At 43.4% G+C, this 260,074-nt stretch overlaps 16 protein-coding genes and 1 pseudogene across 39 annotated transcripts in view; 5 read left to right on the forward strand and 12 right to left on the reverse strand.

The window, feature by feature from the left end:
* The window catches only part of LOC110528859 (UDP-glucose:glycoprotein glucosyltransferase 1), a 12,716-nt gene extending 5,863 nt beyond the window's left edge, over positions 1-6,853 (forward strand). For 2 of the 4 annotated variants that reach the window (XM_021611015.3, XM_090240258.1), the window contains exons 16-39: positions 46-177; positions 266-430; positions 503-623; positions 698-796; positions 935-958; positions 1,273-1,367; positions 1,485-1,691; positions 1,788-1,919; positions 2,028-2,254; positions 2,346-2,448; positions 2,546-2,625; positions 2,773-2,962; positions 3,171-3,329; positions 3,436-3,521; positions 3,671-3,755; positions 3,903-3,991; positions 4,102-4,206; positions 4,284-4,368; positions 4,494-4,676; positions 4,757-4,917; positions 5,003-5,117; positions 5,280-5,396; positions 5,493-5,643; positions 5,712-6,853. In XM_021611015.3, coding sequence (XP_021466690.3) covers positions 46-177; positions 266-430; positions 503-623; positions 698-796; positions 935-958; positions 1,273-1,367; positions 1,485-1,691; positions 1,788-1,919; positions 2,028-2,254; positions 2,346-2,448; positions 2,546-2,625; positions 2,773-2,962; positions 3,171-3,329; positions 3,436-3,521; positions 3,671-3,755; positions 3,903-3,991; positions 4,102-4,206; positions 4,284-4,368; positions 4,494-4,676; positions 4,757-4,917; positions 5,003-5,117; positions 5,280-5,396; positions 5,493-5,643; positions 5,712-5,734 — 2,934 coding nt within the window. In that variant the 3' untranslated portion in view covers positions 5,735-6,853. The remainder of the gene's footprint in view (positions 1-45; positions 178-265; positions 431-502; positions 624-697; positions 797-934; positions 959-1,272; positions 1,368-1,484; positions 1,692-1,787; positions 1,920-2,027; positions 2,255-2,345; positions 2,449-2,545; positions 2,626-2,772; positions 2,963-3,170; positions 3,330-3,435; positions 3,522-3,670; positions 3,756-3,902; positions 3,992-4,101; positions 4,207-4,283; positions 4,369-4,493; positions 4,677-4,756; positions 4,918-5,002; positions 5,118-5,279; positions 5,397-5,492; positions 5,644-5,711) is intronic. The other 2 variants (XM_021611016.3, XM_090240259.1) reach the window with 1 other exon arrangement.
* A 902-nt stretch (positions 6,854-7,755) lies between these two features.
* LOC149982307 (uncharacterized) lies at positions 7,756-30,546 on the reverse strand. Its single transcript, XM_021611021.3, has 2 exons — positions 28,742-30,546; positions 7,756-12,885 (listed from the first exon to the last, which is right to left on the reverse strand). Exons 1-2 carry the CDS (start codon positions 29,159-29,161, stop codon positions 10,270-10,272), a joined length of 3,036 nt encoding a protein of 1,011 aa, XP_021466696.3. The 5' UTR covers positions 29,162-30,546; the 3' UTR covers positions 7,756-10,269.
* An 8-nt stretch (positions 30,547-30,554) lies between these two features.
* LOC118936279 (uncharacterized) lies at positions 30,555-35,359 on the reverse strand. The gene is made up of 2 exons (XM_021611029.3): positions 34,586-35,359; positions 30,555-34,279 (listed from the first exon to the last, which is right to left on the reverse strand). The coding sequence occupies exons 1-2, from the start codon at positions 34,991-34,993 to the stop codon at positions 32,735-32,737; spliced, it is 1,953 nt and encodes a 650-aa protein (XP_021466704.2). The 5' UTR covers positions 34,994-35,359; the 3' UTR covers positions 30,555-32,734.
* An 11,428-nt stretch (positions 35,360-46,787) lies between these two features.
* On the reverse strand, positions 46,788-57,975 carry LOC118936280 (uncharacterized). The gene is made up of 2 exons (XM_021611030.3): positions 57,140-57,975; positions 46,788-51,191 (listed from the first exon to the last, which is right to left on the reverse strand). Exons 1-2 carry the CDS (start codon positions 57,221-57,223, stop codon positions 49,419-49,421), a joined length of 1,857 nt encoding a protein of 618 aa, XP_021466705.3. The 5' UTR covers positions 57,224-57,975; the 3' UTR covers positions 46,788-49,418.
* A 4,950-nt stretch (positions 57,976-62,925) lies between these two features.
* Positions 62,926-86,527, reverse strand: LOC110528867 (uncharacterized). 2 transcript variants are annotated; one of them, XM_021611027.3, is made up of 2 exons: positions 86,388-86,527; positions 62,926-65,351 (listed from the first exon to the last, which is right to left on the reverse strand). In XM_021611027.3, exons 1-2 carry the CDS (start codon positions 86,418-86,420, stop codon positions 63,324-63,326), a joined length of 2,061 nt encoding a protein of 686 aa, XP_021466702.3. In that variant the 5' UTR covers positions 86,421-86,527; the 3' UTR covers positions 62,926-63,323. The 2 variants fall into 2 exon arrangements, with proteins under 2 accessions (XP_021466702.3, XP_021466701.3); XM_021611026.3 differs by lacking the exon at positions 86,388-86,527 and adding an exon at positions 79,871-80,273.
* Positions 86,528-89,300: 2,773 nt separating this feature from the next.
* LOC149982308 (uncharacterized) lies at positions 89,301-90,689 on the forward strand (annotated as a pseudogene).
* Positions 90,690-91,002: 313 nt separating this feature from the next.
* LOC118936281 (uncharacterized) lies at positions 91,003-97,505 on the reverse strand. The gene is made up of 3 exons (XM_021611025.3): positions 97,425-97,505; positions 97,175-97,257; positions 91,003-93,625 (listed from the first exon to the last, which is right to left on the reverse strand). Exons 2-3 carry the CDS (start codon positions 97,250-97,252, stop codon positions 91,163-91,165), a joined length of 2,541 nt encoding a protein of 846 aa, XP_021466700.3. The 5' UTR covers positions 97,253-97,257; positions 97,425-97,505; the 3' UTR covers positions 91,003-91,162.
* Positions 97,506-105,661: 8,156 nt separating this feature from the next.
* LOC110528883 (obg-like ATPase 1) lies at positions 105,662-113,700 on the forward strand. Its single transcript, XM_021611057.3, has 11 exons — positions 105,662-106,002; positions 106,756-106,853; positions 109,028-109,171; positions 109,322-109,449; positions 109,709-109,884; positions 110,142-110,222; positions 110,342-110,439; positions 110,767-110,907; positions 111,000-111,096; positions 111,185-111,307; positions 112,544-113,700. Exons 2-11 carry the CDS (start codon positions 106,756-106,758, stop codon positions 112,649-112,651), a joined length of 1,194 nt encoding a protein of 397 aa, XP_021466732.2. The 5' UTR covers positions 105,662-106,002; the 3' UTR covers positions 112,652-113,700.
* Positions 113,701-114,316: 616 nt separating this feature from the next.
* On the forward strand, positions 114,317-122,294 carry LOC110528869 (transcription factor Sp3). 4 transcript variants are annotated; one of them, XM_021611036.3, is made up of 9 exons: positions 114,317-114,527; positions 114,793-114,890; positions 116,426-116,659; positions 117,961-118,527; positions 118,758-118,952; positions 119,045-119,246; positions 119,408-119,597; positions 119,809-120,005; positions 120,118-122,294. In XM_021611036.3, the coding sequence occupies exons 2-9, from the start codon at positions 114,822-114,824 to the stop codon at positions 120,372-120,374; spliced, it is 1,911 nt and encodes a 636-aa protein (XP_021466711.1). In that variant the 5' UTR covers positions 114,317-114,527; positions 114,793-114,821; the 3' UTR covers positions 120,375-122,294. The 4 variants fall into 4 exon arrangements, with proteins under 4 accessions (XP_021466711.1, XP_090096404.1, XP_090096402.1 ...); XM_090240278.1 differs by having other exon boundaries at positions 118,791-118,952; XM_090240276.1 differs by lacking the exon at positions 114,317-114,527 and having other exon boundaries at positions 114,786-114,890.
* Positions 122,295-134,118: 11,824 nt separating this feature from the next.
* On the forward strand, positions 134,119-142,922 carry LOC110528893 (transformer-2 protein homolog beta). 2 transcript variants are annotated; one of them, XM_090240279.1, is made up of 9 exons: positions 134,134-134,291; positions 138,871-139,181; positions 139,815-139,960; positions 140,628-140,787; positions 140,891-141,079; positions 141,205-141,320; positions 141,423-141,614; positions 141,709-141,782; positions 141,893-142,922. In XM_090240279.1, exons 4-9 carry the CDS (start codon positions 140,755-140,757, stop codon positions 141,901-141,903), a joined length of 615 nt encoding a protein of 204 aa, XP_090096405.1. In that variant the 5' UTR covers positions 134,134-134,291; positions 138,871-139,181; positions 139,815-139,960; positions 140,628-140,754; the 3' UTR covers positions 141,904-142,922. The 2 variants fall into 2 exon arrangements, with proteins under 2 accessions (XP_036838693.1, XP_090096405.1); XM_036982798.2 differs by lacking the exon at positions 138,871-139,181 and having other exon boundaries at positions 134,119-134,291.
* Positions 142,923-147,147: 4,225 nt separating this feature from the next.
* On the reverse strand, positions 147,148-152,834 carry LOC110528860 (uncharacterized). Its single transcript, XM_021611019.3, has 7 exons — positions 151,391-152,834; positions 151,042-151,241; positions 150,483-150,762; positions 150,236-150,354; positions 150,012-150,059; positions 149,831-149,920; positions 147,148-149,678 (listed from the first exon to the last, which is right to left on the reverse strand). The coding sequence occupies exons 1-7, from the start codon at positions 152,216-152,218 to the stop codon at positions 147,641-147,643; spliced, it is 3,603 nt and encodes a 1,200-aa protein (XP_021466694.2). The 5' UTR covers positions 152,219-152,834; the 3' UTR covers positions 147,148-147,640.
* A 176-nt stretch (positions 152,835-153,010) lies between these two features.
* LOC110528872 (sentrin-specific protease 2) lies at positions 153,011-159,293 on the reverse strand. Of its 2 annotated transcripts, none has more exons than XM_021611040.3 (16): positions 158,771-159,293; positions 158,345-158,406; positions 158,156-158,265; positions 157,922-157,991; positions 157,688-157,769; positions 157,398-157,578; positions 157,193-157,299; positions 157,014-157,099; positions 156,801-156,928; positions 156,576-156,698; positions 156,330-156,461; positions 155,995-156,201; positions 154,983-155,062; positions 154,770-154,854; positions 154,527-154,622; positions 153,011-154,436 (listed from the first exon to the last, which is right to left on the reverse strand). In XM_021611040.3, exons 1-16 carry the CDS (start codon positions 158,920-158,922, stop codon positions 154,356-154,358), a joined length of 1,782 nt encoding a protein of 593 aa, XP_021466715.2. In that variant the 5' UTR covers positions 158,923-159,293; the 3' UTR covers positions 153,011-154,355. The 2 variants fall into 2 exon arrangements, with proteins under 2 accessions (XP_021466715.2, XP_021466716.2); XM_021611041.3 differs by having other exon boundaries at positions 156,576-156,695; positions 158,771-159,283.
* A 3,481-nt stretch (positions 159,294-162,774) lies between these two features.
* Positions 162,775-197,162, reverse strand: pcnt (pericentrin). 12 transcript variants are annotated; one of them, XM_036982801.2, is made up of 59 exons: positions 196,957-197,138; positions 195,837-195,866; positions 193,308-193,487; positions 192,448-192,633; positions 189,236-189,385; positions 188,308-189,107; positions 187,816-188,184; positions 187,239-187,734; positions 186,597-186,992; positions 186,173-186,487; positions 185,903-186,046; positions 183,975-184,230; positions 183,577-183,864; positions 183,408-183,487; positions 183,215-183,326; positions 182,937-183,063; positions 182,657-182,776; positions 182,357-182,540; positions 181,478-181,589; positions 181,338-181,378; positions 181,100-181,234; positions 180,656-180,929; positions 180,408-180,558; positions 179,751-180,201; positions 179,460-179,657; positions 179,257-179,328; positions 179,056-179,160; positions 178,764-178,916; positions 177,730-177,876; positions 174,920-175,080; positions 174,600-174,769; positions 174,272-174,471; positions 173,939-174,101; positions 173,542-173,835; positions 172,835-173,067; positions 172,639-172,755; positions 172,454-172,474; positions 171,819-172,055; positions 171,556-171,738; positions 171,257-171,409; positions 170,984-171,145; positions 169,893-170,801; positions 168,775-168,945; positions 168,502-168,679; positions 168,085-168,413; positions 167,896-167,998; positions 167,594-167,787; positions 167,310-167,516; positions 167,061-167,231; positions 166,708-166,907; positions 165,676-166,561; positions 165,352-165,555; positions 165,000-165,182; positions 164,625-164,851; positions 164,443-164,525; positions 164,207-164,339; positions 163,925-164,058; positions 163,570-163,698; positions 162,775-163,243 (listed from the first exon to the last, which is right to left on the reverse strand). In XM_036982801.2, exons 1-59 carry the CDS (start codon positions 197,002-197,004, stop codon positions 163,200-163,202), a joined length of 12,699 nt encoding a protein of 4,232 aa, XP_036838696.2. In that variant the 5' UTR covers positions 197,005-197,138; the 3' UTR covers positions 162,775-163,199. The 12 variants fall into 12 exon arrangements, with proteins under 12 accessions (XP_036838696.2, XP_090098411.1, XP_090098410.1 ...); XM_090242285.1 differs by having other exon boundaries at positions 174,639-174,769; positions 186,597-187,013; XM_090242284.1 differs by having other exon boundaries at positions 164,625-164,845; positions 186,597-187,013.
* Positions 197,163-213,587: 16,425 nt separating this feature from the next.
* LOC110527395 (ubiquitin carboxyl-terminal hydrolase 40) lies at positions 213,588-243,362 on the reverse strand. 2 transcript variants are annotated; one of them, XM_090240280.1, is made up of 31 exons: positions 242,565-243,362; positions 242,415-242,482; positions 242,204-242,317; positions 241,881-242,045; positions 241,247-241,393; positions 240,958-241,101; positions 240,678-240,806; positions 240,431-240,535; positions 240,205-240,312; positions 239,847-240,062; positions 239,558-239,693; positions 239,256-239,337; positions 238,990-239,161; positions 238,823-238,907; positions 238,643-238,713; positions 238,174-238,532; positions 237,898-238,057; positions 237,738-237,798; positions 218,736-218,789; positions 217,299-217,474; positions 217,140-217,176; positions 216,963-217,027; positions 216,402-216,476; positions 216,243-216,314; positions 216,038-216,184; positions 215,844-215,962; positions 215,697-215,762; positions 215,345-215,555; positions 215,142-215,237; positions 214,908-214,993; positions 213,588-214,766 (listed from the first exon to the last, which is right to left on the reverse strand). In XM_090240280.1, the coding sequence occupies exons 1-31, from the start codon at positions 242,755-242,757 to the stop codon at positions 214,643-214,645; spliced, it is 3,843 nt and encodes a 1,280-aa protein (XP_090096406.1). In that variant the 5' UTR covers positions 242,758-243,362; the 3' UTR covers positions 213,588-214,642. The 2 variants fall into 2 exon arrangements, with proteins under 2 accessions (XP_090096406.1, XP_021464300.2); XM_021608625.3 differs by having other exon boundaries at positions 216,038-216,120; positions 216,185-216,314.
* Positions 243,363-248,213: 4,851 nt separating this feature from the next.
* Positions 248,214-251,100, reverse strand: LOC110527396 (small ubiquitin-related modifier 3). Its single transcript, XM_021608626.3, has 4 exons — positions 250,917-251,100; positions 249,891-250,019; positions 249,640-249,711; positions 248,214-249,399 (listed from the first exon to the last, which is right to left on the reverse strand). Exons 1-4 carry the CDS (start codon positions 250,935-250,937, stop codon positions 249,337-249,339), a joined length of 285 nt encoding a protein of 94 aa, XP_021464301.1. The 5' UTR covers positions 250,938-251,100; the 3' UTR covers positions 248,214-249,336.
* A 1,097-nt stretch (positions 251,101-252,197) lies between these two features.
* On the reverse strand, positions 252,198-258,049 carry LOC110527397 (pituitary tumor-transforming gene 1 protein-interacting protein). Of its 2 annotated transcripts, XM_021608629.3 has the most exons (8): positions 257,462-257,741; positions 256,737-256,875; positions 256,568-256,620; positions 256,076-256,184; positions 255,902-256,004; positions 254,313-254,378; positions 253,819-253,865; positions 252,198-253,660 (listed from the first exon to the last, which is right to left on the reverse strand). In XM_021608629.3, the coding sequence occupies exons 2-8, from the start codon at positions 256,813-256,815 to the stop codon at positions 253,623-253,625; spliced, it is 495 nt and encodes a 164-aa protein (XP_021464304.3). In that variant the 5' UTR covers positions 256,816-256,875; positions 257,462-257,741; the 3' UTR covers positions 252,198-253,622. The 2 variants fall into 2 exon arrangements, with proteins under 2 accessions (XP_021464304.3, XP_021464303.3); XM_021608628.3 differs by lacking the exon at positions 256,737-256,875 and having other exon boundaries at positions 257,462-258,049.
* A 54-nt stretch (positions 258,050-258,103) lies between these two features.
* Positions 258,104-260,074, reverse strand: part of myo10l1 (myosin X, like 1) — an 81,872-nt gene continuing 79,901 nt past the window's right edge. For both annotated transcript variants that reach the window (XM_036982808.2, XM_036982807.2), the window contains exon 40: positions 258,104-260,074. This exon is cut by the window's right edge and continues 1,074 nt beyond it. The gene's annotated coding sequence lies outside the window, so the exon portion shown is untranslated.

Below are 260,074 nucleotides of genomic sequence, written 5' to 3' on the forward strand. Positions count from 1 at the left end.
TGACCAATCAGATGGAAATGCTATATTTGAATCTCCTCTCTCTAGATGTTTAACCGTGTGCCTAGCGGTGGTAAGCTAAGTGTAGGTGATGTCGTCAAGGTGTTGGAGAAGAAGTTTCCCTATGTGGAGGTTGGCAGCATTCTTGGACCAGACTCCACTTATGACGACAACCGGAAGGTATGGTTCTGCTTTTATGTGCCGTGATGTTTCTTGACAGAATGGTATGTTTTTCATGTACCGTCTTCCTATCTATCTCCGCCTCCAGGAAGGGCGTGGTTACTACTTGCAGACGGGTGTAGGTCCGTTGCCAGTGGTGATGTACAACGGAATGCCGTACCAGCGAGAACAGCTAGACCCAGAGGAGCTAGAAACTGTCACCATGAACAAAATACTGGAGACTACCAGCTTCTACCAACGGGCTGTCTACATGGTGAGTCAGACAGACAGACAGACAGAGACCTACCGACCTACCTACCTACCTTCTCTTGTTGTGTCTTCCTAGGGTGAGCTGGCCACTGATCAAGATGTGGTGGATTTCATCATGACCCAACCCAACGTTGTCCCTCGTATCAACCCTCGAATCCTGTCGACTGCCAGGATGTACCTGGACCTATCTAATACTAGTGAGTTTTACACACACACACACACACATACACACATACGGAACCATCTTAACCACCTCTCTCTTTCCTGACAGATAACCATTTCATAGATGAGTACGCTCGCTTTCTGTTCCTGGACAGCAGAGAGAAGAGCACTGCTGTGGCTAACAGCATGAACTACATGACCAAGAAGGGTAAGATAGATGTATATACATACACACACACACACACAGCTACACATGCAGAGCTTCATCTTATTGAGCTAAACATTTCAGCCCTAAATCTCTTGTCTATCTATTCTGTTCTTTCTCCTCTGTGTTTTTGTTCGTCAGGGATGGCCCCCAAAGACCACCATGGTAACCCTTATTTCGTTTCCTGCACTTCCTCTCTTTCTCTCTCAACAGACAGTATTACGATTCATAGTTCTGTGAATTCACCATATCTCATCTCTCATCAACATTATCTCACCATCTTGCATCTCTGTGAGATGACATGCTTGGATGTGTTTGTTTCTGCCAACTGCCTTTGCGAGAGAGAGAGAGAGAGAGTCTTGCTCATAGACTAAGAATTGAGATGGCACTGCAACATCAAACCTCGTACGTTTCAGGATTAAGGTCTGTGACCCTTTTACTCTCATCTCCTCCTCTTCAACTCCCTCTCTCTCCTCTAGATGATGGCTACATCCGTCCAGTCACGTTCTGGGTTGTGGGAGATTTTGACCAACCTTCCGGGCGCCAGCTGCTATACGATGCAATCAGACACATGGTATGATGATGTCACACTGATACGAGCACACATGATGTCACTGTAACACGATCCAAAAAATCCACACACAAAAAAAACCTACCATCTGACAGATTCTCCTAAATCTGCCTTCAACAGAAAACCAGTAACAACGTGCGATTGGGCCTGATCAACAACCCTAGCGACAGCCCATCCGAGGAGAACAGTCGTGTTGCCAGGGCGATATGGGCTGCCATGCAGACCCAGACAGCTAACAACGCTAAAAACTACATCACCAAGCTGGCTAAAGAAGAGACCGCTAAGGCACTGGAGACTGGGGCCGACGTCACACAGTTCACTGTCGGGGTAAAGAGTTTACACACCCGTTATACACCGTTCTGTCTCACCCTTTACTATACTGTCCTACACTAAAAACAATCATTTGTTTCTCCATCTCTCCAGGGTATGGACGTTGCCTTGTTTAAGAGTGCGTTTGAAGGTCCTAAGTTTGACTTCCTGCTGTCTCACACTGTCTACTGCCGAGACGTTCTCAAGCTGGGGAAAGGACAGAGAGCAGTCATCAGCAACGGACGGGTGAGTGGGCAACACACACACACACACACACACACACACTAGCACGCTTCCTACTGTGATTGAAGTGTTTCATTTTTTTGAATGGCGTTTCTCTCTCTCTGCCGACAGATCATTGGTCCGCTAGAGGATGGGGAGGTCTTTAACCAAGATGACTTCTTCCTATTGGAAAGTATCATTTTGAAGACCTCGGGAGAGCGAATCAAAAGCAAGGTCCAGCAGTTAGGGGTGGAGGAGGACCGGGCCAGTGACCTGGTGATGAAGATTGACTCTCTGCTCTCCTCTCAGCCCAAAGGAGAGGCCAGGATAGAACATGCCTTTGCTGATGACCGATACAGGTACTGAAACTAATCAAACATTTCACGTCATGTTTTTATTCATTGCCTATATACTTTCTGCTTACCTCTCTGGTCTATGATTGGTCCACAGTGCTGTAAAGATCCGGCCCACAGAGGGAGACGTCTACTTTGACATGGTTGCCGTGATAGACCCAGTAACCAGGGACGCCCAGAAACTAGCTCCGCTCCTATTGGTTCGTACTGCTTCAAATAATTGTCACTTAGAGTATTTGGAGTGACAGAACTCCTGTCTCACAGCCATCTGTCTCTCCATGTTTCTCTCTCTACCAGGTGTTGAAGAAGCTGGTCAATGTGAACCTGCGTGTGTTTATGAACTGCCAGTCCAAACTCTCAGACCTGCCTCTCAAAAGGTGAGCAGACCCCAGCTACATGCAGGTCATCCTGTTTTAACTGCTGGGACCTCGTTTCTGTTGTCTTACTTTCCTTACCCTTAGATGTCCCTGGTAGTACCTGAGGGTTTTTCCTGTGTTTCTCTAAACCTTCCTCTCTTCTCCCAGTTTCTACCGGTATGTGTTGGAGCCTGAGGTGTTGTTCCAGACTGACGGTAGTTTCTCCCCTGGTCCCCTGGCTAAGTTCCTGGACATGCCCCAAACTCCCCTCTTCACACTCAACCTCAACACCCCTGAGAGCTGGATGGTGGAGTCTGTACGCACTAGATATGACCTGGACAATATCTACCTGGAAGAGGTGTGTTAACTGTGCTGTTTTGTTTTTAGGATTGTGTTATTTATAGCACGGTTGCCTTGGCTAATGTTGTCCTGCACCTCTTCAGAGTGTAGTGACTGTGTAGTGACTGTGTAGTGACTGTGTAGTGACTGTGGACGGAGTATTCTGGTATTTATCTAAGTAATTTTTTAAAAAGGTTTAATAATGGTTCTCTATTCTCCCTGTCTAGGTGGACAGTATAGTAGCAGCAGAATACGAGTTGGAACATCTGCTGCTGGAGGGTCACTGTTTTGACGTGAGTACAGGTCAGCCCCCCAGAGGACTCCAGTTCACCCTGGGAACCCCCTCCGACCCTGTCATCGTCGACACCATCGTCATGGCCAACCTGGTGAGTCACCCCTGACCTCTAACCCTAACCTCTGTTGATAGGCAGACACCTTTCTATTCTCCGTTGTTGTGGTTGAACGAGGGCTTTGTGTTGTCGTCGTCCTCAGGGTTATTTCCAGTTGAAGGCTAACCCAGGAGCCTGGATCCTGAAGCTGAGGAAAGGACGGTCTGATGAAATCTACAAGATCTACAGGTACGGAAGATCACATCTCGACATATCACGCCATCTTCAGTTTAGCACATATCTAGTGGAACCAGGCGTGTTAGTGCTGGGCTGGAACAAAAGCCTGCACAATGCACACCCTCTTGTTCCTCTCTCTGACCTCACATCCTCTCTTCCAGTCATGATGGAACAGACTCTCCAGCAGAAGCTGATGACCTCATCGTGGTGCTGAACAACTTCAAGAGCCGGATCATCAAAGTCAAGGTACTGCTCTGACCCCAGCTGTAGAGTACAGCTTTCATCTTGTTGGTTGCTGTCAGGTCCCAATAAAGCTTAGGTTGAATTCAAATTGATCAATAAGTCCATTGCTAAGTAATGTATTGGTCGTGTGTTGTTGTTGTTGTTGATCAGGTCCAGAAGAGGCCAGAGAAGTTCAGTGAGGAGCTGTTAAGTGATGGAACCCAGGAGAACGACTCGGGCTTCTGGGAGTCACTCACCAGGTGTCTCTCTCTAAGCATCAAGCTCCACCCTTTACATCTACTGTTTCATACCTATTTGATCTCTGCTGAATCTGATGGTGTTCATTCTCTCCCTGTCTTTCTCTCCCCAGAGGGTTTACAGGAGGTGTGAAGACAGAGGAGAGTAAACAGGAGAAGGATGATGTCATCAACATATTCTCTGTGGCCTCTGGACACCTCTACGAACGTTTCCTCAGGTACACACCTGTGTGTGTGTGTGTGGTTTTTCCAAGTGTTTGCCTGTTGTAATCCCACAATTTGTTCTCTCTTTTAGGATCATGATGTTGTCTGTTCTAAAGAACACCAAAACACCAGTCAAGTTCTGGTTCCTCAAAAACTACCTGTCCCCGGCATTTAAGGTAGTTAAGTATAAAATATAAATATATACTACTCTAGGAGTTTACTTTGAGTGTGGCGGTATGAATAGGGTTTCCAATATCGAGTTTTCATTGAGTTTACTCCAGAATAAATGTTATTCCCACAGGAGTTTATCCCGTACATGGCAGAGCAGTATGGTTTCCAGTATGAACTAGTCCAGTATAAGTGGCCGCGGTGGTTACACCAGCAGACCGAGAAACAGAGGATTATCTGGGGTTACAAGATCCTCTTCCTGGATGTCCTGTTCCCTCTGTCTGTCGACAAGTTCTTATTCGTGGACGCAGATCAGGTACACACACACACTCTCTGAATGTCCATGTCTCTGATTTGCGTAAAGCTGAGAACTCTCTTTCCTCTCTCCTCCTACAGATAGTGCGTACCGACCTGAAGGAGCTCCGTGACCTTGACCTTGAAGGAGCGCCGTATGGCTACACACCGTTCTGTGAGAGCCGGAGAGAGATGGACGGCTTCCGCTTCTGGAAGTCGGGCTACTGGGCGAGTCACCTCGCTGGACGCAAATATCACATCAGGTAACTGACTGTGTGTGGTAGAAGGGTGTGTGTGTATGTGTGTGTGTGCATACCGACGTGTGTGTGTAACCCTCTGTCTCTCCAGTGCTCTGTATGTGGTCGATCTGAAGAAGTTCCGTAAGATAGCAGCAGGAGACAGACTGAGAGGACAATACCAAGGCCTGAGTCAAGACCCCAACAGCCTGTCCAACCTCGACCAGGTGTGTGTGTGTGTGTGTGTGTGTGTGTGTGTGTGTGTATTAAAAGTGAATATGGGTGTATAACATTCCGATTTTTTTATATTCCCAAACAACCTTTGTGAAGTTAAATATCCTCCAACTCTGTATTTATATTTCTAATATTGTCCTATTCTCTGTCTCCAGGATCTGCCTAATAATATGATCCACCAGGTGCCTATCAAGTCTCTGCCTCAGGAGTGGCTCTGGTGTGAGACTTGGTGTGACGACAACTCTAAGAAAAAGGCCAAGACTATAGATCTGGTACGAAGTGTGTGCAGATTCTAGTCATGTCTGTGTTGTTACACTCCACTGTGTTTATTTGGACGGTGAAAGTAAAATGTTTCACCCTTCCTCCAGTGTAACAACCCCCAGACCAAGGAGCCCAAGTTGCAGGCAGCTGTTCGTATCGTAGCAGAGTGGAGCGACTACGACCAGGAGATCAAACGCCTGCAGAACAGAGTCCAGGAGAGAGGAGCAGAGAATCATACCACACAGAAGGACAAGCCAGGTACATACATAACATAACACTGATTGGCAAACCTATACAGTTGACTAATCCCGCTCTGTCTCTCCCAGATGATACACATATAGAGTTGTGAGACCAGTGGCTGGAAGATGTGGCTGGAGCAGCAACAAAAGATGGAACCATGTTAATAGACAATGCTGTTCTCCTTTGGAACAGCAATGATAGACGGACTGCAAACCAATACCCATTCAATCATTCATTTTCCATTTATTTGTATTTTCCCTGTTGTGAGAGTGGCGGGGATACGGGATAGGGTAGGGGTGCTGGGTGGGGATGATATGGGGTGACTGTTAGTGGATGATAGGGGTGTGTGTTTGTGTGTGGGTCTGTAAAAAAATCTGACATTTCCAACAGCCCCCCCCCCTAATATTTTTTATCCATCTGTGTTTGCACTGATTAGGACACCTTCTTAAACAACTGTCTGTGGGTCTGTGGGTAGAGGTTTGGGCTTAGGAGTTAAACCACGCTGATAAATAGCAGCTCATCTCATTATGAGATGAGTTTTTGTCCTGTTCTATGTCTTCTGTTTCTGTGCTTTAGACTTCAGTTGTCCATGGCCTGTGTCAAACTCAGGGAAAGGTGGTTCTGGCCAATCGATCTGATTCAATCTCCTAATGACAATACAAAGAGGACTGGAGCAACATTTTATTTAATGTGAAACAGACATTAGTTCTGTCATGTAGTAAAATAGGGATTCATATCGCTACAATACAATTTACCTGCAACATTCAGAACGTTGCATGATGTGGAGTTAAGGGATGTGTGGGTGGGGACGTATCAGCGACAGACGGCACTGGGAGTTCCATGATCACTCAAATTGATTGTAACAGTGCCTTGAAAGGCAGCAGGCATATGACTAGAATGTTGTAGTTCAGGGTGGCCAATCTTATCCACAAAAGGTCTGTGGGTGCAGGGTTTTGTTCTAGCAACACACCAATTTCATCTTGTCGGTCTAATGAAGATGATGATTAATGGGCTTGTTGAATCAGACTGCTTGACTGGAACAAAGCCTAGGGTCAGATTGGCCACACCTGCTGTAGTTAACTCCTGTTTTCTCCGCTGTGGTCTGTTCTGGAGTAAACACTTAGTCATCCATTACCAACCGCTGGCTGTTTCCGTTCTTTGTTTTGACTAAATATGTACTGTTAATTGTGGGAAATCAATATTTTGTAATAAAAATCAAGGAGCCCAACACTGGTCGTTTAGTGATCCCCTCCTACGCGTGTTGGTGTTTCCTCTGTTTTGACTGGTAAGACATTTTGATTATACTCTTATGCCATCTATAAGAATACAGTAATGGCTGGAGTAAGAATGACTACAGATTTACTACTAAAAGGCTGGGCTTACACAGGCAGCCCAATTCTGGGGTGCGCTCAGTACAGAGAGGAAGAGGCAAAGCGAGAGGGATAACTGGGCCCAAAATGTGTGTTCTCCAGCAATGAGTGTCGAATTTTGTTAACACAAAATGTAATGGCTTATTTGATCTAATAACAGTTGAAATGCTTAGGTCCTTGGTTGTTACGAGTGTACTGTTATAAGTAGGACACGTGACATCCAGGCAATTTTTTTGAAAAAACGATCGGCTGTGCCTGTTGTTCACATGCTTATTTTTGTTTACATTTTTTTACCTTTAACTAGGCAAGTCCATTAAGAACAAATTCTTATTTACAATGACTGCCTAGGAACAGTGGGTTAACTGCCTTGTTCAAGGGGCAGAACGACAGATTTGTACCTTGTCAGCTCAGGGATTCAATCTTGCAACCTTTTGGTTACTAGTCCAATGCTCTAATCACTAGGCTACGCTGCCACCCCATCTGTCCTCTCATTGGCTAGAATGGTCCCCCACCTGATCTTGCCTCCTCCCGAAGACATTTATTTTCATTGTTAGAGCGGCCACTTGAGTATCTTGACAATATAACTGATAATCTGTGGTTTAATTAAACAAACAGTACTGTAATGAATGGCTGAAGAACGGTGTGTACAGTTTGGGGAAAACGTGTCATTCAGTACAAACCGTCACACAACGTAGCAACCTTTGAAATAACTGAATGCACCCCAGAATTGGGCAGCCTGTGTAAACACATCCAAAGAGTCTCCCCTACTTATCTTTTATTCAAAATTCTAGTTTGCAATGCAGATTGTATTACATAGTGGGAATAACAATATACAAATAAGAACATGATTAAAAGCAGAAACCTCTTAAATGTGAACCTCTTCCCCATCGAGTGACATTTAAAAGCCTAACTAATGAAGGTATTGGGTTGCCTGACGACACCCTGAACCTAATCCTGCTGCTCTATTCATCACTACATACATTGGCTTCAGAAAGTATTGATACCACTTGACCACGTTGCATTACAGCCTGAATTCAACAATTTAAAAAAAAAATCACACCCATCTACCCAAAATGTCAAAAGTGATAACATGGTTTTAAAAATGTATTGAAAATTAAATCTCTAATTTACATAATTCACACCCCTGAGGCAATGCTTTGTAGAAGCAGCTTTGGCAGCGATTCCATCTTTTAGTCGTGTATGTCTGTATCAGCGTGGCACATCTGGGTTTTCTCCCATTCTTCCTTGCAGATTTTCTCAACCTCTTAAATTAGATGGGGAGCGGTAGTGAACAGCAATCTTAGTCTTTCCACAGATTTTGGGATTCAAGTCTGGGCCACTCAAGGACTTTCACAGTCTTGTTCTGAAGCCATTCCAGCGTTGCTTTGGCTGTTTGCTTGGGGTCATTGTCCTGTTGGAATGGAAATCTTCGCCCCAGTCTAAGGTCGTTTACACTCTGAAGCAGGTTCTCATCAAGGATCTGCCTGTGTCTGGCTCCATTCATTGTTCCCGCCATCCTTACCAGTCTCCCAGTCCATGCCACTGAAAAGACGGGTGATGAATTGTGCCTGGTTTTCTCCAGACATAGCGCTTTGCATTCAGGCCAAAGAGTAAGTGATCTTATCATACCACAGAATCATTTGCCTTATTCTTTCAGTCCTTCATACTTTTCTGCAACTCCATGGGTGCTGTCATGTGCCTTTTTCACAAGAAGTGGCTTCTGTCTGGTCACTCTCCCGTAAATCCCAGATTGGTGAAGTGCTGTAGAGACTGTCGTCCTTCTGACAGGTTTTTCATCTCAGTCAAGGAACTCTAGTTCTTTCAGAATGGTCATTGGATTCTTGGTCACCTCCCTGACCAAGGTCCTTTTTACCCGGTTGCTCAGTTTAGTCGGACGGCCAGCTCTAGGCAGTCTGGGTAGTTCCGCATTTTTTCACTTTTCCAATGGAGACCACTGTGCTCTTGGAAACTTTCAACACTCTAGAAATTGTTTTATACGATATCCTTTCCTGGATATATGCATCATCACAATTCTCTCTGAGATCTATGGACAGTTCCTTGGACTTCAGGGTATAGTTTCTGCTCTGACATGCACTGACAACTGTGGGACTTTTGAAAGAAACACACCTGTCTATATAAAGCCACAGGTGGACTCCAATTAAGTTGTAGTGACATCTCAAGGATGATCGAAGGGAATTGGATCCACATGAACTCAATTTGGAGTTTCATATGAAAGGGGTGTAAATTCTGTATTTCATTTTCTATACATTTGCTAACATTTCAAAAACATGTTTTCACACTGTCATTATGGGGTAATGTGTGTAGATGGGTGAGGAATTCAGGCTTAAACACAACAGACTGTGGCATAAGTCAAGGGGTATGAATACTTTCTGAAGGCGTTGCCATCCTAGAAGTCGTTTGTGCGACTTCAAAATGAGGAGCATTGTACAAAACAAATTAATCAGCGATTAGATAGTCTAACAAATCTTATCCATGCAAAGTATCAAAAGTGATAACATCATCATGGAGGCTGGATTTCTGGGACCAATCAGAACGGTCAGAATGGTGTTTGTATTCTAGAAATCTAAGGCAAATGCAGACTCATAGTGGAGAAGAAACGTCAGTTGGCTGGATCGATGTAAATGGGTAGCCAGGCAAGGTATTGGATTTTGTCTGTAGCGTTCAGTGGTGCATCTGATCTGTAGATGACCGCCCTGCCCTAACTCTGGGTCGCTGATACCTCACAGGTGGCAGCCAGCTGGAGAATTTGTTTGACCTTGGCAGCTTAAGAGCACATTTCAGACAAACGTATACACTCACTGAAGGTTGTAGTTGGGAACCTTTCATAGGCATTCTTTTAAAGTAGCGTGTGGCCCACCTGATAATCAAAATATCAACATTAAAGCTGCAGTATGTAACTTCTTAGGCGACCCGACCAAATTCACAAATGTGTGTTATAGATCTGTAATTCTCATCTTTAATACAATATAGCTGACTGCAACCACTTATGGGGAAGGCCCATCATTTAACAATGACTGCTATTGATAGTATACTATGCCTTTTTGAAACAAAATATTAAAACACATTTTAAATAATTGTAAAAAATATACTGCTATGAAAACAGTAATACTCAGACTTGTTGTGTATCAGCAACAGTCTGTCTGTGTCTTTTTTACAGTCTGTGGTGGCAATTCCAGGCCACCTGGAGGCAAAAGAACAACTGGTTAGAAATCACATTGGGTGGGTTCCTGCAATGCCAAACACCACTTCTGCATTATAGATCGAGGAAATCTGAGACACCAGAGTAGTGCCTCTTCTCGTGGCGTTTTCTGTCGCCATCTTGGGAGAAGCGTTGCCCACAGATAGAGCATTGGTATGGTTTCTCTCCAGTGTGAACAAGACTGTGTCTCTTCAGTGACTCTTTTCGAAAGAATCGTTTTCCACAGTCTCCGCACTGATGATTTCTCTCTCCAGTATGAACCCTCCTCACGTGTCTCACCATGCCATCTATGCGAGTAAATGTCTTTCCACATTCCAAACAAGGATAGGTTGCTCTTTCTCCAGAGGTATGTGTTAATATATGTGTTTTGTACGATTTTGTATATGCAAAACTCTTCCCACACTCAGTGCAGTGATATGGTTTCTCTCCAGTGTGTACTCGCATGTGTATTTTAAAGTTGTGAATCTCCTTCCCACATATTGTGCAGAGAAATTTCTCTCTTTTTCTCAAATGTGTTCTCCTGTGTCTATCAAAAAGTCCCTTGTACAAGAACTGCTTGTTACAGTCAGGACAGTGGAGGATCTCTCTGTGTACTAAAAAGTGTGCTTTCCAGTCAACCAGGTCTGAAAACCTTTCCTCACACTTTGAACAGCTATAACTTTTCTTGTGTGTTAGCTGATGTTTTTCAAGCTGTTCCAATCGGACAAAGCTTTTCACACAGTCAGAGCAGCGGAAATTACGTTCCTCCTTCATGTGTGTTTTTTGGTGTGACTTAACATGATCTAATCGCGCAAAACTTTTGTCACAGTCAGGGCAGTCGTAAGGCTTCTCTCCTGTATGTGTTCGCTGATGTCTTATAAGACGATTCTCTAGTCTGAAGCTCTTACCACAGTCGGAGCAGATGTATGGCTTCTCTACAGTACTGAAACTTTCGGTCCAGTTATCAGAAGTACCTTCAGGATCCTCTTCATTCTCCTGCATTGTTTGGGGTTGTTGCAATTTTTCTGAGTGTTGATTCTTTCGAACTGAACTTTTGTAAGGGGAGTCTTTGCCTGGCTGTGACTGGACCATTCTTTTCCCTGGTGCACTAGCTCGCATTTTACTCTTCTGCCTGCCTCTGCTGGCTGTTCTCTGCTGTGTGTGCACACAGTCTACATTCATTTCAGTTTGATGGTTCAGTGTGACATTATGTTCCTCTTTAATATGTATTTTTTGGTGTAATTTAAGATTATCTAATCGAGCAAAACTTTTCTCACAATCAGGGCAGTGGTGAGGCTTCACTCCTGTATGTATTTCTTGGTGTAATTTAAGTTTATCTAATCTAGCGAAAGTTCTGTCACAAACAGGGCAGTGGTGAGGTTTCTCTCCTGTATGTGTTCGCTGGTGTCTTATAAGATCCCTCACTTTTCTAAAGTTCTTACCGCAGTCAAAGCAGTAGTGTGGCTTCTCTCCTCCAGGACTGAAACCCTCGATCCAATCATCAGAATCATCAGTCTCTAGGGGCTCCTCTTCCTTCTCCTGTACTGTTTTGCTATGTGTTGGTGTTCTCTTTCCTGGAGCTCTAGCTCGTACTTTACTCTGCTGCCTTTTACTCTCTCTGACTTTGCTGAATGTTCTCTGCCGTGTGAGCACCCAGTCTACATTGGATGCACTGCTGGTAGCTTTGAAGGTATTCTCCAGCTGGTGTTTTTCAAGCTTCTCCAATAGGACAAAACTTTTCACACAGTCAAAAGAGTGACAAATATGTTTGTCTTTTGCATGTTTTTTTTGGTGTGACTTAAGCTTATCTAAACGAGCAAAACCTCTGTTGCAATCAGGGCAGTGATGAGACTTCACTCCTATGTGTATTTCTTTGTGGATCTTTAGCTTATCTAATCGAGCAAAACTTCTGCCGCAATCAGGGCAGTGGTGAGGCTTCTCTCCAGTATGCGTTTGCTGGTGTAATTTAAGCTTATCTAATCGAGCAAAACTTCTGCCGCAATCAGGGCAGTGGTGAGGCTTCTCTCCAGTATGTGTTCGTCGGTGTCTTATAAGATCCCTCACTTTTTGAAAGCTCCTACTGCAGTAGGCGCAGTAGTGTGGCTTTTCTCCTCCAGGACTGAAGCCATCCGTGTCATTAGTATCTAGGGGCTCCTCTTCCTTCTCCTGTGTTGTTTGGGGTTGTTGTAGCCTTTCTGAGTGTTGATTCTTCTTCTCTGATTGGCACTGGACATTGGATGGGCATTGATGCTTTCTATATGAAAGCACACAGCCTTCATTTTCTCTTCTGCTGGCAGCTTTGAAGTTATTCTCCGGCAGGTACTGTTGCTTTTCCACAATTTCAGTTTGATGAATGCGTGTGACAGCTTTATCCAGTGTGAGTTCTGGGTCCATTTGTAATTGCTTGGACAATCTTCTGTCATGTAAGCCTGCGACTAGTCGGTCTCTTATCATCTCACTGAGCAGAGCTCCATAACCGCAATGTTCTGACAAACAATGAAGTGCAGTGATAAAATCATCAGCTGTCTCTCCTGCTTCCTGTTGTCTTTGGTTGAATTTTGTTCGTTCTAATATAACATTCCTCCTAACTACCAAATGTCCATCTTGCTGCTCATTATTAGAACTGTGGAAGAGGTCCCCCTCGATCAGGTTGTCATCTTGCAGGTCTTCTGAGGTGTCCATCTCCTCTGCCTGGAAATACATTTAAAATAGCATAATTACTAATAGGCCTATCATCTCTGTTCTCTAAAACATTCATTTTGTAATAGATAATGGTCGATACAGGTAAAGTCCAAATTAGAATAGAGAGCATTCAATAATTAGCTAAACAAATAACTTGGGTCTATACATTTTTACAGTAGTAGCTCGTTCTAATCATTTGAAATACTCACTGCCATATATATGTATCACTGAGGGAGGCCTTCTCTTGCAAGAACAAAAGCAGTACCTGCTGCGTGCCAACCCGGTAGCGACAAACCTATTGTTTCTACTCGTAGAATCGCAATACTTGTCAGTGGCCAACAACTTGACTTTAACCCAATCAGACAGCATGAACCCCCACATGTAGGACCAACAGGAGTGACAACAAAAGGGGAAAAAAATAGGAAATTGTCTCCGTACATCCACGGATGAGCCAGTCACACTTCAAGTGCAATGTATGCTATGGGATGGTAGCTAGCTAAGTGCACAGACACCACTGAATACTTACTGCTTATTACATTACACATCAAATCTCCTTCGTGGTCAGTATCTGAAGCCCAGAGCAGACTTGTTTAGAAAGAACAGTGTGTTTGAAATAGTCATCATCGTCTGACTCTCTGATGCAGCAGTCCAGTAGGTGCTGAGTAGAATGAGCTGCTTATCAACTAGCTAGCCAACTTTACATACTATAGAAAACCAAAGCCTTTGTTGACACGAGAGTTCACAGAGCAGCCTGTTTATTACAAACAAAACAGCGAAAGCCCGGTCTTTGTGGGAAAGGCGCATCATTAAAAACAATGGTAAACAACTGGTTGCAATTCAGAGCCAACCTGGATACTAAAGGAGATCCTGAAGGAAATCTACAAGTATCAACAGCTTTATGCTATGGAGGAACAACATACTCCATCGTAGAAAGATCCAGCTACCTCACAAACACTGGACAGAGGAACTCTGCCCAGAAGGTCAGCATCCTGGAGTCGCGGGTACTACTTAATGAAGCTGCCAGTTGAGGACTTGTGAGGCGTCTGTCTCAAACTATACACTAATGTACTTGTCCTCTTGCTCAGTTGTGCACCATGGCCTCCCACTCCTTTTTCTATTCTGGTTAGAGCCAGTTTGCGCTGTTCTGCGAAGGGAGTAGTACACAGCGTTGTATGAGATCTTCAGTTCCTTGGGAATTTCTCACATGGAATAACCTTCATTTCTCAGAACAAGACTGACGAGTTTCAGAAGAAAGTTTTGTTTCTAGCCATTTTGAGCCTGTAATCGAACCCAGAAATGCTGATGCTCCAGATACTCAACTAGTCTAAAGAAGGCCAGTTGTATTGCTTCTTTAATCAGAACAACAGTTTTCAGCTGTGCTAACATTATTGCAAAAGGATTTTCGAATGATCAATTAGCCTTTTAAAATTCTAAACTTGGATTAGCTAACAAAACATGCCATTGGAACACAGGAGTGATGGTTGCTGATAATGGGCCTCTGTACGCCTATGTCGATATTCCATTTAAGAAATCTGCAGTTTCCAGCTACAATAGTCATTTACAACATTAACTATGTCTACACTGTATTTGACAAAGTAAGACTGCATTTTATTTATAAATTCCTGGATTTTTTCAATTTCTGTAATTTTCTTATAAAATGGGTAAAAGTAACATATAGCAACCCCAGGTGTAAAATAGTAAATAACGGCTACTTCTCAGAGAGTTTTGAATTGTCAAGAGGAGTTAAATAAGGGTGTCCGCTGTCATCATATCTATTCGCTATGGCCATCGAAATGCTAGCTATTAAAATGTAATTACTCCTTGTCTGTGTCACACAATCCCTTCTTATGAACTCATATTGTTAATCAGACATAATAAAACAGAGTATAAGTTTACTTAGTTACAGTTCCATTTAAAATGATTTGTTCAGTCATTTAATCATAATTTTCCCAACAGGCAGGCAAAACCCAGAGGACAAACCACCCCCCCCCCCAAAAAAAAATGTTTCTAATGGCTGTCATGTTAATTATGAGGCGAAATCCTCCCATATTGCAGTTCCCAGGGCTTCCACTAGATGTCAACAGTCTTTAGAAAGAGTTTCAGGCTTGTTTTTGGAAAAATTAGCTAGAATTTGTAGTTTTTCTAAGTGGCTCCCATTTTGGCTGTAGTGTTTATGTGCGTGGATGAGAGCGCGTTCTTTGATGTTTATCTCCGGTAAACACAATAACGATTCTCCGTCTTAACTTTTATTGTTTATTTACGTATTAGGGTACCCGAGGTTTGATTATAAACGTTGTTTGACTTGTTATGGAGAAGTTTATTGGTAACGTTTGGGATTCATTTTGTATGCATTTTGAAGGAGGGAAACCGGTGGATTATTGACTGAAGCGCACCAGCTAAACTGAGTTTTTGGGGATATAAAGACGGACATTATCGAACAAAAGGACCATTTGTGATTTAGCTTTGGAGAGCCAACAGAAGATCTTCAAATGTAAGGCATTTATTATATCGCTATTTCTGACTTTCGTGGCGCACTTGCCTGGTTGAAATATGTTTTTCATGCTTTTGTATGCGGGGCGCTGTCCTTAGACAATCGCATGGTGTGCGTTCGCCATAAAGCCTTTTTGAAATTTGACACAGCAGCTGGATTAACAAGAAGTTAAGCTTTATTTTGATGTATGACACTTGTATTTTCATGAATGTTAAATATTTCTATAATTTGAATATCGCGCTCTGTAATTTCACAGGATGTTGGCCAGGTGGGACGCTACCGTTCCACCTGCCGGTAAGAAGTTAAAACTATAGTTTTCGCAAGTCGGTTAGGACATCTACTTTGTGCATGACAAGTAATTTTTCCAACAATTGTTTATAGACAAATTATTTCACTGTATCACAATTCCAGTGGGTCAGAAATTTGCATACACTAAGTTGACTGTGCCTTTAAACAGCTTGGAAAATTCCAGAAAATGATGTCATGGCTTTAGAAGCTTCTGATAGGCTAATTGACATCATTTGATGTGGATGCATTTCAAGGCCTACCTTCAAACTCTGTGCCTCTTTGCTTGACATCATGGGAAAATCAAAAGAAACCACCCATGACCTCAGAAAAAAAAATTGTAGACCTCCACAAGTCTGGTTCATCCTTGGGAGCAATTTCCAAACGCCTGAAGGTACCACGTGCATCTGCACAAACAATAGTACGCAAGTATAATCACCATGGGATCACACAGCAGTCATACCGCTCAGGAAGGAGATACGTTCTGTCTCCTAGAGGTGAACGTACTTTGCAAATCAATCCCAGAACAACAGCAAAGGACCTTGTGAAGATGCTGGAGGAAACCGGTACAAAAGTATCTATATCCACAGTAAAACAAGTCCTATATCGACATAACCTGAAAGGCTGCTCAGCAAGGAAGAAGCCACTGCTCCAAAACCACCATAAAAAAAAAGCCAGACTACGGTTTGCAACTGCACATGGGGACAAAGATGGTACTTTTTGGAGAAATGTTCTCTGGTCGGATGAAACAGAAATATAACTGTTTGGCCTTAATGACCATCGGTATGGTTGGGGGGAAAAGGGGAGGCTTGCAAGCTGAAGAACACCATCCCAACTGTGAAGCAGGAGGGTGGCAGCATCATGTTGTCGGCGTGTTTTGCTGCAGGAGGTACTTTTGCACTTCACAAAATAGATGGTATCATAAGGGAGGACAATTATGTGGATATATTGAAGCGACATCAAGACATCAGTCAGGAAGTTAAAGCTTGGTCGCAAATGGGTCTTCCAAATGGACAAATGGACAAAATCAAGGTATTGGAGTGGCCATCTCAAAGCCCTGACCTCAATCCCATAGAAAATTTGTGGGCAGCACTGAAAAAGCATGTGCGAGCAAGGAGGCCTACACACCTGACTGAGTTACACCAGCTCTGCCAGGAGGAATGGGCCACAATTCACCCAACTTATTGTGGGAAGCTTGTGGAAGGCTACCCAAAATGCAATGCTACCAAATACTAATTGAGTGTATGTAAACTTCTGACCCACTGGGAATGTGATGAAATAAATAAAAGCTTAAATAAATAAATTCTCTACTATTATTCTGACATTTCACATTCTTAAAATAAAAGTGGTGACCCTAACTGACCTAAGACAGCGAATTCTTACTAGGATTAAATGTTTTAATGCATTTGGCTAAGGTGTATGTAAACTTCCGACGTAAACTGTAAAAGCACTAAACCGATCTCTAAAAGCTTCACTGAATCAAAAGTTTTACTTGAACCATAAATAGTTCTCAAGAAGATTACTAAGAAAAGCTTATCCATTGTTTAAAAATTGCCTTTTTGCAGATTGCCATTAATTAATTAATTCCATTAATTGCCATTAATTCTATTAATTAATTAATAGAAAAATGCTACATTTTTCAAAGCATCTCTTTTTTAAACAAGCATTGCAGAGCTGGCTACAATTTTAATTTCATCCCACTCTAAAGATAACAAATATTATGGCTGAACTCAAATGTGCTGGTTATTAAAATACCTATATTTATGGGATAGATGTTTGAAAAATGAATTTTGTTCTTAAATGATATTGTAAATTGGAATGGTAGAGTTAGGTCATTCATGGAGTTATCAGAATTTTACAGGAAGGTCTGCTCAATCCAAGAGTACAACCAATTGATTACAGCATTACCCCAAAAATGGAGTAGGCAGTGGCTGCGGAAGGAGGTAGGGACTTGTCTGTCTGCCCAATATAAAGGATCAAAACTGGCAGAGGAATAAAAATCAATAGGAAAGTATACCAGTTTCATTTGAGGACCAGGATGTTGACAACTGTGCCATACAGATTACAAAATAGTTGGGAAGAGATTTTTGATGTACCAATTCCATGGTACAGGGTGTATGAGTTGGTATGTAAAATGATGCAAGATTCAAGACTTTGTGCTTTTCAGCTAAAATTATTATTTACAGTAGAACTCGTCACCAACAAAATTTTGAATACTTAGGCATACAATCATCGATGCTCTGCAGATTTTGTTGTGAGGATACAGAATCAATAGACCATTTATTTTGGTATTGCCCTCAGGTAGCCTGTTTCTGTTCTCAGGAATGGCTGCAAATGCATAACATTGATCTAAAATGTACCCTAGACATTGTACTGTTGGGGGATTTGGAGAGACCGGGTCAGTCAATTACTAACACTCTTAATAAAAGTATTTATCTTCAACTCGCAATCTGTGGATTATATTCGATAGATTGAAATTGTATGTTAAACATCACAGCATAGTTGAAAGATATACAGTGGGGCACAAAAGTATTTAGTCAGCCACCAATTGTGCAAGTTCTCCCACTTAAAAAGATGAGAGTGGCCTGGAATTTATCACAGGTACACTTCAACTATGACAGACAAAATGAGAAAAAAAATCCAGAAAATCACATTGTAGGATTTTTAATGAATTAATTTGCAAATTAATGGTGGAAAATAAGTATTTGGTCAATAACAAAAGTTTATCTCAATACTTTGTAATATACCCTTTGTATGCAATGACAGAGGTCAAATGTTTCCTGTAAGTCTTCACAAGGTTTTCACACACTGTTGCTGGTATTTTTGCCCATTTCTCCATGCAGATCTCCAGTGATGTTTTGGGGCTGTTGCTGGGCAACACGGACTTTCAACTCCCTCCAAAGATTTTCTATGGGGTTGAGATCTGGAGACTGGCTAGGCCACTCCAGGACCTTGAAATGCTTCTTACGAAGCCACTCCTTCGTTGCCCGGGCGGTGTGTTTGGGATCGTTGTCATGCTGAAAGAACCAGCCACGTTTCATCTTCAATGCCCTTGCTGATGGTAGGCTTTGTTACTTTGGTCCCAGCTCTCTGCAGGTCATTCACTAGGTCCCACCGTGTGGTTCTGGGATTTTTGCTCACTGTTCTTGTGATCATTTTGACCCCACAGGGTGAGATCTTGCGTGGAGCCCCAGATCCAGGGAGGGAGAGGGAGATTATCAGTGGTCTTGTATGTCTTCCATTTTCTAATAATTGCTCCCACAGTTGATTTCTTCAAACCAAGCTGCTTACCTATTGCAGATTCAGTCTTCCCAGCCTGGTGCAGGTCTACAATTTTGTTTCTGGTGTCCTTTGACAGCTCTTTGGTCTTGGCCATAGTGGAGTTTGGAGTGTGACTGTTTGAGGTTGTGGACAGGTGTATTTTATACTGATAACAAGTTCAAACAGGGGACATTAATACAGGTAACGAGTGGAGGACAGAGGAGCCTCTTAAAGAAGAAGTTACAGGTCTGTGAGAGCCAGAAATCTTGCTTGTTTTTAGGTGACCAAATACTTATTTTCCACCATAATTTGCAAATAAATTCATAAAAAATCCTACAATGTGATTTTCTGGATTTTTTTTTCTCCATTTTGTGTCATAGTTGAAGTGTACCTATGATGAAAATTACAGCCCTCATCTTTTTAAGTGGGAGAACTTGCACAATTGGTGGCTGACTAAATACTTTTTTGCCCCACTGTATGGTGAGTAGAGATAGGTGGGATGGGCTGAGGGAAGCTGAAGGTTGGGTTGTGGAATTGGAGACGAGTGGGATTGGAGTTGCTGGGCAAATGGTGGTCACCCCAGAAACTGACTGGTCTTCTGATCCACGCCCCTACATTTTTTTCCCTGGTATCTGTGACTAACAGATGCATATCTATATTACCAGTCATGCCAAATCCATAGATTAGGGCCCAATTTATTTATTTCAATTGACTGACTAACTCAGTAAAATATTTGAAATTGGTGCATGTTGCGTTTATATTTTTGTTCAGTATATATAAACAAGTGCATAGTGTTTCTGGGCCATGCACCCATTGGATATAAGACACTAGAACCATTACAATTATAAAAATTGGAGTAATGTTCTTTTTCAGCAGGGTTTACATGATTCAGCTTAGCCCAGTTGGCAAACCACAGCTGGCAGAGCGCACCAAAGCGGATTAGGGTCTCATGGCATTCTGTACCCAGTCAACACTCTGGGCTCAGGCATATTTCGTTTGAGACTCAGGGGACTCTGCATGGACTCACTCTTCCCGAGTCCGGCAGAATCATATTACTCAGTGCTCCGTCTAATGGTACTCGGGGAGAGTCCACTTCAACAAATCCGGCCCGATTAATAGGCCTAGGTCTTTTATTTCAATATCCTACTTCAATCCACCAGGATTTACAAAACCCTATTTTTAGCGCATTTATTTCCATTAATAAATAAATTGCACCTGAATTTTACCCTGAAAATATGACTTTTATACTTTCCCGTAAAGCTTTTAAGCAAATAACACATGCAGTAATTGTATTTTAGTAGACAAGTAAGGAGATAGGCATATCAGTACCAGCTAAAACTTGGATTGGAATCACTGCACGCAGGTAGCCTGGAGATAGGCATATCAGTACCAGCTAAAACTTGGATTGGAATCACTGCACGCAGGTAGCCTGCATTGTTCAAGTGTCAACATTCCATATGGCTGTTGGGACAGAGCGCCTGGTAGGCTACACAACAGAGCTAGAAAACAACAGTTTTAGAAATTTACACACAAACATCTTCAAAAAGACTTGACTGCTAATAAGTGGTAGCCCGTGCTCTCCTGCATTCTTGTTTTACTTTTGTAAGTAAAGTGGCGGTTTGTTGGGGAGAAGAACATCAATAAAATATTGGCTAGCTAGAGTTAGCTAACTTAACTGGCTAATGACATTTTTACCTGTTGTTGCCATTGGTTGTAGCTTGTTAACATTGACACCTGTTTAGTTAATGACAGTAAATGTGTATGTTCTCTGTGTGTGTGTGAGAGGATCACAATAACTTTAGAAAACATTGTCAAAGTTGTCATGCTAGCTGTGTGTATGCATGTGTGTTTTCTGTGTGAGAGAGATAAAAATTATTTCACCTTTATTTAACCAGGTAGGCAAGTTGAGAACAAGTGCTCATTTACAATTGCGACATCGGCCAAGATGAAGCAAAGCAGTTCGACACATACAACAGAGTTTCACATGGAGTAAAACAAACATACAGTCAATAATACAGTCGAAAAATAAGTATATATACACAATATGAGCAAATGAGGGGAGATAAGGCAAAAAAAAGGCCATGGTGGCGAAGTAAATACAATATAGCAAGTAAAACACTGGAATGGTAGATTTGCAGTGGAAGAATGTGCAAAGTAGAGATATAAATAATGGGGTGCAAAGGAGCAAAATAAATAAATACACCAGGGGAAGGGGTAGTTGTTTGGGCTAAATTATAGGTGGGCTATGTACAGGTGCAGTAATCTGTGAGCTGCTCTGACAGCTGGTGCTTATAGCTAGTGAGGGAGATAAGTGTTTCCAGTTTCAGAGATTGTGTAGTTTGTTCCAGTCATTGGCAGCAGAGAACTGGAAGGAGAGGCGGCCAAAGGCAGAATTGGCTTTGGGGGTAACCAGAGAGATATACCTGCTGGAACGCGTACTACAGGTGGGTGCTGCTATGGTGACCAGCGAGCTGAGATAAGGGGGGACTTTACCTAGCAGGATCGTGTAGATGACCTGGAGCCAGTGGGTTTGGCGACGAGTATGAAGCAAGGGCCAGCCAACGAGAGCGCACAAGGTCGCAATGGTGGGTAATATATGGGGCTTTGGTGACAAAACGGATGGCACTGTGATAGACTGCATCCAATTTATTGAGTAGGGTATAGGAGGCTATTTTGTAAATGACATCGCCGAAGTCGAGGATCGGTATGATGGTCAGTTTTACGAGGGTATGTTTGGTAGCGTGAGTGAAGGATGCTTTGTTGCGAAATAGGAAGCCAATTCTAGATTTAACTTTGGATTGGAGATGTTTGATGCGAGTCTGGAAGGAGAGTTTACAGTCTAACTAGACACCTTGGTATTTGTAGTTGTCCACATATTCTAAGTCAGAACCGTCCAGAGTAGTGATGCTGGACGGGCGGGCAGGTGCAGGCAGCGATCGGTTGAAGAGCATGCATTTAGTTTTACTTGTATTTAAGAGAAGTTGGAGGCCACGGAAGGAGAGTTGTATGACATTGAAGCTCGTCTGGAGGGTTGTTAACACAGTGCCCAAAGGAGGGCCAGAAGTATACAGAATAGTGTCATCTGCATAGAGGCGGATCAGAGACTCACCAGCAGCAAGAGCGACATCATTGATATATACAGAGAAGAGAGTCGGCCCAAGAATTTAACCCTGTGGACTGCACAGTATTGTTTCTTATCGATGGCGGTTAAGATATCGTTTAGGACCTTGAGCGTGGCTGAGGTGCATCCATGACCAGCTCTGAAACCAGATTGCATAGCGGAGAATAGAAATGGTCGGTAATCTGTTTGTTGACTTGGCTTTCGAAGACCTTAGAAAGGCAGGGTAGGATAGATATAGGTCTGTAGCAGTTTGAGTCTAGAGTGTCCCCCCCTTTGAAGAGGGGGATGACCGCAGCTGCTTTCCAATCTTTGGGAATCTCAGATGACACAAAAGAGAGGTTGAACAGGCTAGTAATAGGGGTTGCAACAATTTCGGCAGATAATTTTAGAAAGAGGGGGTTCAGATTGTCTAGCCCGGCTGATTTGTAGCGGTCCAGATTTTGCAGCTCTTTCAGAACATCAGCTGACTGGATTTGGGAGAAGGAGAAATGGGGAAGGCTTGGGCGAGTTGCTGTGGGGGGTGCAGTGCTGTTGACCGGGGTAGGGGTAGCCAGGTGGAAAGCATGGCCAGCCGTAGAAAAACGCTTATTGAAATTCTCAATTATAGTGAATTTATCAGCGGTGACAGAGTTTCCTATCCTCAGTGCAGTGGGCAGCTGGGAGGAGGTGTTCTTATTCTCCATGGACTTTACAGTGTCCCAGAACTTTGAGGTTTTGTTGCAGGAAGCAAATTTCTGCTTGAAGAAGCTAGCCTTGGCTTTTCTAACTGCATGTGTATATTGGTTTCTAACTTCCCTGAAAAGTTGCATATCACGGAGGCTGTTCGATGCGAATGCAGAATGCCGCAGGATGTTTTTGTGCTGGTTAAGAGCAGTCAGGTCTGGTCTAGAGATGATCACAATAACTTATAGAAAATATTGTCATGTCAACATTGTGTCATGCTAGCTGTGTGTGTGTGTGTGTGTGTGTGTGTGAGAGAGAGAGAGATGGTTGATTAATATACATAAGAAACATTGATTGTGTGACAGTGAGCTCGCCTAGTTCTTGAACTGTGTACCCCCCAATATGGATGTTAAGTGTTTCTTCATTCATCAGGGATCCTTGTGTATTTTGTATTTGACAATACAATAAGCCTATCCCTGCTCCCCCTCAACACTCATTCTTATGTTACCTCAAATGCCCTTAGCAATTCTTGATTCTCTGTTTTTGCAGGAGTCTGCTAACTTGGATAAAAGAATGGAGGAAAGAACCATGGGAAGGAGAAGAGAATTTATCAAGCCTGCTGACTAAGAAATGTAGATATGTTTTGCTCTCACTCTCGGTCTGCCTGACTGCCAGATTGCTGAGGGGCAACATAATCCATGTACATGCTAGGCTAAGTCTAACTTAGTGAATACCTTAGGTAATAGTTAATCATGATTCATCTCAGTCTTTACAATTCCTGAAACATGTCAATGACCTGATGCATGGCCTCTCCAACAGTGCTTGGCCACCCACTCGGTTACCAGTGACTTTTCAGCCACATCCCAGCAAGAGGAGAGAACAGAACCACCCCTCTATTTGATACTCTGACCTTCAATGTCTAATGATTCCTACTAACCAGCTTGGTAAGAGCTAGGTTTGTACTAGCCAGAGTTGTGGACGCTAGTGACATGACTTGAGACTCGACTTGATACAAAATCACTCCAGACTTGACTTGGAGCCTCAAGACCTGGGACTTTGACTTGAAATTATCTGGCCAGGTTTTGTAACAAATTTTGTGGCAGAGTCTCGGTGGATTACCCTAGCAACAAAATGTGCAACAGATTGGCTATTGAAACACACTCGGTCCTCTGATTGGACCAGCAAACCCAGCACAGGTCCGGTGAGCTAGCGAACAGATTGCTGACTTGCTGTACAGCTATTGGATTGGGTGCAGTGCAAACGTCAATTTGTAGGAAGAGAGAATTGCCATAACAAATAAATATGCAGCTCCAAAAATGGTTCGGTGATCAAGAATATTAACCGTTTACTTTGCAAGCAATGGGGCATCAAGCAACAGTTAGGCCTACTAGCATGTTATGTCAAAATTCCTTGAAATGTATTATTTACTTATGAAGCTTGCCTTTATATTTTTTGTTAAAGCTGCAATATGTAACTTTTTGGTCGACCCAACCAGTTAGACCCGTCACTCTCATTCAAAGCAAGTCTCAGAAGAGGTAGATATGTTCTATGTGCACCATTTCCATGCTTCCGTTGTGAACCCCACCTGTTTTGTTATAATATATATATATATATATATATATAGTAGAAAGTTTGGACACACCTACTCATTCAGGGGTTTTTCTTTATAGGAATGTATATTACAATTGAATTAAATGCATAAAAGCCTTATAGGTATTTAGGGAACATGATACATTGCATCAGAAAGACAACCATGTTGTTACTATCCTACATATATTTTTAAAGTGAGAAACTGTTAGGTTTCAGATGTGTCACATGCACTTATTTAAGTCTTTTTTAAAACTTCATAATTTGCAGTGTACAAGATCCAAAAATTGGGTATCACACAACATAATATTTAAACTGGAACGACCCTCAGTAACAGTTGTGCAAACCATGCCCCCAAATATTATAATGAGCCCCCGCCTCTAGCTGGGCTTGGTGTGGGCCAAGGCGTCAGCATGCTTCAGTTCGACTGGCACCTAGCCGGACTCGGTTAGTCGAACTGAACCAGTGTGCTTGCATACTCCCATAAAAGACCTTTGCTTGAAAAACAAGAAAAAAGCAGCAATAGTACTGTTTGTCCATTTTGAGAGACCTCAAAATAGTCCAAATTAATCTAAGATAACTCAAAAAAATCTGTCACTAATTTTTACATTTTTGCCAAAGAGACCTTAGTTGCGCAATTTTACACTTAAGATGTTTGGCGCAGTATTTTTCAATGAAAAAATGCTAATGAAAACAAGTCTCTCGTTGAATGACAAAGACTTTATTTATGAATCACTACAGTTGATCAATCCCAGACAAAAGGGCGTCGACGTCAGCTCCGAACTTCAGCTTGCCTCTAGAAAAACATGTGTGGCCCAGACAAAAAAAACCTCACTGAAGTCCAAAACTAACAAAAACATCACAAAATAATACAGACTCCACCGATCTGTATCGTCCAGGAAGCATGCGGACGCCTTTAGCCCATGCTGGGTTTGGTGTGGGCCAGCCCCTTTTGGCAGTGGAGCGGGACGGCCCGCACCAAGCCCAACTCGGCCCACGTCGGGCTGTTGTGGGATTAGTGTGGGCTAGTCAGAGTTGGGCTTGTTGTGGGCTAGCCTGTGTCGTGTGGGCTTTGTGTGGGCTAGCCCGTGCCCACCGAATGGGGTCATGTTTGCTGGGAAGTGCATATACAGTGCATTCAGAAAGTATTCAGACCCTTAGACTTTTTCCACATTACAGCCTTATTCAATCTACACACAATAGCCCATAATGACAAAGCGAAAAACAGATTTTTAGAAATGTTTGCAAATGTATAAAATAAAACAGTATTCAGACCCTTTGCTATGAGACTCAAAATTGAGCTCAGGTGCATCTTGTTTCCAATGATCCCCCTTGAGGTGTTTCTACAACTTGGAGACCACCTGGGGTAAATTCAATTGATTGGACATGATTTGGAAAGACACACACCTGTCTATATAAGGTCCCACAGTTGACAGTGCTTGTCAGGGCAAAAACCAAACCATGAGGTTGAAGGAATTGTACGTTGAGCTCCGAGACAGGATTTTGCTGAGGCACAGATCGGGAGAAGGGTACCAAAAAAATGTATGCAGGATTGAAGGTCCCCAAGAACACAGTGGCCTCCATCACTCTTAAATGGAAGATGTTCGGAACCACCAAGACTCTTCCTAGAGCTGGCTGGGCAATCGTGGGGTAGAAGGGCCTTGGTCAGGGAGGTGGCCAAGAACCCGATTGTCACTCTGACGGAGCTTCAGAGTTCCTCTGTGGAGATGAGAGAACCTTCCAGATGGACAAGCCAAGTATGCCAAGCTTGTAGCGTCATACCCAAGAAGACTCGAGGCTGTAAATCGCTCCCAAAGGCGCAACAAAGTACTGAGTAAAGGGTCTGAATATTTATGTAAATGTGATATCAGTTAATAAAAATGAACTGTTTTTGCTTTGTCATTATGGGGTATTGTGTGTAGATTGATGAGGGGAAAAAACGATTTAATCCATTTTAGAATAAGGCTGTGACGTAAGAAAATGTGGAGAAAGGTAAGGGGTCTGAATACTTTCCGAATGCACTGTATGTACCTCTGAGCTTGTTAGAAAGATTCTATTTGGTTTCTCAAGGGGAAGCTGTGCAGTCTTGCTCTCTACCTGTGTCCGTTCAGATTGTATCAATCTTAACCTGCCTGAGGCTATTTCTTTTGGGAAATTGCCCGTGTATATTTGATAAATCTACTTGTATATTTTGTATGATATGGCGCTTTCACCTGTAAATAAATGTTCCCAGCCTGGTGCAGGTCTACAATTTTGTTTCTGGTGTCCTTTGACAGCTCTTTGGTCTTGGCCATAGTGGAGTTTGGAATGTGACGGAGGTTGTGGACAGGTGTCTTTTATACTGATAACAAGTTTAAACAGGTGACATTAATACAGGTAACGAGTGAAGGACAGAGGAGCCTCTTAAAGAAGAAGTTACAGGTCTGTGAGAGCCAGAAATCTTGCTTGTTTGTAGGTGACCAAATACTTATTTTCCACCATAATTAGCAAACAAATTCATTAAATTCATTAAAAATCATTAAAAATCATTAAAAATCCTACATCCTGTCATAGTAGAAGTGTACCTATGGTGAAAATTACAGGCCTCTCATCTTTTTAAGTGGGAGAACTTGCACAATTGGTGGCTGACTAAATACTTTTTTGCCCCACTGTATACCTGCTGGAGCACGTGCTACGGGTGGGTGCTGTTATGGTGACCAGTGAGCTGAAATAAGGCGGGGCTTAACCTAGCAAATACTTGTTTCTTGTTACATTGTACAATCTTCAATGTTATGTCATAATTACATAAGATTCTTGCAAATTAGTTCGCAATGAGCCATGCTGCCCAAACTGTTGCATATACCCTGACTCTGCATGCAATGAACGCAAGAGAAGTGACACAATTTCACCTGGTTAATATTGCTTGCTAACCTGGATTTCTTTTAGCTAAATATGCAGGTTTAAAAATATATACTTCTGTGTATTGATTTTAAGAAAGGCATTGATGTTTATGGTTAGGTACAGTAGTGCAACGATTGTGCTTTTTTCGCAAATGCGCTTTTGCTAAATCATCCCCCAGCATTGTATCGATTATATGCAGGACACGCTAGATAAACTAGCAATATCATCAACCATGTGCAGTTAACTAGTGATTATGATTGATTGATTGTTTTTATAAGATAAGTTTAATGCTAGCTAGCAACTTACCTTGGCTTCTACTGCATTCACGTAACAGGCAGGCTCCTCGTGGAGTGCAATGAGTGGCAGGTGGTTAGAGTGTTGGACTAGTTAACCGTAAGGTTGCAAGATTGAATCCCTGAGCTGACAAGGTAAAAATCTGTAGTTCTGCCCCTGAACAAGGCAGTTAATCCACCGTCCCTAGGCCGTCATTGAAAATAAGAATGTGTCTGACTTGCCTAGTTAAATAAAGGTGTAAAAAATTTTTAAAAAACGGCTCTTTTTTTATCATAAAAATCAGCGTCCAAAAATACCGATTTCCGATTGTTATGAAAACTTGAAATCGGCCCTAATTAATCGGCCATTCCGATTAATCGGTCGACCTCTAGTCTGCGTAGAGGTGAATCAGAGACTCACCAGCAGCGAGAGGGACATCATTGATGAATACAGAAAAGAGAGTCGGCCCGAGAATTGAAACCTGTGGCACCCCCATAGAGACTGCCAGAGATCCGAACAACAGGCTTGATTTGACACACTGAACTCTATCAGAGAAGTAGTTGGTGAACCAGGTGAGGCAATCATTTGAGAAACCAAGGCTGTTGAATCTGCCAATAAGAATGTGGTGATTGACAGAGTCGAAAGCCTTGGCCAGGTCAATGAATACAGCTGCACAGTAATGTCTCTTATCAATGGCGGTTATGATATCGTTTAGGACCTTGAGCGTGGCTGAGGTGCACCCATGACCAGCTCTGGAACCAGATTGCATAGCGGAGAAGGTACGGTGGGATTCGAAATGGTTGGTAATCTGTTTGTTAACTTGGCTTTCTAAGACCTTGGAAGGCAGGGTAGGATAGATATTAGTCTGTAGCAGAATTATGAAACAATTACTGTATGCAGATATGCAAAAAAAAAACAAAAAAAAATCCATTTATTGATCTATTTTAAATGTAAGAATATGTTGCAGAATTAAACTTTCATTGGTGCCTATGGAAACAAATATAAATATAATGAACAATCCAACTTTCACTATCCAACTTACTCCACTGAAATACTTTTTACAGTATGTAATAAACTGTAGTCAAGTGGTCATTACCAGGTTGATGGTCTATGACCAGTACATAATATAGTGGCCAGAATTATGACCAACTGGTCATATGGTGGTCAGTAAAATACGTCATACCCTGGTCAGTAAAAAGGCGTAACAAAAACAAAACACATCTGTTTGTCAAAACCAGGTTTTGCCCACTGGGTAGTGATCTGGGTTAGAGAAGGTTAATTGACAGTAGAAGTAGTATCTTTACCTGTGGATAGTCTGACTTCGTCTCCTTGTGTTTAATGAAGCCAGACAGCCAGGACAGCGTGGTGAGTATTTGTGTTTGTATTCCTGATGCTGCATCCCCACTCTTCCCCTTAATTTTCCTCCTCAGTCTGACATATCGGTCTCTCAATTTCTTCCATTTCGTCCTGCAAATCTGTTCTTCTACTCTCAGAGTTTGGGCTATCTCCTTCCAGCTGTTGCTGGTTATTGTGAAGTCTTTATAGTCTTTCAATGAGGTGTTGTACAAATTGTTGTACCTTCTGACCTCTTCAATGAGCTTTTCCTCGAAACTTGCGTCGTCTTGCATCTTGCTTGTCTTAGCGTCATCAGTATAATGGGGCTCATCTTCATCTTGGTTCTCCTGCATTGTTTGGTTCAGTCCTTCCTTCTCAAGTTCCGCCATTTTCTCTGATGTGTTATATATCCGAACAGAAAGGGTGTGGGTAAAACCAGAGGCTGCAAACCAACGAAGTCTGGTGTGCTATTCTATAAACAACATTTTTGTCTGCTTCTGCAGGTAGCAATTGAAGCTTTTGGTTAGATTTGATTCAAAGAAATTAAAATCCAATCATCTCACACGAGCCAAGGCTTGTTGTTGCTACTGCATATCTATTCTACTTTCTACGGTATGCTATTCCTCTCTCCACACCAGGCGCAGTGTGGTCAGGTTTAGAAAGAACAAGGCAAACACAGCAACATAAACTACCGATTGATAACGACTCTAGCTGACTATTTTCTGCAATCATTGGCACTTTAGAGTTGGCATTTTACTTTATCCGATATGCAAATCACATGCACGGCGAAATGTCGTAAAATGCAGGCAGACGTTTCACTTTACTTCTCAATGCCGAGTATGGAAAGTCCATAGGGCCAATAAGTGGGTCATCACTAGTTACCACAGCCACAAAGTAGAAATGTCTAAACCCTGCCTATTTAAAACATTTATATTTTTTAAATCTGATTTTAAACCTAACCTTAAAAAATGTTTTAAAAAATTTGATCTGATTTTTTTACTCGACACTTTTGACTTTGTGGCAGTGGTAACTAGTGTCAACCCCAAAAGGTGTGGAGAAAAGACAACTGGGGAGAACGACCCCAGTGGGTAAACCTGGTTGAAAATACGTATTTTTATGAAGTTTTATTCTGGTCGCAAACTGGTTGAAAAGTACGTTTTTTTTACGACCACCAGTTGGTGATAGTAGTGACCTATCTTACCAGCTGGTCATAATTCTGACCACTATATTATGTGCTATATTGTGCAGCCTACTGGTCATAGTTAAGACCTCATCATAACCTGGTAATGACCACCTGACTACAGCTGATTATCAGCATTCTTAGAAAAAAGGGTTCCAAAAGGGTTCTTTGGCTGTCCCCATTTAGAGACCCCTTTTTGGTTCCAGGGTGAAGCCTTTTTGGTTCCCCATACAACCCTTTTGTGTTACATATAGAACCTTCTGTGGAACGGGTTCTACCTGGAACCAAAAAGTGTTCTTCAAAGGTTTATCCTATGGGGACAGTCGAATAACCCCTTTAGGTTCTAGAGGACACCTTTTTTTCCCCTAAGAGTGTACTGTAAAAAGTACTGTAGAGGATAAAGTTGGATATTGAAAACATTGTTAATTAAATTTATATTTGTTTCCATAGACACCATAATCTGAAACATATTCTTACATTTAAAATAGATAAAGCAATGGCAAAAACACATCTACTTCAGTTTTTTGCACATCTGCATACATTAATTGTTTCATAATTCACCCACAGACATTACATGCATAGAAATACTGGAACACAATATATTTTTATTTGTTTTATTTGATTAATGATTAATATGAGTGGTGTGATGGGGTAGATCGTCATCAAGGACCTCTGAGCACAGAATGCGATCTGGAGTGTAGTGGCCCTCTTGAAGAATCATGTGATGGGTCAGATCTGCAGTGAAGATAATCATTTTGTGGAATAGACACTGGCTGGAATGCGGTTTTAACCAATCAGCATGTTGGATTAGAACCACCCGTTGTATTAAAAAAAGGGCATCTAACACCGGATCCGGAAGTTCAAATTTCGTCGCTAGCTAGAGTAAAGAAAATAGTGCTTCGTCCCATTTTGCTTGGTAAACTAATCTGGCTCCTCAAACCACCTAATGGATATACACTACACAAGGCGGACTTCCTCTGTGGGCGTAACGCAAGAGTCCGCTGCCCCCAAAAATGACTCCACCCACGAACATGCACGCACACGAACATGCACGCACGTAAACCGTGTAACCACCTATAGAGATGTCTTCAAAAAAGAGCAACTTGCTCATACTTTGCATCCTTTTCCACCACTACGGCAGGGGCATATTTTAGGACTTTCCAGAGGGCCCGCAACACACCAACCTCCTGAGTTTTCATGACAATTACTGTCAGCATATAAAATAAATTAACGATTGGCATAATGTGGGCATGCCGGACACAACAGAACAATAACTCACGGTAAAATATTTAAGTCAGAATCTACTAGTGCTGAGCGATTAACCACATTTCGTTTTGTTATTAAACAACTAATTAACCGACGACGCTTCAATTACTTGAATTGCATTTCGTTTGTTTTGTGTATGTGAGCCTAACGCACTGTTTCTCTAATCATTCAAGTCGGAAATCAAGTCAGGATCCATTAAAAAAAAAAAAAAATGTTTTACCTTTATTTAACTAGGCAAGTCAGTTAAGAACAAATTCCTATTTTCAATGACGCCTAGGAACAGTGGGTTAACTGCCTTGTTCAGCTCGGGGATTTGAACTTTCAACCTTTCAGGTACTAGTCCAATACTCTAACCACTAGGCTACCCTGCCACAGAGTTGGGACGCAGAGTTTTTATTACAAAAATATTCAACCTAGTTTAACTCAAACGTGGTAAATAACTACAATGACCATAATCCATTTTTGATATCTGTTTAGAACATCTTTCCTTGATGTTCTTCTCTCCAACATGCCACTGCTTTACTTACAAATGTAAAACAAGATTGCAGGAGAACAGGGACTACCACAGCAGTCAAATCTTTTCGTAGTTTTTTGTGTACATTTTGAGAAACTGTCTTTGTTTTCCAGCTGTATTGTTGTGCAGACTACCTGTGATCTGTCCCAACTGCTGTATGGAATGTTGACTGATGCACTCCAGCAAGCAGGCTGCCTGCATGCACATATCTATTACTGCTAGCGAGGCACAGACTCCAATCTAAATTACTGCACACATTGTTAATTGCTGAAAAGCTTAATGGGAAAATATATAGTAATATTTTCAGGGTCAATTTCAGGTGGAACTAATTATTTGTGGAAATTCTTACACAAGAACACTCAAAGTCAATCTTAAATGAATCATTGTTCATTTGTCAGCGCACTGGAGAGGTTCCAACTAACTCAATGCACCATAGTACACATGTTAATCAGAAGCTATTTTTGGGCAGTCCCAGCAGTTGTCTTATATATGGCTCTACACAGACAAGTTATATTTGCATGATTTAGCATAATTAATTCATCATTACTGTTTTGTTTCATTCATGTGACCGACCAATACTGGTTCATAACATGTGACAGACTAACACCTCACAAGGCTTCTCTCTAAACTGAGACCTTAAAACTGAGATATCTTTTGTTTGTTCTCAAAACAAGGTCTGGGTATACTGCCAAATTGCAGTTACTGATAAGAGTCAACCACTTGAAATCTGTTGAACACAGAAATTGGTTTATAGAACAGCACATGAATAGAACACAGAAATGTGTTATAAGAAAAGCACAAACATTAAAATTCCCATTCCAATAGGGTTTTGTAAATCTTACACAAGATGACGCAAGTTTGGAGGAAAAGGTCATTGAAGAGGTCAGAAGGAAAAACAATAGGGTTTTGTAAATCCTAATAATCTGTTAACATTTTAGCTAACAGATTATTAGATTGTCAGTGATTAGGTAGGTTCCCACTTCCTGCAACCCCACTTCTGCATTATAGATCGAGGAAATCTGAGACACCAGAGTAGTGCCTCTTCTCATGGTGTTTTCTGTCACCATCTTGGGAGAAGCGTTGCCCACAGACAGCGCATTGGTATGGTTTCTCTCCAGTGTGAACTAGCATGTGTACCTTAAGTTTCTCTTTTCGAAAGAATCGTTTTCCACAGTATCTGCACTGATGATTTCTCTCTCCAGTATGAACCCTCCTCACATGCATCACCATGCCATCTTTGCGAGTAAATGTCTTTCCGCATTCCAAACAAGGATAGGTTGCTCTTTCTCCAGAGGTATGTGTTAGTATGTGTCTTTGGTACGATTTTATGTATGGAAAACTCTTCCCGCACTCAGTGCAGTGATACGGTGTCTCTCCAGTGTGTACTCGCATGTGTATTTTGATGTTGCGATACTCCTTCCCACATATTGTGCAGAGAAATGTTTCTATTTTTCTCAAATGTGTTCTCCTGTGTCTTTCAAAAAGTCCCTTGTACAAGAACTGCTTGTCACAGTCAGGACAGTGGAGGATCTCTCTGTGTACTAAAAAGTGTGCTTTCCAGTCAACCAGGTCTGAAAACCTTTCCTCACACTTTGAACAGCTGTAACTTTTCTTGTGTGTTAGCTGATGTTTTTCAAGCTGTTCCAATAGGACAAAGCTTTTCACACAGTCAGAGCAGTGGAAATTACGTTCCTCCTTCATGTGTGTTTTTTGGTGTAATTTAAGATTATCTAATCGAGCAAAACTTTTGTCACAGTCAGGGCAGTCGTAAGGCTTCTCTCCTGTATGTGTTCTCTGATGTCTTATAAGACGATTCTCTTGTTTGAAGCTCTTACCGCAGTCGGAACAGACGTAGGGCTTCTCTACAGTTCTGAAACTCTCGGTCCAGTCTTCAGGAGTATCTTCAGGAACCTCTTCATTCTCCTGTGATGTTTGGGGTTGTTGTCCTTTTTCTACGTGTTGATTCTTTCTAACAGAACTTTTGCAAGGCGAGCCTTTGCCTAGCTGTGACTGGACCATTTCCCCCCCTGGTGCACTAGCTCGAATTTGACTCTCCTGCCTGCCTCTGCTGGCTGTTCTCTGCGGTGTGTTCACACAGTCTACATTCAGTCCAGCCTGTTCAAGCCGTGTGACATGTTCCTCTTTCATATGTATTTTTGCGTGTAATTTAAGCTTATCTAATTGAGCAAAACTTTTGTCACAAACAGGGCAGTGGTGATGCTTCTCTCCAGTATGTGATCTCTGGTGTCTTATAAGATCCCTCACTTTTCTAAAGCTCTTACTGCAGTCAAAGCAGTAGTGTAGCTTCTCTCCTCCAGGACTGAAACCCTCGATCCAATCATCAGAGTCATCAGTATCTAGGGGCTCCTCTTCCTTCTCCTGTATTGTTTTGCTATGTGATGGTGTTCTCTTTCCGGGAGCTCTAGCTCGTATTTTACTCCGAACTACAAAATGTCCATCTTGCTGCTCATTATTAGAACTGTGGAAGTGGTCCCGCTCGATCAGGTTGTCATCTTGCAGGTCTTCTGAGGTGTCCATCTCCTCTACCTGGAAATACATTTAAAATGGCATAATTACTAGTGGGCCTACCGTCTCTGTTCTCTAAAACATTTGTTTTGTAATACATAATATAGTCTACTTTTCGATACATTTAAAGTCCAAATTAGAATAGATAGCATACAATAAATACCTGAACAAATAACTTACATTTGTACAGTAGTAGCTAGGTCTAATCTTTTGAAATACCTAACAGTATCAACATGATAATGATGATTTGTTTGTCATTAGGCCTAGAGATCACCATATGCTAGTGTTCTAGGCAAGAGAAGGTTCATTGACAGTAGTAGTCTTTACCTTCGTCTCCTTGTGTTTAATGAAGCCAGACAGCCAGGACAGCGTTGTGAGTATTTGTGGTTGTATTTCTGACGCTGCATCCCCACTCTTCCCCTTAATTTTCCTCCTCAGTCGAACATATCGGTCCCTCAAGTTCTTCCATTTCGTCCTGCAAATCTGTTCTTCTACTCTCAGAGTTTTGGCTATCTCCTTCCAGCTGTTGTTGGTCATGGTGAAGTCTTTATAGTCTTTCAATGAGGTGTTGTACAAATTGTTGTACCTTCTGACCTCTTCAATTACCCTTTCCTCCAAACTTGCGTCGTCTTGCGTCTTGCTTGGCTTAGCGTCATCAGTATATTGAGGCTCCTCGTCATCTTGGTTTTCCTGCATTGTTTGGGGCAGTCCTTCGTCCTTCTCAAAGTCCGCCATTTTCCCTGATGTGCGTTTGTATCTGATCAGAGGGGGTGTGGGTAAAACCACAAGCTGCAAACGAAGTCTGCTGTGTTATTCTATACACAACAGCTGTCTATTTTTTCTTGTAACAATTTAAGCTTTTGGTTAGATTTGATTCGTAGTGAAACAAAAATAAAAAGCCCATCATTTCACACGATCCTTGATGTTGCTACTGCATATCTATCCCACTGGCTGGTTAGGTAGTCCTCTCTCCACACCAGACGCAGCGTGATGAGGTTTAGAAAGAACAAGACACACACAGAAAGCTAAACTACCGATTGAAAACGAATCTAGACGACTAGATCGGATATACAAATCACATGCATGTTGAAACGTCAAAATGCCACTTCTTCGGGATTGTGTTGGTGGATCGCATCCAATTTAAGATGCATACACCGCCACCTACTGTACTGGAGTTTGAGGCCATTCACGGCCTACCTACATTAAATTATTTGTGATATGGTCCTATACAATTTGGGGAGAGTAAAAAATATTTGTTGTTGTTGTTGTATTACCCTACCAACGGCCTGGGAGGACAGAACACTACCACTCAACACCCCCAGCAACTGTTCCGCAGTAAAACCTTGCAATCCCAAGTATTTCTCTGCCGCTGCCACCACAACCTCTCTTTTCTGGAACTTAAGATCCATTTTTGCAGTACAATTGACAACCATAGCTACTGCATGAATGGCAATAAACCTACCTTACTGAAGCATATATTATTTCCGTCACTCTCTATTAGTCTCTGCCCACTCACAGGAATCCTCTCAGGATCCCCATTATAGTGAATGGGGAAATGGTCAATATTCGCGCAATTAAAAATAAAAAAAGATTAACATGGTACCAACAATTGCTTTTATTACACAAGATCCAACGTTATGTCATTGAACCGATTGTTTTAATATCGCACACAGAATAAATTCTAAAGATAATTTAGTTGCTCCACCAGCTTGCAGTATCCCGTCGGCCATCATCTTGAAATACTGGTTGCGTCCGAATACCGTACTTGCGTTTTAAATAGTAAGCATTTTGAGTATGCGAAAATATTAAGTTTTATAGTATGTTAAATTTCGAAACTTCATCGCATACCCAATACCATAATTAGTTAGTCTAATTTCAATGTGAACATCTACCCCAAGCGAGTATGTTCTTCAAATGATGTATTTGTATTATTGCCTGTGCTGCTGTGGACACTTAAGGTAAGGAAACATAGTTCAGGGGTGTCGTGGTGCCTGAGCGCGGAGGAGAGGGGCTCACTCACTTTTTTCCAATCTGAGGATACAAGAAGCTGGTAAAACTATTTCTGGAAAATGTATTCTGATAAATTCCAAATAATATTTAATTACATCTAAAATTACATGAAAAACGATAAAATGACAAACAAAATAAATATGTATAGGAGCCGGGAGGAAGGAAAATGGTTGTTTCTTCCGTGTCTTCTCTCTGCCTGTGGCAAAAATGAGGAAGAACTATAGGCTACGTGTATGCACGGCGGAGGCCTGTCTGAGGCTTGACCACTTTCGCCAATCAGAATGTTGAAAAAAATCAATTCAACGTGTGTCTGCCTTGATGTTTATAAAACTCCATGGACCCACTCTCTACTCTTCCGCAGTGGAACCCAGAACGATATGTGAACACTTGGTTATGCAGAGGACAGCCAAACCAGAGTGGCCACAGCAAGGCTAAAAGGAGTTCGACCCACTCGAAAAATTCAGATAGCCCTGCTAGGGTATTATAGCCTACATTGGCTATAGGTTGAAACGCAGGGCCCGTTCAAGCTTGGTATGTCAGGGTGGTCAATTAGAAATGTATATTGAGCGAAGTTGGAGGTAATAATGCATTTAGCTCCTGGACGTTGTAAAACCATGAGCCGTACCTGCCGACTGTCTCCAGATTATTAATCCACCGAGAAGAGAAATTAGATTATCATCAACATTAACAATGCAAAACAAGAGTTGGGTTATATACCGGTTTTAACGGCTTGATTGTATACTGAACAAAAATAGAAACGCAACATGCAACAATTTCAAAGATTTTTCTGAGTTACAGTTATATAAGGAAATCAGTCAATTGATTAGGCCCTAATTTATGGATTTCACATGACTGTTGGTCACAGATACCTTTTAAAAAAAGGTAGCGGCATGGATCAAGAAAACTAGTCAGTATCTGGTGTGACCAGTGGCGACCCTGTTTTGTGCACCACATTTTTGCAAAAAATAAAATCAGAGTGGGGGGGTTGCCTGTTTTTGCATTTTATTTTGACATTAATATGTGTCACATATCAGTTTGCAAACAATGTGAAAAAAGTAATAATTGAGTTAATAAAGCCGTGTACAAACATGGTCTCTATTTTGTTTTATTGAGTAATGCAGCTCCAAGATGCAGGTGTTTCAGCCTAGCTCAGTGCTTTCTGTGGTGGTGGGGCAAGCTAGCAGAAAATACGGAGCGTTGTGCTGTGATTGGCTTAGTGTTCTGTCACTCATGGGTACACTGCGTCACCGCCAAGTCTAAGGGTAGAGCTCAAAAATGCAAGCCCCTTGGGTGCTGTCATAGAGTTACATTAGAAGTGCCCATCCAAGGAGGCTCAAGGTCACTGGCCACAGATAAAATTACGTAAAGTCACGTTATATCTACAGTAGCTTTGATTGGACTGATTGGACAAAATCTTAGCTAGCAGTCATCATCATAAATCAAGTTGACAATCTACTGGCAAATCCTTTTTAATCCTTGTCATATGAAGAGAAATAATTAAGAGAAATTATAGATAAAATGTATCGGTGCTCATCGGCCATTGGACAAAATGAAGGGTCTCTTTTCCTAGTTTAAAATGATAAACATTCAATATTGGCCATGCTGTCAATGAAGCAGGATTTATGCTACGCTTAAAACTGCTAAATCTGACTTTTTAGTGAGTTGAAGACAACTGGGAAATCAGAGAAAACGAGCTACGACTGGGAAAAAAACTTTCATCCAACTTGGAATTGTAAATCTGGAATTCGGACCTCTTTCTAGAGCTACAACCTGAAGATCACTGACGTCATTATGATTCAACCTTTTTTCTTTCTTTTGAGTTTACAGTTGTCTTGAAAGCACAATGAATCCAGAGAATAGCAGACTTTGATGACAAAGTTTGATGACAACATTTTCCCACGATGGACAGCTGCACCACCTTCCTGTTCAAGTGAGCACAGCACAACAAGGGGAGTCCAAAAATGTATTGTATGCTGCTGCATGAATTATGTAATATGCCAGGGAGATATGTGTACTGTAGATTATAAAGTAATACTACATTTATGTTGTGTAGTAAGCTGTTAGTAGCCCATGTGCCTCACCCTAATAATTTGGTCTATTTTCACCTCTTAAATTCACCTACTGTTCTGACTTGGTGGTGCACATGTAGCCTATAACCTGTTTTTGAGAAATGTAATCATTGAAGATTGTAAGAGCTTTCATTGTCTGCTTATATAGCCCCTTTATTTATCCTTTATTTATCCTACAGTTCTGACTTGGTATACACTGTAAGAATGGCCCATGTTCGGAATTCTGTTGCTGTACATTTCAAAAGTGCTGAAAAAATAGTTATATTGACCACGTCCATCCTAGCTCGCTCATTAATGTCTTAATCGAAATTACGGATTGCCTCTTATCCACTTGTCATCCCCTTATGCCATAGTTTGTACATCTCAATTGTCAGTAGAAACCACATTTGTTCAAGCAAGTCAGCCATATCACCTATGTTTTTATAAAGGCAGTAAATTAGGCTGAATGAACTGTTTCGCTGCCAGACAAGGCTTTGCTGATAGCCAGGTGCAGCAGTGGTAAGGTGTTGGGACTGCTGTTGGGACAGCTTTATGTAGGCTCTAACAGTTTGTGGGCACCGTTTGTCACCGTTATAGTGCAATTAATGTATTGTTTAGTGTTGTGTAGTGTAGTGGCTTTGCTGGTATGCATCCCACATTTTTTGTTTTGTTTTCCCACCAAGATTTACATGCTAAAATCGGCACTGGGTGTGACGCATCTCCTTCGCATAAAGTTGATCAGGCTGTTGATTGTGGAATGTTGTCCCACTCCTCTTCAATGGCTGTGCGAAGTTGCTGGATGTGTTCGGGAACTGGAACATGCTGTCATACAGGTCGATCCAGAGCATCCCATGGGGCCGTGCATTATCATGCTGAAACATGAGGTGATGGTGGCGGATGAATGGCACGTCAATGGGCCTCAGGATCTTGGCACGGTATCTCTGTGCATTCAAATTGCCATCGATAAAATGTAATTGTGTTTGTTGTTCGAGGCTTATGCCTGCTCATACCATAACCCCACCGCCACCATGGGGCACTCTGTTCACAAAGTTGACCTCAGCAAATCGCCCGCCCTCATGACGCCATCTGCCCGGTAAAGTTGAAACTGAGATTTATCCGTAAAGAACACACTTCTCCAGCGTGCCAGTGGTCGTCGAAGGTGATCATTTTCCCACTGAAGTCGATTACAACCCCGAACTGCAGTCAGGTCATATATTTATACCCTCCTTTTAGAAGGTGTCCACTCCTTGCATCTCTAGACAGCCAATACATCTCTGTTGCTAGACAGGAACTTAAGTGGTGACTGTTCCTTCTCACTTCATCTGACCTGACCTCGGCCTGAATTCCTCACTCCTCCCTAATTCACTGCTGCCTTAACAGTGACTGAAACCAGGCGGTTACCCCTTTCCTCTCTCTCAAGGATCCATGAGATTCAACAATAACATGTTCTAACAGAATGTAAGGTCCCTTCCTCACTCAGTAACATCCCATACACCTAGTTGTTATCCCTCCATTGACCCCAACATAAACATTCATTAAACAATAATACAGTACAATAATCAATAAGTTCTAACGCAGTAACCTGAATACGTATATTTCAAACTAGAATCCAACATTGTTCAGAGCACTTTGAAAAGCGCGTAGTGAGAACGCAATAATTATTATTTAGGCGAGATTGTCCTTGAAAGAGCACGTTTTGATTTGTTTTGGATTTTATCAACTGCAGTATTGATTTGACCATTTTTGTACCCCCTTTCCTTGAAATGTCTTTGCATCTCAGCCATGTTTCTGACTAAATTAGATTTATATTGCAAATTATTTTGATTGGACAGAATTGGCTGTCGGGGCAAACAGTTTCTCAGCCCTCCACAAACTGATATGAACAATGGATATCTTGTAAAGATCTGTGTATAGAACATTATCCATCATAATTTGGTCATAACACTGTCATGACCCGTATATTTAAACCTGTTGTGACATACAGTATATTGCATTATTTTATGGCAGGTTATGACACCTACATAAGAGTGTCAAAACCCACATTAATTCAAATGAGTTTTTTCCCTACCAAGATGTTTCCTTTCATTTGAAAGTTTGTCTCTTAAACCCTTCGTTTTTGTGGTTAAGAATTCTTTACAGTCATGTTTTTTCGTCATTTTTTAAATAACTTGTAGAAAATACACTTTATGACACTGTCATGAAGCATTATGACCATCCTGTATCACTTTACTTGGACTAAGAAAATACACTTTATGACACTGTCATGAAGCATTATGACCATCCTGTATCACTTTACTTGGACTAAGAAAATACACTGCTCCAGCATTCATCCCAGTCATCAGCAACAGAGAATTGGGGTAGGTGCATGTCTGACATCAATGTATGCACAATTAGAATGATAATTTAACATGCTATTTTACTTTTTTAAAAATGTATATAATAAACAAACTGTTGACACGTAGGCTGTGGTGGAATGGAATGTTTTTCCTTGTTGGTAGGTTTGTGGGTTTTGGCACTCTGATGTAGGTGTCATAAAATAACGCAATATATGTCACAACAGGTCTAAATGTGCCATGACTGTGTTATGACCATATTACCACAGTATGATGGCGCCGACAGAGATGGTCGCCTTGCTTCGCGTTCTTAGGAAACTATGCTGTATATATTTGTTTTAATGTATTATTTCTTACATTGTTACCCCAGGAACTCTTATTACATACAGAACTATTGGATATAAAAGTGACGTCAACTTATCATCATTACGACCAGGAATACGACTTTCCCGAAGCGGATCCTCTGTTCGAACCACCCAGGACAATGGATCTAACCCCAGAAGCCGACCTAAAACAATGGCGCCGCTGAAAAGAGGCAGACGGAGCGGCCTCTTGTTCAGGCTCCATAGACATGCACATCTCGCCCACCGCTCCCGGGTATACTACTCGTCAATGTCCAGTCTCTTGACAACAAGGTATAAGAAATTTGAGCAAGGGTCGCATTCCAGAGAGACATCAGAGATTGTAACATTCTCTGTTTCACAGAAACATGTCTCTCTCGGGATATGTTGTCGGAATCTGTTCAGCCACCAGGCTTCTCCATGCATCGCGCCGACAGAGATAAACACCCCTCTGGGAAGAGGAAGGGCGGGGGTGTATGCTTCATGATTAACGACTCGTGGTGTAATCATAACAACATACAGGGACTCAAGTCCTTCGGGTCACCCAACCTAGAATTCCTTACAATCAAATGCTGGCCATTTTACATCCCAAGAGAATTCTCGTCAGTTATAGTCACAGCTGTGTACATTCCCCCTCAAGCAGACACCAAGACGGTGCTCAAGGTACTTCAATGGACTCTATGTAAACTGAGGCTGCATTTATTCTAGCTGGGGATTTAAACAAAGCAAATTTGAGAACAAGGCTACCTAAATTATATCAGCATATTGATTGCACTACATGCAGGGGTAATATACTCTATCACTGCTACTCTAACTTCCACGATGCATACAAAGCCCTCCTCCGCCCTCTCTTCAGCAAATCCAACCACGATGCCATCTTGCTCCTACCATCTTATAGGCAGAAACTCAAACAGGATGTACCAGTGACTAGAACCATTAAAATATGGTCTGACCAATCGGAATCCACGTTTCAAGATTGTTTTGATCACGCGGCCTGGAATATGTTCCGGTCAGCATCAGAGAACCTCATCGCCCTATAATCTGACTCGGTGAGTGAGTTTATAAAGAAGTGCATTGGAGATGTTGTACCCACTGTGACTGAACTGCAGTTCATCCAAGATGGCGTAGCATTTCAGATGTCTTTGTCTTGTCGTGTCCCGTGTATATATCTTTTTTTCTTTCGTATATATTCCGTATATATTTTTTTATATTTTTAACCTCAATTTCAACATACTCTCCTGCAACCCGCCTCACCCAATGTGGTATGGATTTGCTATTTTCTATACTTTACAAACAGAACCCCCAACAGAAGCTAGCCAGCTAACTAGCTACTAGCTAGTAGTCAGTTAGCCACTGCTAGCGGTCATTAGCTAACCGTAGCCCGTTCAACTCCTGTCCGTCTGCACAGCACGATTCAACCCAGCGCATACCGGACTGCTTTTTCTCCACATCTCCGGTTTCCTACCGCAAGCTCTGAACCTTTTCACCTGGATCATCGCAGCTAGCTAGCTGCTATCTGAATGGCAACCGTCGCTGTCCCAAAGCAAGCACCAGTGAGCCTGGAACTAGCCTCGCGCTAGGCCCATCTCCCAGCTAGCTGAAGAGGTCCATCAGCCACTCCTTGGGCTACAATACATATTTTGCCAATTGGCCTGGACCCCTTTTACTGCCGACTCGGAGCCCCGCCGATTCCATCATTACTGGTCTACCGACGTAATCCGCCCGAGGGGTTTCAATAGGCTCCACCGTCACGACTTCCCCTGAAGGCCCATCACCTAGCCTGCTAGCCACGGCCCGCTAGCTGTCTAGAGCATATCGGACTGTTAGCTGAGGAGGACCATCAGCCAATTTCTTGGGCTACAATACCTATTTTGCCAATTGGCCTGGACCCTTTTACTGCCTACACTGAGCCCTGCCGATCCAACACGACTGGTCTGCCGACGTAACCGTCCGAGGGGGCTGCAACAGACTTCTTCCGTCGCAACGTCCCCCTAAGACCCTTCTGCTAGCCTGCTAACCCCGGCCCGTCTGAATCGCTATGTCTCCAGCTCGTCTAGCTACCCACGGGTCCCTATGATCACTCGGCTACGCATGCCTCTCCCTAAAGTCAATATGTCTTGTCCACTGCTGTTTTGGTTAGTGATAGTCTTATTTCACTCCTCCAGCCTCCAGCCTCCAGCCCTGCTCAATATGCCTCAGCTAGTCATTTTGTTTCACCTCTAATCTATTCTTCCTCGCCCAGAAACCTGCTCCTTTTACTCTCTGTTCCGAACGCACTAGGCGACCAGTTCTTATAGCCTTTAGCAGTACCCTTATCCTACTCCTCATCTGTTCCTCTGGTGATGTAGAGGTTAATCCAGGCCCTGCAGCACATAGCTCCACTCCCATTCCCCAGGCGTTCTCATTTGTTGACTTCTGTAACCGTAAAAGCCTTGGTTTCATGCATGTTAGACTTGATTACACACAGGTGGATTATATTTATCATCATTAGTCATTTAGGTCAACATTGGATCATTCAGAGATCCTCACTGAACTTCTGGAGAGAGTTTGCTGCACTGAAAGTAAAGGGGCTGAATAATTTTGCACGCCCAATTCTTCAGTTTTTGATTTGTTAAAAAAGTTTGAAATATCCAATAAATGTCGTTCCACTTCATGATTGTGTCCAACTTGTTGTTGATTCTTCACAAAAAAATAGAGTTTTATATCTTTATGTTTGAAGCCTGAAATGTGGCAAAAGGTCGCAAAGTTCAAGGGGGCCGATTATTTATTGGATATTTCAAACTTTTTTAACAAATCAAAAACTGAAAAATTGGGCGTGCAAAATTATTCAGCCCCTTTACTTTCAGTGCAGCAAACTCTCTCCAGAAGTTCAGTGAGGATCTCTGAATGATCCAATGTTGACCTAAATGACTAATGATGATAAATACAATCCACCTGTGTGTAATCAAGTCTCCGTATAAATGCACCTGCACTGTGATAGTCTCAGAGGTCCGTTAAAAGCGCAGAGAGCATCATGAAGAACAAGGAATACACCAGGCAGGTCCGAGATACTGTTGTGAAGAAGTTTAAAGCCAGATTTGGATACAAAAAGATTTCCCAAGCTTTAAACATCCCAAGGAGCACTGTGCAAGCGATAATATTGAAATGGAAGGAGTATCAGACCACTGCAAATCTACCAAGACCTGGCCGTCCCTCTAAACTTTCAGCTCACACAAGGAGAAGACTGATCAGAGATGCAGCCAAGAGGCCCATGATCACTCTGGATGAACTGCAGAGATCTACAGCTGAGGTGGGAGACTCTGTCCATAGAACAACAATCAGTATATTGCACAAATCTGGCCTTTATGGAAGAGTGGCAAGAAGAAAGCCATTTCTTAAAGATATCCATAAAAAGTGTCGTTTAAAGTTTGCCACAAGCCACCTGGGAGACACACCAAACATGTTGAAGAAGGTGCTCTGGTCAGATGAAACCAAAATTGAACTTTTTGGCAACAATGCAAAACGTTATGTTTGGCATAAAAGCAACACAGCTGAACACACCATCCCCACTGTCAAACATGGTGGTGGCAGCATCATGGTTTAGGCCTGCTTTTCTTCAGCAGGGACAGGGAAGATGGTTAAAATTGATGGGAAGATGGATGGAGCCAAATACAGGACCATTCTGGAAGAAAACCTGATGGAGTCTGCAAAAGACCTGAGACTGGGATGGAAATTTGTCTTCCAACAAGACAATGATCCAAAACATAAAGCAAAATCTACAATGGAATGGTTCAAAAATAAACATATCCAGGTGTTAGAATGGCCAAGTCAAAGTCCAGACCTGAATCCAATCGAGAATCTGTGGAAAGAACTGAAAACTGCTGTTCACAAATGCTCTCCATCCAACCTCACTGAGCTCGAGCTGTTTTGCAAGGAGGAATGGGAAAAAATGTCAGTCTCTCGATGTGCAAAACTGATAGAGACATACCCCAAGCGACTTACAGCTGTAATCGCAGCAAAAGGTGGCGCTACAAAGTATTAACTTAAGGGGGCTGAATAATTTTGCACGCCCAATTTTTCAGTTTTTGATTTGTTAAAAAAGTTTGAAATATCCAATAAATGTCGTTCCACTTCATGATTGTGTCCCACTTGTTGTTGATTCTTCACAAAAAAATACAGTTTTATATCTTTATGTTTGAAGCCTGAAATGTGGCAAAAGGTCACAAAGTTCAAGGGGGCCGAATACTTTCACAAGGCACTGTATAAGTATTTTCAACCAGGTTTTGCCCACTGGGTAGTGATCTAGGCTAGAGAAGGTTTATTTACAGTAGAAGTGGTCTTTACCTTTGGACAGTTAGACTCTTGTATTTTATGAAGCCAGACAGCCAGGACAGTGTTGTGAGTATTTGTGTTTGTATTCCTAATGCATCCCCACTCTTCCCCTTCATTTTTTTTCTCAGTCTAACGTATCTCTCAAATTCTTCTATTTCATCCAGCAAATGTGTTAGCCCAAACTCTAAGAGTAGAATCTCCTTTCATCTATTGTTGGTCATGGTGAAGTCTTTATAGTATTTCAATGAGGTGTTGTACACATTTGTGAACCTTCATTTAGCTTTTCTCCTAAACTTGCAACATCTTGCATCCTGCTCGGCTTAGGATTCATCAATATCTTCTTTGAGCTCCTCTTCACCTTGGTTCTCCTGCATTTTGGGGGGCAGTCCTTCCCCCTCAAATTCTGTCATTTTTCTAATTAGTCATATTGGGCAGAACAGGCATGGAGATGGGCAAAACCAAGCACAATCCTATTCGTTCTAGCATTCATGTGCATATTTCTGTTAGGGAACGTCTACTCTAAAGTGTGCATATGCAATAACTCAATTTGCCTTTGCCCCCCATAAGCAAAGCTATTTAAAAAAAAGACTTTGGCAATGGGTAAAGTCTACAAAACGTAACATTGGGCTTCCTCTCACTACCATATTTGGTAGGGAGTGGAAACCCAAGCAGATGCTTCACATTTATACATCCAGTGAAATATCGGTCTATGGAGTGGCTATTTTTATTTCATTTAACTAGGCAAGTCAGTTAAGAACAAATTCTTATTTACAATGACGGCTTACCAAAAAGGCAAAAGGCCTCCTGTGGGGATGGGGGTTGGGATTAAAAGTATAAATAAATTAAAATATTAGGACAAAACTATAGTTTGTTAATCATGAGAAGAGAGTAGAGTCGGAAACTTTCCGGTAATTTTCCAATGGGAAGTTAAGTCCGGGAATTTGGGGAATTTTGCATAAATTCATCCAAAAAAAATGTTTACAACAGTGAACCTTTTTTTTGTGGGATATACATAAGGTAATTCTAGGTATTGTGGCATATTTTGTTTAAACTATCCCCAATTCAATGGAATTGCAACCCTCTGCAGGTACAGTGCATTCCTCCATCACATGTAGAGCTGATTCTCAAGATCTTGCACACTAATGAGACACAACACACACATCAAAGCACCCAACAGGCTGACCAATACAAGGGTTGAAAAATTGGTAGCCATCCGGGCAAATTTGAGGCTTTTTGACCCTGACATCCTCAAAAAGGTTGGAAAGTGACAGTGAAGATGAGGCTTCAGAGTCTGATGTTCAATAGGTGGACATTGAGGAGGTCGAGGGAGTAGACATGGAAGCCTGAGAGAAAGACAACCAAAGCTTTAGTTTCTAGACTATCATTTTACAGACATATGTTGAAAACGTTTTTGGGACGTCCCTTTTGTTCTTCAGTGAAATCATCCCATGTGAAGATTCAACTCATTTAATTAAAGTTAAATTCATAACTAAATAGTTGTTTTTATTTCTATTGGAAGGATTTAATAATTTGCGATTATGTCTACTTATGATAAGGTAAAAGGTGTATGTTTCTGTCTCCATATGATATGGTAAATATATCCAATGCAAAAAAACATCTACATTTAAATGATATTAATTTGCATACATTCCCCTTAATTCCCACAGAAAGTTTCCACCTCTGAATACTCCCCAAAATGTGCAACCCTAGAAGAGACAACACAACACTACAAGAGACCTAAGATGACAACATAGCAATGCAGCAACACATGACGGTAGGAACACAACATGACAACAACACAACATGGTAGCAGCACAAAACAGGGTACAAACATTGTGCTGTTGTCTGTGCCCAACAAAGGGCAAGGTAGAGACAACAATACATGACTCAAAGCAGCCACAATTATCAGTAAGTGTCCATGATTGAGTCTTTGAATGAAGAGATTGAGATGAAAGTGTCCAGTTTGAGTGTTTGTTGCAGCTTGTTCCAGTCGCTAGCTGCAAAGAACTGAAAAGAGGAGCGACCCAATTTGCAAATAAATTCATTAAAAATCCTACAATGTGATTTTCTGGAATTTTGTTTCTCATTTTGTCTGTCATAGTTGAATTGTACCTATGATGAAAATTACAGGCCTCTCATCTTTTTAAGTGGGAGAACTTGCACAATTGGTGGCTGACTAAATCTTTTTTTGCCCCACTGTATATGGTGTGTATGCGCAACTATATGGTGGTGACCAAGGTAAAATAAACATTGGATATGCGAATCACATGCATGTTTAAATGTCGTAAAGAGCTTGCAGACATTTTCACTTTGTCTGAATGCCGAGTATAGAAAGTCCAAAAGTGTCCTTGGCTCCCGCCTGCCTTCACTGCCGTTAACAGAATTGCCGGAAAACTGTGGTCAACAGGCTGGGGTGAAGTACAGTGCCCCGGTCGCCCATGCATCTCAGCTAGCTTGCTATTGGCCTGCTGTATACCAGAGTCCTGCTTACTAGCTAGCGACACCGGTAGACGGTGTCCTTCGCTCCCGTCTGCCCTCGCCGTCGTTAACAGAACTCAACAGAAATGTGATTGGTACCATCGTTAACAGAACAGGTGGAGGCGAAGGACACTGTCCACCGGTCGTCCCTGTCTCCCGCTAGCACAACAAGTGGGTGGCTGGGACGACACGTGTACTAACTAGCTTGATAGTTAGCTAGCACACGGCATCGCCCCTGCCTCCCACCTGCTGTATACTGAAGTCCCCCTTATGACTAGCTGGCTAAGCTAGCACAGTGTCCTTTGCTCCAGCCTGCCGAACATCTGCCCTCGCTGTCGTTAACAGAACTAGAAGAAAAAGGTGCCCGACTGGCGAAGGGCGAAGGACACTGACTACCGGTGTATTGTTAGCTGGCTATCTTTGTCGCCCCCTCCCTTCTTCTGTGGGGTTTATCGGCGGCTGGCATCCAACGCTTTTGTGCATTAATGCCATCTAATGTACTGGAGCGCCCCTGCCTCCCGTAACTTAAAAATGTACAAATAGAAGTATAAAGAGGGGTTCGAACGCCCCGAATTGCAGGCCGCAATTGCACCCTGCTCACAAAGTTCAAGGCCGACGGCATTACTGCAGGCTGTTTCCAGAAAACAGGATCAGTCATTATAGTGAATGGGAAAATGGTAATCGTGGCACCAAAATTGATTATATTATATCAGACTTAACATTATGTCCTTGAACAGATTGTTTTAATTGGTATTTAAACACACACTAATATATATATATATATTATATATATATATATATATATATATATATTTAAAAACATGGGTCGGAACTGAAATTGTTTTCCAATCATTTCGTTCTGAACATTACTTTTTTCTCTCCACTGTTCGGACCAATTGAATAAGTCAATCCATAATTTTATTAAACAGCTCTGCCTATTTTTTTTTAATTACACTTGTTACGTCATCAGTAGTCTACAGTAACCTATGCTTCAGAGGGGAGGGGCAGGTCTCCAAAACACACACACACTCACTGGCAAAGACTTCCAACTGGCAGGCAGACGCTGGAATAAGTTTGAGTGACAGAGGGCTTTGCATATGGGCTTTGTTTACGATTTTTGTGGGACTGGAAAACTTAAAATAATGTTATTAACTGGTTCCCATGCTTTTAAAATAATGGTTCTGTTCCGGAACTTTCGTTTTCGGTTAGTGTTACTCAAATAATGTAGTTATTTTCCATGTTTTAAGTCCGGTTCCCTGAACTGGTTACAACCCTTGATTTAAAATAAACAACTTTTGAAAAAAATAAATACTGCTATGAAGACAGTAATACACAGTCCGTCTGTGAGTGTCTTCAACAGTCTATGGTGCCAATTCCAGGCCACCAACATTGTAGTTAACAGAATTTTAGATTATCAAGTCACAGTGATTAGGTAGGTTCCCACTTCCTGCAATGCCAAACACCATTTACATGACATCTTATTCAAGGCGACTTACAGGAACCATTAGGATTAAGTGCCTTACTCAAGGGCACCGACAGATTCTTCACCTAGTAAGTTTGGGGATTTGAACCAGCAAGCTTTCGGTTACTGGCCCAATGCTCTTAACCACTAGGCTACTGTACCTCCAACACTTCTGCATTATAAATCAAGGAAATTTGAGACACCAGAGTAGTGCCTCTTCTCATGGCGTTTTCTGTCTCCATCTTGGGAGAAGCGTTGTCCACAGACAGAGCATTGGTATGGTTTCTCTCCGGTGTGAACTAGCATGTGTCTCTTCAGTGTCTCTTTTCGAAAGAATTGCTTTCCACAGTCTTTGCACTGATGATTTCTCTCTCCAGTATGAATCCTCCTCACGTGTCTCAACATGCCATCTCTGCGAGTAAAACACTTTCCACATTCCAAACAAGGATAGGTTGCTCTTTCTCCAGAGGTATTATGTGTTAGTATGTGTCTTTGGTATGATTTTGTATATGGAAAACTCTTCCCACACTCAGTGCAGTGATACGGTGTCTCTCCAGTGTGTATTCGCATGTGTATTTTCATGTTGCGACACTCCTTCCCGCAAATTGTGCAGAGAAATTGTTTTCTTTTGCTTAAATGTATCCTGTGTCTTTCAAAACTTTTCTTGTGTGTTAGCTGATGTTTTTCAAGCTGCTTCAGTCGGACAAAGCTTTTCACACAGTCAGAGCAGCGGAAATTACATTCCTCCTTCATATGTGTTTTTTGGTGTAATTTAAGATTATCTAATCGAGCAAAACTTTTGTCACAGTCAGGGCAGTTGTAAGGCTTCTCTCCTGTATGTGTTCGCTGATGTCTTATAAGACGATTCGCTTGTTTGAAGCTCTTACCACAGTCGGAGCAGATGTATGGCTTCTCTACAGTACTGAAACTCTCGGTCCAGTCATCAGAAGTATCTTCAGGATCCTCTTCATTCTCCTGCATTGTTTGGGTTTGTCGCAGTTTTTCTGAGTGTTGATTCTTTCTAATTGAACTTTTGCAAGACAATTCTTTTCCTGGCTGTGACTGGACTATTTTTCTTGGTGTTTCTGCATGCATTTTAGTCTTCTGCCTGCCTCTGCTGGTGGTTCTTTGCTGTGTGTGCACACGGTCTACCTTCAGTTTAGTTTCTTCCGTCTGTGTGACATGTTTCTCTTTCATATGCATTTTTTGGTGTAATTTAAGCTTATCTAATTGAGCAAAACTTCTGTCGCAAACAGGGCAGTGGTGAGGCTTCTCTCCAGTATGTGATCTCTGGTGTCTTATAAGAGCCCTCACTTTTCTAAAGCTCTTACTGCAGTCAAAGCAGTAGTGTGGCTTCTCTCCTCCAGGACTGAAACCCTCGATCCAATCATCAGAGTCATCAGTATCTAGGGGCTCCTCTTCTTTCTCCTGTGTTGTTTGGGGTTGCTGTGGTCCTTCTGAGTTTTGATTCTTCTCTGATTGGCACTGGACATTGGCTGGGAATTGCTGTTTGCTATGTGAAAGCTCACTCTCTACATTTGCTGCACTGCTGGCAGCTTTGAAGTTATTCTCCGGCAGGTCCTGTTGCTTTTTCACAAGTTCAGTTTGACGAATGCGTGTGACAGCTTTATCCAGTGTTAGTTCTGGGTCAATTTGTAATTGCTTGGACAGTGTTCTGTCACATAAGCCCATGACTAGTCTGTCTCTTATCATCTCACTGAGCAGAGCTCCATAACCACAATGTTCTGACAAACAATGAAGTGCAGAGATAAAATCATCAGCTGTCTCTCCTGCTTCCTGTTGTCTTTGGCTGAATTTTGTTCGTTCTAATATAACATTCCTCCTAACTGCCAAATGTCCATCTTGCTGCTCATTATTAGAACTGTGGAAGTGGTCCCGCTCGATCAGGTTGTCATCTTGCAGGTCTTCTGAGGTGTCCATCTCCTCTGCCTGGAAATACATTTAAAATTGCATAATTACTAATAGGCCTATCGTCTCTGTTCTCTAAAACATTCATTTTGTAATACATAAAATAGCCTACTTTGATACAGTTAAAGTCCATGAGATAGCATATACAATAAATAGCTAAACAAATAACTTAGGGTCTTCACATCTTTACAGTAGTAGCTAGGTCTAATCATTTGAAATACCTAGCAGTATCAACATGATAATGATGATTTGTCATTAGGTCTAGAGATCACCATAGGCTAGTGATCTAGGTTAGAGAAAGTTCATTGACAGTATAAGTTGACAAATGTATTTTCACAACAAAAAAATCATAGAAATCTATAAATCAAAGCAAGTTGTAGGGCTCATTCAGTAGTTTTTACATCATTAAGTAGAATCATATTGAAAAGAATGTTAAAATTATCATTTATATTCCTAAAACATAAGTTGAAATTGATACGGTTGCCGCTTCCGGTTGTCATCGGTTTTAGATTTATAGCCCAGTGTCAAAACACAAATAAAACGTCCAAAATCATCATCAATACATGCAGAAATAAGTTGTGATATTTTGAAAGACCAAACATAAAAATTACTCCCTCCACATACGTGTCACACTTGTGTTCAGATTACTTATTTTGCTAGCTTCGACGCAACCAAGAGTTTTGACATTGTGCACCCTCTTGGTTGCTAATATTTTGATAAATTAATACGTTATAAAACGGCACACAACATTTACCAAGCGGCCACTCTAAACTGGAATTGATTAGCTTGTTCTACTGTAATCAATAGCATGCGTATTCTAGCCAAGGCTCATCTTCTATAACTACTGCTGTAAACACCTTATCTATTCATATACTTTCCATTATGTCTTTACACCATCGTATACAGACACACTGAGGGTACAAAACATTAGGAACACCTTCCTAATATTGAGTTGCACCCCCTTTTGCCCTCAGAACTGCCTCAATTCATTGGGGCATGGACTCTACAAGTTGTCGAAAGCTTTCTACAGGGATGCTGGCCTGTGTTGACTCCAATGCTTCCGACAGTTGTGTCAAGTTGGCTGGTAGTGGATCTCTACTCTGAATAGCTCGTTCCATCTCATCCCACAGATGCTCAATTGGATTGAGATCTGATGACTGGGCAGGCCACTGCAGTAAGCTGAATTCACTCATGTTGGTGGAACCATTCCTGGACAATCCTAGCCTTGTGGCATGGGGCATTGTTCACCAAAAAATATATATATTCGCAGATGGATACAATGCTGCCATGAACCTGATTGGCAATGATGCTCAGATATCCTGTGGCATTCAAACATAGCCCTATTTTTTTTATCAAGGGTCCCAATGTTTTTTACTGAAAGAAGTGGAACTAAGGTTGTCGGCTACCATACCCCATTCGTGTCAACGTACAACGAGTTGTGCATTCTTTGATGGGTCTTTGGGCAATGTTGTACTGGATTGCCAGTTGACTAACTTTAGCCTGTCGGTTGCTCTGCATAATTCGTGTCAGCCTCCTTTGTCCTCTCATCAATTACCCGTTTTCGACCACTGGCCTGTCATTGGCTGGATGTCCTTTGGATGGGGAGTAATTCTTGATAAACACAGGAAACTGTTGCGCGTGAAAAACCCAGCAGTGTTGCAGTTCTTGACCCACTCAAACCGGTGGGCAGTGTTATAGCCCTATTTGGACGGTTATTATTAGAGATGTTGGTTTTGTAATTATTATCCAAGCATGTGTAGTATTCCAGAGGATGATTCACAAAGGATTTGTTTTTCCAAACTGCCCCTTCTAATTCTTATTTTTTTCAAATTTAATTGACTTATGACGGAAGCCTGGAGGTTTTCATCGTAGGCATGAAAATATTTCAATGTCATGTCTCACTGATAGCTCGTGATTGGCTGCCAAATCTATAGGTTTCCCTATACAATTTTTTATTGATGAAGTGTGATCATAAATATATTTTTAGTGATCCATCCATGGTAGATGTCATCCTTCCCAATAACAATGCCATACATTCTGCTGATTTGAGCTGGTGAACCGTATTCACACTTGACTGTGTTTATGGATGAGAAAGTGAACTTGCCATTTCCAGAAAGTTGAGCGGGGATGCAGCTTTGCGATCTGTTGCCTAGGACGGGGCTCTCCAACCCTGTTTGTAGAGAGCTAGCATCCTGTAGGTTTTCACTCCAACCCTAATCTTGCACATCTAATTTAATAATTACACTGAACACAAATATAAACGCAACATGTAGTGTTGGTCCCATGAGCTGAAATAAAATTTGTGTACATCCCTGTTAGTGAGAATTTTATCCTTTGCCAAGATAATCTCTCCACCTGACAGGTGTGGCATATCAAGAAGCTGATTAAACAGCATGATTATTACACAGGTCTACCTTGTGCTTTGGACAATAAAAGGCCACTAAAATGTGCAGTTTTGTAGCACAACACAATTCCACAGATGTCTCAAATTGAGGGAGCGTGCAATTGTCATGATTTAAATTTTTTATTTAACTAGGTAAGTCAGCTAAGAACAAATTATTATTTACAATGATGACCTAACAAAAGGCCTCCTGCAGGGACAGGGGCTGGGATTAAAAATAAAAATATTTTTAAAATATATATATATATATATATATATATATATATATATATATATATATATATTAGGACAAAACTTACATCATGAAAAAAAGAGACAACACAACATTACATAAAGAGACACATAAGAAAACATAGCAAGGCAGCTACACATGACAACACAGCATGGTAGCAACAACATGGTAGCAGCACAAAACATGGTACAAACATTATTGGGCACAGACAACAGCAAAGGGCAAGAAGGTAGAGAGAGCAATATATCACGCAAAGCAGCCACAACTGTCAGTAAGAGTGTCCATGTGTGAGTCTTTGAATGAAGAGAAAAAACTGTCCAGTTTGAGTGTTTGTTGCAGCTCATTCCAGTGACTATCTCAAGCTCTAAACCCTCAGAGGTAATAACCACACCTGTGGGGAGAGGGACATTCTTCTTACCAAACCACATGACCTTTGTTTTGGAGGTGTTCAGAACAAGGTTAAGGGTAGAGAAAGCTTGTTGGACACTAAAAAAGCTTTGTTGTAGAGCATTTAACACAACATCTGGGGAGGGGCCAGCTGAGTATAAGACTATCATCTGCATATAAATTGATGGGAGAGCTTCCTCTGCCTGAGCGATGTTGTTGATGTAAATTGAGAATATCATGGGGCCTAGGATCGAGCTTTGGGGTACTCCCTTGGTGGCTAGCAGTGGTTGAGACAGATGTTCTGACTTTATACACTGTACTCTGAGATAAGTAGTTAACAAAAAGGGCCAAAGACCACTCAGACACCAATACTCCTTAGCCGGCCCACAAGAATGGAATGGTTTACCGTGTCAAAAGCTTTGGCCAAGTCAATAAAAATAGCAGCACAACATTGCTTAGAATCAAGGGCAATGGTGACATCATTGAGGACCTTTAAGGTTGCAGTGACACATTCATAACCTGAGCGGAAACCAGATTGCATACCAAAGAGAATACTATAGACATCAAGAAAACCAGTCAGTTGATTATTGAAGTTTTTCCAACACTTTTGATAAATAGGGCAAAATATAAATAGACTTTTAACAGTTAGGATCAGCTTGATCTCCCCTTTAAATAAAGGACAAACCGTGGCTGTATTCCAAGCAATGGGAACCTCCCGAGAAAGGAGAGACAGGTTTAAAAGGTCGGAGATAGGCTTGGCGATGATAGGGGCAGCAACCTTAAAGAAGCGTCTGACCCAGATGTTTTTCTGTGGTCAAGTTTAAGGAGCTCTTTTAGCACCTCAGACTCAGTGACTGACTGCAGGGAGAAACTTTGAGTCAAACAGGAATCCTGACTTAATGAAGTGGTGATTAAAGAGCTCAGCCATGTGCTTCTTGTCAGTAACAACCACATCCTCAACATTAAGGGACATGGGCAGATGTGAGGAGGAGGGTTTATTCTTCAGGTCTTTAACCAGTTTCCAGAACTTCTTAAGGTTAGACCCACAGAGAGAGAAAATGACTGCAGGAATGTCCACCAGAGCCGTTTAGAGAATTTAATGTTCATTTCTCGACCATAAGCCACCTCCAACGTCATTTTAGAAAATGTAGCAGTCCGTCCAACCGGCATCAAATCAAATCACATTTTATTGGTCACATACACATGGTTAGCAGATGTTAATGGTCACATACACATGGTTAGCAGATGTTAATGGTCACATACACATGGTTAGCAGATGTTAATGGTCACATACACATGGTTAGCAGATGTTAATGGTCACATACACATGGTTAGCAGGTGTTAATGGTCACATACACATGGTTAGCAGATGTTATTGGTCACATACACATGGTTAGCAGATGTTATTGGTCACATACACATGGTTAGCAGATGTTAATGGTCACATACACATGGTTAGCAGATGTTATTGCGAGTGTCACAAAATGCTTGTGCTTCTAGTTCCGACAGTGCAGTAATATCTAACAAGTAATCTAACAACCGTAGACCATGTGGAACCATGCCAGCCCAGGACCTCCACATCCGGCTTCTTCACCTTTTATTTTATTTCACCTTTATTTAACCAGGTAGGCCAGTTGAGAACAAGTTCTCATTTACAACTGCGACCTGGCCAAGATGAAGCAAAGCAGTGCGACACAAACAACAACAGTTACACATGGAATAAACAAACGTACAGTCAATAACACAATAGAAAGTCAATATACAGTGTGTGCAAATTAAGTAAGGAGGTAAGGCAGTAAATAGGCCATAGTAGCAAAGTAATTACAATTTAGCAAATTAACACTGGAGTGATAGATGTGCAGACGATGATGTGCAAGTAGAAATACCGGTGTGCAAATGAGCAAAAAAGTAAATAAAAACAATATGGGGATGAGGTAGGTAGATTGGATGGGCTATTTACAGATGGGCTGTGTACAGCTGCAGCGATCAATAAGCTGCTCAGATAGCTGATGCTTAAAGTTTGTGAGGGAAATATAAGTCTCCAATTTCAGCCATTTTTGCAGTTCATTCCAGTCATTGGCAGCAGAGAATTGGAAGGAAAGGCGGCCAAAGGAAGAATTGGCTTTGGGGGTGAACAGTGAGATATACCTGCTGGAACACGTGCTACGGGTGGGTGTTGCTATGGTGACCAGTGAGCTGAGATAAGGCAGAGCTTTACCTAGCAAAGACTTATAGATTCTCCAGGGTTGTCCTAGGGCATCAACCACCAGCCAGGGTTTCATTACATAAGCTTTATACAATACTTTTTATTGCACATTTAGACCAAATTAAACTGATGCATTTGGCAATGTTCAACTTCAATTAACTCGCACTATGAAGAATAGCTTAGCCGTACTCATTGATAGCCTAATGTATACTTTAATATACTTTTGGTGAATTTACGAGGCATTGCTAGATACATATTACCAAGATATAGCCTATATGCACGGTTCTGACTAACTGCCTGACCGGATCCTCTCTCTAGTGTGTGTTTGTGTCTTCGGTCTGTAGCGTGTAGAATAGCTCAGCATACTCATTAATAGCCTCTACGTTGGTGAACTTGCGCAAGACATTGCAAGCGAAGAAATTGTGAAATACAGTATTGCGATAGCCTATATCTGTTGATTGCGGACACACAGTTGACTGGCCAACATGCCGACCTATGCCCCGCTCTTTATGTATTTGCTGTGAAAGATGCGAGAGTTTGTTCTCATAGTAGAATAAGTAAAATCGTTTCCTGGTTGCAAAAATACTGAATCTTAGGAGTGATACCTAGCGGAATCGATGCTCGACACGCAGACATTGGAGCCGAATAATCGATTATTTGAGTCGGCTCCCCACTACTACCAGTGTGCAGCAGCCTGAACATTCGACGTTCCTAGTAGTCGTCTTGTTTTTGTACCTTCTTACCTCTTCAATGAGCTTTTCCTCAAAACTTCCGTTGTCTTGCATCTTGATTGGCTTAGTCATCAGTATCTTGGGGCTCCTCTTCATCTCGATTCTCCTGCATTGTTTTGGCAGTGCTTAGTTCTCAAATTCCGCCATTTTCTCTGTGTTTTATATACCAAACGAAAGGGGTGCGGGTAAAACCAGAAGCCGAAAACTGCTGTGCTATTGTATACACATCCGTTTTGTCTGCTTGTCTTTCACTTAGATTTGATTCAAAGTGAAATAATGTTCTTTAAAGCCCATCTCACACGATCATTGTTGCTACTGCACATCTATAACACTGTATGAATCGCTATTCGAAACCAGACGCAGTGTTTTGAGATTTATAAAACAAACTTAACTGGTTAGCTAGCTAAACTACTGACCGATAACAAATCTAGCGGACTATTTTCTGCAGTCATTGCCACTATAATTACAATTTTACATGACCGGATGCAAATCACATGCACATCGAAGTATCATACATACTTTACGTCTGAATGCGGAGCATGGACAGAGAGGAAGAGGCAAAGCGAGAGGATTTACTCCTTCCAAAATATGTCCGCGAAATAAGCCTTTTTTTGTATGGAGGACTAAGAGAGTGTTGAATTGCGTGAGGCTTATTTGATCATTCGTTAGGCTTTTACAAATTAATGTATGTGGATGCAGGAAGCATTCCGCAAACGACTCAAGTCTTGTTCACACTGGCAGTTTGAAGTGACACAAATCCTATTTTTTCGCATATCCAATTCGAATCGGCTATTTCAAGCCACCTTTGTAGGTGGTTTGAAATCAGATACAAATCATGTGACGTGTCTGAAAGGTCAAATCTGGTTCATTTAAAGGGAGTCCAAATTGAGCAAGTTCCCCATTATAAATACATGGGATTTTGATTGACGATAAGCTCTCTTTCAAAAACACACATTGAAAAAAAGCAGATAAATAATATTGGTTTATTTTATACATCCTACCTCTCTTTGGAAAGAAGGAAGATTGTTCAAGCAACACTTCTCCCAGTACTTTATGATGGTGATATATTCTACATGCATGTGGCAGCCTCTGTTTTAAAACCTTTAGTCTATGACTCAACACTGGGTTTTATCACTGGGGACGATTTTCATACACATCACTGCATTTTGTATAGTTCTGTTGGCTGGAAGTCTCTGACTACCAGAAGGGGCCAGCAATGGTTACTTTTTGTACATGAAGCTGTTCTTCAGAGACTCCCCCACCACCTCAGCTCACATATTAATTGTAGGTCCAGAAATGTTCAGACCAGTTCTCTGGACTGGCTGGTTCTGGAGGTCCCGCGGGTCTCCACTGAGCTGGGGTAAATACTTTTAGGTTTTATGCCCCCAGCTCGTGGAATAGCCTCCAGGCCACCTTGAAGCTGGACTCGCTTGTCACCATTGGACAGTTTAGATCCATTTTGAGTGAGGTAATGTGCTCATTGTGTTTGTTTTGATTAATCTTATTGTGTTGATATTTTGCTTTATGTTGTACTGAGTTGTGTGTTCAAGTTCACATGGCTCCCTTGAGAATGAGATCCTGGTCTCAATGGTGAACCCACCTGTCTAAATAAAAGTTCAATAAAAAAAACAGGGAATAGTTACAGGGGAGAGAAAGGGGGAATTAGAAGCTGGGGATGAGTAGGTGGCCATGATGGTATGAGGGCCAGATTAGGAATTTAGCCAGGACACCGGGGTTAGCACACCTACTGTTATGAAAAGCGCCATGGGACACCTGTTTAACGCCTGTGTGGGTCTGACTTTCCCAAGGAACCTACACCAGGCTGCTCCCTGGTTTTTACCTGGGTCAGCCACCTATAAAAATAGAATGGGTCAGCCATCAACCCTGAAACTGCCTCACTTGTGGACAGGGTTTCTTATCAAGGTACACCTGCTGTACTATTCCACTGGGCACAAACTGGTTGAATCAACTTTGTTTCCACATCATTTCAACCCCAAAAATGTGATGACAGATTTCCACGGTGAGTCAAACTACATTTGAAAAAAGTAAATCAACGTAAGGGCATTGTCATTTTTCACCCAACTTTTAACCTAAATCAATAACATGGTGAAATGTTTTGTTGATTTCACATATAATTCACATTCATTGACAACTCAATCAAATGTAAATCAAAACTAGACATTCAACTGAAGTCTGTGCCAGTGGCGGTCGGTGCCGTTTAAGATGATGATAAAATGATGAGCATGGCCTCATTTCTATTACAGCATATTGGATGACAGTCATTCATATTCCATTTACCCAGCTCAATGTAAGGTCGATAGGTTTAGGCTACTACATGATACTCGAAAAACTCCCTGAACCCATCATGAGGTTGCGACAGTGAAGTGGCGACTCCGGGATGCTGGACTTCTAGGCAGAATTCCTGTCTAGTTTGTGTTCTTTTGCCCATCTTAAATCTTTTATTTTTATTGGCCAGTCTGAGATACAGCTTTTTATTTGCAACTCTGTCTAGACGGCCAGCATCCTGGAATCGCCTCTTCACTGTTGACATTGAGACAAGTGTTTTGCGAGTACTATTTAATGAAGCTGCCAGTTGAGGACTTGAGGCGACTGTTTCTCAAACTAGACACTAATGTACTTGTCCTCTTGCTCAGTTGTGCACCAGGGCCTCCCAGTCCTCTTTATATTTTGGTTAGACATTTTGCGCTGTTCTGTGAAGGTAGTAGTACACAGCGTTGTACGAGATCTTCAATTTCTCACATGGAATAGCCTTAATTTCTCAGAACAAGAATAGATTGACGAGTTTCAGATGAAAGTTTTGTTTTTAGCCATTTTGAGCCTGTAATCGAACCCACAAATGATGATGCTCCAGATACTCAACTAGTCTAAAGAAGGCCAGTTTTATTGCTTCTTTAAAATCAGCACAACAGTTTTCAGCTGTGCTAACATAATTGCAAAAGGGTTTTATAATGATCAATTAGCCCTTTAAAATTATCAACTTGGATTAGCTAACACAACGTGCCATTGGAACACAGGAGTGACGGTTGCTGATAATGGGCCTCTGTCTATGTAGATATTCCATTCATTTTTTTACATTTAAAATCTGCAGTTTCCAGCTACAATAGTCATTTACAACATTAACTATGTCTACACTGTATTTCTGATCAATTATATGTTATTTTAATGGACAAAAATGTGCTTTTCTTTAAAAAACAAGGACATTTCTAAGTGACCCCAAGTTTTTGAATGGTAGTGTACATATGAGTAAAGCAGTATTTTAAACATTAAAGTGACTAGTGTTCCATTATTAAAGTGGCCAGTGATTCCAAGTCTGTTTATGGGGCAGCATCCTCTAAGGTGCAGGGTTGCGTAACCAGGTCGAAGCTGACTAGTGATGGTTATTTAACAGTCTGACAGCCTTGAGATAGGTGTTTTTTACTCTCAGCTTTGATGCACCTTTACTGACCTCCCTTTCTTCATGATAGCGGAGTGAACAGGCCAAGGCTCGGGTGGTTGATGTTGTTGATGATCTTTTTGGCCTTCCTGTGACAGCGGGTGCTGTAGGTGTCCTGGAGGGTACGTGGTTTGCCCCCGGTGATGCATTGGGCAGACCACACCACACTCTGGAGAGCCCTGTGGTTGAGGTCGGTGGAGTTGCCGTACCATGCGGTGATACAGCCCGACAGGATGCTCTCGATTGTGCATCTGTAAATGTTTGAGGGTTTTAGAGGCCAAGCCAACTTTCTTCAGCCTCCTGAGGTTGAAGAGGTGCTGCTGCGCCTTCTTCACCACACTGTCTGTGTGGATAATTTCAGATCGTCAGTGATGTGTACACCAAGGAACTTCAAGCTTTCCACCTTCTCCACTGCGGTCCCATCGATGTGGATAGGGGTGTGCTCCATCTGTTGTTTCCTGAAGTCCACGATCAGCTCCTTTGTTTTGTTGACGTTGAGTGAGAGGCACCACTCCGCCAGGGCCTTCACCTCCTCCCTGTAGGCTGTCTCGTCAATGTTGGTAATCAGGTCTACTATTGTTGTGTTGTCTGCAAACTTGATGATTGAGTTGGAAGCGTGCGTGGTCACGCAGTTATGGGTGAACAGGGAGTACAGGAGGGGGCTGAGCACACACCCTTGTGTGGCCCATGTGTTGAGGATCAGCAAAGTTGGTGTTGTTTCCTACCTTCACCACCTGGGGGCGGCCCATCAGGAAGTCCAGGACCCAGTTGCACTGGTGATATGATCCTTAACTAGCCTCTCAAAGCACTTCATGATGACAGAAGTGAGTGCTACGGGGCGATAGTCATTTAGTTCAGTTACCTTTGCTTTCTTGGGTACAGGAACAATGGGGGACAGCAGACTGGGATAGGAAGATTGAATACGTCCGCAAACACTCCAGCCAGCTGGTTTGCGCATGCTCCGAGGACACGGCTAGGGATGCCGTCTGGGCCGGCAGCCTTGCGAGGGTTAACACACTTAAATGTCTTACTCATGTTGGCCACGGAGAAGGAGTGCCCATAGTCCTTGGTAGCGGGATGCATCGGTGGCACTGTGTTATCCTCAAAGCGGTCGAAGGTGGTGTTTAGCTAGTCCGGAAGCAAGATCGTGTCCGCAACATGGCCGGTTTTCCCTTTGTCATCCATGATAGTAAATAATGTAATGACAATTCAATTCTAGTGGACACAAAATCATTTGAAACAATTAAAACATTGCTGTTGCCTTGCCAAGTTGTCGTCTTAGGTCTCTTTATGTAGTGTTGCCTCTTGTCGTGATGTGTGTTTTGTCCTATATTTGTTATTTTATCCCAGCCCCCGTCCCCGCAAGAGGCCTTTTGGTAGGCCATCATTGTAAATAATAATTTGTTAACTGACTTGCCTAGTTAAATAAAAATTAAACGAACTGCAAATCTATCCTACAAGTTTTAGTCACAAGCTTTGATGTAGTCATTGCATGCTAGGAATATGGGGCCAAATACAAAACTTTTCAATACTTTATTTATAAGTATGTTTAGGGATGTAAAAACTGTTGACAGCTACCTTTGAGAAAACATATTTCTTGTTAAACAAAATCTCTGAGCAATTGCATTAGTATAAAATAATTTCACCCATTTTTTTTGCATTACATTTTTATTTATTTTACCTTTAACCAGGCAAGTCAGTTAAGAACAAATTCTTATTTTCAATGACGGAACAGTGGGTTAACTGCCTTGTTCAGGGGCAGAGCGACAGATTTTAACCTTGTCAGCTCAGGGATTCGATCTTGCAACCTTTCAGTTACTAGTCGAACGCTCTAACCACTAGGCTACCTGCCGCCCCTGAAATATAGCGCAGTTTTGAGTTATTTATTTTATATAGTTATTAGACTCCACTGTATGTGTAAAGAATGTATTACAATAACCAACTGAGAATACACAAGCTATCACACACGGGTAATGGTTAAAACACTCTTAAAATACATGTGCAGATCAATACAGGTGAGAAAACCCCACAAGTGCAGTGATTGTGAGAGACGTTCTACTAATCAGTTATCTCAAAAGGCAAGTCCATGAGAGAAGCCTTTCAGCTGTGACGTCTGCGGGAGAAGATTCAGCCAAGTCATTCATGTCGCAGCCAACATGCAAGTGCACACAGGAGTCTGACCATACTCATGCAAGAAATGTGGAAAAGGGCTTTTAAAATTCAAGACGCTTCAAATTTTAAAATACACTGTCAGTAGCTACGGTTATCTTCTGACCGCTCTTTCAGAGGTGAGGAGAGTACATGCCAACCTAAATATCATGGACATCTAATAACTGTTCACCAGTTTGAATACTGAGACATTTTTATTTTTAATTGGATTTCCCAAATTATTCCATACATCCATACATGATTTATACTCTGATGATCACATCACTGATATTCACACCTTGGTTCTAATAGCCCATGTTTACTACAGTTGCTGTAATCTTTGAAATAGTATTTTGGGTAGTTTAACTGGGAAAATAATTACCCATTTGGTTGTTTGGCCTTACGGAATGATTTAGGTGCAGGCGAGAATTGATGAATTAATTTATACAGGGTGGAAACTAAAAGAGTGATAAGATATTTAAAAAATGTGGTTTATAAAATAAAGTTTACTATTAGTAAAAATGTAAAAAATTATGCATTAAGACAGTGATACTGTTACTATATTGCATTTTTGTGTCTGTTGTTAGTCCTTTCTTATTGACTGTCTCTGTGACTTTGCCTTTCAAACTGCAGAATAGAGGTCGTCTTCTCTCCAGTGTGTTGCCTCTTCTGGTGCCGTTTTCTGTCGTTAATTTGGGAGAAGCTTTGTCCACATTCTGAGCAGTGGTATGGTTTCTCTCCAGTGTGAATTCTCATGTGTATTGTGAGTGAGTTCTTTTGGAAAAACCTTTTTCCACAGCAGGAGCACTGGAAAGGTCTCTCTTTATTATGCACCCTTCTCACATGAGTCATCACGTCACATGAACGAGAAAAAGTATTTCCACATTCCGAGCAAGGATAGGCTGCTCTTTCTCCAGAGAGTTTGAACTTATGTGCTTGCTTGTGACACTTAAATGTTTTTTCAAGTGCAAAACTCTTCCCACAATCGGTGCAGTGGTATGGTTTCTCTCCAGTGTGCATTCGCTGGTGCCTTTCCAACCGTTGCATATTTGAAAAACCCTCCCCACAGTCAGTGCAAAGGTATAGTACACTTTCAGTGTGTGTTCTTTGATGTCTTTCAAACTTTGACTTGTTTAAGAAACACTTTCCACAGTCAGAACAGTGGAGTGCCAGGTCTCCAGTGTGTACTGGAAGGTGTGATCTTAGTTTTGCCATGTCAGTAAATCTTTTATCACACCTTGAACAGTGGTAAGGTTTCTTTCCTGTATGAGTGTCTTGTGGAAGGTATGCATTTTCTCCAGTATGTACATGCATGTGCGTTTTTAGATCTTCTGGTTTGGAGAAAAGTTCCTCACAATGATTGCAGCGGAAGTATTTCCCTTTCATATGCTTTCGCTGGTGGTGTCTTTTCAAATGATACGATTGAGAATAACTTTTGTCACAATCAGGGCATTGGTGAGCCTTCACTCCTGTATGTGTTAGCTGGTGTGACTTAAGGCGATCTAATCGACTGAAAGCTCTGTCGCAATCAGGGCAGTGGTAAGGCTTCTCTCCGGTATGTGTTCGTTGGTGTCTTTTAAGATCCCCCACTTGTCGAAAGCTCTTCCCACAGTCGGAGCACTGATTAATTTCAGAGCAGTGGTAAGGCTTCTTACCTGTATGAGTTTCTTGCTGAAGGTATGCCATTTCTCCAGCATGTACATGCATGTGTGTTTTTAGATCTTTCGGTCTGGAGAAAATTTCCTCACAATGATTGCAGTGGAAGTATTTCTCTTTCATATGCTTTCGCAGGTGATGTCTTTTCAAATGATACGATTGAGAATAACTTTTGTCACAATCAGGGCATTGGTGAGCCTTCATTCCTGTATGTGTTAGTTGGTGTGACTTAAGACGATCTAACCGAGCAAAACTTTGTTCACAATCAGGGCAGTGGTGAGGCTTCTCTCCAGTATGCGTTCGCTGGTGTCTTATAAGATCCCTCACTTTTCTAAAGCTCTTACCGCAATCAAAGCAGTAGTGAGGCTTCTCTCCTCCAGGACTGAAACCCTCAATCCAATCATCAGTGCCACCTGTATGTTGGGGCTCCTCTCCATTATCCTGTGTTGTTTGGGTTTGTTGTGGTCTGTCTGAGTTTTTATTATTTTTCTCAGATTGGCACTGGGTGTTGGCTGGGCATTGCGGTGTGCTATGTGAAAGCTCACTCTCTACATTTGCTGCACTGCTGACAGCTTTGAAGTTATTCTCTGGCAGGTCCTGTTGCTTTTTCACAAGTTCATTTTGACGAATGCGTGTGACAGCTTTATCCAGTGTTATTTCTGGGTCCATTTGTAATTGCTCAGACAGTGTTCTGTCACATAAGCCCATGACTAGTCTGTCTCTTATCATCTCACTGAGCAGAGCTCCATAACCGCAATGTTCTGACAAACAATGAAGTGCAGAGATAAAATCATCAGCTGTCTCTCCTGCTTCCTGTTGTCTTTGGTTGAATTTTGTTCGTTCTAATATAACATTCCTCCTAACTGCCAAATGTCCATCTTGCTGCTCATTATTAGAACTGTGGAAGAGGTCCCCCTCGATCAGGTTGTCATCTTGCAGGTCTTCTGAGGTGTCCATCTCCTCTGCCTGGAAATACATTTAAAATGGCATAATTACTAATAGGTCTATCGTCTCTGTTCTCTAAAACAACATTTATTTTGTTATAATATAGCCTACTTTTCATTATGGTTCAAGTGCAAATTAGAATAGATAGCATATACAATAAATAGCTAAACAAATAACTTAGGGTCTTCACATCTTTACAGTAGTAGCTAGGTCTAATCATTTGAAATACCTAGCAGTATCAACATGATAATGATGATTTGTTGTTTGTCATTAGGCTTAGCGATCACCATGATATAGCATATTGATTGCATTGGCTTGTGATCTAGGCTAGAAAAGGTTCATTGACAGTAGTAGTAGTGGGCATTTCCATGTAAAAAGCCCCATGAGCACTAGCATGTGAAGTGTCAAATAAAAGTTAAGAGCCTATATTTTTGAGAATTTAAGGCATATATCAAATGTTCAACCATTTTCCATCCTAAAAAAATTAGGAATAAGGAAAGGGTTTCATTTTTGGTGTTGGATTCTAGCTTGAAATATCCTTATTACCATACTAGAAGTTATTACTTTGCATGTATTACCATTTGATTACAGTCCTATCTCACATACACACACTGTCACGCCCATGAGGATCATAGAGAGGCAAGCCATGACAATACCAGTAAGAGGAACCTACTGTGTTTCTGGCTAACAGAGAAGGATTGTTTATCTTAGACATGCAAGGAGATGACTTGCCTAGTCAGAAGGTATAAGTATATGCTTGTGTGACTTGTATGTTGTGTGTGCAGCTACAGCACCCAAGTGGGTTGAATAAACTTGGTTTGAGCTTTTCTAGTCGTCCGTTTGAGTTTCTACTCTGTTTGTTCAGAACCTAACAGTTGGTGTTGCTAGTGATTCACCACGATTTACAGTCGATCTGGAGAGTCCGAATCAGTTGAGCTGGAGCCGGCACCAAAAACAAGGTAGCCACAGTTCCTACAGTTCCTATGAGTGTCACCACTCATTCTGACATCTCTGGGAGAAGAGTCATAGGCTGAACACAAATGATAGGATATGGACCTAGGAAACCTGAGTTTCTTCAGTAGTCCCATTGTGTTACGAACAGTAGATATGGTGTAGGGTAGGTTCTGCAAGGATAGGTCCAGAGTGGAGTTGGGTCCCTGCGAGATCCGTGGGTGGCCCCACGGTGAAGTGTAGATTCCGTGTAGGATAGGTCCCAGGGGGGTTGGGTCCCTGAGAGATCCGTAAGTGGGACGAAGGTCCAAGGGGGGTGAAAGCCCCAACCGTGGTGGCCATAAACCGTGGTGTGTGTATGGATGAATTGTCATTCTTGTATACTACAGTTGTAGAGGAGTAGTCCATGTAGAAGGAGAAAGGCACACGGTGGAGAATAGCAGATATCTGTGCTTAAAGATGAAACATTGTCAGTGAATGGGAAGGTGGATGGTGATAGGTTGCCTGTAAGTTCTGGAGGGCGGCCCCCTCCATGGTGAGTCATCCACAATAGTCTGTGCATACAACACAGTGTCGTCAAGCACCAAAACTGTTAGGATGAGTGACAAAATAATTAAGCGCCTACACTGTTACCCACTCCCCCGGAGAGTAGTATCAGTACCTTGGGAAAGTCATTAATAGAAGGTGAGTTTTATAACCGTGGGTACAGAAACATAACCGTTGGGGGTGGAGCGGAGCCAATAATGCCTGATATGGCATCCGGGAGGGGTGGAAAGGTAGAATGTTACCAAAGCATTCGAAGCAGTGAAAAAAAGGCATACGAACAGCACCAAGAATCAAACAAGTGGTGAAAATTGGTACACATCCCACCGATGGACAGTTTAAATCCAGCCAAGAGTGTATGGATGCCATCGTATTGTGGAACACTGAAATCAAAGAACGGCCCAGACCACAATACACCGGCATCCTAACCACAGCACTTTATCAGCAAAGGATCAAAATGGAAAAAAGGTTACAAAAATAAAAACCGGCTAGGTAAAATGGAGCAATAAAATGACTAATAAAAACAAAAAGAACTAGGCGTATCCGAAGGGCGTGCGCACAGATGAGATGAACAGAAGCAGGAATTGGCTAATGCGTTAGAAAAGAGTCAAAAGGAAACCAGGAATTAGAGGGAGCCCTTGAGGATAGACAAAAGCAAATAAAACAAGTCATGGTTTGGCTTCAACAGTATCAAAATACTTGTATATGCCATTGCCACTCCTCCGCTGTTCGCCCCCCAGGCTACAAAGTGAAACAGGTACATCTAGTGTATCACCGTTATACCCCTCTATGAAGAGGAAAAATAGCAACATGGGTTACGAGACGCGGCGGATGGGCACATTACGAGCCCGCACATAGTAGTCCTGGATAGTGGATCAGCATGATCCAGGTTATCAGAGATGTGCGTCCAGTACGAACGCATGAGACACCAGTTATGTATTATACGAGACAAATAGTCCCAGTGGAGGATAAGCCTATCCCAGCAGCCCCAAATTCAGCATCACCTTCAGCCACTGAGTGTGAGCGAAATGCATATTTTTATGAAAGCACCACCAGACCCAGTAAAAGAGGGACACAAATCTATCCGTTTCTGGAGGAAACAGGGTAGAATGAGTGATCCAGCAAACGAATGACAAAACTGAGGGATTCTTGACAGCAGTTGAATATTTTGTTATATAAAGTACCAGTCAAAAGTTCACATCACTATTATTCTAGAATGTAGAAAATAGTAAAAATGTAAGAAAAACCTGGAATGAGTAGGTGTGTCCAAACTTTTGACTGGTACTGTATATCTAGCCTCTGTGCAGTCGATTGTGGTTCAGCAAGATAATGGTTTCCATGTGGAAGGAGATGTAGGAGGCTACGTCAAACACAGCTTCCGAGTAGATACCGGCGCTCAAATATCACTAATGGCTCATGATGAGAAATTAGCTACATTTGCGACAGGAAAAAAGTAACACATTCAGCGGAGTAACAGGCGGGAATCGAAAGCCAAACAACCATTATCCCTGTCCTAGATCATAGGACCAGTAACAATACCATGCTAATTTTACATGGCGACGGTTGTGGAACCAATGGTGGGGTTGGATCATCTCTGCGAAAAGCCAGGGGAGTGGATTCTCAAAAGGTAACAAATTAACATGGGCAGTACAGACGGTGAAAGCCGAGCAATAGTTGTTTCAGGGTCATACCCTATAGGCAAAAGACTCATTAGATTGCAGTCTGATTGAAGGCTGCAACCCTGTTGTGGTGGAGGTACACCCACTGCAAACGGTAAAGCAATATCCTATGAAACCGGAGGCTGAGAAATCAGTGGCAATATTACTAGAGGGAGGCATAGCCGTCATTGTAAATAGGTAGGCCGTCATAGTAAATAAGAATTTGTTCTAAACTGACTTGCCTAGTTAGATAAAAACAATTGCGGTACGAGGACCAGTCCGATGCAACAGCCCTTTATTTCCAGTAAAGGAAGGACTAAAATGGCGTTTTAAAGTGAATGTTCACGGCATAAACAAACATGCAGTGAAAATCACAGCAGTAGTAGCGGATTTGGCAGACCTATTGGCATCTATTCCCTCAGACTGGTACAGCGTAGTGCTAGGCGATATGGCCAAAATATCATATCATGGTATTTTTCACGGTATTACGGTATTTTATGTTTTTGATGAATAAAAGTTCCACATTTGCTTTATGAGTAGTGACTGATCCTAGGATGGCAACACATACATTCTAAATTATTTCAAGGGGTCTTTCTCCATTCTGATTGGCTTACACCGTTCAATTCAACTTCAACCTAAAATCATTTCCCGCATTTCCTGCACTCATTTGAGATAATTTACACACTGCCACGATATGGGCAAAAATACTAGGCCTCATTTTTAACCAAATGTTGCAATTGCGATTAGATTAAAACACTTGGGTGAACTTTTGGAATCATGGAAATAGAATGTTTATTATAATTATATAGTTAGAATATAAATAATAGTGGGCACTTTGAATACAGTGTTGTTTGACATGACAACGAATGAAAATGTCATGGACGAGTTACTGTGACAGTGTAGGAACAAAAGTGATGTTCCGTGTTTCCTAGGGGAGCCTATTATCTTTGGCTACATTAAATCTTTATTCATATAGCCAACATATTGATGCTTCCCCTATTCCCCTTTGATTTATATGATACTGTTGCACAAACAACATGCTGATGTAGGCCTCCACTAGCACTGGTATCAGGCTGTATTAGCTAGCTTACGTTTAATCTGACTCAGTACTTTTATTAGCTAGTTAGCCAGCTAACTAGCAGTTAGCCAGATAGTTAGCCAACTAGAGATTAGCATTATTGGCTAACACGATTTAGCTTAACTTGCTAAGAAAATACTAACTAGCTATTTGCAGATGTAAGAAACAAACTAATATTGTAATTATAGAACAATTGTGGATTTATATTAAGATCAAATTGTGTCAAATGGTGCCGGAACAGAAGGCAGATGTTTTTTGTGTCCCCAACCTATTGTTTTTTTGTTTGTTTATCTGCGTTGTTTGTAACTTAATTAACTATTTTTGTACATAATTTTGCCGCTACCGTCTCTTATGACCGAAAAAAACTTCTAGGACATCAAAACTCACCACAGACTATCAGGATCCTTTTTCTTCTTTCAAGACTCGGACGAGCCCGAGACGGAGGATATACGCCTCCCTTGGGAACAGACCACGACCCCAGTGATCTGCGTGAAGAGGAGGCGGAGAGAGAGGCCCGAAGTCGGGCTGCCTTCTGAGGAGGAGGCGATCGAATAAACCCTCACTCCCCTCAATTCTGCTCGCAAACATGCAATCTTTGGACAATAAAATGGACGAGATATTGGGAAGATCAAACTACCCAGGGACATTAAAAACGAGCATCTTGTGCTTCACGGAGTCGTGGCTGAACAACATCAACATACAGCTGGCTGGTTATATGATGTTTCCCGGCAGGATAGAACAGTGGTGTCTGGTAAAGACAAGGGGCGGCAGTCAACGTATTTTTGTAAACAACAGCTGGTGCACGATATCTAAGGAAGTCTCGAGCCATTGCTCGCCTGAGGTAGAGTTTCTCATGATAAGCTGCAGACCATATTACCTACTGAGAGAGTTTGTCTATATTCTTTGTAGCTGTTTACATACCCCCACAGTCAGAGGCTGGCACCAAGATAGCATTGAATGTTTCAAGCAGACCACCATAATGGCTGTGCCCATGAACACTAAGGTAACCCTGCCTAACTAACTACCAACCCGTAGCACTCACGTCTGTAGCCATGAAGTGCTTCTGACTGTTCTCTCTGCTACCACACGGTAAGCGGTACCGGAGCACCAAGTCTAGGTCCAAGAGGCTTCTACGGCTTCTACCCCCAAGCCATAAGACTCCTGAGCATCTAGTCAAATGGCTACCCAGACTATGCGCATTGCCCCCCCTCCCCTCTTATTCTTATCCATATTTATTAAAACTGCACTGTCTGTTGGGGGCTCGTAAGTAAGCATTTCACGGTTGTATTCGGTGCGTGTGACTAATAAAATTTGATTTGAAACATTTTTGTCATGAACATTGTTGCATGTGCTGCATTGGCCATGCAGACTGAAGGAAAGTGGCTCGTGGTCTAGCAACGACAAATGTACTCCTTGAGTGACAGTGGGTGGGACTAAGTCTGTGTGGAAAGTGGCGTGGAGAGTGAGAGCGGAGAGGGATGACTCAAGTAGCAGAGTAAACTATAAAAATGGACGTTACATTTGAGGGTTCCATCTGGTACAGTACATAGATGATTTGTTGTTGGTGTCAAAAGACAAACTCATATGCGAGACCTTACAACAATAGTAAACTATTTGGCAGAGCAGGGTCACAAAGCATCACATAAGAAAGCCCAATTGGCAAAACAGGAGTTAACATATCTGGGGGTTTCAATTTCAAAAGGCACAAAGCACATTACACACAATCCAGTAGAGACAATGAGTTATCTGGCACGACCAAACACTCATCGCACACTCAGGAAAACCCTAGGCCTTTTCAATTTTGTTAGACATTTTATTCCGTCATATTCTAAATTGAAAAAAGGCACTCGCACATCTGAGCCCTCCTTTTTGCAGGTGCATGGTAACAGTAGAATAAAATGAGAAAAAAGAAGAAACCCACACACTGCTCTTGAAAGCATCATTGCTCTTTAATAAGCTTTACGTATCGGCCTCACGGCCTTCACTCTGATCGAATACAACAGGTGTAGCATTGACAGGACAGAAATATCTAACTATTAATATCAAACAAATCAGGTAAATATGTCATTTCTCTCTCACAGTTTGAGTTAAAGCAGCAATTGTGTCAAGCGCCAGCATTGGGGTTACCAAACCTAAAATGACCTTAACATTTTTGTACATGAGCGGGAAGGGAATTGTAGTGCGGTGGTTACGCAAAATCAAAAGGGGAAGAAGAGAGACCATGTACTGGAGTAAACCGTTAGACTGTAGCGAGAGGAACGCCGCCATGTCTGGGGGCAGTACAGGCGACAGAAAGGGTTTTGCATAACACTGCATCGATCACAATGTGTCAACAAGTACATCTGTATGTTCCACATGGTGTAGCAACCAGTTAACAGCACATTACTAGTGCAAGATGGACAAAATGGGAGTTAACGTTAAATGGGGAAAATCTACAATGCCATAAAATCGGTGCTTTGGATCCTGCGTTGTTAACGCCGTTGCCTGGGGAGGGAGAAGCATGTATGTAACCCAGATCAAATTACACAGAAGGCTTTAGTTACATGACCACAGAAGGGAAGAGGGTGACGGGGTATGCTGTGTGTGACAATAGGGGGGGGGGGGGGGGTAACAGGAACACCAATCAAAAAAGGGCAATGTCAATTACCCAGTAAATTAGCAGTAGTGAAATGTGAAGCACATACGAGTCATACAGATAAAATAGCCATAGAGAATCGCCAAGGCGGCAGCCTTAGTAAGAGTAGATTCCACTGTAAACAAGCAGTTGGGTGGGGTGTAGGAGCTACTTTCACCACCCTAGTCTGTGTCAGTCGCTGTAATGGTCAATGCCACATGTAAGAGGGATAGATGGACAAAACGCATAGAATGGGTGGCCAAATACGAAGACACGAGAGTACATTGGGGTAGAGTCAGGACTAACGCCACAGAATCACAGAAGGCACAGTAATCTGGGTGGAACAACTTGATAACAGGACTAGTACATTGGACATAGTCTGTTCAGAACAAGGTGTAATCTTGGAACAGAAAGGAGTATGGAAGGTAAGTAATAGCACTGAGTCTAAGGAATTAAACTACATTCTCTCTTGCCTTAAAATGGACATAATGTGCCAGGGTTCTCGATGAGCTGAGGGTCAGTTAATAACTTTCAGACTATTAGTGCTACCCAGGGCTGTTGAGGTGACCGTATTACAGCCACACCGGTGGTCACGAGTCATGAAGGCAGACAAATTCCACAGGAACGTTTAGTCATGGTAATTAGGCTTCTCCATGCTCTGATGCTGGTGCTGGTCATTAGTAGTCGACCAAACTTGCTAACTGCCTGGTACTCAGCACTCTATTGTCCCTCTAATATCAACGCAAATGTAATCGAAAATCGAATCAAACACTTCATAGGCTATGCAATTGCGCGAGAAAACAAAGTGATGGGATCCACTTTTTAGTAGAGGCCATCAGCTTTATATAGACTAGGAATACTATATATATATATATTTCTCAACTTTCCTAATATTAAGCACATTGTTTATCTTTACAACAGAAATATAGCATTGATGATGGCGCCGGTGGGTAGGGCTGCCGTCTTACCGGCCCTCAACCAATCATGCTATTTCGTTAGTTTTTTCACATTGTTCGTAACTTGTTTTGTACATAATGCTGCTCTTTAATTATTCGTTTTTCTTATCTCTTACTTTTTTTAAAACTTTTATTTTTTAGGTATTTTCTTAAAAGCATCGTTGGTTAAGGGCTTGTAAGTAAGCATTTCACGCTATGGTCGACACCTGCTGTATTCAGTGCATGTGACAAATACATTTTGATTTGATTTGTGGCTGGCATGAAAATGAACCACAGGAAAAGTTTCCTCCATTCAAGTGCACAGATGACATGTAGTTTCCCACTGCCCATTTCAAGACAGGTGTAAGATAATGGTCCATTCTAAATCAAAACAAATTTCACCTACATTAAGTATACGTAAAGACAAGATTAAATCAAGTATAGTCTGATGGGTGACAATATTAGCCTATTACTTGTGAATGATGCATAGCATAAGAAACAAAGCCTTTTTTTGTGACTTTTTCAAATCATAGTCATACCTCATGTAGCCCATAGGGCTATATGTTTTGATATGGTTTGTATCACAACTAAAGTGGCCAAATAACTTCTTAAAATTAAGCACATTAATCCGCTTTACAAGGGGTGTAGAGCCTAACTGTTATACATAAGTAGCGCGTGAGTTTTACATTTGGGGAAGAACATTTCCACTTTAAAAATGCACCTTTATAATTAAAGCATTACACGCATAATCGCATTTGCGGTCACTTTTTATAATGGTGTTTTCCCGCTAGTGGAACATTTGTGCTTATAGCCTACTGCCGTGTGCGCTTATAATGTGAAGAATTAGCCTAATAGTTTATCAACATTTTATGCTAAACGTTCTGATCTGTTGAATCAGCCACATTGCGTAAAAAAAAGCTTGATGCTAGTGGTTATATTAATTTGGGATCTATTGCATCCAACAACTGTCCCAGACTATGTTTGGAATATTTATTTGTCGCACAGAATAGGTTATAAAGTGTGTACAGCCTGCGCAAAAAAACAAAACAGAGCTCATGCCTTTCAACTTTTTTCAAATCATCATCATTAGTCGCATCATGCAGCCTTATAATGTATTAAAAATCAAAACATATAGCCCAACGTTTGTAGAAAAACTAAAGTTACATTAATAACTCTAAATTAACCATATAGGAGTACCTATTTCTTTGTTAACTGCTCAACACAGAATAGCCACATGTGCACTACCTCAAATCGTTTGGAGAAAATATTTAGAATGTTTTCAGCTTTGTTCAATAGTATTCTTCAAACTAGAAAATATAATGCCATGGAATTCTAAGCAAATATTGTCTACTAAATGAACTAGTGTAGCCCACAGCCATTTGGCATATAGCTACATCAGGAATTAACATAAGGACAACTCAGAGCATGCTATTCTGTTCTTCTGAAGCACACTACATTTTCTTCATGTCATGCTTCTTTAGACAATAAATACTGGATTTATAGTGAAGGTGTAGGCTACACTACATGGTTTATTAGACTTTTTAAAAAGTAGATGTTCCAACGGTCTGCGTGTGGAAGCCAGGAGATGCTAAATGTGTTCACGGAGATGCTAAATGTGTTCACGGAGATGCTAAATGTGTTTACGTTAATTAAACGGTCAATTACCGTGAAACCGACATTTATTTGCTTGATAATCACCGGCTGATGAAATTTCGTGACCTGGGGGGGGCGGCGCGGCATGTTGCCCCGCTTTGAGGATAACACAGTGCCACCAAAAGGCCCGCTTCCAAGGACTGTGGGCTCTCCTCCATGGCCGACGTAAGACATTAGAATGTGTTAACCCTCGCAAGGCTGCCGGCCCAGACGTTGTCCTCAGAGCATGCGGAGACCAGCTGGCTGGTGTGTTGACATACCTTAAGGGAACATTTCGGCATTTCGTGTATGATCGGTGAAAAAGTCCATATTGCAAATGTACGGTCCCTTACTAGACGTCCGAAATCGTTTGTAAAATTCGCGGTCGGCGTCGGGCCGTGCGGTAGGGCCAGACCTACCGGGAAGTCATCAAATGAACTTTGTCGGACATTTGGTTTCCGTTTTATAAAATAAACAAGTTTTTGACCGTTTTTCCGCTATCCCGGAATTTCCCACAAGAGGGCATACGGAATCATATGGCAATTTGGCAAAACATCACGAATCACGACGGGGCCTTATCTCGAAAACTGAAAATATTTCGAAGCCGAAACTTGGTGAGCGTAGGTTTGGCATAATGGGCAGTTGGCCCCGAACAAGATGGCGTCTAGGCCTCGACGGTTTTTGAGTTATGGCCGTTTTTCTGGGATTAAAGGTCCTAAATGGAAAGAGAAATTATTTTTCCACTTCAGGTCAAAGTCAAGGAGCCTCCGGTGTCAATAAAAAAAGAACCAGACATTTATCTATCGTCATTTAAGAGAAACGGAACAATGACAACTTGGTGATGGTCACAAATAGGCGTTTTTTTTTTTCAACGGTTACAGATCCAGTTGCAGGGTGTTCATACGAATCTTTTTAAAGTGTGCTGCGGAGCTCTGCGAGATTTGTGATTTTCTATGATTTTCTGAAATAACACACACATACTAAACCCTCCGTAAATAACTCAGTTCTCAACGTAAAGACTTAAAACTCAGGATTCTGTAACAGCATACCCCAATGAGGATATGTGTTGATTTGTAGCTTCCTGTGCCAACCGGAAGTGCCATAATTGGTGTCTCAGGGGCTGTTTCGAAGGGTTAAAAAAGTCAGATCTGTCCAAAACTTCATATGTGTGATTAGGCAACCCCCATGAACTGTAAATCAGTCATTTTTTCACCAAAAATTCAAAGGAAAAAAAAATTACACTAAAACACAACTTGGAAGGAGGGACGTATTGGGGTGCGTAGAGACAGACAGTGGCTGCAATAGTTAGCTTTGTTCGAGCTAAAAAAGAACCGTCAGACCTAGAGTTCCGAAACTTTAGAAACCTGTTCTAGACCTCCGGTCGATGGTGCGTGGTGAGTTACGTGGCTCTAGATGGTTCTCGGACCGAGAAACAGCCTCGTACATTTGCAATACCTTCAATTCATTTTGACCATCACGAAAATGACGACGTTTAGAAAAGTCTCAGAGACGCAAGGCTAGGTGCATTGAAACCGGCTCGGCCCATAGAGACGGACCCCGACGTTTCTGTCCGATAGCTCGTTCAAGGACCCCGTAGCAAGGCATGGAAAATAGTGGATTTTCAGCACCAATTAGGGTTTTTTTAGGGGCTGAACTAGTGACAGAGACAGAAATTAAATCAGTGTAAAAGATATGATGACAGAGTCACGGGTCAGTCCAAGAGGCAGATTCTGTCAGGACCGATCTCCGTGCATTCTATGGAGTCCCAAAAACCAAGGCATTAATGTTATTTGGAAAGAATAATTGAATGTGACAATGGCAGAGATCTGCATGGCTCAGATTAAGTTAGTAGGTAATAAAGTGTCTGGGGAGCGATACCACTCCACTTTGTGTAGTGGTACAGGGGAGAGCTCACAGTAGAGGAAAGACAGCTAACTGCAGCACAATATTGAGACTACTATGAGGATAAGTTGAACGTCACGCACACCAGGATCATTTGTATTTATTATGGGGTCCAGCGAAAATAAGTGTTACACCATTTTTAAAACATTACATTCACAACAGATTTCACAACACATTAAGTGGCCACTACTCTAAAACACAAAATCCATGTGCACGTGCGTGTATAGCGCGTATGTTATCGTGTGTGTGTGTGTGTGTGTGTGTGCGCCTGTGTTTGTCTCTCTTCACATGGTGGTACAGTGGTTCATCCTTTAAAAAGTTGCAGCGTACTGCATAGAGGTCGACCGATTATGATTTTTCAACGCCGATACCGATTATTGGAGGACAAAAAAAAGCCGCTACCGATTAATCGGACGATTTTTAAAAGTGTATTTGTAATAATGACAATTACAACAATACTGAACGAAAACTTATTTTAACTTAATATAATACATCAATAAAATCAATTTAGCCTCAAATAAATAATGAAACATGTTGAATTTGGTTTAAATATTGCAAAAACAAAGTGTTGGAGAAGAAAGTAAAAGTGCAATATGTGCCATGTAAGTAAGCTATCGTTTAAGATCCTTGCTCAGAACATGAGAACATATGAAAGCTGGCGGTTCCTTTTAACATGAGTCTACAATATTCCCAGGTAAGAAGTTTAGGTTGTAGTTATTATAGGAATTATAGGACTATTTCTTTCTATACCATTTGTATTTCATATACCTTTGACTATTGGATGTTCTTATAGGCACTTTAGTATTGCCAGTGTAACAGTATAGCTTCCGTAGAGCGTTGGACTAGTTAACTGTAAGGTTGCAAGATTGAATGCCCTGAGCTGACAAGGTGAAAATCTGTCGTTCTGCCCCTGAAGAAGCCAGTTAACCCACCGTTCCTAGGCCGTCATTGAAAATAAGAATGTGTTCTTAACTGACTTGCCTAGTTAAATAAAATATATATATATATTTATTTATTTTTTTAAATCGGAAATCGAAGCCCAAAAATACAAATTTCCGAATGTTATGAAAACTTGAAATCGGCCCTAATTAATAGGCCATTCCGATTAATCGGTAGACCTCTACCAGGGACTGCGGTTGAAAATTAGCCGGCTGGCTAAAACCGGCACTTTTACTGAAACGTTGATTAATGTGCACTGTCTCTGTAAAAATAAAATATTTGTATTTATTTTTTACATTTGGGAATAAGAATAATGTTTTATTTTCTGTTCATTTATGAGTAATGTCAATGTTTATATAAAATGTTAAACAGTATGGATATACTATTCAAAAAGGAGACTGTTGGATTTGAGCTTGAAATATCCTTATTACCATACTAGAATGTATTTATTACTTTGCATGTATTAGAAAGGTATATGTTGGGAGTCAATGAATGGTGAATAGGAACGCTGTGTATAGAAAGTTACAAGAGGTGACAAGGGGCAGCGCAGAAAGTTCATATTCTGTTCAAACATGTTGTTGCTGAATATTCATTTTCTTGAGCAAGGAGGCAAAGAGCAACGGTCTAGTTTCATTTCCTGATAAGGCAGGCCAGTTGCTTTGGAACTAGGACCATGAGGGATGTGGAACTCAACTCGAGATAAGGTCAACAGTTGAAGAGAGAAGACACTGCTGGAGGGGGGCCATAGGGGCCCACCACAAATACCATTTGATTACAGTCCTATCTCACATACACTTCCACTCCCATGAGGATCATAGACTGAGGCAAGCCATGACAATAACAGTAAGAGGAACCTACTGTGTTTCTGGCTAACAGAGAAGGATTGTTTATCTTAGACATGCAAGGAGATGACTTGCCTAGTCAGAAGGTATAATAAGTATATGCTTGTGTGACTTGTATGTTGTGTGTGCAGCTACAGCACCCAAGTGGGTTGAATAAACTTGGTTTGAGCTTTTCTAGTCGTCCGTTTGAGTTTCTACTCTGTTTGTTCAGAACCTAACACTGGTCAAACAGATGGAAATGGGGTCTTAGAAAACATCTAGCAGAAATAGTCTTAAAATATATTAGAAACACAATCATGTGTAAAGACACCTGCCAACTAATATCAACATTTAAATGTAGTTTTGCAGAAATGATTTGCAAATGGAAGTAATTCTGTTACCAAAAACCCACATATCTTTAATATATTTTCTTAGTTCACAGAAGTAACAAGTAAAGTTAGACCTACTTTCTCTTTGTCAGGTGGTGGTCAAAGCAGGATTGTGACATCTGGACAACCCCTCCCTCTCCCTCCAATTAATGTTAACTACCCCTGCGCTCACTGACACCTACCCATGAGCCCCCTCTCTTTCCATTTACTGTAATCAGCAACCTCACCCTCTGAGCGCCAACCGACCCTGGATGTTGAAAAGTAGTTGAAATTTGGGCAGTCCAAATCTGAACTAATCAGATGTCTGTTTCACAAGTTTGGACAGTACAGTAAAATAAAAATAGGTTCGCGTATAGTCCGGTACAATAAAGTACTGTACAGTAGAATTTAGTACAGTAAAGTGCAGTATAATTTACTGTGTACTCTCGTGAACTATACTCTACCATGCTGTACTTTAATGTCCAAACTTGTTTAACATAGATGTTTATGATCGGTACAGATTTGGTCTGGTCCAGACAAACCAAACTTGGTCTTGTTTGGGGACTGAACTCAGAATAATAGCCAGTGTATAGAATACCCAAACATGCAAAAGGAGGATATTACATTTTTCTACCTTTGTGTACTCAGAATACATCACCATGAAGAGAATAACATTCATAATTATGGATTTCTGTATAGTACAGATCAGGGACCCGTAATTATATTACCATCATTCTGTTACTGGGTGTTAATCCAATTCATTTACTGTGGCTCAATAAGCGAAATATATATATTTTTGTTTTAACTTGAGTCTTCATATCATAGCTGACGCCGCATTCTTTCTGCCGACATATTTGAATCTTAATTCAGAGTGGTTTTTGGAAAACGTAATCAAACTGATGTAGATTATACTGTCATTCTGTTAACAAACTTTATCTGTAATGTTCGAGTACATGTGTTTTTGTAAAATCGTCAGTGGAAATTGTTAAAAGTAGTTATTGTGAAAAGAGTTGTATGGTTTGTTTAACTTTGCAATCGATGGTTTTTGTTTGGCATACTTTTGAAGTGACAAATCGGTGTCTCAGCGTCATTATGTTACCTTTGAATTGCCCGGCTCCTCTTCATCTCGGGTCTCCTGCATTGTTTGGGGTAGTCCTGCGTCCTCAAGTTCCGCCATTTTCAATGGTGTGTTTTGTATCCCAACAGAAGTGTCGCGGGTAAAACCAGAGGCTGCAAACCAACCAAGTCTTACAGCCAAGTCTACTGTTCTATTCTATACACAATATTTTTGACTGATTTTGCAGGTTGCAAATGGAAGCTTTAGGTTAGATTTGATTCGAAGTGAAAATAAAAATAAAACAATCTCACACGACCGTTGTTGTGCAGCTGCACGTCTATTCACTGCTGGTATTCCTCTCTCCACACCAGAACGTGATGCAGTTTAAAATGAACAAGAAAAACGCAGCCAGCTAAACTACTGACAGAGAACGAAGTGTCGTAAAATGCTTGCAGACGTTTCACTTTACGTCTGAATGCAGACTATTCATTTTCTAAAACCAGCGGCGAAAAATCGCGAGACTTCCGGGAAAGCTTGCGAAGCAAACTGACCTGACAACGCCGGGGTTTGTACGGTTTAGAGAAGGAAATGAGAGACAGTGTTGATTTAAGCTTGTAAATCTTGGTGGGGCAAATATTTTTGATGCATGCCAGCAAAGCCACTACACAACACTAAGCAATAGATTCATTGCATTATAACAGTGACAAACGGTGCCCACACTGTTAAGCCTACATAAATCTGTCCCAACAGCAGAACTTTCTTTTCAGCACCATGGAGTGAATCCTTGTCTATCTGCAGAGCCTTGTCTGGCAGCGAAACAGTTCATTCAGCCTCAAAACCTGCCCTGAATGAAGCATCACCACTGATGAGAGGAAGTGAAACATTCTTCCTTAGTAGTTCATTTGAGTGGCTGTAGGACTGTACTGTACTCCTTGAGAAAAGCAATCTCACACGGATGTAGTTTGCTGCTCACACCCAGGTCTTCACAGATTTGCCCCAGCTGGTCATCTGTTAGGGCTACGAGTTTGGCGATGGCACGGTACTCTGAGCTCCATCTTGTCACATATGGTACAATTACTTTCATGCCTGCAATGTCTTCTATTGCCTCTGAAGCGAATGTGGACCTGTGTGCTTTGTTCCAAATGCTGGAACATTTTGACTTTGCACTTCTGTACAACTTCCGTGATGGAAGTTTTGTCCACCTCATTGGTGGCGAGGAGGTTGAGGGTGTGTGCCACACAAAGTTGATGTGAAGGGATAAAAAAAATTAAGTTCTTGTTCATCCTCCTCAAGAATCGCACCCACATCATCAAACCTCACGCCATCATCCGAATTTTAAAGTCTGCATGTATTTCACTTAACGTGGCAGCAATCACATCACAGGTATGACGTCCTCTCAGTCTCACACAAGCCAAAGCAGCCAACTCCCTCTCCAAGGTGTCCTCCTCGAGCCAGTGGCATGTCATGCCGAAGAAGCTTCTGTTATGGGCAGACCAGATGTCTGCTGTGGTGCAGACTGACGTTAAACTCTGAAGTTTGGACTTAGATTCCCTTTCAATTTGTTAAATCAAAAGTCTCTCTACACATGACCTTTCTCCCACCACTGATTCCTTCTACTAGCTTGCAGAATGAAGACATCTCTACTCGTGAAAAGGGTTGCACGTCCTCTATGATGAGGTCAAATACCAGGTGATTAACCCGTCTTTGTGAGGTGTGTTGTGGTTCCTCCTGGTTGTAGTTTTGCTTCAATGTTTCAATGGTGTACAAGATGTCCCTTTTTGGCCATCTGTAGATGGCTGTGCATCTCTGACTTTTTCTGCTCAGGGTCTTCCATTGATTGTTATGCATCCTCTGAAAAAACTAAATGTAAATTACCTAACTATAAAATAACAGTATAAGTAAAATAACAGTGGAGTGAGCACATTATTGTTTGAATTAAGGATTGTAGCTACATATTTTTCACTTTCTATAGCCTGCCCCTGACTGATAAACACAGGGCTGGAACACACACACCCACTCACACACGGACAAAGCTGTGGATACAACGATGTCTATGGGGGTTTATATTGTTGGTCTAGAAATACTCAAGTATAAAGAATAAAAACGATGGACTGATACAGACAGTACTATACCTTGAGTTATGATTGAATAACACAGACATTTATTTGGGTTGAAAAAACAATTGAACAGCAGGAAAACCACAGTGTGGCTTCATTGATTCACTGATGTCGTCAGTCCAATCAAGTCCAATCAAAGCTATTGTAGATATGTGATTTGACATCATTTTATTTTGTATTTAACCTTTATTTAACTTGGCAAGTCAATTAAGAACAAATTTACAATGACGGCTACACCTGCCAAACCCGGACAACGCTGGGCCAATTGTGCGCCGTCCTATGGGACTCCCAATCACGGCAGGTTGTGATACAGCTTGTAATCGAACAAGGATCTGTAGTGACGCTTCTAGCACTGAGATGCAGTGCTTTAGACCGCTGCACCATTTTATCTGAGGTCAATGACTTCTTGGAGGGCACTTCCAATATAACTTTATGGCAGCACCCAAGGGGCTTGAATTTTCAAAGTCTATCCTTAGACTTGGCGGTGACATAGTGTTAGTAAAGCTCATCAGGTATTTCAGCCGAGCTTGGTGCTTTCTGTGATGGTGGGGGCAAGCCAGCTGAAAATACGGAGCATTGCACCGTGATTGGTTCAGTGTTCTGTCACCCATGGGGGGCATGGGTGACAGAACACTGAACCAATCACGGTGCAATGCTCCGTATTTTCAGCTGGCTTGCCCCCACCATCACAGAAAGCACCAAGCTCGGCTGAAATACCTGATTTTGGAGCTGCCTTACTCAAGAAAACAAAAAAAAGAGAATGTTTGTATGCAGCTTTACTAACTCTGATATATACAGTGCCTTGCGAAAGTATTCGGCCCCCTTGAACTTTGCAACCTTTTGCCACATTTCAGGCTTCAAACATAAAGATATAAAACTGTATTTTTTTGTGAAGAATCAACAACAAGTGGGACACAATCATGAAGTGGAACGACATTTATTGGATATTTCAAACTTTTTTAACAAATCAAAAACTGAAAAATTGGGCGTGCAAAATTATTCAGCCCTCTTAAGTTAATACTTTGTAGCGCCACCTTTTGCTGCGATTACAGCTGTAAGTCGCTTGGGGTATGTCTCTATCAGTTTTGCACATCGAGAGACTGAAATTTTTTCCCATTCCTCCTTGCAAAACAGCTCGAGCTCAGTGAGGTTGGATGGAGAGCATTTGTGAACAGCAGTTTTCAGTTCTTTCCACAGATTCTCGATTGGATTCAGGTCTGGACTTTGACTTGGCCATTCTAACACCTGGATATGTTTATTTTTGAACCATTCCATTGTAGATTTTGCTCTATGTTTTGGATCATTGTCTTGTTGGAAGATAAATCTCCGTCCCAGTCTCAGGTCTTTTGCAGACTCCATCAGGTTTTCTTCCAGAATGGTCCTGTATTTGGCTCCATCCATCTTCCCATCAATTTTAACCATCTTCCCTGTCCCTGCTGAAGAAAAGCAGGCCCAAACCATGATGCTGCCACCACCATGTTTGACAGTGGGTGTGTTCAGGGTGATGAGCTGTGTTGCTTTTACGCCAAACATAACGTCTTGCATTGTTGCCAAAAAGTTCAATTTTGGTTTCATCTGACCAGAGCACCTTCTTCCACATGTTTGGTGTGTCTCCCAGGTGGCTTGTGGCAAACTTTAAACAACACTTTTTATGGATATCTTTAAGAAATGGCTTTCTTCTTGCCACTCTTCCATAAAGGCCAGATTTGTGCAATATATGACTGATTGTTGTCCTATGGACAGAGTCTCCCACCTCAGCTGTAGATCTCTGCAGTTCATCCAGAGTGATCATGGGCCTCTTGGCTGCATCTCTGATCAGTCTTCTCCTTGTATGAGCTGAAAGTTTAGAGGGACGGCCAAGTCTTGGTAGATTTGCAGTGGTCTGATACTCCTTCCATTTCAATATTATCGCTTGCACAGTGCTCCTTGGGATGTTTAAAGCTTGGGAAATCTTTTTGTATCCAAATCCGGCTTTAAACTTCTTCACAACAGTATCTCGGACCTGCCTGGTGTGTTCCTTGTTCTTCATGATGCTCTCTGCGCTTTTAACAGACCTCTGAGACTATCACAGTGCAGGTGCATTTATACGGAGACTTGATTACACACAGGTGGATTGTATTTATCATCATTAGTCATTTAGGTCAACATTGGATCATTCAGAGATCCTCACTGAACTTCTGGAGAGAGTTTGCTGCACTGAAAGTAAAGGGGCTGAATAATTTTGCACGCCCAATTTTTCAGTTTTTGATTTGTTAAAAAAGTTTGAAATATCCAATAAATGTCGTTCCACTTCATGATTGTGTCCCACTTGTTGTTGATTCTTCACAAAAAAATACAGTTTTATATCTTTATGTTTGAAGCCTGAAATGTGGCAAAAGGTCACAAGGTTCAAGGGGGCCGAATACTTTCGCAAGGCACTGTATATATATATATATTTTTAAACAGGACCTGCTCTGAATGATGGGTCGCCCTGGGAACACCTATGTGAGAATGCTGTTCATTGAACGCTGAGCTGTAGTCAACACCATAGTGCCCTCAAAGCTCATCACTAAGCTAAGGACCCTGGGACTAAACACCTCCCTCTGCAACTGGATCCTGGACATCTGACAGGCCACCCCCAGGGGGTAAGGGTAGGCAACGACACATCTGCCACGCTGATCCTCAACACGGGGGCTCCTCAAGGGTACATGCTTAGTCTCCTCCTGTACTCCCTTGTTCACCCACGACTGCGTGGCTAAGCACGACTCCAATACCATCATTAAGTTTGCCGATGACAACGGTGGTAGGCCTGATCACCAACAATGATGAGACAGCCTATAGGGAGGAGGCCAGAGACCTGGCAGTGTGGTGCCAGGCAACAACCTCTGCCTCAAAGTGAGCAAGACAAAGAAGCTGATCGTGTACTACAGAAGGGCCGAACACACCCCCATTCACATCGACAGGGCTGTAGTGGAGCGGGTCAAGAGCTTCATGTTCCTTGGTGTCCACATCACCAACAAATTATCATGGTCCAAACACACCAAGACAGTCGTGAAGAGGGAGCATCAACGCCTATTCCACCTCAGGAGACTGAAAAGACTTGGCATTGGTCCCCAGATCTTCCAAAAGTTCTACAGCTGCACCATGGAGAGGACTGGTTGCATCACCTCCTGGTATGGCAACTGCTCGGCATCTGACCAGTACATCACTGGGGCCATGTTTCATGCCATCCAGGACCTCTATACTAGGCGGTGTCAGAGGAAGGCCCAAAGAATTGTCAGACTCCAGCCAACCAAAAGGCAAAAATGCAACTTGTGTCTAAACTGTCAAATCTGATTTATTTTAAAAGGGAGTCAAAATTTATTAAGTTCCCCATTATAAGTACTTGGGTATTTTGATTGACAATAAGCTCTTTTTTAGAACACACATTGAAAAACTGAAAATTAAGATTGGTTTATTTTATAGAAATAAATACTGCCTCACTTTAGAAAGTAGAAAGAAGATTGTTTAAGCAACGCTTCTCCCAGTACTTGATTATGGTGACATGCGGCAGCCTCTGTTTTAAACTCTTTTGACTCAGTACTGTGCTTTATCACTGAGGACAATTATCATACACATCACTGCATTTTGTATAGTCCTGTCGGCTTGAAGTCTCTGACTACCAGAAGGGGCCAGCAATGGTTACTTTTTGTACATGAAGCTGTTCTTCAGAGACTCCCCCACCACCTCAGCTCACATATTAATTGTAGGTCCAGAAATGTTTAGACCAGTTCTCTGGACTGGCTGGTTCTGGAGGCTCGTGGAATAGCCTCCAGGCCACCTTGAAGCTGGATTCGCTTGTCACCATTGGACAGTTTAGATCAATTTTGAGTGAGGTAATGTGCTCATTGTGTTTGTTTGGATTACTCTTGTTGTATTTATTGTATTGATGTTGTTATTTTGCTTTATGTTGACCTGAATTGTGTGTTCATGTTTACAGGGCTCCCTTGAGAGAGAGACCCTGGTCTCAATGGTAACCCCCCTGTCTCATTGGAATGGTCCCACCTGATCTCGCCTGCCTTCAATCATTGTTAGAACAGTCAACTCAATTTCCTTGTCAATATAATAGATCATCTTTGTTATGGATTGCCTTGATACCCATACGCCTCAATTACATGCACTTAGGTTGGAGTCATTAAAACTTATTTTTCAACCACTCCACAAATTTATTGTTAACAAACTATAGTTTTGGCAAGTCGGTTAGGATATCTACTCTGTGCATGACCCAAGTAATTTTTCCAACAAATGTTTCAGACAGATTATTTCACTTCTAATTTACTGTATCACAATTCCAGTACATCAGAAGTTCACATACACTAAGTTGACTGTGCCTTTTATGTCATGGCTTTAGAAGCTTCTGATAGGCTAATTGACATCATTTGAGTCAATTGGAGGTGTACCTGTGGATGTATTTCAAGGCCTACCTTCAAACCCAATGCCTCTTTGCTTGACATCATTGGAAAATCACAAGAAATCAGCTAAGACTTTAGAAAAAAATTGTAGACCTCCACAAGTCTGGTTCATCCTTGGGAGCAATTTCCAAACACCTGAAGATACCACGTTAATCTGTACAAACAATACTACGCAAGTATAAACATCATGGGAGCCCACAGCCGTCACACCGCTCAGGAAGGAGACGCTTCTAGAGATGAACGTTTTTACGAATTCTCTTTAGAAAGACAGGGTCCTGAAAAAGGGCCGTTTCTTTTTTTGCTGAGTTTATATGTGTTCAAGACAACTCGGAAGTTGTGTCGTGTTCAAGACAACTCGGAAACACAGACATTTTCGACACATGGAAACTCATAGAAAGATGAGCTCCAGTTTCCGAATTGGAAAGAAACACTGACCCCTAGTGGTCTGAATATTGAATTTGTTCTCAGGCCCTTCTTATTAACAAGTCCTTTTTTATGAACAAGTCTGTCAAATGAACATATTCTTTCCAGAGCTTATCAGCGTGCACCCAAGATGTTACGTTTGAACCAAAGAATTACATGTAACTAAGATCAAATGGAAAGTATATGGAAAGTATATGAAATGAAAAAAATGAATGTTGATGTTAATACTATGTAAAATATCTAATCATGTTGCAACATAATGAAAACAATACCTTAATATATTCAACATGCTGTAAACTTTTTGCAATAACAGTTTCACTTTTTCATCCTCATCACTGTAATTACTATGACACACCCCTCACTATTGTCATTGGTTGCACTAATTACACAGTTTGTCTACATAACCTGGTTCATGCATTCATGACATCACCTCGAAGAAGGCACAGGGATGCTGAGAGGTTGGTGGTTTACCCAATAAACTACTGGGAGCCTTCAGAAAGTATTCACTCCCCTTGACTTTGTCCACATTTTGTTGTGTTACAGACTGAATTTAAAATGGATTACAATGAGATTTTGTTGTCACTGGTCTACACATAATACCCCATAATGTCAAAGTGGAATTATACTTTTCGAAATGTTTACAATTTAATTAAAAATGAAAAGCTGAAATGTCTTGAGTCAATCATTATTAACCCTGTGTTATGGCAAACCTAAAAAAGTTCAAGAGTAAAAATGTGCGTAATAAATTGCATGGACTCACTCTGTGTGCAATAATAGTGTTTAACATGATTTTTGAATGACTACATAATGTCTGTATCCCACACATACAGACAATTGTAAGGCCCGTCAGTCAAGTAGTTAATTTCAAACACAGATTCAACCACAAAGACCAGGAAGGTTTTCCAATTCCTCGCAAAGGGCACATATTGGTGGATGGGTAAAAATAAAAAAGCAGATGCTGGATATCCCTTTGAGCATGGTGAAGTTATTAATTATGCTTTGGATGGTGTATCAATAATCCCTGTCACTACAAAGATACAGGCGTCCTTCCTAACTCAGTTGCAGGAGAGGAACGAAACCGCTCAGGGATGAGGCTAATGGTGACTTTGAAACAGTTAGAGTTTAATGGCTGTGATAGAAGAAAAGTGCACCTTGGTGAACTTCGAGTGAAATGGTTTGAAAACGTTCCTCAATCCAGGCATGGAAGGTGTCGCTGTACTCCTAATAATCCCACAACAAATTACGGCAAATCGAGAAGATTGAAATACTGCAAGTTCTTATTTAAACGGCCTTTTTCATCCACATGCTAGGCTGGCTAATGCTAGAGCAGCTCATTGGATTAGAAACAGGTGCAACATTTTTATTCTTCATGACTGAGATTAGCCAAACAGCCTTGTGTCCATTTGTCCGCCTGAGCCACGAAGCAAATCAAAATGAAGTGTGCAGGCTTCATTTTTTGGTAAACAAAGTGGAGGTGCAAAAACATATCATAATCCATAATTTGTAAATGTTCACTAATTTTTTGAGCTAGTCTGTATAAAAAAGATAAATATTATGGGAGCATTTTGCAAACCCGCTCCCCTGTCGAACCAAGATAAATGGTTTTGACCACAAAAGTTTTGCTTCACTACATGCTCCACTGCTTTGACTTGTGTAATGTTAGCTAGAAACCACAAGTGCCTATCATGATCATGTGTAAACTCCACATAGTTGTCCTCTGTAGGTGTCATTGAGTAGGTTGATACACCATGTCATGGGTGCACAATCCATAGGTAGCTAGGCAGTACAATATGAATGTCCAATACACACAATCGACTGACAGGGAAGGGGATTTCACACAGTCAAAGTCCTGCACGACGCTAACATGTGTAAACTTTACATAGTTATTTTCTGTCGGTGTCACTGAGAGTAGGCTGATACCATTTCATGTGTATACAATCCATTAGCTAGGCTGTACACAATTCTGAATTCAAATACATACACAGTGCGAATTCAATTGATTAAAATGAATCAATAATAGTCTTTCCAACCTTGTTAAGCATTATCTAGTCCAATTGTGGCATGTTTTCACTATTTTTATCAGTTTGCATCAGTATCAATGGAGTACTTTTATTTTGAAGGCGAACCGCCGATTCCACTATTGTTGTTCAGGGTCTTAATTGCATTGGTAAGGCGGCCAAGAGAGCAGAGGGACCCATTTGTGGCTTTCAAGTCACAAATGGGGGGTACTGGGCCCAGTAGAGGGACTAACAGCTCGCTGCCGCACCACTCCTGAGGGAGCCTGGGCCCAAGCCTGGCCGACCCACTCACACATGGCCTCCAATCGCGCCAGGTGCAGGCGTTCTGAGAACACCACACAAAACAGGCATCCAGTAGGGTGCTCCACCGCCCTTTCTGCATGGCTCAAAACCAGGCAGTACATACACAAGGTATGCGGACCCCCAGGGGATGCCACGATCACACCCGTCACAAAGGGGAGCCAAAAGCTCAGCGAAGCCAACAATGTCACAGCAGGGGTCCGAAGCCCTGGGAGAGCTGTGTCATGACCCGCTTGGAGGAATAAGAACCCTGTGAGGGATAAATTACCCAGTACCTCTGCTAACACAGGGGAAGACCCTTGTGGGAAAAACAGGCAGACAAAAAAAACAGCGACCAGGTAACTGCAATATTACCTACCGGTTTAATATCCAAGGAGCAAAAACGGCACCATAAGGAGTAACGCCCATTAAAGAACCCCAAAGTTAATGTCTCAACGTAGTTTTCCATGATACTCACACTCTGCAGGGGAATGAACAAGAAAAATCCCTGCAAGATAATTAACAGAACCCGGGGAGCAGCATGTTCAAGCAATTCACAACACACGCATAGAACAAACCAGTCGGCAAGTTGTGTAAGGTAAATTACAGTTTGTGGCAGCAAGAACCACCAATATATTAATGCACAGTGAGTCGTAGTGTAACGCTAACGAAACACAAGCACGACATACCACGGGCGGATGATACAGATCAACCGCTCAAGCTACTTTCAGCTTTAAGGAGAACCTTACGAGACACCATCGAATCCACACGAAGAAGAGGCCGCAAACATGTGAGGCGTGTGGAAAGACATACATTCAGTCCACCAACTTAAAAGCTTACATGCTAGTTCATGGGGCATTAAAACCATTTATGTGTGACGTTTGTGGAAGACTTACCTTTACAATTATCAACTGAGAATTCACAAGCTAACACACGTGGCTGATGGAGAGGGGCACTCAAGAACCAGAAAGAACAAGGCCAACCAACAAAAACAAACCGACCAACCAAAACCCCTCAGCTGCGAGATATGTTTGAAGGGCTTCAGCCCCATCGGTTCTCTAAAAACACACGGAAGAATTCACACAGGAGAAAACATACACACTTGTTCCACATGCGGAAAGACTTTTCTCCATAAAGTTACTTTTGACTATCATCAGAAATTACACACCGGAGAGAAGCCCAATGCTTGTGGTTGTTGTGGAAAGAGATGTATTACAAAACAATCTCTTAAGATACATGAGCTGATCCATACAGGTGAGAAACCACATAAGTGCAGTGATTGTGGGAAGACTTTTGGATGTATCGCTAATCTCAAAAGACACGAGCGAGTCCACGCGGGAGAGAAGCCTTTCAGCTGTGATGTCTGTGGGACACGATTCAGACAAGCCAATCATGTCAAAACCCACATGCAAGTGCACACAGGAGTCAGGCCATACTCCTGCAAGAGATGTGGAAAAGGCTTTTCTGATTCAAGACACTTCAAAAAGCACAACTGTGTCAGTAGCTAACGCAAATCTTCTGATCGCACTTTCAGAAGTAAGAAATGAGGATGACATGCCATGATGATGCAATCTCAATAATTTGGATATCTAATAACTTGAGTCAGGTGTGTATGAGTCTGAATGCTGATACAGTTTTTTTTGTGTGGATTTCCAAAATGATTCCATAATCTTGGCATGTAAATGATTTCTATACTGTGATGATCACATCCCTAATATTCATTGTCCAGTTATATTAGACAAGTCCAAGTATTAACTACACTTTTTGTTCTTTGAAATAGCCTTAACTATTAGGTTGGATGGCCTTATGGGATTCTTTAGGTGCAGGGGAGGATTAACAAATACCATTTATGCAGGGCAGAAATGAGGAGAGTGACGAGATAACCAAACAAAAAAACAGCACAGTCATTTGTGAAATAAACTTTACTGTTGATACAAGATCATTTCAAGGATATGACAAAAATAAACCTGGAATAAAGACTGATACAATATGGTATTTGTGTGTTTCTGTTGTAGTCCTTTCTTATTGAGTGTCTCTGACTGTGCCTTCCACACTGTAGTATAGAGATCAAGTCTCCTCTCCAGAGTGTTGCCTCTTCTGGTGGCGTTTTCTGTCGTTCATTTGGGAGAAGCTTTGTCCACATTCTGAGCAGTGGTACGGTTTCTCTCCAGTGTGCATTCTCATATGTATTGTGAGTGAGTTCTTTTGGAAAAATCTTTTTCCACAGCAGGAGCACTGAAAAGGTCTCTCTTTATTATGCACCCTTCTCACATGACTCATCACATCACATGAACGAGAAAAAGTATTTCCACATTCCGAGCAAGGATAGGCTGCTCTTTCTCCAGAGAGTTTGAACTTGTGCGCTTGCTTGTGACACTTAAATGTTTTTTCATGTGCAAAACTCTTCCCACAATCAGTGCAGCAGTACGGTTTCTCCCCAGTGTGTGTTCTCTGGTGGTCTTCCAACTGACGCAAATTTGTAAAACCCTCCCCGCAGTCAGTGCAGAGGAATGGTATTTTTCCACTTCCAGTGTGTATTTTTTGGTGTCTTTCAAACTTTGCCTTGTTTAAGAAATACTTTCCACAGTCAGAACAGTGGAGTGCTAGTTCTACGGAATGTACTGGAAGGTGTGATCGTAGTTTTGCCATGTCAGGAAATCTTTTATCACACCTTGAACAGCGGTGATGTTTCTTTTCCTTGTGTGTTAGTTGATGTTGTTTAAGCCTCTCCTTTCCTGCAAAGCTTTTGTCACAATTAGAGCAGTGGTAAGGCTTTTCTCCTGTGTGTGTTTCCCGATGTCTTTTAAGATGATATCCGCGCGTAAAACTCTTATCGCAGTCGGAACAGTGGTGACGCTTTTCCCTTGGTGAGATCTTCTCTGTGTGTTTTCGCTGGTGCTTTTTCAACGACCATAACAGTTTGAATCTCTTCCCACAGTCGGGGCAAAGGTGAGGCCTTTCTTGACTATGTACTTCCATGTGTATTTTTAGGTCTACTGGTTCAGAAAAGCTTTTATCACAGTTAGGACAATCACCCTCTTTCTTATGTGTCCTCTGGTGACTTTTCAGAAGATCCGAGCGGGTAAAACTTTTCCCACAATCAGGGCAGCGAAAATGTTTCTCTCCCGTATGCGTTCGCTGGTGTAGTTTAAGTTTATCCACCTTAGAAAAACTTTTACCACAATAAGAGCACTCAAGAAGCCCCAAAGTATGTTTTTGTTGGTGCATTTCAAATGCATTTAACAACTGGAATCTCTTCCCACAGTCTGGGCAAAGGTATGGCTTTTCTCCAGCATGTACATGCATGTGTGTGTTCAGATCCTCTGGTTTGGAGAAACGTTCTTCACAATGATTGCAGTGGAAGTATTTCCCTTTCATATGCTTTCGCTGGTGGTGTATTTTCAGATCATACGACTGAGAATAACTTTTGCCACAATCAGAGCAGCGATGAGGCTTCTCTCCCGTATGTGTTCGTTGGTGTCTTTTAAGATGATAAACTCGTGAAAAGTTCTTCCCACAGTCGGAGCAGGGATGACGCCTCTCACCTCCATTAGAACTCACAATAGGGTCATCGGAAGTATTATGATGAGGCTTCTCTCTGTTCTCCAGAGTTGTTTGGGGCAGTTGTCTTTCTGGGTGCTGATTTTTACCAAGTTCAGGCACACTGTCTACATTTGCTGCACTGCTGGTAGCTTTGAAGGTATTCTCCAGCAGGTGTTTTTCAAGCTTCTCCAATAGGACAAAGCTTTCCACACATTTAGTGGAGTGAAAATGATGTTTGTCTTTCACATGTATTTTTTGGTGTGACTTGAGATTATCTAATCGAGCAAAACTTCTGTTGCAATCAGAGCAGTTGTGAGGCTTCTCTCCAGTATGTGTTCGCTGGTGTCTTATAAGATCCCTTACTTTTTGAAAGCTCCTACCACAGTAGGCGCAGTAGTGAGGCTTTTCTCCTCCAGGACTGAAGCCATCAGTGTCATTAGTATCTAGGGGATCTTCTGCATTCTCCTGCGTTGTTTGAGGTTGTTGTGGTCTTTCTGAGTTTTGATTCTTCTCTGATTGGCACTGGACATTGGCTGGGCATTGCTGTTTGCTATGTGAAAGCACACTCTCTACATTTGCTGCACTGCTGACAGCTTTGAAGGTATACTCCGGCAGGTCCTGTGGATTTTTCACAAGTTCAGTTTGACGAATGCGTGTGACAGCTTTATCCAGTGTGAGTTCTGGGTCAATTTGTAATTGCTTGGATAATCTTCTGTCATGTAAGCCTGCGACTAGTCGGTCTCTTATCATCTCACTGAGCAGAGCTCCATAACCGCAATGTTCTGACAAACAATGAAGTGCAGAGATAAAATCATCAGCTGTCTCTCCTGCTTCCTGTTGTCTTTGGTTGAATTTTGTTCGTTCTAATATAACATTCCTCCTAACTGCCAAATGTCCATCTTGCTGCTCATTATTAGAACTGTGGAAGTGGTCCCGCTTGATCAGGTTGTCATCTTGCAGGTCTTCTGGGGTGTCCATCTCCTCTGCCTGGAAATACATTTAAAATTGCATAATTACATTGCACAAAACATTTATTTTGTTATAATATAGCCTACTTTTCATTATGGTTAAAGTCCAAATTAGAATAGATAGCATATACAATAAATAGCTAAACAAATAACTTAGGGTCTTCACATCTTTACAGTAGTAGCTAGGTCTAATCATTTGAAATACCTAGCAGTATCAACATGATAATGATGATTTGTCATTAGGTCTAGAGATCCCCATGATATAGCATATTGATAGCATAGGCTAATGATCTAGGCTAGAGAAGGTTCATTGACAGTAGTATTAGTAGTGGACATTTCTATGTAAAAAAAAAAACATGATCACTAGCATGTGAAGTTCATGGGAGCACATCAAATTTGGTGCCAATGAATGCTGTTTTTATTTTTTTATTTTTTTTTATTCAACCATTTTTTCCATCCTAACATTTGGAATAGGCCGGAGGCTTTGATTTCTGGTCCAAAAAAAGTTGGGGAGGTAAATATGCACCGACAACCAATTAAATTGGACAATTAATGCTATTTCTAGGAAACGTGACATTAGCTAGGTTTCCATTCCAATTGGCGACAGATTGTAATGTGAATATTCTAGAATCCGCATAAAGAAACTACGCGCATTTCCTCATCAGTGGTATGTTTCCACCAAATGGACTTGTTGCAGATACAAATCAGTGCGTGATGACATACTGCACACAAAGAAAACATCTAGCCGAACAAGTCTTAAAAGGTATTAGAAATACAGCACCAGTCAAAAGTCTGGACACACCTACTCATTCAAGGGTTATTTATTTATTTTTACTATTTTCTACATTGTAGAATAATAGTGAAGACATCAAAACTTTGAAATAACCAATATGGAATCATGTTGAAACAAAATAATGTTAAACAAATCAAAATATATTCTAGATTCTTCAAAGTAGCCACCATTTGCCTTGACAGCTTTGCACACTCTTAGTATTCTCTCAACCAGCTTCACCTGGAATGCTTTTTCAACAGTCTTGAAGGAGTTCCCACATATGTTGAGCACTTGTTGGCTGCTTTTCCTTCACTCTGCGGTCCAACTCATCCCAAACCATCTCAATTGGGTTGAGGTCGGGTCATCTGATGCAGCCCTCCATCACTCTCCTTCGTCAAATAGCCCTTACACAGCCTGGGGTCTTTTGTCCTGTTGAAAAACAAATGATATTCCCACTAAGTGCAAACCAGATGGGATGGCGTATCACTGCAGAATGCTGTGGTAGCCATGCTGGTTAAGTGTGCCTTGAATTCGAAATAAATCACGGACAGTGTCGTTAGCAAAGTACCATCACACCACCTCCTCAATGCTTCACGGTTGGAACCACACATGCGGAGATCATCCGTTCACCTACTCTGCGTCTCACGAAGACACGGCAGTTGGAAACAAAAATCTCAAATTTAGACTCAGACCAAAGGACAGATTTCCACCGATCTAATGTCCATTGCTCATGTTTCTTGGCCCAAGCAAGTATCTTCTTATTGGTGTCCTTTAGTAGTGGTTTCTTTGCAGCAATTTGACCATGAAAGCCTGATTTCACGCAGTCTCCTCTGAACAGTTGAGATGTCTGTTACTTGAACTCTAAAACATTTATTTGGGCTGCAATTTCTGAGGCTGGTAACTCTAATGAACTTATCCTCTGCAGCAGAGGTAACTCTGGGTCTTCCTTTCCTGTGGAGGTCCTCATGAGAGCCAGTTTCATCATAGAGCTTGATGGTTTTTGCGACTGCACTAAAATAAACTTTCAAAGTTCTTAAAATTTTCCGGATTGACTGACCTTCATGTCTTAAAGTAATGATGGACTGTCGTTAATCTTTGCTTATTTGAGGTGTTCTTGCCATAATATGGACATGGTCATTTAACAAATAGGGCCATCTTCTGTATACCACCCCTACCTTGTCACAACACAACAACTTCTTAATGCTCAAACGCATTAAGAAGGAAAGAAATTACACAAATTAACTTTGAACAAGGCACACCTGTTAATTGAAATGCATTCCAGTTGACTACCGCATTAAGCTGGTTGAGAGAATGCCAAGCGTGTGCTAAGCTGTCATCAAGGCAAAGGGTGGATACTTTGAAGAATCTAAAATATACAATATATTTTGATTTAACACTTTTTTTGGTTACTACATGATTCCATATGAGTTATTTCATAGTTTGATGTCTTTGCTATTATTCTACAGTGTAGAAAATTGTAAAAATAAAGAAAAACCCTTGAATGAGTAGATGTGTTCAAACCTTTGACTGGTACTGTACATCCAAACAATAACATTGAAGTAAAGACCCCGGCCAACTAATATTAACATTTAGACTTGCAGAAACTATTTCACTTCTGTAAGTTTAAGAAATCTTGCTTAGTGGCTTGGCATTCTGTTACCAAACACCCACATCTTTAAAATATATATTTTTTTTTACAATTTATTAAGTGTTAAAGTGCATCATTATGTTGCCAAATCAGTAAAAGAATGACCAAAAAAAATCAGTAACAGAATGACTGCAACTGAATTAGTTACAATGGGAATTCATAGTAGTCACAAACTGTCCTCACTTCCGCTGGCATATTCTTATGTTCAGCTCATAACTGTTTACTTTCTCTTTCTGTCACCTGGTGGTCAAAGCAAGTGTGAGAGAATCTGGACATCCCCTCCCTCTCTCTTTTCTCTCCAGCTAATGTCACTGCTCCCGGCTCTTAATGACACCTACCCATAACCAGCCCTCTCACCCACTGAGCCCCAACCAACACCGGACGTCCATGGACATTTGAAAAGTAGTTAAATTTGGTCAGTCCAAATCTGAACCAATCATAGACTTCTGTTTCACAAGTTTGGACAGCACAGTACAGTAAAGAAAAGTAGAGTATGGGACAGTACAGTATGGTACTCTACAATAATGAATTACAGTAGTGTACACTAGAGTAGAGTACATTTTAAAATGTAGTGTATTTTACTCTTCTGTGCTATACTTTGATGTCCAAACTTGTGAAACATTGATGTCTTTGATTGGTACAGATTTTTTTAAGCACTTTATAAAATTACAATTGATTGATTTGGTCCAGACCATCCAAACGTCCTTTTGTTTGCGAGCTCATTAGGAGAACAGCCAGTCTGGAAAATAATACCCAAACATGCAAAGGAGGATATTACATGTGTCTACCTTTGTGTCTATTCAGCAGCCATGATATCATTATGTTCCTGGGTGTTAATCCACTTCACTTACGGTAGTTCAAAAACACGCAGTCTTTCTGCAGACATCTTTGAATCTTACTTTGGAGTAGATATTTACGTTTTTGGAAAATGCTGTCACAAAAAAACGCAGGGAGATTTTACCATCATTCTGTTACTAACCTTTACATCTGCACTGTTCGAGTAAATGTGTTTTTGTACAATTTTCTGGGTATTATTAAAAGTAGGCCTTGTGCATAGAGCTGTATGGTTTGTTTAACTTTGCAATCAATGGTTATTGTTTGTCATACTTTTAAAGTGAAAAATAGTAGTCTCCGCGTCATTCTGTTACCATGGAATTGCCCGGCTCCTCTTCATCTCGGTTCTCCTGCATTGGTTGGGGTAGTCCTGCTTCCTCAAGTTCCGCCATTTTCTCTGACGTGTTTTGAATGACAACAGAAGGGGTTCGGGTAAAACCAGAGGCTGCAAACCACCGAAGTCTGCTATGCTAATCTATACAAAATAGTTTTTGCTGGTAGTAATTTAAGCTTTTGGTTAGATTTATATTCAAAGGGAAATAAAAAATAAAAAGCTTATCTCACAAGATCCTTGCTGCTGCACGTCTATCCGCTGTCTGGTTAGCTATTCCTCTCTCCACGTGTGTGTCGTGAGCAGCATTAGCGTGAGCAACAATAGTGTCATCCGCGGTTCGTTTTCAAAATATCAGTCCCTCATTGAAACCGATGCAAACTGATAAACATTTTGAAAACATGCCACAATTGGACAACATAATGCTAAGCAAGGTTGAGATGTTACATACATTCTCAAAACACATTTAATTGATTGAGGTGAAATTGCTGTATTCAATGTATTTGAATTCAGAATTACTTTGGGGGCATACATTTATGCACTGTACAGCCTAAGGTATGTCATGTGCACCTATGAAATGGGGTATCAGCCTACTCAGTGACACCCACAGAACACAACTATGTAGAGTTTACACATATTAGCGTCCTAGCTCTTATTACAGAACTTTGACTGTGGGAAATCACCATCCCAGTCAGTCTATTATGTACTGGGCATTCATATCGCACTGTACAGCCTGAGCCACGAATTGTGTACCCATGAAATTGGGTATCAGCCGACTCAGTGATACCCACAAAACAAGGTTTGAATGTTATATAAATTAAACCAAATACATTTATTAGGTAATTTTTACAAAAACAACAAAAAATATGTTGAAATCACACTGTGGATGTATTTGAATTTAGAATTGCATTGGGGGAACCATCCCACTTCAATACACACAATAGACTGACTGGAAAGGTGATTTCCCACAGTCAAAGTCCTGAAATAAAAGCTAAGATGCTAATATTTGTGTAAACTCATAGTTATGGCTGTAATGGGAGTACATTTTAAGAGTTTCTCTGAGCAACTTTGGTCAGTAACAAATGTATTTTGATAACGCTTTCAGAGCTGTCTACGGGAGTGAACGCTATTTATAATAAGAATTACATGGAAAATGGCTGGCCCTCCCTTCAGCAAAATATATTTGATACCCTCCCTGACCCTCCCCTATACCCCAAATAATAATTAAAACAGAGTGGATAGCAGAGAACCTGTCTGCCGTTTACCCTCACTTCTTGGACAGACCAGAGCCTTGAATATGCAGTTTTAGAAACTGTTCTTTGTCTTGTAAGCATTATATGGCAAGGAATATTGATAGTGCAAAGGGCTGCAGGCCAGAAGGTTGTAAGTTCGCAGACTACCGTGGACAAGAGTAGGGGTGGAATTAATCTATCATCGTATTTGCTGGCTGAGGAAAAAATAGCTTTTTAAACTCAGCTAAAAAAGAAACATCCCTTTTCAGGACTCTGTCTTTCAAAGAGAATTCGTAAAAATCCAAATAACTTCACAGATCTTCATTGTAAAGGGTTTAAACACTGTTCCCCATGCTTGTTCAATGAACCATAAACAATTAATGATTATGCACCCGTGGAACGGTCGTTAAGACACTAACAGCTTACAGACAGTAGGCAATTAAGGTCACAGTTATGAAAACTTAGGACACTAAAGAGGCCGTTCTACTGACTCTGAAAAACACCAAAAGAAAGATGCCCAGGGTCCCTGCTCATCTGCGTGAACGTGCCTTAGGCATGCTGCAAGGAGGCATGAGGACTGCAGATGTGGCCAGGGCAATAAATTGCAATGTCCCTACTGAGACTCCTAAGACAGAGCTACAGAGAGACAGGACAGACAGCTGATCGTCCTCGCAGTGGCAGACCACGTGTAGAACACCTGCTCAGGATCGGTACATCTGAACATCACACATGCGGGACATGTACAGGATGGCAACAACAACTGCCCGAGTTACACTAAGAACACACAATCCCTCCATCAGTGCTCAGTCTGTCCGCAATAGGCTGAGAGAGGCTGGACTGAGTGCTTGTAGGTCTGTTGTAGGGCAGGTCCTCACCAGACATCACCGGCAACAACGCTGCCTATGGGCACAAACCCACCGTCGCTGGACCAGTGCTATTCTCTGACAATTTTGTCTCACCAGGGGTGATGGTCGGATTCTCATTTATCATCGAAGGAATGAACGTTACACCGAGGCCTGTACTCTGAAGCGGGATCGATTTGGAGGTGGAGGTTCCGTCATGGTCTGGGGCAGTGTGTCACAGCATCAACGGACTGAGCTTGTTGTCATTGCAGGCAATCTAAATACTGTGCGTTGCAGGGAAGACATCCTCCTCCCTCATGTGGTACCCTTCCTGCAGGCTCATCCTGACATGACCCTCCAGCATGACAATGCCACCGGCCATACTGCTCGTTCTGTGCATGATTTCCTGCAAGACAGGAATGTCAGTGTTCTGCCATGGCCAGCGAATAGCCCGGATCTCAATCCCATTGAGCATGTCTGGGACCTGTTGGATCGGAGGGTGAGGGCTAGGGCCATTCCCCCCAGAAATGTCTGGGTACTTGCAGGTGCCTTGGTGGAAGAGTGGAGTAACATCTCACAGCAAGAACTGGCAAATCTGGTGCAGTCCATGAGGAGGAGATGCACTGCAGTACTTAACGCAGCTGGTGGCCACACCAGATACTGACTGTTACTTTTGATTTATACCCCCCCTTTGTTCAGGGACACATTGTTCAATTTCTGTTAGTCACATGTCTGTGGAACTGGTTCAGTTTATGTCTCAGTTGTTGAATCTTGTTATGTTCATACAAATATTTACGCATGTTAAGTTTTCTGAAAATAAACGCAGTTGACAGTGAGAGGACGTTTCTTTTTTTGCTGAGTTTATAAACATTTCATGCAATTGTACTTAATTTTACATATTAGCAGATTTTTTTTTTAATACCACAGAAATGACAGAAATAACAAGGTAAGAATGGACAGAGAGATGGGCATATGTATTCATCGTATCGTATTTTTCCAATGCCAAATCAGTATTTGCAACAAAACTGTCCCTATTTTGAATTATTTGCAATCTGAGACATCATTGGGCATCTGAGCATGGTACTTTCAAAAGTTAGGTCTACTCTGTCTGGGGTGGAAAGGTAATCCTATCTACACAGAAAGATGTCAACTTTAACTGCTGGCTACTCTTCTTCTGTGGCTTAACCCAACGAGACTAGAACACAAGTGTTTCCTTAAAGCTGTCTGGGTTTAAACATCTGCTATTGTACAGAAAGTAATAACTTAATCAATTGATCACTTCCCAATCAAAGTATTTTTTGTGACTATAGAAGGCTGTAACTCAGCCTCTGAATGTCTCTGGTACACAACAATTATATTTCCATATGCATCGGAGTCACGTCTTTCCTGTGTATTTCACATAAAGCATTAAGGACCAAAGCGCTGTCACAGATTGCTGTATATAATCGGATCCATTGTATTTTCTTTAATCTTAAGCTAACAAGGGGTAGGCCTGTGCTTTGACGTTTTCATTAATAAAAGGTAGGCCTATGGCATACCCTCTCATACCCCCTCAATTCGAGTCTTTGTTTTAATTTAGCCTACCTCTGTGTCAGTGGGCTGTTATTTAAAGGAAGCATGGTGGGTGGAGGAATTGACCTACAAATCTACGGATATAGCAGCAGTCTGTTAAACAGGTAAACCTACCTCTTATTTCTTAAATAGGAAAAAATAAGCTTCAACACAAAGCCCTCTTGTTATTAGTAAAGTTTAATTAAAATGAAGACTGTTAAGGACCTCCCCTTTTTTTCAGTTTTCGCCTAAAAAGATTGCCTGTAGCTCAGGACCTGAAGCAAGGATATGCATGTTCTTGTTACCATTTGAAAGGAAACACTTTGAAGTTTGTGGAAATGTGAAAAAAATGCACGATAATATAACACATTAGATCTGGTAAAAGATAATACAATGAAAAAAAAAGTGTTTTTTTGTAACATCATCTTTGAAATGCAAGAGAAAGGCCATAATGTATTATTCCAGCCCAGGTGTCATTTAGATTTTGGCCAGTAGATGGCAGCAGTGCATGTGCAAAGTTTTAGACTGATTTGAATGAACCATTGCATTTCTGTTCAAAATTAATACATTTTCAAGTTCATAACTGTGCACTCTCCTCAAACAATATCATGGTATTATTTCACTAACTAATTATTTCACTTATTTCAATAACTACTGTTAATTGGAGAGTGCAGTTAGATTAACAAGAATTTAAGTTTTCTGCCCAGCAACAGCCCCAAAACATCACTGCTCTAGAGGAGATCTGCATGGAGGAATGGGCCAAAATACCAGCAACAGTGTGTTAAAACCTTGTGAAGACTTACAGAAAAAATGGACCTCTGTCATTGCCAACAAAGGGTATATAACAAAGTATTGAGATAAACTTTTGTTATTGACCAAATACTTATGTTCCACCATAATTTGCATATAAATTCATTAAAAATCCTACAATGTGATTTTCTGGATTTTTTATAGTTGAAGTGTACCTATGATGAAAATTACAGGCCTCTCTCGTCTTTTTAAGTGGGAGAACTTGCACAATTGGTGGCTGACTAAATACTTTTTTGCCCCACTGTACAGGGGGCACTGGTACCGAGTCAGTGTGCGGGGTACAGGCTAGTTGAGGTAATCTGTACATGTAGGTGGGGGCGAAGTGGCAATGCATAGGCAACAAACAAACAGCGAGTAGCAGCAGTGTACAAAATGTGTGTGTGGGGGGGGGGGGGGGGGGTCATTGTAAATTGTCCGGTGGCGATTTTATGAATTGTTCAGCAGTCTTATGGCTTGTGGGTAGAAGCTGTTGAGGAGCCTTTTGGTACTAGACTTGACGCTCCGGTACTGCTTGCCGTGCGGTAGCAGAGAAAACAGTCTATAACTTGGGTGACTGGAGTCTCTGACAATTTTATGGGCTTTCCTCTGACACCACCTATTATATAGGACCTGGATGACAGGAAGCTTGGCCCCAATAATGTACTGGGCAGTTCGCACTACCCTCTGTAGCACCTTACGGTCAGATGCCGAGCAGTTGCCATACCAGGCAGTGATGCAACCGGTCAGGATACTCTCAATGGTGCAGCTGTAGAACCTTTTGAGGATCTGGGAACCCATGACAAATCTTTTCAGCCTCCTGAGGGGGAAAAGGTTTTGTGGTGCCCTCTTCACGACTGTCTTGGTATGTTTGGACCATGATAGTTCGTTGGTGATGTGGACACCAAGGAAATTAACAATCAACCCGCTCCAAAAGAGCCCCGCCGTTGTTAATGGTGGCCTATACGGCCCACCTTTTCCTGTAGTCCACGATCAGCTCCTTTGTCTTGCTCACATTTAGGGAGAGTTTGTTGTCCTGGCACCACACTGACAGTTCTCTGACCTCCTCCCTATAGGCTGTTGTCGTTGATCTTGCCTACCACTGTTGTGTTGTCAGCAAACTTAATGATGGTGTTGGAGTTGTGTTTGGCCACGCAGTTGTGGGTGAACAAGGAATACAGGAGGGGACTAAGTACACACCCCTGTGGGGCCCCAGTGTTGAGGATCAGCGTGGCAGACATGTTGTTGCCTTCTCCTACTACCTGAGGGCGGCCCATCAGGAAGTCCAGGATCCAGTTGCAGAGGGAGGTGTTTAGTCCCAGAGTCTTTAACTTAGTGATGAGCTTCGGGGGCACTATGGTGTTGAACGCTGAGCTGTAGTCAATGAACAGAATTCTCACATAGGCGTTCCTTTTGTCCAGGGCAGGTGTGGAGTGCGATTGCATCATCTGTGGATCTGTTGGGATGGTATGCAAATTGGAGTGGGTCTAGGGTGTCCGGGAGGATGCTGTTGATGTGAGCCATGAACAGCCTTTCAAAGCACTTCATGGCTACCGACGTGAGTGCCACGGGGCGGTAATCATTTAGGCAGGTTATGGTGGTCTGCTTGAAACAGACTCAGTCAGTGAGAGGTTGAAAATGTCAGTGAAGACACTTGCTAGTTGGTCAGCGCATGCTCGCAGTACACGTCCTGGTAATCTGTCTGGCCCAGCAGCTTTGTGAATGTTGACCTGTTTAGAGTTTTTGTTCTCAACAGCATTATCACACAGTCATCCATAACAGCTGGTGCTCTCGTGCATGCTTCAGTGTTGCTTGCCTCAAAGCAAGCACAAAAGGCATTTAGCTTGTCTGGTAGGTTAGCGTCACTGGGCAGCTCGTGTCTGGGTTTCCCTTTGTAGTTTATAATAGTTTTCAAGCCCTGCCACGTCCGACGAGCGTCAGAGCTGGTGTAGTAGGATTCAATCTTAATCCTGTATTGACGCTTTGCTTGTTTGATGGTTTGTCTGAGGGCATAGCAGCATTTCTTATAAGTGTCCAGATTAGTGTCCCGCTCCTTGAAAGCGGCAGTACTAGCCTTTAGCTCGATGTTGCCTGTAATCCATGGCTTCTGGTTGGGATATGTACGTACAGTCACTGTGGGGACATCTTCATCGATGCACTTATTGATGAAGCCGATGACTGAGGTGGTGTATTCCTTAATGCCATTGGATGAATCCCAGGAACATATTCCAGTCTGTGCTAGCAAAACCGTCCTGTAGTGTAGCATCCGTGTCATCTGACTACATGAGGTCACACCAGATACTGACTGTTTTTCTGATCCCCACCTCAGCCTTTTTTAAAGGTATCTGTGATCAACAGAGGGCACTGTGGTCCTCCCGTAACCTGCTGGTAGGGAAAAGCGTAGAGACCACCCCCCAGGCGGTGGCCATGGTAGCCATGGAAGCCCTGCGGTGGTACGGAAGGAACGGGGCCTCGATCCCAGGCGAAGGGTCCCCCACAACACCCTAGGTCCCGGCGGCCACGGTCTGACAGCGCTGCGGCGCCTAGGGGATGGATCTCCTGTGGGCCCTGAAGGACGGGAAGGTAATTTTACAGAGGAGCAGGATGAGGCGAGTTTGATAAGGACTCACCCCGCTCCTGTACAAGGGCCCGAAAACAGCTTTTTAACAAAGTGACTTTTTAACATGTTTTTCATGTCTTAAAAATGTTGTACCTTTGTTAGATCATTAGTACACATTTTAAATGGCTTTTACAGATGTGATGTTTACAAGGAAAGTACTTTTTATTCATGGTTGGTTTCATTGATTTTAACAACATGTACTTTTTAACAAATTGAAATGTAACTTTCAAATGCTGTGTTTTATGGTTTGTTGCCGTTTTTATGTGTATGAAATGATGCAAAAAATGTATGAGCTGTTTTTAAAGGAAATGTGTTAATAAAACTTTTCCAAAAGAAAAAAAAATCTGTGACCAACAGATGCATTTTGGTATCCCAGTCATGAAATCCATAGATTAGGGCACAATTCATTTATTTCATTTGACGGATTTCCTCATATGACCTGTAACTCAGTAAAATATTTGAAATTGTTGCATGTTGCGTTTATGTTTTTGTTCAATATAGTAAACTTGAAGGGAAGCATGATGTAAAATGCGAACCTTGTATTCCAACTGACTTTAGGTCACTAAAGCCAATAATTTACCGCTGCGCAACGGAGTTCTGATTAACAGTGGAGATAGAAAATGTCAATATGATAATCACACGGTGCTATTTATCGTTGACCAGCAGATGTCCCTAATGTTCATTGTGAACAGATAATGACGCTCAGATGAATGAACCGTTTTTAGGCGCCGAAACCTTCAGAAAGCCTTGTCAGATATATGTTTATTTCTTTGCCCTTTTGTAATGTAACTATTTGCACATCGTTACAACAGTGTACATAGCCATAATATGACATTTTAAATGTCTCTATTCCTTTTAAAATTGTGTGACTGTTTACTGTTCATGTTTTGTTTTTTTCACTTTTGTTTGTCTATTTCACTTGCTTTCGCAATGTAAACATTTGTTTCCTATGCCAATAAAGCCTTTAGAATTTAATTTAATATTAGAGAAAGGAAGAGGTAGGAATGCCATTGGCCAATTAATGGGGGAACGTTTAACGCCCCACCCAGCAGACTGTTGACCAATCGCGTTCACGTTGTCATGCTACGTCAAGCGGTTGCTTAGCTAAGGTTGGGTTTCTGAGCTAGCGCCATTCACTCCCATTTCCCCATCTCCTCAAAAGGATAAATTCAATTCAAAGGGCTTTATTGGCATGGGAAACATGTTTACGTTGCCAAAGCAAGTGAAATAGATTAGGTATATCTGGCCTCGTTTGGGTGTCAATGGTGGAAACCGCTCGGGGTGATCTTCTTCTTCGTTGGGGTTTAGCGGCGGTTGGCATCCAATATTACATTGCATTACCGCCACCGCGCGGGCTGATCGATATTGAATCAATTACGTCACACTGCAAACGTGCAGCGCTTTACGTGGTATAAGGTTTCGTCCAATGAGAATGCTGAGACACAAAACACTTCCGATATGCTGTCTCTTTTCTAGGGTTTCATTATATAGCACAGCCACAAAGTGGAAATTGGCCATATTGTTAAAAAAAAAGAATGAAAACAAAAAATGTATTTTTGGTCTTAATTTAAGTTTAGGCATAAGGTTAACGACACTGATAAGGTTAGGTTGAAAATCACATTTTAAGGAAATTCATTGAACAATTAGGAGGGGTTATGACTTCGTGGCTGTGGGAACTAGTGACGACCCTTTTCTAGTTTCGCTAGATGTGGAGCAGTGTGAACATATTCCAACCAAATCTATTTTCGTAGATAGCCGAACAAAAATAAACCGAATCAAGGTGATATGAACATATAGCTCGTTAAAGACATGCTTGTTTGGTTATATATTCGTCCTTGCGATATGTTTCGTTTTATTTTAATAAACAATAACGTTACTTGACATAGCTAGCTAGTTGGCTAGCTAGCATGCTGACAAGCAGAATGAATGGGACCGTTCCTTACTAGCTAGCTAGCTAGCTAGCTTCTCCACATGTGTTTTAGCCTGTTTGCTAGTTAGCTGTCTTCTAGCTATGCAGTTGGTTAGCTGTGCCAACTGGCAAGTCTGTCTTTTCAAATTAGGTTGTCGTTTGTGTCAACTTGAGTAGCTAGTAGGCGTTGAGTCAGCGATATGAAACCGGGAAGTTATCCGAGATAAATAACTGTCAGCTAGGTAACTATGTGACAAGTCATCGCAGGGTATAGATTGCTGTCTGTACTCTTTGCCAGCAGTATTCCAGACGCAACTACGCACGATGTGGTCTAATTCAAGGCAACTGTGTGGCATTGCAAACCCAGCCTTGCATGTTATGCGAACCCAGCCTTGGTAGTGTAGTAAACCATTGTCACTAGTTTTTGTACTGATTACATGTCGTTGTCAGAGTAAAAGGGAACAATATGCACACGGTTTCTGAAATTGACCCCTGGGGTATGAGAGAGTTGTCAGCCATGTAAAAATGTAATGTTGATATTAAGCATGTCCCATAATTTAGTTGTTTGGTTCAAGAGCATGAAGTGTTTAATTTCTGTTTCTAAATGTTTTGTTGCTGTTGCAGATGCCTCCAAAGAAGGGAGAAGGACCAAAACAACCGCCGCTGATTGGACGCTTCGGGACTTCTTTGAAGATTGGGATTGTGGGATTGCCGAATGTTGGGTATGGACATGACTACAATTTAGTAGTTTCCCATAGTTGTAAAGGTAGGGCGTTGGAGAATCATTAGTACAATTCACACTATAGGGCCAACTAGGATTGCACATTTTGGGGAATATTCAGAGATGGAGACTTTCTGTGGGAAAATCAAATCAAACTTTATTTGCTACATGTGCCGAATACAACATGTGTAGACTTTACCGTGAAATACTTACTTACAAGCCCTTAACCAACAGTGTTGTTCAAGAAGAAAATATTTACCAAGTAAGCAAAAAAAAAAAGTTATAAGAAAAGTAACACAATAAGAATTACAATAACTAGGCTATATACAGGGCACCAAGTCAGTGTGCGGGGGTACAGGCTAGTTGAGGTAATCTGTACATGTAGGTTGTGGTAAAGTGACTATGCATAGGTAACAAACAAACAGCGAGTAGCTGTTGAGGAGCCTTTTGGTCCGTGACTTGGCGTTCCGGTACCGCTTGCAGTGCGGTAGCAGAGAAAAGTCTATAACTTGGCTGACTGGAGTCTCTGCCAATTTTCTGTCCTTCCTCTGACACCGCCTATTATATAGGTCCTGGATGGCAGGCAGCTTGGCCCCAGTGATGTACTGGGCTGTTCACACTACCCTATGTAGCACCTTACTGTCAGATGCCGAGCAGTTGCCATACCAGGCGGTGATGCAACCGGTCAAGATGCTCTCGATGGTGCAGCTATAGAACCTTGTGAGGATCTGGGGACCCATGCCAAATCTTTTCAGTCTCCTGAGGGGGAAAAGGTTATGTGGTGCCTTCTTCACGACTGTCTTGGTGTGTTTGGACCATGATAGTTTGTTGGTGATGTGGCCACCCAGGAACTTAACTCTCAACCCACCCACCTTTTCCTGTAGTCCACGATCAGCTCCTTTGTCTTGCTCACATTTAGGGAGAGTTTGTTGTCCTGGCACCACACTGCCAGTTCTCTGACTACCTATAGGCTATAGGCTGTTGTCGGTGATCAGGCCTACCACTGTTGTGTCGTCAGCAAACTTAATGATGGTGTTGGAGTCGTGTTTGGCCACGCAGTCGGGAGTAAACAGGGAATACATGAGGGTACTAAGTAGGGGAATTAATGGAAATGAATGCAAATTAATATTAATACAATTTAAATGTAGATGTTTTTTCATTGGATATATTTACCATATCATATGGAGACAGAAACATACACCCTTTACCTTATCATAAGTAGACAAAATTGCAAATTATTAAATTATTAATTAATTAATTAATTATTATTAAATTATTTAAACAGGTAGGCCAGTTGAGAACAAGTTCTCATTTGCAACTGCAACCTAGTCAAAATAAAGCAAAGCAGTGCAACACAAACAACAACACAGAGTTACACATGGAATAAACAAACGTACAGTCAATAACACAATAGAAAAGTCTATATACAGTGTGTGCAAATTAAGTAAGGAGGTAAGGCAATAAATAGGCCATAGTGGTGAAATAATTACAATTTAGCAATTAAACACAGGAGAGATAGATGTGCAAAAGTTGAATGTGCAAGTAGAGGTACTGGGGTGCAAATGGGCAAAATAAATAACAGTATGGGGATGACGTAGTTGGATGGGCTATTTACAGATGGGCTATGTACAGGTGCAGTGATCTGTGAGTTGCTCTGACAGCTGGTGCTTAAAGCTAGTGAGGGAGATGTGAGTCTCCAGCTTCAGGGATTTTTGCAGTTCCAGTCATTGGCAGCAGAGAACTGGAAGGAAAGGTGGCCAAAGAGGAATTGGTTTTGGGGGTGACCAGTGAAATATACCTGCTGGAGCGTGTGCTACAGGTGGATGCTGCTATGGTGACCAGTGAGCTGAGATAAGGCGGGGCTTTACCTAGCAAAGACTTATAGATAACCTGGAGTCATTGGGTTTGGCTCTAGGTCATGTAGTTAAATGATGATGTAGTTCAAATTCCCCAAATTCCCAGGCTTAATTTCCCATGGACAATTTCCGGAAATTTACAGGAAAGTTTCCGACCCAACCTGTACTGTTCTGGCTTTCCAGCAACTGTGGTGGCTGCATGTCACTACAGTGCAATTCAGACAAATGTATCTGCTTTTGTTGTTCAGTAGACCCTACCATACAGATGTCTTGGGCTGTAGAATAGTGACAGACTTTGTCTCGTAATTTTTGTCTACAGGAAGTCAACATTCTTCAATGTGCTGACCAAGAGCCAGGCCGCAGCAGAGAATTTCCCCTTCTGCACTATCGACCCCAACGAGAGCAGAGTACCCATCCCTGACGAACGCTATGACTACCTCTGCACCTTCCACAAGCCCCTCAGGTAGGGTTGTGTGTGTGAGCAGAGTGCACATTCATGTAGAACGTTACAACTACTTCTGCACCTTCCACAAGCCTTGGAAATGTGTGTATGAGTAAACACTCTGTACATCAAGTTTGTGTGTAACTTCTCAGTCTCTTTCTCATTGGACAGTAAAGTCCCAGCGTTTCTGAATGTGGTGGACATAGCTGGGCTGGTGAAAGGTGCTCATGCTGGACAAGGACTGGGCAACGCCTTCCTGTCTCACATTAGTGCCTGCGACGGCATCTTCCACATGACACGTGAGTTTAACACACACTCGCAGAAACGCACTCACACACATGCACTCAATCACACACTGTAATCCTGGTATACATTTCGCATTAAAACTGCAAGCATGGGAAGCTTCCATTCTAATCAATAGGACACTCACACCTACTCAATGCTAGCACAGTTCAGATGTGCACAACAACAACAATATACTCAATTCCTATTTTATCAGCTTTGTGAAGTCTAGCACCATGGCGTAACCTGGACATAATTGAGTGTTTGTGTGTGTAGGTGCATTTGAGGATGAGGACATCATCCATGTGGAGGGTAACGTGGACCCAGTGAGGGACATTGAGATAATCCATGAGGAGCTACGGCTGAAAGATGAGGAGTCTCTTGGACCAATCATAGATAAGTTGGAGAAGACCGCTGTCAGAGGAGGAGACAAGAAACTCAAACCTGAATACGTGAGTAGAGTGTGTGTGTGTGGGGGGTGGTTGATGAGTGCCCTATTGGGTCTGAGACTGAGGTCTGAAGCTGTGTGAGTGGGCTTGATTCAAGCACTTGAAACACTTTTCCATGCCCTCTCGTAGATATTTTGAGACCCACAGGCGTGCCTAGGGAGAAGGGGCCACAGATAAAATCAGAATTCAGCATTTGTTTACTCATGTTCTCTCCTTTCATTCCCTTCTCTTGTTCCCTTCTTCCCTCATCCCTCACTCAGGACATCATGTTGAAGGTAAAGAACTGGATTTCCGAGGAGAAGAAACATGTCCGCTTCTACAATGACTGGAACGAGAAGGAGGTATGACTATGTGTGTGTGCTCACAAAAGACAGAGGGCAGAGTACCATTAGTTGCAGGGGCCTGTATACCAGCACACACACATCTAATCCAGTGTGTGTGTGTGTGTGTGTTTATGCAGATAGATGTGCTGAACAAATACCTGTTCCTCACGTCCAAGCCCATGATCTACCTGGTCAACCTCTCAGAGAAGGACTACATCAGGAAAAAGAACAAGTGGTCAGTGGGTTCTCTTTCTTAATTCCTTATTCCTGCTTTCTAAATCTTACGTTATTTGGGTTGTGATGCCTGGCAACCATTATCTGAGGAGCTGAAATGCTACTTGTTGAGGGTCTGAACTTTACTTGCAATAGGGGTTTATTTTGTGATTGTGGCATTTTGTGCAAAATAAACACTGACAGTTTTGTATGTGCAAAAAACCCTGACTGTTTGGTTTATTAAAGAGCAACTTCAATCAAAAATCAACTTTATTTTTCTAATGTAGAGGATCTTTTCTCTATGTATATACATAGGATTGTTTTCTCTTAAATATGCATTCTCTCCCAGGCTGATTAAGATTAAGGAGTGGGTCGATGCCCATGACCCAGGGGCTATGGTCATACCAGTGAGTGGAGGTCTTGAGGCCAAACTACAGGACATGACCGACGAGGAGAAGGACAAATACTGTGAGGAGGCGAAGACTCAGAGGTACACACACGGACAGATCAAACACACAATGAACACATTTTATGATATTGCAAGCGGTTAACTTATTAACTGTGTATGTGTGTGTATTGCAGTGTACTGACTAAGATCATTAAGACGGGCTATGCAGCTCTGCAGTTGGAATATTTCTTCACAGCGGGACCAGACGAGGTTAGAGCGTGGACTGTCAGGGTAAGAGACACAGTTTGGTTATCTCTCCCACAATGAGGTGTGGGTGTGACTATCACAGCGTTATGTATTACTCCTCTCTGTCCTACAGAAAGGCAGCAAGGCGCCCCAGGCGGCAGGGAAGATCCACACTGACTTTGAGAAAGGTTTCATCATGGCAGAGGTCATGAAGTTCCAGGACTTCAAAGAAGAGGGCACCGAGAATGCTGTCAAGGTGTGTGTGATGGCATACCATAAGTACTTGTCAAAAGTTTTTTTTTGTCTAATCTTATCTGGATAAGACCATCTGATAAAGATGGCACTGTACTGGATGGCCTCCGTTTTGCGAGCTCTGACCCAACTTTGTTATTTTGTGACTATTGACGTTTATTTTTCCTTTATTTTCACAATGTATCCGTTGTCATTTCTTTTAACCGACAATAACTTTTGAACATCATATCAGCAGTTACTTAGCCCAATTCCGGCTTCAACTTTGTGGGCTCTTAATGTAATTCTGCCCCAATTGTCCGGGTATCCAAGAGGCAATGTCGGCTTTACAGAGGGGGAATCCTGGTTGGGATTAAGGCGAAAGGAAAAGCGGCCACCTCTTCCCTCTATTCTGTTGGCCAATGTACAGTCACTTGATAATAAAATGAATGACATTTTGATTGCGGATTTGCTACCAACGAGTCTCTTGTAACTGCAATATTCTCTACTTTTCTGAAACATTGCTTTTTGGACAAGATTAATTAATTAATTAATTGAGTTGGATAGCCATGGGGGGCATGGCTATCCAACTCAATTAATTCTCCATTCGCAGAGAGGACAGGACAGTAGATTCAGGAAAATTGATAGGGGGAGAGGTGTGCCTCTTCATCAACAACAAATGTTATTCTGACTCGAGCGCAAGTATGCCCCCATCGACAGGGCTGCAGTGGAGCGGGTCAAGAGCTTCAAGTTCCTCAGGGTCCAAGTCACTAAGGACTTAATGGTCCACACACATGCGTAGTTGTGAAGTAGGCACCCTTGTATTTATTCCTATGCACACTCTCAGGACTCTACATACTCACGCACACTGACACTCCAACATACAACATTCACACACATTTTTATACTGACTTTATACACACTCAAATATAATATTAATTTATGCTGCTGCTACTCTATCATACATCCTGATGCCTAGTCACCTTACCCATAAACTTATCTACCTCTATCGCTCCAGTTTCCCTGCACATTGTAAGTATGGTATTGGAACTGACCCTGTATATAGCTTCTTACTTTCTTGTGTTCTTATTTGTATTTGTTCTACCTTTATTTGTTAGTGCTACATTGATATTGATCACTGCATTGTTGGGTTTAGTTTGCAAGAAAGGCATTTCACTGTACTTGTGCACGTGACATTAACTTATCTTGCTAAATTACATTGTATAATGTAAATGAAGTTTTTCTGGTTTGATTTGTCCCATAGGCTGCTGGGAAGTACAGGCAGCTGGGCAGGAACTACATCGTGGAGGACGGAGACATTATATTTTTCAAATTCAACACACCCAATGCACCCAAGGCAGCGAAGAAGTGATGGGACCAATGCGACCAGTACAATAACATAGGGTTTTTGTGTCCCGTCTCAATTTGTCCTCGAGGGCCGCAGTGTCTGTTGATTTTTCTCCCCTCTCCCTGGTATTATGAATGAGAAGATAAGAATTAATCATTCTAATTCTATGTATGGTAGGATGAAAATTGAGTGCACACTGTAACCATTGAGGTCCTGACCAGGTCCTAACGTGTTTTCTGGTCAGGTTATTTTATCAGGAAAAACTCTGGGCCCTAGTCAGGACTGATCGGAACATGGAGGGACCATTATTATTATTTTAAGTAAAGTAGGCATCTCTGACCGTGCCTGACCAGAAACCACCAACGTGACTTTTAGCTTGGGACCCTGATTATCGCACCTACCAATACACTATTATATTAAATCTATATCTTTGCCCACCTCACACAAGACATTGCAGCCACATTGTGAATAAGAGGAAGATATAAATCAGTCTTCTGACACCCCTGACCACGTTCATATTTGTGGAGGAGACTATTGCTTTCATTTGCTCTGGTTACAAAAGGAAAACATCAACGAGCTAGCTTGCTACTTAGCTAAACAATGGAAGGTGCACAATCCATGGCTACACAGCTAGCTGGCAAACAAGCTACCTTCTCTATAAATTAGCTTGACGTGCTAGAAATGAATAGAAGTTGAGTAAAAAGTTACTAAAATAAACGTTATCTTCTGAATCAATGTCTTTATCATGTATTGAATGTAGAAGTTTTAGTTTAATCTCCTTCCCAAAAAACGCAATCTCAGACTGTCAGTGAATTAGGTTGTCTCCATGGTACCCAGACAATTTCTGCCATATAGTACATGCCTTCAAACGACCATAAAACCAATCTAAGTATGCCCTTACCTAAGGAAAGCGTTTGAGGGACTCTATGTAACACTCCAATTCCCTTAGGCAAGGGGAAATTATGAGTTTTGTGCAACTGGGCCCGGGTCTGACAAGCATTTTCATGGAAACGCATGTACTGCAACCACAATATGGGTCAACAATACACTCAATAAAACAAGACAACAGATTCCGTTTGTGTTCAAATGTGTTTTAATTGATGGGTGTTCATGTGCGTGTTGAACCAGAGTATGTATTTTGAAATGGATGGGATGCTTGTAACAGCCTGGGGGAACATGCTGATACTGCAAAATAAATGACATGCACAGTGACAGGTTCTGTGCATACTAGTCTGCGTCGTGGTTCATGCAAAAAAATATTCCATGTTGCAATGACTATTTCCCAGCGCATAGACGAACATTTTCAGCATAACTGAAGCAGTTCCTTACAAAAAGCAAAGGCAATGAGCAACATCTGGCTGGCAGCCTCACAGAACAATGTAGCCAAAATGTTCACGATCACTGCACTTAAATATAACAGAGCTTAGTTGCAATGTTAGCCAGCTAACCAAGTAGTGTAACAAGGTGAATATGCGGATACATTAATACGAAAATAAATATTGCTGCAATTACATTTGCCATTTTCCCAACACTTCCTGCTCTTCAATTTCAACCATAGATTCCCAGATATGAGGTTCTTGTCTAAAAACAAACAGGAAACAGATATCCCATAAAATGACGGACATATCGCTTGGTCATAGAATTCTCACCAAACCACAGAGTTAACCAATCAATTTTGAGAAGAACGGCGGGACTTCCTGTTACGTTGCTAGCGCCCCCCTTTTTGTGTTTCCCTCACTGTCAATCAAAATAGAAAAAAATCGACCCGAATTCACCGATCAACACAAGCCCGCCTTTGATAAAAGATAATCATGTTCGGAGTTTAGTTGATCAGATAATCTTTCGATTATTACCATTCACGATATGACTGGTACATAACATTTAACCCATCAACCAACCGGTGAGTTTGTACGTTACAACCGATAGCAAGGCAGGCTAACTACGTCTTTTAATCTTTTGCAGGAGACCTATGCTAGGTAGTTAGCTAGTTAACAAAAGTAAACATTCAATCTGTGTCGAAATCCGCATTGAAACCTTGTCGCAAAGTTAAGGTTTGCCGTTTATTCTTCATCGACCGAAGTTTGTTGTCTCTTTGCAGCCTTTTGGGAGCAGAAACCTGTGAGAAATTTAGTGTTTTGCTAAATTTTCCTTTCTCTCCATGCTAGCGCCAGAGCAACATTTGAAACAAGAGGAAATGGCTACCGCGGACGTGGAAGGCAGTCAAAGCGAATTCCTACAGCACGGCGGAGCCTCGGAAAACCAGGTACCCCAACATTTTCTATCTCGTATTTCGACTCCTCCGAGCTACTACTGTGTGGTGTTTTTAGCTAGCTAGAAGTTCACACGTTTTAAATGTTGCAGGGGGTGTAAAGCTAGTATACTTCCGCCGCTGTGTTCCCCGCTATAACGGCCACCCACTTTACCCCTCTAGAACCCGCCCATAGTGGGTAGGACACAGCCCGTCACTTGGTCAGGTCGCCGATATTTAGCTCGTCTACCTGGGGCTAGAGGGGTACAGTGGGGAAAGGAGGGGTGAGTGGGGAAACCGAACAGAGAATGTGGGAATCTGCACCCGACTACAAAAGATCTCCCCACGCCCATGCTGTAGCGATTACGTATTTTGTCTAGCCATACTAGCTGTCTTCGTTGGATGATAGAAGGGAGTCTTCGATGATTTGTCTAGTTGTGGTGACTAGCTCTCGAAAAACCATTCTCCCTATGTAGGCTGTTCAGCTATTACTTTCGCCCACATTTGGCTCCACAATTCCGAAGCTGTGTTTTAACATTTAGAAACGCCAATCATTGCTTTCAAAGTGGTTTTCAAAACATACGCTGATATCCGCCTTAATTTCCAGCTGATATTAAAGATATCTTTCAAATAATAAAAAAATATACTAACTGTAGCCGTTTTGCACAGATCGACAAGCTGTGTGCCTCCAGTTGATGAACTACACTTCATCCCCAGTTGTGCGCACACGCGTGTTCGGGAGCTCGCTAATTAGCGCCGGTGGCCGCCAATGTCTCTTCTGTCTTTGTAAACAAGCGATGTATAACATGGAGAACTGACCGTGTGGGAACACTAATCCTATAAAAATGTGTGTAGTAATTTAACCTTTTTGTTTAAAACCATAAATAAAAAAAGTCTTCCTGATATGAAAGATACTGCACCTTCCTTATGTTTCCAAAAACGTACCACAAGCGATGCATGTTGATGTTTAGGGCTCGTCAGAATATACTGTACCTTCGTCAATAGGCGCTGAATATGGTAGGTGCGTCACATGCTTGAGGAAGTTTGGATCCTTTCTTATCAAACCACCTAGCTAAGCCAAAGTCTGTATAGCGGATTCAGAAATATTTAGGTTAATGGTTGATTTCTCATGTTGTGACATTTTTGCCTTATTAAGGGAAATGTCTTGATACTACTGTATTACTAGTCCACTGTTGCAGATATCAAATCCTATATTATAGGTATCTATTTTAACAAGATCCACAATAATTGTCTTGTCTACTGACACTGTATTGTGATAACAAACTATACTGCACGTCATTTTGCCCTATTCACAGTGTGGAGCCTACACCCTGATATCTGTCTCTGTACCTCTAGCTCTCGTCTCAGATAGTACAGAAATGTCATTTCCAAATTAATATTTTGCTTCATATTCTTTGTGAACTACAATGCAAGCGCGTAAGACTTATGACCAGTGCCTTCTACATATCTGTAACTAGATCAGCTTTTTTCATTCCGCAACAGTGGATCTGAATAATAATTTATGAATGTGTGTGTCTTCTCTCTGTCAGACCACAGACATGACCGCCATCCAGCTAACAGGTTCAGACCGTTGGGAGTTGTTAACCCCGGTCTCTACAGGGAAGGATGCGCAGCAGGGAGTCGTCCACATTCCTAACTCTGGCATGATGACCTCTAACGGCCAGTATGTTCTCCCTATCGGGAACATGGACAGTCAGCCCATCTACGTCACAGCATCTGGCAACGACGGCTCAGCCAACGGAGTGTCCAGCATACAATACCAGGTAGTGTACTGTTCACACGCAGATACTTTTGGCCATGTAGTGTATGTGGACATCCCTTCAAATGAGTGAATTTGGCTATTTCAGCCACACCCGTTGCTGACGGGTGTATAAAATCGAGCACACGGCCATGCAATTTCCATAGACAAACATTGTCGGTAGAATGGCCTGTAGTGAAGAGCTCAATGACTTTCAACGTGGCACCATCATAGGATGCCATCTTTCCAACAAGTCAGTTCGTCAAATTTCTGCCCTGCTATAGTTGCCCCAGTCAGCTGTAAAATTCGTCTGTCCTTGGTTGCAACACTCACTACCGAGTTCCAAACTAACTTTGGAAGCAACGTCAGCACAAGATCTGTTCGTCGGGAGCTTCATGAAATGGGTTTCCTTGGTCGAGCAGCTGCATACAAGCCTAAGATCACCATGCGCAATGCCAAGCGTCAGCTGGAATGGTGTAAAGCTCGTCGCCATTGGACCTTGGAGCAGTAGAAACACGTTCTCTGTAGTGATGAATCACGCTTCACCATTTGGCAGTCCGACGGACGAGTCTGGGTTTGACTGATGCCAGGAAAGCACTACCTGCCCAAAGGCATAGTGCCAACTGTAAAGTTTGGAGGAGGAGGAATAATGGTCTGGGGCTGTTTTTCATGGTTCGGGCTAGGCCTCTTAGTTCCAGTGAAGGGAAATCAGCGCTGCAGCATATGATGACATTCTAGACAATTCTGTGCTTCCATCTTTGTGGCAATAGTTTGTGGAATGCCCTTTCCTGTTTCAGCATGACAATGCCCCTGTGCACAAAGTGAGATCCATGCAGAAATAATTTGTTGAGATTGGTGTGGAAGAACTTGACTGGCCTGCACAGAGCCCTGACCTCAACCCCATCGAACACCTTTGGGATGAATTGGAACGCCGACTGAGAGCCTGGCCTAATCGCCTAACATCAGTGCCCGGACTCACTAATGCTCTTATGGCTAAAACTGCAACAAAGTTCCAACATCTAGTATAAAACCTTCCCAGAAGAGTGGAGGCTGTTGTAGCAGCAAAGGGGGGGAACCCACTCCATATTAATGCCCATGATTTTAGAATGAGATGTTTGACGAGCAGGTGTCCACATACCTTTGGCCATGTAGTGTGTGCACCTGGTAATCGACCTGGTAATGGACACCTGCTAACAGAGGTGTGCATGTGTGTGAGTGTACCTCTGTTAGCAGGTGTCCATTACCAGGTCGATTATCATGTTAGCCCTTACACACAATATTCTCTACACACAAATGTCGAACTCTCTCTTCCATGTCATCCCTCAGATCCACAACTCAGATGGAACTCTGGCAGGCTTCTCTGCGCAGGGATTGGACGATGGCTCGGGCCAAATCCAGCTCATCCAGGACGGTAGCCACGGCAATATCGGAATCAGCGTCGCCACAACGACAACCTCTGACCTCCTAACGCAGGCTGGGCATATGCAGCAGATTCAGAGCGTGTCATTGGCCGGGGGCACGACCTATAGCGGCGCGGTTCCCATGGGGCTGTCGGGGGGTAACATAACTTTCCTCCCTATCAACAGCATAGACCTCGAATCACTAGGGCTTGCCGGTGCTCAGACGGTTCCCATAGCAACGACGACCGACGGTCAGCTGATCATGGGCAGCCAGGCGCTGGAGGGGCCGGAAGGTGGAGCCAAACAGCTAGCGACCCTAGTTAGTGAAGCTAACGGTAACCCAGACCTCTACGTGCCAACAACCTCATCATCCCAGCTGCCTGAGACCATCGACGGGACGGGGGTTCTGACCCAAGCTACTGCCGTGTCCGCCGGGGTTTCAGACGCATCCCCAGAGAACTACAACTCCCACAACCACCTGCAGCAAATACAGGTCAGTCATATGACATAATTCCCTAGGCTTTATTCCCAGTGCCCTACACCACATATAACAGTCATATTACAGTGAGCCATGATACAGGAAAAAAGTTACTAGTCTTGTTTAACTTGTTTTCAGCAGGTCATATCATATTACTATGTACGTTGCTGTAGGTTCTCCTCGGGACACTGTTCTAAGAGCATGGCTGAAAAATACCATGACTGAATTAAGTCTGTTTCATCCAGGTGTCCACCGCTAATGCCTCGTCCTTCTCCCAGCCCATCCTACAGCTGTCGGGGGACAACCAGGGGGCCCAGGGACAGGATCTATCCCAGTCTGGGCAGACGCTCCAGAGTGTCCAGCTCGTCAACCCTGGAACCTTCCTCATCCAGGCCCAGACAGTCACTGCTTCGGGACAGATACAGTGGCAGACCTTCCAGGTAGGTTGTGTGGGTGTGTGTTTATCTGTTTCAATACGTAGGTGTGTGGGATCATGCATGTGTGTAACTCTTTCAAACGCACTCCCTCTCAGGTCCAAGGGGTCCAGTCTCTGCAGGGCCTCCAGCTCCCCCAGGCCCAGGGGGGCCAGCAGCTGACTCTGGCCCCAGTCCAGGGCCTCTCTATGGGTCAGGGAGGATCCATCACCCTGCCTAACCTCCAGACTGTTACAGTCAACTCTATAGGACAGCCAGGGATACAATACACACAGGGAGAGGAGGCCGGCAGTCCTGCAGGTAGGAACATGCATACGTATACACATACATACATACATACATACATACAAACCCCATCTTTCTATTTCTTACTTTGTCTCTCTCACACACACACACACACACACACACACACACACACACACACACACACACACACACACACACACACACACAACTATCAGGCATCCAGATAAAGGAGGAGCCAGACTCTGAAGAGTGGCAGCTGAGTGGTGACTCCACCCTCAACCCCAGTGACATCAACAACCTGCGTGTCCAGATGGATGACGAAGACATGGACATGTCCACCGGGGATGGCAAGAGGTTGAGGAGAGTCGCCTGCACCTGTCCCAACTGTAAAGAGGCTGGAGGGAGGTGGGTTGGAAAGACACACAAAACAATATATTAACACAAATGTATATAAAAACGTTGGATCCTAGGCTTTAGCTCAGTGGGTTAATGTGGTTGAACCGGGGTCTACACTCAGTAGGGTCAGTTTCAACCACCACAATTGAAATTCCAGTGACTGCATGAAGTTGACTTTGTGTGTGACCCCCAACCCTCTCTCTTATCACCCCTTCCCCAGAGGGTCGAGTCTTGGTAAGAAGAAGCAGCATATCTGTCACATCGTGGGCTGTGGGAAGGTGTACGGTAAGACTTCTCACCTCAGGGCTCACCTCAGATGGCACAGCGGAGAACGGCCCTTCGTCTGCAACTGGATGTTCTGTGGCAAGCGGTTTACCCGGAGTGACGAGCTACAGAGACACAGACGGACACACACGGGTAGGAATACACACGAACACCATCTTCACTACATAACACAAGCTTAACGCTTACCACACTTATTCTTTCATCACTCTCTACCTCTTTTTCTCCCTTTCATTTCTCTGTCCAGGAGAGAAGAAGTTTGTGTGCGCACAGTGTTCAAAGAGGTTCATGCGTAGCGACCATCTGGCCAAACATATAAAGACTCACCAGAATAAAAAAGGTGTGGCTTCCTCCTCATTGTCTCCGCCCCCCAGCGACACCATCATCACCGCAGACGGAACCACCCTCATCCTTCAATCAGCTGCTGGCGGCCACGACCTCCTAGGCAATCAGGAGATCCCTCTGCAGCTGGTCACCGTGGCGCCCGGTGAGGTCATGGAATGAGGACGTGGCTTATAGACTGGCCAATAAACAGGGACCGTGTGGGCTTTTTTTCTCCCCCCCTTTGTTTTTTGTTTTTTTATTGATTTTTTTTATATATGAATATATATACGTAAATATATATGACAAATATATATATATATTTTAAGTAAGAGTTATCATGACTTTATGTTTGTTATTTGCAGTCTTTTTATAGGCAGGCAAACAAATTACATTCAATGTTGTCACTATGTACACACACAGACACACACACTCTCGCAAACATGAATACTCACTACGAAATGCCTTATTTTGTATCATACTGTTGTATAAAATGCTGGAGATGCATGTGTTTTTTAAGCTTTTGCAGATCATGTAATTGTGTTAGGATGCAGGGAATAGGAAAAGTGTAGTAGCCCTCTCTCTAGAGCGACTGATTGAATAATTGATTATATTGAATCATCGGTCGCTTTCTCTAGAGAGTGTGGGTGTCTGTGTATTGAGAGAGACTACAGGTGGTGGCTTCATTAACTCTTCACCTGAAGCGACAAGCATAACACCCTTTTAAGACCTTGTGAACACTGTCATAGCCATGATATAACACTTTTTTTTTTTTTAAACATTTTTATTATAGAACACTATGACAGCGTTTATAACAACCAATATCTGCATAATGTCAGACCTTTGTAATGTAGTGGTAGAGTTGGGCTTGCACACTGATTCTCCAACACATACCTTTGATTTGTTAACAATGTTCTGATCAATTAATGTTTGGATTGATTGAAACTTTGCTAACCAATAAAGGTATGTCTGTGTGGACACTTTTATTTCCATGTAGATTTTTTTCCAGCCCTGTACCCCATGAAAGTGATGTGACCTCATGCTATTAAAGCTTGTGTCATGTGACATGCCCTGTGGTTTCGGGTGAAGCGTTATTAGCGGTTGGATTGATTTGGTGATAAAAGTTGGCCATACATGCAGCTCTAGGGTCAGTTTAGGATTTATCCCCCTTAATGTTTGAGGTTAGGATTTGGGGGGGTAAGCTGATCCTAGATCTGCCTGAAGGAAACGTTGACCCACGGCAGAATGTTTGGGTCATCACTCTAGCCAACTCAAGTCAAATGTGTCTTCAGTTAACTATTTTTTTTTTTCCAGTTTTTTTACTTTTTGTTGTATAGCTACATTTTATATTCTGTTTCTATGACTAGCTTAGTTTGGGACTTGTCAGAAGGAAGCATCTCAGATCGGTTTCTACCCATGGAATTAAAATTAGTTAAAGGACACAGGTCTGAAAATCGACTCGATTTCTCAATTGCCCACCCAAAATGGTGACAACATTTTGAACTTGCCATTTTTGCATTTCTGGAACAGTTGAGGTTCACTGACCATTACATTGAACATTTCATATGGTACATCAAATATGGCCGCCGGAGCATGCACCCACTGCAAGACATTTGGTGCAGTCCAATTTTCTACCCTTCTCCTGAAGTGTGTACTCGTTCACTCACCTGCATGGATTTAAATGGAGTGGATTATGGTGGAAGGAAACTTCCTCCAGACATTTTTCTACCAATCCAATGCACACATCTGGGTGAGGGGTAGAATCTGAATCGCAATATTCTGTTCTACTCATTCTAATTCTATTAAGTTTCCACTGCTCTCAGGCTAGTTGCTTCTCATTGTAAAGGAAACAATCATGCCATTATTATTTCTAAATGTTATTGTAATCTTTCCTGTCAGTATGTGCATGTCTTAGCGTCCACTTACCTGTATATTATCTTCTATTCACATTGTTTATAGAAGCCATTTTCTTTAGATAAATCATTTTGTTGTATCAAAAGCTTATTTTAATTGTTTTTTTTAAAAGAAAGTGTAAAATTTGAATGTTACTTTTTGTAAAACCTTTTTTCAAATGGATCATAATTAAAGTCTGATTCCTTCCAATGACAGACTGTGTGCATGTGTGTGTCACTAGTTATTTTATGATAACTGCAAAGATTATTCCTCTCTGGTTACAGAGCTTGCAGGTCTTCTGAAAACAGTAGGTGGCAGCAAAGCCATTTGTGGCAGGATTACGTCAATTGACATCCACAAAGAACAGTTTGCCTTCAACAATGGCTTTTATGAAGAAGAAACTGCAGATTTGTTGGAATAATCATGTATAATAATCATAATTATGTTCTGGTATCTTTAGCTGTTGGTTACATTATGTTCTTGATAGAACCCTGACCTGTTCACCGGACAGGTCAGTGCTACCTGTCTGACCTGCTGTTTTCAACTCTAGAGACAGCAGGAGCGGTAGAGATACTCAATGATCAGCTATGATAAACCAACTGACATGTACTCCAGAGGTTCTGAGCTGTGGCACTCTTGACAACCACTGATTATTATTATTTGACCCTGCTGGTCATCTATGAACATTTGAACGTCTTGGCCATGTTCCGTTATCTCCACCTGGCACAGCTAGAAGAGTACTGGCCACCCCTCATAGCCTGGTTCCTCTCTAGGTTTCTTCCTAGGTTCTGGCCTTTCTAGGGAGTTTTAATTTGACACTGTGCTTCTACACCTGCATTGCTTGCTGTTTGGGGTTTTAGGCTGGGTTTTTGTACAGCACGTTGAGATATCAGCTGATGTAAGAAGGGCTTTGTAAATACGTTTGATTTGATTTTGATAGGTCATTTAAATAAGAGGCAAAGACTACATTTAGAGAACTGAAACGTTATCTGACTGTCACTTCATTGCAATAGTAAGAGCTCGTAAGTATCCTAGCCATGTTTACGACTAAAACAAATAATTGTATAACTAACCAAAGATAGACCAGAGCCTGTCGTTTCCAATGGTAGCAAATTAATCATAGTGGGCAGAACAGGCAAGATGGAGGGCAGAGCCAAGCACAAGCTAGTGTGCTCATGTTGTCACATTTATTTGCATATTTCCGTTAGAGAACACTTACTCTGAAGTGCTCGTGTGCAATAACTCAATTTGCCTTTACACTCGTTCTGAACAATGCCATAAAAAAGTAGGCAAAGGGCAAAGTTTACAAAAACTCCACTCTGTTAGAGATTATAGTTTTGGAAACAGAAAACTGTATGGAGACCAATGACATAATTAGCAGAATGTCAGCCAAAATCCGTCTTGCTCCATCTTCTCCCGCTGTTGGCCTATGGGCTTCACATTTATACATCCGGTGAAATGTCTGTCTCATTGTTCTATCTGTGACTCAACAACAGATGGAAGGGGTTTAGTTATCTTAATCTTTTACTAAAGTAAAAAAAAAAACTTGCTAGCTAGTAGTAGTGCAGTCTTAATTTTTACCCGAGTTGGCGAAAATCAAATGATTGATTTCAAGACTGGGCTGAAAATCGCTCAGTTCTCATTTCGATAGCTGAGGCAGCCGATAATGCAGATCTAGCGCACTATCGGACTCCGGACTCAACTCCGACTCTTGTGTACTCTTGTGTTTGGAGTCGACTCTTGCTATACTCTCAAAACACTGAAACAGATAGTATTTTATTGAACCTTTATTTAGTTAAGAACAAATTCTTATTACAATGACAGCCTACCGTCAGATACGTACATACCACTTCATCATCAACAGTCCTACTGTTAGGGTTGCGTCAATTCGAATCTGGTATCAGGATAAATATGACATTGAGTCACCGATTGTATGCTATGTATTTTTTATTAGCTAAGCAATAAGTGGTAAATGCAATTTTCGTATATTCGGGCTCTCTGTCACACCTCGCAGGGCAAAACAGAGAACTGACTTGTTCCTGACAAAGATATTATAATATACTCTTGACAGAAGTAGTTCCTGCTTCCGAGCCGGCCTGTCAGAGTAGAGACTGGGCGTGGTTTAAACTCACTCAGCCTATCGTTGATTGTTGGCGCACAGGCTGGTCCCAGCCCCCTAAGCGCTTCAGCGGTCAGTCGTTGTAGTTGTGTAGAATATCTATGCGCTCACACACTCAATACAGTTATCTCACACCTGGCTCTTGTTATCTAACAAAATACCATTTGTTCCCGCAACACTACGTTCTGAATGTGCCCTCACAACTCATTGCACAGTTCCTGTCTTCATGTTATTCTGTATTTTTCCATCACGAGAAAGGCCCATGGCCCTGAAACTGTTAACAATGTCTCAAGTCAGCTATGTTGCATAACACATATACCTACACAAGCCAACAGCAAATAATATTCCATCACATATGATATGGTAACGGGCTATAGTGTATAACACAGAACCTCACACTACTAGGAAGACTATATTTGCGTTCTAGAGGACTGACATGAGCATGACGCTGCCCATTTGCTGATCAACTTAACCTATAACAGGCCTATTTTGTTTGAATATCGAACGTGATGTGTTCAGACTTGACAGATCCCATGGGATTATATTTTATATACAGTATTTTGTGTATATTTTTATTTGAACTTTGATTTAACTAGGCAAGTCGGTTTTAAGAACAAATTCTTATTTACAATGACGGCCAAACCCGGATGACGCTGGGCCAATTGTGCAGCTCTATGGGACTCCCAATCACGGCCGGTTGTGATACAGCCTGGATCCGATGTCTGTAGCATTGAGATGCAGTGCCTTAGACCGCTGCGCCACTCGGGAGCCTCAAGCCTATTATTTGGTATGCTTTTGCCCTATTCGGACGGGTATTACTAGAAACATTGGTTTTGTCATTATATTCCAAACATGTGCCTTGTTCCAGTGGTCGATTCACACAATCTGCTCCCTGTAATTCTAATTTATTTCTATATTTTTAATTAAATTGATTTATGATGGAAACCTGAATGTTTTTATTGTGGGCGTGGATATATTTCAACGTCATGTCTAGACGATAATAGGCTACTACAACTCATGCTCTGCTGCCAAATGCAGGCCTATAGGTGTCCCTATAGTGTGTTATGCAGCACTATACAGGATCACTCCAATAATGGTATCTTTCCAATGGTTTGAAGCAGCTAACTAGCCTCTCCATCAGGGTGCTCTGCTGTCACCCCATTCGGTTTGGTTTGTGTCATATTGTTTGAAGTTCGTCCTTGTTTTTATTACTTGTGACCGTGTACCAACCTGGGCGATACTCTGGTCTTCCAGTATTGCGGCGTTGAGGGTTTGTCTTTGTTGTTTGTGTTACTTGTCTGTCCACCGGAACCCTCACGGTTTTAGCCTTCGGGTCCAGGGACCGCGACTACCACGCAAGATCTGGAGACGGTGTGTTTCACTACCGTGGGCTTGCAGTCCTCTCTGAGAGTGAGCTAGGTGTTGCGAGGCGCTCCACCTTTCGTTAAAGATTTTTTATAACTAAACACATTTTTTATTTAACCTTTATTTAACCAGGTAGGCTAGTTGAGAACAAGTTCTCATTTACAACTGCGACCTGGCAAAGATAAAGCAAAGCAGTGCAACACAAACAACAACACAGAGTTACACATGGAATAAACAAACATACAGTCAATATTACAATATAAAAAGTCTATATACAGTTTGGGCAAATGAGGTAGGTAAGGCAATAAATAAGCCATAGTGGCGAAATAATTAAAATATAGCAATTTAACACTGGAGTGATAGATCTGCAGAAGATGAGTGTGCAAGTAGAGATACTGGGGTGCAAAAGAGCAAAATAAATAACAGTATGGGGATGAGGTAGTTGGATGGGCTATTTACAGATGGGCTATGTACAGGTGCAGTGATCTGTGAGCTGCGCTGACAGCTCGTGAGGTAGATATGAGTCGCCAGCTTCAGAGATTTTTGCAGTTCGTTCTAGTCATTGGCAGCAGAGAACTGGAAGGAAAGCCGGCCGAAGGAGGAATTGGCTTTGGGGGTGAACAGTGAAATATACCTGCTGGAGCATGTGCTACGGGTGGGTGCTGCTATGGTGACCAGTGAGCTGAGATAAGGCTGGGCTTTACCTAGCAAAGACTTATAGATGACCTGGAGCCATTGGGTTTGGCAACAAATATGAAGCAATGGACAGCCATTGGTGGGTAGTATATGGGGCTTTGGTGACAAAACGGATGGCACTGTGATAGACTGCATCCAATTTGCTGAGTAGTGTTGGAGGCTATTTTGTAAATTACATCGCCGAAGTCAAGGATCGGTAGGATGGTCAGTTTTACGAAGGTATGTTTGGCAGCATGAGTGAAGGATGCTTTGTTGTGAAATAGGAAGCCAATTCTAGATTTAATTTTGTCCCTTGGAGATTCTTAATGTGAGTCTGGAAGGAGAGTTTACAGTCTAACCAGACACCTAGTTATTTGTAGTTGTCCACATATTCTAAGTCAGAACTGTCCAGAGTAGTGATGCTGGACGGGCGGGCAGATGTGGGCAGCAATCGGTTGAAGAGCATGCATTTAGTTTTACTTGCATTTAAGAGCAGTTGGAGGCCATGGAAGGAGAGTTTTATGGCATTGAAGCTCTTCTGGAGGTTAGTTAACAGTGTCCAAAGAAGGGCTAGAAGTATACAGAATGGTGTCGCCTGCGTAAAGGTGGATCAGAGAATCACCAGCAGCAAGAGCGACATCATTGATATACAGAGAACAAAGTCGGCCCGAGGATTGAACCCTGTGGCACCCCCATAGAGACTGCCAGAGATCTGGACAACAGGCCCTCCGATTTGACACACTGAACTCTATCAGAGAAGTAGTTGGTAAACCAGGCGAGGCAATCATTTGAGAAACCAAGGCTGTCGAGTCTGCCAATAAGAATGTGGTGATTGACAGAGTCGAAAGCCTTGGCCAGGTCGATGAATACGGCTGCACAGTAATGTCTCTTATCGATGGGGGTTATGATGTCGTTTAGGACCTTGAGCGTGGCTGAAGTGCACCCATGACCAGCTCTGAAACCAGATTGCATAGCGGAGAAGGTACTGTGGGATTCAAAATGGTCGGTAATCTGTTTGTTAACTTGGCTTTCGAAGACCTTAGAAAAACAGGGTAGGATAGATATAGGTCTGTAGCAGTTTGGGTCTAGAGTGTCACCCCCTTTGAAGAGGGGGATGACCGCAGCAGCTTTCCAATCTTTGGGAATCTCAGAAATAGAGGTTGAACAGGCTAGTAATAGGGGTTGCAACAATTTCGGCAGATAATCTTAGAAAGAGGGGGTCCAGATTGTCTAGCCCGGCTGATTTGTAGGGGTCCAGATTTTGCAGCTCTTTCAGAACATCAGCTATCTGGATTTGGGTGAAGGAGAAATGGTGGGGGCTTTGGCAGGTTGCTGTGGAGGGTGCCGGGCAGTTGACCGGGGTAGGGATAGCCAGGTGGAAAGCATTGCCAGCCGTAGAGAAATTCTCAATTATAGTGGATTTATCGGTGGTGACAGTGTTTCCTAGCCTCAGAGCAGTGGGCAGCTGGGAGGAGGTGCTCTTATTCTCCATGGACTTTACAGTGATAACCACAATAACAACGAAATGTGCAAACGTTGCCCAATTAGCGGGAGGGTTGGTGGCAACTTTATGTCCTGTGTGGTGCTGAAGTTCAGAGCGGCTTTCAGTCAAAACCAATACAGCGCTGTGAAACACTGAGCCTGAGCTCTGATGTCATTTATAGCATGTTACTGTACAGCCACTGCGTTACATTTTCAAGCCGTATACAGGTATGAGTGTAAAGGGTTACTAAATGACAGTGGGAGCACATCAAAGTTATGAACAGGTATTCATCATTTCTTTGTATTTGACCTTCTGTCATGTTCTATCCAAAAGAGGACTTCATCAGAGGGCAAGGATATCATCAACCAGAGGATAGGGATGCTCCTGGCTATTATCCTCAAGACTAATGCATCTGTAACTTTGTCCAGTCCTTCCTGGGATGGGAGTTTTGGAGACAGGGCTGTCCTAAAAGCACATTTAAAACCCACTACAGCCTGGGGGTGACTAGTTCCATGTTGCCAGAACTGCAGCAGAGAGACTCCTGTCTGGAAGGACTTTCTATTAACCCACCAGAGCGAACGCAACACATTATAATTTTTGTTCTCCATCTCCAGGGGTCTCATTTATCAACTGTGCGAAATTACAAATGATGGTGATTCATCAAACTGTTGATCGCAACATATGTTTTCATTGATAAATCAGAGCCATACTATATTTGTGCGGTCATGGACTAGCATTACAACCCCACCTGGAAAACTCCATTCACCTTTTCTGGTAACAAAAATACCCTCATATGCTGTATGATTTGGAAATGTTGGAACTGGGTCATGATAGTTCCTAAAAGAAAGAGCAATGGCAAATTTGATCACACTTCTGTCAATCTTTTGCAATTACTTTTTCATACTCAACATGCATGTGAGTGCCAGACACTGGCTGCACATTCTGCAAGATTGATTGTCTATTCAAGTAAATGCTACAGCCCACAAGTGTATGCAAAAGAAAAACTGCTGTTGAATCTTTTTTTTATCGATAGATGATTGTGTTTTTATCTCCTGGCTTGATATAGGCTCTGAGACAAAATAGGCTATGACATTGTGCACCTATTGCACATATATTTATCATTATGTTTTTATTCACATTATTATGAATGACTCCATTTCCCCCAAATAACAATATTTGCTGGCAATACCATTCTTCAAACACTAGAAGTTGTGCGTACGCATGGTCTGAGCTGTGCGTGGAGATACGCACCCTTTCCATCAAGTTCAAATTTGAAGAATACCAACCTTTGCAGGAAAACTGGCACACACAAGGCTTAGTGTTTTTTGTGCTTACGCACCTTTGATAAATGAGGCCCCAGAACTCGTTTCCACAGAAGCTCCCGCAGGCACTATTCTCGCTCCCGTTCCCAACACCAGGCACTATTCTCGCTCCCGTTCCCAACACCAGGCACTATTCTCGCTCCCGTTCCCAACACCAGGCACTATTCTCGCTCCCGTTCCCAACACCAGGCACTATTCTCGCTCCCGTTCCCAACACCAGGCACTATTCTCGCTCCCGTTCCCAACACCAGGCACTATTCTCGCTCCCGTTCCCAACACCAGGCACTATTCTCGCTCCCGTTCCCAACACCAGGCACTATTCTCGCTCCCGTTCCCAACACCAGGCACTATTCTCGCTCCCGTTCCCAACACCAGGCACTATTCTCGCTCCCGTTCCCAACACCAGGCACTATTCTCGCTCCCGTTCCCAACACCAGGCACTATTCTCGCTCCCGTTCCCAACACCAGGCACTATTCTCGCTCCCGTTCCCAACACCAGGCACTATTCTCGCTCCCGTTCCCAACACCAGGCACTATTCTCGCTCCCGTTCCCAACACCAGGCACTATTCTCGCTCCCGTTCCCAACACCAGGCACTATTCTCGCTCCCGTTCCCAACACCAGTGTTTCCAGAGCCGCTCCCACAGCCCGGAATACCGTTTGTGTCAGAGCCACAGCCATTCCCCCATGTTCAACAGCCACAGGCACATCGGCAACAGGGTACGTGTACACACACACACACGCACTAAATGTTTTCAGTGTAGTTGATGTGATGGTGTGTGTGTTCCAGAGTGCAGAGAACAGAATGGAGTCAGACAGAGGAAGGAGATGAGAAATTTCCTCCACCACTGAACCATCAAACACAGACCAGACTCCAACCCCTGAGACCTCCAGTCCACAACCCCCTTAGCCAGACACAGACCAGACACCAGCTCCTGGCTCTGACACCTCCAGTCCACAACTCCCTCAGCCAGACACAGACCCCACCCCTGGGACCTCCTCTGACCAACTGAAGCCGTTAGTGTCTTTTAAACAACGTTAAAGCTTGCCTGTATAATGCAAGAATTTGCTACAGTAGAAGTCGGAAGTTCACATACAGTCAATTAGTCTTTGGTAACATTGCCTTTAAATTGTTTAACTTGGGTCAAACATTTCAGGTAGCCTTCCACAAGCTTCCCACAATAAGTTGGGTGAATTTTGGCCCATTCCTCCTGACAGACCTGGTGTAACTGAGTCAGGTTTGTAGGCCTCCTTGCTCGTACACGCTTTTTCAGTTCTGCCCACATTTTCTATAGGATTGAGGTCAGGGCTTTGTGATGGCCACTCCAATACCTTGACTTTGTTGTCCTTAAGCCATTTTTCCACAACTTTGGAAGTAGGCTTGGGGTCACTGTCCATTTGGAAGACCCATTTGCGACCAAGCTTTAACTTCCTGACTGATGTCTTAAGATGTTGCTTCAATATATCCACATAATTGTCCTCCCTCATGATGCAATCTATTTTGTGAAGTGCACCAGTCCCTCCTGCAGCAAAGCACCCCCACAACATGATGCTGCCATCCCTGTGTTCACGGTTGGGATGTTGTTATTTTGCTTGCAAGCCTCCCCCTTTTTTCTCCAAACATAACGATGGTCATTATGGCCAAACAGTTCTATTTTTGTTTCATCAGACTACAGGACTTTTCTCCAAAACGTACAATCTTTGTCCCCATGTGCAGTTGCAAACCTTAGTCTGGCTTTTTTATGGCGGTTTTGGAGAAGTGGCTTCTTCCTTGCTTAGCAGCCTTTCAGGTTATGTCAATATAGGACTTGTTTTACTGTGGATATAGATACTTTTGTACCCGCTTCCTCCAGTATCTTCACAAGGTCCTCAGATGTTGTTCTGGGATTGATTTGCACTTTTCACACCAAAGTATGTTAATCTCAAGAAGACAAAACACATCTCCTTCCTGAGCGGTGTGATGGCTGCGTAGTCCCACTGTGTTTATACTTGCGTACTATTGTTTGTACAGATGAACATGGTACCTTCAGACGTTTGTAAATTGCTCCCAAGGATGAACCAGACTTGTGGAGGTCTACAATGTTTTGTGAGGTCTTGGCTGATTTTTTTTGATTTTCCCATGATGTCAAGCGAAGAGGCACTGCGTTTGAAGGTATTCCTTGAAATACATCCACAGTTACACCTCCAATTGACTCAAATTATGTCAATTAGCCTATCAGAAGCTTCTAAAGCCATGACATCATTTTCTGGAATTTTCCAAGCTGTATAAAGGCACAGTCAATTTAGTGTATGTAAACTTCTGACCCACTGGAATTGTGATACAGTGAATTATAAGTGAAATAATCTGTCTGTAAACAATTGTTGGAAAAATTACTTGTGTCATGCACAAAGTGGATGTCCTAACCGACTTGCCAAAACTATAGTTTGTTAACAAGAAATTTGTGGAGTGGTTGAAAAACGAGTTTTAATGGCTCCAATTTAAGTGTATGTAAACTTCCGACTTCAACTGTATATGAGATCAGAATGACCCGAAATGTTCCTAATCTCTCATGAAATGTATAAAAGCCTCACACGTTGGTTCTGCTTTTAACAATGAATATGCTTTTTTATGTAGTTCCATTGTCCTCATGCATCTCAGTTGATAAGAGAGGTAGTGGAAGATATCCCTTCCCTAATCCCTCGTGTTCGTTTAGCAGAAACGGCCCTAAGACATACAGTACCAGTCAAAAGTTTGGACAGACCTACCCATTCAAGGGTTTTTCTTTATTTTAACTCTTTTCTACATTGTAGAATATATATACATTTTTTAAACTATGAAATAACACAAATAGAATCATGTTGTAACCAAAAAACAGTTAAAAAAATCTAAATATATTTTCAATTTTATATTATTCAAAGTAGCCACCCTTTGCCTTGATGACAGCTTTGCACACTCTTGGCATTCTCTCAACCAGCTTCATGAGGAATGCTTTTCCAACCATCTTGAAGGAGTTCCCAAATATTCTGAGCACTTGTTGGCTGCTTTTCCTTCACTCTGCGGTCCAACTCATCCCAAGCCATCTGAATTGGGTTGAGGTTGGGTGATTGTGGAGGCCAGGTCATCTGATGCAGCACCATCACTCTCCTCCTTGGTCAAATAGCACTTACACAGCCTGGAGGTTTGTTTTAGGTCGTTGTCCTGTTGAAAAACAGAGTCCCACTAAGCGCAAACCAGGTGGGATGGCGTATCGCTGCAGAATGCTGTGGAAGCAATGCGGTCAAGGTTACTACATGATTCCATGTGTTATTTCATAGTTTTGATGTCTTTACTGTTATTATACAATGTAGAAAATAGTACACATTTAAAAATGAATGAATAGTAGGTGTCCATACTTTTGCATGGTATTGTATGACGTTCTGCATCTGACCAACCACAACGTGCAAAGACAGAGTCTACTACAGAGGACAGACTTCAGTGTTTAATAATCCTGTTGTCCCCCAGATGTCTTTGGACATCTGCTCATAAACTTAAAAATATGTCTTGCTCTCCTCCTCATGTGCAGGGCCCAGAGTTGTTCCTGCTCATGAGTAGTGCCCAGAGTCTTTCCACATGACTTGACCAGGAAAAACATCTGCCCATGACTCACTGTTCCCCCATGTCTCCTCAGGACTTTGCTGGCCCATTGGAAAACATCAGCTGAAGAACCAAAGCCTCCAAAAGCAAAGACAATAAAGAAACTTGCTCAAATATCCCCAAAAATAACAAACAATGAACCATCTCAGAAGCACATAACACAACAGGCAAAGAAATCACACTGTAGCTGCAAGCCCAAGAAGAGGAGGATAAACAAAGCTGCCAAAATACAGACACAAACAAAGAATTTGCTCAAATAGTAGCCACAAACAAAGATTTTCCTCAAACCCCATACACAAACAAAGAAGTCTCTCAAATGCCCCCAATAAGGGAAGTGGACATGGAGGCTACTGAAACATGGGACACAGCGGACATTCTGACCTACCAGATTCGGACATCCTATGGATACTTACACACACACACACCAGTGCACAGTACACAAAGACTCCTGTTTCAATATTTTTTTACCAGACGTTTTGCTGAAGAAATGGTTTCTCTTTATTTGTTGTGTTTCTTTTGTAAAATTATGTTGGTGAATAATATTTCATAAAACAATGCAAGATTTCAGAACCAAGAGTTGTACATAGATACTGTAGGTCTACATTTGATTTCTATTTAAAAAGTATCTCAAGCAGAGGTTGTTCTCTACTGGTTAAGGCCATGGTCAGTTGTGGTACCTTGGTATCAGTTTTAAATGTATTCAAACGTATTTTCTTAGTTTGACTCCCTGGTAATTGCTACGATTTGGGACTGTTCAAAGTGCCTGCACTAAAGCTGAACATTCAGAAAACCCGAAGAATGTGATTATCAGTTCACTTTACATTATTACATCCTGAACATTGCACTTGTCGTTTAATGAAGGGTCAATCATGTTAATACAGCTGGAAAAACTAACATTTTGTATAAAAACATTGTACATATTTTTGTATAGTTTATCTCTGGATCAACACATTTAGTGCTATCCGGGATCCTTGGGACGTCCCTACCAAAGATTATGAATATACTGATATACGTCTCTCTGCCCTAACAATGTCGTTGTCCACAAAGCGGCACGGTGGGCTGTCTAGCTCCCGCCTTTCTTTGGATTGGTGGAGAGGAGACATCTCATTATTGTAATCCGTTTTTGAGTATTTGATGAGGGTTGTTGATGTCAATCTCGGGTATTCAATGTCGGGACACTCTATGCTACTAGCCTTATAACATGAATATTCATAGCCATATCCGATATAAAGTGTTTTTTCTCAAAGTTGCTGGGCTGTCACGTGGCCTGCTTATACCCGGACACTCGTAGCAACTTAAATGAGCCATTCATTGCCCTCCATACAAAAACTCCTTGTTTGGTGGGCGAAACAAGGAAAAAAACTCCACCTGTTGGAGGGAGACCGTTTTTCCGCCAAATTGGGCCACTCTTCCTATCTGGTTTAGACTTTCCCGTCTACTCATTGTGGTTGTACAAGCGTCACATCCGCTTTTGACTCAGTGAATACGGTTCTAACGAAACGGAGGCGAGTAGCAGTGTTTCGCTTCACTTGATAACATTATTAGCTAACTAAATAAACCAGTTAATTATCTATCATTTAAGTTTCTATCGACGAGAAATGAGCGACAACGAAAAGGATTTTGGCGAGCGGGTGCGTATTATCAACCACGAACTACCGAAGATTTATTCTTGCCCTAAAATGAGCATACTCAACGACGCCATTTTGCCTAGCTAGGCGGCTAACGTTAGTTAGCACGACCATGATGTAGTTAATAGCATTGATTTGCATCGACTGTATGGATTTTGTACCGTTTATATTTTCTAATTTAATGTCCAGTTACTCATTTATGTTAACATTTAATGTCTTTTCAGTGTATTTTGTAATTTAAAGCTAGCATATGTTAGCCCAAGTGGTTTGCAGCTGTTGTAACGTTAGCTAATTCACATCAAGTAACGTTATATTTTGAATTAACGAGTCTACTGAGACTGCTGTCGAGAAACAGTTACCAATGTACATTTACTCATCATTGCAGGTGAATGGAATATATAACTAACTATAGATTAGTAACTAACTAGCGAAGTGGTTTACGGCTAGAATGTTTAACTTCGTCCTCACTTACTGCTGCAGTCACTTAGCTAATTACAGATTGTACGCCAGATAATGTGACATAACAAAAAATGGTGGATAAATGAAGATGGTTCACCCAGGCCGTTTACCATAAGGGGGGGAAAAAGTCAGTGCCGGTCGATTTAACTGGGTGTCTCCCATAGACACCAATAGACTGGTTGGTTGTTTTTGCGACAAAACTGACGCGTGCGCAGCTATGGAGCGAAATAGAAGGGGTTGGCTTAATTTGAAGGCTGGTTTACAGTTGGTCTATCGACATAGCTGCGCACGCGTCATTTTTGTCGAAAAACAACCAATGTCTATCGACATGTATGGAGACAGTTGTTGCAGTGACATCATTAACATCCTATTGTTGTCTGACATCAAACTTGTCATTATGAAAAAGTATAAATGCAAAATAACAGACTGCATGACAGCAATCACATTTTTTAAAAACCTTTATTTAACTAGGCAAGTCAGTTAAGAACAAATTCTTATTTTCAATGACGGCCTAGGAACAGTGGGTTAACTGCCTGTTCAGGGGCAGAACGACAGATTTGTACCTTGTCAGCTCGGGGATATGAACTTGGAACCTTTCGGTTACTAGTCCAACGCTCTAACCACTAGGCTACCCTGCAAGACAATAGCTGCCTGGTGGTCCAAAATAGCATAACTGCTGTATTTTAACACCATTAGACAAATCAAATGTATTTATATAGCCCTTCGTACATCAGCTGTACATATCTGTACATGCTGTACAGAAACCCAGCCTAAAACCCCAAACAGCAAGCAATGCAGGTGTAGAAGCACGGTGGCTCGGAAAAACTCCCTAGAAAGGCCAAAACCTAGGAAGAAACAGAGAGAGGAACCAGGCTATGTGGGTGGCCAGTCCTCTTCTGGCTGTGCCGGGTGGAGATTATAACAGAACATGGCCAAGATGTTTAAATGTTCATAAATGACCAGCATGGTCAAATAATAATAATCACAGGCAGAACAGTTGAAACTGGAGCAGCAGCACGGCCAGGTGGACTGGGGACAGCAAGGAGTCATCATGTCAGGTAGTCCTGAGGCATGGTCCTAGGGCTCAGGTCCTCTGAGAGAGAGAAAGAAAGAGAGAATTAGAGAGAGCACACTTAAATTCACACAGGACACCGGATAGGACAGGAGAAGTACTCCAGATATTACAAACTGACCCTAGCCCCCCCGACACATAAACTACCGCAGCATAAATACTGGAGGCTGAAGGGGTCAGGAGACACTGGCCCCATCTGATGACACCCCCGGACAGGGCCAAACAGGAAGGATATAACCCCAACCACTTTGCCAAAGCACAGCCCCCACACCACTAGAGGGATATCTTCAACCACCAACTTACCATCCTGAGACAAGGCTGAGTATAGCCCACAAAGATCTCTGCCACGGCACTGTCTGGGTTGGGGGGGCGCCAACCCAGACAGGAAGATCACATCAGTGACTCAACCCACTAAAGTGACACACCCCTCCTAGGGACGGTATGAAAGAGCCCAAGTAAGCCAGTGAAAAGAGGGGAACCGGCCAGGCAGAGACAGCAAGGGCGGTTCGTTGCTCCAGAGCCTTTCCGTTTACCTTCAAACTCCTGGGCCAGACTATACTCAATCATAAACCCATCTCTTTAAAAATGTAATGCAGTATATTTCAATCTAGCAAACCAAGCAACTAAAAGTAACTTTCTAAACAATGTTTTTGTTAGTTTCTAGCTTGTTAGCTAGCTAGCTGGCTAGCCAGTTCAAATAATGACCATATCATAGCTGTCAATGTCTTAAATAAAGCACATTTTTATTCATTATTTAGGGTGTACATCCATAATTATTTTATTCAATGTTTATAAAATAGATATGCATTCAATTGAGAATTGCATCAATAGTCCAAACTCTGTTTCTACCATATCATTCACAAGTTAGACTATTTACTCAGGAGAAATTTGAATGATTAAAGTGAATAGAATGTTATGGCCATGGTCAAAAAGTGGTCACTGCTCAATAGAACTCTCACTGCGCTGCCTTCAAACGTCAACGGACAAGCTAGCTAGTCGCTGCAGGTTCCTGTGTGATAACATGGGGTTTTCTGAAAGGAAATCTGCGGAATACAAAACTAAATTGGGTCTATATATTTATTAATTTACAAAGCTAAGACTTCATTTTAATATCTACCTTCCCGGAGACAATCTGTGGCAGTTTTCATAGTTATTTCTAAGTATTTCCCATTAAATCACCATGGAAACGTTTTGTCTTTTTATATATATATAGATTTTTTTCCACAAAAGTAGTGCACTGGCCTTTACTAGTACTGTATTAGTGGACCGCTGTAGCAAGGGCAAATTGTATATATTAAAAAAAAATATATATATATATATCTTCCCGCTGCTATGCCCACGGAGTATAAATTAAGTGTTTTGACTAGCGACACTTGTCGCATTCAAATTGTCTAAAGACTTGTTGATAGACAAAGTATAAACCAGCCTATAGATTGTTGACAACATCTAAACTATATTTCATCTCCACTGTTTATTGAAAACATAAATATATTTGCACAATGAGCACTTACTTGTCTCTCATGCATCATTACAGTTGTTGGTTAGCTAGGGAATTTTAGCCATATTAGCATAGATGTGACATGAGTCAAAACAAGACATGGTAGCAATAACAACCTACGATTCCCCACATGGCAGCATCTTTTTATTGTTGCTAGCAATCTGACCAATGGCCATCCAGAATCTTAACAACACATGGACTTCTGCCCTATTGGAGCGTGATTTATTTGGACCTTTATTTAACTAGGCAAGCCAGTTAAGAACAAATTCTAATTTTCAATGACGGCATAGGAACAGTGGGTTAACTGCCTTGTTCAGGGGCAGAAAGACAGATTTTTACCTTGTCAGCTCGGGGATTCGATCTTGCAACCTTTCGGGTTACAAGTCCAATGCTTTAACCACTAGGTTACCTGCCGCCCCTGTGCATACAAACCGCCACCGTAGATTTTTCAACTGACCTGTTCTTGGCAGTACTTTTTCCACCGAATCGAGAACGAAGAAAGTATCTTAGAAATGCCAGTTGTGGGTGGTTATACAAAAAACACATATTCAGAAAAATTATAAATCCATGTTTTGTATGGAGTGAGATATGCTTTTAGCATGTGTGTAGTTCTTTGTTTTGGTCGCACTATATAATGCGCTGTCATCTACTTCTACACATGGCCGTGTTGCATAGAAACTACTAGTTTCTGCAAAGATGCTGGGAAATCCTAGATGTGCGCCAGCTAAGCTGGCGAGGAACCATCTTGCACGGTATAGAACATGGATTTATTATCTTTTGAGTTTTTGCTGGTTTTTGTAGAGCTGCCGGCAATTCAAAACAGGCTTTCTAAAGATACTTCTTTGTTCTCGATTCAGGGGAAAAGTATCACAGAGAACAGGTTAGTTGAAAAATCTATGGCGACGGTTTGTATAGGGCCTCTTCAATAGGCCCGGTAATGGACACCAACAATCTTTGGTTATATCACATTATCCGGCGTAAACTCTGTAGCCATTCATTAGCCAGTTATAATGTATCAAGCTCTTCAACATGGCACCACCCATGTGAGAGTACTGTCTCTTTTCTAAAGTTGTTAGTCCTATATTTAGTTGCACTGTAATGGTCCTGCAAAAGCCATTTTTCTTTAAAGTCACACATTAACAAATGTTATACTGAGTGGGGAATTGAAAGGAGTAGCTAATTTACTTTAAACCCTTGCTCAGATGTACCATAGCAGTTCTTCAATCTTGGTCCAAGGGCTTGACGAATCAGATGTGCTAGTACTGGGCTGGAACAAAAGCCTGCACACCTTGTGTGACCCTCGGACTAGGATTAAAGAACACCATGATTTTATAACATTTCTAGTCTTCATTCATCATATTCTGATGTTGTGCATTTCAGAGAAATCAATATACATATTTCCTTAACATTGCTTTGATTTAATGCTTTTCAGGTGAGACAACTTATTTAGTCTGATTTGAGTGTTTACGAGTCTGGTTTTTGCACATTTTGACCTCTGTAGCTCTTATAAAAAAATCAACCCTTTTTATCATCCTTGTCTGTTTTTCGTTAAGGTTGAGTTGGGAAGAAGCAAAATGGCGGAAGAAGTTTCAGATATGAAGTTTGAAGTTGTTAAAGGGCATATTTGATGAAGCTGATGGTGTTGATGCATGCTAATGTAAAATGAAGCTGGCAGAAGCGAGCGGCCACGCTGTCCACTGGTAGAGTGATGTAATGGCAGAAATCAAATGGGAGGAAGGAAGTGGGGGAAGAGGAGAGAAAAATGAAGTCAGAAATGGTGTGAAACGGAAGAAAGAAGAAAAGAGATGGTTGTTTTGAAGTTATGAAGTTAAAGAAGTGATGAAGTTATGAGAAGTGTTCGGGGGTATGGTTAATTCCCTATAGCCTGCTATGTTATTACTACAATCCTATTTCTCTCTCCCTCTCCTTCTGTTTTCTAAAGCAGTGTTTCCCAAGCCATCCCTCAAGGACCCCCAGTCATTACACCTGTTTGTTCTATTCCACCATTGGTATACCTGATTCAACTAAATCTCAAGCTCTGTCTCAAATTGAATCAGGTGTACTAAAACGGAAATGTGCAACAGTGGGGTCCCCTGAGGGATGGCGTGAGAAACACTTCTTAAGCATGCATGCCAACTGTTCCTCCATCTCAGACACATTACCTAGTCCTCAACACGCAAGGTTAAACTCTGCTACGCTGCCTAGAGTGTAAGAGAACAATCCGCTCATCATAGAACTGTGTTAAGATTAACTAGATTAACACCTACTTTAAGCCTATATGATTTCCTTTGGTCGCCTGTAACAGGCAGATCTAGTTACAACAAATACCTGTTGTTAATGAAATGCTATGATTTTTTTTCTCAAACTACTGGAGCTGAAATATAAGAGGGGCCTGTAGCAGGTTTGAGCGAGGTTCCTTCTGTACCTCCTCTCTCTCTATCCTGACTGTTTCTGTTTTTGATTCTGACCTGTATTTATGTGTATCTGGCCCGATCAGGACTCGCGGTCCGCTTCCAGGAGTGTGAGCCCAAGGGGTTCTGGGAAGTCTGCCAGCCGTTCTCCGGCCCATTCCCCAGCCCGCTCCAAAGATGGCTCCAGACACTCCAGGTCTAAGTCCCACTCCCGATCCCGCTCCAAGTCCAGGTAAGAACCCCAGCTCCAAGGAGGTTTTGTGGTGACTCTTTTAGGGGCTGCTGGGTAGCGTAGCGTGTATTTTTGTTCAGGTCCACATAAAGAGCTTGTTTAGATTCTGCTGTGGGCTGATTTCTTTCTTTAGCGGATGGTCGGGGGGCCGGAACATAATTACAAATCATTTGTAGACTGCAAATTGACCGCAAACAGTCCAAACAGATGATACATTTCTATAAGATCACGTATACAGTTGAAGTCAGAAGTTTACATACACTTAGGTTTGAGTCATTAAAACTAATTTTTCAACCACTTCACAAATGTCATGTTAACAAACTATAGTTTTAGCATGTCGGTTAGGACATCTACTTTGTGCATGACACAAGTAATTTTTCCAATAATTGTTTACAGACAGATTATTTAACGTATAATTCATTGTATCACAATTCCAGTGGGTCAGAAGTTCACACACACTAAGTTGACTGTGTCTTTAAACAGCTTGTAAAATTCCAGAAAATGATGGCATGTCTTCAGAAGCTTCTGATAGGCTAATTGGCATCATTTGAGTCAACTGGAGGTGTAACTGTGGATGTATTTCATGGGAAAATCAAATAAAATCAGCCACCAGTTGGAACCCCTGCTTTAAATGTTCTTAACATGTATTTTATTTTATTTTCCTCAGGTCTCGTTCCCACAGGAGCTCCCGCAGGCATTATTCCCGCTCTCGCTCCCGTTCCCACCGCCGCCGTTCCCGTAGCCGTTCCCGAAGCGGGGAATACCGCCGTCGTCGGAGCCACAGCCACTCCCCCATGTCCAACCGCCGCAGGCACATTGGCAACCGGGTACGTATATACACACACACACACACACACACCTCTGGAGACGAGACTCTCTTAGGCAAACCCCACACACAACCCCTATCCTTCTCACAATCCTCCTCTATAGGCCAACCCGGACCCGAACTGCTGCCTGGGTGTGTTTGGTCTGAGCCTGTACACCACAGAGAGAGACCTGAGAGACGTGTTCTCCAAGTATGGCCCCCTGGCTGACGTCAGCATCGTCTACGACCAGCAGTCACGACGCTCCCGCGGCTTCGCCTTCGTCTACTTCGAAGTCCGAGAGGACGCCAATGAGGTAGAAAGGCAGGCAGGGAGGGGTTATTGCAGGGGAAGAACAAAGAAGAATCAGAACTTTTGAGTGAGCATGGAGTGAGCATAAATGTCTTTGTCCCTCTCCTCCACCCTCCCTCTCTGTTTCAGGCTAAGGAGAGGGCTAATGGAATGGAGTTGGATGGGCGGAGGATCAGGGTCGATTTCTCCATCACTAAACGACCACACACTCCCACTCCTGGGATATACATGGGACGACCCACATAGTGAGTGACCGTCTCTCTTAGACTCACGCATCTGGGATGGCCCACGTGATGCACACACACGTTGTACATTCAATGAATCCTCTAACCGTGTGTGTTTTCCAGTGGTGGCGGCGGCGGCAGCAGCAGCAGCGGAGGAGGTGGTGGAGGAGGAGGAGGAGGAAGTGGCGGCCCCAGCTCAAGCTCATCTCGCCGTAGCTCGAAAGATTACGACCGCGGCGGTGACCGTGGTTACGACAGAGGCTACGACCGTGGCTACGATCGCTATGACGACCGAGAGTGCTACAGGTCCTACAGGTGAGACACCTGGCCTGGATCTTATAGTTTAGTGGTTGCTAAGCAGGTCTGTGGCAGTTGGTTGGTGGATGCTTATTGTGTGTTGTCTCTCCAGACGCAGGTCTCCGTCTCCGTACTACAGCCGAGGGGCCTACCGGTCTCGCTCCCGCTCGCGGTCTTACTCCCCACGTAAGTCAACCAGACTTAGCACCGCTTAACATGGTTAACTTGACGGCTAATATTCTAGTGACTCGGTGGTTGGGCCTCAATGTCTAAATGTCTCCCTCCTGTCTCCACAGGCCACTACTGAGCAGAGGGAGAAGAGGAGCAAGATTATACTTTTTGTTAGGGCCAGGGGGGTGGATGTGGGTTTAGGGCCAGGGGGGGTGGATGTGGGTTTAGGGCCAGTGGATGTGGGGTTTAGGGCCAGGGGGGGGGTGGATGTGGGGTTTAGGGCCGGGGGGGGGGGTGGATGTGGGGTTTAGGGCCAGGGTGGATGTGGGGTTTAGGGCCAGGGGGGGGTGGATGTGGATGTGGGGTGTAGGGCCGGGGGGGGGGGGGGGGGATGTGGTGTTTAGGGGGGGGTGGGGGTGGATGTGGGGTTTAGGGCCGAGGGGGGTTTAGGGCCAGGGGGGATGGATGTGGGGTGCATATTTGTGGAAGTTAGGGAAATGGTAAAGGATGTAATTGTGAACTTGATAAACAGTCATTTTTTTTGTTTATTTTAGTTAAATATGTTCAGTTGGTGGATTTCTGTTCTTTCTGTCAATCTTGCAGTTGTGTTGAGAGAAGCTGTTGATTCGTTAATCCAGGGTTCTCCCCAGGATTTTTAAAGACGGTGGTGCTGCTGAGTACAGCGGAACACCTGTAATTCCCATTTCCTGCAATCTTTAGCAAATTTTGGTGGGGTTGTTTTTTTATATAGTGGCGCTGCCAGACCACAAGGTGGCGCAGCGCCCCCTCTTACATTCTTTGGGGAGAACCCTGTTTAATCCATCTGATCTGTATTTTGTATCACCAGGCTCCTTTTTAATGGGTAGATGTGTTGAAGTACAGTGATATTTAGTGCACGATAGGCTCTAGGGGAGAGGGCCCAAGGTAAATGCAGCTCTAGGATCTGATTACCTTACCCCCAATTCTAACCTTAACCTTTAGGTTGATAAAAAAAATCTCACCCTTTATCAGTGGTTAGGGGGTAACTTCTTCCTGCTGTATGTTTGGGAGAAGAGCCAAGAGCTAGAAGCTCTACCCTAGTTCAGTGCTGTGTGTATGGGTGTACCATGATTTTAAGTCTGCAGTATTCCAAGCAATAAAACTGCATCTTTTCAATTTTTTTGTCCGTCAATACTTTCTTCATTTCTCCTGTACTTAGTGTGTTGCAAACTGGTGAACATTCTGTGAGGAATATGTAAGGCTATAGGAATTGGTAAACCTTACTGCTTTTTTGTGTAACGCCTTGAATCCCGGCCTATCTGTTTTCTAGCACAATTATCAGTGGGGTGGAGCTTATGCCTCGATCATACCGACAGATCACACACTCAATCGCTGGTTGAAAACTGTTTTCTGCCCCTCCCAAAATATATAATTTGTAGATAATTGGCCCAAGCCAGGATCAAGCCTGGCCTGTTGAGGAGTGCCAAACTCCATCCTAGCTGGAGGGGTGCTCTCATCTTATCTATGAAGATAGACAGGGTTCTAACTTCTCTTGCTCCACAATGAGAGAGTGCAGGCCAGGCAGCAGGCTGTTAGCCAGCCTGCCAGCTTAGTGGAGTCTGCCACAAGCATGGTCAGTGTGGTCTGTTCAGCTATCCCTATTGAGACTGTCTGTGCCTCGATTTAGGTTGGGCAAAACTAAACATGGAGGTGTTCGCCTTAGCAATCTCACTGGAATAAAGACCTCCATTCCTGTCATTATAGAAAGAGATCGTGATACATCTCAAAATAGGGCTACTTAATGTTAGATCCCTCACTTCCAAGGCAGTTATAGTTAATGAACTAATCAATCATAATCTTGATGTGATTGGCCTGACTGAAACATGATTTAAGCCTGATTCATTTACTGTGTTAAATGAGGCCTCTCCTGGTTACACTAGTGACCATTTCCCCTGTGCATCCCGCAAAGGTGGAGGTGTTGCTGACATTTACAATACCCCCCCCCCCCCAAAAAAAATGTTTTTTTTTTACTTCGTTTTCAGCTTTTGAGCTTCTAGTCATGAAATCTATGCAGACTACTCGATCACTTTTTATAGCTACTGTTTACAGGCGTCCTGGGCCGTATACCGCGTTCCTCACTGAGTTCCCTGAATTCCTATCGGACCTTGTAGTCATAGCAGATAATATTCAAATTTTTGGTGACTTTAATTTTCACATGGAAAAGTCCACAGACCCACTCCAAAAGGCTTTCGGAGCCATCATCGACTCAGTGGGTTTTGTCCAACATGTCTCTGGACCTACTCACTGCCACAGTCATACTCTGGACATAGTTTTGTCCCGTGGAATAAATATTGTGGATCTTAATGTTTTTTCTCATAATCCTGGACTATCGGACCACCATTTTATTATATTTGCATTGCAACAAATAATCTGCTCAGACTCCAACCAAGGATCATCAAAAACCGTGCTAGAAATTCTCGGACAACCCAAAGATTCCTAGATGCCCTTCCAGACTCCCTCCACCTAACCACCTAGCTGAGGAACTCAATTTAACCTAGATGAGGTATTCCCAACTGGGGTACGCGTACCCCCAATGCTGTCGAGGGTACGCCAAATAAAAATGTGATTTACATTTTCAAACAGTCCATTTAATATTTTCCAACGGGGCTATACATTTGGGTGAGTTTTTTTTCTCTCGCCTGAGTAGCCTTGTTTCACTGCCAAAAATAAAATTAAACCATCTAGTGTTCAGCGAAATAACACAATGTCAAATACAGGTAGCCTAGTCAAATAATTAACATCCAATCACATTAACCGTTACTCTCACGGGAATTCCACTATGTAGCTACACGTAGCTGCTGCTCATGTTGGTATCTGTACTGATGGCGCAAAAGCCACGACAGGTAGACATAGTCGAGTGGTAACGCACGTGCAAGCAGTTGCTCCCGACGCCACTTTGGGTACACTGCAGCATCCACGGAGAGGCTCTTGCTGCCTGACAGCTTGAAAGATGTTTTGGACACTAGTGTAAATGGTTAACTTTGTTAAAGCAAGGCCCCTGAACTCTTGTGTATTTTCTGCACTGTGCAATGATATGTGCAGCAACCATGTAACGCTTTTACATCTTACAGAAGTGCGCTGGTTATCAAGGGGAGAAGTATTGAACATTTTTTTTTATTGAGAGACTAGTTTAAAGTTTTCACTTGTCTGGCCGCTTGCGTGATGACGAGTTTCTCACACGACTCCTATCTGGGTGATGTTTTTCCTCCCTTGAATGATCTGAATTACAGCAACTTTTCGCAACTATATTCAATGTGCGGGACAAAATTCAGGCTTTGATTAAGAAGTTGGAGCTCTTCTCTGTCTGCATTAACAAGGACAACACACAGGTCTTTCCATCATTGTATGACTTTTTTTTGTGTGTAAATGAACTCAAGCTTACGGACTATGTCAAATGTCATATAGTGAAGCACACGAGTGAGTTGGGTGCGCAATTACGCAGGTACTTTCCCGAAACGGATGACACAAACAACTGGATTCGTTATCCCTTTCATGCCCTGCCTCCAGTCCACTTACCGATATCTGAACAAGAGATGAAGGTTTTACTACTAACCTACAAAGCATTACGTGGGCTTGCTCCTTGACCTATCTTTCCGATTTGGTCCTGCCGTACATACCTACACGTGCGCTACGGTCACAAGACGCAGGCCTCCTTAATGTCCCTAGAATGTCTAAACCAACAGCTGGAGGCAGGGCTTTCTCCTATAGAGCTCCATTTTTATGGAATGGTCTGCCTACCCATGTGAGTCTCTCTGCCTGGCGGGTTCCCCTCTCTCCACTGGAATTCTCTGCCTCTAACCCTATTATGGGGGCTGAGTCACTGGTTTACTGGTGCTCTTCCATGCCATCCCTACGAGGTGTGAGATCTGACCTGATCTTCTTGTCTGGGTTGGCGCCACCCTCAGGTTCGTGCTGTGGGGGAGATCTTCGTAAGCTATACTCGGCCTTGTCTCAGAATAGTAAGTTGGTGGTTTGTTGATATCCCTTCAGTGGTGTGGGGGCTGGGGCTTGGCAAAGTGGGTGGGGTTATATCCTGCCTGGTTAGCCCTGTCCGGGGGTATCGTTGGACGGGGCCACAGTGTCTCCCAACCCCTCCTGTCTCAGCCTCCAGTATTTATGCTGCAATAGTTTATATGTCGGGGGGCTAAGGTCAGTCTGTTATATCTGGAGTATTTCTACTGTCTTATCCGGTGTCCTGTGTGAATTTAAGTATGGTCCCTCTAATTCTCTCTGAGGATCTGAGCCCTAGGACTACCTGGCCTGATGACTCCTTGCTGTCCCCAGTCCACCTGGTCGTGCTGCTGCTCCAGTTTCAACTGTTCTGCCTGCGGCTATGAAACCCTGACCTGTTCACCGGATGTGCTACCTTGTTACGGACCTGCTGTTTTTGACTCTCTCTCTCTCTACCTCACCTGCTGTCTCAAACTCTGAATTATCGGCTATGAAAAGCCAACTGACATTTACTCCCGAGGTCCTGACCAGTTGTACCCTCTACAACCACTGTAATTATTATTATTTGACCCTACTGGTCATATATGAACGTTTGAACATCTTGGCCACGTACTGTTATAATCTCTACCCTGCATAGCCAGAAGAGGAATGGCCACCCCTCAGAGCCTGGTTCCTCTCTAGGTTTCTTCCTAGGTTCCTGCCTTTCTAGTGAGTTTTTGCTAGCCACGGTGCTTGCTGTTTGGGGTTTTAGGCTGGGTTTTGTGAAATTGTCCGATGTAAAAAGGGCTTTATAAATACATTGGATTGATTGATGCTGCTGTAGGTGTGATCGAGGGTCTGAGTCAAATATTAGGAAAGGCTTTTACACCTAGATCACACCTACAGCGTCATTGCCCAAAATGGTACGCAGCATCATCTGGATGTGTGCAACCAAAAGGTCAACATTTACCTTCTGGATTTCAACTGTTGCTTTTCCAACCTTACCCAATATACACTTCACTTATCACATTTCTAACCTAACAAAATTCGAAATGACTAACTGATTGAACAGCTTTAAATATGTGAAAAAAACCAAGGTTGCCCCTACCCTTGATGGCGCCGTGGACTAGCTCCAGGGATATGGACCACTGGCCACTGGTTCTAATGTTGTTGATTGATGCCTGAGGCTTGAATCTCACTGTGGTTGTTTTTCTAGTTTCAAATATGTTTTATTATGAAGCATTGGTATCCATGTATACAATTGTACTGTTTATTCTGTGAGCGTCATTTTTACACGAGACAACAGTAATATACACAAAATTATCACAAGTATTACCACAGGATATTATTGCAAGAATGTATACATCAAAAACTGTATGAAAGGAAAAGCCTTGAGTCAAGATAAACGCTGTGGTTGTTTCATATCAATTTATTTTCCATCTTAAAGATTGGTGGGCAAATCTGTTTTGGTTTACAGTCTGCTTTTAGTCAAATGACATTTGTAATGAAAACAAATACCCTGAAATGAGCATGGATACTAAGACTGCAGTAATTCCCTTTGTACAAAACATATACATTTTTATTACATTGTCAACAACCACAGAAGTACAATCAGAACAACTAAATACAAAATGGGATAAGATTAACATTAAATCCACAGTGGACACTGACAAAAACACGAAGGTTTCTGGGATTATGTACATATTAAATGAACAAGGTGGAGAAGACAATTGCTAAAACAAAGGCCTGGTATGTACAATTACAGTAAAACGAATACAGAAGACGAGGCAGACTATTCCCCACCCCTCAGGTTAGGGTTATACCCTTTCACAATTTGTATTTTCTTTCCTGAGACGTCATGTTGTGAAGTTTCTTATAATGATAAGTAACATGCGTCTACCTACCTATCCATCTTCTTCGGCAGATTTAACATCTAATGGAGCACATTTGGCTGCTACCTCAGCCAGGCACTCCAGGCTTTTCCGGGTGTGACTACATATGTCTGCCGGTATCCTCCTGTTAACAACTATTCTGATCACTCGCGTGGATTGTTTGTTTGTGTCACTTATTTCAGGTGTTGCAGCAGGTTCAGGGTCCTGGTTTGGGTCGTGTACTTGAGGAATTGAAACAGATTCTTTGTTTGCCCTCATCCTAGTGTCAACTATTCTTATTACCCGGGTCTGAAAGTCACTCATTTTGTACCTTTTAGCAAGTTCCATGTCTGTGCAGCTTCTTTTGGGCACGGAAGCGGTTTCCTTGTCTGTGTTGGTTATTTGAATGTGTTCCTTTATCGTTTCCATTATCTGAGACGTTTGAGCAAGTTCTGCTTTTGTTTCGTTTGCTTGAGGCCTTTGAACGGATTCTTTGTCAGTCCTTTTTGCAGTTGAAGTGGTTTCCATGATGGTCCTGCCTAACTTACCAGGTTCCATGTCCGTGCAGCTTACTTGGGGCATTTGAACGAGTCCCTCCATTGACTTCCCACTCAGTCTTTGAACAGGTTCAAAGTTTTCCGCACTTACTTGAACAGGTTCATTGTTCATCTCACGTATTTGGGGCATTTCAGCTGCACTACAGCTTTCCATCCTATTGACAATAATTTTTATCTCCCGTGTAAGAGCAGGTTCTTTGCCCGTTTTGCTTATTTTATGCATTGAAGGGGTTTCCTTGCTTGTGTTGATCACTTGAGCAAGTTCTTTCCTTGGCCTGCCTCTGCGCTTTGGAATTAATTCCATTTGATCTAGTGTTTCAGGTGTCTTTGCAGGTACTTTATTTCTCTGATTTACTTTAGCCTTTCCAGTGAGATTTTGGGGTTCAGCGGGTTCTTTATTTATTTCCAGTCCTTCGATAAGTTGCTGATTCATTTCACCAGCTTGAGGCATTAGACCGGCTTCTGTGTGTAAGTCGGTTTCTTGAGACATTTCAATTGGTCCCTTCCTTGTCCGCCCTCTTTTAGATGTTACAGCAGGTGCCATGCGTGTGTCCATTTTCTGAAGCATTTTGCAGGATTCCTTGTTCATTTTGGTTATTTTGGGCATTTGAGTTAATTCCTGGTTTGTGCCGGATACTTGGGGAACTCGTCTGGGTCTCTTCCTTGATCTCATGTTACTGGGCATTAAAGTGGTGTCCGCGTTTACCTCACTTACCGGAATGGGTTCCATGCAAGTGTCGGTTAATTGTGGAATTTGAACAAATCCCTTCTTTGGCCTCCCATTCTTGGCCTGTACAACTGATTCTTTGTTTGTCTCAGCAAGTTTAATATCTGTATTGGTTACTTGAATGGGTTTGTGTTGTGTATCAGTTACCTGGGGCGTTTGGACAGGTTTCTTCCTTGGACTTCTGAGCTTGTGAACAGGTTCCAAGTGTGTGTCTGTTATTTGTGGAGTTTGAGTGTGTTCTATGTTTGTTTTACTTACTTGAACAAGTTCCTTCCTTGGTCTGCCTCTTTTGGGCATTATCATTTGTTCCATGTTTGTCTCGCTCATTACAGACATTTGAGCAAGTTCCTTCCTTGGCCTGCCTCTTTTAGGAATCTTCATTTGTTCCATGACTGTCTCGCTCATGACAGACATTTGAGCAAGTTCCTTCCTTGGCCTGCCTCTTTTGGGCATTTTAATTTGTTCCATGTTTGTCTCGCTCATTTCAGACATTTGAGCAAGTTGTACATTTGTCTCACTTATATGAGCAGGTTTCTTGTTTGTATCGCTGAGTTGAACGGGTTCCATGTGTGTGTTGTCTACTTGAGACGATTCAACGATTTCCATGTTTACCTTACTTACTTGAGAAGTCTCCGTGTCTGAACGGTGCGCGCCAGTTGCGTTTACTACTGGAGGCGATTGAGCAGGTTTCTTTTTCGTCATCTTCCTTCTCTTGAGATTTTGAACAGGTTTTTCCTTTGCCTCCCTTTTGTCCTCACTGTTCTTCGTCCATCGACTCAATGTAGGTCTGTGAAGGCATGAGAGGGACAGGAAGATACTAGTAGGTTTGTGCCTTGAGATAAGAGCAAGTGGTTGAAGTGAACCTATATACACAGGTCCTCAACCAAAATTCAGTTTGATTGCTACAGCTCCGTAGAGGATCACTTCTCTATAACTTACTTCTGGACTTTGTGGTAACCATGTTCTTTGATCAGATTCTGGTACTCCCGGGAGTCAGGCCTCTGAGTGGGGCCTTGGTAGTCGTCGCTCCTGCAGTGAACACAAGAGGGCAAAGGTCAGGGAGCACAAGGAGATAGGGATCATCATCAAACACAAACACATCAAAAACACAGACTCTCACCTGGAGCGAGATCTGGAGTCAGGTCTGGAACTCCGATCGGACGAGGACCTGAGCGCACATAGATAAATAGATGAGAATAACAAAATTACCTCCAGTTAATCCCACCTTTCTGTGCGAGGTAGTTTTATGGACAGACTTTGTGGTTACCAAAAGTGTAGCTACGGACAGCTAATTTTTAGCAACTACACTACTAGAAACCCCTCCCTCCAGGAAATAGTTCTTACCCGTCTCTGGAGTGGGATTGGTCTGAGAACCAATTCAGAGAGTGGGTTGGGGAGGAACTGGGATACTCTTCAGAACAACTCAGAGTCTGACTCTCATCCTCAGATCTACAAAAGGAATCCTGCAGGGACCACAAATTAATTAGAACCACACCAGAACAAATCAAGGGGAAATTATTTTCAAAGCTCATTTAATACATACATAAGTAAACAAACAGAACACTTTTTCTCCTGAGGGAGTAAAACTTACCCCAGGCTCCTCCTCCACCCCCTCTGTCCGGTCCTGCTGAGGTGGATCAAAGCCGGTTATCAGCCTCTCTGCGTGTCTCCTGGTGGAGGCAGCACTGGGACACACCCCCAGGGCACTGAGGGCTTTGAACACGCTGAGAGGACACCCCTGTTTCCAGAACTCGACCCCCAGAGAGGCCTGGATGAAGTTGCACTTATGCATGGAGGTGTAGAGGACGATGGCCAAGATAAGCCCCGCCCTCTGGCTGACGACATCACCTGCCTCCTCTTCTGTCCTCGGGCTTCAAAAGATATCAACGGAGAACATGTTATAACCTTTCATGCACACAGAGAGTAAGTCAATAATGAACAGCAGTCACATAAATCAGCCCTGTGGAACCCCGGTTTTCCCTGCATTTTCCAGGGTTGAGTTCAAGTACAAAACAGAATTTTAAATGTAAATATTTTACTAAAAGCCAGTTAATTGTTGTGACCCCCATACAATACAAATACTTTGATCATCTGGAATACTTTGATCATCTGGAATACTTTGATCATCTGGAATACTTTGATCATCTCACCGTTTCGTTTTCCTTGCTCCCATCATAACCTGTGTCCTGATGGTGTTGGGTTTGGGGAACATGGCCCTAAGACAGGCCAGGGTTATAGGGGCCTTTTCTTCCCCCCACGCTAGAACCGTGTCCCAGGAAAACCCACTCACACTCGCCTCAGTCAGCGGCTGACGCAACGGCCCACGTTGGTCCTTCATCAATACCTTACTCTGGTAAATCAGACAGATGGACACATACATTTCTTTGCCAAACACATCTATCGTCAACAACGACACACTCACACCTGATGAGCCATAAACTGCAGGTAGCCTATAAACAAATACATTCTTTAAATGAATTATGTTAAAACAACAATTACCTCCTGGGCGATGACCTCGGCGAGGAAAAGGGTCATGGCTTCCCTAGCTTTGGTCTTCATCAAGGACCTGAAGGCCTTCAGGTGCTGGTGGCTGTTCATGTAATACAGGGCCTTGGCATGAGGTCCAAACCCATAGCTCTGCTTAGTCTTGGAGAAAGGGAGCTTCTTCTTCTTGGGCCTTATACCTTCGTCAACGGGGACCGGAGACGGGAGTGTGGAGTGTGTTGTAGATTGGGGCGCCTTCGGATGTCTTTTTGTTGTCCGCTCTCCAAAGGAGAACAAGGAACTGATCTGATTTGAAGTTTGACTTGATAATGCTGAGGAATTGACTTGTTTTGATGGTGTTGAAGAGTGTGTGGTTGGGGCTATGGGCGTTGGAGGTCGTCTGATGGTTGTTGAATGGGATTCTGGGGAACAAGAAGTCAAGGTGGTCCATTTTTCCCCGTCCCACTGACGAACTGTCCTCCGTTTGTTTTTTTTAGAAGCAATGCACTCCTCTTCTATGGATAAAGAGGATGGGTTGGTTATAATTGGAGTTAGATTTGGTAAAGTTGTGGATGAGCTTGGTATTTCGGCACGGGGCTTTCGAGGTCTGCCAACTTTTGTTGGCAAATCTGACCAAGTCCAAAGCTTCCCATCCTGCTTGGTTTTCCTTCTGAGCACACCAAGACAGACCCAGCAGAGGAAGGAGGAGTCATCAGGAGTGATGTCAAAGACTAGCTGGAAGGTCTTGGGGCTGGTCAGCGTGGTGACTTTCCTCCTGTTGTAACCCTTGGGCCCCCTCACAAACCTCACCCCACAAATGCAACACGTCTCTGACTGAGACATTGTGGTGGAAATGTCAGAGCGCTTCAAAGGGGTCAAAAAAGGAGCTGATGGTTGTTAATCGAGGACTGATAACCTATTAATAAAACTCACATTGCAATTGTTAAACATACAATTCTCCTGTGGGGGACCAGATAAAATGTATGTATGGTTTGAGAAACATAGCAGACTCACAGCGGATCCTTCCAGTGGGACGCTACCATCCAGAAAAAGCCCCGGTGTAAGTACTTTCCTCACATTAATCGACCGTGATTTTCAAAAACATTAAGTGCGGAACGCCCTGGCTAAAAAAAAACACCTTCCAGTGGCTAATTGATGAAAATATCGTAAAGGGAGATATATGATAACATTTTCACTTCCCGCCAGCTACATGCGAAATATTGCCAACAATCTACAGTACCACAGAAGAACAACGAATTTGCACTAGCGATCACACAAATACGGCCTTTTATAAGGTATATTAAACATAGATTAAGGCAAATACATTACATTTCAAACTACTTTAGGTAGGATAACTCTTGAAAGTAATATAGCGTAGAAGTCAATGTGTTTCGATGGTCCGTTTTTGTGCAGTCACGCATGCGCTGGGCTTCTCCTTCCTACAAAAAAAAAATGGTTGACTAGACGCCCAGTCACAATACTGCCACCTTTAGGCTTGGAGTATAATGAAACATAGCTCTTGTATACATCCTCCATAAACAAAGGATATATATATACACACACACACCAAAACATTACATGCCATTCACTCATAATTTAAATTTGACAGTGATTAGTCAATAACACAAGCTGATCCATTTCTTTCCTTCTGACCTTTATTGCATACAAAAATATGACTGAGGTTGTCAGCACGGCTCTATGCACACACATGAATAATTGTAGCAGAAATGCGCGCAATGTAATACGCAGTGTAATGACCCGTGCATAAGCAGTACTAGCCTGGTCCCAGATCTGTACGCGCTTTAGCCAACTCAGCTTCCTTTGCCGTCCCATACATGTTAGCTACAGGGTTACCATCACACTGAACACCACAGGAGTGTAAGCTAAAGCACATACAGTTTTATGGCCAAGGGCCTATTGGAAATGGAACCCTATATAGTGCACCACTTTGAGTCATAGGGAGCAATTTCAGAGGCAGACCCAAGCTAAAGCAGTACAGACTCATTAGAAATTATTCTCTACATGCCTTTAAACGAAAACACATACAATCCAATAGAACTGCTATAAAGTTCATGGCAAAAACGTCTACACGGATGCTGTTACTGCTGGATTAAATTATATACATGCCATAAAAGAAAAGCCTTCCGCATCAAATAAATAAACTATTGTTACACATTTAGGATTTAAATGATTTGTCCATATCTGTTAGTGGTGGTGAGGGATTAAGATGGTGTCCTGCTCTGCTTGAGATGGCGCACCTCACACTCCGGTCTCTCTTCCAGTCCAGACAAAATTAAAGCAGCTAAACTCAGCTACACACAAACTTTTCAGTCAAAAAAATATCTATTTACATAAATATAGTACACACACATGCAGCACTCGTCTGCCTTCAATGATGATTCAACCATAAATTAAGACATTCAATAACACTCATAACATATGCCTCAGTTGTCACTCCACTTTCTACTAGTCATAAAAATAAAGTAACTAATATAGACATTATATATAAATATACACACACAACATTAACAAACACTCTGGTTTCACACAGAAAGCTTGTTTTAAATTTAAGTTCGCATCAACGACAGAAGGGATTTTCAAGTGTCTAACTGATTCCCCATTTAGTGTTTTCTAGAAGTATGACAGAGACGCTCTCTGGAGTCCAAGGCACTTCAGGCTGTATCTGAACACACAATCAATTCCAAACCATTCCTTTGTAACCTCTATGCTTCGGAGAACACCCACCCTGTCTTCACTACCAGGACTGCACTTCTACCCACTGATAGAGGGTAAGCGGTCATACTGTGGTCCATAGCTTTGGTCCTTTATGTCCTTTATTTGTATTTATTGCTTTTGTGCTTAGCTGTTCGCTGTAGTTGTCCTTCCTGTTGTAGTTTGGAGGCTGTGTAGTAGTCATGCCTGTTGTCGTTGTTTGTTATCATTTCTGTTGTAATGGTTGTTTTGCAGCTGTAATTTCTTTTTATGTAGTTGTGTAGTCCTCCAGAAGCCTCTGGTTGAGAATCTCCCAGATCATCAGTTTCCTGAAGAGCGGCATGTGACACTGAGGAGAGTGAGAGACAGTGAGTGAGTGAAAAAGAGATTGTACGAGTGTACACCGAGTGAGTATGATAGCCTACGACGGCCTATGTACCTGTCGGAAGGTGAGAGGCCACCCCTGGGCGATGTAGTCAGCATATTTACAGGCAAACACTCCACAGTCACTGCCATTCTTCTGCTGAGGGATCTCCTACACACACACGCACAAGGGATCCTGGTGAAAAGCAAATCACTAGAGAACGGATGCTATTTCTGACAGCCCTAGACACACTGTATACATTCAAGACAAAATAAGAACAAAGATGATTAGATATGCATTTCTGTCTGGGTAATTTACACTGGCCCTCAAGCTGCCCACTGTCCACTTGCACGTGTCCAGATCTTGGTCCTTCCTGGCCTTGTGCTCCTCTCTCAGGTACAGCCTGGACAGGGTTGGACGAACCAAATACATGTAACAGGATTACAGAATGAAATGACAAAAAAGATGGTCATCAGTTTACAGGTACTTTTGTCAAACCAAATGATTACTGGGAGGGGACTGAGGACTCACAGTAAGAGGCTGCAGATGTCGTCATGTCTCTGTCCCATAGAGTCATAGGACCTCACGGTCCTGGAGTTAAAGTTTATCACCTAGATAGGGAAAGGGAAATAAAGTCCACAGGTCCACAAATGACCACAGAGAAGGACCAGTGGACTTTCTAAAGCAGTGGTCACCAACCTTTTTTGAATCACGATCACTTTGAGTCAAAATGCAAGACAAGATCTACCGCTCAGATTTGTTTTATTTTTAACATGACTTAAAAAAACATTAGCCTATGCAACATTAACCAACTAAAAACAATTATGTAGCAATGAGGGTTGTGCTAAAGTAGGCTATAGGCCCAACACACCATCACTGCATATTGGCTATGCTTGAATTGCTCTGCCAATGTTTTTCAGACATTTCAAACGTTTGCTTCAAAACAAGCGGATCTACTCACGACCTCTCATGCTGTAAACACAGTCCAGTTCAAAGTGAATGGCACAGATCCATATATGGCAATGGTCTATTTGCAAATAGGCCTGCTGCATTGCTGATTGGTTATGCCGCACCAGTGTGTGTAGAGTATGGGCGGAGTCGTGCGTGTCAATGCAATAGAATCCTCCTACGACGCGTTCTGCCTACAACAAAATCACTTGCATAGGTAGTTTTATTTCAGTATGTTGCATTGAAAGTGGCTAGTATTGCATTGATTCAATCACAATTCCTACAGTAAAGGGAAACGTTGATAGTGTAAACTCTAGAAAGTTGAGGGAAGTTCAATCTCGTGCTTCTCTGCGCAGGCTGATATTTCAGCGTGCAGCTCAGAGGCAACATTGCCTATAGGGGTGCACTTGATTTGCTCTATGGGCCTACCCAGTAAGCGGAGATCTACCTTCAAACACATTAAATGGTTCAAAATGTGAACACAGCCTTCTCAGCACTAGGGCTGCCGAATCAAGTGCAGAAATGTTTGGTGATCGACCGGTTGGTGACCACTATTCTAAAGTGAATGAAGCCCCGTCAATCTGGGGAGATTTACAGCCAGTGACCAGTGGACTCCCAGGTGCAGCGGAACCAGGATGATGTCATACTGGAAGAGGTCCACAGCTTTGGTCCATCGCTTCACGGCGGCGTGCCCCCCTCCATGTAGTTTGGGGAAGAAGAATGTACTGAAGGAGTAGACCTTCAGCCCTTGCCCTGCACTACTGCTACGAGTCATCACTAGGGACAGGTAGAAGTTAATCACCTGAGACACAGAGAGTTATTTTGTTAGACACACATCTATCCTTCTCTTTCTCTCACAAGCATGCACACCCTCACTAACACACACACACACCAACAACCTCAAACTTAACAGCCAACAACCATACACACCTCATCATTGAGCCAGCTCCCTTCCTGTAGGGAAGCCAGGTCTCTCTGTGTGATGCATAGCTTGAAGGCTGAGCTCAGGACCAGGTTAGGATCCCTCTGAGACAGGGCACAACTCACCTCCACAGCCATCTCCTACACACACACACACAGTTTGAAATAAACAGAATGAAAACAGACCGATAGAATACCTACACTCATATGTCAACACACTACAGACATACCATTACAGGGAAAAAGAACACTCACCTTGCTGAACCTGGGGAGCTCCTCAGTGCTGTTGAGTGTGTCAGTGTGTGTTGGCGTCTCTCTGTCCACCAGGTTGAGTCTTGCTGCTACCTCTGCAGAAAGATCCAGCTCTGGCTGCTTCTGCTGGAGGGAGAGAGACTTTTTTTTAACAATCTTATGATGCTTCATAGCAGCCTTATGACTCTTCCTAGCATCCTTACTACAGTTCATAAGTGTGTGTCCTACCGTTGCATTGCTGGCAGGTTGTGTATCCACAGCTGCGCTGAGAGGCTTACTGAGACACAACTCTCCTCTCATGTCTCTGGTTTGTTTGGCTGAGGATGTATCTCTCCACATATACACACTGGGGTTGGCTGCAGATAGGAGAAAACATTAGCCTAGGACAACAGCTTCCAATACATGAGAAGAGGGGTGAGAGAGGCTGTGATAGTAGTCTACCTCTGAAGGGTCCTGTCTTTGGGGTCACAGACTCATAGGTTCTTCCCAAAATGGCCATTCTATGTCCATCCTGTGTAAATGTTGCCCTGTGAGGAAACGAAGAAAACAGAGATTTGTAAAAGCTAGCTAACGGAACCACGAATTAAAACTATAATCTCACACTCTCCATCACCACTCACCCCTGGGGTTTGGTGCGGGTGAAGGGCAGCGGTTGGCTCTTGCTGTATTTATCGGACACCATCTCCAGTAGCCGTCTGTAGTGTTCCTTATCACTCTCCTTCAGAGCCTGGAAACAGAACAAACCTGACAACTACTGACATACCTGGCGTGGCATTTAATAAAAACCAGGATCAATCACAGGGTTGATTTTCATTTCAAACTCACCTCCTCCACTGCCAAGCACTGTCTGTGAGAGCGGTTAGGGGTGGGCAGGTCTGAGCTGGGGGGTCTTGTCCCAACCCCCACCCCTTGGGTAGGCCGACTGGGAAGGAGCTGGAGGGAGCATCTCTGGGGCTTGTCTGCATCTCTCCCTCTGTCTGGGTTCCCTGGACCCAGCACTAAGCCACTGAAAACAAGACCGAGAACAACACTTACAGGAGGAACATCCCACACATGTAGAACCTTTATGTTAAAGCCCCAGAACTGAAAGTACGCAGTAGACAGAAGATACCTACGTGTGTTTCCTCAGAGGGGGAGAGGCTCCCTGGAGGAGGCCCAGCCCCCCTCTCTCCCTCTGTCCTCCTACCGTTGGTTTCTCTGGAGACAAGGAAAGAGGGATAAACAGGTTGAAGCAACCACTTGACCTGTCCCCTCTGCTGTTACACATATTATATACCATGATGTTGTAATGTACAACACAGCTGTCCTCCTTCCTTATCGATCAAACAATCAGAGCCCTCGTTACTCACCCATTTTCCAATCAGAGCTGCTCATCCATGAGGTGTGGAGTTCATCTATTCCCATCAGGCCCACGGGGCCCTACATAATAGGAGTGATTTAGGACATAGTCAGATGTGAATATTGTGCAGCTATTGCACAAACATTTTAACGTTTATGTACTGGTATGTGTCTTTCAGTCAGAGCAGTGGTTTATGGGTGTGTTGTGTACGGTACTAGAACGCACCACTGGTACACATTCATACCTGGCTTGCTGTGTACCTTCCGTTTCTCTCACTGGCAGGAGACAGTGGGTTCCTCAGTCTCAGCAGCCCAGCCACCCCTGCTACAGTCTTCTTCACAAAACTAACGATGTCTATGACAATATGAGAGAGTACAACACACATTAATTATAAGAACAATGGCTAAAAGTTATTGGTAATAGGTTACCATACCTTTTCTTCGTCTCTTGATCGCCACTGGTTCACTCTGGCTAACATTTTCTGAAACATGAACGCTGTAACAGAATGTAAACAAGTAACTAGCCAGGTAGTAAAGTTACATTTGTTAGCTACAGTACCTTATTATTTGGTACGTTAGGAAATAGTAAGCTAATGTCTGGTAAGTGGCGCGAGGAAAGAGTTAGCTCGCCTTATTTATTTTTGAAGCAGCTAACACCAACTGGAATGAATGACAATTGTTGCTAATAATTAGCTAGCTAGGTTAGCGAGCTTGGGTGACAAGGTTTTAAATGTTAAATGTTAAACTAGCTGTTAGCTAGTTGACTGGCTAGCGTTTGCCAGCCAGCTTACTAACGCGTTACATAAACAGCTACACAGAGCACACTAGCACCAAAGACAGTACATGTGCCAGTCACCGACCTCTGGTAGTTCCTTTTGGTTGGCCTGGCGTTGCTATCCAGCCGTTGCGAGTCTATCTCCCCGCCAACGTTCAAACCAGGCCAACCGGAATGTTTTTGCCCGGTTATAGGCTCGAAGAGCGACGATAGTCCGTCAACTACCCATCCGTACATCACAGACAGATACGAGAGAATGGAAACTTCCTCGTACGGTCGGGCCAGGACTATCTGCGGTTTAAAATACAAGCTCAGTGGGCACAAATGTTCTACCTGCGCCAAACCACCATTCGCCTTCTATCTAGAACAGTTAGCCTAGCATTTAGCTTCGTGTTGAAATGACTGAAGTGAATGTACACAAACGTGAAGACCGTAAACCGTAGGGGGAAAACGTCAGACTTCCTCGTACGGTCTACTTGGATATGCTAATCTTATTCCGCTTTCCCGTACTACTTGCCACTAGGAAACTCTGAAATGTATGACTTGCTAAGCGGTTGACATCGGCACTTGTAAAAATACAACCAGTTAGCGAACATTTCGGAGTTTTCTAGTTCCGACTAGTATTTGAACGCGGAATTAGACTGGTACTGTGGCATGTAAAACATCTTAGCCCGTGAAAAGGCCTGCTAGGGCTCTGTTTTGCATATCATGGGTGTTGTGTGATCGGTTGGATTGTCAAACAAATCACTTCAAAAACTAGGCTACCTGCGCAGTTCGAGCCACTATAACAATTTATTTTGCTGATACTCTGTACTGAACTGTAAAGCCTACTGGCTAGTTTCACCCATAATTTACACAAATGTATGTTTATAATTTCCGACATTTGGTAGGGCATATTATAATTTCCGACATTTGGTAGGCATATTATAATTTCCAACATTTGGTGTGGCCATTTGTTTGTCAACTATAGTTATACATGCAGCGTCTCTTCTGTCATAACTTGTTGCCCGAGAAGACTAAATACAGTAGTGATCGCCAGACTAATGTCTTACATCGATAGGATGAATGCATTAATCTAGTTAACACCATTAAAGTACGGTTGTAACCAAACGCTGCTTTCCCGACTAAAGAAGGGACCCGGAGACCCACAAATACATGTGTGTTTGATTTTGGTGACACGGCGACTCCTCAGGCAGAGTCAACCCTGTAAAACATGCAGACAAGTCAGACATGGATGGGAGACAGATTCTACTCAAGGGCAATAGTATCTAAAGCACTCGAAGCAGTGTCGGAAGTGACACTGGATACTCAAGCTAAATTCTCCCCAGGAATTTTTGAGACAGGCCCGAAAAACAAAAGGATTAACACCATTTATAATATGGTTCCTCATCTCGAATTCAAGTTCTGGATAGAATGAACTGATACAGATGATGCTAACTTTGGATAGAAATTAGTATATAAATTGTATGTACAATTTAAGAAGCCTATTGGTTGGACCTCAACTAATTAACGATTGTTGCCTAGATCGGCCTGCATGTAGTGTGGCGCTTTGTATGCCGCGGCCGGGGATCGAAATATGGTTGCTCCGCCTCTGAGGCCCTTGGACGCGCATCCGTGGCTTGCGCGCCAATTGCATCTCCGGTCGTTTCAAAAGGACAGAACACGATTTTCAGCTTGTTGCCGAAGTGGGCGGGTTTTGTTTAGGAACACGAGGAGAACACAATAACAAAACAAGGGGGGGAATGGTTGGTCCTGTGCAAAGTCTCCAAATGGCATCAATTTGACCGGGTTTAAGAAAATGAAAAGCTGATGAAACACGTTTCTGAGAAGACTTCAGTACGTTTTGGAACCATATTTGATGTGGTTTAAACACTGTCTGCTAGCAAAACAGTGTCGAAGATAACACATTGGCATTTTCTCAAGATATGGTGAAAGAAAGAAATCATACACTGAACAAAAATATAAACGCAACATGCAACACTTTCAAAAGATTTTACCAAGTTACTGTTCATATAAGGAAACCAGTCAATTGAAATACATTCATTAGGCCCTCATCTATGGATTTCACATGACTGGGAATACAGATATTCATCTGTTGGTCACAGATACCTTAAAAAACGGTAGGGGAGTGGATCAAAAAACCAGTCAGTATCAGGTGCAACCACCATTTGCCTCATGCAACTCTTCTTCACATAGAGTTGATCAGGCTGTTGATTATGGCATGTGTAATCTTGTCCCACTCCTCTTCAATGGCATTGCAAGTTGCTGGATATTGGCTGGAACTAGAACACGCTGTTGTACACGTCGATCCAGAGCATTCCAAACATGCTCAATGGGTGACATGTCTAGTAAGTATGCAGGCCATGGAAGAACTGGGACATTTTCCAGGAATTGTGTACAGATCCTTGCGGCATGGGCCAGTGCATTATATTGCTGAAAGGTTAGGATTGCGGCAGATGAATGGCACGACAATGGGTCATTCAAATTGACAACATAAAATGCAATTGTGTTTATTGTCTGTAGCTTATGTCTGCCCATACCATAACCTCACCGCCACCATGGGGCACTCTGTTCACAATGTTGACATCTGCAAACTGCTCGCCCACACAACACCATATACACGCTGTCTGCCATCTGCCCGGTACAGTTGAAGCCAGGATTCATGTGTGAATAGCACACTTCTCCAATGTGCTAGTGGCCTTTGAAGTTGAGTATTTGCCCACTGAAATCGGGTACAACGCTGAACTGCAGTCAGTTCAAGACCCTGGTGAGGAGGACGAGCACACAGATGAGCTTCCCTTAGACGGTCTCTAACAGTTTGTGCAGAAATTGTTTGGTTGTGCAAACCCAGTTTCATCAGCTGTCCGGGTGGCTGATCTCAGACAATCCTGTAGGTGAAGAAGCCTGATGTGGGGGTCCTGGGCTGGTATGGTTACACGTGGTCTGCGGTTGTGAGGTCGGTTGGACCCACTGCCAAATTGGAGGCTATTTTAATTTTCAGTTCTCTGGTGGACATTCCTGCAGTCAGCATGCCAACTGCACGCTCCATCAAAACTTGAGACATCTGTGGCAGTTTGTTTCAAAACTGCTAATTTTAGAGTGGCCTTTTATTTTCCTAAGCACAAGGTGCACTAGTGTCACCCCTGTCATGTGGATGGACTATCTTGGCAAAGGAGAAATGCTCACTAACAGGGATGTACACATATTTGTGCACTGAATTCAGGAAAAATACACTGTGTATGGAACATTTCTGGGATCTTTTATTCATGAAACATGGGACCAACACTTTACATGTGGCATTTATATATGTATGCCCCAAATGATTACATAATTTAATGGGCATCTCAGTGATTTAAAGCCCCAGATGAACCAGCTGAAATTGTTGCTGATATAACACATTCTAATATAGTATAGAAATGGTTTCATTTATAATTACCAGAGCACCAGTACATGGCATATCAGTGATTTGACCCCTATGTGAACTGTCATGATCTGCAGTGTAACTGAAGACATAACTACCAAAGACTGGTTTCCCCCTTCTGTAAAACTGTTGTCAAATGACACTGGACTGGAATGACCGTTCTAAAAGAACTGGCCTACTTAGTAGTTACTATTTTTCTTGCCGGACACATTTTGAGATGGTAAATATTTGGGCGTCCAAAGCGCCCCAGAACTAATCACCAGCGTTACTGTTATAATCTCCACCCGGCACAGCCAGAAGAGGACTGGCCACCCCACATAGCCTGGTTCCTCTCTAGGTTTCTTCCTAGATTTTGGCCTTTCTAGGGAGTTTTTCCCTAGCCACCGTGCTTCTACACCTGCATTGCTTGCTGTTTGGGGTTTTAGGCTGGGTTTCTGTACAACATTGAGATATCAGCTGATGTACGAAGGGCTATATAAATACATTTGATTTGATTTGATTTTTGATTTACTGAATGATTAACCAAGTAAAATGGAGGGGTGTTTGTGCCACCATCAGTTTTTGATCAACACACAATCTAACAATACTGTAAGCATTGATGCAAGTCTGTGCATGTCTGACCCTGCCTATTTTCGGCCCCGCCTTTAAAAGATGCGCAAGGCAAGTAATCACACAATTAAAATATTTATTTTGTAGAAATGGTGATCGATAAAAAAACATTGACAAAACATGTCCACCAGCTTTGATCTATAGCTCGGAATTCCAGTGTGAAACTTTATCAAATATTAATAACCAAGAACATATATACAGAATCAGAGATACAAATGTGTATAAAACTCAGGTAGAAAAATAGCGATCTAATACTTTCAAAAACACATGCATTCGGGTGAGAAGACCTCTTAGGGAGTTACTCGGAAGGCCAACAGAAATGTGTAGATTTTTTTTCCCATAAAAAAATAATTTAAAGTCTTAAATTCTAACTTTCTAAATCAGATATTAGACAAATACATTCCATTGTATATTTAAACACAAAGATGGATCATAAGGATGTTGGATTGAAAGGAGGCATTCATACACGGCTTCATTCCTTCCTTCAGCGGTCAGACTTCTTGTGGTAGGAGAGAAGAGATGGAGAGTCTGGAGGAGAGAGAAAATGTGTCAGAACCAGATAAGGGCAACACACAATCTCTCGCTCTCTCACACACACAAACATATGAACACCCAGGTGTCTGTGGAAAAACACCCCCAGTACAGAAGAAAGCCATTCTAAAATGGACAATGGTCCATTGAATGGTTATGTAGTGACTACCCACGTGTGCCTGCTTACACCAGATTGTGCCCTACCCTGAGATGTACATCCTGGTACTTGTAGTTTGTACTTGTAGTTTGTTCAATACGGTGAGGGTGATGTGGGGAGATAGTAACGAAGCAGTGTATTCCGGTACTTGTAGTTAGGTCCTCACCTGGGCCGTACCGGTAGATGGGGGACAGACAGCTGAGGTACAGCCATGTCCTGTTCTTTTGCAGCCACCGCTGCCAATAGCCAATCATATCAGGGGAACTTGGAGGTGGGGCTAAGTAAGCCCTGCTAACTGGGTCAGGAGGTGGTGAGATTGATTGATCAGTTTGTCAGAGAGGAAGTATGTCCATGGTAACAATGCCGTCCCCTAACCCAGGCGATTGTGGGTAGTGGACTTGCCGTGGTACGATGCCATCGCCAAGCTAAAGCCCCTCTTTCTCTCTGTCACCTCTGATCTTCCCCATCTCATTCAGTGAGTGTGTGCTCAAACAGTAAGTGCAACCAGTGTGCGTTTGTACCTGGATGTGCAGCCCCTAGGCGTTGCTGTACGTTCTCCAGGTGGTGGATGTAGTCTGTCAGAGATCGCTCGCCATCCTGGGACAGAACACTGGACGAAGCAGGCTCAGAGGACAGGACCGGGTTGGAATACACTCTAGGGGGGATAAGAGTGGACAGAATAAGAGGGGAGAGAAAGAGGGGGGAGAAGAGGAAGAGAGAAAAGGAAAGAAATTAAATCTCAAGGTATGTCGTTAGAGTTTCCCCCTCACATTAATGGATGTTTACTATGTAAGGAGCAGTACCGGTTGTGGAGCCTGAAGGGTGATTTCATTAGTGAGACCACACCCTTACGGGTGGGGCTGCTGTCTCTAGTAGGTGGAGAGGAGTTGTGATTGGCCAGTGGCTGCTGCTGCCTCAAAACCTCAGTCCTGGAAGCTGAGAGAGAAATAGAAAGGTTACACACTGAACTGTCGATGTACCTTGCCTGTGTGACGTTGGTAATCCTATCTTCATCGCTCTGGATTTCTCTCACACGCACCTGTGCTGTGTCCGTTGACAGTGACAGTAGTTGTAACTCCTCTCCTGACGACTCTCTGCCACTTTCTGGTCAGGAACTTCAGTCTGGAGGAGAAGGACAGGGAAGGGTTAACATGCATAACACAATAACCCATAACTCTATATAACACCCACCCACCCACCCACACGACCAACCCAACCCACCGTGAGATGGCGATGACAGCTCGTACTGCAGCTCTGAAGCGTGAGAGTGGAGAGTGTGTGTGGGCGTGGGGGGGCGAGGGGTGCGCCCCCATCCGAGCGATAAGACAGAGAGTTGCCTGTTCACAGTCCTGAAAGCCCCCCAGCAGCAGCAGGAGGTAGCGCTTCTGGTAGACCAGAGACTTCCTAAAGCTCTCAGCCCGTAGATAGCGCTCATACAGTCGCTGGAACTAGAGGAGGGACAGAGACACAAACAGGGTTAAAGGGACGTCAAGACAAGGGACTTCACACCAGATGATCCATGCGGACATTCAGCCCAGAGGTCGAGTGTGTTTCTGTGTGCGTGAGTCAGTCTGTTAGTTTGCCCGTGTGGCTCACCTTGCTGTTGCTGAGGTCAGTGCTGGGCCGGTTCTCAGTCTCTGCCTGTCGTAGATGTCGTTCCAGACAGGACAGGGTGTGTTTCAGGTTAACCGTCTCCTGACTCAGCTCCTTCACGCGGGCCGACAGGTCAGAGTTCTCCCTCGACAACCTCTCCCCCAGCGCCGAGGAAGAAGAGGAAGACTGCAGGGAGAGAGAAATTGGTTATCATGGTCCTTATCAAACTAATCTGTTGTAGTCGCAAATCCCCCCCAAACACCATAAATACATTTAAAACACTGCAGTCTAGCTCGTCTCCCAGTGCTTCATGTTGCTATGCATGGGCCTAGCTGTGGTCAGCCATTTCTGGTACCTGGTGGTTGTATTGGGTTGTGCTGGTCTGGTCTGGCCCAGTCGATGTGTTATTCTTGGGTTGGAGTGGGCTGGAGTTGTACTGGTGTCGGTTGGACAGTCTCTCTGTGGCCATCTCTCTCTCCTCCCTCTCTAGCTCAGCCAGAGTCTGCTGGAGATGTCTCATCCTCTGCTGGTCCTGCTGCCGCAATAACTCCAATTCACACTGCAGAGAGGGAAGAGAAAACAGGAAAGTAAACAAGAAAAAGATGGCATACAAGTGGCTGAGACACTGTTGTATTACAAGTCAGACAGGCAATGCTAAAATGTTGTGTGTAAATCTCACCAGTTTGTTGCTGGTCCTCTCGTGTCGCTTCTCTCTCTCCGTCTGCTCCTGTCTCTCCTTCCTCCTCTCCCTCTCCCTCTGTTCCTCCCGCTCCCTCTCCTTGTCATTGACCGATCGAAGCCTCTCCCTCAGCACGTTGAGCTCCGCCCCTAAGCGACCAGAACGCTCTCTCTCCGTCTCCAATGCTCGACTAGCCTCCTGCTGCTGCTCCTTGAGTGTCTCCATAGTAACTCGGAGGCGGGCTGCAGCATCCTGATCTCTCTGTGCCTCCGCTCTCCTCTTCCTCTCTTCCTCCTCTACTCTCCTCCGGTTCTGCAGAAGTTCCGCCCTCAGTCCATCTGTCACGGTGGCTAGCTCCTCCCCCTGCCTCCTCTCCTGCTCCAGCTGAGAGCGGAGCTCCGAGATGAACTTCCTGTCTCTGGACGCGTCCTCTTCTTGTCTGCGTGTGATGTCATCGAGACACCGGGCGGAGCGCTCACGTTCCTCCTCCAGTTTTTTCATGTGGGCGTCGGCTAGACGGGACTCAGCTTCTTTCAGGAAGTGTTCCTGCCGACTCTTTTCCTGTGACTGGAAAGTGTCGAGTTGCCGGGCGGAACGGGCGCACTCCTCCTCCAGCTCCTTATGGGCATCGGCTAGACGTGTGTCAAGCTGTGATTGGAGGAGGTGGCCGCGGGAGAGTTCTATCTGGAGTTCCTGTCGGAGGTTACAAGAGGTCGTCCTCTCCTGGTCCAGCTGACCCCTCAGGGTCACGACCTCTGATCTCTGCTGCTCCTCTTCCTTCTCCCGGAGGTGTGTGTGAGTTCTCTCCTGGTACAGCTCCTGCTGTAGCTCCTGGACTCTGGTCTCCTCCCTCCTTACAGCCTCCTCACTGTCCTCTATACACAGACTGGGAGAGGACACACACATCAGTATTTATTTACGTGTGTGTGTGTGTGTGTGTGTGTGTGTGTGTGTGTGTGTGTGTGTGTGTGTGTGTGTGTGTGTGTGTGTGTGTGTGTGTGTGCATTCAATAATGTATGTGTGTATGTATACCGGAGATTGCGGATCTCGTTTTGTAGTTCCTGCTGGGTGCTGTGGGAGGAGTTAAGTCGTTCTCTGTTCTCCTCTAGTTCCGCCCTCAGCCTGGATAACACCTCCCCTTTAGATGACTCCTCCCACTGAGAGTGCTGCAGCTGCAGAGCGTGTCTGTCTGCAGAGAGCAGACGCTCCACCACAACACGCTGCTGCTCCTCCTAAGGAGATGAGGGAAAGCGAGATATTTTTGGTTTCACCCTCAATTAAGCTAAGCAGATACAATGCAGGTTTTTTTGTATTCTTATTTTTTTTACAGTATACAGGACTTCCTTAGTGGAGACCGCTCCAAACACGCTCACGCAAACACACACCTGTCTCTGTAGCAGTGTTTCCAGCTGACTGAGGAGGTGGGTGGAGTCTATCTCAGGGTGGGAGGAGAGAAAAGCCTGCAGCTCAGAGCGAAGCCCTGCCCTCTCACAGTCAAACACACCCCTTACTGCAGCCTGCAGCCCTCTGCTCCAACCAGCATCCACCGAGTTCTCCTGTTAAAACACACAGGAGGGTCAGTATGCACACATGCAGAAGTTAAGCACACAGCTCACACACACACACACACTCACCGGTCTCTGTGCCATCCGACAGAGCAGTTCTCTCAGAGCGATGACAGTTTCCTGTAACGCCCTCTTCTCCTGCTCCCAACACATTGGAGGAACTTTAGAGTCTAACTGACAGATCGTCTGGTCCAATGAGAGGTGGTTAGAGGGGGCGTTACGCTGGGAGAGGGCGAGAACCCTGCAGCTCTCCTGGTACACTCTCTTCAACAGACCCTGGAAACACACACATAGTTTGCTATAGGGTTCATTTGTAACATTTAAGGTGTGTGTGTGTGTTTTTGTGTTCATACCTGTAGTTCAGGAGACAACAGTTCGTCACTGTAGCTCATACTCCCGGCGGCGCTGTCTGTGCGTGTGTTGTCTGTGCGTGTGTTGGTTGCGGGGTTCATGCCTCGACAACGCAGGTACTCCAAGAACTGAGCATCCAGCCTCTCTGTCTGCTCCAACTCTACCTTGAGTCTTACACCGAGCTCTGAACTGACATCTACACGACAGACACAGAGAGACAGAGAGCGAGAGAAGGGAGAGAGGTTAGACAAATGAACACAGACAGACAGACAAGACCAACAAAATGACAGACAAACAGACTTACTGCTGCCATATCCATCACTGGCCCACTCCGTTGCAGACAGAGAAGAGGCGGAGCCAAGAGATGAGGGAGGGGCCGTCAGGTCCAGGGCTTCCAGCTCATGCACCTGACAGGTGAGAGAGGTTTAATGTGTGTGTGTGTGTGTGTTTGTGTGGTGTATGTGGACACTTTCTCAACCCTTTTTCCACCCACCTTGTCAGCGTCCATTGAGTCCAACATGGAGAGGTTGTCCGAGGCAGAGATGGACCCAGGGGAGTGGGTGCTGTGTGTGCCCAGCTCTGGGCTGATTGTCCCTGGACAGGGCTGGTCTTTCCTTACCCGGGGGGAGGCTTTAGCCTGGAGCTCCAGGCCTGTGCTGTTTAAAGCACTGAGGTCAGACAGTCTAGAACCGTGGAGAACAGAGGGGTGGAACCTGTCCTCTCTGGTTCTCTCCTCAGAACAGTCCAGTCGACGGAGAACCTCAGGAGAACTCAGGGACCCGTTGCGAGACACACCGTCCTGGAATCCTCTGGGCGTGACGTCTGGTGGAGGAAGATGATCACGGTCATCCAACAGCTCTGCACTCAGAGAAACACCATTGTCTGTGTAGCAGCTTGAATGTGTACTCACCCTTCAATGAGTGTGTCTGTCTGCTGTGCGGGTTGCAGGTCTGTCTGAGCTGCAGCAGTTCTCCTTGCTGATAGGCCAGCTCCTCTTCCTGCACGGCCAGGTCTTCCTGTAGGCCCCGGAGCTCCGCCTTCAGATGCTGGTTATTGGTTTCCAGGTCAGCCAAGGCCCGGTCTTTGGTCTGATTGACAGGTGAGTGAAATAATCAGAGAATACAGTGTTATTTACAGTCCTTTCAAAAAAACATTGAGTTTAAATGCACACGCCTGTCCGTACCTGTCCCTCCTCCAGTAGTTTCTCAGCTCTCTCTGTGCTGGAGCAAAGACCCTCCTTCACAGCTGCTAACTCTGCCCCCAGGGCTTGATGCTCCGCCCCTAGTCTCTGTAGCTCCTCCTCCCTCTGTCTCAGGGCAGCGTCAGCCTTCGCCAGAGTCTCCTCAGCACATGTCTGTAAGAGAACAGCCTTCATCATCAGCATCATCATCACCAAAATGATCGATATCAACAGCACCATCAAATATGTAATCCGTCTACTTTGCACAAAATCTTTCTTGCAATCTGTTATCCAGGGCTTTGATTCATTCAAGAACCGCATTAAAACCTTGAAAAGACTACACAAGAAACATGTGCAAAACTCCCACCAACACAAATCCCTTACCCTTCCTACCCACACTGAAAATACAGTGCATAACACTGAGCGAGTAACTCTACTCAACACCATCATTATTTTCCCCAAACACAAATCTATAGCAAACTGTTCACCAAGAGTGTTTAAAATAGTGCTTGGAAACTCCAATTCCAGAACACATGGCAAGAAAACTATACTCCATGTTCAGAAAGAAAGTAAATAAATGCCAGTGTGCAAGAACTTCACAACACGGAACTGTTTTCTGACCACTCCTGACTTCCTCTTTCTGATGAGGTCACTTCCTCTGTGAGTAACACTCTTCTGTTGGGTGCCAACACATCAACATCTCGTAGTTTCGCTCTCTCTCTTACGCCATTTCTTAGTCTCTCCCCCGCTATAAATATTCCATTTAGCAGATGCTTTTTCTCCAAAGACTCAATCTCTCGTTCACTCTCTCCCTCTAACCATAGCCAGCTGTGGTAGAGGGAGCTCACACCGCAAAATACCTAAATAGTGAAAGTTACTTAGTGTTGCAAGTTAGGCTTAGAGAGGCTAAATGGAATGGATTACTCAAGTTTGAATGAAAACATCAAAGGCAGGCTTTCAAAGACGACAACTTATCTTTTCTCTGTCAATCTACCAACTAAATCTGCAAATAACTAATACTACTGAAGATATCACCGCTCCTACATGGCTAGAAAGAAATGTGTTTAAATTGATGCCACATGTTGAGTCAATCTGATTGGCCCGACACTGCCGCCACTTACCAGCACTTCCTTCTGAGCCTCCTCCTGGTTGGCTCGCCTCTCCTCTAGCTGACGGCTGACTTCCTGAAGGCAGGCCCTCTGAGAGGTCACTTCCTGCTGGAGGCGTTCTATTTCCTCTTGGAGTCGGCACTCCCTCTTCCGCAGGGCCTCGCGTTCTGACGAAAGTTCTGCCTTCGCCGTCTCGACAGCCACCACGGTCTGTAGCAGGGCTTCAGTCTCCTTCTCCCGCTCTTCAACCCTTGATTTTAGCTCCAGGACCAGGGAGTCTAGCCGAGTTCTCTCCCCTCGCAGGGAGTTTGTCTCCTGGGCAAGAGCCTGCCAGCGACCGCTCTCCTCCACAGCTGCATCCCTCTCCTCCTCCAGCCCTTCTATCCTGGCTCTCACCTCTTCAAGCTCTGCCTCTTTTAGATTGAGTTCTCTCTTTACCTCTTCCCCCCTCTCCCTCGCTTCCCTGAGCCTCTTCCCCATCTCCTCCCCCTGTCCTCTGTACTCTTCCTCCTGAGAGAGCAGCAGTCTCTCCATCGCCTCCTTCTCTCCCACCGTCACCTCCAGCTGCCCCTGCAGGGCCTCCACACGGGAACGGAGAGAACGGGAAGAGGAGGAATGGAGGAGACGCATCTCCTGCTTGAGACTGTCGCCCTCACCTCCTCTCGCTCCTCCTCTCTCTGGTTGGGGGTACTTGGCAGGTTCCGGGCTGGGAGCAGGCGAAGGGTTAACACTGTCGCCCTCTTGTGATAGGTCGCTGACCTCGTGGTAGGCGGGGCAAAGGGTGTTTAGCTCGGCCTGTAGCGTGCTGATGACCTCGTGAAGCCGCTCCTCCTCTTCCTGCTTGTCCTGACGCACCCTGATGATGTCACAGCGGAGATGCTCCACCTGGGAGCGGACGTCTTCAAGTTCTGTCTGGAAGGCCTGTAGAGAGACCGGGAGAATGGCTTCCAGTTCAGGCAAAAATAATGACCGTTCCATTGTGTGTGTGTGTGTAGTGTGTACTACATTGAGGTCACAGTAGTTTGAATTCTGAAAGATTATGTCATTATATAACGGGGCTGGATTATGGAGGTGTGTGTGTGTATGGGTGGGTGTCTGTGTACCGTGATGTCCCTGGCTGTCTCCAGCTCCAGTTCTAGCTTGTGTATCTCCTGGGTCAGGTGGTCTATCTCCTCATTCTTCTCCTCCAACAGAGCAGATGGGAGACTCTCCTCCTCTCCTATCTCTCTCTCCTCCAGGCGAAAGGTAAGGGCTGAAACTGTCTCCTAAACAGAGAAAGACACAGGGGGGAGATTTAGAACACAGAAGGACAATCATTGTTGGCATTAGAGAGGACTAACAAGTACTAGCATGACTGAAAACTGTAGCAGACCCACTTTGAGAGAAGCGACTTGGTCGTGAAGCTGGGTGATGGTATCCGTGTTCTGATTGGTCAGGAGCTCCAGCTGGAGAGTGAGGTGTTTTAACTCCGCCTCTTTTATGGTCAGGTCTCTCTGAGTCTCCTCCATTTGACCAACCAACACACACACCTAGAACACACACACAAGTTAACAAATTATTCCAACCAAGCAAACTAATCTTCTCTGGCCAAAGATCTCGATACACTAGCAGCAGGAAGCAGTTAAGCTCTGTTAGGTCTTTCACTAAAGCAGGTGTTGCGGTTGGAAACACACACCTGTTGCTCCTTGTCCTGCAGGTCTTGCTGTGCGGTGTCCAACGTGTCTCGGAGAAGCTGGATGGGGTCGGGGGTGCTAGCGTTGTTGTCACGGTAACGGTGACGGGTCTCGTCCAGTTTAGACTGCAGCGCTGAAATCTGGAGACGATTTGACAACTGCTGCTGCTGCAATGACTCCTTATCCTGGAGGGAGAGAGAGTCATTTAGTGTGTGTGTGAAGGTGTGTGTGTGTGTGTGAGAGAGAGAGTGAGAGAGAGAGTTACCTGTGTGAGCTCCTCTTCTCTCTGCCGAGCTCTGTGCAGCTCCTGCTCCAGTTGACTGACAGCTCTGCTGCTCTCGGAGCTGCTCAGCAACGCCTGTTCCAGCTCCCTAATTCGCCCAGCCAGCTTGTCAATCTCCTCATTGCGCTCAGCAACCTCGAGCTGGACCTGTTGATTGGCTGCCAGCAGGCAGGTGTGGTCTTCTGTCTTGTCCCTGATGAGAGCTTGAAGGCTCTCCACCTGAGAAAGAAACACAGGGGAGGAATGTTGGTTCTGAGGGCTCCAGTTGCCGGGTCACTATGGGGTTTCCCATGTTAAGCTGTACGACGGGTTTACTAAAGCCATTCCGGGTCTGCAGCCACGACAACAACTGAAGCCATGCGACTGAGCAGCAACACACAGCACAGAGGGATGGAAGGGAGAGGAGAGGAGGATGATCGAGCGAGATGGAGAAAAGGGGGATGGAGAGATGAAAAGGAGAGTGACGGAGCGGCACTAACGGCAGATGTATCTCCAATGATTATGTAAGTTAATCACGCAGGTGTTATCACAACACACACACACACACACACACACACGGTGGGGGCATGCAGAAGAGTCGAGGTGTAGCTATAGGAGTCACTGGTGAGATTCCACACCTGCAGAACCAAGTCCTCAATCTAGAGCATTCCATGAAATAAAACACAAAACACAAACAGTCAGCAACAGGTCCATTCAATATCTATAATGACAACATCTTGACTAAACACTACAGTATTAAAGACTTAACACATGCCAATACACTAAGGTAAGGATGCGCGAGTGTGTGTGTGTGTTATCTTACCCGCTGGCCCTTGCTGGTCCCAGCAGAGTGTCTGGCTGGCTGTCTGAGCTGAGCCTCCAGACTTCTGATCTCCTGTTGGAACTCATCTCTCTCATGTTCCCGCTCCACTGCCTGCTCCTGGAGACACACAGAGATAAACTTGAGTGTGTGCAAGTGTGTTACACATCCATACATTTCCCCATAGCGTGACACTTACGTCTATAAACTGCCTGTCGTGTTTGAGCTGTTTCTCGAGGGCCTGGACGCGCTGCAGGAGGTCTTCTGATTGAGCCCTGTGCTGCTGCTCCGCCATCAGGCCCTGGTTCTCCTGTTCCTCTAGCTCGGTCTCCAGAGCCCTGAGGCGCAGAGACAGTGAGCTGCGGTCTTTCTCCGCCTGCCGCTGCACACACAGCCTCTCCTGGCCCAGACGATCTGCCTCAACCAGGAGGCCTTCTCACACACACACACACACACACACACACACACACCACAGGTAGTTAGGAACAGACATGCACACACAAATGTTCACAAAATCCACAATGACACACACACAATCCTTCCAAACATGCACTTCCTATAGATAAGGGGAAGTATAGAATTGGTCAGAAAAAGAAAAGAAAAACTTGACCACAAGTCATAGCAAACAAATACAACCACACTAAAAACCATACTGCATAAATCAACTCACACACTAGTCCCCAACTGACCTCGGTCTAAGAAATGAGACGGGGCAGGTTTTAAAACACACAGAAACACACAGGACTCTGAGCGACAAACCTGTGTCCCCCTCTATACTCTGACAGGACCCTACAGGGAGAGCAGACAACTAAGAATAGGACTTAACGTGTACACAAAACATACGCAACATAATCAATCCCAGTTAAGCTTAAACCACAATCTCTCTCATCTATCCCCTCCCCTCACCCTTTTCTCTCTCTCCCAGTCCGGCGGTGAGATGGACCTTCTGGCGCTGGAGGAGACTGTGCTCCTCGCTGAGCTCCTGCAACTGCACCCTGAGGTTCTCTAGCTCCGAGGTGAGGCCTTCCTTCTGGTGCAGCTGCGCCCGGAGGCCCTCCAACTCCGCCGTGAGGCCATTCATTTGGTGCAGCTGCGCCCGGAGGCCCTCTAGCTCCTCAACAAGCCGTTCTTCCTGAGCCTCCTTTTGTTGTAGAGATTCTTCCAGAGTTGCCTTCTCAGCCACATAGCCCTCCAACAGACCTACACACACAAAAACAGGATACACACACAGATACATGAATATCACACTTTTTACAAACAACGATTCTAAAAACACATGGAGACGCACAGTATCTCCACTGACCCTCGGCCTTGTGGAGCTCCAGCTGGAGCTTGCTCTTTAGCCCCGCTTCCTGGTCCAGCTGATCCAATACGAGCTGGTGTTGGAGCAGCATCTGGGAGGAGTCTGAACGGCCCTGGGAAAATCTCTCCTCTAGAGACAGATGGACAGAACAAGACTCCTCCAACTAGAGAGACCAAAAAGGAGAGCGAGAGAGACCGACAGAGAGACAGATGAACGCAAAGATCAGTGGCTGAGCTTCATGCAAATTCAATGCATAGAATGTTGTGTTGACCCCCCACTAACCTCTCAAGCGTTCACTGCATGCCGACAAGCTAGTGTGTGTGTGTGTGTTACCTGTGTGTTAGCGCGTGTGAGGAGCTCCAGGAGTGTGTCCACAGAGTGGCGTAGTTGGCTGCAGGCTCCCAGGGCTGCCTCCTCTCCCAGGGCTGCTTCCTCCCCTCCAGAGTTTGTTTGGGACTCTGCCAGTAGGAGGCTCTCACACACACGCTGAGAGAGATCCAGATCGCCGGTCGACATGTCTGCTACAGAGACACCTAGTGGAGAGAGAGGAGACCGGTCAGGTATTACACAGTTATCAGTCCTTTCTTCCCAAGTGTGTACTTGTTCACTTCCTGTCATAAATGTATCAAGGACACAGGTCCAGTTGTTAGATTCCACCCACCTGTCTCCTGATTGGTTGTTCCCTCTCCTGGACTCTCACCCTGATCATGACCTTTGACCCCGACACAGGCGTTGACCCGGCGGTCAATTAGCTCCTCCATTGCCATGGTGCTCAAAACCACCTCAACCAGAACCTTCCTCAGCCTCTCATTAGCTGACTGGAGAGACTGCCTAGGGGTCACAGGTCAAAGTGAGACGAAACCAACAAAATCCCACCATAAAAAAAATAAATAAAAAAACTTGGAGGATACATTTTTAAAAAAATGAAGCCTACACACTAGCTGATCATTGTCAGGCCTACATTCATCCAGACAGCCTCACCTCTCCTCCTTGGCAGTGTGTAGGTCCTCAGTAAGCATGTTGAGGAGGTTGCCTCCCTCCTGACTCTCTCGTTCTCGCCGTTGGAGGAGTGTATCCAGGGTCTCCATCTCTGACCTCTTCCCCTCCAACTCCCCCTGTAGACTACACACCTCCACTCGCAGCTGAGAGCCAGAGAGCAGAGAAACCAGGGACAGGAAACCAGTCATCACGAGGTGTGATCAAAGAATTGTCCTCCCAGTCATAGATACGACAGTTGCATTCAACAACACACTCCCTTTACATAACAGGACCAAAAGCAAAACCATGTGTCTTGTAATGCCCAATCAGAGAAAGTGAAATGGACAGTCTCCATTTTCAGTCACCATTAGTTGGAGATTTGCCTGTTTAGCCTCCAGGAAGCACTCACACAAAAACGTAGAGCTACACAAACACAAAAGATGGTGTAATCCTGCGAGCCGGGCAGGCAGCAGCTCTCTGCCTCAACACCAACTTTGAGTGGGAGTGAGTCGAAATCTGAACTCCCTCCCTCCCTTTACCTCCCATTTCTTCCCTCTCCCTCTGAATCCCTTTACCTCTCCTTCCCAAAGCTTTAACTTGGCTCCTCTCGCACGTCTTCCGCAGTCTCGCTCGTTCTCTTACAATTTCTTCCCTCTCTTTCTCCCTCCTTCCCTCCCTCTGTCTAACAACCAACACTAGTTGCCTTAGCAACAGTTCCCCCCCACCTATATCCCTTAAGATTAAGGAGGGGGGGGGGGGGGGGGGGGGGTTATTGTAGCACAAAAACCCCACACTACCTGATCCATGGAAACAAACACTATGGAAACAAACACACCCACACCCCTGGGGGTAGGGGGGTCTAAAATAGCATTAGCATAGAACGGATGGTCTCTGAATAAGGTTGGATAGGAGGCAGAACTGTCGGTCATAGTTAGCATGGGAACTCTGCCATGATGGGTGGAATGGATGGATGAATGAAAATCATTTTTGAATAAACAAATGGACAAATGTGCATGTAACTGAAATGCCATTATGCATGATGAGAGATTAGAGATTTACATCCAGCCAGCAGAGTGTGTGCACGCCGGACAGAAAACATACAGGATTAGTATTGAGATTAATGAAGAAGATAATCCCTTTAGGAGAGCCACTGGGCTGTGAGTGTGTTTCTAGACATTAAGAGTGATGAAAAACAACATCCTACTCTTTTTATTCTCCCCCTGCAAGTCTCCCACCACAATCATCCTCTTCCCTCTCTTTCTCCTCTACCCTTACATATATATATCACTATCTCCTGCCCCATACTCTCTCATTTTCCTGTTTTCTCTCCCCTCTTTCTCCCTTTGTGCCCCCCTCCCTCGGTCTGGTGATAGTTGGGCTTGTCTGGTCTTGCCCACAGAATTAATTTCCTACTAACAGTGTGTGGTGTGTGTGTCAGAGTATGTGAGTGGAGGTTGAGTGGTTGGAAATCCCGCAAGTCGCTCACTCTGGTGCACCATGTCCTTTCCTACCACTAAAAACACTCTGGTGCACCATGTCCTTTCCTACCGCTAAAAACACTGTGGTGCACCATGTCCTTTCCTACCACTAAAAACACTCTGGTGCACCATGTCCTTTCCTACCACTAAAAACACTCTGGTGCACCATGTCCTTTCCTACCACTAAAAACACTCTGGTGCACCATGTCCTTTCCTACCGCTCACAGGGAAAAAAAAACAGCTCTTGCTCCCTTCATTAAAATCCCTATTTAACCAACACCCATCCATTTTTGTGACTACCTGGACCTACCCTTTGGGTTTTGAAGTATTGAAACCAATCCATATGATTTGAATGAAAAGTATTATAATAAACATAATGAATATAAGAAGCACTCAATTTCAAATAGGCTACATGTCATGTTAAACATATAAACACTCTAAATTAGGTCAGGAGACAGACAGGGACTCTAAGAAGGAACAGAAATGAATTATTTAGGCTATATTATTCCTATTATTTAAAGGCTATAGCCTACAAAGAAATACATTGCTAGTGCGGCACAATAGGCTGGCAGGGACAAAGTGTATTAAATCATTATGGTCTAGAAACTGTGCAAATAGGCTGTGACTTACATAGAATAAAATACAAATTAAATAAAAATGACTTATTAGTGCTTTCATTTTTAGAAACCTGAGTTTGGCCAGTCTGTGGCTTCAGGCTCATACGATGGCGTCTGGAGAGCAGGTCAGCAGCAGAGAATATCCTCTGGGGATGCAGGCTTGTTTTTACTTTTATATAGGTAGGCCTGAAGGTTTTTAGGCAAAATAACCCAATCAAAACAAAGCTCCTTAAACGTGGGAATATGCCAGGCATGTTGGGCCAAAATCAATTACGGTCGATTGTATGATTAATGGGACGTTTAAAAAGGTCCGATTTCTTTGTTGCTACAATGACATTTCGATATCTACCCACCTACTTTATTATTTTAGCATGTGCACGTAGTAAGTATACCATCATGCTTTCTCAGGTTCTACAATGACTCTTTAGTTGTGGACACTAACGTTACATCATCTCTATTGCTCCTCAACTTTGGAAGTCACCTCGATTTGGCACCTGTGTGTTTTATTAGTTTGTTTCTGAAAATATTAAGCAAACAGACAGTAGCTAAAGCAAGGGGCTATAGCAGCACTCAAGTAGACTACAAGTGCATGCTGGGCCGGCATGCCCTGAGCTCCTGAAGTAAGTGCTACTGGAGTGAAATTGGAGCGGGCAAGAAGGCCGACTCTCCAGTCATATTGGGCACGCTCAATTACTCCAGTGTGTGTGGTGTGGGTTACCTGTGACACCACAGTGTCCAGCTGTAGCAGTTGTGCAGTGAGCTGGCTCATCTTGTCGGCGTAGCTTTGTTCCTTCTGCTCGTGCTCAGAACTGAAGCTCTGCCTCTGTTCTGCTAGCTCCGCCTCCTTCTGCTCCTCAAACTCCGCCTTCAGAGGAAAGAGATGCTGGTAATGCTGTCCAAACTGCCAGCACTTCTGTTCTAGAACTTGTTCTAAAACTCACGCCAAGGTTATTGGGTAACAGCTCAAACAGCTCTCCCTTACAACCAAAAACTCACAAGCTGATTCAGACTGACTGACTAACAGACTGCTAGCTAACGCTCAGCTCAAATGCATTTTTTTTGTTAAGTGTACAAAATAAAACCTTCTGCATCAGAGGATCAAAGGCTCAAATCCATCCCATTTAGCCACTGTTCACGTGGCAGCAACACACACCCACAGAAATACTGATGCGAAAAACACACTGTCCTATATGAAGAAAGGATTATGATGGTTGTGTAAATCTCATGGGACACTGGCCAGGCATGGGCTAACCCTAGTCTTGCTGGGGTGTACACACACACACACACGCGCACACACACACACACACACACACACAGAAAGAGAGAGACAGACCTCCAAATTCCAGCCCCATTATATAATGTAATCTGTCCGAATTCAGTTTCTCTCAGTGATCGACACAAAGAGCACGATGGCAGACTACTGTGACATCAAGACAGGGAAAGGTGATAACAGGTCAGATGCACAACTGAATGCGTTCAACCCAAATGTATCCTAAAAGACACCCACCACTGTTAAATACGTTCCTGTATAGTTCATTACAATGTTTAAGACTGATGAAGACCTCACACCGTTTTCCCCACCCTCGCTCTTCCTCTTAGTCGTCCTCTGCCCTAGGTATTTGTATAGTTATGAAAGGATTTGGTGGCTTCAAGCAATACGATGAATATTTCCTCTAGCCTATCAGACAGCAAGTTCATTACCCTCCCTCCACCTGTCATCCCTCCCTCTCTCCATATCTCTCCTCCTCTCACCTTGAGTTGGCTGGTCTTCTGCTCAAGTCTCTCCTCTGCTTGGGCTTTCAGAAGCTCAACCTCTTCCAGGAAGTGCAGCCGTTGTCGTGACGACTCCTCCTCCAGCTCCCGGCGACACGCCTGTAGCTCTCTCACAGACGCACTCTTTAGCTCCTACACAAACACACACACACACATTGACCCCTCATCTAATAGTGTGTGGAAGCACAGTGAGAGCGTAATCCCTTCACTTTTATAAGACTACTGAGAAGGGGAATGGGATGTTCTGGGATGGTGTGTAAGTGTGTCAGACCTGAAGCTGCTGCTGGTGCTGTGTGTTGAGTTGCTGTGTCTCTGAGGTGTAGGTGCGTGTGAGCTCCTCTAAGGCAGTGCAGTGCTGTTGCGCCAACTCCAAGACCTTGGGACAAACACGACCAGATCAAAACACACCTGAATGGATGGACAGATGCTCAGACTAATGGATAGACCAGCCAAGAGGTGGAGGGATGAGTACCTTTTTCCTGAGGGCCTCCAGAGCCGTGTGGTGTTCACCTTCTAAGGCCTCTTTCTGGATTGTCAACTCATTCTGAGAGCGAGAGATCGAGCAAGAACGAGAGAACATCAGAATTGTCTCATGAATATACAAAACAGATTTTTTTTTTTTACTGTGGCGAATTTGCATCTTTTCTTGACTTCAAATGACCACTGTTATCTCACCTGGTGGGTGTGGCTGAGCTCCGTTGCCATGGCGCTAAACTTCTCCATGTGAAGCTGAGCCAGCTCCTTCCTCAGCTCCTCCCTGACGGACTGCTGCTCCAACCCATCACGCTCCACTTCCTGGTTAAGCCTTGACCTTTCACGCTCCACTTCCTGCTTATGCTCCGCCTCAAGCGCAGACTTCTGATCACGCAGAGTCTGCGATATGAGAACATTAAGATTAAATAGATGTAGAATGTAGAATATAGATATACAAGATTTAAAAGAGTGTGTGTGTGTGTATGTTCTCACCTGGATCTCCCTCAGGTACGTGGTCTCCAGTGTGTCCATATTACCCAGCATCCTCTTCTCCAGCTCCTCCCTCTCTTCCTGATGCCGGTGTTCTAACTCTGCCTCCTGTGCCTCTAGCTGAGCCTGATTGGTTTCCTGTAGGACTGCCTCCAGGCGATCGAGCTCGGACTTGCGTTTTGATTCTAGGCTGGTTTCCAAGACAACAAGCTCCTCGTGTTTTGTTGCGATCTCCGTTGCCATTGCTTTGAGATCAGCCTTGTGATTGGCCAACAAGGAGTCCAGTTCTGCTTTGTGATTGGTTCGTAGCGTGTCCATGTCCTTCGTGTGGTTGGTCAGTAGCGTGGTTTTCAGGAGTTCCATGGCGGCCATGTGTTCCTCCCTCAGCTCCCCCAGAGAAACCTCACCCTGCTGGGCCAGACGCTGCTCCAACTCCTCCCTCTCCTCCTGGAACCTACACACATGCAGAACAGGTCAGCCAGATTCATTTCAAGATGAAAGGACAGATACAGAGAGTTAACTTGCTCTGTGAATGCATTCGTTTACTATGGGGCAAACGTTCACTAGCTAGTGAGAATCTCTGGTATTCCATGAAACGCACTGTATTAACCTCCAGACCCCCCTAGTCTCTCTGGGTGTTTTACCCCAAACACGTCTCACCTGTCCTGGGCTTGGCATAGCCTCTGGTCTCCCTGCTCCTGAAGCAGAGCAGTCAGCTCCTTGACCTCAGCAGCCATGGTGGACTTGGCTCTGGTCAGCTCAGCTTCGTACTGGGCCTCTAGTCTCTGTCTCACTGCCACCGCCTGGGGGTCTGGGGGAGAGACATGTGAGACGAAGGGCAAAGACCATGCAGAAGTGACAGTAAAGTAAGGGAGGTTGAACTACATGAAACCTTTTCATGTACTTACTCAGGTCGTTGTCCAGTGAGGCTTGTAGACTCCTGAGCGCCGCTCTCGCCTCCTCAATCCCTTTCTCCAGAGCGCTCCTTTCCTCCGCCATCCCTCTCTCCAGCGCTTCTCTCAGGGCAGAGACCCGTGCCTCCCCCTCCTCCTGGAGCTCCTGTCTGAGCCTCTGCACCTCCTCCGCTCTCCTCAGGGTCATCTCCTCCATCACTCGCTCCCTCTCCTCCTTATGTTCCTCTGCTAGTTTCACACCCAGCTCCTCAGCAAAGCTCTGCTTCAGCTAAAAACATCCGGGTCAACATACGGTCATTCCGGGTCAACACGTGGCAACACTCATTACGTTGTCACACATACTCACACAATTATGTATGTATGTACTTGCTGTGAGTTTGTGTTTCTCCATGTGTGTATGTGTGTGTGTGTGTATTTTCAGTGTACGTGTGAGTGTACCTTCATAGTGTGTGAGCGTAGCTCCATGTTGTGTGTGTCTGCCAGGGCAGCCAGTCGCGTCTCCAAGTTCTGGATCATGGTCGTTCTGGTCTGCAGCTCCTCAGAGTGACACCACATCCTATGCTCCACCTCCACCTGTTCACATCACATTAGCAAACCTACTCCCACTGGAAACTTAACAGAACTTTGACTCACTTCGATTTACAGAATCTAATTCATTCACTATGCTCATTCTTACCTCCACCTGTCTGGCAGCCTCCAGACGCACCCTCGTCAGCTCTGTGTGGAAGAGAAAAATGATAAATTGAGGGAAAGAGAAAATATTTTTTTATGTTGAAGAATATTCCAATGTGTGTGTGAGAAAGAGAGTCCGTATACCTCTGACATGGCTGTCTGACAGTCTAGCGCGGAGTTGTTCCATCTCGAGGGCGTGGCGAGTCTTCAGCTCCTGCAGGTCGCCATAGTAACGATCAGTCAGGTCTGAGCGCACCTAGAGAGAAAACAAAATAGTGAAGGAAAGACGAGGCCTGATCATGCTGGCTCATAGGCGAGACTGCTCCTGTGTGTGTGTGTGTGGTTTCTGTTAGGAAAATATAGCGCCGGACATTTGCCGGACCAATATGCATTGGGTGTGTAACCTGATTAGGGTGTCCACCCACAGTGCTCTGAATTCCAGAAGTCCCATTTAGACTCGAGGATGCAATGGCTTGTGTCCTTAACGAATTCCGATGGACACTTTGAAGATGTTAGAATCACTGTCCACATGTCCACTATTATTTCTTTACATTCTAAGAGCAGCAATGCGCACAAGGCAGTAGGCTACGTGTGAATGTTCATTCCATAATGCAGTTAGCGGAAAACACTCGTCAAAAGGGCACTTCACATGCCAGCGATTTCAAGAGATGAAAATATCTGTTAGAAATGTAGAAAAGGGGGAGATCTAAAGATGCAACAACTAGCATGGGTTGGTAATATGACTAGGATTGTGCCTTTGGCTACTGGACAAATAAAGTTGATCTGAAAACCAATAGAACATAAGAGAAATAGGCTACTGGTTTAAATGGCATATGGAAGTCTTTATAATATAATTGCCTGCATATTTGGTTGGATTTTGGCTATGCTACTTTGAAGCAAGGTAAGACTTGCTAATATGTAGTTTCAAACAGTATGTTTTCAAAATGCATACGGCCCCAAAATGCCTGTATTCATTCAATGAATTGACCTTACAGGTTAACGGTAAAACCCTGGTGTGTGTACCTGTAGCAGCTCCTCTCTGTAGGACAGGGCCATAGAGGACCGTAGGTTAGACAGTTCCTGAGTGTGTCTCTCCTCCAACTGGACACGCAGCTGGTCAAACGCCTCCTGGTGTTTCTCCAGTTTCAGTGTGATCTCAGCCAGAACATCGTTCCTCTCCTCCTCCCCTCTCCCTTCAGACAGGAAACTACACACATGACAGCGGTCAGTAACATGGCCCACCACTGGCCCAGGCTTATAGATTGTGTGTAATTGGCGACTGGTGGGCAGATTAGCCGAGCGAGGCCTCTAGCATTAGCATACCTAGCATCCTGGGTCTTGAGTACAGAGTCCTCCAGGGCTCCCTCCACCAGTCTCAGCTGCAGCAGGGCTATCTCCTCCCGGTAGCTCTCCTCTGCTACTCGCAGACGCTGCTCAAAGTACCTGACCGGGTACACATTAATGGGGTGTAAGTGTGTGTTCACTTGCATGGGTTTACATTGGTGTGTTCACTTGTATACCTTGTGCATGTACCTACCTGTATAGGTGTGTGTAGGAGAGCACATTCAGCTGCATAGGTGTGTGTGCGCGCGTGTGTGTGTACCTCCTCAGGTTCTCCAGCTCAACCTCATTCTGCTCATTGATCTCCCGCCTCTGCACGTTAAACTCCGCCTTCAGACGCTCGATGTCATCCACCCGCGACGAACGAGCTAGCAGCTGCTCCTTCAACTCTGGAGAGAGAGGCGAAGGGAAAAGAGAGATGGAAAAAGACAAGGTATCTGAAATTCTGTTGGTTGACCAATCAAACCAATTTGTACTACTCGACGAATTATGTTCTAGCATAGGTCCAGAGTGTGTGTGTGTGTGTGTGTGTGTACTCACCTCCCAGTTCCTGGCGGCTGGTCCTCATGTTGTCTAGCTGAGCCCAGAGCTGAGAGACCTCCTGGTCACAAGTCTGTCTCAGAGTCACCTGCTCTCCATGCAGACGACACACCTAGAGGAAGGAGAGAGAGTTTAGGAAAGGCACTATCCAAAGCATAAAGCAAATCTCAGAAACAGAAGTGTGTGTGTTCACCTCCTGCTGTAGCTGCCGTGTTTGCTCCTCTCTCTCCTGCAGCACCACTTGATGTCTGGACACCAGATCCTCCACTGCACCTGGAGAGTAGCAGTAACACATTCATAACATCCTTATCGCGTGTTTATAACGTCCTTACAACATCAGTAACACTTATTAGTTGACTCACGGGCAGCAGCGTCCCTGTCGGTCCAGGCCTGGCTCAGCTCCCCCTCCAGCCTCTGGAGCTCCTCCAGGCTAGCCCGGGCCTCGGACAGATCTGCCCCAGTCTGGGTGAAGGCTGCCTGGGTAGAGAGTGATACCCGAGCCTCTGACAGCTGTGTCTGGAGCTCTGACTGGGCCTTCTCTGACTCCTGCTGCCACCGGGATCTCAAAGCCACTATTTCTGCAGCCTGCCGCTCCTCCATGGACGCTCTCTCCTGGGAGACACGACTCTCACACTCCTGCCTCAGAGCATCTACACACACACACACCTCAATCAGGTCAGATGAAGGTCCATTTGTTAAACAGAGCTATGCATTGGAGCATCTGAGTGAGAAGGCCCTATTCGACTACCATCATCCTCACCCATGTTCCTTTGATACTCCTGCTGCTCTCGCTGGATCCTCTCCTCACTCTCAGCTCTCAGCCTCTCCACCTCAAACTGCTGTCTGGCCTGCAGCACGGCCCTCTCCTGGGCCCACTTCTCCCTGAGGGAAGCCTGGAGCTCGCTTAGAGAGGCCTCCCGCTCCCGCTGCAGGTTGGTCTGGGAGAGCTCAAGCTGGGTCGTTTGGTGGTTGGTCAGGCTCAGACGCAGCGCCTCCAGCTCCAGAGCCTGTTGGCTCTATAGAGCGATAGATAAAAGAGAGAGGTAGGTAGGGGGTAGGGTTTCCATTAGGAAAATGTGAAGCCGGACATTTGAAGGAAGCATTTTAATTTAACGGACCCATATGCATTGGTTGTGTAACCTGCACCCACGGTGCTCAGAATGACCGAAAACACATTTCGATTATGGTTATTATCTGCACTATGCAGAAATCACTCCGCCATTTCCTGGTTGCTAAAATTCAGTTTATGTAGCAAAGCAAGTAAAGTGTAGAGAATCATTGTACCATCTAAACCACGGTGAAATATCATAATGGGAAGCATAGAAATACCACACATAAAAACACTTCTACCACTTCTTAGACTTGCTTTCAATGACAATGGCAGATCTCTAACACATTTCTATGAGAATTTGGTCGGGCCTCCCAAAAGTGACATATTGCAGCTTTAACAGAACAAGCAACTTGAGGATGCAACGACACACATCCTTACTAAAAACCGATGCGCACTTCGGAGATGTTAGATTACCTGCCACAATTACTTTTCCTCAGCCAACAAGACGAGTAACGAACAGCAAAATCACTAGCGTGTGTCAATCTTCCCCATAAAAGTTAAGATAATCTATTGTTCACCTAGTCGTTCTGTGGGAGAAAGAAATAGACGATACCAAACAGACTCTGAGACAGTTGTGGGATGATAGATCCCAAATTCATACAACCAGTAGGCTAAGTTACATTTTTTTTTAAAAAGCAATGAGGTCAATGCAACAGATCTGTACATTTACCGTAACATTTGAATAAACTATTATCATGCAATTAGCAGGAGAACACAGTTGTCCAAAGCACACCGCAAATGCAAACAGTTTCATGTGACAGAGATGAACATTTCTGTTTTAAATGTAGAAAAGGGGGAGATCTAAAGATGCAGGAACAATCATGGGTTGGTAATATGACTAGGATTGTGCCTTTGGCTACTGGACAAATAAAGTGGATTTGAAAACCAATAGAACGTGTACAACAAATATATATAGGCTACTGGTTTCAATGGAAGTCTTCCTAAAATAATTGCCTCCACGTTTCTATGGTCTATATTTTGAAGCCATGCCAAGTCATAATATGAAGTAAAACGTTCAGGTTTTAAACTACTAACTATATTTTTTCAAAATGCATACTGCCTCCAGCTCATTGTAAAGTGGAGTGTGATGGATTGAAGCCTGCCTACCATTGTACTTGAATGGCGAATGGGAAGCGAGCTTCAATTATCAGTTGAGAAATAAAAATAGTAGCTCTTTTTAAATTGTGGCCATCGAAACATTTTTTTTAAACACAACATTTAATTTAGAATTGTTATTATATTATTATTAAAAAAGCATGTTTCACTCCAGCAGGAAGGAATGAGCTGTTTGAGGACTTGTAGCAGCAGCTCTCACTGACAGATTTTCCTCTCATATAGGCTCTGCATCTGTATGCTGTGCGTGTGTTGAAACATAACGACCAACGAAGATACACACGCGCTAACGCAATTCTACTAAATTATGCAAATTGACCTGTAGACCAATAAGCATGACCGGTCAAATGTATTTACATTAAAAAAAATATATGATTATTATTTCTTTTTTGGGACAACTGGCCGGCGCCAGTTTAATAAAAACTGGCTAACAGAAAACCTGGTAAGGGTGGTTGTGTGTGTACCTGTATCTGTAGTAGTTCTGCTTGGTGGGCTGCCTCCATGCTCTCCCTCTGGTCCCCTGATAGCTCTGCCTTCAAATGGCTAAGCTCCTCCCTCTGCTGTGACATCATCTCCGACAGCATCCTCTGGTGTTCTCTCTCGTTCACCTGGAGACAGAAAACAAGAGAGAGACCGAAAACGAGAGAGAGAGAGAGCGAGAGAGAGAGGGGATGACTGGCAGCACACAGGTATGTGAATAGATTGTTGTTGTTGTAGTGTGTGTGTGTGTGTACCTGTTTGATAAGGCTGATCTGTCTCTTCTGCTCCTCCTCCAGACTGTGTCTCTGCTCACACAGCTCTCTCTCCAGACGGCCGCTCAGCTCAGACACCTCCTCCTGGTGTTTCTCCTGCAGCTCCTGCACGTCCTCACTGTGAGATCTTCTCAGTCTCTCTGTGGCCTCCTCCACAGACCGCATCTGCTGCTCCAGGAGCGCTTTCACCTCCTGCTCCCTCTCCCTCCGCTGCTCCTCCAGCAGGCGTCTCACCCCCTGCACCTCCTCATCCTTCTCCTGCCTCTCCTCCTCCCACTTCTCCCGCTCCTCCGCCACCTGAAAAATAGATATAATGTCTGTTCAGTACTTCCTGAACAGGTCCAAATACATATCATAGTCTAATCATCATCTTCCTCCTCCTCATCACAACCACCCTCCTCCTCACCTCTTCCTCCTTGTCTCTGAGCTGTCTCTGGAACTCCTCCAGCTCCTCCGCCATCACCTTCTCCATTCTCCGCATGGTTCTGTCCATCTCCTCCTCTCTCCTTCTGCCCTCCTCCCTCTCCCTCACTCCCTGGGCCTGCACCTCCTCCAGGTTACACAGGTTCTGTCTCAGACACAGCAACTCAGACTCTACCTCGGTTTTCTCCCTCTCCGTTTGCTCTATCCTCTTCTCCCTCTCCTCAACCTCCTGCCTCGCTGTCTCCGCCTCCTTCTGGACTCTGTGCATCTCTTTCTGAGCGGTGTCGAGCTCCAGGGTTTTCTGACCTAGGAGGGCAGTGGTGGTTTTGTGCCTGGATTTAGTTTCTTCCAGCAGGGCTAGAAGCTGGTCACGATGGGTCTGGAGAGGAGAGGTTATTAGCTTGGACCCAATTAGAACCAATCAAACCAATTAGAGAGAGAGAGAGAGAGAAACAAAAACACCAGGATTAGCTAGTGGAAGATAGTGAATTGAGCAAGTGAGAAAAAGGAGAAACAAAATAAAGAGAGGGAGGGAAGAGGGGAGGAGAGGAAGGAAGAGAGGAAAAAGTGAAAAAGTGAAAAGAGGGAGAAGTAATTAGGGAGGAAGAAGAAAGCTCCTAGCTACCTGTAGTGACTGTAGCTGTCGTCCAAACAGAGCATGAACTTCCGACGAGACAGAGTCTCCCGCCTGTTTCACCTCCTGCAGAGAGGAGACCAGCTGCTCCTGCTGCCTCAACCTGGAGAGGAGAACACTCTTCTCTTCCTCCACCTCCCTCAGCTCCCCCTCTTTCTCCTTGTTGCTTCCTTTCTCCAACCGGACAGAGGAGAGCAGCTCTTCCTGCTGTTTTAGACGAGAGAGGAGGAGAGATTTTTCCTCTTTTAGCTGTTCCATCACTCGCTCCTGGCTGGAGAGGAGGGTACCTCCCTCCTCTAGGAAAGGAGAGGAGATGAGACTCTCCATATCTTTCTCTCTCTCCTCCAGTAAGGTGCGGAGTCTGTTCTTCAGATTGTCCTCCTCGTGTGTTTTCAGGCTGACCTCCTCCTCAGCTCGCCTCCTCTTCTCCCGCTCCTCCTCAAGCTCCCAGTGCGCCTCCTGCAGCTCCTCAGAGACCTGGGCCCACCTACACACACGATGAACATGAGCTGCAAGTTCTCCAACACACAAAGGTATGGTAGACAGGCACACACTATAACACACTCACCTGGCCCTGGCCTCCTCCAGATCCTCAGCGCTCCTCCTCAACTCCTCCATCACCACCTCCTTCTCCCTCTCCCTCAGAGCCACCTCCTCCCTAAGGTCTCCACACTGCTGGATGAGCAGCTCCTTGCCCAGGTCTGAGATCTCCTGACTCTCTGACGTCTCACTGAGTCTCTCAGAGGTCTCGCTGGCGTCTCGTGAGACAGAGAGGGGGTTGTTCTGCCACTGGGAGGCGAAAGAGGGCAAGGTTTCATTCTCAGGGTCGGGGGACCGTGCAGTGGATGGTGGGACGGGAAAGTGAGTTTGTTCTTCCTGCGAAAAGGACAGCTGGGATTGGTCACCACCACTGACGATATCACTGTCCAGCTCAAACCTGTGATGGGATGGAGGCAGAGAGGGGTGAGAGGACTGAAAGGAGAGAGATTAGGAGAGGAGATTCGTATGGGGGGAAAATCCACCATAAGGGCAAAAACACACACAGTATTGTCCCTCTAACCTGTAGTTGCCAGAGTTGTCCAGAATGCTGTGCTCTTCCAGAAGGCTGCACTCCTCCAGACTTTCATTGGCCCAGCACGAGTGTGAGGGGAGGGCCGAGGACAGGTAGCGCTCCAACAGCGGGGTGCCATCAGTGGGGAGGGACAGGTCTAGAAGGCACTCCTCTCTCTCCTCCCCCTCCCTCTCTCCATCCTCCTCCTCCACACTGGCCTTTGCCTGGTTCAGTTTGTCTTTGGAAGCCTTGAACCCCAACTCCTCCCTCGTTCTCCCTCTCTCCCCCAACAGCTGTCTGACTCTCTGCACCTCCTCTCCAAGTCTCCTCTTCTCCTCTTCCTGTCTTTCCCTGATCTCTCGATTATCCTCCCTCTCGTTCCTTCTCTCCCTCGCCTCCTCCTCCAGTCTCCTCCTTAGCTCCTGCAATTCCCTATTCAACACACCCTTCTCCTCCTTGTACTGGTGGATCTCTCTCCTCTCCTCCTCCCTCCCTGTCCTCTCCTCTTCTAGTTGGGAAAGCATGAGCTGGTTTAACTCCCTCTCCTCTAGCAGCTCTCTCCTCAATGTGTGTATCAGTACATCCATCTCAGGATCAATACATTGTTCTGGGCTCTCACACCCAGCTCCAGTCTGTTCATGTCCCATTCGGAGTGTGCGTATTTGCTCCCCTGGTTCTGTTACTGGGACCTCCAAGTGGTTGGTCAGTGAGGAGAGGTCGTAGGAGCTGTGGTCAGGCTGGGAGGCCTTCCGCTGGGCTAGGGAGAGCTCAGAGCCCCCTTGTGTCCTGGAGCGAAAGAACTGAGAGGTCTGAAAAAGAAAACAGGGACATCGAAGAGCTTGCATTCACTACTTCATTACTAGCAGTAAAAAAAACAACTAATGTTTTTAGACTTTTTGAAGTGTGTGTGTGTGTGTGTGTGTGTGAGAGCGTGTACCTGCTGTAGCTGCATCTTCAGGGCCTGTATCTGTCCAGTGAGGGAGAAGGCCTCCTGCTGTACCTGGTCTCTGCTCTCCAGCGCCTCCTGCAGGTTACAGCTCAGTCTGCTAATGATCTCATTACGCTTCTCTACTGCTGCCTGTAACTGCTGCAGAGAGAGAGAGACCATAGAGTCAGACACACGCACACAGACAAACACACATTTTATTCTTAACACCTTACTTTAATACATTTTATTCTGATCACTTTGGATTAAAAGTGGCTGCTAAATGGCAAATATTTGATTGCAAGGGGAATGCAAAGTATAACAGAGAGAGAGGAACAGGCAGAGATGGAGAGAGAGAGCAGCGTGAGACTGAACAGAGAGTGAGTGAAAGGGAAACTGAGCAGAGAGAGAGACTGAGCAGACAGAGCAGAGTGAGGGAGACTGAGCAGACAGAGCAGAGTGAGGGAGACTGAGCAGACAGAGCAGAGTGAGGGAGACTGAGCAGACAGAGCAGAGTGAGGGAGACTGAGCAGACAGAGCAGAGTGAGGGAGACTGAGCAGACAGAGCAGAGTGAGGGAGACTGAGCAGACAGAGCAGAGTGAGGGAGACTGAGCAGACAGAGCAGAGTGAGGGAGACTGAGCAGACAGAGCAGAGTGAGGGAGACTGAGCAGACAGAGCAGAGTGAGGGAGACTGAGCAGACAGAGCAGAGTGAGGGAGACTGAGCAGACAGAGCAGAGTGAGGGAGACTGAGCAGACAGAGCAGAGTGAGGGAGACTGAGCAGACAGAGCAGAGTGAGGGAGACTGAGCAGACAGAGCAGAGTGAGGGAGACTGAGCAGACAGAGCAGAGTGAGGGAGACTGAGCAGACAGAGCAGAGTGAGGGAGACTGAGCAGACAGAGCAGAGTGAGGGAGACTGAGCAGACAGAGAGGGAAATTGGGGAGGGAGGAAGGGAGGGAGACAGCAGAGTGAGGAGACTGAGCAGAGAGAGAGGGAAATTGGGGAGGGAGGAAGGGAGGGAGACAGAGCAGAGTGAGGAGACTGAGCAGAGAGAGAGGGAAATTGGGGAGGGAGGAAGGGAGGGAGACAGAGCAGACAGAGAGGGGAATTGGGGAGGGAGGAAGGGAGGGCGAGAGCACAGACAGAGCAGACAGAGAGGGAAATTGGGAAGGGCGAGAGGGAGACTGAGCAGACAGAGCAGAGTGAGGAGACTGAGCAGAGAGAGAGGGGAATTGGGGAGGGAGGAAGGGAGGGAGAGAGCACAGACAGAGCAGACAGAGAGGGAAATTGGGGAGGGAGGAAGGGAGGGAGAGAGCACAGAGAAAGATTTCACTAGACATTGTTGTTGTGTTACAGCCTGAATTTAAAATGGATTATATTAAGATTTGTCATCACTGGCCTACACACAATACCCCATAAAGTCAAAGTGGGATGATGTTTTTCTACATTTTTCCAAATGAAAAGTTGAAATGTCTTGAGTCAATAAGTATTCAACCATTTTGTTATGACAAGCCTAAATTAGTTCAGGAGTAAAGATTGGCTTAACAACTCGCATAATAAGTTGCATTGACTCACTGTGTGCAATGTGTTGAACATTATTTGTTAAATGACTACCTCATCTCTGTGCCCCACACATAATTAACTCTAAGGTCCCTCAGATGAGTAGAGAATTACAAGCACAGATTCAACCACAACGACCAAGGAGGTTTTCCAATGCCTCACAAAGAAGGGCACCTATTGGTACAGAGTTAAACGCCTGTGATAGGGGAAAATGTGAAGTAACTAAATCTACAATCCTACAATTCTAACCTAATTGACAGAGTGAAAAGGAACCAAAAAATATTCCAAAACATGCATCCTGTTGGCAACCAGGCACTAAAGTAATACTGCAAAAAATGTAGCAAAGCAATTCAATTATTGTCCTGAATACAACATTTTATGTTTGGGGCAAATCCAACAGATTACTGAGTACCACTCCATGTTTTCAAACATAGTGGTGGCTGCATCATGTTATGGGTATGCAATCATTAAGGACTGGAGAGTTTTTCCAGGATAAAAAAAAAATACATGGAATGGAGCTAAGCACAGGCAAAATCCTAGAGGAAAACCTGGTTCAGTCTGCTCTCTACCAGACACCCTGGGATACAAATTCACCTTTCAAAAGGATAATAACCTAAAACACAAGGCCAAATCTACACTGGAGTAGCTTACCAATAAAACAGTGAATGTTCCCGAGTAACAGTTTTGACTTAAATCTGCTTGAGAATCTATGGCAAGACTTGAAAATGGTTTTCTAGCAATGGTAAACCACTCAGGGGTGTGAATACTTATGTAAATGAGATATTACTCTATTTAATTTTCAACAAATTTGCTAACATTTCTAAAAACACGTTTTCACTTTGTCATTATGGGGTATTGTGTTTAGATGGGTGAGAAAAATAATCGATTTAATCCATTTTTAATTGAAGCTGTAACAAAATGTGGAATAACTCAAGGGGTTTGAATACTTTCTGAAGGCACTCTATCTGTAATTATTCAGAAGCAGCCCCGGGTTCTTATGGGTAAAAAAGCATGAGAACAAATGAATCCAAACGAGAAAATACCCAACCCAGTTAGGAGTGGCGTGTGTGTGGTGTGTATGTGTGTGTTTGTGGGTGGTGTGTGTCAAACAAGTGCATCTAACCATAAAGTGAAGAATATAACTACTGTTTCCTGGAGGAGGGAAATGAGGTACAACACACGAGTGAAGTGTGTGTGTGTGTGTGTGTGTGTGTAACTTTTGTTGCAGGGCATGCATATGAACACACGTCTAACCCATTTCTCCTAGTACGTATTTATAACACGATTATGTAATTTCTCCAGCAATAATGGAAATAGAATTCAAGCCGTTTCTCTCCCATCCATCCTGTACAATAGGAAAAGCTTTCCATATTTCCTCATTTATAGACAAAGACTGAATGTTGATTGTCTGAAAGATGTGGTATACCAGCCCGTATACCATGTGTATGACAATAAAAAATAAAAAAATGTTTTACTGGTCTAATTATGTTAGTAACCAGTTTATAATAAGGCGCCTTGGGGGTTTGTGGTATATGGCCAATATACCACAGCTAAGAGCTGTATCCAGGCACTGTATCCTTAGCCGTGGTATATTGGTCATATACCACACCTCCTCAGGCCTTATTGATTAAATAAACTGTGTATGTATGTATGGTTAAGTACCTTGAGTTGATCTTTTCCAGTGTGAACCACTAGGACCTCGTCTCCCACAACCTCCATCTCCTCAAGCTGCCCACCGACTGCCTGCCTCCCCAGGACACTGCTTCCCTCCTGGGGATGGTGTTGCTCCAAGTGCCCCTGGAACTCTGGAAGTTGGCTCGGATCTGTCTCACCAAAACGTTGTGGTTCCTTAAGGGTTACATTTGGGGGGGGGGGGGTAAGTAAACCTAGTCCTATTGCACATATTCATAGACTATCTGCTTGGCTATCTATAAGATTAGACAGGTTTGATCATTTGGGTGAACTATACATTTAAAGCAGCCGTGACCATCTAATATTAGTCATTGAGAGCTGTATGGTGATGCAGATGGTGCAGGCTTTTGTTCTAGCATTGCACAAACACACCTCATTGAACAAACTCAATAGATGGCTTGCTTTATTATTTCCATGAAATTAGATGGACTTCCCCTTTAAAGCCTGAACATAGAGTTGACAGTAATCACATTCATGTTGCCATGACAACCAGCCGCCAGAAGCATGTTTGTGTTTAGTGACCCATTTTTACCCTGTGTGTGGGGGGGTTGCTAAAGCATAGGAGGCTGCTGAGTTGACATCCATACGTTGAGACATATGGGTCAGACACTGTAGCCAATCTGTCTTCTGAATCGTTTTCACTCCACTGAGAAACAAATGACATGTTCTAACCCATGGAGAGATACATGCTCATAGAGTTGGGATTGGATTGGCATACAATCAAATCTGACATAGACCTTATGATCGAAATGCTGCATTAAACTATAGAGTCAGCCTATGCAACAGTGTGGATACTTACATTCCTTTCATTCATTCAGCCAGAGGCTCACCTCATTGTTACACATGTCGTCCTGCTGTGTGGCGCTGCCGTCTGTCTGGAGGTCCATCCCTAGGGGGCGACCTTGCGCTGGGCCGTCATTCTGCGTTGGAGACGGGCCCTTCCTCTTCTGCGTCTTTTTCTGCGCGACTTGACCGTCCCCTTTCGCCCTTTTCTGTCGGAAGCTAGCAAGCTACGCAGGAAGGACAGGGAGAGGTAGAGGGACACGTACGTCAGGAGGGCTGAACACCACCACACTATCAGCATGTCAGGGGTTAACTTAGAAGTCAAAAGTTAGAGTCCACCAAAAGTCCATCAAAGTTCAAATCCATCATTCCGATCAGGGAATAAAAAGGTCAAAGTTTCAATAAATCATCCCAGTGACTTAAGAAGTCAGAAAAGGCTAGAGGTTTAAGGGGTGAAGGTTTTCATCCGCCCAATGAGCAAGAACAAGAGTTTGATTCAGATAATCTTCCCAGCACTCAGGTAACATTCCTGATTGAACCAGCAGAGAGAATGAAAGCCCCAGCACACAGGTAACATCCCTGATTGAACCAGCAGAGAATGAAAGCCACAGCACATTGCCAGTCCAAAGCAGTCAACCAGCCACAGTCTCCACTTAGTCCTAACAGTCAACCTCCCAGCATCGCTCCATAGATCTCCCAAAACCACTATCACTGGACAACAAGGTTCCCAACAGAGCGATCAGAAAAACATTACATTTTAAAGTCCAAGTGTACTGATTTAGTCAGTGTAATTGTGCATCCAATCTCACTTTGCATCTCTTTCAGCATCCCGGTCTCTCTCTCTCCCTCTCTCCCCTCTTCTATAAGCAGCTTAAATCAGATTACAGCGGTTCAGAGACCCTCGTATAACGCTCCACCTCTGACTCTCGCTCCCTCCCCCTCTCTCCCTCCCACCCACAGCCTTTCTCTCACTCACACTCCCTCCGTTTCAAACCATCAGACCAATCTATCAATCACACACAGTTGAGACAAAACACACGGCAGACAAGCACACTAGTCTCAATATGACACTTCAACCTCCCGCCGAGGGTTGGGATGGCAGTGTAATGCAGAGAACACAGGAGGAGCTTTGTCCCGAGCCCAAAGTGTGTGCCAGTGTGGTAGCACGTGCTTTGTTCTAACCCAAGCAAACCCGTAACAAGCCGACCCATGCCATGTCCAGCCCCAGGACTCAGTAATGTTGAGCAGTGCTACTGCATTGTGCAGTGCTACTGACCCACGTGTGTGTGTGTGTGTGTGTGTGTGTGTTTCAATGCCTGATCTCTACATGTGGGCAGTTCTACTCGATTGAAGTCTGCCCAGCTTTCAGCAGATACTGTACACACCCACTCACCATCCACAGCCTCCTGTGTCTGTATCTGTGTTAAAGTGAGGCTAGACTTGGCTGTAGTCGAACATACTGCTCTACACACTAATACAATCAGACAGGCAGCTGTGTGTGTACGTATGTAGGCTATTTGTGTTCAAACTGAAGACGGGAGCTTGGTTTGCCTCAAAGCAAAAGAAAACTGATGCAGACGTGGCATGTCACCATAGCAACAGCTGCCATAAGTGGCCAACTGACGATTTCACAATTCAGACAAGCATGAAAAGCCTACTGCAGCCTAAGTCATGCCCATTTGTTGATTAGTTTTCAACTTTTCTAATACTGTTGCTATATTTGAGGGCCTACTAGCTCCTTCAGAAGTGCCATGTCAGGGTTGGGATGCTAACTGCAAGAAGGCCTACTGGGATCCAATGTGTTCGATTATGTCTGAAACTGCACCCTTTTTTCTATACTATTTTAGACCAATGTTTCCCAACCCTGTTTCTCAAGTACCCCGAAAAACAGTACACAGTTTCGTTGTAGCCCTCAAACACACCTCATTGAGGCCTTGATGATTAATTGACAAGTTGAATCAGGTGTGCTTGTCCAGGGTTAGAATAAAAATGTGTACTGTTGGGAGTCCTCGAGGACCAGAGGCCAGCTTTAGTGTCATGGCACCATCTGATGGTGTGTGTTCACAATTACACATCTGCTATGATACCAGAGAGCCCTCCACTAATTCAACCATTAGGGGGGACAACTGAAGACTGCTGGTGGATCAGTGTCTAGGAGGACAAGTCCAATCATGTGGAAATAAATGAACAGAAGTCTCTGAGTGGTGCATTTCTATCTGCAAAGTTTTATAAATGTGTCCCATCCACAAAACAGAATCCAATTGAGAAAGAGATAGAGACGCAAAACAGAGATGAAAGACAGTGACTAGTCAACAACATCCCAAAACAGATGAATAGAGCCCAAAGTTAGACCAGGGGGTGGCAAACCCTCCGCATGCAGAGCTACCACAGGCTTTTTGCTGCTAATCAGCTGCTCACCAGGACCTTGATTGGCTGAATCAGATGTGTTGTAGCCGGGCTGGTGCAAAAGCCTGAATTATACTCAGTATCTCTCCTGGATGAAGGTTGGCCACCCCTGTTCTAGATCAATAGACAGAATCACCACAACCCAAGAGCCTGTATCTCACACCACTTACCAACTGACTGCGCTGCGTGTTGGTGGATTTCTGTCATAAGGTATAACAATGGTTTATCAATTAAGTTATTGTGAAGGAAGTCATACCAACTCAGCTGTGAGAATCGCCCAGGTTTGAGGTGTGCCAAAAATAGGTAGGTCATGCATCCGTTCAAGACTCTGGTGAGGCGGTCAAATTCCTCATAATCTATAGCACATGCTTATCTAAATTAACAACAACTGCTGGGAGAATGCCACCCCAAGCAGAGGCCATACCTGAAGCGATATAGACACCGTTGTGGGGAACGGTAGGGTTGATGCGCGCTGAGTGCAATAATTGATGCTCAGGTGACAGGTCACGACATTTACGCTATTGTCTGCGCGGATTATAGGGTCGTTATATTACTTTGGCCTGCCTGGTCCTGAGATTTTTAACCTCAGTGGTAGTGTTTCACACCTCTCCATGCATTGCACATATTGGATCATATGCGCAGAGTTGTGCAGAGATTGTGTATCTTAAACGCAACCACATAACGTTACACAGACTATCCAAATCCTCCTGCCATCATCACCTGCATCGACTTGATAAACAGGGATGATACTCTCCCAGTAAGCGGCCCACACTAGTCAGTAAACAGAAGGGTAATTTATTTGGGCCGGTTAGCAAACTGAATAGGAATCCGTTTCTATAGCAACAAGCCAAATACTAACTAAATTAATAAACAGTAGTAATCTGGGTGCATTTAGTTAAGTTATTAAAATAGTAGATGAGACAATAGGGTAGTTAAAATGGGCAGTATAACGTCAGCTGGGTTGGTGAGTCAACGATAGAACAATACCAACATTTGTTTAGCAAGCCACAAAGTGGGGCATTATAATTCATGAATAGCAAAGTGTTTAGCTAGTAACTATACTGTAGCTAGTTTAGACTCGGCTAACCATAGTTACATGTAATGTAGTTAGCTAGCTTTGTTAGCGATTCAATGTGTAGCTAAAACTTCAACTTACTCAAAGCCCTCTATCAAGCAACTGCAACCTATTACTTTATTGTACGACAATGTTGCTGATACTGATACGTTTAGCTAGGTTAGCTTGTTGGCTAGATAGCTACTTTGATGCATTACCCATAAATCGTTACAAACCTTTGCTCTTCCAGCTTCTATTTTCCTCTGTCGTTCATCTTCGTCCATGTCTTGGTTGAAACACAACCATTAAATGTTACGGACAAATGTCCTGAAATCGCTGATTATTCCACTAAAACCTTTTACTTTCTTGTACCTCGGATGGAAAATCTTCGGAACAACTGTCAATATGAAATTCAATATGGCCGCCATGTCGTTTTAGCACCGCCCTTATCAAGTTTCCTCCGCTAATATGGCCAATCAACACACTCGGAGCGAATTTCCCAGCCAATAGCATTCATGCTCTCTTTCTGTTTACATGCACTGAAAAAACTCCCTCCCACATTCTACAGGTCCCTGACTGACAAGTTACAAACCAATCAGAGGACTGAATAGTGAAGCTAAACTTTGATTGAAAAAGGAATTAGCCAATACATGTAGAGAGTCACAGACATAGTCCACCCATACATTTCTATTTTAAAAATGTGTGCCTGTTTTTGATTGGATCATGAAGCTTTTTAAACCAACTACTCCACCTATGCAAACGGCGCACTAAATGCCCGGGGGAAATGAGTTAACCAGTAGCAGCATAGCGTTGCCTTTCACAAGTTCAACTATCAACTGAATTATCTTGACTATGGATTTTGTCCACTAACTACATATTAGAGCTCTTCATGGGTCCACCCGGACACGAATACCCGAGACCAGGTCCGGGTCCAAATTTCAAACTTGTGCGGGTTGGTTCCGGTTTAGTTGCATTCACACAGCACAATTCTGATATTTTTTCCCTCTAATCTTTTCAAGTGAGGTCTTTTTCAGAGCTGATCTGATTGGTCAAAATAGACACATCGAAATGTACTGGGGGAGGGGTGGTCCAAATAGGGAGGGTTGTCAAACAATTTTTTTTTTTTTGCTTTGGGGGGATGTGGGTTTTTTTTGCTTTGGGGGGGGGGGGGGGGGTGTGTTGTGTTTGTTTTTTTTGCTTTGGGGGGGTGTTTTTTTTATTTCATTGAGCACATGGGAGGGTAGTGCGTTTTTCCCTCGTTTACATTTGCTCTTCTGCTCATACTTTCCCTATAAATAATGGTTGGACTTACTTTTGATATTACGCTAATATAGTTTAGAAATGTTTGTGAAGGTTTGGTATGGTGTGGCTATTATTAAGCTTTAGCCACTGCAGGCCTATGATATGACGGCACTGCGCCCCAGAGCTCCAACTGACTCCTACAGGTGAACTTGAGGGGAGGAAGACTGTTTCAGGCCTACGAGAGTTACTCCTGTAATCTAACAATATAATACTTATCTTTATTCATTTTTTTTATCAAAATATTTTGTATGTCTATATCTGTATAGCAGACGCAGCAGCCATCTGACATAAAGAAATGCATGTTGGTGTCGTAGCATGCCACTGGCATTTCTCTACCTCTCTCTCGGGTTGGGCCTAAGTTTCTCTGTTTTCTAGAGGCTATAAATATTTGTTACAATTTTAATGTTGTCAAGCACCAAACCCGCACTGCTCATTTAACCCGCAAGCCAGCCACACAAATATGTCAGATGAAACACTGGCCAACTGGTGACTGAAGTCAGCTTGCAAGCTCTCCTTCACAAGGACTCACTAGAGCGTGATGGAATAAGGAAATCCCGGGCCAGCCACACCCCCCCCAAGCCCTACATTCTATACTGGGTAAGCCTACAAGGTAAGGGAGGAATGTATTTTCTGTTTGTCCAGATTGACACTTGGTATTTATTAGGATCCCCATTAGCCACTGCAAAAGCATCAGCTACTCTTCCTGGGGTCCACATAAACATGACATAGTACAGAACATTATTAGTCAAGGACCGAAATACATTTAAAATGTCACACATAGTTTACATATCAGTTCATACACACAATATCTAGGACTAATACAAAGTACAGTGCAAATTACAATATATATAACATGTCTGTGTCTCTTCTCAGTCCCCTTTGTGCAGTAAGGTGTTCTTTTATCTGTTTTTTTAAACTTCTTACCTGTTGTGGCAGAGTTCCATGTAGTCATGGTTCTATTTAATACTGTGCATTTTCCAGCCTCTGTTCTGGACTTGGGGACTAGTCTATTTATTGTGGTGTTGAAAATGCAAACCATGTCATTGAAGTGCACGAAGTCAGTATGCTTTGTTTATTGGTTGTGTGGTGCATTGGCACCGAAACCAGCCCCTCTCACCCAGTACATTTTGATCAGAATTGGGCTGCCTGTGTGAACACAGCCTTTGATTGTCATCTGGTCTTGGGTCTATGTAACTACAGCCGATAGACCAGAGTGGGCCCGAATGGACACGATCATGGCTCTATATAAGCTATAGCCTTCAAACTCAACGCTGGACTTCAAAACCAGTTCCACTACTTTTTTTTTTGTTCCCCTCCAATCAGGGCCTGATTTAGACCTGGGACACCAGACGGGTGTATTTAACTATCAGGTAGAACGGAAAATCAGTAGGCTCCAGACCTCATAAGGTAAGAGTTGAATACCCCTGACCTATGGCATATTTATTTGAAGCTATTAAGGTGAATGTATTGACTTATAGAAGAAGAGCAATTTTTTTTTGTCACTCTGGTATGTTAGGGTGTGGGTCGTGTCTAGCTCGGGTTGTCCTCGGGTCCATTCAGGTATGGGTCGTGTCTAGCTTGGGTTGTCCTCGGGTCCATTCGGGTATGGGTCGTGTCTAGCTCGGGTTGTCCTCGGGTCCATTCGGGAATGGGTCGTGTCTAGCTCAGGTTGTCCTCGGGTCCATTCGGGTATGGGTCGTGTCTAGCTCGGATTGTCCTCGGGTCCATTCGGGAATGGGTCGTGTCTAGCTCGGGTTGTCCTCGGGTCCATTCGGGTATGGGTTTTCAGGTCCGGGCACCGATGGACTTACCATTAAACAGAAATAAAAATCTCTGCTTGAGGCATAAATAAATAATACAAAAAACAGCAGTAAGGCCAAATTCAATGTTTCATCAAATCATTTTTTTCAAATATTTTTGATACCTACATGGGTCCTAAAATTCTAAAGTAAATAGCTAAATGATCCTTGGTATGACCATCTTAAAACAATTCCATATGTTAGCTCAGTAGAAACCTAGCCCCGGGCCCATAGACTCGAGGCGGTTAAAAGGTCATATATTTTTACAGTTAAATTATGTCTTTACTATAAATCTTTTTTTTTAAACGAGGAGGGGTGGGGCCTCCAAATGATTAAGTTTGTCCCTGGGTCCAGGTCCAACTTTTTGGACAGGAGAAGACCTCCAATCTCTCCAATAAAGACTCAATTTATAAATTTTCAGCCCAGAGCTTCTCATTCCAGACCCTATTTAGGTGCCAATCTGGTATGATTAAATGACCACCCAAGTTTATACCAATTTCTACCAGTCTGTATGTTGATTGCATATATTACTTTATATTCTTATCCCAAACCATTTCACTGACCCTTGCTTTAACATTTCTTTAATTACCTTACTGGGTTGTTGTTCAAGAGAAATAGACTGCTTGTGTAGGCTCAGATGGTAAACAATCACCTAGGATCAAGACCAAAACCAGGAAAGGTAACCAAGCAGTAGGCGTGGCTTGGTTGGCATAAACAGTTGTGTCCCTTAGTAACCAGGTAAGTGGTCTCAGTTTGGCGTAGAGACTGAGAGCTGATCGAAAGGTGTGTGAGGTACAGCTAAAGAGCTACAGGTAAATTGGGGACGGGGGAGTGGGGGTGTGTACAGCGGTGACCCTCAGTCACTTATTGCTGTGTGTGTGTGTGTGTGTGTGTGTGGACAACTTCACAGTGTGGAGAATACAGTACTCTCCGAATGACTAATCTCATGCTTGACCAGATGACCCGACTCAAACTCAGGCTGCTGGAGAAGGTCATTGATTATTTGATTGAGTTTTTAAAGTTTTGGATATCAAATAATCATCTGATCATTTACTTTGATAGACAGAAAGGCCATGTTTTTAACTTATGAGTGAAACTAAAAGTAGTAAAAGAGGCAGTCTTTTCTGATGTTGTGAGTTCTGGCTGCACATGGCCTCGTTGACTGCTGACTACTCCCCTCCTGCTAGTCTTCATGTCCACAGCGACTGGAGAACGAGAGGGACAACAAGGACAGCAGAGCAGAGTCTGCCCTATCCACCAGTAAGACTACAAAATGTTTGAAAATAAATATTGTAATGAAACGTTGAAGTACAAGCAAACCCTGATTGTTCCTTTTTGTGTGACTGTGTTTTCTGATGTTACTCCTAATTCTGATTGGCCAAGGAGTTTTGATGGACAGGCGGATGCGCTTCACAGTGTGCTTAGACGAAAAAAGGACCTGCTGCAAAGACTGAGGGTATGACATCATTATTAAGTTATTTATCAACATCACCATTATCATCATCATCAAACTCACATAACTTTGTCTGTGTGTGTGTTGCCTGCAGGAGCAGCACATGTTGGAGAACCTGAGCAGACCTTACACCTGGGGTGGGACAGGGAGACGGTACCGCCCAGACCTCCTCCTGACCTTCTGCCTCCTCTTCCGGCCCCCTTCCATATCTACCAGCCTGCCCCTGCACCCCCAGCAAATGGTGAGACAAAAATCCTTCTCTTTCCCTCCCTCTTGCTCTGCTTTTTCTATTTCTCTCATTCACAGACAGCTGATGCTATTTGTCTCTTAGACACAGACAGCTGATGCTATTTGTCTCTTACACACAGACAGCTGATGCTATTTGTCTCTTACACACAGACAGCTGATGCTATTTTTCTCTTACACACAGACAGCTGATGCTATTTGTCTCTTAGACACAGACAGCTGATGCTATTTGTCTCTTAGACACAGACAGCTGATACTATTTGTCTCTTACACACAGACAGCTGATGCTATTTGTCTCTTACACACAGACAGCTGATGCTATTTGTCTCTTACACACAGACAGCTGATGCTATCTCTTACACACAGACAGCTGATGCTATTTGTCTCTTACACACAGACAGCTGATGCTATTTGTCTCTTACACACAGACAGCTGATGCTATTTGTCTCTTACACAAAGACAGCTGATGCTATTTGTCTCTTACACACAGACAGCTGATGCTATGTCTCTTACACACAGACAGCTGATGCTATTTGTCTCTTACACACAGACAGCTGATGCTATTTCTCTCTTAGACAGACAGCTGATGCTATTTCTCTCTTACACACAGACAGCTGATGCTATTTGTCTCTTACACACAGACAGCTGATGCTATTTCTCTCTTAGACAGACAGCTGATGCTATTTGTCTCTTACACACAGACAGCTGATGCTATTTCTCTTACACACAGACAGCTGATGCTATTTCTCTCTTACACACAGACAGCTGATGCTATTTGTCTCTTACACAGACAGCTGATGCTATTTGTCTCTTAGACACAGACAGCTGATGCTATTTGTCACTTACACACAGACAGCTGATGCTATCTCTCTTACACACAGACAGCTGATGCTATTTGTCTCTTACACACAGACAGCTGATGCTATTTCTCTCTTAGACACAGACAGCTGATGCTATTTGTCTCTTAGACACAGACAGCTGATGCTATTTGTCTCTTAGACACAGACAGCTGATGCTATTTGTCTCTTAGACACAGACAGCTGATGCTATTTGTCTCTTAGACACAGACAGCTGATGCTATTTGTCTCTTAGACACAGACAGCTGATGCTATTTGTCTCTTACACACAGACAGCTGATGCTATTTGTCTCTTACACACAGACAGCTGATGCTATTTGTCTCTTACACACAGACAGCTGATGCTATTTGTCTCTTACACACAGACAGCTGATGCTATTTCTCTCTTACACACAGACAGCTGATGCTATTTCTCTCTTACACACAGACAGCTGATGCTATTTGTCTCTTAGACACAGACAGCTGATGCTATTTGTCTCTTAGACACAGACAGCTGATGCTATTTCTCTCTTACACACAGACAGCTGATGCTATTTGTCTCTTAGACACAGACAGCTGATGCTATTTGTCTCTTAGACACAGACAGCTGATGCTATTTGTCTCTTACACACAGACAGCTGATGCTATTTCGCTCTTACACACAGACAGCTGATGCTATTTGTCTCTTACACACAGACAGCTGATGCTATTTGTCTCTTACACACAGACAGCTGATGCTATTTCTCTCTTACACACAGACAGCTGATGCTATTTCTCTCTTACACACAGACAGCTGATGCTATTTGTCTCTTACACACAGACAGCTGATGCTATTTCTCTCTTAGACAGACAGCTGATGCTATTTCTCTCTTACACACAGACAGCTGATGCTATTTGTCTCTTACACACAGACAGCTGATGCTATTTGTCTCTTACACACAGACAGCTGATGCTATCTCTCTTTGACACAGACAGCTGATGCTATTTGTCTCTTAGACACAGACAGCTGATGCTATTTGTCTCTTAGACACAGACAGCTGATGCTATTTGTCTCTTAGACACAGACAGCTGATGCTATTTGTCTCTTAGACACAGACAGCTGATGCTATTTGTCTCTTAGACACAGACAGCTGATGCTATTTCTCTCTTAGACAGACAGCTGATGCTATTTGTCTCTTACACACAGACAGCTGATGCTATTTCTCTTACACACAGACAGCTGATGCTATTTCTCTCTTACACACAGACAGCTGATGCTATTTGTCTCTTACGCACAGACAGCTGATGCTATTTGTCTCTTACACACAGACAGCTGATGCTATTTGTCTCTTACACACAGACAGCTGATGCTATTTGTCTCTTACACACAGACAGCTGATGCTATTTGTCTCTTACACACAGACAGCTGATGCTATTTGTCTCTTACACAGACAGCTGATGCTATTTGTCTCTTACACAGACAGCTGATGCTATTTGTCTCTTACACAGACAGCTGATGCTATTTGTCTCAGACACAGACAGCTGATGCTATTTGTCTCTTAGACACAGACAGCTGATGCTATTTGTCTCTTACACACAGACAGCTGATGCTATTTGTCTCTTACACACAGACAGCTGATGCTATCTCTCTTACACACAGACAGCTGATGCTATTTGTCTCTTACACACAGACAGCTGATGCTATTTCTCTCTTAGACACAGACAGCTGATGCTATTTGTCTCTTAGACACAGACAGCTGATGCTATTTGTCTCTTAGACACAGACAGCTGATGCTATTTGTCTCTTAGACACAGACAGCTGATGCTATTTGTCTCTTAGACACAGACAGCTGATGCTATTTCTCTCTTACACACAGACAGCTGATGCTATTTCTCTCTTAGACACAGACAGCTGATGCTATTTGTCTCTTAGACACAGACAGCTGATGCTATTTCTCTCTTACACACAGACAGCTGATGCTATTTCTCTCTTACACACAGACAGCTGATGCTATCTCTCTTACACACAGACAGCTGATGCTATTTGTCTCTTACACACAGACAGCTGATGCTATTTGTCTCTTAGACACAGACAGCTGATGCTATTTCTCTCTTACACACAGACAGCTGATGCTATTTCTCTCTTACACACAGACAGCTGATGCTATCTCTCTTACACACAGACAGCTGATGCTATTTGTCTCTTACACACAGACAGCTGATGCTATTTGTCTCTTACACAGACAGCTGATGCTATTTGTCTCTTACACACAGACAGCTGATGCTATTTGTCTCTTACACACAGACAGCTGATGCTATTTGTCTCTTACACACAGACAGCTGATGCTATTTGTCTCTTACACACAGACAGCTGATGCTATTTCTCTCTTACACACAGACAGCTGATGCTATTTCTCTCTTACACACAGACAGCTGATGCCATTTGTCTCTTACACACAGACAGCTGATGCTATTTCTCTCTTAGACAGACAGCTGATGCTATTTCTCTCTTACACACAGACAGCTGATGCTATTTGTCTCTTACACACAGACAGCTGATGCTATTTGTCTCTTACACACAGACAGCTGATGCTATCTCTCTTTGACACAGACAGCTGATGCTATTTGTCTCTTAGACACAGACAGCTGATGCTATTTGTCTCTTAGACACAGACAGCTGATGCTATTTCTCTCTTAGACAGACAGCTGATGCTATTTGTCTCTTACACACAGACAGCTGATGCTATTTCTCTTACACACAGACAGCTGATGCTATTTCTCTCTTACACACAGACAGCTGATGCTATTTGTCTCTTACGCACAGACAGCTGATGCTATTTGTCTCTTACGCACAGACAGCTGATGCTATTTGTCTCTTACGCACAGACAGCTGATGCTATTTGTCTCTTACACACAGACAGCTGATGCTATTTGTCTCTTACACACAGACAGCTGATGCTATTTGTCTCTTACACACAGACAGCTGATGCTATTTGTCTCTTACACACAGACAGCTGATGCTATTTGTCTCTTACACAGACAGCTGATGCTATTTGTCTCTTACACAGACAGCTGATGCTATTTGTCTCTTACACAGACAGCTGATGCTATTTGTCTCAGACACAGACAGCTGATGCTATTTGTCTCTTAGACACAGACAGCTGATGCTATTTGTCTCTTACACACAGACAGCTGATGCTATTTGTCTCTTACACACAGACAGCTGATGCTATCTCTCTTACACACAGACAGCTGATGCTATTTGTCTCTTACACACAGACAGCTGATGCTATTTCTCTCTTAGACACAGACAGCTGATGCTATTTGTCTCTTAGACACAGACAGCTGATGCTATTTGTCTCTTAGACACAGACAGCTGATGCTATTTGTCTCTTAGACACAGACAGCTGATGCTATTTGTCTCTTAGACACAGACAGCTGATGCTATTTCTCTCTTACACACAGACAGCTGATGCTATTTCTCTCTTAGACACAGACAGCTGATGCTATTTCTCTCTTACACACAGACAGCTGATGCTATTTCTCTCTTACACACAGACAGCTGATGCTATTTGTCTCTTACACACAGACAGCTGATGCTATTTGTCTCTTACACACAGACAGCTGATGCTATTTGTCTCTTAGACACAGACAGCTGATGCTATTTCTCTCTTACACACAGACAGCTGATGCTATTTCTCTCTTACACACAGACAGCTGATGCTATCTCTCTTACACACAGACAGCTGATGCTATTTGTCTCTTACACACAGACAGCTGATGCTATTTGTCTCTTACACAGACAGCTGATGCTATTTGTCTCTTACACACAGACAGCTGATGCTATTTGTCTCTTACACACAGACAGCTGATGCTATTTGTCTCTTACACACAGACAGCTGATGCTATTTGTCTCTTACACACAGACAGCTGATGCTATTTGTCTCTTACACACAGACAGCTGATGCTATGTCTCTTACACACAGACAGCTGATGCTATTTGTCTCTTACACACAGACAGCTGATGCTATTTCTCTCTTAGACAGACAGCTGATGCTATTTCTCTCTTACACACAGACAGCTGATGCTATTTGTCTCTTACACACAGACAGCTGATGCTATTTCTCTCTTAGACAGACAGCTGATGCTATTTGTCTCTTACACACAGACAGCTGATGCTATTTGTCTCTTACACACAGACAGCTGATGCTATTTCTCTCTTACACACAGACAGCTGATGCTATTTTTCTCTTACGCACAGACAGCTGATGCTATTTGTCTCTTACGCACAGACAGCTGATGCTATTTGTCTCTTACACACAGACAGCTGATGCTATTTGTCTCTTACACACAGACAGCTGATGCTATTTGTCTCTTACACACAGACAGCTGATGCTATTTGTCTCTTAGACACAGACAGCTGATGCTATTTGTCTCTTAGACACAGACAGCTGATGCTATTTGTCTCTTAGACACAGACAGCTGATGCTATTTCTCTCTTAGACAGACAGCTGATGCTATTTGTCTCTTACACACAGACAGCTGATGCTATTTCTCTTACACACAGACAGCTGATGCTATTTCTCTCTTACACACAGACAGCTGATGCTATTTGTCTCTTACGCACAGACAGCTGATGCTATTTGTCTCTTACGCACAGACAGCTGATGCTATTTGTCTCTTAGACACAGACAGCTGATGCTATTTGTCTCTTAGACACAGACAGCTGATGCTATTTCTCTCTTAGACAGACAGCTGATGCTATTTGTCTCTTACACACAGACAGCTGATGCTATTTCTCTTACACACAGACAGCTGATGCTATTTCTCTCTTACACACAGACAGCTGATGCTATTTGTCTCTTACGCACAGACAGCTGATGCTATTTGTCTCTTACGCACAGACAGCTGATGCTATTTGTCTCTTACACACAGACAGCTGATGCTATTTGTCTCTTACACACAGACAGCTGATGCTATTTGTCTCTTACACACAGACAGCTGATGCTATTTGTCTCTTACACACAGACAGCTGATGCTATTTGTCTCTTACACACAGACAGCTGATGCTATTTGTCTCTTACACACAGACAGCTGATGCTATTTGTCTCTTACACAGACAGCTGATGCTATTTGTCTCTTACACAGACAGCTGATGCTATTTGTCTCTTACACAGACAGCTGATGCTATTTGTCTCAGACACAGACAGCTGATGCTATTTGTCTCTTAGACACAGACAGCTGATGCTATTTGTCTCTTACACACAGACAGCTGATGCTATTTGTCTCTTACACACAGACAGCTGATGCTATCTCTCTTACACACAGACAGCTGATGCTATTTGTCTCTTACACACAGACAGCTGATGCTATTTGTCTCTTAGACACAGACAGCTGATGCTATTTGTCTCTTAGACACAGACAGCTGATGCTATTTGTCTCTTAGACACAGACAGCTGATGCTATTTGTCTCTTAGACACAGACAGCTGATGCTATTTGTCTCTTAGACACAGACAGCTGATGCTATTTCTCTCTTACACACAGACAGCTGATGCTATTTCTCTCTTACACACAGACAGCTGATGCTATCTCTCTTACACACAGACAGCTGATGCTATTTGTCTCTTACACACAGACAGCTGATGCTATTTGTCTCTTACACAGACAGCTGATGCTATTTGTCTCTTACACACAGACAGCTGATGCTATTTGTCTCTTACACACAGACAGCTGATGCTATTTGTCTCTTACACACAGACAGCTGATGCTATTTGTCTCTTACACACAGACAGCTGATGCTATTTGTCTCTTACACACAGACAGCTGATGCTATGTCTCTTACACACAGACAGCTGATGCTATTTGTCTCTTACACACAGACAGCTGATGCTATTTGTCTCTTACACACAGACAGCTGATGCTATTTGTCTCTTACACACAGACAGCTGATGCTATTTGTCTCTTACACACAGACAGCTGATGCTATTTGTCTCTTACACACAGACAGCTGATGCTATTTGTCTCTTACACAGACAGCTGATGCTATTTGTCTCTTACACAGACAGCTGATGCTATTTGTCTCTTAGACACAGACAGCTGATGCTATTTGTCTCTTAGACACAGACAGCTGATGCTATTTGTCTCTTACACACAGACAGCTGATGCTATTTGTCTCTTACACACAGACAGCTGATGCTATTTGTCTCTTACACACAGACAGCTGATGCTATTTGTCTCTTACACACAGACAGCTGATGCTATTTGTCTCTTACACACAGACAGCTGATGCTATTTGTCTCTTACACACAGACAGCTGATGCTATTTGTCTCTTACACAGACAGCTGATGCTATTTGTCTCTTACACAGACAGCTGATGCTATTTGTCTCAGACACAGACAGCTGATGCTATTTGTCTCTTAGACACAGACAGCTGATGCTATTTGTCTCTTACACACAGACAGCTGATGCTATTTGTCTCTTACACACAGACAGCTGATGCTATCTCTCTTACACACAGACAGCTGATGCTATTTGTCTCTTACACACAGACAGCTGATGCTATTTCTCTCTTAGACACAGACAGCTGATGCTATTTGTCTCTTAGACACAGACAGCTGATGCTATTTGTCTCTTAGACACAGACAGCTGATGCTATTTGTCTCTTAGACACAGACAGCTGATGCTATTTGTCTCTTAGACACAGACAGCTGATGCTATTTGTCTCTTAGACACAGACAGCTGATGCTATTTCTCTCTTACACACAGACAGCTGATGCTATTTCTCTCTTACACACAGACAGCTGATGCTATCTCTCTTACACACAGACAGCTGATGCTATTTGTCTCTTACACACAGACAGCTGATGCTATTTGTCTCTTACACAGACAGCTGATGCTATTTGTCTCTTACACACAGACAGCTGATGCTATTTGTCTCTTACACACAGACAGCTGATGCTATTTGTCTCTTACACACAGACAGCTGATGCTATTTGTCTCTTACACACAGACAGCTGATGCTATTTGTCTCTTACACACAGACAGCTGATGCTATGTCTCTTACACACAGACAGCTGATGCTATTTGTCTCTTACACACAGACAGCTGATGCTATTTGTCTCTTACACACAGACAGCTGATGCTATTTGTCTCTTACACACAGACAGCTGATGCTATTTGTCTCTTACACACAGACAGCTGATGCTATTTGTCTCTTACACAGACAGCTGATGCTATTTGTCTCTTACACAGACAGCTGATGCTATTTGTCTCTTAGACACAGACAGCTGATGCTATTTGTCTCTTAGACACAGACAGCTGATGCTATTTGTCTCTTACACACAGACAGCTGATGCTATTTGTCTCTTACACACAGACAGCTGATGCTATTTGTCTCTTACACACAGACAGCTGATGCTATCTCTCTTACACACAGACAGCTGATGCTATTTGTCTCTTACACACAGACAGCTGATGCTATTTCTCTCTTAGACACAGACAGCTGATGCTATTTGTCTCTTAGACACAGACAGCTGATGCTATTTGTCTCTTAGACACAGACAGCTGATGCTATTTGTCTCTTAGACACAGACAGCTGATGCTATTTGTCTCTTAGACACAGACAGCTGATGCTATTTGTCTCTTAGACACAGACAGCTGATGCTATTTCTCTCTTACACACAGACAGCTGATGCTATTTGTCTCTTAGACACAGACAGCTGATGCTATTTGTCTCTTAGACACAGACAGCTGATGCTATTTGTCTCTTAGACACAGACAGCTGATGCTATTTCTCTCTTACACACAGACAGCTGATGCTATTTCTCTCTTACACACAGACAGCTGATGCTATCTCTCTTACACACAGACAGCTGATGCTATTTGTCTCTTACACACAGACAGCTGATGCTATTTGTCTCTTACACACAGACAGCTGATGCTATTTGTCTCTTAGACACAGACAGCTGATGCTATTTGTCTCTTACACACAGACAGCTGATGCTATTTCGCTCTTACACACAGACAGCTGATGCTATTTGTCTCTTACACACAGACAGCTGATGCTATTTGTCTCTTACACACAGACAGCTGATGCTATTTGTCTCTTACACACAGACAGCTGATGCTATTTCTCTCTTACACACAGACAGCTGATGCTATTTGTCTCTTACACACAGACAGCTGATGCTATTTCTCTCTTAGACAGACAGCTGATGCTATTTCTCTCTTACACACAGACAGCTGATGCTATTTGTCTCTTACACACAGACAGCTGATGCTATTTGTCTCTTACACACAGACAGCTGATGCTATTTCTCTTACACACAGACAGCTGATGCTATTTCTCTCTTACACACAGACAGCTGATGCTATTTGTCTCTTACGCACAGACAGCTGATGCTATTTGTCTCTTACGCACAGACAGCTGATGCTATTTGTCTCTTACGCACAGACAGCTGATGCTATTTGTCTCTTACGCACAGACAGCTGATGCTATTTGTCTCTTACACACAGACAGCTGATGCTATTTGTCTCTTACACACAGACAGCTGATGCTATTTGTCTCTTACACACAGACAGCTGATGCTATTTGTCTCTTACACACAGACAGCTGATGCTATTTGTCTCTTACACACAGACAGCTGATGCTATTTGTCTCTTACACACAGACAGCTGATGCTATTTGTCTCTTACACACAGACAGCTGATGCTATTTGTCTCTTACACACAGACAGCTGATGCTATTTGTCTCTTACACACAGACAGCTGATGCTATCTCTCTTACACACAGACAGCTGATGCTATTTGTCTCTTACACACAGACAGCTGATGCTATTTCTCTCTTAGACACAGACAGCTGATGCTATTTGTCTCTTAGACACAGACAGCTGATGCTATTTGTCTCAGACACAGACAGCTGATGCTATTTGTCTCTTAGACACAGACAGCTGATGCTATTTGTCTCTTAGACACAGACAGCTGATGCTATTTCTCTCTTACACACGGACAGCTGATGCTATTTGTCTCTTAGACACAGACAGCTGATGCTATTTGTCTCTTAGACACAGACAGCTGATGCTATTTGTCTCTTAGACACAGACAGCTGATGCTATTTCTCTCTTACACACAGACAGCTGATGCTATTTCTCTCTTACACACAGACAGCTGATGCTATCTCTCTTACACACAGACAGCTGATGCTATTTGTCTCTTACACACAGACAGCTGATGCTATTTGTCTCTTACACACAGACAGCTGATGCTATTTCTCTCTTACACACAGACAGCTGATGCTATTTGTCTCTTACACACAGACAGCTGATGCTATCTCTCTTACACACAGACAGCTGATGCTATTTCTCTCTTACACACAGACAGCTGATGCTATTTGTCTCTTACACACAGACAGCTGATGCTATTTCTCTCTTACACACAGACAGCTGATGCTATTTGTCTCTTAGACACAGACAGCTGATGCTATTTCTCTCTTACACACAGACAGCTGATGATATTTCTCTCTTACACACAGACAGCTGATGCTATTTCTCTCTTAGACACAGACAGCTGATGCTATTTCTCTCTTACACACAGACAGCTGATGCTATTTGTCTCTTAGACACAGACAGCTGATGCTATTTGTCTCTTAGACACAGACAGCTGATGCTATTTGTCTCTTAGACACAGACAGCTGATGCTATTTGTCTCTTAGACACAGACAGCTGATGCTATTTCTCTCTTACACACAGACAGCTGATGCTATTTGTCTCTTACACACAGACAGCTGATGCTATTTCTCTCTTAGACACAGACAGCTGATGCTATTTCTCTCTTACACACAGACAGCTGATGCTATTTGTCTCTTAGACACAGACAGCTGATGCTATTTGTCTCTTAGACACAGACAGCTGATGCTATTTGTCTCTTAGACACAGACAGCTGATGCTATTTCTCTCTTACACACAGACAGCTGATGCTATTTCTCTCTTAGACACAGACAGCTGATGCTATTTGTCTCTTAGACACAGACAGCTGATGCTATTTCTCTCTTACACACAGACAGCTGATGCTATCTCTCTTACACACAGACAGCTGATGCTATTTGTCTCTTACACAGACAGCTGATGCTATTTGTCTCTTAGACACAGACAGCTGATGCTATTTGTCTCTTACACAGACAGCTGATGCTATTTGTCTCTTAGACACAGACAGCTGATGCTATTTGTCTCTTACACACAGACAGCTGATGCTATTTCTCTCTTACACACAGACAGCTGATGCTATCTCTCTTACACACAGACAGCTGATGCTATTTGTCTCTTACACACAGACAGCTGATGCTATTTGTCTCTTACACAGACAGCTGATGCTATTTGTCTCTTACACACAGACAGCTGATGCTATTTGTCTCTTAGACACAGACAGCTGATGCTATTTGTCTCTTACACACAGACAGCTGATGCTATTTGTCTCTTACACACAGACAGCTGATGCTATCTCTCTTACACACAGACAGCTGATGCTATTTCTCTCTTGGTCTGTAGTTGCCCCAGCAGCCTACTACCTTCATACAGCAGTTACCACAGCAACAGCCCCTCATACAACAGATGCCCCCTCCTCAGCCAAACCATGCACCACAGTCTGGGAGCATCAAAGGTAAACACACACACACAAATGCCAAATGCAGCTACTTCTGTGCGTGTGTGTGCATAATGTTAATTTTCATGTATGTGTGTGTTAGACATGGTGGAGCTGATGTTGATGCAGAATGCACAACATGATGCTGAAAGCAATGTCTCCCACGGCCCTATCACCACCTAACCAAGGACAGGTCCGTTTCACACACACCCACATCATTTATGTCAAATCAAATCGTATTTATCACAAGCGCCGAATACAACAGTTGTAGACCTTACTGTGAAATGCTTACTTACAAGCTCTTAACCAACAATGTAGCTCAAGAAAGAGTTAAGAAAATAAAAAATAAAACATATTTCAATGTAGTCAATCAGTCAATGTAAATAGTCCAGATGGCCATTTGATTAATTGTTCAGCATGTTTGATAAGCATTGTTTTGGTATAGCCAAATATGATGGTTTTATGGAGAATTTGCTTCTTGGTACTGGCAACATGTTGTACATTCAAATGTGTAGGCCTACTATGATTCGTGGCTGCTACAGAGAATATGCAAATGATAAAGGTCTGTAAACATGCATCATGACTTCAAAATAAATAAAACAAGATTTGCAAACATGCATCTTGATGGGTTTTATTCTGTATTTAATCCAAAACACATCTGTCAAACCTGGCCTCTTGGCAATGACCCTCACCACAAGTAGAAGTCAAACTGTACTCAAAACTAACTTAAGTTATTCTTCCAGCAAATGCAAAAATAAAAACATCAGATTAGTTAGGAAACCAAATAATCTCATAATCCAAAACAAAGTCGCTCACATTCATTGTCCAACCGTCATTTCTAAAAGTTATGTATGACGTATTAGTCAAATGATCCATTAATTATTTTAACTCCCTGAAGTCCGACCACACACCTCCACCGCATGCACACGAAACAAACATAATTATCGTATGATTAACGTGATCAACTCTGGTACAGAGGCATGATGGGATACAGAGAAAAGAATTGGACTCTTTCCCATGTAAGGAAAATGGCGAGAGGGTGAGACCACTAAGTGAAGATGAAGTTAGGAGGGAAAGAAAAGTAGAGAGAGAGAGAGGGCGCAACAGAGGTAGAGAAATGAGGTAGGGAGGACTATTCTGGACTGAGCTGAATTGTGGCTCGTCCACATTAAGGCATGGATATAAATCCACTAACTCTTATTAGAAATATAGGTGTATATATTATCTATAATCTACTGGTACATATACATCTCTGTGGTGTGTACCATTGCAAACTAGTCAGCAGATACTGTAAATACATACCAATATATATGTAATACACCCAGTACTATGAGTGGAAATACTGGTTCCTATTGGATCTCATGTAGAAATACTGGTTCCTATTGGATCTCATGTAGAGGGGAGAAGGGATCCAGGTGTAGTGACAGAGAGATGGAAGGAGAGTCAGAGACTGCAGCTTGTGACATTGAGTAGACAGAGGTCTGTATAGCGAACCAGTAAGTCATCCCACCACCAGACCTACACTAGCAGTAGATAGCAGATGTATGGGGGGGGTCATGCTGTGTGAACACATTATAAAAAATGTTTGGCACACAAACACATGTCCCGAAGATTTTTCATTATGTTGAGCGATGCCACGGTGAGAAAGTCTATGTGTGTGTAAGGCGAGGCTATCGGAACACCCCCACGTTGATTGACAGGGCCACCTCTGTCTTCCTGGTCTTGATTGGCCCCATCTTCTTCTCTGGTCCCACCCCTCGGTTGGTCTCAACTTCAGCCCCCACACCCTGCCCTCTACAGGAGTAAAGAGGAAATAGTATCAACGTAAACCGTAGACATTTACTTATGTATTTATATTAACTTTAACTATAAATACACTTTCTTGTAAAGCTAATGTCATACACGAAAAGCTGTGGATATTTTAAGAAGCCCCACCCTTTCCTGCGTTGCTCCTTCTCTTCCCTCAACCTCTGCTCATCCTGTTGGGTGCTAAAGTCCCGGTTATTGTCAATCAACAGGTTCTGTCCAATCAGAAAAACACCATGTTACTGTCGATGTATTATCTAATCAGAAAACCATGTCACATTCAATAAGTAAGTTTTGTCCAATTAAAGCTGAGCAGGCGTGGAAAGCAACCAATACGATGAACCACAGAGGTGCATTTGTTACCTTGACACCGATGAGGTCACCGTCTTTAAGGTGGAAAGGCGCTCCAAGCAGAGACTCCGCCTTTTTCTTCTTCTTCCGTTTGGACACCTGCTGGCTCTGTGAGCACGCATCATCAACAAGCGCCAGGAAGAGTCATAAAATAAACCACAGGAGAGGACAACAAAACATCAGGCTCCCTCCCTTCCTCCCTCCACATCTCTTACCCAGTTGGAGAAAGTCTCCCAGGTGTGTGTGTGTGGCTGGTGCTTGGCCAGTAGCAGGGAGTCAGGAGAGAGGCCGTATGTTGAGGCCAGGGCAGAGCGTAGCGATCTGGGGGAAGGGTCTCGAGAAGCATCCCAGACCAGGTCCTCTGGAGGGTAGTAACCCCGCTCCCCTGGCACCCCCATCTGGACACGCAGCAACACCTCCTTGGGACTGGGGGAGGGAGGAATGGGGCAATAAGATGGAGGGAGAGGAAGAAAAGAGCGAGGGAGGGAGGGATAACAACAGATCCAGAAATCATGCTTCCGGTATCTGCTTAACTGACCAATGAGAGTAGAATAACCCCAGGCTTACCCAAGATCCTCTTCTCTCAGTAGCTGCTGCACACAAAACTCCACCCCACTGCTCAACTTCAACTTCCTGTGAACAGATACTTGTTGAGAAAAGGAAAGGGACGAGAGGAGATGGACAGAAGTGAGAGGGAGGAGTGTGTGTGTGTACCTGAGTGTGTGGTGTTGTCCTCTGAGGATACGGGTTAGTCTCTGTCCCTCCAGCTGCCACACACGCAGAAACGCAGGAGTGGGCACACAAACATACTGCAGCTCCGGCAGGGTCAGCACCTAACACACAGAGTATTAACACACACAGCATGGACAGACACAGACTGGAACGAGCAGTATCAACACACACACTACCTGAGTCTTCAGCTCTTCCAGTGTAGCCTCCTCTGAGATCTCCACCTGTCCCACAGTCCTCAGCTCCACCATGGCCCCGCCCACTAAACACACACACATTTTAACCAGTGGACTTAGTTTCATACTGTGTGTGTGTGTGTGTCTCACCTGTAGTCATATCCTCCAACCTCTGACCCTCCGTGGACCCCGCGGCCATGCCGTTGACCTCTGTTTCCATGGAGACAACAGAGTAGGCGCTCGGCTCCACATACAGCCAGACTGACAGCTTCAGAAAACCCTGAGAGAGAGAAGGGGGACGTGAGAGAGGGAATACATGTCTGTAGAGAGTAAATGGGGTTGAAAGAGAACAGGAAGTTGAGTGTACCTTGGGAGGAAGTCGTCCCTCAGTAATCACCAGAGCGTCTCCATGACTCATCTTCAGCTCTGAGAGAGACGCCTCCTGGGAAAGAAACGAGAGAGATTGTGGCAGTGAGTGAAAAAGAGTGCGGAAAATGTATTCCACTTCCTGATTTCGCTGAAGCAATAGGGACTATCGTGAGAATAACACCCGACTATGGCCTGTTCTTAAGCCTGACGCGAAGCAGAGGTCAGAGGAAATAGCCCTTAGGAGGGTGTTATTCACTGATAATCCCGGGTTCGAGGGCCCTTATTGCTTTAACAAAACAATTGCCGACATATAAAAAAGATGAACAACCTGTTTTCATAAAAAATATATATGTTTTAGACAAACCTCAACTGTTGAGACATCTTTTCCCCAGGGAGATCAAGCTTATTAATTGCCTGGCTGGGCTGTGGGACGCTGAAGGAGCATTGCTAATTCAAATTAAGCTGTTAACAGGCATTTACCTGGGGGATTGTCGTGAATAACTCCCTGTATCAACCAATCAGCATCCAAACAACCAGTTCTATAATTCTGGTTACTCACCTCATCCATCAAAGCCTCTCCCACCTCCTCACACCAGTCCAGCCTCCTTAGATGCCAACCGTCCCCTGTACACACAACACACATACCATTACACCACTACACCATTAACCCAACACCATTAACACAAATGCACACACAAGGGAGAAGGGACATACTCTTATAATCCAATAGTTTTACCTTCAAGTCTTGCTGACTCCAACATTTTCTTGAGACACTACAATAGAATGTATAGATAGGATTAGCAGTCATTAGCAGAGAAGCAGATACACTGTCTGACAGAGAGACAGACACAGGCAGGCAGACCAGCAGACCAAACGATACGCAGTCATTCCCCACCTGTTTAACTGTGCTAGACCGCTCTACAATGATTTCCCCCTCCAAGCCAGAGGAGGGTGCTGTCCCCACACTGAAGTACAGGAACAGCTGTGTGTCTTTGGGGGCCGTTCCAGGACAGAGGGACAGGGAGGTCATCAGCCTAACCCCAGCGTCACGAACGCTCAGCTCCTCACACACTGTGGGAGGCAACACACACGGCTTGACGTTCAGATAAATACATTCAGGTAAATTGCGAGTGGCACACCGGGCCATTGCCAACTGAAAGCTACTGCCCCCCCCCCAAAAAAAAAAATCAATATCAGGTGATTTTATCTTTAGTTTGCGGGCTGAGCAAGCTAGCCCATAATAACCTACCCTCCATACACAAATAATTACAATTTACTTGTCAATATCACATTTAAATTGATTGGATGGAAAAAAAATAAAAACGTCTCGCATTCTCAAAAAGGGTGTTGTGTTATTGTTGCGATTTTGAACAGTCAGCAGGCTACAGTTGTAGGGCCAATAAAATCTGTTTTATCTTTAGCTACATTTTTCCCAGTTTCCGAGTTCTCAGGTTTTCACTATCAAAATTACTCTTATTTAATGATAGAAAAACAACAAAAAATTGCATATTTTAAATCCACAACAATGCTTAAACCACATCGGTAGACCACTTTTAAGATCTGGGAAAAATCCCAAATGTTTTTTAAAAATGATATTGCTCACCTTGCAAGAGACCATTGTGTTTGTCTAGCGGTGTAGAGCTACTGTACCATGGAGCCTACAATATACATGTGATGGCAGAGTTTGCAAAACAAATGCCCACCCTATTTATACAAATCTTCCTGAAATAATTGTGCCAGGTAGGCCTCCTGTGTAGTCAACATTTAACTGGGAAGGTTATGGAAAGCCTTGAGAAACTTTCATTCAAACAGAGCATGATGACAAAACTGTGCATTGCAAAGATTTAACCAAGACTTTGGCCAAACATCTTAAATACCTGTGTTTCATACCCATTGTTGTCTTATAATATCTACCAGTAAATGCTAAGTTGAAACATATTTCCTTCATACCCTACCAACAACCCTACTTACTGTCCTTCTTCTGTGTGCAGCTCCACACAACAACCAGTGGCGAGCTGCCCACTCTTGCTGCCCGACAGATGAACTAGTCAGTGAGCGTGTGATAATCTACATAAAGAACTAACAGCTTTGGGAATTTTGTCGTTTTTTTTCAACAATTATACATAGAACCTAGATTGAAAATAGAATTATTACAATATTATTTTTGGGGGGCCATTGACGTGGAGGTTTGACTGGCCTGGAGGGCTTCCAAAACCTACCCGGGCCAGCAGGCAGCCCTGTATGTCGAGCCCTGCATCAATACATACATACAATTAGGACGAAGTAAGAGTTAGATGTGTTTATGTGTGAGCGTCATTGGGTGTTACAGTACCTGGGGGCAGGAGTTTCCCTGTACGGTCCACCTGCCTCAGACAGCATGCCACACCTGGACAGAGATACACACACCAGTGAAGAGACAACAAACACATATCTACCATAATAATACTGGCTGTATTAGGAGTGGTAACAGTAACAGTACCTTAACTATAGCTGATGATATTAGGAGTGGTAACAGTAACAGTACCTTAACTATAGCTGATGATATTAGGAGTGGTAACAGTGACAGTACCTTAACTATAGCTGCTGCTATTAGGAGTGGTAACAGTGACAGTACCTTAACTATAGCTGATGATATTAGGAGTGGTAACAGTGACAGTACCTTAACTATAGCTGCTGCTATTAGGAGTGGTAACAGTGACAGTACCTTAACTATAGCTGCTGATATTAGGAGTGGTAACAGTGACAGTACCTTAACTATAGCTGCTGATATTAGGAGTGGTAACAGTGACAGTACCTTAACTATAGCTGATGATATTAGGAGTGGTAACAGTGACAGTACCTTAACTATAGCTGATGATATTAGGAGTGGTAACAGTGACAGTACCTTAACTATAGCTGCTGCTATTAGGAGTGGTAACAGTGACAGTACCTTAACTATAGCTGATGATATTAGGAGTGGTAACAGTGACAGTACCTTAACTATAGCTGCTGCTATTAGGAGTGGTAACAGTGACAGTACCTTAACTATAGCTGATGATATTAGGAGTGGTAACAGTGACAGTACCTTAACTATAGCTGATGATATTAGGAGTGGTAACAGTGACAGTACCTTAACTATAGCTGATGATATTAGGAGTGGTAACAGTGACAGTACCTTAACTATAGCTGATGATATTAGGAGTGGTAACAGTGACAGTACCTTAACTATAGCTGCTGCTATTAGGAGTGGTAACAGTGACAGTACCTTAACTATAGCTGATGATATTAGGAGTGGTAACAGTGACAGTACCTTAACTATAGCTGATGATATTAGGAGTGGTAACAGTGACAGTACCTTAACTATAGCTGATGATATTAGGAGTGGTAACAGTGACAGTACCTTAACTATAGCTGATGATATTAGGAGTGGTAACAGTGACAGTACCTTAACTATAGCTGATGATATTAGGAGTGGTAACAGTGACAGTACCTTAACTATAGCTGATGATATTAGGAGTGGTAACAGTGACAGTACCTTAACTATAGCTGCTGCTATTAGGAGTGGTAACAGTGACAGTACCTTAACTATAGCTGATGATATTAGGAGTGGTAACAGTGACAGTACCTTAACTATAGCTGATGATATTAGGAGTGGTAACAGTGACAGTACCTTAACTATAGCTGCTGCTATTAGGAGTGGTAACAGTGACAGTACATTAACTATAGCTGATGATATTAGGAGTGGTAACAGTGACAGTACCTTAACTATAGCTGATGATATTAGGAGTGGTAACAGTGACAGTACCTTAACTATAGCTGATGATATTAGGAGTGGTAACAGTACCTTAACTATAGCTGCTGCTATTAGGAGTGGTAACAGTGACAGTACCTTAACTATAGCTGATGATATTAGGAGTGGTAACAGTGACAGTACCTTAACTATAGCTGATGATATTAGGAGTGGTAACAGTACCTTAACTATAGCTGATGATATTAGGAGTGGTAACAGTACCTTAACTATAGCTGCTGCTATTAGGAGTGGTAACAGTGACAGTACCTTAACTATAGCTGATGATATTAGGAGTGGTAACAGTGACAGTACCTTAACTATAGCTGATGATATTAGGAGTGGTAACAGTGACAGTACCTTAACTATAGCTGATGATATTAGGAGTGGTAACAGTGACAGTACCTTAACTATAGCTGCTGCTATTAGGAGTGGTAACAGTGACAGTACCTTAACTATAGCTGATGATATTAGGAGTGGTAACAGTGACAGTACCTTAACTATAGCTGATGATATTAGGAGTGGTAACAGTGACAGTACCTTAACTATAGCTGATGATATTAGGAGTGGTAACAGTGACAGTACCTTAACTATAGCTGATGATATTAGGAGTGGTAACAGTGACAGTACCTTAACTATAGCTGATGATATTAGGAGTGGTAACAGTGACAGTACCTTAACTATAGCTGATGATATTAGGAGTGGTAACAGTGACAGTACCTTAACTATAGCTGATGATATTAGGAGTGGTAACAGTGACAGTACCTTAACTATAGCTGATGATATTAGGAGTGGTAACAGTGACAGTACCTTAACTATAGCTGATGATATTAGGAGTGGTAACAGTACCTTAACTATAGCTGCTGCTATTAGGAGTGGTAACAGTAACAGTACCTTAACTATAGCTGATGATATTAGGAGTGGTAACAGTACCTTAACTATAGCTGATGATATTAGGAGTGGTAACAGTAACAGTACCTTAACTATAGCTGCTGCTATTAGGAGTGGTAACAGTGACAGTACCTTAACTATAGCTGCTGCTATTAGGAGTGGTAACAGTGACAGTACCTTAACTATAGCTGATGATATTAGGAGTGGTAACAGTGACAGTACCTTAACTATAGCTGATGATATTAGGAGTGGTAACAGTACCTTAACTATAGCTGCTGCTATTAGGAGTGGTAACAGTAACAGTACCTTAACTATAGCTGATGATATTAGGAGTGGTAACAGTACCTTAACTATAGCTGATGATATTAGGAGTGGTAACAGTGACAGTACCTTAACTATAGCTGCTGATATTAGGAGTGGTAACAGTGACAGTACCTTAACTATAGCTGCTGCTATTAGGAGTGGTAACAGTGACAGTACCTTAACTATAGCTGATGATATTAGGAGTGGTAACAGTGACAGTACCTTAACTATAGCTGATGATATTAGGAGTGGTAACAGTGACAGTACCTTAACTATAGCTGCTGCTATTAGGAGTGGTAACAGTGACAGTAGCTTAACTATAGCTGATGATATTAGGAGTGGTAACAGTGACAGTACCTTAACTATAGCTGATGATATTAGGAGTGGTAACAGTGACAGTACCTTAACTATAGCTGCTGCTATTAGGAGTGGTAACAGTGACAGTACCTTAACTATAGCTGCTGCTATTAGGAGTGGTAACAGTGACAGTACCTTAACTATAGCTGCTGATATTAGGAGTGGTAACAGTAACAGTACCTTAACTATAGCTGCTGCTATTAGGAGTGGTAACAGTGACAGTACCTTAACTATAGCTGATGATATTAGGAGTGGTAACAGTGACAGTACCTTAACTATAGCTGCTGCTATTAGGAGTGGTAACAGTAACAGTACCTTAACTATAGCTGATGATATTAGGAGTGGTAACAGTGACAGTACCTTAACTATAGCTGATGATATTAGGAGTGGTAACAGTGACAGTACCTTAACTATAGCTGATGATATTAGGAGTGGTAACAGTGACAGTACCTTAACTATAGCTGATGATATTAGGAGTGGTAACAGTGACAGTACCTTAACTATAGCTGCTGCTATTAGGAGTGGTAACAGTGACAGTACCTTAACTATAGCTGATGATATTAGGAGTGGTAACAGTGACAGTACCTTAACTATAGCTGATGATATTAGGAGTGGTAACAGTGACAGTACCTTAACTATAGCTGATGATATTAGGAGTGGTAACAGTGACAGTACCTTAACTATAGCTGATGATATTAGGAGTGGTAACAGTGACAGTACCTTAACTATAGCTGCTGCTATTAGGAGTGGTAACAGTGACAGTACCTTAACTATAGCTGATGATATTAGGAGTGGTAACAGTGACAGTACCTTAACTATAGCTGCTGCTATTAGGAGTGGTAACAGTGACAGTACCTTAACTATAGCTGATGATATTAGGAGTGGTAACAGTACCTTAACTATAGCTGCTGCTATTAGGAGTGGTAACAGTGACAGTACCTTAACTATAGCTGATGATATTAGGAGTGGTAACAGTGACAGTACCTTAACTATAGCTGATGATATTAGGAGTGGTAACAGTGACAGTACCTTAACTATAGCTGATGATATTAGGAGTGGTAACAGTGACAGTACCTTAACTATAGCTGATGATATTAGGAGTGGTAACAGTGACAGTACCTTAACTATAGCTGATGATATTAGGAGTGGTAACAGTGACAGTACCTTAACTATAGCTGATGATATTAGGAGTGGTAACAGTGACAGTACCTTAACTATAGCTGCTGCTATTAGGAGTGGTAACAGTGACAGTACCTTAACTATAGCTGATGATATTAGGAGTGGTAACAGTGACAGTACCTTAACTATAGCTGCTGCTATTAGGAGTGGTAACAGTGACAGTACCTTAACTATAGCTGCTGATATTAGGAGTGGTAACAGTAACAGTACCTTAACTATAGCTGCTGCTATTAGGAGTGGTAACAGTGACAGTACCTTAACTATAGCTGATGATATTAGGAGTGGTAACAGTGACAGTACCTTAACTATAGCTGATGATATTAGGAGTGGTAACAGTGACAGTACCTTAACTATAGCTGCTGCTATTAGGAGTGGTAACAGTGACAGTACCTTAACTATAGCTGATGATATTAGGAGTGGTAACAGTGACAGTACCTTAACTATAGCTGATGATATTAGGAGTGGTAACAGTGACAGTACCTTAACTATAGCTGATGATATTAGGAGTGGTAACAGTACCTTAACTATAGCTGCTGCTATTAGGAGTGGTAACAGTGACAGTACCTTAACTATAGCTGATGATATTAGGAGTGGTAACAGTGACAGTACCTTAACTATAGCTGATGATATTAGGAGTGGTAACAGTGACAGTACCTTAACTATAGCTGCTGCTATTAGGAGTGGTAACAGTGACAGTACCTTAACTATAGCTGATGATATTAGGAGTGGTAACAGTGACAGTACCTTAACTATAGCTGCTGCTAGTAGGAGTGGTAACAGTGACAGTACCTTAACTATAGCTGCTGATATTAGGAGTGGTAACAGTAACAGTACCTTAACTATAGCTGCTGCTATTAGGAGTGGTAACAGTGACAGTACCTTAACTATAGCTGATGATATTAGGAGTGGTAACAGTGACAGTACCTTAACTATAGCTGATGATATTAGGAGTGGTAACAGTGACAGTACCTTAACTATAGCTGATGCTATTAGGAGTGGTAACAGTGACAGTACCTTAACTATAGCTGCTGCTATTAGGAGTGGTAACAGTGACAGTACCTTAACTATAGCTGCTGCTATTAGGAGTGGTAACAGTGACAGTACCTTAACTATAGCTGATGATATTAGGAGTGGTAACAGTGACAGTACCTTAACTATAGCTGATGATATTAGGAGTGGTAACAGTGACAGTACCTTAACTATAGCTGCTGCTATTAGGAGTGGTAACAGTGACAGTACCTTAACTATAGCTGCTGCTATTAGGAGTGGTAACAGTGACAGTACCTTAACTATAGCTGATGATATTAGGAGTGGTAACAGTGACAGTACCTTAACTATAGCTGCTGCTATTAGGAGTGGTAACAGTGACAGTACCTTAACTATAGCTGATGATATTAGGAGTGGTAACAGTGACAGTACCTTAACTATAGCTGATGATATTAGGAGTGGTAACAGTACCTTAACTATAGCTGATGATATTAGGAGTGGTAACAGTGACAGTACCTTAACTATAGCTGCTGCTATTAGGAGTGGTAACAGTGACAGTACCTTAACTATAGCTGATGATATTAGGAGTGGTAACAGTGACAGTACCTTAACTATAGCTGATGATATTAGGAGTGGTAACAGTGACAGTACCTTAACTATAGCTGATGATATTAGGAGTGGTAACAGTGACAGTACCTTAACTATAGCTGATGATATTAACAGTGACAGTACCTTAACTATAGCTGCTGCTATTAGGAGTGGTAACAGTGACAGTACCTTAACTATAGCTGATGATATTAGGAGTGGTAACAGTGACAGTACCTTAACTATAGCTGCTGCTATTAGGAGTGGTAACAGTGACAGTACCTTAACTATAGCTGATGATATTAGGAGTGGTAACAGTGACAGTACCTTAACTATAGCTGCTGCTATTAGGAGTGGTAACAGTGACAGTACCTTAACTATAGCTGCTGATATTAGGAGTGGTAACAGTAACAGTACCTTAACTATAGCTGCTGCTATTAGGAGTGGTAACAGTGACAGTACCTTAACTATAGCTGATGATATTAGGAGTGGTAACAGTGACAGTACCTTAACTATAGCTGATGATATTAGGAGTGGTAACAGTGACAGTACCTTAACTATAGCTGCTGCTATTAGGAGTGGTAACAGTGACAGTACCTTAACTATAGCTGATGATATTAGGAGTGGTAACAGTGACAGTACCTTAACTATAGCTGATGATATTAGGAGTGGTAACAGTGACAGTACCTTAACTATAGCTGATGATATTAGGAGTGGTAACAGTGACAGTACCTTAACTATAGCTGATGATATTAGGAGTGGTAACAGTACCTTAACTATAGCTGATGATATTAGGAGTGGTAACAGTGACAGTACCTTAACTATAGCTGCTGCTATTAGGAGTGGTAACAGTGACAGTACCTTAACTATAGCTGATGATATTAGGAGTGGTAACAGTGACAGTACCTTAACTATAGCTGATGATATTAGGAGTGGTAACAGTGACAGTACCTTAACTATAGCTGATGATATTAGGAGTGGTAACAGTGACAGTACCTTAACTATAGCTGATGATATTAACAGTGACAGTACCTTAACTATAGCTGCTGCTATTAGGAGTGGTAACAGTGACAGTACCTTAACTATAGCTGATGATATTAGGAGTGGTAACAGTGACAGTACCTTAACTATAGCTGCTGCTATTAGGAGTGGTAACAGTGACAGTACCTTAACTATAGCTGCTGCTATTAGGAGTGGTAACAGTGACAGTACCTTAACTATAGCTGATGATATTAGGAGTGGTAACAGTGACACAGTAACACTGGAATAGTTGATTTGCAGTGGAAGAATGTGCAAAGTAGAAATAGAAATAATGGGGTGCAAAGGAGCTAAATAAATAAATACAGTAGGGGGAGAGGTAGTTGTTTGGGCTAAGTACAGGTGCAGTAATCTGTAAACTGCACTGACAGCTGGTGCTTAAAGCTAGTGAGGGAGATAAGTGTTTCCACTTTCAGAGATTTTTGTAGTTCGTTCCAGTCATTGGCAGCAGAGAACTGGAAGGAGAGGAGGAATTGGTTTTGGGGGTGACCAGAGAGATATACCTATTGGAGCACGTGCTACAGGTGGGTGCTGCTATGGTGACCAGCGAGCTGAGATAAGGGGGAACTTTACCTAGCAGGGTCTTGTAGATGACCTGGAGCCAGTGGGTTTGGCGACGAGTATGAAGCGAGGGCCAGGCAACGAGAGAGTACAGGTCGCAATGGTGGGTAGTATATGGGGCTTTGGTGACAAAATGGATGGCACTGTGAAAGACTGCATCAAATTTGTTGAGTAGAGTGTTGGAGGCTATTTTATAGATGACATCACAGAAGTTGAGGATCGGTAGGATGGTCAGTTTTACGAGGGTATGTTTGGCAGCAGGAGTGAAGGATGCTGTTGCGAAATAGGAAGCCAATTCTAGATTTAACTTTGGATTGGAGATGTTTAATGTGAGTCTGGAAGGAGAGTTTACAGTCTAACCAGATACCTAGGTATTTGTAGTTGTCCACATACTTTAAGTCAGAACCGTCCAGAGTAGTGATGCTGGATGGGCGGGCAGGTGCTGGCAGCGATCGGTTGAAGAGCATGCATTTAGTTTTACTTGTATTTAAGAGCAGTTGGAGGCCACTGAAGGAGAGTTGTATGGCATTGAAGCTCGTCTGGAGGGTTGTTAACAGTGTCCAAAGAAGGGCCAGATGTATACAGAATGGTGTCGTCTATGTAGAGGTGGATAAGAGACTCACCAGCAGCAAGAGCGACATCATTGATGTATACAGAGAAGAGAGTCGGCCCAAGAATTGAACCCTGTGGCACCCCCATAGAGACTGCCGGAGACCCGGACAACAGGCCCTCCGATTTGACACACTGAACTCTATCAGAGAAGAAGTTGGTGAACCAGTAATGGTAGTGGTAGGGAGTGGTAACAGTAACAGTATCTGACCTATAGCTGCTGCTAGTAGGAGTGGTATCAGTATCTGACCTATAGCTGCTGCTAGTAGGAGTGGTATCAGTATCTGACCTATAGCTGCTGCTATTAGGAGTGGTAACAGTATCTGACCTATAGCTGCTGCTAGTAGGAGTGGTAACAGTATCTGACCTATAGCTGCTGCTAGTAGGAGTGGTAACAGTATCTGACCTATAGTTGCTGCTAGTAGGAGTGGTAACAGTATCTGACCTATAGCTGCTGCTAGTAGGAGTGGTATCAGTATCTGACCTATAGCTGCTGCTAGTAGGAGTGGTATCAGTATCTGACCTATAGCTGCTGCTAGTAGGAGTGGTATCAGTATCTGACCTATAGCTGCTGCTAGTAGGAGTGGTATCAGTATCTGACCTATAGCTGCTGCTAGTAGGAGTGGTATCAGTATCTGACCCATAGCTGCTGCTAGTAGGAGTGGTATCAGTATCTGACCTATAGCTGCTGCTAGTAGGAGTGGTATCAGTATCTGACCTATAGCTGCTGCTAGTAGGAGTGGTATCAGTATCTGACCTATAGCTGCTGCTAGTAGGAGTGGTATCAGTATCTGACCTATAGCTGCTGCTAGTAGGAGTGGTAACAGTATCTGTCCTATAGCTGCTGCTAGTAGGAGTGGTATCAGTATCTGACCTATAGCTGCTGCTAGTAGGAGTGGTATAAGTATCTGACCTATAGCTGCTGCTAGTAGGAGTGGTAAAAGTATCTGACCTATAGCTGCTGCTAGTAGGAGTGGTATCAGTATCTGACCTATAGCTGCTGCTAGTAGGAGTGGTATCAGTATCTGACCTATAGCTGCTGCTAGTAGGAGTGGTATAAGTATCTGACCTATAGCTGCTGCTAGTAGGAGTGGTAAAAGTATCTGACCTATAGCTGCTGCTAGTAGGAGTGGTAACAGTAACAGTATCTGACCTATAGCTGCTGCTATTAGGAGTGGTATCAGTATCTGACCTATAGCTGCTGCTAGTAGGAGTGGTATAAGTATCTGACCTATAGCTGCTGCTAGTAGGAGTGGTATCAGTATCTGACCTATAGCTGCTGCTAGTAGGAGTGGTATCAGTATCTGACCTATAGCTGCTGCTAGTAGGAGTGGTATCAGTATCTGACCTATAGCTGCTGCTAGTAGGAGTGGTATCAGTATCTGACCTATAGCTGCTGCTAGTAGGAGTGGTATCAGTATCTGACCTATAGCTGCTGCTAGTAGGAGTGGTATCAGTATCTGACCTATAGCTGCTGCTAGTAGGAGTGGTATCAGTATCTGACCTATAGCTGCTGCTAGTAGGAGTGGTATAAGTATCTGACCTATAGCTGCTGCTAGTAGGAGTGGTAACAGTATCTGACCTATAGCTGCTGCTATTAGGAGTGGTATAAGTATCTGACCTATAGCTGCTGCTAGTAGGAGTGGTATCAGTATCTGACCTATAGCTGCTGCTATTAGGAGTGGTATAAGTATCTGACCTATAGCTGCTGCTAGTAGGAGTGGTAACAGTATCTGACCTATAGCTGCTGCTAGTAGGAGTGGTAACACTAACAATATCTGACCTATAGCTGCTGCTAGTAGGAGTGGTAACACTAACAGTATCTGACCTATAGCTGCTGCTATTAGGAGTGGTAACAGTATCTGACCAATAGCTGCTGCTATTAGGAGTGGTAACAGTATCTGACCTATAGCTGCTGCTAGTAGGAGTGGTAACAGTATCTGACCTATAGCTGCTGCTAGTAGGAGTGGTAACACTAACAGTATCTGACCTATAGCTGCTGCTAGTAGGAGTGGTATCAGTATCTGACCTATAGCTGCTGCTCGTAGGAGTGGTAACACTAACAGTATCTGACCTATAGCTGCTGCTAGTAGGAGTGGTATCAGTATCTGACCTATAGCTGCTGCTAGTAGGAGTGGTAACAGTATCTGACCTATAGCTGCTGCTAGTAGGAGTGGTATCAGTATCTGACCTATAGCTGCTGCTAGTAGGAGTGGTATAAGTATCTGACCTATAGCTGCTGCTATTAGGAGTGGTAACAGTATCTGACCTATAGCTGCTGCTAGTAGGAGTGGTAACAGTATCTGACCTATAGCTGCTGCTAGTAGGAGTGGTAACAGTATCTGACCTATAGCTGCTGCTAGTAGGAGTGGTATCAGTATCTGACCTATAGCTGCTGCTAGTAGGAGTGGTATCAGTATCTGACCTATAGCTGCTGCTATTAGGAGTGGTAACAGTATCTGACCTATAGCTGCTGCTAGTAGGAGTGGTAACAGTATCTGACCTATAGCTGCTGCTAGTAGGAGTGGTAACAGTATCTGACCTATAGCTGCTGCTAGTAGGAGTGGTAACAGTATCTGACCTATAGCTGCTGCTAGTAGGAGTGGTAACAGTATCTGACCTATAGCTGCTGCTATTAGGAGTGGTAACAGTATCTGACCTATAGCTGCTGCTATTAGGAGTGGTAACAGTATCTGACCTATAGCTGCTGCTATTAGGAGTGGTAACAGTAACAGTATCTGACCTATAGCTGCTGCTAGTAGGAGTGGTAACAGTATCTGACCTATAGCTGCTGCTAGTAGGAGTGGTAACAGTATCTGACCTATAGCTGCTGCTAGTAGGAGTGGTATCAGTATCTGACCTATAGCTGCTGCTAGTAGGAGTGGTATCAGTATCTGACCTATAGCTGCTGCTATTAGGAGTGGTATCAGTATCTGACCTATAGCTGCTGCTAGTAGGAGTGGTATCAGTATCTGACCTATAGCTGCTGCTAGTAGGAGTGGTAACAGTATCTGACCTATAGCTGCTGCTAGTAGGAGTGGTAACAGTATCTGACCTATAGCTGCTGCTAGTAGGAGTGGTAACAGTATCTGACCTATAGCTGCTGCTATTAGGAGTGGTAACAGTATCTGACCTATAGCTGCTGCTAGTAGGAGTGGTAACAGTATCTGTCCTATAGCTGCTGCTAGTAGGAGTGGTATCAGTATCTGACCTATAGCTGCTGCTAGTAGGAGTGGTATCAGTATCTGACCTATAGCTGCTGCTAGTAGGAGTGGTATCAGTATCTGACCTATAGCTGCTGCTAGTAGGAGTGGTATCAGTATCTGACCTATAGCTGCTGCTAGTAGGAGTGGTATAAGTATCTGACCTATAGCTGCTGCTAGTAGGAGTGGTATAAGTATCTGACCTATAGCTGCTGCTATTAGGAGTGGTAACAGTATCTGACCTATAGCTGCTGCTAGTAGGAGTGGTATAAGTATCTGACCTATAGCTGCTGCTAGTAGGAGTGGTATCAGTATCTGACCTATAGCTGCTGCTAGTAGGAGTGGTAACAGTATCTGACCTATAGCTGCTGCTAGTAGGAGTGGTATCAGTATCTGACCTATAGCTGCTGCTAGTAGGAGTGGTATCAGTATCTGACCTATAGCTGCTGCTAGTAGGAGTGGTAACAGTATCTGACCTATAGCTGCTGCTAGTAGGAGTGGTATCAGTATCTGACCTATAGCTGCTGCTAGTAGGAGTGGTATCAGTATCTGACCTATAGCTGCTGCTAGTAGGAGTGGTATCAGTATCTGACCTATAGCTGCTGCTAGTAGGAGTGGTATCAGTATCTGACCTATAGCTGCTGCTAGTAGGAGTGGTAACAGTAACAGTACCTTAACTATAGCTGCTGCTATTAGGAGTGGTAACAGTGACAGTACCTTAACTATAGCTGATGATATTAGGAGTGGTAACAGTGACAGTACCTTAACTATAGCTGATGATATTAGGAGTGGTAACAGTGACAGTACCTTAACTATAGCTGATGCTATTAGGAGTGGTAACAGTGACAGTACCTTAACTATAGCTGCTGCTATTAGGAGTGGTAACAGTGACAGTACCTTAACTATAGCTGCTGATATTAGGAGTGGTAACAGTAACAGTACCTTAACTATAGCTGCTGCTATTAGGAGTGGTAACAGTGACAGTACCTTAACTATAGCTGATGATATTAGGAGTGGTAACAGTGACAGTACCTTAACTATAGCTGATGATATTAGGAGTGGTAACAGTGACAGTACCTTAACTATAGCTGATGCTATTAGGAGTGGTAACAGTGACAGTACCTTAACTATAGCTGCTGCTATTAGGAGTGGTAACAGTGACAGTACCTTAACTATAGCTGCTGCTATTAGGAGTGGTAACAGTGACAGTACCTTAACTATAGCTGATGATATTAGGAGTGGTAACAGTGACAGTACCTTAACTATAGCTGATGATATTAGGAGTGGTAACAGTGACAGTACCTTAACTATAGCTGCTGCTATTAGGAGTGGTAACAGTGACAGTACCTTAACTATAGCTGCTGCTATTAGGAGTGGTAACAGTGACAGTACCTTAACTATAGCTGCTGCTATTAGGAGTGGTAACAGTGACAGTACCTTAACTATAGCTGATGATATTAGGAGTGGTAACAGTGACAGTACCTTAACTATAGCTGATGATATTAGGAGTGGTAACAGTGACAGTACCTTAACTATAGCTGATGATATTAGGAGTGGTAACAGTGACAGTACCTTAACTATAGCTGATGATATTAACAGTGACAGTACCTTAACTATAGCTGCTGCTATTAGGAGTGGTAACAGTGACAGTACCTTAACTATAGCTGATGATATTAGGAGTGGTAACAGTGACAGTACCTTAACTATAGCTGCTGCTATTAGGAGTGGTAACAGTGACAGTACCTTAACTATAGCTGATGATATTAGGAGTGGTAACAGTGACAGTACCTTAACTATAGCTGCTGCTATTAGGAGTGGTAACAGTGACAGTACCTTAACTATAGCTGCTGATATTAGGAGTGGTAACAGTAACAGTACCTTAACTATAGCTGCTGCTATTAGGAGTGGTAACAGTGACAGTACCTTAACTATAGCTGATGATATTAGGAGTGGTAACAGTGACAGTACCTTAACTATAGCTGATGATATTAGGAGTGGTAACAGTGACAGTACCTTAACTATAGCTGCTGCTATTAGGAGTGGTAACTGTGACAGTACCTTAACTATAGCTGATGATATTAGGAGTGGTAACAGTGACAGTACCTTAACTATAGCTGATGATATTAGGAGTGGTAACAGTGACAGTACCTTAACTATAGCTGATGATATTAGGAGTGGTAACAGTGACAGTACCTTAACTATAGCTGATGATATTAGGAGTGGTAACAGTACCTTAACTATAGCTGCTGCTATTAGGAGTGGTAACAGTGACAGTACCTTAACTATAGCTGATGATATTAGGAGTGGTAACAGTGACAGTACCTTAACTATAGCTGATGATATTAGGAGTGGTAACAGTGACAGTACCTTAACTATAGCTGATGATATTAGGAGTGGTAACAGTGACAGTACCTTAACTATAGCTGATGATATTAACAGTGACAGTACCTTAACTATAGCTGCTGCTATTAGGAGTGGTAACAGTGACAGTACCTTAACTATAGCTGATGATATTAGGAGTGGTAACAGTGACAGTACCTTAACTATAGCTGCTGCTATTAGGAGTGGTAACAGTGACAGTACCTTAACTATAGCTGCTGCTATTAGGAGTGGTAACAGTGACAGTACCTTAACTATAGCTGATGATATTAGGAGTGGTAACAGTGACACAGTAACACTGGAATAGTTGATTTGCAGTGGAAGAATGTGCAAAGTAGAAATAGAAATAATGGGGTGCAAAGGAGCTAAATAAATAAATACAGTAGGGGGAGAGGTAGTTGTTTGGGCTAAGTACAGGTGCAGTAATCTGTAAACTGCACTGACAGCTGGTGCTTAAAGCTAGTGAGGGAGATAAGTGTTTCCACTTTCAGAGATTTTTGTAGTTCGTTCCAGTCATTGGCAGCAGAGAACTGGAAGGAGAGGAGGAATTGGTTTTGGGGGTGACCAGAGAGATATACCTATTGGAGCACGTGCTACAGGTGGGTGCTGCTATGGTGACCAGCGAGCTGAGATAAGGGGGAACTTTACCTAGCAGGGTCTTGTAGATGACCTGGAGCCAGTGGGTTTGGCGACGAGTATGAAGCGAGGGCCAGGCAACGAGAGAGTACAGGTCGCAATGGTGGGTAGTATATGGGGCTTTGGTGACAAAATGGATGGCACTGTGAAAGACTGCATCAAATTTGTTGAGTAGAGTGTTGGAGGCTATTTTATAGATGACATCACAGAAGTTGAGGATCGGTAGGATGGTCAGTTTTACGAGGGTATGTTTGGCAGCAGGAGTGAAGGATGCTGTTGCGAAATAGGAAGCCAATTCTAGATTTAACTTTGGATTGGAGATGTTTGATGTGAGTCTGGAAGGAGAGTTTACAGTCTAACCAGATACCTAGGTATTTGTAGTTGTCCACATACTTTAAGTCAGAACCGTCCAGAGTAGTGATGCTGGATGGGCGGGCAGGTGCTGGCAGCGATCGGTTGAAGAGCATGCATTTAGTTTTACTTGTATTTAAGAGCAGTTGGAGGCCACTGAAGGAGAGTTGTATGGCATTGAAGCTCGTCTGGAGGGTTGTTAACAGTGTCCAAAGAAGGGCCAGATGTATACAGAATGGTGTCGTCTATGTAGAGGTGGATAAGAGACTCACCAGCAGCAAGAGCGACATCATTGATGTATACAGAGAAGAGAGTCGGCCCAAGAATTGAACCCTGTGGCACCCCCATAGAGACTGCCAGAGACCCGGACAACAGGCCCTCCGATTTGACACACTGAACTCTATCAGAGAAGAAGTTGGTGAACCAGTAATGGTAGTGGTAGGGAGTGGTAACAGTAACAGTATCTGACCTATAGCTGCTGCTAGTAGGAGTGGTATCAGTATCTGACCTATAGCTGCTGCTAGTAGGAGTGGTATCAGTATCTGACCTATAGCTGCTGCTATTAGGAGTGGTAACAGTATCTGACCTATAGCTGCTGCTAGTAGGAGTGGTAACAGTATCTGACCTATAGCTGCTGCTAGTAGGAGTGGTAACAGTATCTGACCTATAGTTGCTGCTAGTAGGAGTGGTAACAGTATCTGACCTATAGCTGCTGCTAGTAGGAGTGGTATCAGTATCTGACCTATAGCTGCTGCTAGTAGGAGTGGTATCAGTATCTGACCTATAGCTGCTGCTAGTAGGAGTGGTATCAGTATCTGACCTATAGCTGCTGCTAGTAGGAGTGGTATCAGTATCTGACCTATAGCTGCTGCTAGTAGGAGTGGTATCAGTATCTGACCCATAGCTGCTGCTAGTAGGAGTGGTATCAGTATCTGACCTATAGCTGCTGCTAGTAGGAGTGGTATCAGTATCTGACCTATAGCTGCTGCTAGTAGGAGTGGTATCAGTATCTGACCTATAGCTGCTGCTAGTAGGAGTGGTATCAGTATCTGACCTATAGCTGCTGCTAGTAGGAGTGGTAACAGTATCTGTCCTATAGCTGCTGCTAGTAGGAGTGGTATCAGTATCTGACCTATAGCTGCTGCTAGTAGGAGTGGTATAAGTATCTGACCTATAGCTGCTGCTAGTAGGAGTGGTAACAGTATCTGACCTCTAGCTGCTGCTATTAGGAGTGGTATAAGTATCTGACCTATAGCTGCTGCTAGTAGGAGTGGTATCAGTATCTGACCTATAGCTGCTGCTATTAGGAGTGGTATAAGTATCTGACCTATAGCTGCTGCTAGTAGGAGTGGTAACAGTATCTGACCTATAGCTGCTGCTAGTAGGAGTGGTAACACTAACAATATCTGACCTATAGCTGCTGCTAGTAGGAGTGGTAACACTAACAGTATCTGACCTATAGCTGCTGCTATTAGGAGTGGTAACAGTATCTGACCAATAGCTGCTGCTATTAGGAGTGGTAACAGTATCTGACCTATAGCTGCTGCTAGTAGGAGTGGTAACAGTATCTGACCTATAGCTGCTGCTAGTAGGAGTGGTAACACTAACAGTATCTGACCTATAGCTGCTGCTAGTAGGAGTGGTATCAGTATCTGACCTATAGCTGCTGCTAGTAGGAGTGGTAACACTAACAGTATCTGACCTATAGCTGCTGCTAGTAGGAGTGGTATCAGTATCTGACCTATAGCTGCTGCTAGTAGGAGTGGTATCAGTATCTGACCTATAGCTGCTGCTAGTAGGAGTGGTATAAGTATCTGACCTATAGCTGCTGCTAGTAGGAGTGGTATCAGTATCTGACCTATAGCTGCTGCTAGTAGGAGTGGTAACAGTATCTGACCTATAGCTGCTGCTAGTAGGAGTGGTATCAGTATCTGACCTATAGCTGCTGCTAGTAGGAGTGGTATAAGTATCTGACCTATAGCTGCTGCTATTAGGAGTGGTAACAGTATCTGACCTATAGCTGCTGCTAGTAGGAGTGGTAACAGTATCTGACCTATAGCTGCTGCTAGTAGGAGTGGTAACAGTATCTGACCTATAGCTGCTGCTAGTAGGAGTGGTAACAGTATCTGACCTATAGCTGCTGCTAGTAGGAGTGGTAACAGTATCTGACCTATAGCTGCTGCTATTAGGAGTGGTAACAGTATCTGACCTATAGCTGCTGCTATTAGGAGTGGTAACAGTATCTGACCTATAGCTGCTGCTATTAGGAGTAGTAACAGTATCTGACCTATAGCTGCTGCTAGTAGGAGTGGTAACAGTATCTGACCTATAGCTGCTGCTAGTAGGAGTGGTAACAGTATCTGACCTATAGCTGCTGCTAGTAGGAGTGGTATCAGTATCTGACCTATAGCTGCTGCTAGTAGGAGTGGTATCAGTATCTGACCTATAGCTGCTGCTATTAGGAGTGGTAACAGTATCTGACCAATAGCTGCTGCTATTAGGAGTGGTAACAGTATCTGACCTATAGCTGCTGCTAGTAGGAGTGGTAACAGTATCTGACCTATAGCTGCTGCTAGTAGGAGTGGTAACACTAACAGTATCTGACCTATAGCTGCTGCTAGTAGGAGTGGTATCAGTATCTGACCTATAGCTGCTGCTAGTAGGAGTGGTAACACTAACAGTATCTGACCTATAGCTGCTGCTAGTAGGAGTGGTATCAGTATCTGACCTATAGCTGCTGCTAGTAGGAGTGGTATCAGTATCTGACCTATAGCTGCTGCTAGTAGGAGTGGTATAAGTATCTGACCTATAGCTGCTGCTAGTAGGAGTGGTATCAGTATCTGACCTATAGCTGCTGCTAGTAGGAGTGGTAACAGTATCTGACCTATAGCTGCTGCTAGTAGGAGTGGTATCAGTATCTGACCTATAGCTGCTGCTAGTAGGAGTGGTATAAGTATCTGACCTATAGCTGCTGCTATTAGGAGTGGTAACAGTATCTGACCTATAGCTGCTGCTAGTAGGAGTGGTAACAGTATCTGACCTATAGCTGCTGCTAGTAGGAGTGGTAACAGTATCTGACCTATAGCTGCTGCTAGTAGGAGTGGTAACAGTATCTGACCTATAGCTGCTGCTAGTAGGAGTGGTAACAGTATCTGACCTATAGCTGCTGCTATTAGGAGTGGTAACAGTATCTGACCTATAGCTGCTGCTATTAGGAGTGGTAACAGTATCTGACCTATAGCTGCTGCTATTAGGAGTAGTAACAGTATCTGACCTATAGCTGCTGCTAGTAGGAGTGGTAACAGTATCTGACCTATAGCTGCTGCTAGTAGGAGTGGTAACAGTATCTGACCTATAGCTGCTGCTAGTAGGAGTGGTATCAGTATCTGACCTATAGCTGCTGCTAGTAGGAGTGGTATCAGTATCTGACCTATAGCTGCTGCTAGTAGGAGTGGTATCAGTATCTGACCTATAGCTGCTGCTATTAGGAGTGGTATCAGTATCTGACCTATAGCTGCTGCTAGTAGGAGTGGTATCAGTATCTGACCTATAGCTGCTGCTAGTAGGAGTGGTAACAGTATCTGACCTATAGCTGCTGCTAGTAGGAGTGGTAACAGTATCTGACCTATAGCTGCTGCTAGTAGGAGTGGTAACAGTATCTGACCTATAGCTGCTGCTAGTAGGAGTGGTAACAGTATCTGACCTATAGCTGCTGCTATTAGGAGTGGTAACAGTATCTGACCTATAGCTGCTGCTAGTAGGAGTGGTAACAGTATCTGTCCTATAGCTGCTGCTAGTAGGAGTGGTATCAGTATCTGACCTATAGCTGCTGCTAGTAGGAGTGGTATCAGTATCTGACCTATAGCTGCTGCTAGTAGGAGTGGTATCAGTATCTGACCTATAGCTGCTGCTAGTAGGAGTGGTATCAGTATCTGACCTATAGCTGCTGCTAGTAGGAGTGGTATAAGTATCTGACCTATAGCTGCTGCTAGTAGGAGTGGTATAAGTATCTGACCTATAGCTGCTGCTATTAGGAGTGGTAACAGTATCTGACCTATAGCTGCTGCTAGTAGGAGTGGTATAAGTATCTGACCTATAGCTGCTGCTAGTAGGAGTGGTATCAGTATCTGACCTATAGCTGCTGCTAGTAGGAGTGGTAACAGTATCTGACCTATAGCTGCTGCTAGTAGGAGTGGTATCAGTATCTGACCTATAGCTGCTGCTAGTAGGAGTGGTATCAGTATCTGACCTATAGCTGCTGCTAGTAGGAGTGGTAACAGTATCTGACCTATAGCTGCTGCTAGTAGGAGTGGTATCAGTATCTGACCTATAGCTGCTGCTAGTAGGAGTGGTATCAGTATCTGACCTATAGCTGCTGCTAGTAGGAGTGGTATCAGTATCTGACCTATAGCTGCTGCTAGTAGGAGTGGTATCAGTATCTGACCTATAGCTGCTGCTAGTAGGAGTGGTAACAGTAACAGTATTTGACCTGCTAGATGCTCCTGTAGCTGCAGCTCCGCTATGGCCCTCTGTTTCACCTCACATAGGAGCTAGAAAAGAACACACACACATTAACATACTAAACACACACATTAACATACTAAACACACATACCACCGCCACACGCACCCACACACTTGCTAGCTCACCATGTTTCCAGAGGCAGGGACCTTTGCCCTCATCCTCTCCTCCTCTTCCTCTTCCTCCCCCCCTCCTCTTCTTCTTCTCTCTGGTCGGTATTCCACCAGAAGCCAGCGACAGTCTGATGGTGTTGTCACGGTTACCATATCACCACTCACACTGAACACACTGGGAGAGAGAGACATTACACACACAGCCATAGCAAACACACCAACCACACCTCATATCTGTCAGTCACTTACACAGACTGACACAATGCCGCGCACACACACCACCCTGCCCACCTGCTGTCCTGTGTCTGTGGCTCCAGCACCAGCAGTGCGTCTCCATCCTTCAAGGCCAGCTCCTTCAGGGTCCTTTGCATGTCTCCAGGAGGGAAAACCCTCCACCCGCTAGCCCCCCCTCCCTCCCCTCCCCTCTTCTCCTGACACAGGAGGCTCTCCTGTGGCTCCCCTAATGCCTCCCTCACCTCTCCTAGAGTCACCCTCCCAGCGAAACCCCTCGACTGCTTCGTCAGCCCCGAGCCTCCTTCTTCTCCCACTCCTCCTCCCTCCCCCTCCTCTTCTTCTCCCAGAGAGGGGCGAACCACGGTCAGCAACACTGGTTCCCACTCGGCTCCTGTTTGGACAGTTGCCCCACAAACCTGAGGAAATAAAGGGGATATGATATGACCCGACAGCCGTTTTGGTTCTAGGACATCCAGTAGCAGTATGTACAACGGTGGATTGTGTTGATTAGAGTGTGTCTCCTCACCTCTCTGCCGTTCCACACAAACAGATCAGTGCCGGACAAGATGCCTGCACTGTAAAGAGACACCTCGTCATCTGAAACACACACGTACTAAAGTTCAGAATCAACTCGCACAGAATGGACATGCTGCAAATGTGTGTGTGTTTAAGTGTGTGTGTTTAAGTGTGTGTGTGTATGTCTCACCTGTGAGAGTGTTGTAGAGGTGAAGGCCGGCTGGCAGACTTCTGGCCACAGTCAGAGCCATATCTCCCTCCCAGAGATCCTGCTTCTGAACACACACACAGGTTTGAGCTTTTTGCTCAGTGCCGGCATTAAGGAAGTGCGTTAATGAGTCGGAGGGATGATGTCACCTGGTAGATGATCATTCGCAGGTCTCCTACGGTCCTGCAGCGGTCGAAGATGAGGTTGGTGGCCTCTTTCTGCTCTATGCTGATTGGCTTAAGAGCTCCGTTCTCCAACCTATAGCGTGGCGCTAGGTGGAGATGCAGCTCAACACTGTTATTGCTGGCCTCAAACTCCTCCCTATAGCAGAGTACACACATACACACAGATAGCCGCAAAACATTGCAAAATACAGTCTTCGTTTATGTGTGTGTGTGTGTGTACACGTGAGTACCGTCTCTGTTGTAGTCTTCTGTTCTCCTCTTCAGCCATCTCTAAGAGGTGAGGGGGAACCTGATACCCAGGATTCCTCAGGGCTGCCAGGGGGAAAATCTCATTTGAAAGACTGTGTACGTTTTCATGTCTCTCCTTCACCATCTCTTCCTCTCCCACTCGCATCAAGTTTGGATGTGGCTCCTTGCGCTCACTCACTCTCTCCCTCCCTCCCTTTCCTTCTTACGCCTCTCTCCCACACACAAACCCACACACGAACACCCACACACAAACACCCACCCACACACACAAACACCCACGTACCTCCAGAAGGCCTGCGTAGCAGTGTCTTCCTATAGAACAGCATGTAGGCACTCTCCTTTCCCTGGTACATTTTCTCTACGTCTCTCTCATGGATCGACGTCACTGTGGAGTCATTCAGATCAAACCAGTGGCTGCCCTGTGGAGAGATGGAGAGAGGAAGAAAGATGCATGGATGAATGGAGATTCAGAGCGAGAGAGAGAAAAAAGATTTAAACATAACCAATTGCAGCATCAACATAGCAGACACACCATCATTAAAGCAGAACCATGAGAGGTCTAACTAGTGTACCTGTGGTTCTGGTGCCGTCTTCGGTTCTGTCTCCAGTCCTGGTTCTGGTAGGTGGTTGGCTGTGTTGTTGTGGACTGGGTCTGGGGTAGAGCTAGAGCCAGGGGTTGTGTGGGCTGGGCTGGAGGGCTGGGTCACCGGGCTAGGGGGGTTGGCTTTCAGGGCCACCCGAGTGCCGTTATTGACCAACACAAACACGTCACTGTGGTTCTGGAGGAACTGCAGAGGGAGAGAGGAGGCGAGAGGGAGAGGGGGATGAGTGGAAGGATAACATGTAGAACGATGTAGAGGAGATAAGGAAAGGTAAGTGTTTATGTGGCGTTGTGGAGCTCTTGGGGGACGCCCATCAGTCATGTCCTACCTTGCCTATGGGGCCGTGGAGTTTCCTGTACTTCTTGCTCCAGGAAGAACCGATCTTGTCCATCAGTCTCTGACCCAGCTGGTCCAGCAGCACGCTCCTGCTCTCCTCCTACAGGCCAGGAGGGGAACAACACCACATTAAGATCAGATACAGTCACTGGACCTACTGATGATGTGGCCCGTGGTGCTCTCGTTCCATTGGGTTGAACTAGCATGCTTTGCGTTACCTGGGCTATTATGGAGGAGAGTACAGATAGAGGGTCGTCTTTCTCCGGCTCAGTATACGCTCTCACTTCCTTCTTCTTCTGAACCTTGGGTTTGGTATCCTCCTCCTGATACAAACGCAAGCGCGGAAATACAAAAGACACACACAAACACACAATTCACTATTAGCATATTTAGTGACATACTCTAAGCCTCGATTGTCTGATATGCAATTGTTGTTCTCTCCTCCTCCCTCCCGCGCTCTCTCACCGGCGGTTCCCACAAGCCGAGGTGGTCCATGTCTTTGATGTAGACGTGGTAATGGCCGCCATAACAGCCTCCCTTATGGATGATGACAGAGAAGAGTTCATAGGAGTACTCCGAGTCATCGTCTTCAGTCTGGGAGAGAGGGTGACATAGCATAGTCATTATAATGCGACATAACATGTTCTTAAATGGTTTGACATTATATGTACTCTACATGACTTAGTTAAAACAAGAGTAAGTGGCAGTGAAGCATTGCAGATCAATGTGTGTGGTTGTCCAGTACCTGTTCACAGAAGGGCCTGAGGTTGATGGTGAGAGGGAAGGTGTAGCGACCAGTCTCCTTGTAACGCTCGCACCTGGCAAAGTCAAAGTTAAACCTCAACAGAGACACTGTCAGGAAGGGAGGGAGCTTCCTCAGCTTGGCAGACTGCAGAGGGAGAGCGAGAAGGGGAGAGAGAGAGAACGGAGGAGAGGGAGGGAAAGAGGGAGCAAGGGAGAGAGAGTTCTGGAATCAGTACCAATTCTAGAATAAAAAAAGTACAATTTAAATCCATGCCAATACTCCTACTAACCTTAGCAGCAGTGACTAGTTGGTCACACTGGCCACAGCGGTAGAGGTTACTGCCTTCAAACATCTCCTCTTCCACAAACATGTCCCAGAGCGCCCCTTCCAGGCCACACACACCACGTACACACACCGTCAAGTCCAGGAAGTCCTCCTGAGAGGGAAAGAGAGAGCCAAGAGAAAGAGGTGTAAGCAACACAAAGATAGGCGCAGGTACAGATAAACACATGTACCCGTGTTATCTCAATCTCTTCATTCAATGACTCAATCATGGACACTCTTACTGACAGTTGTTGCTGCTTTGTGTGATGTATTGTTGTCTCTACCTTCTTGCCCTTTGTGCTGTTGTCTGTGCCCAATAATGTTTGTACCCTGATTTGTGTTGCTACCATGTCGTGCTGCTGCTGTTATGTTGTGTTGCTATCATGTTGTTGGCATGTGCTGCTGCCATGCTGTTGTTGTCTTAGAGCTCTCTTTATGTAGTGTTGTCTCTCTTGTCGTGATGTGTGTTTTGTCCTATATTTTGAATCCCTCGTCCCCGCAGGATACCTTTTTTCTGCCTTTTGGTAGGCCATCATTATGAATAATAATTTGTCCTTAACTGACTTGCCTAGTTCAATAAAGGTTAAATAAATAAAAACCTGTCTCTGGCTGATGTTGCCACACTCTTTGCAGAGAATGCTGTTGACAGTGGTGCCATGGTAGAGGCGCTGGATGAACGCACTGCCGCTGGTGTCCACCAGGGAGTGCTCTAGGGCACTGAACAGAATCCTGTTCAACTCCTGCACATCATGTTGCCTGCTCTCCTACGGGAGAGAGATGAGAGAGTGGTAAGCAAAATACTGTAGGAGAAAGCGATGTAGCATTATATAAAGCAAGCCTCATTCTCTAGTTTAGTCCCTGCGTCACACACACCGCCATTCATACACACGCTCGTTCACATGCTCGTGTTCACACACACTACCTCGCTGTTGTTCCATCCGAAGCTGTCAGTGAGATCAGTAGTAGAGGCACTCTGTTGGTCCACCAAGAGTAGACGAGCAAACAGCCTCTGGAGCTCCAATGGAATAACCCTGACCTGAGGGACAGAGTTAATGTACTACTCAAACACACCAATACAAATAAAGACATGTACACAGTGAGGAACACACACACTCCCATGGTTGGTTCTTTACCTTGGCCTCTGGTTTGTCTTTGTCCTCCAGGCAGCCCAATTCCTTTGGACCCAGACTGAACAGCTCCTCTACACACACACACACACACAGTATTTCAAATACAGTATGAACCAAAGACAGAACACCAAGTGACCTGACTTGACCTCTCACCTCTGAACTCCGGGGTGAAGAGCAGGGTCTGGAGCAGAGAGTTGAGGTAGCACGTCCCTCCCTGGTTTTTAATCCCACTGAGGTTCACTCTTCCCCGGGGTGGAGGTGGCTCCCCTTCCCCCTTTACAACTCTACCTCCGGAGGGAGCCAGAGAATATCCCTCCCCCTCTTCCTCGAAAAGACTCCCAAACATGGCTGGGCATGCGTCTGTGTTTCTCTTTCCTGTGAAACGCACCTTCTGGGGACTGAATTGAATGTCTAATTGTGTTCACGATCGCGTAGCTAGCTAACCAATGACTCCTCTTGCTATCTCATCTTGGTCTTGCCTAGCTCTCTGTTGATAGTAGTGGGACTGACTCTGAAATAAGACGACTTTACAGGGGTAAACATAGCTATGAATAGAAAAATAGTGTGTTCCCGTATTGTGCTCGAGTAAAAGCAATTATTGTAGTGGTTAACAAACAAGCTATACAATCATTGCCTTTACAACACGAGTTAATTTAGTGTGAACTGAGTTTACAACAGCTAAATTCGGACCGGTGACAGACAACTATCCTACCTGGCTATCTGACTCGTTAGCTATCAAGCAAAACGTGTTTCAGCGTTCCTGACGCAAATAGAGCTTTAACTCCAGAAATATCCTGATGCTTTTTTGGAAAGTTATACTCGAAACCAAACTCTGTCTACATTCCTCTGTTTTAAATAAGAGAAAACACGAAAAAACGTAAATAAAAACACCATTGATGAACAGTGCGCAGCCATAATGTCCAAAGGGTAGAGTGGGGCATTGTGGTAGTTGTAGTGTCGTTTTAAAATCAGGGGTTGGCACCTCGGCTGAATAAACTACATGTCCACCAAGTCTTCTCTTCGATTTTGCAAGAGCATCAAGCCTCTTGTAGTTTTTATAACATGGCTTGTCTGTCATCCAGTGGATGTCTCAAACACACACAACTGATAAATCTGAACTGAAATGTGATGCATTTTCTGCTGGTAATCTTAAAGAAGGTTCGTACGTGGCTACAAACCTGCTGGTCTTTTAACCACCTATTCAGTTTTTGCGTAAAAGCACTGACACAAGCCACACATTTTAAAGGTATACTTTGGGATTTTGGCAATGAAGCCATTTGTCTACTTCCCCAGGGTCAGATGAACTCGTGGATAGCATTTTTGTCTCTGTGTTAAGAATTCCCTGTCGGTGACTGTTAGCACCTCACAACCCTGAGCAAACTCCCCTCCCCATCCACCACAACCAGAGCCCTGGAGTCTAGGGGGAACCATAAACCTGCCTCTAAAACTCTGACCTGTGCCTTGATAGGTTGCTAGGGAGGTTACTAGGGGGCAGGACATCTACCCATCCTCTTGACACTGCAGGTCACACAATACTTGCTGTCTCCCTCAAGCAGCGGCAGAGAGCAACATCTGTCTCTGCCGATCAACAACTGGACTCACTCATATCTCTGGACTTGTGGGATGGTGTTGGTATTGTTCTTAATAGTTAGTTGTTGTTGCATTGTGTATAGCTTGTAACCTATAAACATGTTCAGGGATTATATGCCATTTATACACACCTTTGTTACTGTTCTTATGCTCTTGTGTTATCGTATGTACAGTATATTCATTGCCTTTCATTTCCTTCAACATAACTATTACCATTCCACTACCCTTCCTACTTTTCATCCCAATGTTCATTTTCCTCAGTGTGTTTAAAGTTCCTGTGTGTTAACTCTTGGGCAGTTTTATTCCCCTCTAACCTGGGACGGTGTCGGTGAGTCACAAACCAGTAAAATACCTCGAGCCAGATCACTCTCTTTCACTCTGCATCCAGTAGTTAGAAGTTAGAATTAGTTTGCTAGCAGTTACCATAGACTACCAGGCATTGCGCTAACGCTAGTTAGCAATTGCGCAAACACTAGCAACTTCCTTCAAACTGCACGCAGAGACATAAAAATGGTCTCCACGAGTTCATCTGACTCTGGGGAAGTAGATAAAGGTCTAGTTAAATAAAGATGAACTAAATGTAAAAATGGCCAAAATCCAGAAGTATCTCTTTAAGGTTTCTGGACGTTGGTTCAAGTGGTGAACAGCTTTTACAGAAAATGCAGATTGGGCAAAAGCTGTGGAACTCTACAGTTTCCATTCACTGCTCCCCTAGTATGGGACCCTATAAAATATAGATTTCATAAAATCATTCTGAAACAATATTCTTACATAAGCAGTAGAATTTGCAGTAAGACACAAATGAAACAATGTATTTTTTTTACACATTTCTATTACCTCAATAAATAATTTTCACAAAATGATAGGCAACAAATGTTTTACCTTTATTTAACTAGGCAAGTCAGTTAAGAACAAATTCTTATTTTCAATGACGGCCTAGGAACAGTGGGTTAACTGCCTGTTCAGGGGTAGAACAACAGATTTGTATACAGCTCGGGGATATGAACTTGCAACCTACTAGTCCAATGCTCTAACCACCAGGCTACCCTGCCGCCCCAGTTACTAGTATTGCAACTCATCACAGGAGGCTGCTAAGGGGAGGGCAGCTCACAATAATGTCTGGAATGGAGTAAATGAAATGTGGTAACCATCAAACAGTGGAAAGAGGCAATATAAAAAAATTCACTGAACCTTCCCCACGTCATCGATGATGTCACTTCCTGCTGTAATGCTGCCGCAGGTGTTTCGAACCACTGGCCCTTACCTTAGGCGCGACGAGGCTGACCTTCAGGGTGGTGACGATGGAGAACTCTCTGGGGAAGAGGTGACAGTTGACGAGGAGCTGGGTGAACAGGAAGTCCAGGGAAGGGTGAGAACGGGACAGACGGACACCCCTCACACCCCCAGACTGGATCAGATGCACCCCCCCTCGTTAACCCCCTCACCCCTGCCCTGGGGAGAACACGGGACAGAAGATCTAGGGGGAGCAGGTCTACAGAGAGAGAGAAAGAAACAGATAGAGAAAGCAAGAAAAAAAGAGAGAAAGAGTGAGAAAGTGAGGAAGAAAGGGAGGGGGGAGTGAGAGACAGATAGTTAGCATTTCCTAAATAGTGGGAAACTATTTAGGTGGTGAGAGCAGCAAGATTGTGTGTTGTAGTTTCTTGAGTATTCATGATATCAGGTAAGGTTAGTCAGAGTTTACTGGATGGCTGGGAAATGTTTGGTAGGCTATTGGCATGATCTGTACATACGTGTAGAAGAATTATCTACGTGTAGAAGAATTATCTACGTGTAGAAGAGTTATCTGTGCATGAGTGATTTGCATCTCAAAGTTTTGGAAAATCAAGTTAAACACGCCAAACACTCACGCACACAACTGCTATTTGTCTTACACACACATACACAAACTCACAGTGGTGGAAAAATTACTCAGTTGTCGTACTTCAGTAAAAGTATAGATACATTCATAGAAAGTGACTCAAGTAAAAGTAAGTCACCCAGTAAAATAATACTTGAGTAAAAGTCTAAAAGTATTTGGTTCTAAATGTAACTGCTAAAGTATCACATTTCTTATATTAAGCGAAGCAGACACCACCATTTTCTTGTTTTTAAAATGTACGGAAAAACAGGGGCACACTCCAACACAGACATCATTTACAAAATATGCATTTGTGTTTAGTGAGTCTGTCAGATCAGAGGCAGTAGGGATGACCACATGTTCTCTTGATAAGTGTGTGAATTGGACCATTTTCCTGTCCTGCTAAGCATTCAGTACTTTTGGGTGTCAGGGAAAATGTAAGGAGTTACTATTTGAACTCGCATCCCTACTGCATGCAAACAAGAGAAAGAAAGAGATAGTGGTGTGTTTAATGCCACTCTACAGTATAACCTGAGAGAGCCGCTATCTGACTGGAAGTACAGTGTTATGTGTCACAATCAAATGTGTCCCTGGATAGGTTACAACACCCACGCAGATATTTTCATAGCGCATTTAATAGAATAGAATGTACCTCTGCATGTTCTCCATGTCTCTGCAGCTGAGTTGATGACCCTTAGCCTGAGGAACAGCAGCAGAGGCAACAGCAGCATCAGAGATGACATAACAGCTTGCTCCAGCCAATCGCAAGCACTGTGACTGATCCGAACGCCAATTGACGCTCATCTCCAACATGTGTGTGTGTGTGGGTATGTGTAGTGTGTGTGTATGCTTGTGTGTAAGGTGTGTCTAGAGATGGACCTTAGAGAGTGTCTGTAGAAAACATCTTCAGAGAGTCTAGATGACAAAGTAAAGCTTAGATCTAAACTACATCTGTCTTCAGACAGGCAGGCTCCTAATGAGTTAGTTCTGTCTGGTCCAGCCCCTTCTCTTATATACCAGGCCCATGCAAACCACTAACCAGTCTGTCAATAATTTCACAGAGTAGAACGGAAGCCAGCTGTATCGCTCACATACTCTTCTGAGAGTGTGTGAGAAAGAGAGAGAGCAAGATGTATACCCAAGGTGGAGTTGTATGGGTTTAGATACAGAAATAAGGAGCTGTACTACAAAAACCTTCGCATTAGATAAACACCATAAAGAGTCGAAGTAGTCATTTTTAAAAGGAAAATAAATACATTTGAAAACATGCATACCACCGGTGATCTCTGCTCCACCAAGAGTGCTTGATACCAGCTAAGGTATTACCACATTAACCAAGATCCCTGTTATTAGGACCTTTATTGTAGTAGTTATTTTGGTGAGTTTATTTACACAAGACACATGCTTTCATAACAGATTTGCTAATATTACATTGAGAAAATGTAATAAAAATTGTAGAGGGGAATTAGGTACAACTCCCAGGTGCAGACCCGGGAGGGTCTGATGTGTATTTCAGCCCTGCCCAGGCTTCAAATAGCTATTCTGATACAGATCAGGGAGAGAAAGGAGGGGTGTTCACTCTTTCTGTTCTACACCTTTTACAGCTCTGTTTTGCCTTTTCTTCAAAAGCAGGTTTGTGTGCTTTGGTGGATCACTGGGCAGGAGGACGGTGTCCTATAGAGACTAGTCTAGTGTGTTTCTCCTAGCCATTTATATTAAAGGCTACAGGATCTGACAGGATCATGATATAACTTTCTCCCTTCTTGTATCTCTATCCCATCAGGCTATCAATCAACTGTGCTTAATCTGACTGCATCAGCCAATCACAGAGTGATCTAACATCCTGACAGATGGCTGACCGCAGGCACAGGTAATAAAAACAGGGAGATTTAATTGGTTTTGCTAACTCCTCGGTCCTCTCCTCCTTTTGAAAAAGGTCAAAGGTTATCGAGAACGAAAAAATGCAAATACATTTAATTATTCTCCTCCGCAAGGATGACGTTTACAGAGGAATCCCAAAATACAAGTTCAAAGTGGTAAAAATGAATTTGAATGTATATCGTTTTTAAATGTGTTCATCTAGTCCTTCGAGAACACAGCAGCTTATTCAAGGGAGTGTAGTGGATTTACAATAAACAGTAGCACCCCCTGCCGGTCTCTTTATGCAGCTAAGAAAACATGTGACCATACTGTGAAATACTGCTGGATAGGGTCTAACATATACACAATAGGTAGAACATACACGACTATAGACAATACATTGAAGATACAATTCATGATTCGCATGTGTAATTGGTAGTCCACTGAATAAGCCCGTTTTCTGACACATTTAAAGGAGGAGCGGGACAGGGAGCCTGAGTACCAAACTATATTTATTGTTTACAGTAGTAAAAGACGCCAAACAATGTACAAATCAGTAGAGAAACCAAACTAATACCATATGACAAAACATGTGGGTAAAGAACTTAACTGCCCCTCCCCTTATGCTCCAAGTAGACATAGCCCCTAACCACAGATCTAGGATCAGAAAACCAGAACCCCCAAAACATTAACCATTACAGGGATGCAAATGATCTGACCCTGTATCAGTGTTTAAGGATGACTTCTCCTTCCCACCCAAAAACCAAAAGCAGAGTCACTGACAGGGTTGCTATAAGAACTGACCACTGAAAAAAAAAATCCCATATGGAATCAGGGAATATTCCCTTTTGACTGCCCTCTAAAAAACTAGGGGTGCATCTCAACAGTACAAGTAGCTTCCTTGTGACAATGGGTCTCCTCTCCTTCATTCTTGTAAAACCGACACTAAAGAACTGGACAGGTGAAAGCTTATTCCATGGTCAGCATCCACCGTAGCCTGAATGTTCACGTCGGTGCCAAATGAGGAGGCAACACAAGACTTGAGATGTACCCTTGGTTTTCACCCTCGAAAAAAACTTGGGCGCCCCCCCATGTCAAACCATTGGAAGGGTCCAGAAGCCACCCCTAACCCCTAGACCTTTTTGTAGATTTGAGGTGTTGGATAAATACAAAACACTACACAAGTGGCTTAGGTGTAGGGGGTTGTTTCTAGATCAAAACCCATGATTCTTAGCATTGGAAAGACCCAGAAGCTGTCCAAGACTGTTGAAGAGATCAATGTTGACTAAGACAGACATTTGAGGGGAGCACCCCCACCCAAAACTGCGCCAGACATCTTTTAAAATAAGAACAAGGAAACAGACGATGGGGAAGCCTCAAAGTAGAAGTTGCCCCTTACCACAGATCTAGGATCAGCTCATTGTGTCCTAAACTTAACCTCATCTAATATGGGGTAAACTAATAACTGACCTTAAATCAGTGTTTAGGGGGCAAGTTCATCCCACTCCTCAGGACAAAACCGAGACAGACATATTTAAAAAACAACAATGGAACACAGAAGCTGAAGAGGAGCAGTGGGCGTGGTTTGGATATGTCAATCACTGTAACGGGAGGGGATTAGCAGAGGCCGCCTGTCTGCTGTTGGAAAACATCTATGGTGTCTTCATCCTCCATCTCCAGCTAAAGAGAGAGAATTAACATGTGAGATGGAAGGAGAGAGGGATCTAGTAAAGAGTGATTCCATGAGGGGGAAGTTCTGTGAGAAAGTAATCAAGTTAATTGAGAGCAGGTGTGCTTTAGTTGAGACAAGATAATGGCGTCAGAGAAGCTGTGGTTTAGAGTGATTAAGAATGAGATAAGAGAATAGAGTAGAGGGTGTTTAGAGAGAATAGAGAGCTGCCAGTTGTCTGTGCAGTGTACCTGTGAAGGTGTGTCCGTCTCGTTGATTGGCTGTCCGTCAAACCTGAACCTGATCTGCCTTATCGAGAGCCCCTGCAGGAGAGAGAGGACACATTAGAAATACATGGGACAGATATTCCTATAGTATTAGTAATCAGGTCAGCTCTATTGACAATATTTCTATGGGCAATGTTCAGTGTGCCCCTGCTCCAGTCTTCACCATTGAGGCAGCAGGTAGGAGGGCAAGGTGTCTGATTGGCTACTGTGCTGACCTGACGTTCGCAGTAGGCCTTCATCAGTTTGCTGAGCGGAGTGTGCCTCTTGATTTTGAACTGAACCACAGAGCCGTCCTGACCGGCTACCTTTAAGTTAATGTGGTCGTTCTCAGTCTTCACGCCCTCCTGAAACACAACCAAACAGCAATTAAAAGATTAACAATGTCGTTTTTCAGTCTTCAATGCTTCGGTCTTGGAGAGCCAAACAATTGATGAGTTGCGCAACCACTGTTAGGCCTCATACGTCTCTGGTAAGCTCTGGACATGGGGTAGGTAGTGTTCTTGCCCAGTGAATTAGGGTTGCTTGTGGATGGTACTGGTGAATGCGCGGAACCTGTAGGCTGTGACTGAGGCAGCCATCTACTAGACCCAGGCGTTATCCACAGCAAAATCCACGTTCAGCTTGTCCTAGTGCCTCAAATCGAAAACAAATTATATCCAAACACTATCAATCAGTGGTTAGGAACCATTTCGTACAGACCACTTATGATCAAGCTAGCTTTACCTTGTCTTACCGGTGCCTGGCCAACGCCATGCGTGTTTACTGGCCTAAAAGATAAACAGTGCAATAACTAGGTTATTTAGCCATTTCAATAAGTGGATGCCGACGAATGCATCTAAAATCACTCGAATACGGCTTCCAAATGGTGTCACATTTCTTGCCGCTTGCCTTGCGGCGTTTAGCTAGCTAGCTGCTAGCGTGGTATGGCTTCCACAAAGAAAAACCCGCAAACGGTATCGGTGTATTCAACTTCGAAATGTAAGTGTTAGTTGTTACAACAATTCTATTGTCTGGTCGAAATATTTCGTATAACATCTCCAATAGTTTTTATATCTGATAAACTTAAATATTGTATCCGGAGGCAGCACTCCATTCATTTAACTACGAAACAAACAGTGCGCCGATTCAGACAAACGTGCAAACCGGGCCATTTTTTATTGCATATTTCAGGCGCTATTTGACATTAGACTGTTCTAATCACCTTAAATACCCACCACATGCTGATAGACGGCTAGCCTTACCTTTGGTTTCTCCTCCGACATTTTGATGGGTTTTCTTTAAAGGATTTGCTGGTTAAAATGCAATTTTGGCTGTGTTTTCGTTTGCACTTCTTTAAGCTATATGCTCTTCTCCTCCGCAAACACGGGAACGCGCTTTGGTCTCTCGTTCCGCAGACACTGATTGGCTTTCGTGGAAACACGTGACATATTCTCTCCGGGACGGGGATGCGTAATTCAGCCAAATACTCGGCCACGCGACACTAAGAACCCGCCAAAGGCAGGGCTGAGTGTGGCCCTTGGTTAATCTCAAATAAATACACACATTACACTCAGATCAAATTGTATTTGTCACATGCTTCGTAAACAACAGGTGTAGACTACCATACTTACAAGTCCTTAACCAACAGTGCAGTTCAAGAAGAGTTAAGAAAATATTTACCTAATAAACTAAAGTAAACAAATAAAAAGTAACACAAAAAAAGAACAATAACTGGGCTATATACAGGGCGGTACCGAGTCAACGTGCGGGGGTACAGGTTAGTCGAGGTAATTTGTACATGTTGGTAGGGGTGAAGTGACTATGCATAGATAATAAACAGCGAGTAGCAGCAGAGTAAAAACAAATGGAGGGAGGGAGTGTCAATGTAAATAGTCCGGTGGCCATTTGATTAATTGTTCAGCAGTCTTGCGGCTTGGAGGTAGAAGCTGTTAAGGAGCCTTTTGGTCCTAGACTTGGCGTTCCAGTACAGCTTGCCGTGCGGTATCAGAGAAAACATTATATGACTTGGGTGACTGGAGTCTCTGACCATTTTTTAACATGGCTATGTACAGGGAGTACCAGAATAATGTTGTAAAATAAAAATTATATCAAGCCAAATCTTCCATCTTCATCACAATGGATAGAGAAATGGGGTGTATTCATTACAGAAGCAAACTGAGAGTGGGGGGTATGGCTTTTGATGACCAGTCGGGGGCGCTCCAACTCAACATTTCTCTCTTAAGGGAGAAAGGGAAGGATTGGACTGGGTAGAGGCCTGGGTTTACATTCCAGAAAGATTATCTCTGTGGCTCTGGTCATAGAAAATGCTTGAATAAAGAGTATACGTATCCTTGATAAAAAAAATAGTATATTGAGATTAAGAATTAAGGTTTGAGTCAGAACTGCAGGAATTCCTGTTTATTCACATCTCTACTATTGTTGAGGTTACGATCACTGGTCTGATATGGTTGTTGTAGGTTTCTCACTATGAGGTAGAGGTTATAGTAGGAGCTAGGAGTTGATAAGATCCAAAGAGACAAGTCTTACATAGATGAAAGTTTTATTTGAATAAAAATAGATTTGTTCAATCAACAGACAAAGGGTAGTTTATTACACAACTAGACATTAATAAAACGTTGATTCATTTGGCCTGACAATATTCTAACTGAAGTAGCTGGTGTCTGTAATGAGAAAGCTGTCACCGGTAGAAAAATATTACTTAGATCTGACATTCTTTGTCATTTTACAAGGTGTATACATTCTATATGGTAGGGTACATTTCTATCTGCAATTCTGAGCATTCAACTCTTCTGAATAGCCTCCTATTAAAAGCTGCAATATGTAACTTTTTGGGCGACCTGACCAAATTCACATAAATGTGAGTTATAGATCTGTGACTCTTTGAAAACAAGTTTAAGAAGCAGATCTATGCTTACCATATGGAAAATATATTTCACAGCTGTTTAGATGGTACAATGACTCTCTAAACTATACTTGCTTGTTTTGTCGCAAACTGAAATAAGGTGAACTATTAATATTTTAGCAAGCAGGAAATGGCGGAGGGATTTCTGCATAGTGCTTCATTAAGTACAATTCTGGTTAAAATTAGAAAAACAATACATCTATACAAGTTTATTGTTTGATGGAGTACAGGTGTGCGTGCACTGGACACATTTCTGATAGTTCACCATCAGATAAATATACATAGAAAAAGGTCAACATAGATAAGGTCATCTTCTCATTCAAGTAGAGCATAGGCAAGATCTCCTACAACCAAGTAGTAACCCTCAAGTACCATCATCTGTTTATAATACAGTAGTAGTCACAGAAGGTATATAAGGTACATTTAAGGCTACTGCACCTGTCCACTGCCCTCACATAGTCTGCACTGCAAGACATGTTCTGTACTGCACCACTCACCAAGCAGCGCAGAACTTGTTCTAGCTAAGTATTCGTAGAAGACTTCATTACATTCAACATTTAATGACCTGTGTTTACATGGGAAGATAATGTTGTATATCAGGCTGTCCCAAAACTTTGATCTAAGGCCAGTTTCATGTATTCTCCTCAAAACGGTTAAAGATATTGAACGGGATCTTAAGCACTTACAAAATCGTAACATATTGTACAAATTGGAATTCGTTACATCATACGAATTGCAGGAAATATATATTTTTTGCAGGACATAACATACGAAGTAAGTGATGTTGTGCACAATTTTTGGTGACTCGTTTTGGCTTGTGAGCACTACTTTCAAAACTACGGTCTGAAATTATACAAATCCTTTAAAAACACCTCTAAGACTTATGATTAATGGTTTAGGGGAGGGGAGGGGGGGGGGGGGTAGGCTGAGCATAGAACAGACAAGGTTAACAGTCCATATGGGGGGGGGGGGGGGGGGGGGGGGGTTGGTTGAAAGGTCAGAAGTAAAGAGAAGGCAGGCGATAGTACAGTGTCCAAATATCAGCTCAGGAGAATTTGGAGTATGGGTTGGACCCACTGAGACCTGGAAGAAAGAGAGCGAGAGAACGAGAGAGCAGGAGTTAGAGATCATCTTTCATTTTAAATTCCATCAGAGTAGTAATGGTGCTTTTCCACAGACAGGAATGGGGAAACATGACAGAAGTGGCGTGTGTGTTTGTGTGCGTGTATCTCAAGGCGTACCATATTTCGTTCTGATTTCCTCATGCCTCATCTTCATCTCTGCCTTTCTGTTAACACAAAGACAACCAGCTGGTTAGACACACACTTCGTATTTTAAGAGGACTGCACAACCTTTCAGACCAGCCAGGTTGGTAAAAAGTCATAGAGCACAAACCGGTTTGGGCGGTTAGCTTAGCTGTGACGTATGTAAAGGTTTGTTCCAGTAATGCTTTTGTCACTCTGGCTGTAACTGATATGAAACTAACAAAAGAAACTTGGGGCATTGTTCTGATCGCAGTCACATTGTCAGAGACACACTAAGGTCAAATACAGCACACACAGGGCCTGACTGAGTAACGTTTACCATATCTCCCTGAGGAATGTTGTAGACCAGCTGAACACACACACACACGTAAATACTGACACTTAGAATAACAAAACACTTTCTTTTATTGTAAATTTATTCACATACATAGACAATACGCAGATGTTCGTGTGCCATGATGACATCTTACCTCTCTTCCTGTTTTCCCTTCATTTTATTGGTCCGTCTCTCCATCTTGGCATCGAACCTCGTAGACCTGACACACACACACACACACACACACAAGGGCGGATAAGTACTTATACATGTGCCTGGAGGTCATTCCATGGGGTAGGTCAGTGCGTGTATGTGTGTGTGAGAAGAATTACACACTTTAGTTGACCACAGCAAAGCACACAGTTGAGGCCAAATATATAGGCACCCTTGCACTAAATTATTCCCTATTTCATTTTAAATAAATAGAAATTGAAAAAAACATTGTTATTGGATTTTCGACATTGCAGAGACAATTTAAGTTTTGCAAACCTAAGTTGAGAATTTTTATTAAGAAAACAAAGACAAATGGCAGCTCCTAAATTGGCTCCCTGGAGCTAGTACATGGTTGGACAGCCTTTGGCCAAGATAACTGCAGACAAACGCTTCTTGAAGCCACCAATGAGTTTGCTGTAACTTTCTACTGGCATTTGGCCCACTTTTCAGCAGCAAATTGTTCCAATACTTAAATGTTTGAGGGGTTCCCTTCAACTACTAATCTCGCCATAGATTTTGAATGTGATTCAGTTCTGGACTCATGTCTGACATGTGGGAGATTTGATCATGCTGTGGGGTTGCTCTGCTGCCTCTGGTCCCGGTGGCCTTGAACGTGTGTGAGGCATCATGAAATCAGCAGATTACCAGGTGTTTTGTTCAACCCAGTGTCCAAAAACTGGGTCTCCACTGAATGTTGTGGGTCTTCCAGCAGGACAACGACCCCAAACATGAAAAAACACCCAGGAATGGTTCAAGAAGAGATGCTGGAATGTTCCGGAGTGGCCAGCCAAGAGTCCAGATTTGAATCACATCCAAAACCTATGGAGAGATCTGAAAACATCAGTTGAGGGGGGTAACCCTCAAACATAGAAGATTTAGAGCAGTTTGCTGCTGAACAGTGGGTTACATCATTGATGGCTACAAAACGTGTTTGTCTGCAGTTACCTTGGACAAAGGCTGTGCAACCAAGTATTAGCTCCGGAGTGCCAATAATTTAGTCCATGCCATTTGCCTTTATTTTCTAAATTAAAATTGTCCACTTAAGTTTACAAAAATACAATTGGTTCTGCAATGTTGAAAATCTAATAAGGTGTGAAGACCAGATGTTTTTATTTGTTACTTATTTTAGAAGGGGACACACATGCACATACATACATCATGTTTTAGTTGTATTGTTTATTATTTTGTTGAAGTACTGTTTGTATATCTTTCTATTTTAAATTTGTGTTACTGTTTTTGTCTATCACTGTTTCGTTACTTGTCATGTTTTGTGGACCTCAGGAAGAAACGCTGCTGCTTTGGCAAAAGCTAATGGGGATCTGAATAAACAAATAAGAAATAGCGACTTATCTAAGAAAAGTGCATGGGTGCCAGTAGATCTGGCCGAAACTGGATATAAATACACTCAAGCAAGTCAATGATAAAAAAAATGTCATAATAATAATATATATCATCCCAAACCGAGATGTGTTTTGGAAACAGACGACACAAATCAACGACGTGTGAGTGTGTGTGTTATAAGCACTATACCCGATGTGTTCACACTTGCAGCAGCAGAAGAGGCAGACCAGGAAGGCGATGATAATGACTCCACCCACCACCGCCATGGCGATGATCAATGACTGGAAGTTCACTGACACACACACACAATCAACATTAGTTCCTACTCCAGCAGAAGTGTGTGTGTGTGTGTGTGTTTCTTACCCCAGCAGCGTCCCCAGCGTGCATCGTTGAGGGGGCAGAGGGCGTGCGGGGGGAGGATGGTTTTGACTGGGTACGTGATACACAACTCAGTCTTCTGACACCACAGGCACTGTGACAAACAAACACAGGTCAAACTTAACGCAAATATATGTGGACTATGAATGAGTAGGGGTTTCAGGATTGGCAGGGATAGAGTTCACAATGCCAAGGATGGAGGGATGCAGAGAGAGAAATGAGGGCAGAGAGGTGTGTATTCAGTTTTTCCCCCAACCTGTCTGACAGGTGTGGAGGGTGGAGCTGATATGCTGATTCATGTGCAACAGAAAACATTTGTGACCCTGTTATTCCCATGAGCAAGAGGTATAGCGAAGTAAACTGGACCAGAACACATGTGACCCTGTTAGACCAATGAGCAGGAGGTATAGTGATGGAATCAGGACCAGGAAACCCAAAGTGTGCCTGACTCACGTGCCAGACTAATCCCAGACTCACCGTCACAATCTTTAGACATTCCTCACAGCTTGTTCCATTCTTAGTCTCACACACTGAGAGAGGGAGGGAGAGAAAACAGGTTGATTGAGGGGAAAAAAACAAACATTAGATCAGTAGTTCATAACACACGAAACAACTGCAGTTAGAGGCAGTAATAAAGCCTTCTCACCTGCAGCAAGACCCGGCCTACTGTAGATATTTCCATTTGTTGTTTGACTGTATGATTCCACAGAATTGTTTGTGTACATTCTGTTAGTTCTATGGCTCCAGATAAGAAGAGGAAGCCTGGTAGTCTGGTTTCTATGGGGCTAAAAGGCTGAAAGATTCTTACAAGACAGGGAACAGGTGTCTCTTTGGACACTAACTGGTTTCACCCAAACACTTAACAGTTAAATGGGCCAGCCAGTCACGATTTTTGCTACTGAAATGTGTCTGAGAAGGAACTGAAAACACTCAAACGTTCCTGCTAAAAGGTTTCAGTTACACAAGCATTTAGCAGAAAGCGAGAGCCAACTCCCTAACAGTGAATAGGCCAAATATGTTACCAATGTACCAAGCCACTTGAAATGAATGAGCCATTATCTGAATATAATAATCTACATGTTAAGGTTGATGAAAGTCTAAATTACATCATTATAAAAGGAACTGAAAACAAGCAGTCATTTTGTGTTTCACCTAAAGGCAAAGTCACTGAAATATGCAACAATGTGAAATCGGGGAAATTCTGGTTTGAGGGTACTCCACTACCAGCTGTATTTTCGGTGATTAATGTCATAGACTTAACTAGAGAAAACATAATCAACTATAATATGTTGTCATATAAATCAAAATAATCTATAAGCGACAATAAATCAATGGTTAAGAAAAACAACAAAAGACGTGTCACTGACTCACCTATCCTAGGTGCGGCAGTTTGCGCGAACACAGCGACTACACCGAAGAGTAGCAGAACAGCAGGTAGGCCTACCAAACTCCTTAAATCCATCATTTATTGAAACTTGAAAATCCAAACTCTGACAGTAAAATATCCCGTCGTGTATGGCGCTACTCGAGTTGAAAAAGTTGTCTTATTTCAGTAACAACAGGGAGAAATTGAGGCAACCCGTTTGAAGAAAATAAACACTTGAAGTGCTGTTGAGGCAAAAAGGTCTGTCCTCCTTCCTCCCGGAGCGCGAACAACCAATGACAGGTGGAATTAGGGCGACCACGTGTCTCAGATTGCTGGACAGTCCCGAATGTTGGCTGTTTGTCTGGTGTCCCGTATTTTACCAACAAATTAAAACACCACTCACTTACCAACAAAGTTAGATTTGTTGCGTATTTCAGTCAGACTTCCTATTCATTTGATGATAACTGACATTTCGAACTGTCTGCCAGAAACATGTATTCATGTAGGCTGCACTGGCCCGCAAAAACATTCCGTTGTCCCGCATTTGTGTATTTTAAATATGAACCATTATGTGGTCACCCAAGCGGAAATATAACAATCAGGTCAGCTGTGTGCGCGTGTGTGCGTGTATAGAAGAGAAGACTGGACAATTTCCGATAATTTATTAAAGCATAAGTTTGTAAAGCCAGTTACAAATAAAAAAAGAACAACAACTATTTTCTATCTCTTTCTCGGTTTTCTCTCAAAACAATCACAATGTTTCAATATATAATGATAATAATTAATATGAACCATGACAGATTACAGTCAGGGCCTGCTCTGGCCGCCTGCGGCTGGGAAAGGACCCCGGTATAGAGGTTGCTCATAGACACAGATCTAGGATCAGCGTACCCTTACCATTTGGGTGTGAAATGCAAAACTGACCTTAGATCACAGGAGGTTGGTGGCACCTTAATTGGGGAGGACGGGCATGTGGTAATGGAGCAAAATCAATGGAATGGTATCAAATACATCAAACACATGGTTTCCATGTGTTTAATGCTATTCCTTTTGCTCAGTTACAGCCATTATTATGAGCCTTCTTCCCCTCAGCAGCTTCCATTGCCTTAGATCAGTGTCAAGAGGCAACGTCGTCTTACTCTGTGTACTAGCAGTGTGAGAGGCAGGGCCATAGAAAGAGAATACCTAGATAGGACACAGTTCCCGAATTTGACTGGATTTGATGATAATTGACATTCCAACCTGTCTGCCAAAAACATGTATTCATGTAGGCTACACTGGCCCGCAAAAACTGGATTTTTCAGTCATTCCAAATGGTCCAGTGGAACACAGGATGTAATGTTGTTCTGAGTTGGAATGTCCTTTCCAGTAATTCTGATTCTATAGACTGGTTCTCCAGTGGGCTTAGGCCCACAAGCAAGTGACGACACACAGTCAGAAACAAACACAATTCCCATGTTCCCAGAATTCTCATATTCCAACTATTCCTATTTCCAAGATGCATACCTCCTCAATGTGTGAACTTCTCTTCTTTAAAAGAATTCCATACTGTAACCATATCCCCTCCCTCCCTCTGCAATAATTCTAACAAATAAATACCCCATCCTCCACCCTCTCCCTCCCTTCTTCCATTCCCAAACTCTTCCCCATTTAAAATCACAATCACAACACCATTCTCTTATAAAGGTTACCCAGATACATAATACTGTTATTTGTCAACAACACACTTTCTTTCTTTTCTTCATATGGTTCCCTTCTTCCCCCGGTGGGGTAGTTAGTTAGTCACTTGCATTATGACACAGATACACACGCTCACGTTAGCATTCCAAACACAGCACTGCAGGACGGGAGACACTGGGAACGTACAGTACACTAGTCACATGACTTAAAACAGGTTCTATTCACACATGAACTGGAGAACAGTCACATAGCGTAGAAGCAGAATGGGTAGAGAAGACATGACTAGATTCCTCGTGTTTTTTAAAAAGTACCCACCGATATGGAAACGTGAGCCAGATGGATGATACGGAGGCTACATTTCACTAGAGCACAGAAAAACGCATGTAGGCAACCATCCCAAACCGCCCTACCAATCCAATATGGCCGCCGCGACTGAACTCTACCCATTCTACATCAAGAAGTGAAACCCCTCTATATATCTGTGATTTAGTCAGATGGCATTGCTAGTGAATAAGGGTGCGTTGGCATATTAGACATACAGCAGTGAATATCTCTGTTCCTTCGCATTTAGTTTACACATACAATAAATTAATCAAATGGCATTTATAATGATATTTATATACATACAGTACGGTGACCACCAAAATCTATGTAGGGTTCCTATGAGTTGCGATATACAAGAACGCTAAGTGTTTGATTAGTGTATGTGTGTATGTGTAGGTTGGACGTGAATATGTTATATATGTGATGTTCATAGTAGACATATTACAGGAGACAGCTCTCTCAATCTCCCTTGGTTGATCTTGTAGTCGACTTTTGTCACTCTTTAGCATCATTCTCTCCTCCAGACCTCTCCACACCCACGGAGCCTCCCCCCAGACCGAGCCAGACAGCTACCCCTTGAAAGAGCCTCTGAGTCAGGATGATCCTGGGGAGAA

The sequence above is a fragment of the Oncorhynchus mykiss genome, chromosome 7 (assembly GCF_057628025.1).
Source record: "Oncorhynchus mykiss isolate SJ-2025 chromosome 7, ASM5762802v1, whole genome shotgun sequence".
Lineage (NCBI taxonomy): Eukaryota > Metazoa > Chordata > Actinopteri > Salmoniformes > Salmonidae > Oncorhynchus > Oncorhynchus mykiss.

Excerpts from the sequence above, each read along its gene's own strand:
- LOC149982307 (XM_021611021.3), bottom strand. The coding sequence starts at position 29,161 with ATGGCGGAACTTGAGAAGGAAGGACTGAACCAAACAATGCAGGAGAAC. Across the intron at positions 12,886-28,741 it reads CGAAGTCAGACTATCCACAG|GCAGAGGAGATGGACACCTC; the intron begins GTAAAGATACTA and ends ATGTATTTCCAG.
- LOC118936279 (XM_021611029.3), bottom strand. The coding sequence starts at position 34,993 with ATGGCGGACTTTGAGAAGGACGAAGGACTGCCCCAAACAATGCAGGAA. Across the intron at positions 34,280-34,585 it reads TTAAACACAAGGAGACGAAG|GTAGAGGAGATGGACACCTC; the intron begins GTAAAGACTACT and ends ATGTATTTCCAG.
- LOC118936280 (XM_021611030.3), bottom strand. The coding sequence starts at position 57,223 with ATGAAGAGGAGCCCCAAGATACTGATGACTAAGCCAATCAAGATGCAA. Across the intron at positions 51,192-57,139 it reads AGGAAAAGCTCATTGAAGAG|GCAGAGGAGATGGACACCTC; the intron begins GTAAGAAGGTAC and ends ATGTATTTCCAG.
- LOC110528867 (XM_021611026.3), bottom strand. The coding sequence starts at position 79,948 with ATGGCGGAACTTGAGGACGCAGGACTACCCCAAACAATGCAGGAGACC. Across the intron at positions 65,352-79,870 it reads AGGAGCCGGGCAATTCAAAG|GCAGAGGAGATGGACACCTC; the intron begins GTAACATAATGA and ends ATGTATTTCCAG.
- LOC118936281 (XM_021611025.3), bottom strand. The coding sequence starts at position 97,252 with ATGGCGGAACTTGAGGAAGCAGGACTACCCCAACCAATGCAGGAGAAC. Across the intron at positions 93,626-97,174 it reads AGGAGCCGGGCAATTCCATG|GCAGAGGAGATGGACACCCC; the intron begins GTAACAGAATGA and ends ATGTATTTCCAG.
- LOC110528883 (XM_021611057.3), top strand. The coding sequence starts at position 106,756 with ATGCCTCCAAAGAAGGGAGAAGGACCAAAACAACCGCCGCTGATTGGA. Across the intron at positions 111,097-111,184 it reads TTAGAGCGTGGACTGTCAGG|AAAGGCAGCAAGGCGCCCCA; the intron begins GTAAGAGACACA and ends TCTGTCCTACAG. Across the intron at positions 111,308-112,543 it reads GCACCGAGAATGCTGTCAAG|GCTGCTGGGAAGTACAGGCA; the intron begins GTGTGTGTGATG and ends TTTGTCCCATAG.
- LOC110528869 (XM_090240276.1), top strand. The coding sequence starts at position 114,786 with ATGCTAGCGCCAGAGCAACATTTGAAACAAGAGGAAATGGCTACCGCG. Across the intron at positions 114,891-116,425 it reads GCGGAGCCTCGGAAAACCAG|ACCACAGACATGACCGCCAT; the intron begins GTACCCCAACAT and ends TCTCTCTGTCAG. Across the intron at positions 116,660-117,960 it reads TGTCCAGCATACAATACCAG|ATCCACAACTCAGATGGAAC; the intron begins GTAGTGTACTGT and ends GTCATCCCTCAG.
- LOC110528893 (XM_036982798.2), top strand. The coding sequence starts at position 134,259 with ATGAGCGACAACGAAAAGGATTTTGGCGAGCGG. Across the intron at positions 139,961-140,627 it reads CGATCCCGCTCCAAGTCCAG|GTCTCGTTCCCACAGGAGCT; the intron begins GTAAGAACCCCA and ends TATTTTCCTCAG. Across the intron at positions 140,788-140,890 it reads GCAGGCACATTGGCAACCGG|GCCAACCCGGACCCGAACTG; the intron begins GTACGTATATAC and ends CCTCCTCTATAG.
- LOC110528860 (XM_021611019.3), bottom strand. The coding sequence starts at position 152,218 with ATGTCTCAGTCAGAGACGTGTTGCATTTGTGGGGTGAGGTTTGTGAGG. Across the intron at positions 150,060-150,235 it reads CAATCCCACTCCAGAGACGG|GTCCTCGTCCGATCGGAGTT; the intron begins GTAAGAACTATT and ends ATGTGCGCTCAG. Across the intron at positions 149,679-149,830 it reads GGTTACCACAAAGTCCAGAA|ACCTACATTGAGTCGATGGA; the intron begins GTAAGTTATAGA and ends ATGCCTTCACAG.
- LOC110528872 (XM_021611040.3), bottom strand. The coding sequence starts at position 158,922 with ATGTACGGATGGGTAGTTGACGGACTATCGTCGCTCTTCGAGCCTATA. Across the intron at positions 158,407-158,770 it reads ACCAAAAGGAACTACCAGAG|CGTTCATGTTTCAGAAAATG; the intron begins GTCGGTGACTGG and ends ATTCTGTTACAG. Across the intron at positions 156,699-156,800 it reads AACCTGCCAGCAATGCAACG|CAGAAGCAGCCAGAGCTGGA; the intron begins GTAGGACACACA and ends CTCTCCCTCCAG.
- pcnt (XM_036982800.2), bottom strand. The coding sequence starts at position 197,004 with ATGGACGAAGATGAACGACAGAGGAAAATAGAAGCTGGAAGAGCAAAG. Across the intron at positions 182,541-182,656 it reads CTCAAGACCCAGGATGCTAG|TTTCCTGTCTGAAGGGAGAG; the intron begins GTATGCTAATGC and ends TCATGTGTGTAG. Across the intron at positions 180,930-181,099 it reads TACGCTCACACACTATGAAG|CTGAAGCAGAGCTTTGCTGA; the intron begins GTACACTCACAC and ends GGATGTTTTTAG.
- LOC110527395 (XM_090240280.1), bottom strand. The coding sequence starts at position 242,757 with ATGTTTGGGAGTCTTTTCGAGGAAGAGGGGGAGGGATATTCTCTGGCT. Across the intron at positions 238,533-238,642 it reads TTGTGTGGAACGGCAGAGAG|GTTTGTGGGGCAACTGTCCA; the intron begins GTGAGGAGACAC and ends TTATTTCCTCAG. Across the intron at positions 237,799-237,897 it reads TCCCTGCCTCTGGAAACATG|CTCCTATGTGAGGTGAAACA; the intron begins GTGAGCTAGCAA and ends GTTCTTTTCTAG.
- LOC110527396 (XM_021608626.3), bottom strand. The coding sequence starts at position 250,937 with ATGTCGGAGGAGAAACCAAAG. Across the intron at positions 250,020-250,916 it reads TGTCGGAGGAGAAACCAAAG|GAGGGCGTGAAGACTGAGAA; the intron begins GTAAGGCTAGCC and ends GTTGTGTTTCAG. Across the intron at positions 249,712-249,890 it reads AGGCCTACTGCGAACGTCAG|GGGCTCTCGATAAGGCAGAT; the intron begins GTCAGCACAGTA and ends TCTCTCCTGCAG.
- LOC110527397 (XM_021608628.3), bottom strand. The coding sequence starts at position 257,555 with ATGATGGATTTAAGGAGTTTGGTAGGCCTACCTGCTGTTCTGCTACTC. Across the intron at positions 254,379-255,901 it reads TGCAAGTGTGAACACATCGG|GTCTACGAGGTTCGATGCCA; the intron begins GTATAGTGCTTA and ends TGTGTGTGTCAG. Across the intron at positions 253,866-254,312 it reads AAGGGAAAACAGGAAGAGAG|AAAGGCAGAGATGAAGATGA; the intron begins GTAAGATGTCAT and ends TTGTGTTAACAG.